Source organism: Xyrauchen texanus, chromosome 43, assembly GCF_025860055.1.
Source record: "Xyrauchen texanus isolate HMW12.3.18 chromosome 43, RBS_HiC_50CHRs, whole genome shotgun sequence".
In the NCBI taxonomy this organism is placed as follows: Eukaryota; Metazoa; Chordata; class Actinopteri; order Cypriniformes; family Catostomidae; genus Xyrauchen; species Xyrauchen texanus.
Window position 1 is genome coordinate 29,911,072 of NC_068318.1, and position 288,358 is coordinate 30,199,429.

General features: G+C 37.9%; 3 protein-coding genes across 10 annotated transcripts; 2 read left to right on the top strand and 1 right to left on the bottom strand.

Annotated features, from left to right (window-relative positions):
* The first annotated feature begins 37,283 nt into the window (after positions 1–37,283).
* Positions 37,284–183,770, top strand: LOC127635439 (cAMP-specific 3',5'-cyclic phosphodiesterase 4D-like). Of its 8 annotated transcripts, XR_007969476.1 has the most exons (17): positions 37,284–37,610; positions 130,182–130,373; positions 132,785–132,847; positions 144,464–144,500; positions 146,207–146,283; positions 146,491–146,540; positions 158,781–158,893; positions 172,484–172,577; positions 172,690–172,865; positions 173,394–173,492; positions 173,849–174,013; positions 176,182–176,281; positions 178,475–178,629; positions 178,746–178,868; positions 179,551–179,733; positions 179,908–180,506; positions 180,605–183,770. XR_007969476.1 is itself a non-coding variant. In XM_052115490.1 (16 exons), exons 1-16 carry the CDS (start codon positions 37,327–37,329, stop codon positions 180,331–180,333), a joined length of 2,337 nt encoding a protein of 778 aa, XP_051971450.1. In that variant the 5' UTR covers positions 37,284–37,326; the 3' UTR covers positions 180,334–183,770. The 8 variants fall into 8 exon arrangements, 7 of the variants coding, with proteins under 7 accessions (XP_051971450.1, XP_051971451.1, XP_051971453.1 ...); XM_052115490.1 differs by having other exon boundaries at positions 179,908–183,770; XM_052115493.1 differs by lacking the exon at positions 37,284–37,610 and adding an exon at positions 75,086–76,251 and having other exon boundaries at positions 179,908–183,770.
* A 4,299-nt stretch (positions 183,771–188,069) lies between these two features.
* Positions 188,070–218,956, bottom strand: LOC127636208 (ras-related protein Rab-3C-like). The gene is made up of 5 exons (XM_052116640.1): positions 218,854–218,956; positions 217,521–217,730; positions 204,659–204,777; positions 200,388–200,512; positions 188,070–198,029 (listed from the first exon to the last, which is right to left on the bottom strand). The coding sequence occupies exons 1-5, from the start codon at positions 218,875–218,877 to the stop codon at positions 197,836–197,838; spliced, it is 672 nt and encodes a 223-aa protein (XP_051972600.1). The 5' UTR covers positions 218,878–218,956; the 3' UTR covers positions 188,070–197,835.
* A 4,356-nt stretch (positions 218,957–223,312) lies between these two features.
* Positions 223,313–229,203, top strand: LOC127635723 (serine/threonine-protein kinase PLK2-like). Its single transcript, XM_052115955.1, has 14 exons — positions 223,313–223,534; positions 224,281–224,388; positions 224,474–224,590; positions 224,676–224,805; positions 224,905–225,088; positions 225,179–225,377; positions 225,489–225,636; positions 225,744–225,838; positions 225,973–226,108; positions 226,595–226,675; positions 226,799–226,958; positions 227,065–227,194; positions 227,492–227,602; positions 227,707–229,203. Exons 1-14 carry the CDS (start codon positions 223,319–223,321, stop codon positions 227,896–227,898), a joined length of 2,007 nt encoding a protein of 668 aa, XP_051971915.1. The 5' UTR covers positions 223,313–223,318; the 3' UTR covers positions 227,899–229,203.
* The last annotated feature ends 59,155 nt before the right edge of the window (positions 229,204–288,358 follow it).

Below are 288,358 nucleotides of genomic sequence, written 5' to 3' on the forward strand. Positions count from 1 at the left end.
GCACTGAGGAGCTGAAAATGAATCACGGCCATTTACAGTGCTAGGTCTAGTGCTGAGGGCTACAATTCGGATTCCAAGGAAGACCCCTTGTGTCACTTCATTCGACACAACGTCTCGTTCCCTCCCTCAGGGAACGGAGGTTATGACAGTAACCATGACGTTTTGTATGATCGTATATGTTTCTGCTTTAGTAACTTCCTCAGTACTTGTGAATCACTGCTGCTGTCCTCCAGTGCTGCCTTCCAGCTCTTAATGTTGTCTTTTGTTCTTCACTGTGTGTGTTTTGTCTTTTCTTTCAGGCTGCGTAGAATGTTTTTCCATTTGTTAAGTCTACACATATGGTATTCCTCCAGGACTATGGTGTTTTGTCAGATTGAAGCACTATCAAAATCCACCAAAGTATTCTTTTATCTCATCATTTGATGCCCCTCCTTTTCTCTCTGCGTTCAGATCCCACTTTTTGTTTTTCCTTGTCACCTAAAATCACATTTATATGATACGTTTACTTTCAACTGTTTGTGCTCCTATTTTGTCAGACAACCTCACAGCAAATACCCACCAGTGTGTTTGTGCATGTTTTGTACTTGCTTTGGTACAGATTGTAAGAGAAATAAGGCAGCAATATGGGTCACATCCATGGTTTTTCCACCATTGCCTTGCTGTTGTTGTTTCAGAAATTGCAGTCATAATTTAATCTCTCATTATTATCTTTTTAATGGCTTTCTTGCTCTCCATAAGTGCTTTTGATCTTCTTCAGAATACAACACATGTTGACTTCTCCCAATTTAATCAAATTACAATGACACTCAGGATGACATTAGAATCACTCAAATTGGTTCAGATACAGGAAGCATTATAGTCCAAACACCAAGTGGCGACAGGTGCATGTTTTGCTATCATGGGAAGTTTTTGGAGAATCGTTTAGGGACAGCCACTGATGGTGCTAAATCTTCCTAGAAGTGACATAGAGCATCCCATAGGAAGGAGCATCATATTCCATAATCATATTTAGTCATATTCCAGGTTAGTGAGATTAATTCAGAAAACTTTCCTACTGATTTGCACGTGTTTTTGATTCATTGAATCGGACTACATTGGTCGTGCTGTATATTTGGCGCTGAAGATTCAATAGAACCGGCTCATAAGAGTCATTTGTTTGGGAATCAAACTACACTGATGGCTCTATATGTTTCGTGCTGTAGTTTCGAAAGAACTGGCTCAAAAGATTAATTAGTTTAGGAATTGTTCTACATTGGTTGCACTGTATGTTTCGCAATGTAGATTCAAACATACTGGCACATAAGAGTTATTAATTCGGGAATCAGACCACACTTGTCGCTCTGTGTGCTCTGTACTGTAGATTCAGCAGTTTTTTAGTGCAGAGTTCTGTCCATATTGGCAGATAAATACATGTCAAAGAACTGTTAATGGAACTTAAAATCATGGAATTGGTTCTTGTTTTCCAACCCTCTTTAAAAGACATCTCAAACTGTGTGCTGATTTGCTAAGATGCCAAAATCTGCAATCAAAACTCAAAAATTTCAGTATGAACTCAAACATTTCTCATCAAGACTAAATAATCTGAACTGTACAATCCATATTAATTTTATAGGTATATACTTTTTTTTTTTGTCTCATTTGACTTTTAATTTATCCAAAGGAATTTTAAGAGAAACATCTGAGAAAAGGTTGATACCTAAAGCATAACTGCAGACCTCCATGAAGTCTCCTGAGCAATGACAGGATAACCTCTAAGCAATACATTTTTCTTCTGCGAGTAGACAAATTACTTACCATGAAGTTGTAATGAAAAGAAATGCATTTAAAGCACATAGGTACTTTGATTATGGTCTTTGTAAAAGTCACTGCTGGACTCGTCCCAGCTCACAATCACCCACACAAACATACGCCTGCCTAGCAACACCTTTCTTCTAACTGGAATCGCCTGTCTAATTTCTAAAGGTGATGGCAGATGGTTGGCTACCCGGTGCTGCTAATTGATGATTACATTCAGTAGAATTGATTAGAGCATGGAAATCTGAACCGCTTCTGCCCTGAGTCCTGTTCTCTCCAAGGATTCAGCACAGCACTTTAGTGTCCAAGATGAGCTGGTTACAATGCAGAAAGAGAGGTTTTCGTAAAGCTTGCTAATAAAGCTCTGTTTGTGACTTAACTGGCTGCATGGCGGAGTGCAGAGTAAAATTGAAGGCCACTGGCAGACATTGTATTACGGAGTTAACGTTTTTCCAAGTCGACATTCTCATTTGTACCATATTAGCTTGTTTACGGAATAGACCGTCGCCAGCTGCAGCCTTCCTTTTAATATACACTATTCAAAAGGTCATAGCCTCTTTATTAGTAGATAGTTGTCATGGTTTCAGAAGACCTTTTTAAAGGAATTGTTTCCCCAGTGTTTATGGATGTGTTGCCATGTCTTAACGGTTTCAAATGGTTTCCTGCACTAATTCAAATCTATAGGGTTGGGACTGGTTCTTAATTAGCTTGAATTAGTTTAATTTTCACGATAGAACATAACAAGCATAGTGTACATAATTATAAAGTAATGTATTTTCTATCAATGCATCCTTAATGTTAAATATATCCCCAAAATATTCATATGGCCAAAAATCAATTATACATGTGGCACGATATAAGTTATACATGTGGCATTTGGCAGCTGAGACTGTCCTTTTTTACTTGATTGCATAAAGCTCAAAATGTGTTTCTGGGTCACAGTGACTCAAAAGGATGGGGAGGGTTAAAAAAGCTAGCAACATTATAATACTAGCTAAATATGTAGTATATGACAGTACATGTTGTTAAACAAACACATCTCTTGCACTTTACATTCAAACAAATGCAGCAAGGTGCTTGCTATTTAAAAAAACAAGGTTAATAGATAGTTCCCCTTCTGTCGCTCTCTCCACGTTGTGTCGGAGAAGCGACACTAGGGGTCTCTCTTGAGCGCCGATATTCACCTCTGACCTTTTGAAAAGGGCCAATGAGAGTTGGCAGTCAGTATTCGCATACCCCGCTCCCGCATACGGGTATTTAAGCGGGGCAAATACGGAAGTTTAGTCAGAAAAAAATTTCTTCGGAGACGATGGTCTGTCTGCAGTTTGCTGCGAGTTACACACAACATTAAAACGTTCCTGTTTCCTTTGACGATCTGCATGCTGTTGGATCTTGATGGCGCACAACAGCGGCTTTCTCCTTTACATTGCACGGCGTGCATTGTTGCCCCTGAGCGCTTCGACAGCGCAGACACACACACACACTGTGTATTAAAAGAGTAAATTCCTATTAAAAGAGTAATTTCTCTAAAAGAGCAAAACACAGCGGCGTTGAACGTTCTTTTCAGAACATGTCTTTTTCAAGATGCCCTTCCGCCCCTGTGTTGTTCCTGGATGCGGTAGAGTGCTCTCCGCTTCAGACGGCCACAGGCGCTGTCTCGTGTGTTTGGGCCGCGATCACACCGAGACGGCGTTTGTGGATGGTTCATGTTCTCACTGCGAGAACATGACCATGACCACGTTGCGGTCGCGGCTTGCTTTCAACAGAAAGCAAGCCACCCCAGCTGCACCCCGCATTGCTCCTTCTTCCCACGGGATTGAGGACGATGCGGTTGGCGCTGGGGGCGATTTGGGGGCGGCAGCGGGTGCGGTTTCGCCGGGTAGCCCCCCGCGAACCTCCCGTTCCCCGACACGCTCGCTGGTCCCCGTCCACGCTCGCGGCGATAGCGGCTCGCCTCACGGCCCGGCTGTCTATCCTCCCGAGCCCGAAGCAGATGAGCCACCCACTCCACTCTCACCACCCTTGACGGCGGAGAGCCCCACGGATATGGGGCGATTCCCCAGGTCGATAGGGCAGTTGCGTACCATCTATGCCCCGGTAGCCCTACCTCCTGGCGTGGCCGCCCCGTACTCCCATCCAAGCCCTGTAGGACAACATCCTCGCTCAACGCGAAGGCCTACAGTGCGGCTGGACGCGCTGCCTCCGCCCTGCATGCGATGGCCCTCCTGCAAGTCCACCAGGCCAAAGCACTCAGAAACATGCACGGGGGTGGACCTGATCCTGATGTGCTGCAGGAACTGCGCTCAGCGACCGACCTCGCCCTGAGAGCGACGAAGGCCACAGCGCAGGCACTCGGACAGGCGATGGCCACCCTAGTGGTCCAGGAACGCCATCTTTGGCTCAGTCTGGTCGAGATGCGTGAGGCCGACAAGAACCGCCTCCTGGACGCACCTGTCTCTCAGACTGGCCTTTTCGGCGACACCGTCGAGGACTTCGCCCAACAGTTCTCCGCGGTGAAGAAGCAGACGGAGGCCATCTCTCAAGCATCATGCCCCGCCGCAGACCTGCCGCTACGGGCCCTGCCCCGTCTGCCCGCCGAGGGCGTCCCCCTGCGAAGAAACCAGCTCCTGCTCCGCCTCAACCCGGGCCCAGCTCTCAGCCCCAGCGTCGAGCACCCCGCAGGCGGCGCACGCCCCCTGTCTCACGAACCCCCTCTAGGACCCGGAAGGCTCCCAAGCGTTCCTGAGACAGCCGACCCAGAGCCGAAGACGTTAGCTCCGGAGGTGGTAAGACCGCTCCGTCCCCCGGTGGAGGGCCGGGAGGAGAATCCTTTGTTTTTTCATTTGCCACACCCCCTGACGGGGCTGTGGTACCCACATTCTCAATAAGAGCTATTTCCTTTGCCTCTGGGTCACCTGGCCCGCAAATGCCGTTCTCACGGCAATCTGCTTTCAGATTACGACAGTCCCGGTACACCGGACGCGGCGATCCCGCCTTCCGCCTGCCCACGACTGTCCCCCGGCCGGCCGGTTCAGACGAGTCCAGAGGACGCCAGCATCAGACCTCCTCCTCAGTCACGAACCCGCCCCCTGCCGGGTGCGCGGAGCAAGGTAAGTGCTTTGAGTCTATTCTCAGCACCTCAGCCTCAGGCCGCAACGAAGCCGCCCGACGCTGCACTACCTGTTCCGCCCCGCTGCGAGGCCCCGCCGGGTACGTCCAAAATACTCGTCCCTTTGGTGCCCCTAGCGCAGAGCTGGGAAGCGTGGCTTTCGCTTCCCAACGCATCACGCTGGCTGCACCGGACCATTCGACTCGGTTACGCAATTCAGTTTGCCCGGCTCCCGCCCCCCTTCAGGGGCGTCCGCTTTTCCGCAGTACACGGCGAGCATGCCAGTTCCCTGCGCACGGAAATCGCGACCCTCTTAGCCAAGGGCGCGGTAGAGCCCGTCCCTCCAACCGAAATGAGGAAGGGTTTCTACAGCCCTTACTTCATTGTACCCAAGAAAGGCGGCGGCTTACGACCAATCCTGGACCTGCGAGTTTTCAATCGGGCCTTGTTAAAACTCCCGTTCAAAATGCTCACGCAGAGAAATATTCTGGCTGGCGTTCAGCATCTAGATTGGTTCGCAGCGGTAGACCTGAAGGACGCGTACTTCCACGTCTCAATTCTGCCACGACACCGACCCTTCTTACGGTTCGCGTTCGACGGCCAGGCGTTTCAGTACAAAGTCCTCCCCTTCGGCCTGTCTCTGTCCCCTCGCGTCTTCACGAAGGTCGCAGAGGCGGCCCTTGCCCCGCTACGAGTAGCCGGCATCCGCATTCTCAACTACCTCGACGACTGGCTCATCCTAGCACACTCTCGAGAGTTACTATGCACACACAGAGACCAGGTGCTCCGGCACCTCAGCCGCTTGGGGCTTCAGGTCAACTGGGAAAAGAGCAAGCTCACTCCGGTTCAGAGCATCTCTTTTCTCGGGTTGGAGTTAGACTCAGTCTCAATGACAGCACGTCTCACGAGCGAGCGTGCTCAGTCGGTGCTGGATTGCCTCGCTTCCTTCAAGCCAGGCACAGTGGTCCCTCTAAAACTTTTCCAGAGGCTCCTGGGGCATATGGCGTCCTCCGCGGCGGTCGCGCCGCTGGGGTTGATGCATATGAGACCACTCCAGCACTGGCTCCAGACTCGAGTCCCGAGACAAGCATGGCACCACGGCACGCATCGGGTAAGGATCACCCCCGCCTGCCTCAAAACACTCCGACCCTGGACAGACCTCTGCTTTTTACGGGCAGGAGTGCCCCTGCAGCAGGTGTCCCGACGCGTTCTGGTCACAACCGACGCCTCCCGGTCCGGGTGGGGTGCCGTGTGCAGCGGGCACGCAGCAGCGGGCCGTTGGAAAGGGGCCCCGCTGCGTTGGCACATCAACTGCCTGGAGTTGCTGACCGTCCTTCTTGCTCTCAGGAAGTTCCTCCCGTTAGTTCGGGACAAACACGTCCTCGTGAGATCGGACAGCACCACGGTGGTGGCGTACATAAATCGCCAAGGCGGCGTACGCTCCCGCCACATGTCACAACTCGCCCGCCGTCTCCTCCTATGGAGCCAGCAGCGACTCAAGTCGCTGCGTGCCACTCACATCCCCGGCAAGCTCAACGTCGTAGCGGACGCGCTATCACGACAACGCCTGCCCGGCGGGGAGTGGAGGCTTCACCCCCAGTTGGTCCAGCTGATTTGGGAACGGTTTGGCAAGGCCCAGGTAGACCTGCTCTCCTCCCAGGAGACCTCCCACTGACCGCTCTGGTATGCCCTAACAGAAGCTCCCCTCGGGACAGACGCGCTGGCACACAGCTGGCCCTCTGGGCTGCGCAAGTACGCATTTCCCCCTAGTGAGCCTTCTTGCACCGGTGCTGTGCAAGGTCAGGGAGGACGAGGAGCAAGTCACGCTAGTGGCCCCCTACTGGCCCACTCGGACTTGGTTCTTGGAACTCAGGCTTCTCGTGACAGCTCCTCCCTGGCGAATTCCCCTGAGAAAGGACCTCCTCTCTCAGGGACGGGGCACGCTCTGGCACCCGCGCCCAGACCTCTGGAACCTCCACGTCTGGTCCCTGGATGGGATGCGGAAGAGCTAGCCGGCTTACCGGCAACCGTTGTGAATACAATCAACCAAGCCAGAGCCCCCTCTACCAGGCACCTCCCTAGCAGACATCTGTAGAGCCGCGGGTTGGGCAACACCCAACACCTTCGCGAGGTTTTACAACCTCCGCGTTGAGTCGGTTGCGTCTCGTGTTTTGTCAGGTCCGAGCCCGTAGAACTCGGTAACGCGTAGACTCGGTAACTGCGGGTACCCTGATGGCTACCCTGTACTGGTATAGGTGCTCCACAGGTAAGGCCTCCTGCTCGGACTCCCCCTGTGTGTATTTCCACGGTTCTGTCCCCTTACGAGCGGACCCCCGTGTCTCCCTTAGGCAGTTACAGCTGCCCCGGTCGCCGTGCTGTAGCAACTCCTCCCTTTCGAGGCTGAATCTACCACCGCACCATACGTTCCACGCGAGCCCTAAGACGGCCGTGTGACGTGTCTACCACTTCTCCTCCCCAAGAAAAAGGGCAGGTGTGGTCTCCGCAGGGTCTGGGTAAGACCCCCTTCCCTATATGCGTGTAAGGGCCCCGGCGTGATTGCTCTATGCGAGAAACATAGAGAGAAAAGAGGCCCAGCCAGGCTGGCCTGTTCCCATGTTGGCAAACATCGCCTTGTTCCCCTCTCAGGGTAACTAGAAGGATCCCGATGTTCATATGGGGCATTGGGGAAGGGTACGTGCAGCCAGGTACAGACGATGCGCGGCACTGGATGAATCCCTGCCCGCCTCTGTATCGGCAGTTCACGTACACGGTTCAGCACATGGCAAGATTGGAATGGGTCCCCTAGTGTCGCTTCTCCGACACAACGTGGAGAGAGCGACAGAAGGGGAACGTTTGGTTACGTATGTAACCTCCGTTCCCCGAGGGAGGGAACGACACGTTGTGTCTTTCCTCCGCCATGTCGCTGAACCGAGCCACTGTTGTGGCCGGACCATTTCCGGCTCCTCAGAAAAATCCTGACTAAACTTCCGTATTTGCCCCGCTTAAATACCCGTATGCGGGGGCGGGGTATGCAAATACTGACTGCCAACTCTCATTAGCCCTTTTCAATAGGTCAGAGGTAAATATCGGCGCTCAAGAGAGACCCCTAGTGTCGCTTCTCCGACACAACGTGTCGTTCCCTCCCTCGGGGAACGGAGGTTACATACGTAACCAAACGATAAATGTTTCGTTACGATCAAGTTTTGGTGAAGGTGTTGAAGTTCTGAATTTGTTGTATTAGACAAGGCAAGCTCACGAGCAGGCTAGTATAATCAGATAATGTCAAAGCCTATAATTTTACTCTTAAGAGAAAAAAAAATTATAAAATAAGAAAATATCTGAGAACTGTTAAGCGTTTTTCATGAATTGCACTTAGGAAAATTCAAATGAACTTCTTATAATTTATCCTAAGAAATATCATATTTTTTTCTTCTTAAAATAGAGATGTTATGATAACAATTTCTTTTTACGAGTGCCAATGCTTTTTTTAGTGCTCGCAGATACCGTGTCAAATCAATATCAGCAGTTTATTTCAATTTTATCATTGTGTTTAAATAAATTAATTAATTAAAACTTTAATCAAATGAAAGTATAGCAATTAATTTTCAACATGAAATTGTATTATTTTTACCAAATGAATTGATTTTACACAGAACAGAACAGCACAAACCTAAATACAACATTGGAGTTATTTTTGTCAAATAAACTGCTGCATATTGGATATAGATATTACTTAAATATAATACAGTTACTATTTATTTATTATTATTATTATTAGTAGTAGTAGTAATATAACAGTACATAACTATACGGTAGTGACCTATTTCTGTCATACTTTTTTCATTTGAATTGAGCTTTTATTTTGGCTGAGCTTTTATTTTGAAGTGTTGTAATGATGGCAGATTCCCAATCCAGAAATGAGAGAATCCCAGTAATTATTAAAATGCAAAATGCTACTCATATAAATAAATAAATAAATATGTAGTCTGTATATGACTTGTGCTAAAAAGTGAATTAGCACTCTGGCTGCTGTCATCTGCTACAAACTGAGTATGCGATGCTCATAATAGGGTTTTCCGTGTATGAGCCAAGGATCTCTAAAGGTATGAGCAGTTTGTGTCTATGCTTGCACAACACCGGCTCCACACATTCACAAGCACTCACATTTAAAACGTTGCACATGCAAATGATCTATTTATCTCATTAAATCACAGCTTTTGCTGTTAAATAATTTCACTAGGACATGACGTGATTTTAATCTGTGCTCTGAATGTTTACGCAATGATGGTATTGGTTTTTTGGTATCGGAGCAGTTTTACGAGTATGAGTACAAGTTCATGAGCAAGGTATCGGACCCGATTCCGATACCAGTATCGGTATCGGTGCATCCCTACTTAAAAACATTTTTTGTGAATCCGGTCCCAGAATAGTTATTCTTTGCAAGTTCCATCCCTAGCCATCAAGGCCTGTTCACTTTGTTTTGGAACTCATGAATATTTATTTTCGTTATTTCAGCTCCTACACCAGGCCACTTTAATCTTGTATTCCTGCTAAAGTGTTTGGTTTTTGGAAAGAGGGACTGCTTGTCGAAATGAAACAAACCTGAGAGTTAGAGTGATTGGTCGCTGTAAACCCCTCGCATCTCAATGAAGAATTAACCTTGCTCACCTCATGTGACTTCTGCACAGCATCGGAGGTGCCATCAATTATGCCATTGGCTAAAAGGAGTCAGTTAAATTTGGCCTTCGTAAAGACTGATCTCTACGGTTGAAGCACTCTGCGTGGGAAACTGGATTAGTTATTAGGTTGCCGGTACTTCAGAACACTGCTCTTGTCAGCTGTAGGTGTTTTAAATGCTTATGGAGATTTATGGGTAATCAAACATCTTTTGGTTCGCTGGAAAGCAGCAGCAGTAAATGCAGTCAGTGTTTTTTTAAAATCTTAATCTGGTAATGTAAGTCAGAAAGTGAGAATGTTTCATTTTCATTAGCTGTCAATGATTTTCCATTTACTGTACTCTAAATAGTGGACATTGTATTTTTTATGCATTATTCACTCCCTGACTTGTGATTGCAAAGGCAAGCATTACTATTACTATTGCTCATATTTATCGTTAGGGATTTAAACAAACCCTTAACCCTAATTATAGGGTTACAAAATATTGTATATGCACCATGGCATGGAAAACCTCCTTCAGTGGCATCACTTCATAGTAGTGAAAAACACATGAAATTTGGCAAGATCCAAATTGTCCAAAGCATGGGTGCACTTTATATTGAACACTTCAGTGTAGCTTATAAGCATAGAGTTTCATGTGGGTCGACATGTGTGCTTTGACTGATTGCGTGTGCTGTTTAATGCGGTTGAGAGATGTTTTACCCCGCGCATAACTTACTTTTACTGATGTATTCATATCTCTAAATGCAAAGTCGAGCATTTCCATATCGGTGAGAAAAAATGTGCCTGTTCTAATGGCTAGTGAGTCACCATTAAACTACAAGGACTTCACTGAGCGAGTGTGCGCACAAGTGGAGTGCAGTAATTTTGACCAAATTATTCATTTTTATAAAATATTTCTTGTTGGACGTTAGGTTTTGGTTTAAAAATAAACAATATTTAATTTAAATGCTAACACAAATAACAATATTTTACAAGAACAGGGTATAACAAATAATTCCTTATATTTATAGGAAAAAGGTATTACAGTAATGCATTACTGCATTCAGAAGAGGTTCCAGCAGAACATACTAGTTAACACTATTGCGGTTTGGGGTTTCTTTAATTTAATTTATAATTTAGCTTTTTAAACTGTCGTGCTGCTTTCAAATATTGGTCAAGCAGTATTTCTTTCATTTTGAAAGCTATTTTCAATTCATATGGTAACATTAGCAGTGATGTAAGCACAATGTATTCATACATTTATGGTGTTTCTTCAACTTAGGGCACTTTCATTTCCCAGGAGATGATTTTTTATAATAATAATCATAATAAAGTAAAGATTTGGTTTTTCCTTTTTGCTATATGAATATCTCATTCAAGCTGACTTGAAAACTTTTACCAGGCCTTCATTATTTATTTTGGGACATTTCAAATGTATTTTATGAACAGATTTTATTGCTTTAACCTTGTCCCAGACCCAGACTTTAAATATTAAACTATGACAATCCATTATAAAAATTTGAAAAAGTTACGTTTAAAACTAGTATCGGTATATGTCGGAATAATATCGGTATATGTCGGCTGCCAATATTTAGAAGCCAATTATTGACTAAATATTTAGGTTTTAATTATTTAGGTTTTTAAATATTTAGGTTTTAAATATTTAGGTTTTAATTATTGACTAAATTAAAACCATCGCCATATCAGTTATAAGTATGAAAACAACTATATAATAAATCTGTGTTTTATTTATAACTAATTAGAAACACACTTTGTAAAAACGTGAAAAAATCCAGGAAAATGTAACATTCTTTGTATTTGAAATTCAATTCATGTTCAATGGAATTATTTATTGTTAGAATAGTAAACAAGCTTCTGTACCTCTTTATACTTTTTTAAAGCATAATTCCCAAGTAAAACACTGAACTGATGACAAAATAAGGTGAGTGGCAAAATATCGGCATATAGTTTTATTTGTAAAATTGGTATTGTATCAGCCAAACATTTTCATATTGGCGCAACCCTATTTAAAACTAAAATAATCTTAACAAAATACTGAAATAAACATAAACCATTTCAATATGTATTGTTTGAAAATGATTTATTTTATTATTTTCATTTTTTATTTTTTATTATGACTGTCTACAGTTTTGGCATCATTTCCACTACACTAAACAATTTTTCCCCTTAAATTTTTAAAAGTTAAACCTTAAAAGGTTAGTGTACTTTTAGAGCATGCTTGAGATGAAATACGAGACAAGTGATGTTTGAAGAAAAATCAAGGTTGTTCAGTTCAGTTGTTAACAAAAATGTTTTTTTATTGGGCGTCATTTCCAACCAAGATTTAATTTTGCAAAAAGTGTGAAAAAACTTTTAATTTTGTGCATTTATGATGTATAAAATTGTAGCTTTGAAATTAGCCTTATCAAGACAAAAAAGTCAGATATTTTATTTAAAAAAAACAAAAAACAAACAAAAATATTTAAATCAGCATCATTTCCACCACATAATTCTACTAAACACAATATAGAATTTGAAATTACACTATGGTGGGAATTTTCAAGACTTAAAAAAAAAAATGGCATACATCTCCTGTGATGCATGTGCATAATTATTGGATATTGTTAGTAGACAAATTAAATAAACTAGTGAGAATGTGAAGAACTTTCTTAAAGTTCAAATTGATAAAAGTGCAGCAAATTGACGAAACACACATATTTTTGTTTTTATATTCTATAAAAATCAATCGATAGTCGATTATTAAAATAGTTACTTATGTATGTAGCAACAGTAATAGTGGTGCTTGCCTTAATAAGCACCATTAATAAAGACATTTAATTTCACTTTCTCAAGGCTGAGTTGAAGTATATTTGAGTTGAACTATATAGCTGCTTTCTAGAGTTGTAAGGTACTTAAAGGGACAGTTCCCCCCACAATGAAAATTCTGTCATAATTTACTCACCCTCATTTCTGCCTTCTCATTTCCATTTGTGTTGCACTGGAGGAAAAATGTATTCAGGTTTGGAATGATATGAGGGAGTATATGATTTCAGAATGTTACTTTTTTGGGTGAACTATCCCTTTATGAAGTCAGCGCTTTTCTCTGACATTCATATCAAAATCTATTATGGAAAGAAACATGCAAAAACAGCATTGATATTCTGGGATACTCTCCCCTACAGGGGCAACATGTCACACAAACCCTGGAGCGTTTGACCTCAGAAGGTGTTCAAGAGACATACAGAAGATTAGGGAGAAGGGGGCACTTAGAAGGAGGCTGTTGTCATTTAGCCAGCGTTTTTGTGCTTCCCCGACTCCACTGCCAGTCTGATGAAGGCTTTGCATCACACAAACGGATCCCTGCCTCTCCTCCGCCAACAAATTAAATTTTACAACCTTCTGCACTTCTATCTTTCAAACCCCACTAACACAAAGACTGCAATATGAGTCTAAGATAAGATACAAAGCGCTCAGCTGTAATGCAAATAAAACTTCTCTGTGATTTCATTCTCCTCTGATGCACTTCTGCTTAGCGTAAACTTTGGCATCTCATTAACTAATGTGCAATAGAACGTGACCATGCATCTTGATCTTCAAGGTCTACGCAGAGTTTATTTTCTAGCTCAGTGCATTTAGATCATTCTGTCACATGGCAGCGATCATTTATCTAAGCCCTGAATCTTGGGAATTAAGATTGCTGTGTGTTACAATTACTGCGCAACAGCAGTATGACTCACATTGAGAATGCTTTAAAAATGTTATTTATGCCCATTTTAAAGTCGTTCTGCTGTGACGTGAATATCTATGAGAACCATAACCGTGTCTTAAAGAGGCCGTTGCATTTCACCTGCACAAATGTACTGTATCGCAGCTCTGAATGCTCTAAGTGCTTTTCCATTCAAATGTGGAAAAAATGCTCTGAAGAGCTTTGTCAAATTAAAGCCATGATTCATCAAATGTTATGACCTTAGAAGGCATTTAACAGATGCCCATGTGAATTTCAAAGGTCAGCCAGTCACCTCTGAGAAATGCTACGACTTCACAGCACTTAGTTTTCTCTCATAATTGACTTCAGCACTGTTACGTTTTAAAACAATGCCGACGGGGCATTACAGCTCTGCACAGAGACAAATGAAATGCAATAACATATGCATGTGCCACGGGGAGGCTGGCAATGTGCATATTTAAAAATGTCTCTCTCAAACTTAATACAAGCTGTGTTCGGTTGGTGTGATTCATTAATAGTCAGCGGACTGTGACATTTGCTGTCCAGGACAGCGGCAGTCCAAGAGAGCACAGAATATGTGAGTCCCAGCCCGGTGAAGGAGAACATTCAGTACATTTCCACTTGTCACTGGGTACAGAACATAAATGTGTCTGGATTATATTAAGCATACATCTTACATACTTACTGGTTAGTAACTAATTCTGTCCAGATTTAAATATAATTGTAAGGGAAGTAAATGCAGGCTAAATGATCATCAGAAAAGGATGCATATTTTTACTAGACGGCAACAAAGCACTCTCAAAACAAGAGCCTGTCACTGATATGTTTCACCATCAAGCGCTTGAGTTTCTACAAGCAGGTGTTTCATATTTATTTCAGAAGCTCGTCGATTTTTAAATTTCCTGAAAAAATGTGAGTGATACTTGCAAAACTCGCTGTAATGATGTTAAAGGAATAAAGGAAGTTTTGCTCAATTAGCAGCATTTGTGTTATTATGTTGACTACCTCAAAAATGTATTTCGACTTGTCCCTCCTTTTCTTAAAAAAATAAACAAAATAACAGTGAGGCACTTACAATGGAAGTGAATGGGTCCAATTTGTGGAGGGTTTAAAGATATTATGAGAAATTTAAATCTTATAATTTAATAAAAGCATTTACATTAATTATTTTGTTAAAATTAATGTATTATTTGAGCTGTAAAGTTGTTTAATTAGTGATTTCTACGGTCGCTTTAGGGTTTTAGAATTTACAGCGTTGCGTCACCATGGCAACAAAGTTGTAAAATTGGATACTTTACACAGATAATGTTAGGAAGCATTTTATTACACTTATTACACAAGTCATGTTAACACACTTAATGATTACATTGCAATTTACTGATTGGCCCCAATCACTTTGGTATTCTGGTCTCTATATATGGCTTGGGTCGCTCCTTCATTGCAAGTCTATGAGATTTCTTTGGGTTTTTTATTGTTTGTCAGATAGAAATGGTACGCCTAGTTGCATAGATTAGTAAAAACACACCGCTCCTCAACAAGTCACTTTATTTATAGAATTATTCTTGTCCGGATAGCACAAATTGTGCTGTATGAGTTATGCACAAAAATGTAATGAGTTAGGGCAGTGGTTTTGAAAGTGTGTTTTAAAAAAGCCTATGATGCGCATAGAGGTATTATACCACTTTCACATTTGCTGCAGGGTCAATACATGGAAGAATTGCCAAAGTTTGTGCACAATTTCTTCTCTCATTTCATATGGTGTCAGGTGTGCACACTGTGCTTCACTTTATGTAAACAAAGATGTTTTCTTGTGTGCACCATATTCAGGTGTGGGGAAACTTTTCAGTGAGTCATATGGATTAAGTTTATGCTCTCTTTATGTGGAATTTGGAGCTTAAAAACTTGCATTGTATGAACCTACAGAGCTGAAATATTCTTCTAAAAATCATAATTTGAGTTCTGCTGAAAAAAGAAAGTCATACACATCTGGGATGCCAGGCAGGTGAGTAAATCATGAGAGAATTTTCATTGTTCCAGACAGCACTGTGGGTTCAGAACACTTGTAATATAGGGCAAGGGTGATATGGATGACTTTATGATCTTTTTATGTGCTTTTGGAGCTTGGTCACAACTATTATCCTTGTGTTACACAGATGAACATGTCATAGTGATTTAGGTTTACTTGATGGCAAGAACATAACACAATTTAAATTTTTGGGTGAGATACTTCTTTTTTTTGGAGGGGGGGTTCTCCCCTTTTCTCCCCAATTAGGAATGGTCAATTCCCAGTGCGCTCTAAGTCCTCGTGGTGGCGTTGTGGCTTGCCTCAATCTGGGTGGCGGAGGATGAATCTCAGTTGTCTCTGCATCTGAGACCTTCAATCCACGCATCTTAGCATATGGCTTGTTGAGCACGTTACCGAGGAGACTTAGTGCGTGTGGAGGCTTCATGCTATTCTCCGCAGCATCCACGCACAACTTACCACGTGCCCCACTGAGAGCGGTTATAGTGACCACGAGGAGGTTAACCCAACGTAACTCTACCCACCCTAGCAACCGGGCCAATTGGTTGCTTAGGAAGCCTGACTGGAGTCACTCAGCACACCCTGGATTCAAACTTGCAACTCCAGGTGTGGTAGTCAGTGTCTTTACTTGCTGAGCTACCCAGGCCCCCGGGTGAGCTGCTACTTTAACATTGCTCCTGCAAAACAGTGTCACTTTTTTCATTGATATACTATTTTGGATATTTAAAAAGTTTATAGTATAAAATACCTTATTTGTTTTAGTTACAGAAAATAAAATAACAATATAGGCCCAGTGACAAAAAGTTCAGATTAACACACTTTTTCATTATTTAACAAATTCTTGCAGTTTTCTTGCAGTTTTCATTGTATTTTGTAAAACTCTTTTTGTAATTCTTCCGAAACAGTTATATAAACCTGAAAGAAACTGCAGTTAATGATCAGTTTTAAAATTTGTTTTAACTGCATTTAATCAACAAAATCTACTTTTTCAATTAGAGTAGGTGTGGGGTGCAAAATATTTTCTAGTTTCAAATGGGGTGTGACCAAAAAAAAAAACCACAGAGATCCACTGGGTTAGGGGTTTGAACAAACTTTATCACTTTGTTTGTAACATATTTGAGATCCTGCAGCTTTTTGAGGAGTGTTGTGCTATTATTTTTCTAAGCAGCGAATTATTAAATGGGCGATAAATCCTGTGGTTTGACTTTTTTGACTCTTCATTAAGTAATTAACCTCCTAGCAACCGCATAGCAACATGCTTAAAATCACTCAGAACACGCAAGCAAAATCTTAGCAATGCCTTGGCAACTATTTCTTTAAAACTTCTTACATTTGTTATAATCTTGCAATCTTGAGAGCGTTTGCCAGTAGCTTATTTGAAATCCAAGTGCTTATAGCATACATTTAATTATGAAATGTTGCCCATGATTCAATAACAGATGGTCTGTATGCATGCTTCTATTTCAAGAGTAAACGTCTAATAGCCTGCAGCCTCACTGATCTACATTTTCGTAATGCGATGGTGCATTATTTAGGAAGATCCTGTGGGCCAAATTTGTGGCAGATTGAATCCAGGCAAGAGTAGCTATGAAATCAGGGGTGCTTTAAGGAAGATGCAAGTTACGATTCAAGCAGCCTAGCCTGAGCCTAGAGTGTGCAAATACAACATTTCATCCATCATATGCAGTCTACTTTTTGTTGTTGTCAACGTCTTGCATTAGGGAGGGCTGGCAGGCTAATTTGTCTGTGCTTGGTGCCCCCAAGGGACCAATTTATTTTAGAACACACAATGTTCAGTATGTGATTGCATGAAAAAAACAGGCTTTGGAACAAGAGATTGTAAACCCTGGAATAACTACATGGTACAGTGCACTCTTTAAGCCCTCATTGGCTGAGCTACTGATGAGAAATAGATGGGGTCTTGAGTGTTTGGGGATGTTTTTGTCCCTCCTGATAATGTGGTCCTGTGTGAATGAGCGCTTGCACTACAGTAAGCAGTGAAAACAATTATCTTCAGTTTAGTATGCTTGTTAAATAAGGACGCGTGTATAGAGTGCACATTGCTGTGAATTCCTCAGCAGTTTGATTTCACATCTTTTACTGTACAGCATGGCAAAAATGTGCCTGCAGCACTTCATCCTCTGCACAGATTGTGTGGGTAGGACAAGCTATATAATTTCTTCATCTGAGTTAGTGCAGTTGCCAACACTCAGTGTTACCTCGTAACAAAATCACATCCAAATGCCTGAGCAGGCTTTTTGGCATGGATCCCTCATCTTCTTTGTATGTGCATACAGGAACCTGGTTTCATTCATTCCCCGGAGCTTCTGAAGCCAGTATAATTACGATAGAAACGAATCATGGTTTGGTGTAATGCCAATCGCTAGGTTCAGTGGTTTCCAGGTTCAGTGGTAACCTTCATTCCAGCTAACAAATGGATGATCTTTTCAAAACATTCCATTGTGGTTGTAGATATGTTAAAGGTTTAGTTCAGCCAAACATTTTAATTATGCCATCTTTTACTCACCCGTATGTCATTCCGAATTTCTTCCATGGAACATAAATGATGTTAGGCAGAATGGCAGTCTCAGTCACCATTTACATTTGCTGTATGTAAGAAAGATGCAATGTTTTCCTGTGTGTGTGTTCCACCAAAGTTAAGTATGTCATATGGGTTTGAAACAACATGAGGGTGAATAAATGTTAACAGAATTTTCATTTTTTGGATGACCCATTCTTTAAAAATGTCCAGTTCTATAATGTGAGTGTAACATTGTTTAAAGGTTATCATAATGTGCTCTCATTTTATTGGATTGACAGCGTAGTATTTTAGGAATGTTGATAAGTAATGCATTAATAGTGAGTGAATATGTATATAACAGGTACACTGCTGTATCTATATGGTATACGTTTCAACATGATCACATGTGAAGTCGGCATAATGTTTCCAATAGTTTTTGTACCCTAGGATCTGCGACTGTATGCAAACACGCTCACATACAAAATTCTTATCATACATGTTTGCAGTGGTTTCATTGTGTTTACCTTTCCACCTGGCGTGATCGGCAGCACGTTGTATCAGCTGCATGGGAGACTAGTAATCACATTTGAATAATCAATGATGAGCATGATTTGGAGGTTTCCCTTTTCCCTCTAACATTACTTTTTTACTCCACTAATGGTTATGTTAAGGTTTGGGTTGGGGAAAGAATCTATAAATACATGCTTTTCTCTTTATTGTATAACATCCTGAAAAAGCTGAAAACAACTTGCTTCACTACTAGCTTTTGGCAACCTCTCCTGGACATAAATGGAGCTCACACGTGCCCATATGCTCTACTACGCATACTGCTTTGGCCACTGGGGGCAGTGTTTCGAAATTTCTGTCAACTTATACTGATTTTGACGAAAGAAAAGTTGGTCTACTCTTTCCGATATCACTGTGAGATCAGGCTGATACATTTATTCATACTGCAAGAATGTTTTTTTGTGGGAACTATAAAAAAAATTTGTTTACCTAGGTTCTTTTAACATTGGAAAAAAATTGTGAGAATGTTGCTACCTGCGAGTTACATTTTCTCCCAAACTTATGAGGTTTTTAAGGTTAATGCTCTAGTTTTTGAGTTTTAAATCAACAAAGCCTCCCTTCCCTAAACCTTTAATCGAAACCTAACCGATGGTGTCATAAAAGCGAATGTTAGATGAAAAACAATTGCTGAAGTAACCACTTCATTTGTGGTGCTTCTATGACACCATTGGCTCATGTGTCGAATTGTGTGCTCTTTAGGAACACAGTCCTTTGCACAATGCTCTATCAGTTTAGCTACCATGTACAAACAAGATTGTAAATGTAGTTGGTTATGTAAGGCAAATGTTTAAATGTATGCGCTATAGTAAAAGTGTCATAAGATAGCACTGTATGTGAAAGAGTGTGAAAAGTGTTTATGAACTGATAACCTATAATGTGTTTTATATAAATGATATATGATTTAAGGAATCGCTCTTCATATAGCTCAGCAAAGGCACCGAAAGGTTTGAATTAAATGTCTGAGATCTCCCGCAGCCTTGTTTTAATCCAGATCCGTTACCACTTTCAACCCTGTTATTTCAGCGTGACCGCTTCCAGTGTTAACCATCAAATCAACGTCAGGAAGCTGTTTTATGCACTCTTTTATGGGGCAGGGCACAGGTCATTTACAGACAGTTAGGCTTCAAAAAGTGAATGAAAGAGAGCACCATGAAAGTGACTGCAGGACAAAGCTGAGGAATCACACCAGGGAGAATGTTATACTACTGGAGCTGTGAAAAATTGATAATTAGGCATTTTTGCCAAAGTCAGAAACACACTAGATTTGGACTGAAGTTGGCAGAAAATAGATTAGTTTGACCAATCACATACCTCATATTTGTTTTTCTCAAGTGAATGTGACTCAAAGTTAAATTGATCTGTCTCTTAGTCTTAGTTACTCTGTAAATTTACAGCTGAGGGACAATAGAAGCCAGAAAAGTGTTTATTATTGTACACTAACCATCTGGAAGAGATCTCCAAGGCAGAACTTATGACCAGATGTCTTACACTGAAAGACAAGAAAAGTGTCTGGTTTGCACCTTATTTGAAGTGTACATGACCTGCTTTCCTCGCATTTCTTGATGATTTTAAACATTTAGTACTTTCTGAAGTCTTTCTGAACGTTTTACTTTGAAAAGGCTCCACTAACGCTGAGATCTATAGGAAACCAGGGGAATCAGATGCGGATATGCAAATGTAGACATAAACACTCCTGCGGTGTGCGCTGACACTTTACACCTGCGTTTCATTCTCATGTTTCACAGGATGGTGTTAATTGTGACGTGCTTCTCTCAGGAAATTAGTCTTCCAATTTAATTTGACTGACGCGCGTTATAGGATATTATATTCTTCACAAGTTATTAAGCTTTGATTAGCAAAATGCAATTTATGATTTTGTGGTTTTATAAGGTTGAAGTTATAAAAAATATGTACTATAAACATATAATGTTCAAAATTGACTTGACTTGAAAATACACTGGACTTTTTGTTGAATCTAAGCTGCTGTATTGATGTCCCAGTCAAGTTTGAGAACAGAGAACCAGTTACATTTTTTATACTAAATGACAGCGAGTGATATTCATGACTTTCGGGTTATGTTATTAGTTGTTTAATGAGCATTTTTCATCCAATGCAGAAGGAACTCTAAAATACATTGACAGTGTTTCCTGCACTGACATTCAGCATCACTGCAACAACGCTATTGAATCAGCAGCACAAAACATACAGCGTTACCAGAATAGTCTGATTCCTGAACAAATTACTCGTATGAGCCAGTTCTTTTTAATCCATAGCGTGAAACATACATCACGATCAGTTTAGCCGGATTCCCAAACTAATGACTCTTATGATTCGGTTCTTTTAAATCTATGCAGCAATAAATAAAGCGCTACCTCCTGAACAAATAGCTCTAATCAGGTGTTTCTTTTAAGAGAAAGAAACTAACTAAACCAGAAGTCTTTGATCTCATCATGTCCGACTCAAAACAAACCTGGAATTGTTGCAATATTTAATTCTAAGATTTAGATAGAGGGTGTAAAATTGAAATCATAAAAAGCTAAATTGCAATTGTTCTTGGCACACGACACCTTGACTAAACAAATGGGGTTTAGGGAAAAAATGCTACGGAAGTGTAGAAAAAAACACCCCTTCAAAGTGAAAAAAAAGAGATTCGTGGTTAGACTTTTGTTTGTTGGTCACACCGATAACAATAAAATCATGTGCGATGTCTCAAGCTCAGGTTTCTACACTCTTCTCTTGTGTGCACCACTGGGAGAAAAAGCTGTTAATTGAGTCGGTGCTGCAGGAAAAGGTGGACAATATCTGGGGTCGGGGGGGGGGGGTGGATGGGTGCGCAATGTGGCAGCTCACATTATGTGCTGTCTTTACTTCCCAGGGGAGAAGTGTGTGAGTGTAGGGCATGCTGAGAGGAAGTCAATGTTTCCAGCTGTAATGCTCTTTACTGGCTAACAAAAGGCCCGAGGTGCTCTTGCCTCAGAGTTGAAGGTCACCCACCACAGCCTAGGGACCTGTGTAGCTGCCTTGACAGGCGACAAGAGAGAGAGAGAGAGAATGAAAGCAAAAAGTAAGGGAGAGTGAGAAATGAGAAGCACACTCATTTCGAAGTCTTGACTGCAGGTTTTAGAGTAAACAAGTTCTACACACACAGTACTGAAATGGCTTGGTCTATGTTTGGAATGGAATACTAGTGTAGGACTGCACAGTTAATTAAACATTTAAACGAGAATGAGAATACAATTACAGTGGGCACAATTAATCAATAATGAATAGTGTCAGTTACAGCATTTGATTTAGGTGTACACCCATGGTTTTCAAACTGGGAGGCGTGCCTCACCAGGGGGGCGCCAGTGTATGTCAGGGGAGGCATGGAGATTGATGATAAATTCACCAAGTGAAATCAAAACATACACAAATACTATAAAAATGTATGGTGAAAATGAAAATGATTGGCTTAATAGACCATAGTCCAGCATAATAGACTGTAGCTCTATGTCATTATAACACTGTTAATGTCATGAACGCATGCATATCATGCAAAAGCACATTCATGTACCGGTTGCTCTTGCTCAAAACTGGTCAGCTGCTCTCAAATATACACTGCTTTATGAAATCTCCCTGCTCTCGCTCAGAGAGTGCGTGTGCAACAGTGCACGCTCAAAATGTGTCATATGCACTTGCAAATCTACACCATTCAGCCACAACATTAAAACCACCTGCCTAATATTGTGTAGGTCCCCCTCGTGCCGCCAAAACAGCACCAACCTGGATCTCAGAACTGCATTCTGAGATTATATTCTTCTCAGCACAATTGTACAGAGCGGTTATCTGAGTTACCGTAGACTTTGTCAGTTTGAACCAGTCTGGCCGTTCTCTGTTGAGCTCTCTAATTAACAAGGCATTTCCATCCAATGCACTGCTGTTGTGTGTGAAAATCCCAGGAGATCAGCAGTTACAGAAATACACAAACCAGCCCATCTGGCACCAACAATCATGCCACGCAAATCACTGATATCACATTTTTTTGTGAACATTAACTGAAGCTCCTTACCCATATCTGCATTATTTTAAGCTGCTGCTACATGATTGGCTGATTAGATAATTGAATGGATGATTGTTGGTTTCAGATGGGATGGTTTGAATATTTCTGTAACTCCTGGGATTTTCACACACAACAGTCTCTAGAATTTATTCAGAATCGTGCCAAAAACAAAAAACGTCCAATGAGCGGCAGTTCTGTGAACGTAAATGCCTTGTTGATGAGAGAGGTCAACAGAAAATGGTCAGACTGGTTTGAATTGACAAAGTCTATAGTAACACAGATAACCGCTCTGTACAATTGTGGAGAGAAGAATATATTCTCAGAATGGTTATTTCAGCATAATTCATGGTTAAATTTGTATTGTAAGATTGATAGGCTATTCTGATGCTCGTTGACGATGTACAGTAAGCGGACAATGTAAGTGTCTAGGATCAATATCGGGTCGACGTGTCTTCATGTTTGTGACAAGTGCAGTTTCATGGATAATGAATTGCCAAATGAGCCTGTCAGACAAGATTAAAGGTTATTGATCATCACAGGGTCCATACAAGGTGCTTGAAGTGCTTGAAGTACTTGAATTTGGCTTTTTCAAATTTAAGTCCTGGAAAACCCTTGAAAATAGCAAATTTTACCATTTTTAGGTGCTTAAAAAGTTCTTGAATTATAGAAAATCTTAAAACACATTGCTTAAATCTTTTAATAAATGTAATGTATTTATATATTTTTGGCAAAACACGAAGACAGTCCACTAGACCACTGCTGAAAGCAGGCAGCGCATAGATGGCGACGTCACATGACACCTGTTACTTTTGGCAGTGCTGTTCAGAATGGGCCAATCACAATAAATTGTTACTGGAGGATTTAAAAAATATATTTTGCAACTACTGCCGGGGTGGATTTAACAAGTATGAATTCTTGCAACTATCAGTTTTAATTACAATTTACTCTCCAGAGTGAAAATTTTTTATGAGATGTAAAACGTTTTGAATGATCTGAATGCAGATCAATAGAGGATTCAGTTTTGTCAGCCGTCTAGTGCCCCCTTGTTTAAAGAAAGCTTTAAAATAAGTTTTAAATGAACAGAATGGTTAAAATATTTGTATTAAAGATTATCAAAAATTATTTGTTTTAATAACATCTTGAGCGTAGTCCTTGAAAACAAATAAAAATGTGCTTGAAAAGTCCTTGAATTTAACTTTGAAACATCTGTACTGTAATGAAGGCAGGAGAAGGCAGACGGGGGGTGTGGATCTAAATGCAGTTTTATTTTGCAAAGATAACTTAAACAAACACAGGAACAAATAAAACGTCCACAATGGGAAAATAAAACCAAAACACGAAAGACATCCAAAGGGGTACATGGGTTGAGGAAACATCCACGGAGGGCAAGGTAACACCGAACAAACATCTACATTCAACGTGAGCAAACATTAACGAACGACAGGGGAATGGAGAAACAGCAGGGTTTAAATACACAGGAGACATGATGATGACAAATGACAATCAGGTGAGAACAATGACACAGGGCTGGCAGTGATGAGGGCCGGGAATCATGGGAAATGTAGTTTGTGACATGTGACAGGTGAAACACAGGGCAGACAACAGGAGATCGTGTCATGTACGAACCCTGTCATCATCATTGGTGAATTGCTCCAACACCTGAAATATGATGCATTTTGATAATATTACACTAGAGGACAATACCAGAAATACATTCAAACAAGTTGCCATGAATGTACCTGCTGTTTTATATTTATATATATATTTTTACATTTAACATAAGCTATGTTATTTATTATGTACTTTGCTATTATAAAGGCCTAAAAGACATTATTGTATGTTTGTAAATATGAAGAAAAAAAAATCTACAAAAATTGTGGGGGGTTGTAAACCAAGCACATACATTTAAAATTTGATTAGTAGTTTAGTTTTTCATTTTTCAAAAATTATTTACTTGTATAAAATGGCAAGAATATAAATGTTTTGAATGCAGCCTACAAAAAGAATATGGCATGCAGATGCCCCACACACACAAAAAAAAAAACATTTAACGTTAATTCTAATAATGAATTGCAATTAAAATATCAAGGGAAATAATTGACAATCATGATTTTTGCCATAATTATGCGGTCCTAAAACTATGCAGTATTGTATACTGCCTACTATAAACTGCATGCAGTATGCTAATCAACTTTAGTCAATAATATGATACATGGTTATCACATGATCCCATTATGTTTCATTCCAGATAATGAGCGCAAAATATTATTTTAAGACTTACGCATTTCAATTTCATAACACAATCCCATCAAATCAAATTGAGTAATATTAAATTAAATAAAAAACGAAATATTTTAAGTTTTATTAGAGTTTTTTTTAAACATAACATAATCCAATTTGATAGAATTTTGTTATAAAATTAAAATGTGTAAATTAAAAAACTAGGCTAACATATTTTTTGGATTTGAGTGTAGTGTTGACTTATCTAATAAATACGGTTATTTTTAAATTCAAGTTTGTGAGAAATGTCCTAATATTTTGCAGATCTTTTAATAATCCCAGCTTACTTCTTACTATACTATACTATACTATACTATACTATACTATACTGAATACTATTTAAAATAGTATGTAAAACGAGTATAAGGATGCATTATGCAATGATCAACATTTCAAACTTTAGTATGCTATATTGTTGTCACATGACCTCACTTTAGTTTGCTAAATGTTTATTTCAGCAATCCATCCATCCATCCATCTTCAACCGCTTATCCGAAGTCGGGTCGCGGGGGCAGCTGCTCCAGCAGGGGGCCCCAAACTTCCCTATCCCGAGCCACATTAACCAGCTCTGACTGGGCGACCCCGAGGCGTTCCCGGGCCAGTGTGGAGATGTAATCTCTCCACCTAGTCCTGGGTCTTCCCCGAGGCCTCCTCCCAGCTGGACGTGCCTGAAACACCTCCCTAGGGAGGCGGCCAGGGGGGCATCCTTACCAGATGCCCAAACCACCTCAACTGACTCCTTTCAACGCAAAGGAGCAGCGGCTCTACTCCGAGCTCCTCACGGATGACTGAGCTCCTCACCCTATCTCTAAGGGAGAAGCCCGCCACCCTTCTGAGGAAGCCCATTTCGGCCGCTTGTACTCGCGACCTAGTTCTTTCGGTCATGACCCAACCTTCATGACCATAGGTGAGGGTAGGAACGAAAAGCAAGTGCAGTATAATTATCTTCTTGGAAATAAATATATATTTTTTATTTATCCCATTTTGGGTAACATTTTGTAACTTTTTTCATTCTGTTTAAATAATAAGTCGAGAAGGAGATGGTACAAACATCATTCTTTTGACTGGAAATGAAAGTATAACATTATTCAAATAGCCCAGTATTCCATGCAGTGTGTTTTGGTTGTGAATTACACATTTTTTGCCAGTGTTGTTACTTGCATATTGCATTTATAATTTTGCATAATTTATTTTCTTGCAGTAATGATTTTAATGATTTGGTAATTGTATTAATTTCATAAAAAAATTGCAAATAATATTGACTGCATAATGTGCAAAGGAGTATACATACTGCAAAAACTAGTAATATGATGACCTTTCCAAAGATACCCTTGATTTCATTGTTATCAATGTCTTGCCGAGGTCAGAATGCAGAGAACAGAACAAGATCCAGACCGTATGTGGCTGCAAATTCAAACTGACACTTTTAATGAGCAACTCTGGCTCAGTTTGAAATATTTTTTTATGTATTACTGAGTCTTCGGATTTAAATTCCAATCCCACTCTCGAACAAAGTAAATAGAGGTGCCCCTGATAGTAATTGAATGGTATTATGCTGATGTGAAGTAAATGTATAATAATGACTTTTCTTGCCTCCCAGGACTGAATGTTGCCATTTAACAGAGCTGGGCATTTATTTTCTACCCTATACCTTTGAGAAATGTTTTTCCATTTCAAAGACAAACTCCTTCAGTCAGAAATGTTAAACCCATCTCGACTCAATCCAGATTTTTGTCTTTTTTAATTGTTTTATTAAATGAATCGAGTCCTTAATGTGTCCTGCACTGCAGATGCTGTTGATGGGAGCCAGGCTCCTGTTCATAATGGATTACAAGTGTACTGTGTTCTGCATACTGCTATACTAGGCCTATATGCTATTTACTGTATGGCAGAATCAAACATCAACCAATCCTTTTACCATGATGATTCAGATAGATTGCTAATCATTACTTTGTTCTGTGATGTGTTTCTAGTATACTGCATCTATAGCCAACATTTGGAAAGGGAAAATTTTTACAAACTTTGCGAATAATAAATTATTTCATATTGCTGCGCTGCTCAGCATGTACTGCTATTGGGCGCTATGTGCCCTGGACTCTATCGGCAGCTGTTTATGATTATACATACAAATTGTTTGATATACAATAAGTACTTTCTAAATAAACTTGATCATTTCTAGATAACTTTCTAGATAGACTTGGTTTAGATAAAAATTAATACCTATTCGGTATTCATACTTCCTGTTTGGTGCAATTTTTTGTGGATTTTTTTTGCACACCTAGATTATGTTTCCTATAAAGAAAAGAACTTTGAGTTCTCTAACAGGTTGACTTGCATTTGAATAAAGAACATGTTAATTGAATCATGTTGGAGTAAATTTAAAAGTTGATCAATGGAATTGCCCATAAGTTACGAGTTATTTTATTTTTTTGCCACGTCGCCCAACCCTACTTAATTTACACGTTTGTTTTGACTCTAAAACAAACACCTCCATCACATTGTTTTGGATTTAGCCTTCCAGTGGACACTGGAAATGTTTTGGCGGTTATAAACAAGGTATAAATGCAAGGTGTTAAATTAAATAAATTAATCTTTTAATGCAAAAATAATGCAAAAGTAACTAATAACAGATGAAAATAATATAATGATAATAATTTAATTCATTTGTAGCACAACCTTGCATTTTGCATTTCCGCAAAATAAACGATACTCCAAAATTTCTACTGGTTCACATATTTCTACCAGTATATCTATTTAAGCGGTATGTCACCCGTCCATTGTATGTATTATGCCTTTCCGAACATATCTGCACTCATCATGGCAGTCCACATATAATGTGAGCCATTTAGCGAAACATTTCAAAATGTGCAAATAATCTTCCTAAATTGTCACTAGCCTGAAATGAACAACGTAGCCACAATCCAGAAGTTGTCAAAGGTCACAAAAATTATGGCAGTGACAGTAGATAATGTTCCAGCTATTAAATATGAACAGCTATTCGTCAGTTCAGTGACATTGCAATCACAGCTGACATTGCTGAAATAGTGTAAATGTGTCTGAAGAAGGAAGCAGAAAAAAGGCACATTTCCTGCACAGAACACATGCAGGCTCTTAATGAGGCTGCAGATAAGTCCTGCGGCTGTATCCGTGGTGACTTTTCCCGTCAGACAGACCCATACTCAGGACAGGTAGACATTCTCTCTTGGTGTCGTGCTGGAGAGAACATAGGTGTTAATAAGGCCTCTGCTGTGTCTCTGTGTTGGTTGCTATCAGAATGTTCAAACACCGGTAGCCATCTTTTTGAGCCTTTAGTATGGAGTATTATTAGGATCAGTGCTTTGACATGGATCATATTGTTAAAATCACCCCTTTTTGTGCATTTATAGCATCAATAATGAAATTAAATGGATTTTAAATGACGTACTGACTGTATTTAATGATGATATTCATACCAAAAATAGGGTTTGATTTATAGCAGTACAGTTTACATTTTCCAAAAATGGATCAGATGCAGTGTTAATCTTGTTAATGAAATTATAGCCAAAAAAGTTAGTTGACAAAATGTTTTTTTTATTTAGTCAACAATAATGAAGATGAGTTAAATGAACACGTTAAACTTTTAATTTTTCAAAATTTTGATTAACACATTTACTGATTTGACGTAAGAATCTGACACTTTATGCAGCACTGTGTGCTAAATGCAAATTATAAAATGTATCTATATAATCATGCTTAGTTAGAGCAGCTAAATAAATATGCTTTTCGACTTTTAAAAAGGAGAAAAAATGCTTTCCATATCTTTTTTTGTTGATGTTATGAAGCGCGGTCACATTTACCCCTCCATGGCAAAATTCTGCAGCAAAGAAGTTTGCGCTGGAAAATCCTTCACCACCGGAGGTTGGATTGTGACCAAAATTCCAGATCGTGCAATTCCCATTGAGATGACTGTATTTTGCCATTAATTTAGCTGTGCAAAGGTAAATGTAATGGTGCATAAAGGCTGTGTGTCCAATTAAACTCTACAATATTTTGGTGCAAATATATCTGTCACAGATTAGACAGTTGCCAAGATGGACGGGTTATGTAACATGCCCTCCTTCTCAAAAACCACGCCCAAAACAACACAAAGTAACCAGACTATGTTAAACATGGGGTTCTTTACTGTGTCGGGGTGCCACTTGATGTCCAATATATAATTTGGATCCTGAATCAAACCCAGGTGAGAACAACGGGTATAGATTATTATGACAATGATCATATTGTTATTAAATGTTAAAATCACTCCTTTAATTGCAATTATAGACTACTGTCAGTAACCAAAATAAATGCATATTATATTGTTGGGCAGTCTGCGTTTAATGCTTATATTCGTAGCACCAGTGAGTTTTAATTTATAGTGTCTCTTAAAAAGACATTTGAATTGCTGCCACATGCCCTCCTTTTCAGTCAGAATAATTTGTTTTAAATGCAAATTCTTTGACACATCCATACCAAGAAACACCTGCAGTGCATTTACTGTTGTGTTGATGGCAACGACAGAAGAATCTTCCAGACTTGTCCCCAGTAATTATGAATAATCTGGCATCGTTTTTATGTCTTGTGAGATTCAATCAGTCCGCTCTCAAATAAAAGAGCCAGTGCTTCCACGGGCACTGCAATTTCAGGAATCTGGGGCGTGAGTCATGCACATCAATAGCACTTTACAGACACTGTGCGCTGGTTGGCGGCTACAGTCATGTTCAATGCCAATAATGCTGGATTTATTGATTCATTTTTTTCATACATGCATTAAAATGTATTTTTTCTTAATGTCTGAAGAATACAATAGCTATTGATACATGTGCACAGAGCACTTATTACCTTTTATCTGTGAACAATATGCCATAATTTGTGCATCCCCTCAGAATTTCTGGGCAAGGCAATCGGTGTTGATTTGAAATGGACATATCCAATATTTGTGTTCTTTTTTTATAGTTTTGTAGGAAAGACCAAAATGATATTGCTTTTTGTGGCTGAACTCCTGTTTTACTTCATTTATATCAGAGCTGTGATTGGTAGTGTTTGCCAAGACAGGCATCAATATCACATATCATATTGCATATTACTTATCATAGAAGCATGCTGGTGAGCTGGTTTGACTTGGGCAAGTAAACAACCACCTAGAACATCCTAGCAACTGCATAGCAAAGCCCTAGCAACCACCCATAACACATTAGTTTTGTGGTAGTGAGTTTTGTATGAGCCAAGCACCACTAACATTTTCTTCAGAAAATGTAAAAATCCAGTTATATTTGCATTTGTACTCATAATAAATTAGATAAATATAAATAACAAATCATTTTAAATGCTGAAAAGGAAAATATTAAGTTTTCACTATATCAAATAAATATTTCGTTGTTGTTGTAAAAACCTTTATTTTTCCCCTTTGAAATGCAGCTTGACATTTGCATTGTTTTGTAAAAATACATTTCAGCCAAGATACTATTCATTCTGACACATGCACAGTTTGGCGTTCTTGGGTAGAACTGCATCAGCTATGTGTAACCTTTTCATGGAGCAGTCAAACTGAAGTGTGAATCTCAATTCATGATCCCTCTCTGTTCTCTGTTGGTCATCAAGAGGAACTGCAGTCTTATATTTTGGATGGCCCTGTCTGTCTGTTGTTACATTAAACATCATATACATTTTTTAGTGTACTGTATGTCTTTCCCTAGTTATTGAGAATATATTTAGGGAACAACATTAAAAAAACATGTTTATATATACGTATATTGAAGATTTTGCTGTAATTTGTGGTGGTAGTAGTGTCAATTCTTAACACAGGGTGGAGACAAAGACCTCATCATGAATGCTTGTATCTTGGCTCATGTCTTCAAGTGCTTGTTTAATCCATTCTGTGTATTGTTTTTCAAATGAAATGTTTTAGACTGTCTGCCCGAATTGTTATTTTCGAACGAGAAGCTCAAAATCTGTTCAGATATTCAGGCAGAATAGTTGTTGTCTGGCGTACATGGGTTGCTATAGTAATGATGTAGGTAAATGATTTGTCGTCTGCTTACGTACATGATGGCATCCAGCCATGGTTTAAACCTGATGAACTTGTGAGATAGCATCTGTGACTGAGGAGGGCTGTATGTGTTGCTTGATTCTGTGGTACCCTCATTAACAACATAATTAGGTGTGTGGTGTGTACACATACAAACATTATTGCCTCCTTATCTTCAAACCGAAAACCACTTGAATTGTTGGAAAAATCTAATTTGAAATTGAAATTTTGGCTTGTTTTCCAATATAAATATCTAAAACTCATTTAAAACAACATACATTTTCTTTAGCAGCTATTCTGCAGAATAATTTTTTTTATCCGAGAATGTTAAATATAAAATAAAAAATACAAATATTTTAATATATCTAAAAATCCTTTAAAAAAAGATGCATTCACCTGAGAAGCAGCATATACAATATTTAAACTTGCTTTTAGAGAATAGATCTTGAATATAAGTATATTTTGTCTTTACTGCACTTGCAGAATTATAACCAAGTGAAAAAATGCACATTTATACAAAATACACATATATTTGAGAGACACTCTTTTAAAGCAAGTTTAAATATCTTATATGTTGCTTCGTAAGTAAATGTATTTTGTTTTAAGGATTTTTTGACAATTTGAAATGGAAAAAGAGACAAACACATTTGATAAAAATAGGATTTTGTTGCAGTGAATTTCTTTGCTTAATTAAACTTAAGAATATGTTTTTTTTCTTCCTTTTAATTCAACGAATGTCATTTAGAGGTATTTTTAAAATATATTTTTTCCTTTTCGGTGTTAGTAAGCACATTTTATACAAGCATTTAAGTCAGCTGAATAATCGGTTAAGAGCTACTGATTGATCGTTGCAATAATCGGCGAATTGTTGAATAATCGTTTGATTAATCGATTATCAATATAATAGTTTGTTGCAGCCCTACTTCTCAACTATACGTACTGTATATTAAACCTCAGATTATTGGGTTATTATCAGCAGATTTCCTTTGGCTTTCTATCTTGTTTCTGAACAGCAATCTAAATCAAGCAATTCTGTGATTTGGTGACTGAAAATAGCCATTTAGCTCCTTGATGTTTCAGTTTAGGAGCCAATGGCTCCTTAGTAAATTTTCTAGTCTGGGGCCCTGAGTTGGAGGGTAAAATGTGCTAAAGTTTTCTGAAAATAATATCAATGCAAAAATCTTAATGGTCCTTAAGTTAGGCTTCATTTTCTTTAAACTTCTGAGACCCGAGCATGACTGCTGTGCACATTTTCCATTTCTCTTTTTGTTTGTAACAAGCAGCACCTAATCAACAAGCAAAAAACAAGCTCATTTTCTATAAAGCTGAATAAATCATTCTTATTCAGAGTAATGGCCAGCATCATCCAATCACTGCCAACCATGTTAAAATAAAATTGAGAAAGGACCCAACAGATGTGTACATTTTGAAATGATTGAAACTTTTTGAGGGAATAAGGTCCCAGTTTCCACGTATGTGAACGTCATGTTTATCAGCACGCTTACTCGTGAAAAATTAATGAAAAAAAGTTTTCAAGTGGTATATCAAGTGAAAATAGAGAAGCTACTCTTTACATCCAAACAGGTTTCAATAAAAAAACTTAAAGAGGTTTCTTTCCAGAGGCACTTTTGTTGGTGATGCTTCATAGAAATCGACGTTATGCTTGTCACTTGACTTGGTGCGGCAGTAGTTTAACCATTAAATGACAGAGTAGAGTCTTGTGAATGGTATTCAGTCAGTTTAAATTCATTTAAATGATGCATTGTATATAGCGAAGCCAACATATAACATCCACACATGTGGATGCACGAGGTTAAGCAAATATAATTTTATATTTTTTACTTTTGATTTGGAGTTGATTATGACCAGGATCTTTTCTTGACAGGCTTTGTGAGAATCGCCTAGCTATAAAATGTTCTTTGTGAGTGCAATATCTATAAAGTATAATTTGTAAATTCTTATCCATGTATCATAATGGAAATTTTTGGGTTAAAAATATAGTGGGCACACTGGATTTTTTCAGAATCGTATTAACAGAATTAATCATGCAAAAGAATTGGTTGGAGCTGTCAGCATGAACATGTCTTTGAAGTTATGTGTTTGGAGCTTTATGCCTTCTGCCTTCATTAGACCTTTCTTTCTTAATTACCACTCTCACAGATTGCCTGGGATCTTTCACAGGCTCATCATGATTCATCTCTATTCTGCATTTGAAATAAGCTCATTAACTGTATGGTTAACATAGAATTTCTTGCCATTGTTAAAGTTGGTTGAGGTTCAAAACAGATCTCTGGCTATGCAAATCAGTTTAAAATTATAAATTGCTTAGTGTGTTTTCCATGAGCAAATAAAACTTCTTTCTTTACTTTGATCTTTGTGCTGATTAGGGCAAAGTTAGCAGGACAGTGTTTATGAAAGACATTAGTCGAGTTTCAATAAAGGGTTCCAGAATGAGCACAGTTTTTATTTTTTTTTAAGTTTACTCTCCAACTTTCTGTTGCACCAGTGGGAGCTCATAAAACTCATTTGCTTTGCACTAAGCAGTTTTTAATTGCTGTTCAATGTTTTAATCATATTAACGAGCAGTCAAAAATTTTGAATGTATGCATTCTATTATTTTGCATCTTTCTGGATTGCCCACTTTAACAAATAATTTAGATTTGCGTCATCTTTTGGCACTTTTATGTTTCATTTCATTTAATCTGAAGCCTGCTCTTCACTGACACGTTTTTTCCACAAGTACACTAACGTTTGAAAAACTTTTTTGAGGAAAAATTGTTTGGTGTGGTGGAAATGTGGGGACAGTGGTATTTAAAAAAAATAATGGATAGAAATACTTTACACACAATAAATATTAAAACTGTTTGTTTATTTCACCATTTATTTAGATTGTAATAGTTTTAAACATTTAATAATTTGTATTTTTATACATTTAACAGATTTATTTTGTAAAATCTATACATAAAAGACACTTTAAAAACACAAAAATTAAATGATGAAGGCCTTGTAAGAAGACTCCAAATATGTTCTCATGAAACCATCATATAACAAAAAGAAAAAGGTTAAGTTTTTCATTAAAAAAAATTCAAAATATCAACCCCCTTGGACATGAAATTCCCAGAAGTTGAAGAAACCCATATATAACTCACAAAACCAGTTAATCTTAGCTTTAGTTGTATTCACACAACTGTGTCTATTGATATGAAAGATGGGCCCATTTGATCTACTTCATGTTGACCTCTTCATGTTACAGCAGAAAGGATGCCAAACCAACAATGACCTTGATATCAAACACGACACACATAATTAAATCTAATTCATACAGACTAAGAGCAAGTGCCGGGGCACATGTCACTTTATTAATCATATCTGACCTCTAGTGTGATCTTGACAGAGTGACACTCTAAACAGCACCATGCTGATTAATTCACAAACACCTGTTTGAAGACGTCAGACATCATAGCTTAGCTGTTGTGAAGGTTAAAGATCAGAAACTACTTTGATTTAAACCCCCCCTCTCCTGATTGCAGTGAATGTACATTATCAATAGCTAACTATACAGTATACATTGTACAGTTTCTCTTTATTAAATAGGTCATGACACGAGGAATAAAATTTATCTTGACATATAAGAGGTCATTGTACTATAAAAACATCCGGTACGTTTCCTCCTTAATAGAAAAGAGCATTTGTTTAAACCAGGCTGTTGAAACTGCCCATTTGGAATTTGTGGAGCTTGTGACGTCACAAGGACAAAATACATCTGCGTATGACTGCCTCTTAAGCAAGACATCAATGCATATTTTTTGTCAGTGCACCCTTGGCCCCGCCCACTGGTGCTCATTCACACAGGTGAAGAGGATGGAGATGAGCCTGTCATGGGAGATTCATCTATGGGGGACTTACACAGAGTCTTGCTGTTTTGAAAGCATTCTGGAACGTTTTTGCACCCATCTGTGCTATATTTAATTGTTGGTTTTTTGTAAACATGCACTAGATGGATGTCTTTGATCATTTCAATGCATTTCTGGTGATGTGCGGCATCTTTTAAGAGCGGTAAAGGCACAACTTTTAAAAATGTGACTCATTCTGTGACTGTGGCCAGAGACAGGGTGGAAAATTATCATATATTATTAAATGATGACTGTTTTGGTGCAAAAAAACTTTACTGACATTATAAGTGGACCTCAGGGAAGATAATAAAATGATAAAAAAAAAAAAAAAAAAAAGAGTACGTCGTGACCCTTTTAAATACATTTCAAATTCCAACACTAAACATTCATCTGTTCAGATTTTATAGTCTGACCTATCCTTTTTTTCTTTTCAATTGCTTTTATTATTTATTTGTATTTTTTTTTAATTGATGCCCATTTTGGATCATTGGAATTGTTGGCCATCCTCCCATGACATTTATATACATTCATGCATTATGAAAATGTTGATGCCATATTTAATTTGATGCCCTTCATTTTAAGGTGCACATGATTGTACAAAGCATGTTTAACTTAAAGGTATAGTTCAGGGGTATTCAATTTAATAAATGTAATAAAAATCTGAATGGACCATTTTTCTATTTTTCTTAAAGTGAGAATCTACAAACAAACAATTTAAATAACAGTAAAATACTGTACGCTTAATTTAGTATAAATAGGCTTTACTTGCCACCCATGCCATGATGACATCTCTGATTAATTTTCACAAAATTAGAACAAAAATCTGTTGGTTTATTATGAAAGTCTCCTAACATGCTGATTAATAAAGCTACATTTAGATGGTATAGTCTAAAGGTGGCACGTTAATTTGTCCTGACACAAACCTGGCTTAGCTGAACCATCTGAATCACACATCAGACAGATGTTCAGTTTTCTTCATTTTTGTTTTCTGCACTGTTTATACGAAAAATGCCAGTATCTGTAGTGGTGTCTTTGCTACTGTTTTTAAAATAACCACGCCTGCAACCACGTACAGTTAATCAAGCTTTAAGCGGTGTCTCTATAACGGGGAGAGAGGCAATGCTCATAGAGCAGGAATAAACACATTCAGCTCTAGGGAATATGGGTGAAGACGCTGGACACACATATACACATATACTGCTTACACAATCACTTAGGCAGGTGTCAGATAACTAGCACAAAGATTTAGATCTCGGTCCAGACTGAATTGAATACCCCTGATATAGTTCATCAAAGATTTTTAATATATCATAATTTAATCTCCTTATTTTATAAACCTGCATGATTTATGCTAATTCAATTGTCAGTCTTAGTACCCTTTACTTTCGTAGCATAACTTTCTTCAATATAATGAAAATGAATGGTGATTGAGTGTAAAATAATCCACCTAACATCTCATGTGAGTAACAGAGAATTTTTAAACCTGATATCATGGAATCAAGTTACTATACTTAAATTTATGTAAAATGATTTTTACGTAGCTCGATGTATGCATTGCAGCAGTTTCCTGTTGAAATGAACACTAGAGGTGCTACAACAACAGTAACTTATTCCCGTACACAAAAATCACGAGTAAAACAGCAGATTACCATTATATAAATACTTTTCGCCCTGTTTCTCACAAAATGTTATCTTATGACGGGTAAACACTTCTTCTATAGCTTGTAACTTGTAAGCTGATACATTTTAATGGTTGCATTACATAACCAACTACATTTACAAGCTTGTTCGAGAGTAATCAAATTGTGTGGTAGCTCAACAGATGCAGCACTTGCGATGCAAAGGGGAAGTTCTGAAGAGTACACGAGTCGACACTTGAGCTGAAGGTGTCATAGAAGCACCACAAAATGACGTATATATGGCGGCAATTGTGTTTTTCATCTCACATTTGCTTTTTCCTAATACTATCAGTTAGGTTTAGGATATATGGTAGGGAGGTCGATCCACAATACGTGTAATAAACCACTTAATATCATCTTGCAAAAATGTTGCCACCGTTGGATAATTTTCTTGAAATCAGGCTGGAATTTTCTTTTTTGGGTGAACTATACCAGTGCTGTCCATTTAATCGTAATCATTTTCATGGCTCAAAGACAGATCAAATGAACAGATCAAATGAAAAGTGCAGATAAAATTGCCCCCTCCACCCTGCCTGCGGTACACGTCCTCTGATGTATTTACAAACAATGTTTTTGCACTCTACTGGGAGAGGCCGGTTTATTCAATAACCAGCGTAATGTGTTCTCAGCGTTGTCTGTTGGTACAGCTGACGGGTGAATCACCCTTCCATGTACACACAGCCCACTCCCCTCCCTAGCGCTTTCTAAACCCCCTGCAAACACACACACTGAGCACGCACTCACTCTATCCAGTATCTCTAACTGTGCCGGAGCACTGGATGGATTTTGCCGGAGGAGGGAAAGCATGAGCGAGGCTGAGCTGGATTGAGCTCTTGCAGCACTGTGGACGGTCTTGGAGGCACTTGTATATTCCAATATTTACATCTTGTCACCTTCCCAGTTGCCTTCTCCAGAACATTCTTGGGATTTTTTTTAACGGACTCAAGCAACAAGATTCTGAAACTTCCCAGGTTTGTGGTTTTCCAGAAATGGCGCAGCCGGGAAGCAGCCAGGACATGCTGGCGGTCCTCCCGAAACAGCTTCACCATGGGGACCATGTTGGCTTGAACGAGGACTTAGTGCGGATTCTGAGAGAAAACCTGCTTCAGCAGGAGCGACCACTTTGCCCAAGGGGCCAGAGGTCCCCGTCCTCTTTGTCCCCCAGGTTGTCTCCGACCACTCTGTCTCCGCGCAACTCACCCAGACTGCTACGCCGCATGCTGCTTAATAACAACATCCACAAGCAGCGGCGTTTCACGGTGGCACATACCTGGTAAGGGTCGCGATACTCTGATGTCTGTTACACTGCTTTTGATTGCCGCATCTTGCATGTTTGGATTCAAATGCAATGTTGATGTTGGTAAAACCCAAGATATGTTACATTACATAAAAAAAAAAAAGACAATTTATTTAGCAAATAACACTTGGCGTGTGTTCATTTTGGAATCTGGTTTCATCAAACACTGCTTGGTGGCATTTCATTGCAATGAGTTATTGCACTTTGCAAGCACTTTTTTTTTTCTAAATTTATTTGATGACAATATTCTTTTCTTTGTTGTTTTCTCCTCATTTTTTCTCTTTCCCGTGTTTGATCGAACATTTAACCTCAAGGGTAGGTTTGGAACAGCATGAGCGTGAGTAAATTATGACAGAATTATTATTTTAAGGTGAACAATCCCTTTAAATATGCCTGCAAGAAAAGGGTGCCAGTGATGGGTATGGTAATGGAAATTTTTGTGTTCCCTCAGGATCCTGTCTGATAATCAGATAATACAGTTGTTCTCTATGTACTGCACCCTCAGCAATGCAGGAGAGATACAGAAGCCCTAGTTAAAACAAGCTTAGGACTTCCCGCTCATATGAAGAAGAAGATTGTAAAACAAGACTCTGTTCTCTCAGTACATCTGATTGTGCCTAAAGGGACTTAGCGCGTGATCACAGAATCAATCATTTCCCCTCTCACTCACAGCGGCCCTTTAAAACTGTGTGTGTCTTCTGATACTCTATAAGATAGTGTTTGATGTTTAACTCAGAAGATGGAGGGCGGCCTTTAAAGGAGTGCTTCTCCTGAGAGAGCGAGTGAGCCTAAGGCGCAGGTTTCCCCTTTGCTCTAATTCAGAGGTTGAACTTGTGCTACTGTAACTTATTACGAACATTGATTGTCCTACTGCAGCTTTCCCTAACATACACACATCTGACATCTAGGCTCTGTTGATGGTACTTCTGGAAGTTTTCCATCCTTTTTTTAAATGTACTAAAATATTATTGTGTCAAGAGCCATGGTTTCAGAGATTGTACTCTCTGTTTTGGAGAATGAATGGGAAAAGTAGATTTGTCTATGTTTTGAAGTAAATGTGATTTGTGCTTTTCCTTGCAAAACATCCTGGGGTGTTTGGGTTTCCATGTTTCCATGTTTTATGGGGACTTTCCATAGACATAATGGTTTTTATACTGTACAAACTTTATATTCTATCCCCTAACCCTACCCCTAAACATAACTTTCTGCATTTTGACATTTCAAAAAACATAATTTAGTATGATTTATAAGCTGTTTTCCTCATGGCGAAACAGATTGTCCCCACAATGTCAAACATTTCGGGTTTTACTATCCTTATGGGGACATTTGTCCCCCACAAAGTGACACACACACACACACACACACACACACACACACACACACACACACACACACGCAGCACACACACACAGTTCACAAACAGACTGGTCATATTGCCTCTACTTTACAACCACTACCTGATTTTATCTCTGTCCTGATTAGTTGTAAAACCCTTGACCACTGACCACAACACAGCATACCAGCTCTTCAGGTTGAATAAAGCCTCAGTTTCAATAGGCTTGACCTCGGAATGTTATTTTGTGTGTGCATGTACATATTGACTGATAGTTAATCACATTTGCTTGTGGAACCACATTAAAGCTTTGGTAAGAAGGCATTTGGTTGGCATAGTCATCATGACTCAAGCAGGGTTGAGAAGACCCCACACATTGTGTGTAGTCATTGTTGAGGACGTTTGGCTCATGCTACATTCTGCTGACTATCTCATTCATTTGCATTATAAAGTCACACTTTAAATAGCTTAACCTGTGAACTAGTAACAGCAACTTACACCCAATTATCTAGCAATGGTAAAGCAACCACCTATGTAGAGCCATGCCCTGGCATTCCTTAGAAAATATACAAATCTTGCTACCATTACCTCCGCTAACTTTTTTAATGAAACCCATTGGGTGTTTCTCAACGATATGAACACAGAGAATGGACTTGCTTACTTATGAAGACCAGTCTTGCCAAGCTACCTTGGAAGAACAAAACCAATAGGACAGGAGGATATAGTATTCCTACTCTGTATTTGCGTTCTTGAGCATTGGAATTAAACTTCGGCTGTTGATCATGACATTGAACGAGTCCATGAGAACGTAAGAACACATAAGAATGCAAGTTGACAAACAGCCATCGTCTCTGCCAGGGTATAACCATTAATTGATGTCTATTTCAGTATAAAATCACTTATGTGCTATTGGCCGTGTTTGATTCGCTCTCAGATTGGCAATAAATCATGTTGACAGGTTTCCTGCGTGATACCATGATTTGGATATTCACTGTATCTTTCATGGATATTTGATTGACAGAGTGATTTGGGATGTTCTCTGTGTGTTTCTTACTTACCACTGCTGTATCACAGCTTATGTTTATAAAAGAGAAGATATGAAATAGAACTGTCCACGCTGATTGACAGAGTTGGTAGAGAGAGTGAAAAGATCTTAATGGCTGTACTATGTTATATATTATTTGTGTTTTTGTGGGCCCAGCTGAAAGCTCTATAAATGTGGATGTACTCCTATTTTGTGATTTAACTGGCCATGACAATATTTAGGTGTGCTCTTTGCTATAAATGTATATAAATGTAAATATAATACATTATTAATATACATTAATTAACACATACATGTATTCAATCAATAAATAAGATATATTTCATATAATATTTTTGTTACATATTTATTGTTAAATTGCATAATTTGTTCTATTTACAAATATTTACATGAATTTGTTGAACACATGCTAAAACCGGTACTGCATTTCTGTAACAGTGTCTTTAAATGAGCGTATGTTAACTAGAGAGGACTCGAATGGCTTTCCCTCATTAGTGTGATGCATGACTAGAATTAAACGTTTTTCTATTTTTGTTTTTTTTATCAACAACTGAGTGTAAAGAACAGAAAGGGTATTAAGAGACATTATAAAATGACAAATGGGTTGCGTGGATCTCGTCCTTGGACAACTTTTACTCTCAACATGCTGTGAAGGGATCTCGCTGCTGAACACTTCATGACTAAACTACACAATTACTGCTGAGTGAAATGTAAACATTTACCAGCCAGTTGACATATATATTCACTTTAGTCACATAGTGCGAAATTTGGTTGCAAATGCGAGTGATTTCCTATCATTGCAGTAGAGGGTTGCACACTGAGTGAAAGATCGATCTTGGGATTTATAAAGAATCGATATTGAGATCGTTCAAATGAAGATTGCGATGCCTATATGTGGCAGGGCGGAGGGCGGGGCCGGGTCGTGATCCTACACACCCGGTCCCGTATTAGGCTAATTATGCCTCCGTGAGGTTTAAAGGCTGACTGCAGAGGGCCGTGCAGGAGAGAGAGATCGTTAGCGGAGATTGTAGGATCACGACCCGACCCCGGCCTCCGCCCTGCCACACTATATTTTTATCCTCCCCTACAGTGCCCACTTGCATGTCAGTGTTACATTTTTAGAAACTGAAGTCGAATGAGTCAAAATAATTTTCTGTGGCAACTTATAGAATGACACAATTATATTTCATTAAAATAAACTGTAATATTCCATTGAAGTCAACATGAAACTGCATTCAAAACTATTTTACTTGCATAATGCATTTCCAATTGAAACAGGTACTTCAACAAGAAAAATGTTGGGTGCATCAGGAATAGAGCGCAACAGTGCCCGCCCACTTTTTCAGCCATTTTTGTTCTAGAAGTATTTTTCCCATTCTTTCAATCCTTCAGTAAAGAGTTTGAAGCCATGAACCAAACCAACAAGCTCCGAGGTGAATCACAACATAAACTTGTTACAAGAATGTGTACAAAACATCTTTAATGAGGGAATGAACTACAATCCCAAGAAGCATTGCGATTGATGTTATCAAATAATAAATTATGACAAAATTATAAAAAAAATTTTTTTAATAACATGCACTAATGAATCATTCACATAAACACCAGTAATTTGTAGGAAGAACGTAAATTGGGTTTCATGAAATCAGTTTCATGTTAACTAAATTCCATCTATATTTAGTTTTAATTTTCCACTTCCAATCCGAAAACTGTTTTCTGTAGAAGCACTAGACTAGTCAATAAATCCGTGAAATCATAAAAGCTCATAAAAGTTCATGTTTCTCTCTGCGGCAAAGTAAATCAGATAACAGATGAGTAGTCTATGCGATCCGGGCATCTCATTCAAGCCAGACTTTATATTAAAAAGCATTTGGCCTCTAATGGGCAAGAGTTTAGTTCATTTAGCCTGAGCTAAGCTGCCACAGAGGTGCTCAGGGAATGAGATAAGGAAGCATGCAATCTTATCTCTCTTAAATAGCCATGAGAGAAAGAGAGCGTGATGGTCTCTTTTAAGCTATCACGCTCCAACCTGCTTCATTTCAATATGAAAGTGGACAGCTGCATCCAGCGCCGTATCCCAACAGTCTGAATGGAGCCAACCCCTTCAGAATGGATCACATCATTCACTGCTTCCTTCTGGTGCTTGCTTGATAGCCAGCCTCATTGATATGCATCACATCAGTACTATCCAGAGAACACACTCGCTTTATTTGCTGTTACTTGAGTGCCAATGTGCATTTCGAGATAGGCCTCCACCATTACCATTGTGCTATTATTATTATTATAAGTATTTTATTCATTTATTTATGGCCCCTTTTCCACACTTGCTGCTGATGATATTTTCAGCATTTATTTCCTAGGCAACCGCATTTTCCAGGAAACCCTTCTTTCGCCTGAGGTACTTATAGTCGAGCACACTCAGTGCACTTTAATGGCCTGACCGTGGCCAGCTAGAAGAAGGATTGTAAATGCGTTTATGAAATAATTTGCCCTCAGTGATGTCATCAACACAGTCCTGCAAAAACTGTGAACTGGAGCAATGAGGGAAAACACCCTTGCAGCTGTGTGCTATGGCCAATATTGACTGTATGTTAAACGTGTGCAGCACTGCAGTGTTCTCATAATAATCACTATAAAAAGGTAATTTTTAGGTTTGATTTTTATAACTATAAACTAACCTTCTCAGAATGTTGCAGCATGGGGGATACAAGCAAATTTTGTCTATAACATTACATATCACAATATACAAATTGTTATGGAAAGTGATTCAAAAACTTAATGAAAGTTTCTTTTTAATCTAAAACGATATCCAAAGCAATAATAGACCTGTCATGCCAATTTCAATTTTCTTTACAATGTAAATGTTATTTGCATTACATTCATGATATTTTGGGTCTGAAGTGTGCTTGATTGTCCTAAAAATAATGTCACAATGCAAAAAATCATAATGGTCTTAATACACTTTATTTTCTTTATGCTTTTTTCCTTTTTTCTTTGAATTGGGGTAAAATAGGACCCGGAAATTTCATCTTGAGATTCAACCATAAAGTAAACATTTAACTGACTTTTGAAACCAATTATTTAAAGTATGTGCTAATATGAACACTCCCTTGGTTTGCCTTTCTTTTGGGAGAGACAAGCAGTATGATTGTATGACTTTTCCTGAAGAGAGCACACATGCTGTAATTGCATATGTGTATGTGTGTGTGTTCTGTAAACACATGACAGGGAAGCTTGGTGTGATTCATTCATGCTAAGCCAAACATCATGACGGAAAACAATTTTCCACACACATGTTAAAAGGCTTTCGCTCAGAATTAATTAGTTTTAATAGTGGAAAAATATCCATGACAGGTGTTTATCTTTGTGTGATGGGCAGCCCTAATTAGTCTCAAAACATGGTTTCATTTAAAATGAGACTTTATGTTGTGCTTTTCATTTGTAGTGTTTACTAAGGCAAGCATCTTCTAGTGTTAGCAGCTAAAACAAAAACATTACATTTTGACACGTAACACGTGCTTGTGCATCAGACGTGAATCAAATCTTAAAGCTTATCGAGGAGTGGCGTGCTATTACTTTTTCTGTTTGTGAGGTACTATACATACAATGTTGGCCAAAATCTTTGGCTACATTGAAGGAGGGACACAAACCATATACTACATAGGGACAAGAATATCATAGATATTCTGCAACCACCAAGCTACCTTTCAGAACCCCATAGCAACCGGAAAGCATAACAACCACTCACAACTATACAATTTTGACACCGAGTTTTGCAGAGGCAAGCACCACTCACATTTTCTTTTGAAAATTTAAAAATCTACATAACTTCTTCTTTATTTCTCTTTAATAGAATAAATCTCACAATAATATGACATTATCAAAAATGTTTGAAATATCAAATGTTTGTGAGATTTAAAGAAAATCATATTTTTAACAATTTAATTAATAAAATACATTTATAATTTTTACTACAAAGAAGTGCATTTCTGAAATATGAATTTGGAATTTCAAGGAATTTATTACGGATTTCTTGGATGAAAGGAGTGAATCACAGATCATTGTGAATTTCTACTAGTGAAAATGCAATTACAGATAAATATATATATTTATATATTTTTTAGTAGTTAAAATAAAATTTTTGATGCCAGAAATGTGATTTTTCCATGACCAATGATGTCATTTATTATATCATGAATGATGCACGGCATGTAGCCTACTCGTTTCCAGTAAAATCTCAGGTCAGTGATGAGCTTCCGGTATCGTATCCAGCTAATGCGAAAGTGTCAAGAGTTGTTGCAAACTACTCTTCTTTCTAAAATGAAATGACTGATCTCAACAAATGGGATTTTATTTAGTAAAAGTATACAAATTATCTCAGTAACAAGCTTCAAATGTGTTAATACAAATGATTTAAAGCTTGCAGAATCAGGCGAGCACTGCTATACCATTGTGTAAGGCTAAAAGTATTAACATCCAGTCATTTTAAAGCGATTTACAAGTGAAAAACACAACCAATTCATGTAAAAGAGAACACAATCACCTGAAGACGATGTGGGACAGTTGCTCCGTTGCTCAGCTCCATCTGCAGTGTGACGAAACATCACAGAGAACACTACACACAGTACTGATTTTATGTCAATTATTATATTTCCTCCTAGTCAAAGCATGAGATTACACATGACCAAAGCACTACTGAGAACAAAAATACTATTGAGGATTGATTCATTCATTTTTATTAATATAATCTGTAATATCACACCACAATATCCATAAATAACAATAATGATAAAGTAACACAATTGTCAGCAATTTGGTTACAATAAGGTTAACATTAGTCAACATGAACTAACAATGAACAATACTTTTACAGTATTTAGTAAGCTTGGTTCATGTTAATTTCAACATAAACAAATAGGTTTTAAAAATCAAAGGTTTTACATAACATTAGTTAATTCACTATGAACTACATGGACTAACAATGGACAATTGTATTATTATGAACTAATATTGACAAAGATGAATAAATACTTTAAAAATATATTGTTAATTGTCCATGAACCTAATGCTTTGACGAATGGAGCCTTACTGTAAAGTGTTACCACATAATTTAATCTATATTTATTGTGTTATTGTTAACTGCTGCTTTTTATTGCAAATAAAATGGTTATGGTTAAAGTAAGAGTCACTATGTTAAGAAATATATGATCATTCACTCCTGCATTTGCTGTGAAGCTGTCATCATGACTTTAATTATATTATAATATCACAGGGCTATACTTTATCTAGCAAAATGAATCAAGCCTGTGCTGGTCTATATCTTGTTGTGAATGTTCACCCTCATTGTGGTCATTTAAAATACACGTTGATAAACCCTTCTTCTTTTTACTGGATGGAGCAACAGCTCAGACAGAAGCACACATCTGTCTGTTCCATGCCTTCACTGTTGTCTCGGATTATGCTTTGTTGTGGTAGTTGCATAGTTCTGAGCACTAGGGGGATGCAGTCTTCAGCAGCAGTGAACAGATTTTCTCTGTACCAGTCATGACTGTTTACTGAAATGTTATCTTAGTTGATTCATGGTCAAATCCTGTACTGCATTTGTGTTGTTTTTTGCATACTTTCAAACCGAAGACCCAAAAAGAAATGTCCATTTGGTCAGTAAAGTTGTTGTGTTCTCCTGGTAGTTCTGTAAACGAATGGTTCCCTTCTGAAATTTCTACATTTTCAGCAGCATTATTTTCCACTCACCATGATCAAATGATGACATGACATGCTCGGAATGTGCCCCCTAATTCAGTCATGTTCATTCTGTAGCTTTACAGCGTGGAATATTAGGACATGAAAGTGAATTTGTATGCATCAGCAGAGGTGAAGTCGTGCGTAGGCTGTCTCTCTGGCTAAAGTGCACTGTTAAAAGCACATCGGACACAGGCGGTAATTTAAAAATGAGCCCAAAATAAATGGGACATGAGGCTGTCAATTTTTCACCCACTAATGTAGAAAAAGTAACACCAACAACTTTAATATCAAAGCTCGGATAATAAGATAGTGTCACTAAGTTAGATGCTTTATCATCAATCACCTATTACCTGAAGTTGAATATCAATAACTTGTGTTTTCTTAAGGTTGATTCATGGTAAGGTCATTCTACTTGTCTCTTGTTTCTCCATTACAGATTTTACACACTGTTTGCACTCCTTTACAACTAATTGCACGTTAGTTTGTTTTGCATAAGCAAGCAGCCTCGCCTCCATTTACTGTGAACATTGGGTAAATAAATAAGCCCACGCAAAGTGAGTGAACTTTTGAACTGCACAAAATGCTGTTTGTCTGGATAAACGGGATGTATTCCAACCCGAGTGTTTAACATTTGCTTCTAATTAGGGCTGCAACTAACGATTATAATTGATTAATCTAGCGATTATTAGAATGATTATTTGACTATTCGGCGATTATTGCAGCGATTATTGCAACGATTAATCATTCGGTCTTAAACGATTATTCAGCTTGTATTAAACGTGCTTACTAACAATAAAGAGGAAAAAAAATCATCTTTTAAAAATACCTCTAAATGACATTCACCGAATTAAAGGGAAAATATACTTTTTTATTTGAAATTCACTGCAAAAAAATCGCCCTGGTTACTTCCGTAACCTCCGTTCCCTGATGGAGGGAACGATACGTTGTGTCAATGAAGTGACACTAGGGGTCACTCTTGGGAGCCCGAGACACCTTTTGATCTTTTATAAAAGGCCAATGGGAATTGGCGAGTGCTATTGGATGCCACTCCCCCGAACATACGGATATAAAGGAGGGGCATGCATACCGCTCATTCAGGTTTTGTGCTGAGGAGCCAAGAGAGAAGGTCCCGGCCGTTTCAGGGTGTAGTCCAACGTTGTGGCAGGAGGGACACAACTTCTCATTCCCTCCATCAGTTGTCATTCCCAAGAGGAAGATACCATGGAGACCACACCCCATCCAGAGAGAGCACATGCAGAGCACCTACCCCAGTACAGGGCTTAGTTAGCACGTGTACTGAGCCTGCATAGAGTTTCTCCGCAAACTCGTCTGCCACAGGGCTAGGAGGAAATCATTCAGGGAACACATCTTGTGAACACTACTGGGAGTCAACAGCACACGTCTTCAGTTCAGTGGAGGGGAATGGCGCTATGCACAAGTGATACACCCGGCCAACTGTCCCAGACCTACCTGTTCGTTCCTGCTAAGACACGGGATGGCATCGATACTCATTCTCAAAAAATGGTATCGGAACATTCCTAGACTTAATTGTTGCTGATTTATTTAATAGTCAATGACATGATGTTAATTTTTCTTTTTTGTCCAGATCTACTACATTATTCAGAAATACTTGAAAATTAGGGCTGCACGATATTGGAAAAAACTGACATTGCGATATTTTGTTTTTTTGCGATATATATATTGCGATATGAAAAAATACAGGATGATTTCGCCAGATGACATGAATAGCTCTATTTGAGAAGAATTAATTATTCTAGAATGATTGGGGTGATTTTGTAGGGAACTGCATCTTCATGGAAAAGAAACTGAAAATGACTTTTTACTTTTTGATTTATTTTGGGTAGATTATTTTATTATAATAATTAATACACTGTTTAATTGGTTCCATTGTATTAATGTAATACTCCTCTATCAATTCACCCTAAAGTCAATGATCTAATAATGCATGTTGCTTACCCTAAAATAAAGGGGCTCATAGAAGGGATTCGGGAGATTACAGGAGGCTTTATCTCTGAATTACACTAAGGAAGTTTCATTATCACAATAATTAATGTGAATGACAAAATAAGTAATTAACATTTTATTATATTACAAATTAGATTACAAACCTCTTTTTTTTTCAAGAAATGTAAACAATAAATATCTTTCAATTTAAACCCTTTGGGGAAAAAAGTGCAGCTATACACCAACCCTGAGTGGTTTACAAAAATACAACATAAAATAAAATGTTTATAAAAGAAATAACTTAAAAAATAGTTGAGTGATTGTATTACATACCGCTTGTCAAGCGACCGGATCATGTTTTTATAACCCTCTTTGGTAAACGTGTTAATTGGTACCATGTCATTCGCAAGGTGAAATGTTACTGAATCTGTGATTATTTTTCTGCCGTTTGGAAACTTTCTCTTATGGTGTAACACTGGCAAAGGCATCTGAAATAGTTTTTTGCTTTAGACGTCATTTAGATCTGGCTTTGCACTCGACATACAAAGATTTGTGGTGCTGACTTAAATGATCAAACAAACTGGTCGTGTTTCCTCGTGTTGTGGCAATCTCGACAAAGTACCTGTTTTTGGTCAACATCATCCTGTCGGTAGACAAAATATTTCCATATAACTGACAATGCATTTCATTTTGCAACGAAATCCTCCATTTCTTTTGGCACAAGCAGAGCGCAAGCAGAGTCTGCATGTCAACAACGTGCAGCAATTAACTTTTATTTTTTTTAATTATATTAAAATCTGTGTATTTATGAACCCATAAATCAGAGTAAATTACGTAATATCACACAGATATAATGCTACATTTCCTATTGGAAAAAAAATATTGTAGACTAAATGTTTATCTTACTACATCGCACGTTCTGCGATGTGACTATTGCGGATGCGCACATCGCGATATCGAAGCTGAAACGATATATTGTGCAGCCCTACTGAAAATGCAATTAACACAAAACAATTGCTTGATTACACCTCTTCTGTGATGAAAATGTTTTCAATTACAGAGTTTTCAATCAATGCCACAGCAGATGAAAGTTGACTAAATATGACACATTTACATAATTAAGATGTTTGAGTAATGTGTGTTGTCACTGACAAATAAATACATTAAATAAATGTCTTTTTTATTATTAAAAATCTTAATTAAAAAATTTCATGAAATTTAATGTCTATTTAAAAGCTGAAATTCTTGTAAAAAGTAATGTTGGCATGAGTAGCGCAGAATAATCTTTTATTTTTATTTCTTAAAAAAATAACTAGAGAAGCAATTTTGTTTTAAAATAACAAGCATGCAGGCAGCCATTAGGTGTGTTCAACTTCATGCAGCGCTGCGCAAACCGAACGGCACTGGACTTGAAGCAGTGCATGTCGGTTAGAAATTTTGCCCGACATGAAACAGCGTCACCACCATTACATATGCAATCAAAGTAGGCCTACCGCAAGAGCGATTCGAGAGCAGCCGGCTGGCACAGCCTCTGCAGTTGCTCCAGAGGAGCTGCACAAGCTTTGAATGATGACAGCTCATTCATGATTTTCCAGACTCACAACATGACAACAGTTACATGTGTTTTTTATGGGCTGCTTTCACAATGGCATACTTCACATACTACTCTTACTACTTCTGTTATGTCAGTCTATGGCAGAAATAAGAGTAGTGTGGTAGTATGCCATTACCATGGTGTTTATTCTGACACCTCCAGTATGGCAAAAACTCTCACAAATCAGTGTTTTTATAACAGTACATCAGTACATGTTTATGTATCATGTTATATTATGTTTGTCATAGTAATATTTAGGGCTGCAACAATTAATTCGATAATGGAAATCGTCAACACTGAATTTCATTAACGATTAGTTGGATATTTTCAGTGAGCACGGAGAAGCTCCACCAGTGACATCACTTTACCAGCGTATGATTGACATTTATTGCTAGTTTCTTTTTATAATGTATAAATGTTATGAATTCAAAATTAGGCACGTATTTCGCAAAAATTTTTTTACCACATGCGAGTCTCCGTTAAACTTAACTGTGCAAGTGAGCGTGCGATTATTATGTATATATATATATATATATATATATATATATATATATATATATATATATATATATACTGATAAACCTGACAACTATGGAGGGCAAAATCTCTTTAAACAGCTTTTTCAGTGTCAATATATATATATATATATATATATATATATATATATATATATATATATATATATATATATATATAACTGTGCACGCTCACATATATATATATATATATATATATATATAATTATTAGTATTTTTTAGAAATTGAAAAATTTTTTTTTTTTAAAACCAACATAGACACAACGATTAAATATCTACGAACTTGACACAGGTGTTAAATAATTTAATTTTAAGAGATTTGGCCCTCCATAGATGTCAGGTTTGGTATCTGTAATTAAATTGTGGCTTATTTGCTGTTGTAAATGCATCTGTTTATTTATTTACACATTACATTAAGCTTAAAAGTTTCAACCACACAAATGAGAGAAGTACAATCATTGATTGTACAATTTTAAAACCTGTATATTAAACTGGACACAACTTCACTGTTACTAGAAGATTGCAGATATGTCAGTTGAGTTGTGTTCAGTGTTTAGTTTTTTCACAATGGAGTTACTGTAAACACATCTATTGCACAGAGTAAACATTTGAATACAGTACATTGCCAAGATACCTTCTGACGTTAAAGTGACTCTCTTGCTATCGTACAGATTGTAAGATCAACCCTCTAAACAAGCAAATATTTGCGAACACATGGCACAGTGTGTCATCTAAAAATGTGTTAAAGCTTTGACAGTCTTTGAACTCTTTTGAAACTTTGAAGTTTTGTATGAAAACAAATTTGCTATTTATCAAATTATATTTGCTATTATCATAACTAATGTGACAGGACCAAAGTGTGTTATTTTAGACAAGTTCCAGCCCAAATCTGCTTTACGTATTAAAAGATTTACTGCCTCATTTATGATAACTTGGTGCAAGGTTTACTGTTACATTGTGGTTAGTATGCTAAAATTGATTTAATATTCCGCAGCTGAGCTTTGATCTAAATTGCTCGCAGCATCTGGCTAGATACATCTGACATTGCATGAGCTCTATAAAGTCGTTAAATACACTTAACTGCCTGTTTTCTGACGCAAGTAGAGACCAATATCCACCAGCCCTCATTACAAAGCTTGGAATAATACTCAAGTAGGGACAGAGTGAATAAAGTGCACAGTCTTGCACAGTTAAAAGATGTTTGCGATTAGTTGTGGGCTCATAACTTTTTATGAGACACCTTAGAAAAGGATAGTGAAATTAAATGAAGCCCAAACTGTTCTCGGTTTCTAGCTTTGGAATAAGTAATTTGTCCATCCACTGTAATCAGTGTGATTTTGGTCAGTTTCTAACCCTGCTCCTGGATGCTGAGAGGTTAATACCACGTTCCAGCCATGTTAAAATACACAATATAATACAAACTATGAAGCAAAATGCTTGTTCCCCTTGCTAATGTTTTTATTACTTTGCCAGGCCAATAAGTAAAATAAATATTGTGGGGAAAAAAGGATTTAAAATTTTGTTAAAATATAGTAAAAAATGTTGTCTGCTGGAAAGATTGCACTTCATAAATTTGTTTTGTACAGGGCTGTAAAATGCAACAGTGTTGTTTGCATTAAAAATGATGCAGTACAATGTCTGTTATTTCCACCTATGAGGAGCGACAGCGGATGAGTTGTCACAGTCACGGTAATGTTCCTATTATGCTGCACGGAGGTTGTGCGGTCGTAAAGTCTGTGAGCATCTATTTGCCTGATTAGTGGTCAATGAGTGTTTTTTTTACAAAATTATATTAAAAATAATTAAGAAATGTATTCATTTATTTACACATCAAAAAATATATTTACATCAAAAAACTCATTAAATATGACATGGTATCAAAATTGTTTTAGTAGTAGTAGATAAATTATAGTAGTAAATAAAAAAGTTATAAATTATAAAAAAAAATAACAATATAATTATTTCAACCTTTCTCTTCAGTGTGCTAATAAATTGTAATTTATGCTAATGAATATTTTAGCTAGCTAGCAAAAGTGCTAACGCCAAATAAAACAAATAAAAATAAGCGAATAATATTTTAGATAAAATATGTGTCCTTAATATTTATATTATATAGTTCATGTTTCATAAAAGCAGAAAGACACTTGTGGCCATGCTATTTTATATATCAAAGAACATTTTATGTACCATAAATTTGAAAAAAAGTCTCCTTTTGGTATTTTGGTTGAGTGATAATTAAATGTATTTTTCTACCCACAAAATATCATACTGAAGCTTTGTTTTGTGATATAGTCCAGTGATTACACAATACGTCAATAGTAAATTGTTTTCTTGCAAAGACTGATGCCAAATATGTGTTTTCACTGTCATATTAGTTTTGACATCTGCTCGGTCACTCTGGTAGGAAATATTCTGCTGTGCTTGGCACTTTCCTTGCTTCTGAATGTCCTGGCCCATTACAATCTTCCAGGCCCCCTTTGGTACATTATTGCCCACGTAGCGTAAAAATCTGATTTTTTTTTAATTGGCCATGGCACAGTATGGAAGGGCTATTAATGCTCAACAATTCATGTCTGTAGTCATTTCAATCCACTCACACAGCTCTTTGTTTCTCTAGTGCTGTCATGCAAGGACGGATTAACCCCGCCCCTGCAGCCAGTGTTAGGAGAGAGAGAGGAAATGTGTGAGGGCATTACTGAAAGCATCCAGAATGCCTAGACTCGGAATGACGCAAGCAGGGCCGACCAATGACGTGGGGATTGAGATAGTTGTCTGTGCTAGCCAAACATTCTGCATCTGCTTCCACTTTCACATCAGCATTTTTTAACCCAGCACCGCGTTAGTTAGCGTTTATTTTTCTACATGCTAAAAAAATCAAACGTCGTCACTCAACACTATCAGACGCAGTGTTTTGTCTTTAACTCACCCGCATATTCATGTTTAAAGTGTGAAATGAGTGGTTTATTTATTTGATATGCCACCACGAGCGTTCAGCCTAAAATAATAAAGAGTTGACAGCCTGCAGGTGAATGTAATCTTTACATTACATTCATTTTTTTTTTGTTGTTTTTTATAAAATTCATATATGGGTAAATTAATGGTGCCTGAAAAGGCAAGCATCACTGTTACTATTGCTCATTCTAAACCTAGCATTAAACTTTTCAGAATAATTTTCAAAGTGATCAGACTTACAGTTTTTGCCTGGCAAATGATAAAATGTCTCGGTTACTGATGTAACCTCCGTTTCATCGACGTTGTGTCGATGAGTTGACACTAGGGGTCACTCATGTGGAGCCTTGACTCAAATGATCAAAAAAAAGGAGCGTCACTCCTTTTATACCAGTATGTCTGGGGAGTGGCATGCAAATTCCACACACCAATTTCCATTGGCCTTTTCTCAAGATCAGAGATGTCTGGGCTCCGCAGGAGCGACCCCTAGTGTCAACTCATCGACACAACGTCGAGTGAGTGACAGATAGGGAACTGGCAAAATAATTTTGATAGATTTCTGGGTGTTTCTTCAAATTTGGGCAATTTCATTTACGGGCGGATGAGCTTTATAAAAATTATAAAGCTTAAAATCTTTTTACTAGGCCCTCATCATTTATTTTTGGTACTATGTAAAAACGTTTTACAGTCACTGACCCAGACTTTCAGTATTAAACTATGAAAATTCATTATAAAAATATAATTATTACATGTTTAAAACTAAGGTGATCTGAACAAATAGTGAAATATACAGAAATCATTTCAATATTTATTATGTGAAAATTATTACAATCAATTTTTTGACTGTCCCTCATTCATGGGCCATGACGTCAGTGAAGAGCATGTTTGAAATGAAATATGAGACGAATGTGTGAAGAAAACAAAGAAAAATCAAGGTTAATATCACTTACCTGTGCATGCACCATTCACATTTTTCTTTTTCAGAAATACTATATTTTGTCAATACTAAAGCATTAAACAGAGAATGTATTATAGTTGTTAAACAGTTTTATTAGTTTGCATGTTCTCCCCGTGTCTGCGTGGGTTCTCTCCGGGTACTCTGGCTTCCTCCCACCATCCAAAAGACATGCAGGCTAGGTTAATTGGTGTCTCCAAAAAAATTGCCGTGGATGTGGATGTGGATGTGAGTGTATGTCTGTCTATGTGTGGCCCTGCGATGGATTGGCGACCTGTCCAGGGTGTCCCCCGCCTTTCGCCCAATGTTAGCTGGGATAGGCTCCAGCCCCCCGCGACCCTGTAGACAGGATAAGCGGTTGACGATGGATGGATGGATGGATGGATGGATGGATGGAATTCCTAGGAGTGTGAATGTGTGTTTGTGTAAAGAGACAAGTGATGTGTACTCAAGGAAATTCTGTTGGGTTTACAAGTCGGGCGTGACAGACACACACATAAATGCAAGCATGCGCACACACACACATACTCATACCAGCACAACAGCTGTTACAGATGGATTTCCACCTTTCAGGAACGTAATTCACTGGAGTATTCCAGTCTCACTGGTGCCAATATGCTCATGAATTACAATAGCAAAAGATCTGTTGTGTAGATTCTACCAAGGTCCATAAACAGACGGTACCAGAGTATTTTTTTATGTTTTTAACTTAAGAATTTATTTTACCGCACTAACACAGATATCCATAATTTAAGATGTAAAAGTCTAAAGTATGTATATTTTGGAATGCAATTTACTGTAGTAGTTTACTTAAAGAAAAAGATAACGGATAACACTTTACAAAAAGTTGTATTCATTAACATTAGCTAACTACATTAGAAAGTAACATGAACTAACATTGAATAATACTTATTAATCTTAGCTAAAGTTAGTTTGACTAATTAATACATTTTCAAAATTAAAAGTTATATGTTTACATTAATAATAATATATATATTTTAACATTGATTAAATGCTATAAAATATTAATCATTGTAGTACATTATACCTAATGGATTCACCAATGTTAACAAATAGAACCTTATTGTTCTGTAAGAGTATAAATAGTAAAAAATATTTTTTCCCATGATGTCAAGCAAAGAGGTACTGAGTTTGAAGGTAGGCCTTAAAATACTTCCACAGGTACACAATTCAATACACCTCCTGTTAGAAGCTAATCGTCTAAAGGCTTGACATCATTTTCTGGAATCTTTCAAGCTGTTTAAAGGCACAGTGAATTTAGTGTATGTAAACTTCTGACCCACTGGAATTGTAATATAGACATTTAAAAGTGAAACAATCTGTCTGTAAACAATTGTTGGAAAAATGACTTGTGCCATTCACAAAGTAGATGTCCTAAATGATTGCAAAAACTATATTTAGCTAATATAACATCTGTGGAGTTTTAATGACTTCAGCCTAAGTGTATGTAAACTTCCGACTTCAACTGTTTGTGTGTGTGTATATATATATATATATATATATATATATATATATATATATATATATATATATATATATATACACAAACATATACAGTATTTAAGAAATATAAATATGTAACATAAAATGTGGATGAGTTGTGGCATGCAGCACTTTGTTATGTTAGTGTTTTATTCTTAGACTAACAAGCTCATTACACTGAAATCAGTTGTTGAGTTGGAAGCATTATATGTAGTGAACTGTGTGTGGAGTTGATTAATTTACTGTTAAGAATATTATCTGCACTTATGACGTGAAATGGGTTAGGAAATATAACCGCAGTCCAGACTATTGACGTCAGCGAACTGTGAGTCTGCTGTGCAACTCCAGGTCTCATGTCATCTCTTAGGGAAGCTGCCACACTCTTGATTCCTGAGCTGCGAGACAACAAAGCGGCTTGTTTTGACATGTCTTTTTTTTTTTTTTTAAACGTGGTGTATTTTGCCAGTTGAGCATATTTAATATTCAAAGATTAGTCCCTTTCCTTTGCCTGGGTGAAGTCGAGAACGATTCATATCTTGTGGAATGCTCTCAATGAGCCAAATGAACCAAGCATGAACCATAAACTTCACTCAGGTTACCAATCAAAGAAACAGACTTTAATTTTTAATTCAAGTTTTATTATTTAAACAACGATTCTGAGATTTATGAGTTTTCGAATGATTCTTGAAAAGCTCTGAAAAACCACTGCCAGGAGACCACCATGGACGTTCTAATTAGATTCTGATCCAAACGTTCACAGGTCGCTCTCACAAAGATGCATGAGATGACCTTCCATAATATAATATGAATTGCAAATAGCACTTACGTAAGAAATGGTAAGTGAGAAGAGGCTTCTCATATCATGCATTATTTTGGGGGGAATTATGCAACACCATACACCTAGTTTCACTTGGAAAAGTTCAAACGCCTCTTTGCAATAAAATTTGGGATTTTTAAAAAGCATAAACTCTCTCCAATGAATGCATTTGATTTGGGAAAGCTATAAAATAAATCTATAGGACTTCAATAGGCTCTATAGGAAGAGTGTCTGATGCAAAAGCTGCACTGGTGGGGGTTACTGGGGGTCAATTTAGTGGAGATGGGCACCATTCATCCCAAAATAAAATGTCTTTTTACAGCATTACCTGCTATACATTATTTAAGTGAGGCATCTATAGTGCTTTCCCTAAGATTTACTTCTTTTTTGTACCAAAGATATGTGTCATTAATATACTTCCATATGCTTGAGTATGAACATTTGAGTAAGTGTATATTAGTTCAGGCTACTAAAAGCATATCAAGTGTGTAAACATTTCAGCTGTGCACGTGTAACGGGAAAACTAATTTAGTAAACTAAATTACCTGTAAAAAAAAAAAATCCTGTTTAATTTACAGTAAAATACAATTGACAGTATCACTAACTATACATATAACACCCTCAGGTTACATAAATGACATAAATAATGCAGTAAACATTAATAAACAACACGAAATGTAACATTATACACCCCAATTTACAATATATATAAGAAAAAAAACATAAGGTTAAAAACATAATGTGAGTCATGAAGGGACTTCTGGGAACGGCCAAATAATTTCACCATAATTGTAACAGTAGTTTACTGTAAAATGAAATGCATTTTCTGGTTAAATAAAATATATTTCCCTTTCTGTCACTCACTCAACGTTGTGTTGATGAGTTGACACTAGGGGTCACCCTTGGGGGCCCAGACATCTCTGATCTTTGAGGAAAGTTCAATGAGAATTGGCGTGTGGGATTTGCATGCCACTCCCCCAGACATACGGGTATAAAAGGAGTGCCGTTGCAAACACACACTCAGATTTTCTTCTTCGGAGCCGAGCGGACGTATTCACAGAGCTGAATTCCTCCTGCTGTTCCATTCATCTCTCTCTCTGAAAGGCTGTTGGATCTACAGCGCGTTACAGCGGTTCTCCCCCTCACACACAATGGTTGTGCTGAGAAAACACCCCTGGGCCCTTCGACAGCTGAGTAGATCTTCTTTTATATATATATATATATATATACACACGCACCGCAATCTCGTCACGCAGGCTTGTTGCCATCTGTTCAGCCCCTGGCCAGACCTATCATCCCTACTGGCAGGAGTTCCCCTAGGCCATGTCTCCAGGCACGTTGTGGTTACGACAGATGCCTCCCAGTGTGGTTAGGGTGCTGTGTGCAATGGGCACGCAGTCGCTAGCCCTTGGACTGGCCCGCGATTACGTTGGCACATCAACTGCCTCGAGTTGTCGGTGGTACTACTTTCCCCGAGGAGGCTATTGCTGTTGATCTGGGGCAAGCAAGTGTTGGTCCGGATGGACAGCACTCGTTGAATGTCACAACTCGCCGGTCATCTCCTCCTCTGGAGTCAGCTGAAGCTCAAGTCGCTGCGAGCCACTCACATCCCGGGCCACCTCAACAGCACAGCGGATGCGATGTCGTGGCAGGTCATGCTCATAGGAGAGTGGAGACTACACCCTCAGGCGGTCCAGCTGATTTGGAGTCGATTCGGCCAATCACAGGAAGTCCTGTTAACTTCCCCAGAATCCCACTGTCCGCTCTGTTACTCTCTGGCCGAGACTCCCCTGGTGCCTAGTGCACAGCTGGCCCCTGGGGCTACGCAAGAGTGTGTTTTCCCCCAGTGAGCCTACTTGCACAGAAGTTGTGCAATGTCAGAGAGGACAAGGGGCAGATCCTTCTAGTGGCCCCTCGGGTCTTTGGCTCGGCTCCTCAGTGCAAAACCTGAGTGTGTGTTTGCAACTGCACTCCTTTTATACCCATATGTCCGGTGGAGTGCCTTCCACTCCCACACAGCAATACTCATTGGCCTTGGAGATGTTTGGGCTCCCAAGCGTGACCCATAGTGTCAACTCATCGACACAACATCTCGTTCCAGTTTTTCACTATACATGCTAATTAAATATGCATAGTACAACTAGCCTATTAACAGATTTTTTATTTTATTTCTTTTTATTAACATTTTATTTGACAGTGTTCAGTTGAAAATAAAATAAGAAAATTTAATTTAATATCACAAATTTCATAATAAAAGCAGAAATAGATAGAGGAGAGTGATATTTATGTTTTTTCCCTTTTAAGTCACTCTGTCTCATTATTGTCATTGCATTGATACAGTATTCTGCTGTGTTTGCTTTACTGTATGATAGTATTTGCACAAATCCGGATTATTAACACTCTTTTCCCTTTCTCTTTTTTCTTTTAGGTAAGTAACACTGCCGTCTGCTGTGGTGCTGGTAATGTAGAATATTCCCAGTGACTCATGGGATCTGTTTCAGAACAGCACTAATGAGCCTGTTGTAGACCAGAAACAGCTGAGCTCACAGAACAGTGAGTTCAGGCTGATTGATTCTGTATAGCAGTGGCTTGGATTCGCTGCACTCCTTATGAATGAAAGGAACATTTCGTCAACTCTCAGACAGGGTTATGTCTTTTAATTTTTATATATATATATATATATATATATATATATATATATATATATATATATATATATATATAAAAGAAGAAGAGTTAATCATTGATAAGACGATACAAAAAGCGGCTTTAGAATACAATGCATTGTTTACTACCATATTATTGATCATATGTCAATCATTGGCATACAGTTCACAGCAATCCATTTCACAAGTGAATTTGTCAATCAGTTCGAGATTTATTATGAGGGCTTGTTTAAGGACCCGTCAATGTACAATTGTGTCAGAAATGCTTGTGTAGCATCTTGAGATCCCTTCGTTCGAATTTGCACTCCATCAAATGTTTTGAACACAAGAATGTCTGCGTTGTGCTGCTACTGGATGGTTATTTTCTTCACTGTATAAATTGTGCATTGCCACACATCTGAAATTTCAATTACTGCCCTCTGGAGTAAACAGGTGCTACTACAAGCTTGCATTTCTCATATTCATTGAAATGGGTTTCATTTTGGTTTTATTTAGTTTCAGCATTAGTTTTAGCTTTCCCTTGTATCCTTGCACAAATAGTTCCAGCAACTAATTGAGTTCAGTTTTCATTTGTATATTTCATTGAAAAATATAAAAAAAATAAAACAAAATGAAAAATTGGCCATTAGTAATTTGTGCATTATTAAATGATGCTCTTTTTATTCATTTTATTTCAGCCTTTATTTTACTAAATAATAATACATTGTTTTAAAATGTAATCTCTATGTTTTTAATGAACTTTAAATTTAATCAGTTGTTTCATACAGTATTTAATTATAGTGGCCCAAAAAAGTTAAGGGGTATTTTTGGACCGTAAATAGTTGTTGGTAATTAGTTGGGATTGTGGTTGTATTTACAGTGCTATTTTTTAAGTCACTATCGTGTAGATTAACCAAAGTAAACCTTGTTCTAAAGTATTTTACTGACCATGTGTTCAGTTTAAAATACTTGTATCTATTAGTATCTGAAAGAAGGTAATTTGAGACAATCAAATATTTCAGCTCTGTAGGTCCATACAATGCAAGTGAATGAGTGCCAACATTGTGAAACTCCAAAATCCACATAGAGGCAGCACAAAAGTAATCCAGTAATCCTCTGAAGTATTATTATGTTGCCCTTTGTTTTGTGATCAGCAGTAGAATGAAAGTTATACACATCAGTGATGGCATGATGGCGAGTAAATGATAAGAGCATTTTCATTTTTGGGTGAACTATCACTTTAACCTAAAAATATCAAAAACCATCTGTAGCCTCATTTGCACATCTTGGTAAAATTGTTAGATCTGGTTGGGATAAGACACATTACATAACATAATTGAGCTATTGTTGCTAAAAAATAACAAGCAGTTTCCATTCAAATGTAGGAAAAAAAAAAGTGCCTTACAATGTTTTCAGTGCAGTACAAATGTTTAAACTTTTGCGAATGTACATTTTTGTTTAAATAATAAAAAATAAATAAAAATAATAATAATAATTTCACACGTAAATTTTTTTTCAAAATGTGATATTGTTATTGCTACTAATGAAAGCTTTTTTTTAAGCATACAGTTATACCATCTTCTTACACTGTATCTGCAATTAGTTGTAATTCTCTCATAACGACACACACTCATGCACATGCACACACACACTGCTCCATAACCTGTGCACAATCTCTGCTGGAATAAATACTGAAAGGTAAAAAACTGCAGATTAAGATTTCATTAGTTCATCTCCCAGATCAATGCTACACAAACAGAAAAAAATACCACAGTAACCTAAAGGTTACTGGTAAAATGAGACATGTATTGGAAATTTTCAACCGCTCAGCATAAGCTCAAGTACATGGGAAATATATCATTGATTTTTAACATGAGGCCTGAGGCTAACCTTTCAGAATGTGAGAAATAGACCATAGTTAGAATATATGCCATGTTTAATTTGACTAGAAACTAGAAAAACAGCTGTGTGGGATAAAAATACAGTAAATTCAATATTGTCATACTTTCTTAATATTTTAATTTCATAACCCATACTTTATGGAATTTCTGATCCATTGAAAATTTGTGGAAAGACTTTTTTTTAATGTTTTGTCAGCTGAAGGATCGACAGCCAGGTACAAATCAGTATGACAAACTGTACTTCCGTTCCTCACAGCCTCATTTTTGTTTGCATCAAAGTAAATAGAAACAGTATTGTAAAGGAAACATTAATTTCCAGTATGTTATTTCATAGTTCATGTAATGTTTAAGACAGACCAAACATTGTGAATTAATATCTCCAAAAAAATGGAAAGTGAGTATATATATATATATACATACAGGGGTTTTCCTGGCTCAAAATGAGGCGGAGGTGGTACCATACTGATCATAAAAGTGATGTTAAAATAACGTAAACATTGGCTTTGCTCCTAATGACCTGGCAACTGAATACTTCTGTTCATTTTTTCAGCTGGTTTTTAATTTTAAGTCTTAGTCCTGTGTCCTAATTTCCTTTTTAGTTTTTATCATATTTAGTCAACCATATCCTATTTTTTTTTTGTCAAGTTTTAGTTGACAAAGTCTGGGCATTTTAATGTAGTTTTAGTCAATGAAAACTGTTGACATTTTAGTCACTGAACACTGTAAACACATTTTTAGCCATAAGAGTATTATTGATAAGCATTTGTCAATCTAGTCTATCCAAAACCTATATATATATATATAAACTATTGGTCACAAGGGCCGTCATGAAAGCACATTCGTCTGCTGTTAAGTTACGGAAACATTTCTTCATTGTTCATCCCTGAGCATCCTTAAATTGTTTCACTGTTAAATGTGTGAACTGTTAAAAGTGTAACTGGAGACAGAACAGGAAATGAACATCTGGTTTTATTTAATCTTTGCACTACAAAGGCCTTTTTGTGTAAGGTCCATGCATTAGAAGTCAGAAGGCACTTAAGTTAATTTATGATTTGCTGTCTCTCTGAACCAAAGAAATAACAGCAAACTATCTGTAGCCTACATATTGAATTGCATAGCACCATATTTTTTCCCATTGCTTCATATTGCATTGAATCGCATGGTGTTGAATCGAAATCGGATCGCACTGCATCATAATAGGGGTGAATCGTATCGTATCGCATCAGTAGCTGCTTCATATGTATCTTTAATGTATCGCATCATTGGCTATGCGTCGAGATGCGTATCGCATCGGCCTCAGTTACGGAGATGCACATCCCTAATATATATATATATATATATATATTTGTAACCAACCCAGTGCTTCAGTATTTGGGGACAACCATTGGTTTCTGTATGCAGCCTTCAACGTTTACTGTGTTTTCAGGTCTATAAAGGCTTTTAAACGTGTGTTTTGAAATGGCACTTGAATTATATTGGCTAAAGACAACAAAATGCATCAGGTTTGCTCATATAAATGGGAGAGAGGCTGTTATTTCAAAGGAATTCATTATATGCACTATTTTGAGTTTCATTAGTAGTCTGTTAATGTAACGAAATGAGAATGAGTGATTTTGTGAAACAGTGGCCTGATTTAACAGAATCGGTTTATAATGAAGGTATCCATCCAATGAACTCCTCTTGAATCACTCAACACTCCTTTATATATATTTAGCTTTATAGTTTCTCTCTTTTTTTTGTCAAACCAGCTCCTGGGACTTTTTTGGAAATTGGTCTCATCGTCACTTGATTTTCCTGTTTTTATGGATTTATGTGTGTGGGAAAGAGACATTATGAACAAAATGGCTGAAACTCGTACGCAGGCTGTGTTTTCCCATGGAACTGACCAAACCACAGCAAAAATGTTGTAGCCCCACCCGCGTACAAGTGGTGAAGATGTTCATAAATAAACACAAGTGGGATACCCACGAAAAGGATTGCTTTTTCTCGAGTTGAACATCTTACACTTCACAGAACCACTTTGTCTAGAGCTAGTCCTTGTATTTTTCTTACATCACATCAACCCATTTTGATTTATTAGCTTAGCCTACATATCCATCTATCACTCTATAGATGTGTGTTGTGTTTTATGCAAGTCATTTGCAGTTTAAGGTGATCTCTCTTTAAAGGAAGGCAGTCCAGAGCAACACAGATAGTTCTCTGAAGTAAAGTGCACTGTGGGCTGTAAACGAGCAGGTGGAGGTTGCATTTTATGTGCTGTAGGTAATGCTGTGAGGGTCCAAAGGGACAGTGCTTGGATCAGTATTGAATGATTCATGATGACAAAGTGCTACTCTTTTCTGATGCTGGAGGTGGTGATGTGAAGCTCTGCAGGACCATGTCAAGCTTCTAGGGTTTTCCAGTTCACCTGACTTTATGGCCCTTTAATGGCAGTGCATTGCAGATTGCGGGCCAGTGCAGAATTCTGCATGTCGCTTGAGTCTCAATGTACACTCATTGCACATGTAATGCCTCATTAAAATCACCCATGCAATGTGCCTTTGCATGTTGTAGGCCTACATCTGTGAAGACACTCTCAGCAGAGCTCACATGACATCTCAAACCAGCATTATAGATTATTTTCTTAAAGGTTTTTAGATTGTATGGGGACACGTGAAGGACATTTTCCTTATGCTGTACGTACTTATACAGTGTCTCTATATATTAAGATGGGACAGGAAAAAGTATTTTAACATAGACAAAATTACAACCATTAGCTTTAATAAAACTTTGAACCATCTCCTTGCAAGTGTTCATATCTTGATTTCTGGCTGTTCACTTGTGTTGGAGTCTTGTATAATCTCCACTTGAGCTGGTTGCAGTATTTTTTCCATGGAGTTGCACAGATGTTAGCCTGTAGGTCATATTATAAATGGTGAGTCAGAGATTAGAGTTTTCTTTTCCTTTCCTACTCTTCCACACTGTTAAACCAGATGTGTTATTAAACAGCCTTTAGAGCATTTCGGCCTTTTTATACTTAAGATAAGAGACTCAAGACTCTTGAAATGTGTCACCAAAGACAAATTAGACATCTGCCATTAAATGGCGCTTGTTTGTCCTTTTGCAGTAATTTGCGAGAGGGAAAGGATGTGATTTTGTCATTCTCTCAGAGTCTGAACTGCAACATGTGCGTTCTTGTATGGAAACTTTATTATATGGCTTTAGGCTGTTTTCCCATGCCTGTTTCATCATGTGTTTGGTTTGCCCATGGCTGTTTTTGGTTTGCCAAAGAGAGCTCCAATCATGTTTAGACACACAAAATATGCACACCTTTTTGTTCCACATTGTGGAAATCTGTTGAATGATTAAAAAATGGTAAAAATGCTGGGCACAATTCTTTCTTTTCAGTTGGCTAATTCAGGTACCTCTATTTGTAGTAATATTATAATTTTCAAGGATCTGAGGACAGATGATTTTTTTCTTTTCCGTTCTGTTCACATCAAATTCTTCCTTGCATGAAAAAAAAGACTAGACACAGAACTATGAATAAAACAGAATGAAGGTGTCCTGAGACATTTTTAGATTTTTAACAGTTGATATCAGGGCTGGCTATAGATACAGTGTTCTGATTCGATTTGATTCCAATTCACAAGCTCTCGATTTGATTCCGATTTCAATTATATTCCGATTCATATGGGTGTATTTCAGTTCAAATGTCCAGTATTTCCAGTTTCAAATGTGTAAAATTTACATTTGACACATTTCATTTTTTGGTGTCTGGGCGGGGTCAAGTCGTGATCCTTGACTCGAGAGTATGAGAATAACATGAGCTTAGTGAAAACATTGTTCCCTATGGCGCAATCACCATCCTACAGATAATTATAAGGATTCTTGCTCAAACCATAAGATCCTACCTGAATGCAGGGAAGAGGAGCTTACCCCCACGACAGGACAACCAAAACTGGTGGTGATGGTGTGGCGTTGGATGAAAACAATGACGGCACAACGAAGTGATGGACAGCTGTGCTGAGCATATAAGGCAGAGGCATGATCATGAAAAAGGTTGATGTAATGCTTAGTAAAAGCCCTCTGCTCAGAACTATTGCATAGGCTTTCATTTCCATTTAATTTTTTCCTTTTCAAGTCAAGTCAAGTGGTTTTTATTGTCGTTTCAACCATATACAGTTAGTACAGTACACAGCAAAACGAGACAACGTTCCTCCAGGACCATGGTGCTACATAAAAACAACAAAGGACCAACACAGGACCACATGAGACAACACAACGAAATAAAATACCTATATATATATACCTATATAAAGTGCACGTGCAAACATGTGCAAAAAGTACGGGACAGTACGACAAATTTCTGACAATGAACAGGACAATAGACACAGTGCAGCGCCGACCAGTACTCAGTAGTGCAAAAAGATGACAGTTTCTAAAAATGTAAACATAACATACTATGAGATAATGTTCTATGCACATAGCCGTTATTGAGGTAGCAGACAGTTATAAAGTGACAGTAATTAAAGTGCAACTCAGGACACGTGTGTGTGTGTCAAACCAGTCTCTGATTATTGAGGAGTCTGATGGCTTGGGGGAAGAAGCTGTTACACAGTCTGGCCGTGAGGGCCCGAATGCTTCGGTACCTCTTGCCAGACGGCAGGAGGGTAAAGAGTTTGTGTGAGGGGTGTGTGGGGTCATCCACAATGCTGGTTGCTTTGCGGATACAGTGTTTTTTGTAAATGTCTTTGATGGAGGGAAGAGAGACCCCAATGATCTTCTCAGCTGTCCTCACTATCCTCTGCAGGGCTTTGCGGTCCGAAACGGTGCAAGTCCCAAACCAGGCAGTGATGCAGCTGCTCAGGATGCTCTCAATAGTCCCTGTATAGAATGTAGTGAGGATGGGGGTTGGGAGATGTGCTTTCCTCAGCCTTCAAAGAAAGTAGAGACGCTGCTGGGCTTTCTTGGTGATAGAGCTGGTGTTGAGGGACCAGGTGAGGTTCTCTGCCAGGTGAACACCAAGGAATTTGGTGCTCTTGACGATCTCCACAGAGGAGCCGTCGATGTTCAGCGGAGTGTGTTCACCTTGTGCTCTCCTAAAGTCAACAACCATCTCTTTTGTTTTGTTGACATTCAGGGACAGGTTGTTGGCTCTACACCAGTTCGTCAGCCGCTGCACCTCCTCTCTGTATGCTGACTCGTCGTTCTTGCTGATGAGACCCACCACCATGAACACCATGAACACCATGCAAGGTTTTAATGTAGCAAAGTGCTGCATGTTCTAATTATTTATGATTTTAGGGCTAATAAAACTTGGGACCATCTTGACATATATATATTCTGTATCGTATGATCTCGGATGAACAATTGACATAGCCTGGTATTGTAAAACTGAGATACGAAACTATACAGGCATACTTTAAGCTATCCTCCTATCGACCCACATTTGTAGGAAAGAAAATGTCACTGAACAAATTTGGTTATGCATACACATGACTGATTTATGTTAATTACCTGTAATACAATTCCCTCATCTCGTAGAAATCCCTAATGTTTTCTTTCTTTTGTGGTATACTACAGTAATCATCCTATTAAATCCTGGTTAGTTTTAGGTTTGGGTTAATAGTTGAACTTAGTGAACTTGTAAAAGTCATGTTCTTGTATGAGCCAACTTGCACAACAACAGCACTCTTGTTTATGTGATATGCATTATCATCTGTGTAGAGAAAATTCCACAGACACAAATTCCATACTGGCCCAATCATTAGTCACTATTGTTTCATTGTAATCCTCAAATCCAGTGTGTTTGCGTCACATTACTTCAGAGAAATGCATTGTTTTTTGACAGATGGCATTGGACTTTGCCTGCAGTTGTTCACCTTGTATCAGTAATTGCTACATCTGTAGTTGAAATGTCCATGCTCTTCTTAACCCATTCTGTCACACGGGGTCTCGTATTGTGTTTGTGAAGGTTTTGTGTATCATCTTGTATTACATCTTAAAGGTGTTTTGCATGGTAATCACGAGTTCACAGTTTTTTCAAATACATGTCAAGTACATGAAGCAGTTGCATGCATTAGGACGCTTGTGCTGGAGCATTTTACACACATCTTGTGTGTTTTGAAAACACCTGTTAGCGAGAGAGGCGGCAAGATCACAAACAAAGCTTGCCACCTATTGCATACTGTGTTAAACCACACGTACAGAACATAAAACTGTGTGAGAGGTGTAAGCAAGAAGAAAATGAAACTGACTTCAACCGAGTGCCGTGAAAAGCACACCAGCAGGGAGTTGTTGATGGCAGACATATAGCTTTCCTACTGTTTTTCTAAGAGAACCTTCCCACTCTTGCACCGTCCGTGCAAAACATTGAATAATCAGCTACGTCTACAGAGATGCTGTGAAGTTTGAAGTAATCCAAGACTGTACCTGCTGGGTAAATTTCAGAGGCATGTAAAAACCAGCAGTTTATTGGTCATGCATTTTAAAAGCTGGCAGGTTCCCTCAGCTGGGGTCGGGATGTGACCTTGCACACCGCTTGTGTATACCTGCTCTGGCTGTGTTTGACATTTCCTGTTTTAGCCAGCCAAGCAGCCCGGAAAAGCCAGTGACATGTCCTCACTTCACTTCACTTCACACACACACACACACACACACACACACACACACACACACACACACACACACACACACACACACACACACACACACACATGTTGTGTTTCCATGTTTTATGGGGACTTTCCATAGACATAATGGTTTTTATACTGTACAAACTTTATATTCTATCCCCTAAACCCAACCCTACCCCTAAACCTAAACCTCACAGAAAACGTTCTGCATTTTTACATTTTCAAAAAACATAATTTAGTATGATTTATAAGCTGTTTTCCTCATGGGGACCGACAAAATGTCCCCACAAGGTCAAACATTTCGGTTTTACTATCCTTATGGGGACATTTGGTCCCCACAAAGTGATAAATACACGCACACACACACACACACACATACACACACACACACACACACACACACACACACACACACACACACACACACACACTGTCTGACTTGCATAACTCATGCCCACTGCTATTTTAAAAAAAAATTACAAGATTTAGGCATCTGATATTTTGGCAACAGGGAGATAAAAGCTAAATATACATATGCAAAGAACAGTGTTTCCTAGAATTTACAGAGTTCTGGTTTTGCAGCAGGGGACAATTAACCAAACAATACATACAAATATTTACATAACCCTTTTTATTTCCAAGGTGATAATTTGATGCCACTCCAATTAAACATGTAAAACAGTGAGGTCATGTGACAACATTTTAGCATACTACTATTTGGAAAGTTTATCATTTCGTACAGATACTGTTTCAAATGTTATTTTTAAACATACATTAAGCAGTATTTTTTTTTGTTGACCCCCCAATAATTGGTCCTACAATTATATGCTAAACAAAACAATATTTTCAGTGACATAGATGAATACTTTTATTATAATTATTTTTTTTTTGCTTAAATACCATTTATTACAAGAAAACACTTGTGTGAAAGTGTATCTTTAATGACTAGGACTTCAAATTTATACAGTTTTTCCATTTTGATTGCGATTCACAAGCTTTCATTTATTATTTTGATTAGATTCTAATTAATTCAAGTATATTTCAGTCTTTTTAGCAAGTCTGTTCATTTGGCGGCCATCTTTGTAATGCTCCCGGGGACCTATTTTTCTATGTAAACAAGCAGTATGCCAGTGCAGCTCCTATAAACTTAAATGGATAAAGTCAGAAATCTACAAAACGGTTGGTCAAGATTATGATCAAAGATTTTATTTCAAATCATTAGTAAAATCTGACAATACTGGTATCATAAATTGTGCTTCTTTACCTCAGATTACGCTAAAAAACGAAATTGTCCCAGCTTGTATAGCTAATAAACATTCTTGAGTTTATTGACAGGCGATGTCTGTATCTAAAAGATGATTGGCTGTTTTACCTTTCTACATCCATTCACCATTGGGCGTTCCAATTTCTCCCATTCATTTTAATAGAAGTGACCCATCTCTGCTAAATAGTCTGTTTATAATGTCCATTTTGTTTACATTTGAAAGATGTTGTGGAGATATTTGCAGAATTGGACAAAAAGTGTATTGGATTAGAATTACTGAGTACACCTTTAAGTGGGTCAGATGTTAATTAAGTAATCACTGTGATTGATATAGTGGATATTTCAGTTATTCAAATCGATAACTCATGTGTCATTCGCTGTTATCTGCCCTGTGTTTTACCTCTGTCATCTTTTCCCCATGGACTACACTTCCCATAATCCCCTGCTCTGATCACTTCCAGCTGTTCCCTATTGTTCTGACCTGCGTTCCATTCCCTCATTAGTCAGTTTGTATTTAATGCCCTGTTGTTTGCTTAGTCCTTGTCAGTTGTTGTATGTGTTTTGACCTGTACGACCGGTCCCCTTCGTGAATGTTTCCTTTGTTTCTGTGTTTATTTTATTTATGCTTTATTTATACTTATACTCCTTGTAACATCATGAGTTTGTGAATCTTTTTTTCACTATTTCATTAGAAGAACTGACTTATAAGAGTGATTTGTTTATGAATCCGGTGTTTTTATTATGTGTTATTTATGTGTATTATTTCACAGTACTCCAGTATTTTTATCTCATAACATTTAATTCACATTCCAAACCCACAACTAGGTCAAATATAATTTATTTTGTCATGGTATTGTAGATTCAGTTGGGGTGTGGTGCAGGAAACATTGGCTCAAAATGGAGGTGGTTAAATGCTTGAAAAATTGATAAAGATAGTTAAAAAGTTTTAGATATTACACTTCAGAGTCTCCATTTAGAGACGCCACAATACATGCATGTAGAAACTAGTCAACAGTTGCTCAGTGGCAATTGTATGTAAATGAAAGTCCCTCCCTCAGAGAGTTTAAGAGGAAATAAGGAGTAGTGTAGCTCATGGGTGTGTGGGCTATTGTGTAGTTGTGTTATCAGTTAACGTTCCTGCAGACAGAAGACGGGTGATAGGCAGAGGCCCTACTGAGGGTTGTAGATTGTAGACTTTCTACAGCAGGAGGACCTTCAAGAGGAAATATCTCTTTATCTTGAGTCCTTCCACCCAGGGGGTATGCATCTCGTGGCCCTGAGGAAGGACAGAAGAGCTGGAGACTGTCTATTCTAGCTAGTGTTTTGACTGGGGGACTTACACAGTTCCCTGCACTGTGGTAATCCATCACATTGGAGCAATTCTTCAAGTATTTCCTGTGCACTGTTTCCTGTGCCAAATATGCAACAAAATTAGCTGTGCACAGAAATAGAACATTTGTCTTATGTCAAAATCAAACTGTTAGCTTAAAAAATAAAACAGTGTTTACATTGTAGCTCGAATGAAATGCATCAATAAAAAATAAAAAACAATTTTAACATTATAATATATAGTAGATGCAATAAACTAGTGCGCCATTAGATCAACAGTTGTTTTGAAAATATTGTAGATTTTCAAGTAACAAGTAACACCCCCAAAAAAAAGTGCATTATAGCATGACAAAACGCTACATCGCTATTGCTTATGTTGCTTTGTGCACTCAACCTACGGACTAAGACATTTATCACACTCTTAAGCATTCAGCATGGAGCACTCAGAAGTCTGATTCTTTCTAAGGAATCGTTTTATTATATACAAATTTAATTAAACTGGTTTAGATAAACCTGGTTCACTGATTAATTTGATTATATAATCTGATTTGCTGTAGAATCTGATAATGTAATCAATATTGGGTAAATTACTCATAAAAGTAATCCAGAACAAATACATTTTCTTCACAAAAAATTGCAATCAGATGAGTGATGTAATATTTAATGGTTTGAGTAATAAAATGTATAATTACATTACTTTTACAAATTTTTTAGTAGCTGAGAACTTTTTCTAAAGACACTTAAAAAAAAATTCCTCGCAGCGGATTAAATATTATGTCTATATTTTCTCCATGTTTCAGCTGTCACAGAAATGCAAACAGTACATATTAATATAATTCATGTTTTAAGTGTATTTTTACGTAATATTTTAGAAATATGTGAAACACAAGTAATGCATTTAAAAGTAATTCAACTGAAGGTCTTAAGTAACTTTAGGTCAGTAAATGTAATCTGATTATGAGAATGATTTAGTGTTACACTACTTTTTGACTAAAAGGAATTAGATTACAGTTACTAATTACTTTGTTACACCCAACACTGAATGTAGAATACCACTGAACATTGCTCCTTAGAATACCATTTATGTATCTACTCTTTGTTAGTTACTTGCGGTGTAACTTTTTTTTTTTCTAAAGGGTTTTTTCTAATGTGACTGTAGTGTAATTGCTTTTAAATTATGAGTACCTTGAAAAGCTACAGTTTTAAAAATCTCTTAACATTGTTTTCCAGAACAGAGAAACACACATATTAGCATTGAAGTTTACATGTTTGCTCATTGAAATCTAATATGAGTGTACATATAAGATCCACACACTGCAGCTTCACAAAATCTCTTCTTTGTGTGTTAGTAAGAATCTGGCTGGTTCCGTGCTGCGGAGCAGTTAGTGTCACTGCAGCTCTTCGAGCGATTCTGTGTGCTTCGTGTGTTCATGTTGATCTGAAGTGACTGTGTGCACCAGGCTCTCACATAGCTGCAGCAAAAACAAAGTGACATTTATGGCCAGCGCTGAACTACACAAGGGTTTTAATAAGTAAATAGTGGGCTTCTGCTGCATGTAATGTAAGGCCATTTAAAAAACCAAAAACAGAAGTGAATGGAGCTTATGCAACAAATCTCAGCTGAAGTCAGTGTCAGTAAAAAGAGCATGACTGGATTGGTGCAATTAATGAAGAATGCAATTTTTTGTACACAAAACCATTACTTGAATGCACCTGATCTCTACTATGATGAACATGTTCAAAACAATTTTGATATTTTTCTGTCAAAGTAAAAAAAGTGGCATGAAAATGTAAAATAGTAAAAAAAATAAAAATATATACTGTACATTTTATATAACATGAATGCTGCGTCACTGCGCGCATTAATAAAAAATGTTTGTGTGCGCTCTCGGTCACTTTAACCATGCACCCGCTGAGTCTCTATTTTACACTTGCTCGTCACTGCCACAGCGTGAGTCAACATGTGTCGGGTGACAAGCGAGCGCAACAGAGATATATGCTCGTCGCAAACATTTGGTTCTCCCAAATGCATAATTTTTGGTGATTTGTGTTACTTAGCCTACCTAAAAATAAATCTGTTAGAGGGTAATAGATAATGATAATGATTGCATATGTCTTGTTTTGAGGGTACTGTATCTTGTGTGTGTGTGTGTGTGTGTGTGTGTGTGAGCGTGTATTTATCACTTTGTGGGGACCAAATGTCCCCATAAGGATAGTATAACCCGAAATTTTTGACCTTGTGGGGACATTTTGTCGGTCCCCATGAGGAAAACAGCTTATAAATCATACTAAATTATGTTTTTTGAAAATGTAAAAATGCAGAAAGTTTTCTGTGAGGGTTAGGTTTAGGGGTAGGGTTAGGTTTAGGGGACAGAATATAAAGTTTGTACAGTATAAAAACCATTATGTCTATGGAAAGTCCCCATAAAACATGGAAACACAACATGTGTGTGTGTGTGTGTGTGTGTGTGTTTGACCTGTTTATGATCATTATAACATCACAGTTTTTATTTTTAAAAGAACCACTCATTTACAAGAATTTGGCTATCTATCTATACAGTATATTATGTTTTATTTTATTATTGTTAATTACATGTGTCCATGATGTATTATGTGCGGCCCTCGAGGCTAAACGGATCCTGCTTTCCAGCCCCCCGGCTTTCCAAAGTTGAGTACCCATGGCTTAAGCCATTCTATTCTCTTTTTGTATATTTCTGATATTAAAATATATATTTTTTAAAAGGCACGTTTTGTTCAGTTCAAATTAAGTAACCAAGATTTCTCAATAATCGTGATTCAAAAATGTATTGTATTTATTTCGGTTGTCAGAGTTCTGTTGGTGTTTACTTTGTGAAATTGACCGTCTGACTCAGTCTTCAGCCTATTACAAGACTGTTTTCCAACTAATTAAATAAATACACGTGTATGAAAACAACATGAACACAAACATTACATTTCTACTAAATTTTATCTCTAACAACCATATTTGTCAATGACCTATGTACAATAGGATAATGACCAGCATAGGTGTCATACTGAAGTCTTTATTTTTTATTCAGTGCATGTAACCGTCAAAGGGCCAATGTACTCAACCCGCACATAAATTAGCCAAATAAGACATTCAAAGCATGCTAGTCACACATGCTGTTGAAAGCATTCATTCAGTAATGTCTACGTCGCCAAATTTGTAATTCTTGACATCTACATCCTGTTATGTCAGAATTATATTTTTGATTAATGATCAGGCGTTACTCTATGTTTGGCCCTGCATAATACAACATCAGTCAGACTTAGAAGTGAAATTGAATTATGTCACATGGAACGATCTGTCAATGGGCTCTTTATTTCTGTCACTCAGAGGGGAAAATTAAATGAGAATCGAATGTACTTAGCTGGACAACATGGGTTATTCTTCAAGATAGACATTAGGAAGTTCGCAATTTTCTCTTTTTTCTACAATGGCATTACCAAAGCATGATAGGGCAACTGAAGGGTTATGTCCATGTGCTTATGCAAAAGACACAGTCATTGAGTTTGTGCTTAATGTACGTATTGTCCCACAGGACAATTTCATTGCTCAGAGGTTGCTCTTTATAGCTCAGGAGACCTGATAGAATTCTTATTTGTTTTTTAATGACTTTGTCTTTTCAACTTTGCTTCTCATAAAATTTAATTGGAAAAAATAAAAATACACATAAAAGAAACAAATTAGACAATTGTTGACATGCAAAAAGTGTATAGATGCACAGATAAAAAAAAATATATTATTTATCTACATTTATCTAACTGTCGACCGATGCAGATATTTTGGATCTTACTCACCTTTTAGCATTTTGCTTAGGAATTATGCTTAAAAATGTACATTGATGTACAAAAGCTATTTTTATTGGTAGAACAATACATATCCATTTAAAAAGAATTGGATCTGTTGAACGCATGACAGGCCAAATACTGTAGCGAGTCACGGTGAAATAAATACAAGATAAAAAGTAAAAAAAAAAAACTTTTGTGGAACTGATATTTCATATTATGATAGAACATTACAACATTATGCATATTCAACATGCTTTTTCAGATTTCTTTTGGTAGGTATTTTTTTACATTACACATATAATTTTTCTTTTCTTGTACTTTATATAATGCATTCATTTACACAATTAATTATAAATAAACCATCAGCATTTTCCTGTTTATGGCCGATATGCAGATTTATTGGTCAAATAATTGGCCCTGATAGGGCTGTACAATATGGAGGAAAAATGCTGTTGGATAATGCATTATGTGATAAGTCATTGATGACGACATTGGGGCGCACGGAACATGGGAACCCCCACTGCCCAAACATATTTATCCTAGAGATCACAAACATAGTTGTCTCAAAGTCTTTCTATCAAGTCAGTCCACTGTTGACCATCTTTGGAATTTCCAGTCATGACAATGCAGCTCCTATCTTCTTGAATGGAGAAAGATCAAAATCTCAAATAAGGTTGGTCAAGATTAAATATTCAATTGAATATTATCAAAGAAAATATTTCCAAATCAAAAATAAAATCAGACAATATTTGTATCATAAATTGTGATTCTTTACCTCATATTACACTAACAAGCTGAATTTTCCCAGCTTGTATAGTTAATGTGATGCGTGTTTTAGAGTTGATTGACAGGGGATGTCTGTATGTAAAAGTTGATTGACTCTTTACACTGTAAGGCTTCTCCAATTCATTTGAATAGAATGGCCCATCTCTGCTAAATAATCCAAATTGCAGATAGAATGAGTATAATATATTTGATCTTCTATCTACATAGCTACATTTCCACAAATTTAACATGCACACGCTCATTTGAGTTGAAAGTACCTGGACATTTTCAGATTTAACCAGAATTCTCCATTTGCTCTTTGATCTCATTGCTCTCTAGGAAAAACAGTTGAGATAATATGTAAATAGATCTCCTTGATGACACAAGGATGAATAAATGATTACAGAATTTAACATTTTGGTTGAACTATCCCTTTAAGTCTTTAATTTTTATATATTAAATATCATACTTGTCATTGCTCCTGACCTTTGGAATATTGTCATCAGCTTTAAATCCCTGCTGCAGAAACAGGCTTTTCCAGCTGTCACGCTGTGGGCTTTATTTAACGCTGTGCAACGTTGGCTGGTCAGAGTTTCCCTTGTGGGGCCCCTTGACGCTTGCACACAGACATCTAGTCCCACAGTTTCTCACAAACACACACACACACACACACACACACACACCCTGTACAGCCCTGGGCCGGTGCTGCAGCAGAGTAAGAGAGCACACAATTGCAAGAGAAGAACCAGGAACACTGCTGTTCTGGCTGGAGAAAGAGAAAGCGACAGAAAGAGCACCCTCGAGATTATGTCGAGTGACAGAGCCCAAGCACAGACGACGCATGACATGCGACAGTGACTCTGAGAGGTTTAGCACGTGCTACAAGAGTGCTTCGAATGCATTAATTGGATTCTCGCTGCACAGTGATTGTGGGATCATTCAGCCGAAACAGGACAGGAGAAAGCAGGCAACCCTAATATGACACTCGGCTTGTTCTCTCCTCTACATCTCATGCCTTACGGCTACTCCACCCATTCCTTCAGCAAACAGTGTTGAATTAATAAGAGCTGTCTGCACTAAGAGAATCAGTAGCTTAGACAGTGCTTGTGAGGAGTGGAGTGCTTACTTTTTTAGGGGGAATGTGTGCAACCTCGACCATCAATAATTCCAGGACTTGACTGGAATACTGAGGACAACCACAGCCCACCGGATCGGATCGGATCGGATCTGTCATCCTTCTCTCCATGGAGCCAGGAATATTACGGTTTCCTGGAGTCAAATGCTTGCATAACTATCATTCAAATGAAGCGTTTTCCTTGGATGCCTTGGAGAAAACGCACATGAGGAACAGTTGTCAATAAAAAGACTTCAAAATGAGGATTGACCATGATGAATTTCAAATTCCACATAAAAGGCAGTGGAAAGACCCTCGTGCTACGATTTGTTTGTTGTTTTTGCTCTACTACTATGGAATAACCCTTTGACATTTTCTGTTGACATGCTCATCGTTAAGTTGCCTTAACTTTTTATTTATGCACACTGCCTAAATAGAAGTTTAAATGCTTAAAGCATCTTCTCAGGACTCTTCCATGGAGTAGTAGACAAGAGAAGATGTTCTTTGTGTCACTTTGGACAGACTTCTTGTTGTTGAGATGATTGGAGATATGTAAGTAGAGGGTATAATGGCTGTCCCATGGGCCACATAAGAGCTTTTTATTTCCAAGAGAGAGAAGCCAACTAAACCAAACCTTCGCTTAAATGAAGACTGGCCGCAGTTGCACAGGAAGGGAGAAAAAAATTATGCACGTCAACAACTTCCCGTTCCGAAGGCATTCTTGGATATGGTGAGTCGTCAGTAAAAACAACACACAAGACATAATATGATAGCTGGGTCTGTGTTTGTGAATGCATAGTTTTGACTAATGACTAAGGGAAGCTCAAAAGGTTGTTCAAACCTGTTTACACACCAAACCCATAAGGATCTACATGTTGGCTTGTAGATTTGTAAAAATGTTGAAGCAAGTATCAGCATAAAGCAAAAGTGCAGGTGGTGAGCTGTACTTCAAGAGGTGTCAGTTCTTTTGCTGAACAGACTGCCTTGTTTGCAATCTTATCTGGGATGCTTTTTTTGGTCTCCACAAGGGTCACTATTTGGCCTTTGCTTCAAATTACACCTGCTACAACAGGACTCTGGCCTGTTGGTACTGCCTGCTGCACTTTTATTACAGCAAAAGCAATTTGAGCAATCCCAGCATTGCTGACGTGCCATCTGTGGGTGAAAACGTGAAATTTCACTTCTCATAGAAAGTGCTCATCACCAGTGTATTGAACCATTTGTACTGTACTGTACATTATCATTAACCCCTGCAGACAGAGTTCAGACTTCAGAAAAATACAACGCAGCCTCATAACAACTTGTAATAATTTGTACAAGATAGAGACACCATAAGTTATCTTACAAGATACGAAAATATATGACTTTTATTTCCACACCAGTCAAGAACAGAATTTCAAATTGATACAAAAAAAAACATATTTTTAAGAATGTTTTATTATTTTTACTGAACAAACAAATACTGAACATACTGATTAAGAACATTATTGCAGTATTGGCAAAATCCTGATAACATCGTTCTTTGGTTCATTTATTTCAAGAAAAAAAGCGATATATGTTTTTGAATATATCAAATTATTGAGACGGGTTTGGAAAACTGTCAGTCTAGACAAGTTTCTCTCCAGTTTTGATCATGAAATGAACTTGCGTTAAAAACAGAACAAGACAGAAATGGATATGGCTTTTAAGAGAATGAACTATGCACAAAGCCAGAGAATATTAAGAGTTGGTTCTCCAAAGAACATATGTGACCTTCTCCATTATTTTTAGTCACTTTGTCCAAGAGACATTTTACGTTTTTAAAGGAAAGCATTTAAATCATAATGTCATATCATTTAAATGTTTATATCTCAACTAGAGATGCTCTGATCGGGATTTTTACAGCCGATACCGATCATTTCACCATTTTATCAGGATCTCTGTCATAACTGGCTATATGTAAGCTTCTTCTGTCACTGTTAAATGAAATTTCCTTTTCCCAGTAATATCATTTTGCCTAGTTTTTGCTGATAAAAAAAGTTTAAAAGGCTTATTAAAAAATTATTATTTATTTTTTTATAAATAAGACTTTAAAACAATTATAGGCTAATAAAATATTATCTATATTAGATAGACAGCCCTACAAAAAATGAAGCTTAGTGTCAAACTGAAGACAAATTCATAACCCATAGGTGCAAATAAACTTAATCTGACATTTTTGATTATTGATTCATTGTCATTATTTCATATTCATATTATTATTCCTTATTTTATTTTTGCATTATATTTAATACATTATGTTATGATATCTTAATACAGTATAAAGAATTATTATATTTATAAATTCCTTCATTTAGTTGGATGATTGTATTATTAGTTTATTTTTCTTTTGTTGCTGCTTGAACATTAATGAGGGGAACACGCTCTCTCTCATGAGGGCAAGAGATGAAAGGAAAGCAGAGAAAGAGGGAATGTTTCTGAACTCTACAGGTACAACTAGTGTTAAAGCCGTTTAATCGGGAGATATTTAATAAAGATTTTGAATTGCACCACATCGTGTAACTCGCGTTGATATGGAGATGCCTATGCCTGTCTGAGACTGAGAAGCTGCTGCCATGAATGTTAATGAGGACCATTTCACCGCTCTCGCTTTTTCCCTTTGTCTTATCGTGTGTGAAATGCCACATTAACAGTACAGTACAAGCTTTTTATATTCCCAATACCTCTCCCACTGCATCATGCTTATCTGCTGAATCAAATTTGTCGTCTTACAACACTATGCCAATATTCCCCATGCTTCGTGTTGCCACAACAGTGCTGCTGAAGTCTTAAAGGAGCCACGTGTCTTTTGCGACATGAGCAATCAGTTTATGCAATCAGCCAAATTACGATCACCGATCGAGTCATAGGATATGACCATCATCCAGTACCGTTCGGTGGCCGATCGATCGGAGCACCCCTAATCTCAACAATTGTTCAGTGCAAAAAAACAAAACAAAAAAACTATTTGGTGTCAAAGTGACTCAAAATGAAGTTTTATGTTCGTTTTCACGTTAATGATCACAAACCTGGATAGGTTTCTCATACATCATTATGTCTTTATGGAAGATACTTATTGTTGACATAAAGTGAAAATACATGTTCTATTATCCCTCTTTTGAAACAATGAAATATGGCTGGCTAAAAAGTAATTTTTGTCTTGCCATACACATCATGTCATGAACAGTGCAATTTCTTTACAATCCGTTTAATACAATAAAATATAGACAATTTAGGACTATTTCAAATGGATTTTGTTCCTTGTTTGGGTGTTCCATGCTACGTGTGCAGCCACAACCTTTTCTAGGATGGTAAAGCCACATTGACAGGCTCTGTCTTCATGGCTTTGGGGTTTCACATGACCTCTTAGACAAAACTCCTGTCGACACATGAGTATGAACAGCAGGCTCTGGTGTCATCACCTCGATGTGGAAAGCCAGTGAAACAAAACAGAGCTACTAAAGCAGAGGCTGGTCCACAATGATTCAGGCATGACAGCAGCGTGCTTTGGGTTTCGTGCATTGCTTCTCTCATGAGGTTCTGCGGTGTCTATAACAGTGTTAGTCTGACGTGCTGCTTTACAACAGTGATAAATGAGGTTACAGGAAAGTTAACATGGCACATAAATAGCTGAAAAGTGGAACAAGTTTTAGAAGACTGCTGAATGCAACACAACCTGACATGCAGTGGTGCCAGTGTTGGGGCTGCTCGATTATGACAAAAATCACATTTGTCAATTCATTCCTTTGATGTTGCCTTTACTGATAGGCTTATGTACTCAAAATACACATGTCTGTGATTAGATACAATGCTCAACTGGCTGAAAAAAATTGTAAATCGAAAATTTGATGCAAATGGGATTAGATCTAAATGGTATGATGCAATTGACTTTTCACGGTTAGTTAATTGTGGAAGCCTTAATTGACAGTAATTGCTGTCAAAATTAACAAAATGTTTAGTTTAGCTTACCTTTTGAAAATCGTCTTGGACAAATCTAACATTTAGTAACATTTAGTCTCTACTTAAACAGAGATGTCAAAAGCATTTCAGGGGCAAGCACATGACTTATGACATTAAACAAACCTCTGATGTTGGTTTAATTGATTCTCATACCAACTGCACTTTAAATATTTGCAAGGAAAACAGACTTGTAATTTGAATTTTTTTTCACCATGATCAAATTATAGTGAGACAAAAGCATTATACATTGACCACATTTACATGCACTTAAGAAAACTGTTTATTCCAGGGTTTTTGCTGAAAGCAGCTTTCTGAAACGTTGTGTAAACGAGAACACTGATTTCCTTACGCCATTTAAGTGATTCAAAGAAAGTGGTTTAACACACCTGACTTTCTCCCAGAGAATGCGGTTTATGTGTTCATGTAAATGTATTAGCGACATTAGCAACTGAAAGAATTCGACATTTCTGGGAGTATAGAGAAAAAAATCACACACACTATAAACTATACACTTTTATAAAGTACACACCAACATAAAATGTCAAATGTCCCTCACGTTCACATGTATGCGCTTGTACATTGGGGGAATCCCAAGTTTTACGTAGGAGGGAAACCCCACTATTGCAGTGCAATTCCGCTGCAGGTTGGGATGAAAACAAACAGAGCAACAACTCTGGAATATCTGGAAATAAAGAGAGAATAAAATAGTGAAGTCATCCTCGGATGCCATGTTTGTTATTTACACAAGCATGGCACATTACATAGCGGTACATTACATGAAAGCTGCTTACTGACTGAGCCACATGTATTCTGGAGTCGCAAACACAGCTGATGTAAACCCATACACCAATTTCAAACGTAAGAAGTATTCTCGTATTCATGTAAACGTGGTAACTTTCCCTATGGCAAGAGAGGATTGTTCTCTAAGGCCTGGAAGCAAACACATACAAATCATGCTTTTTTAGAAATGTCACCTGTTTTTTTCAACCAATAAGCTGAAAACTTTCCAGATGTCGGTTGTTTTAAGGAAGACCAATGGTTTTATAAAATGTCAAATTTAAACTAGAGTTTAAATAATCAACTTTTTCCATAGACACTTCTCGATTAATACTACAAACAGGGTGGAGTTTGAATCTCATGGAGTGGTGGTGGTGCACATAACTGTTAATCAGAAGGTCGCTGGTTCGATCCCCACAGCCACCACCATTGTGTCCTTGAGCAAGGCAAATCCAGGTTGCTCTGGGGGGATTGTCCCTGTAATAAGTACTCTGTTAGTCGCTTTGGATAGAAGCGTCTGCCAAATGCTTAAATGTAAATGTCATATTTTTTGGTGAAAATTCATCTCCCTTTTAGCGCCGCTCAGTGAAAATTTCACCTCAGAACTGCTGTGATGCGTGTAATAATATTTTTGGAAAAGTGTTGGCACAGCTTCTCTATTGTATGTGTGGTTTCGGGAAGGTTCTTCCTGAGCACTTTATAGGGAATGTTCAGAAGTTGCATGCCAATGTGCTACAGTGTGAAGTCAATGCAATTGATCTATTGAAATGAGCTCTGAATAACTTAAAAAAGGCAGAGCTTGTCAGCTTGCTTTACCATATTCGGTTTGGTATTGCATGAATGTGTTTCTTGGATGTGCCAGGTAAGCTTGTTTGAATGACCTTTGGACCTTGCCAAACGCCTTTATGTAGTCACTGACTAGTTCAATCAATTACTGCAACAAAGCAATGCTGCAAATTAATGAGGGATTAAATAGTGGCGAGCTTAGAGTGGATGTCTCTGCTTGAGTGCCCTTGCAGTAATGGACAAGCCGATGGTACAGGACTTTCTGCCGTCACATCGGACAGCAGTTTGTGACACCTACTGTAGACTTAAGCTTAAAGGGATCATTCACCCAAAAATGAAAGTTCTGTCATCATTTACTCATCTTCATCTCCTGCCAAAACCTTTATGACATTCCTTCTTCAAGGTTCCTGAGGTCTTTGTGTGAAAATTCTGAATTTTGGATTCAGGTGTTTGTATTCAGTAAATTGTGTCTTTTTATTAGTATGCAGTGGTCTTTTACCTTGAGTTCCTTTTGACTTGTTTTGTTTGTGGTTTTTCCAGTAGCGATCATGGCTGTGTCATTATCTAAACTGTCTTTTCTGTTTCTGAATCAATCATAGAGTAACATGCCACCCAGTTGTACTTTTGTAAACACAGTGTTTCTTGTACCAATGTAGTAGTTTTGTAATGGTTCATTTCACGTTGTAATATTTACTTTTATCTGCTTAAGCTTTACAGTGCACTGTGCCTCCAAAGTGTTTGTCACTGTAGATTACAAATAACCCACACCCAGAAACTGTTCACCGTAGACTGGTTTAAACTGCTAACATGACTAACTTCTACTGCTTTCTCTCTGACCCTCATCTTCCATCAATAGTTCAAAAGGGGGTGATAATATATACAATAATATTATATTTTACCATCTCTGCTTCAATAGTTAAAGGGATAGCCAAAAATTGTATCTTTTGTTTTATTTTTAATTTTTTCAAATTATTCACTCGTTGTTTCTTCCTTTGAACATAGAAGGAGATGTTAGGCGAAATATTAGCTTCAGTCACCGTTTATTTTATTTATTTATTTATTTTTGTTCTTTTTGGTTAATTTCTAAAATAAAGAAATCAAATTTATGACATTAAGTTCTTAACTTGAATTGAATTGTCCCAGAGTTCAGGTTTAGTGAACTTTGACCTGCTAATTCATGTAAAAGGAAGATGTGTGACCAGTAATAGATCGACCGACCTCTTGGTTTTTTTTTTTTTTTGCTGGAAAGTAAGTAGATGGCATTTGTTACCATATTAAATATAATTATATATTTTTATTTGTGATTTATTGTTCATTTCAACCAGAAACCCTCGAGTGTGTCATCATATCCTGTTCTTTGTGGTGTCTGAAATTATTTAGCATTCTTAAAACCTCGTGTGACCATGATCAGAGACAGTTTAGCAGAGACGGACTACTGTTATTAAAATGAATGGGAGAAATTGGAACGCTCAATGGATTTAGAAAAGGAAGTCCCGCCTTACAGGTAAAACACCTAATCTCCTTGTAGATACAGTCAACTTGAGAACACACATGCGCATTAGCTGAAAAATAGAGTTTTAGCGTCATCTGAGTTAAAGATGCACAAAACGATACAATTGTTGACAGATCTTACTGTTGATTTTAATTATGATTTTTTTATGGTACTTGACAAGCTACAGTTTCAAAGTTGCTTCCTGGATGATTGTTTGTGAGACTACACCTTGAATATTTACATTTATAGTATTGATTCAAACATATGACATAATAAACTTTTTTCATGTGCTAGCAGACCTTAGGGTAAGATGCATTAATCTTATGGCAGACATGACGCACTCCTCAATGCTAACTAAAGCTCATGCAGCTTGTGACGTCTGGAGATCTTCACAGGCTTACCCCCGAGACAGGGCATCCCTGGGACATCCCGTATGGACGGACACTCACAGCGTATAGGAGTGGTCACTGACATCACAGCGGCTGTGTTTGATGGGATTAGGCACTTCAAATGGCCAAATGAATAAACCCATTACCTCAGCCATGTACTAATACCACAAACATATACACCAGCATGTGGTAATCAGGCCACGCTTAACATGCACTGTGAGTGCTTGTGGGGATTAGACTTTGCAGCATTGACGGAAAGGCCCACTGAATATTTAGCCTCAGAACTGTTTTGAAACTGACAATGCAAATGAGGGTGGCCTAAAGATTAAGGAGTCCTCTGGAGAAATGAACGGGGAGCTCGCTCAGTTCACATGGTTGTACGTGTCCTCCTGTCCATCTTGATAAATAATTTAGTAAAAAACAAAATATAATTGGAAAATCGCTCCCTTGCTTGAAATGTACATGCACAAGTCATTTTTGAATCTGATTTAGTTTGTAATAGACCTTTTTCACAAACTGTGTTGTTATTTTATATATTATACATTTTTTAAATATTGACTGTAAATGTATAACATTATGCTTTTGTGTTATGTTACCCTGAAATTAGTTTTAAAAAACAAATTACCACAGCTGCGAAGGGGTTTCGATTACAGCTGCTGACAGAGTGACTGTAAATTTGGCATCTTCACCATTTTACTGTCTTAATCCACCACTTTGTCCTCTTCTGGAAAGTCATTCAAACGTAATAGTGGATTTTTTCTTTTGGTCTTGGAGCAAATGAGTAAGTGAAAATAATATTTGCTGTAGTCTCCCATTCACTCCCATTCACCTCTGTCAAAGTTTACCCTGCAAATGTTTACTTCCACTTTCCAAAACACGGAGTGTGAAAAAGGTCTATGATAAAAATTGCCAATGGCACAAAATTTAAAAGAGTTTAGGGCATCAAATTTGCAGTGCTCCATTGACATGTAGAAAACTATGCTTGCTCTGTTTGGACTTGTAGTTTATGACCAAATAATAAGAGCACAATATTGGATAAACACTGCAAACAATATATAAAAAAAGGCTACTTACACAAACACATACATATATGGACTTGGATAATTGTTTTTTATTATTATTATAATAAAATGACAACATTATGTACTCTGTATTGTCATATGACTATATTTCTACAGTATTTTGCTCTATGTAGCTATATTTGTTATTAGAGGTGGTGAGGCATACTGAAAACATCAGAATTCTCTCCTGTATACCATAGGAAATGCATATGGGTCATATACGACCCACAAATGCATTCTAGGGGTAGTGATGCCGTTTATCTTATAATAATAAAAAGAAAATTAAACAAAACACAAAACAAAAGTCAGTTCACATGATAGAAGGCACCTTCATTGAGGAATACAACTTCATGTAAAAATTACTGTATGCCTTAAAAACTAGATGCTGGGTCATTTTCGATCCACATGTGCGTTCAAGGGTTAAAACAAGAAGAAAAGCATTCCTTATAAATCACGCTTTCCCTATTAATCAAGTTTATTTTTCCTATCCCATAGGCCATTTTTTTTCTTGTTAGAAGCATAAACATGACTACATTTTGCTAGATTTTTCTGAAAACATAATTTGATACTGTATATCTTATCTTATTTTGCTTCTCAAGTAAATTTGTCATGTTTTAAGAATGTTTATATTGTTTGACTGGGAAAAAAAAAAAATACTCAGTAAGAAAATTTGTTTTTTTGGTTGTTGCAGTGAAGAATACTGCCCATTACAGAAGAGACACCACAAGTTAGTCATGTTATTGCTTCAAAAAATTTATATAAAAATTAAGTAGCACTAAGATGACTCCAAACAGCCAGGTTTCAAATACATACACAATTCATCGTTGTAATGGACAACTGTTTCTTAACACTAGAAGAGCCGTGCATGCGGTCATCTGACCGTTGTGCTTTAAGAATTTTTTTTATTTGCATTCGATCAAATTCCAGGGGCCTACTTTCTTGACTTTTCCTAGATATTTGAGTTTTATCATCCAGTGCACTTACATTTTCAAAATCAAACCAGGAAAAGCTAGTTTAAAGGTGTTTTGCTTCTAATTCTGTGACTCGACTGCTGCGCCATATTTGTTTGTGATGTTCAAGGCTGCAATTCTCTTTTCTCCCAGCAGATGGCACAGGGGCTCACTGTAGTATTGTAGTTCCTACAGTAAATGTGTATGTATGTGTGTAGTATATATATATATATTAGGGCTGTCAATCGATAAAACATTTTAATCAAATTAAATACATGGTGTCCCGAATAATTAATCGCAATTAATCGCATATACAAATATTTGCTGAGAAAGCCCCTTATATAACAATAATTCAATATATAATGATTATACATATTTATATCAATATATAATAATACATAGTTATCTTTAAATATTTAAAAGGATGTATATATATATATATATATATATATATATATATATATATATATATATATATATATATATATATATATATCCATATCCTTTATATCCCTCATATATATAAATAAAAAATATTCAGATCATTAAAATGTATTAAATTCTTGTGGCAGAAGAGTTAATCATTGATAAGACAATACAAAAAGCGGCTTTAGAATACAAGGTATTGTTTACTACCATATTATTGAACATAAGTTAATCTTTGACACACAGTTCACAGCAATCCATTTCACAAGTGAATTTGTCAATCAGTTGGAGATTTATTATGAGGGCTTGTTTAAGGACCCGTCAATTTACACCTGCGTCAGACACCTGGTGGGATCACCTGGTACTCCCCTCCAAGGCCTGTAGGATGTCTTCTAAACTGACCGCCAAAGCCTACAGCGCCACCGGACAGGCCGCCTCCGCCCTGCATGCCATGGCCCTCTTGCAAGTCCACCAGACCAAGGCACAGAAATATGTTTTTCGCCCTCCGGGCCACGAAGTTCACAGCGCTGAACTTCGAACAGGCGATGGCCACCCTCGTGGTTCAGGAACGTCACCTGTGGCTGAACCTGGTCGAGATGCGGGAGGTCAACAAAGCCCGCTTTCTCAACGCCCCCGTCTCCCAGCTCGGCCTATTCGGTGACACCGTCGACGACTTCGCCCAGCAGTTTTCGGTGGTGAAGAAATAGACGGAGGCCATCTCTCACATCATGCCTCGCTGCCATTCCAGCACAAGTTGTGCTCCGTCTGCTCGCCGAGGGCGTCCCCCGGTGGCTTCTAAACGTTGAGTCTTTTCTCAGCATCAAAAACTCGGGACGCGCTTTTGCCTCCTGACACAACACTACCAGCTCTGCCCTGCCAAGTACATCGAAAATTATCGTTACCATTGTAACCTCCGTTCCCTGATGGAGAGAACGAGACGTTGTGTTCCCCCAGCTACGACGCTGTACTGAGCCACTGTAATGGCCGAACCTTATTCTCGGCTCCTTAGTGCAAAACCTGAATGGACAGATGCACGATTCCCTGCTTTTATACCCGTGTGTCCAGGAGAGGAACATGCAAATTTTGTCTGCCAATTTTTCATTGGCCTTTTCTCAAGTTCAGAAGTAACCGAGGCCTTCAAGAAAGACCCCTAGTGTTGCTTCATCAAGGAACGGAGGTTACAATAGTAACCTAGACGTTTTCTACACTGTTATCTGTGCTGCACCACTGACGCAGTTGAAGATATTTAAGGGTGTGAGGTGGCTTGACCTTCTCTTGTTCTCAGTTAGTCTTCAATCAGAGCACAGGTGGTCTTTTCACAAGACATAATGCCAAAGAATATACCCTCTTGATGAGACCTAAACTTATTTAGACTTCAAATCATGTTTTTCTTTTAAATACCCTTTGTCTCTCTTTGTTTCATGTTTCCTGCTTTTAATTTTGTCCAAAAATAGATTGTGCCTTTCAGTTTAGCTCTGTTTCTCATTGTCTGTAAATGGAAATGCTTGAAAAATAAACTTGTGGCTGATGGTCATGCCAAAAAGGGAGTCATATTAAACCTGTGTATAAAGTGTATTTCTGCACCATGCAGTAATGTCACCAAACTGAACTGCAAAAATAACTAGATAGATAACTTGAAAATATCACTTGTATTTGCCGTGGCAAAACGCTACCAAGTCAAAAGAGCCCACGCCCATCTCTATGATTTTCTGGTGCCATGATTTAACTGGGACTCTCAAGGGCTTCATAGGACCTTCCAGTGGCCACAGTAGACTCAAAGTTTGTGTTGAAATACTATACATTCATAAAGTATTTTTTTAAATTTTATGATGTTGCATCCTTATGCTTAAATGCTTTAAATATTATTTTTTTCACATCAATCTACATTCCATACCCGATAATGACAAAGCAAAAACCAGAGTTTTGATATCTTTGCAAATGTATTAAAAGTCACCAATATCTGTAGTATCACACTGCCAATTTCCCAGTGTAGATATAAAAGGAAAGAAGCTAGTGCAGAAGAAAGCACTATTTTTTTCTAATTAAATAGTAAATGCAATTAGCGTGGCTTGGTTAAGTGCTCGCGGATGTGTTTTTAGCTGGTTCTTGAATGTTGAGATGGTTTCAACAGATCATGTGGAGATTGGAAGCTCATTTCACCACAGAGGAATAGAGAAATGTTCCTTTTTACGATAGGACCACCAGATGGCGCTTGTTCATTGACTGCACAAGAGACATACTGTAGACCAGGAGGAGTGAGTTGAATTAAGATGGTGCTGTTCCACTGGCTGTCCTGAAGGCCAGTGTCAAAGCCTTGAATTTTATGTAGCCAATGGGGTGAAATCAAGAGGGGGCGACCTCTCCCTCTTTGGTTGCGAAGCTGCATTCTGGACCATCTGCAGTGGCTTAATCACGCTAGCTGAGAGGTCGACCAACAGATTGTTGCTGTAGTTTAGTCTTGAAATTATTAGAGCTTGGACCAGGGTTGCATCCAAAACAAGGAAAATGCTGCCTTCGGAGGCTGTATATGGATTCAGACATGGCTTGTTCGCTTCCTACCTCCAATGTTTGCATCACATCTTGATGTTTCCTTTGCAGCCCATGAAATCCCACAATCCTGTGCTCGTTGTTCCACAATGAAGATTGAACAACTGAAGAAAAAAAAAAGGCGGCCGAAGAGGCGGTTGATTTGTGTATTATTGTTCTTTTTTCCCACTTTTGATTCCATTTATTTTGAGAAATTAGTATTGTAGTCATGAAATATACTCTTGGTTATCACAAGATCTCTCTTGATTTTGTTCTAGATTATAAGACCATTGAGGTTCGTTTGGACTGAATGAAGTAGAAGCACTTATTAATTAATCTGTTAACATCAGTTTCCTGATGTTGTAAAGCGCAGACCTGCAAGAGCGGGCGGTTGATGAGATGTGAGCGGTGAAGTTAAGCTGGTCATCAACCACCTCTCCCAGGTTCCAGGCTGTCCGTGTTGGCATTGGTGTGTTTGAACCAAAATGAATGGTGAGGTTGGGGTCCACAGATGGGTTGGCTGGGATCACAAGGAATTCTGTCTTTGCAAGATTAAGCTGAAGTTGGTGTTCCTTCATCTACCACATGTCTTTAGTGCTGAGATATGTTATGGTGCTCTGGGTGAATGAATGTATGTTTTTGGACTCTACTCACAAAGCACTTTACACAGTGAACAGGGGACTCTCCTCAACCTCCATCAGTGTGCAGCATCCACCCAGATGATACAACAGCAGCCATAGTGTACCAGAATGCTCACCACACACTAGCTATTGGTGGTGAGGAGAGAGTAGAGTTATAGAGCTAATTTATGGATGGGGATTATTAGGAGGCCATGATTGAGAAGGGCCAATGGGGGGAATTTGGCCATAACACCTGAGTTACAACACTACTCTTTTTTACGAGAAGTGCCCTGGGATTTTTAATGACCACAGATTGTCAGGACCTTGGTTTAACATCTCATCTGAAGGACGGTGTCTTTTTAGAGTGTCCCTGTCACTATACTGGGGCATTAGGCTACCCACACAGACTGCAAGGTGAGCACCCCCTGCTGGCCTCCCTAACACCTCCTCCAGTGGCAACCTTAGTTTCCCCAGGAGGTCTCCCATCCAGGTACTGGCCAGGCTCAACCCTGCTTGGCTTCAGTGGGCACCAATCTTGAGCTACATAGTGATATGGCTACTGGGTGGTTGTTAGGGTGTTGTGGGAGGATGCTAGGGTGTCACTAAGCTTGCCTTACTTTTCCAAGTGAAACAGACCACCCTCATGTGGCCATAATTATGTTTTTGTGCTCGGACATGAGACACTTTTCTAACATTGGGCTGAACAGTTCCGAGCACAGTGAGGAACGGTTCCAGTAGCAGTTTCACTTGAGAATGAATCGGTATGGCACGATTACAAACCATTCTTGGTCTGGGTTTCTCTGCACATTTAGCTAAACCATGCTTAACCGCGGTCAACAGTGCTGGTGGAATGGCTTTAGTATTTGCCACCGCCAAAGGAAATCATTTCTTTATTTGTAACTGGCAAAATTTGCTGTGGTGAGGTTAATACAGTTTCTTAAAAATAAAGTGTATGTGTATGCTTAGTGTATCTTCATAATTTTATGATTGATGGTCTAACTAGTAGTACATAATTTTTATAATTTAAGTCTTTTTCGTCTGGATTGTGCAAGCTAGCTCATTAAAAGTCATATAATATATATTATAGTCTTTCTTCTGTGCTAGCTTCTACACTACAACTACTCTGAGAAATTTGCAGTGCAATATTGCAGAAATAGTTTCTGTATGACAAATTGCTTGTTGTTCCTCATTTTTAAGTCGCTTTGTATAAATCCATATGTTGGACAAACAGATACTCCCTCCTCAAACACACATCACTGGTTGAGCCAGTGTTCATATGTCGGGCTGGTTTGGATGCTCAAGCCAATGTAGCGCCACAGTGTTTATACTTTTGTGAAAATCAATCTACAAATGGCTAACCTTTTTTGCGCATTAAGCTGGGATTGGAGTATTTTAATGTTGCAAAAATGTCACACTTTAGATTTAAACAAAATAAGGCTACTAATAATCTGTTAAACAAGAAAATTTTTAATATCTATGACAAAAATGTGCCACATGGCAACTTCAATGAGAAGACTCCAAACTGTCTACGATGTGCTTGCCAAGCGGGTTTGGGAGATGAGAGTAAGACTGATGTCTCCCATGGAGAGAATCATTAAAGCAGCGAAACAGAGTATGACAGAATCCCAGATGCTGAAGCTGGCAGAATGCGCCACCAGTAACCAGTCACATCCCAGGTGATTGGCCTCATGGCAGTCACTAATTAAACCTGCCATTAGAAAGACATGTATCCCTTTTATTACATCTACAGCATAAATGGCATCCGTCTTTACAGTCCTAATAAGTAGAGCATCTTGGGTAAATGGAAAGTCAAACTGACATCCTTTGATGGCAAATTAGGCATAGCAGATGTCAGGAAAAAAAAAAGTTTATCTGAGGAACATTTTAGACTAAGTGTAATTTTACAACTTCGTTGCCATGACAACATAATGTCATGAACCCTAAAACGAATGCAAAAACGACAATTTAAACAACTTTACAGCTCAAACAAATCATGAGTTTTAACAGATTAATTAATAAGTGCTTTTTGTTTTAGTATAAGCTCCAAAAATTGGCCACATTCACCACAATTGTGAAAATTGTTAAAGGAGGGACGAGTCTAAATAATTTTTAAATAACAAATGCTGTCGATTGAACTTAACTTGTATTGATCAACAGCATTTGTTGTATAATGTTGGTTACCAGAAAAGAATAATTTAGACTTGTCCCTGGTTTATATAACAAAATGCAGAAATCATTGTCACAGTAACACAGTTACAATAGAAGTGAATGTGCTAGTTCTTAAACATTAAAATACACCTTGCATCTAAAGCATCGCTGCAAGATGTAAACATTATATGTTACATCCGCTTCACCATATTTGTGTAAAGTTAAATACAATATTACAACCCATAGTGCTGAATCCCTGATTTTATCACATTAAAACATGTCAACATGTATAATCTTTACAACTCGTGGCATTTGAAACAGTGAGTATTTTAACGTTTACGGATTGGCATTTTAAGGGCCTCACTGTAACCCCGTTTTTTACTTTTTGTTATATAATGTAAAAAAAAATGTTGTGGTAACCAAAATTATGCTACAAACGCTGTCAACTGAGCGAAAGTCTTTCTAGCATGTCAGTCCACTGTCGGCCATCTTTGGAATGCTCTCGGGAGGCTATTTCCAGTCATGACAGTGTAGCTCCTATCTACTTGAATGGGCAAACACCAAATTCTCAAAAACAGTTGGACGATAAATAATACGATAAAAGAACATATTTTAAATCAGAAATAAAATCTATCAAAACTGGAATCATAAATTGTGCTTCTTTACCTCATATTTCACTGAAAAACTCAATTTCCCAGCTTGCTTTGCTAATGTGCATGTGCATTCCGAGCTGATTGACAGACAATGTCTGTAGGGGATTGGCTCTTTTATCTGTAAGGCGGGACTTCCTTTGACCATTGGGCGCTTAGAGCTCCTTGGTAAATCCTTCCAATTTCTTCCATTCAATTTAAAAGAAGTGGCCCGTCTCTGCCAAAAATTCTCTGACTGAGCATAAATTGTTTTGAACACAGAACGTTTCTTTAACTGAATCTGCATCAGCCTGGTATCTGAATATCTCTGAGCAGTCAGAAAGTCAAGATGTTTAGGAGATCATCAGAGCTATATATCTCTTCCTGTACCCTTTCAGGGGCCCTTATAAACAAACCCGACACCATATTAGATGTGTTTGCATTAACTGTCTCCACAGGTGTCTTAAATGTTATGAGATCTCCAGGGAAAGGAAAGCCACAACAAAGAGGAGAGGATGAGGGCCAATTTAACTAGTAGAAAGGATAATTTACACTTCTCATGTACTCTGTTTTAATGCATCGTCTCCTCTGGTTACCGTCCATGTTAAAGTGTCTCTCTACAACTTGTTTTTACAAAGTGTAACTGTAGTATGTTTAATGGCATGCGTGTAATTGTCTCACATCGGGGGAGATCTTGTCTACAACACAACAATGAGCTAAAGAAAATTGAATGGCCATCATGGCTGTGTAAAATGAAAGCTTGATTAGTTTATTAAGTTAAAAGCATGTATCAAGTAACTTGTGACGTCACTAGAGATGGTCTACTTCAGGGTTCTCCAATTAGTTTTCAGCAAGGGCCGAATTCTGTCAACAATACAAAGTCAAGGACCACGGCCGCCAATGCATTGACACATTTTTTGTGTAGCTGCTATTAGTATTATTAGTATTATTATTATTGTTGTTTTTATTATTAAAAGAGTCATACATAAATGTTCATATTTTTTCTAGTTTTTTTCTCAGTATTAGTAGCCTGTTTTATTTATTCAAACAATTATGACCATTTGGTTTGTATACAGATACACAAAACTACACAAATTTGCCTGCTGAAAAAAATAAAAAAACTTTAACGAACAATCAAGATCTCCATGTCATCCATGAGAGTCAAATGTTCCTGCTCATCTCCAAACGGGATCTACTCCCTGCACTTTCACTAATCACAGATTCAATTATAGACCTATTAGCATTGCTATTGTTCTTTAGGATAATATAACAAATGATTGCAATTATTTCAATAAAGATAAGACTGTGAGCCAATGTTTTCTTATACGTTTTACTAGCTATAATACTAGCTATGCATCATATATTTTTCTGTACAATGTTATTCTTAATGTGCACTATTCAACATTAATTTGTATCAAAGTACCTTGTGTTATATTATCCAGGCATTAATCCAGACATTATAAAAGAGTAGTTGGCTTCTGGTGTCCGTTTGGAATGTACTCGTAGGAAAATACATGTGCAAATATAAATAGAACGTATATTTATGCAACAGCGCTCTTTACTCGTCTTACTCCCATAAAAACAGATGAAATACTCCTCAGAATGCATCAACACCATGGAAAGAACATAATGAAACAGTTATGCCAAATTACGTAAATGAATGCTTTAACAGCGTTCTATATATTAATCTCTAACAGCTGAAGGTGTGGGCAGGAGGCTGTACAGGTTGAAATTATTTACATTTGTATTTTTTACGCACTTTTTGTATAGACCTTTCGTCAGAACTTTGTCTCACATAATCGTCACAGATTTGGTGTGAAAACTGTGTTTGGGTGTTTCTTCAACTTTGGTCACTTTTAACACCATGGACTTCTGGAAAGTAAAGTGTATATTTTCAAAGAATATAATATTTAATTAGCATTATTTATTATTATATTTATTTGTACATTTGGCTCCTAACTATGTCCCACAGTGTTTGTACCTCCAGCATGGGTGAGATGAGATCTGTGCTGAAACAGACCAGTTAATTTAATCTAAGCAAAAATGTCCAGTGTTGCTTCTAAAAGTATCCTGGATCAACAGACCGATGCCTTGTGTGTTCGCAAGAGCACATGCTGATCTTTCAGGATGTCCAGAACTGGAATTTTTCAATTTAGACTCCCTTAATACATCTGGATGCACTTGAATTAGTTGTCAGTGCTAACTTTTCATTACTTTAGAGCTGAACAACAGCTTGGTTTTGTAACGTACCTCCACCACCCTGTATAAGTAGGCGAGACTAACTTCATCTGTCAGCTAGCTCTTATATTGTTCAGCCGGTCATAACTGTTACGGTTATTGCCCTCAAAAAGACAAAGTTATTTGAGAAGGCTATTGTTCACATGCCTCAGTTCAACAGGCACTACTAAGCATTTACTTTAGCATAGCTCTTTCTAAGAACTCCTTTATCAGTCAGGAAGCTGTTGTCAGGGGTATTGACATTACCTTAAGACTGTCACACACCCGCTGACAGTTGATTAAATTCACCTCCATTAACTTATTAGTGAAAAGTGCGAGATGGATTAGCCAGCTGGCTGTCAAACAGACAAGATCTGCTCTTTGCACTCTGTCTTAATATCTGTTAGATCTAGCAACATAATGTAAATTAGTGTTTTATCTGACACACTTTGTGTTAACATCTGTTTTGGGTGATCCGATTTCAAGTGGACAGAGAGAAATACAGGTGTATATGGGATCCACCCACACCTGAGTGCGGAAAATGATTGACAGCCAAAAAACAGGTGGGATGCTCTCCTCACTCAGGTGAGTCACAGAGTAACTGACCCAGTAACTGACCCAAAAGTTTGGGTCACGTTAAAGACCTCTATTGCATGTGTAGAATAACCAAACAGGGATTATTGTATTCGAATAGTGGCGCAGCGAATGGTAAACCTAATGTTGACTATCTGTGCACATCCCTAAAGAGCATTACTCCACTATTGAGATCCAGACACATGAATCATCTCTTTAACATGCAGAAAGTGAGCTTGACTAAACCGTGCATCTGTATATATGCCAGGTTATAATGCTCTTCTCCTTTATTTGTCGCGCTTCTTCATCATTTGACACTATTTGATGAATTATTGCTGATCATGATCGATAGAAAATGTACACAAGCATCTCTTTTAAATAAAATGTACTTATTTATTTAAATTGCACCAGGCAGTATTTTTAATGAAGCACAATCTATAATGAGCCTCATTTACATAAAAAGGAGGCGTGTTTACACTGAATGGAATGACAAGGACTTCATTTAAACACTCAGAACGCTGTGCTGATTGCACCTGGTTATAATAGATTGCGGATGGTAAGTGAATAAGATGCAGGTTTATGCCACAAAAATTAATGAATTCAAATTTGTATCAGATTTTTTGGGTTTGATTTGTATTTAATACATTTCTAGTTAGGACCAATTAATGATGGAAATTATGCCTCTTAAAAGTCTTATCCAATAATATTGCACAAAGGTGTTTCTTATGGGTATTTATGTAAGCTAGTAAAATAGTGGTCCTTCTATGTTTATAACCCACTTCCCCATTAGTTTTCATGAAAATTCATTTCCAATTGTAAGGCAGAGGTCGAGTCATCAAACGGGACAGGTGGAGGAGAGTAGGTGCCATGGCAATGCACTGGGGCACAGGTGGTGGAGTGGATCCTTGAAAAGCGAGGTCTAAATGAGGGATGGCAGGAGATGTGATTGTGTGTCTCTGGGTCTCCCCTGTAGACATTGAATTTGACCAATCATTAGAGTCGCTTGGCAGGAGAAGGTTTCACATGAGGCTTGTTGCTTCTCCTGTCCTCATTTGTTTTCCATCCCTTTATTTTCTCCAGAAATGCTCTGTACATCCTCAGGCCAGCATCTGTGAGGACAGTTTGAGTTACTGATCTGAATTGTCATTGTCAACAATGTAATTATCATTACATTGTTTTTAACTGAAGCACGTGGACCGCACATGAAAACATATTTTGTTCCTATGCACAAATGTGTGAATATTAATATTTATTTACAATCTTCATTAGATTTGTTAAATAGTATTGTTTTAGGGAAACATTAGTGTTGCACATCATATAATGATAAAAAATGATATAATGTCAGATAGATCATTAGATTATAGATGACAGATGCTAGGGAGGTGCAAAATCACATTTTTAAATGGGAATGAGTTTAGATTTAGATTGTGTTTTTCAAACCTAATTATGTCCAAGATATTTAAAAAGAGTTGCTTTGTGGAACAGATATGAGAGTACTGTCCTCTGGTGGTTTCTATAGGTAAACAGGAAACTTAACTAACATCCTAGACTCTTTTCATTTAGTTTGGGTTGTCTTAGCAACAGTTTATTAGGATGATCTGAAATTAATCAGAGGGCAATTCTGTCTTTGTGTACTGATTCACTTCTGTGATGTGATTGGTTCAGGCAGCTAGCAGGGTGACCCTATCACGCACGATATAGTAACAATTTTGCCTGCTTGTTTCCATGATATGAACAACAACACGAATACACCTTGTCCACCCCTTAGGGACCATGGTTACAGTATTGATGAAAAATGCAAAGATTAGCAACCAGAGTTTAGAATAGCTGTTTACAAAGTGATGTATCACTGTGTCACTTGATCTACATAATGCTGACCTGCTTTCTGTGCTGATGCATGCAAACACTGCTGGATGGGCCGAGATCACATGTTTAGGTTTTAGCAAATGAGCTTACTGGGGTCTCCAGATTTAATTTAAATGTATTTATTTATTATTTTTTTTGCTTGAGTGAGTACATGAAATTTTATGATTCATTAATCCATTAATTCATTTAAATGAGATATTGTTTTATTTAATAATAATAATCATCACATGTATAAATAATAAACAATATAAAAATAATAATAATACATTGCTTAAATTTAATTGTATTACTTTTGAGTTCACAAATGTACTATTATTCTTTGATACATTGCTTCATTTAATTAGGATATTGTTTTTATTTAATACATAATTTGATAATAAATAAATACAAATATCTGCATTACAATACACTTTTTATTTTGAGGCCAAATATTATATTTTATTATATTACATTTATTTAAATTATTGTTTAAAATGTAATAAAAAATCTAATAATAATGACACCATTAGTAATGATATTAATGTTAATAATAATAATAATAATAGGTTGTTTTTTTTTGTTATGCAGTTAATAATAAATGATTGTATTTTTTATTTGCAATATAATTTACTTATTTGTACAAATAAATGTACTTATTTGTACCTATATAATATTTTTACTTAAACATTTTCAGCAATGCATGTGGATCAGGTGTCCCTGCACAGAATTTTGCAATCTTCATTATTGTAATATTTTATTTTTATTTTTTATTTTTATGAATTCATGTAATACTCTATTGTGTATGCAGTGATCCAGTATTCTGCCCGGTTACCTGACCAGTGATGGCCAAATAGCAGCCCCCCACTAACTGAATCATAATTGTCATCCTCAAAATCCTTTTAGAGCAGATGGGATCAATGAAGCACTAATATTTCCCCCTGCTGGTTAAATGAATTAGTCATCGTTTTCTGCTTTGTAGAGAAATGAATAGTTAGAGGAAGAGGCTTTATGATTCCCACAAACATCTGCTGCTCTCTTTTTATCACCAGCACTGAACACACGCTTTTAAATCTACACAATGAATTCACCTGTCCAATTACACTCTGTTTCCTTCAACATGCACTCAATACATTTAGCGACCGGTAGTTTAGAATACTGGATTGAAATGCAGATAAAGACCAGGGTAACTAATGACAAATATTATGCCAATTTATGATAAAACACAATTTTATTGTTAGAAAATGACTATAAGTGATAAAACTGGCATATTAAAGGGATGGTTTACAATACCAAATTGTGTTAAATCTGTTCCCAGTGCAGATGTGGGTACAATGTGCTGGCCAGCATCACCTCCAAAGGTTCATCGAGGTGCAGGAATATGACTATGAATGCTCAGTGTCACATTGCCCTTTGATGTATTCATAAAGAGAGGACAGGGAAAGAGATGTGTTGATGTCCAGGATGAGTTTACCTGCTCTCACTGAGGTCCTGTCTTTGGAGCTGTTGGCAAAACCTTACTGCATGTCTACCTGTGGCTCACCGTTTGCCACCAACAAACCCATCGATATTAAAGTCAGGAGAAGATGGTAACATTTGTTATTTGTTATTTTAGCTGTACGTTTTGCGTTAGTTTACATATCTTTACATATTACATAAACTTTAACGTTTTTTTCTTGGTTAAAAACGGTGTATTTCCTTTTCTGCATTTGTCTTCTGTGTGTAGATTGGCATCAATATGGGAAAGCAAAGCTCAGGCTAGAAATAGGCTTATCTCGTCACTTAATCACCTTCACTTAAATGGACTCAGTAGATCTGAGAGATAAGAGATTCTAACAATCACTCTAATTCACCTGTAAGGAAAAGAAATCTGCTTTTATGGAATCACATTATATTCGTGGTCTAAGCATCACTATTATTTCATCCTTACGGTTAATGATCTGATCACATCAACTACTTACACAATAATTGTATCGTTCTATACTCTTACCATATGTCAACACTTGTCTTATCGGTAGTGTTAGCTTAGCATCATCATTACTATTGTTCATATTTTGGGGTAGGGATTTAAACAAACCACTAAACCTTAGTATTAAACATTAGGTTTACAAGTTACACTATGGTTAATGGTTCTTACTCCTATAATCACTATTTATTTTACATGGTTGCTGCAGGTGAACCTGCAAAGTTTTAGTTTACCTGTATTAGTACTATGATTTCACTACAAATATCATGGTTAAGATATGGTAACTGTAGTAAAACAATGGTACATTTTTTGTTTTTACTACAAATAGCACGATTCAACAATGGTTACTGTTCTAAAACATTAGTTCATTTTTGTAAGGGATGGACAAAAGTAATGCAAGGGAGTGCAAAAGGGAATAAAAAATCAAATTCCTGTCCTCTAAGAGGTGTACTTTTCTTAGTCATCTTAAGATGTTTAGCGATCTTAAGATTGTTTTTGTCCTGGTGGATGATAAACCAACCAAAAAAATAAAGTCCCTTACACCGAAAAGGTTTTTGATTCGATTGTTTTTGTATGTGAAGATTCGCTAAATGGACGTCTTTGACCGTTGGGCCACATCCAGCAAATTTTTCAGTTTCTTGTGCAAAGGTGCCATGCTTTTTAGATGCCATGTCAGGTAAAAAATTATGTATTTTTTAATGTATTTTTTTAAAGCATGTCTGGAAACACCTGCATTCAGAGAGTGTTCAATCTGAACGGCCCAGCAGACATACATTAATGGAGGGACATAAAAGGGACCGTACAGAAGATCACAGAGATGCAATGCACCAAAACCTACTCTGAACACCACCCACAACACCCTAACCATATCAACAGAGAATTTTGTACAAGCAAGCAAATTATAACAATTTACTTTTTTCACATCCTCACAAATTATTATGTTTAATATTAAATCTCTTGTGAAATGTATGTAATTGTTTCCTTAAAGTATTTCTTTATACTTTAAGCAGAGTTGTTCACAGGGAGCCTTAAGGGAACAGACTTTATGCCAAGTGTTTGTGAGAAACGTTGTAAATGTCAGACATAATCTTATTGCTCTCTTATGTTAGGTGCAAAGCAGCTTAAGAGTGCGAGAATTTGCCACATCAGCACGTTATATCAGAAGCCGAAACACTGCAAACGGCACTGCAAAGCTCACTGTCTTGTCAACACTTTATGACTGCGAGTTTCATCTAAATAGCACTTTCTGTAAATTTGATGCAGTTTTCTGCACACCTGAGGAGGGTTACGTGTTATTGTAGTGCTCTCGTTTAATGCATTACTTATCTATGATTAAACTTCACGCAGGCACTGAACCTGCTGATGACTTGATAAGCTTACAGAGAATAAACACAAAGAGCTTTCGCCACTTCCGATGGGTCCTCTTTTCTGGCATCAACACAATTAACTTTCATTATTCAGCAAGTGGAGTTGGAATTATCGTAATTATGTCTTCTGAGCACATTGGTGAGTTTAAGTCATGTCATAATGATTGTATTTGTAAGTCAAGCGTACATGAACAAGACCACAAAGTTGTAATTACCAGTAGGAAACTGGATTTTCTCCGTGCCACAACTTTTCCCAAATATTTAGCGGAAAATATGAGAAAAGTACTCAATGAGAAAATTATTGTTTGCAGTGTTGGTGTTAAAAAAGCTTCCTATCGTTTTCAGTAAGTGAAAAAGAGAACATAAAATAATTGCGAAATTGCATGAAGTGTCCATCCTTTCAGACTAAAACCACTTAACCGCACATCACATATTATGTGTGACTTCTGACGTCGTGAATACCAACTACTCAAGAGGACTTTAACGAAGCACATGAATGATCAAGCAAAGACTTATCTATTACAGGGGAAAAAATGTATTTGCATAAAAAAATCTGTTATAGTCAACTAATGTAAAGACAATTACTCATTCATGGCTACAACAGAAAAAAGATATATTGCAGTCATAGTTTGGCTTCAATTCCCTTCCTCCCACAAGTTGCAACATAAGGTCTGACATGGACGTGAGGCTTTCAACCCAAGCCACTAAATGTAGTCACAGAGACAGCGAGAGACTTGTGAGATGTGCAAATAGGTGAATCGGTTGCCTTTTACCACACTGGGCCCTTTGGTTCGAGTTTGAATGGTTTATCTTATATACCTGGCACTTTTATAAGCCTTTCTGTTGAAGTAATGTATAGCGATGTTTAGATTCAACATTTTTGAGGTTTGTGGTGTGTAAGCATGTAAATGTGGTGGATGTCATCACCTGTGGAGTCTCAGCTGTTTACGTCATCATGCAAAAGGAATTAAAACACAATACACAATACTATGAAATCAAGGGAAAGCAAGAGGTACGAGTAGGGGAGGGTACAAATATTGTTTTCTGACGCGTCGCAATCTTCATTAACTCTATAAGGATTCTTAAATCCCAAGATCAATCTTTCACTCAATGCGCAACCCTCTACTACAATGAGAGGAAGTCACTCGCATTTGCAACCAAATTTCGCACTATGTGACTAAAGTGAATATATATGTCAACTGGCTGGTAAATGTTTACATTTCACTCAGCAGTAATTGTGTAGTTTAGTCATGAAGTGTTCAGCAGCGAGATCCCTTCACAGCATGTTGAGAGTAAAAGTTGTTCTATGTAATGTGTGTCCAGAGGCAAGATCCACGCAATCCAACTGTCTTTGAATAATGTCTCTTAATACTTTTTCTGTTCTTTACACTCAGTTGTTGCAAAAAAACAACAACAGAAAAACGTTTAATTCTAGTCATGCATCACACTAATGAGGTAAAGCCATTCGAGTCCTCTCTAGTTAACATACGCTCATTTAAATGCAATGTTTACAGAAATGCATGTGTTCAACAAATCCATGTAAATACTTGTAGAAAAAAATATGCAATTTAACAATAAATATGTAACAAAAAATAATATAGGAAATGTCATATCTTATTTAGTGATTGTTCATTTTAAAAAGCCAAAATGTGACCAAAATTATGAAAAAGTCATAAAATATCATTAGTAAAATTAATATTCTCCTAATGTATCTAGTTAAAAGGTCCCCTGTATAATGAACAGCACTAGCTGGGAGATCATTTCTTCTATATGTAAGCAAAAGGAACATTATAACTGAAATATACCCATATGAATCGATATTGAATCGAATCATAATCGAATAAAGAGCATTTGAATCGGAATCGAATTGAATCAGGAAATCTGTATCAATACCTAGCCCTAGCTACGAGTAGCCTGGACTGGACTCTATGTCCCTAAGTGCTAATCAGATTACCTAGAGGGGCGGAGCCAGGGTTAACAGAGGCCAAACGCAGACGTCTTGTCTGTAACTTCATGCAGAAGGGGTGGGGATTGTGAAACCCTGATTGAGTCCAGGAAGCTCTTGACATCACAAGAACAGGCTTCAACTTGGATGACATAGATTCCCGAAGCCCATGGATTTACACAGGGACTTTATGGGCAACTTCATTGCCTCGAGTGAAGGGTTTAGCAGGGGAATGAAACGAAAACGCCTCCTCAAATCCTACAGGTACTGCAAACGCTCAGTGCAACTCTTGTCTTTAATATTGGAGATGAAATAAGATGCTTTTAGCTGACACAGTGAGATTTCACGCTGAGTTTATTATGCTAAACTCGAACTTGTTTTTCGGTGGTAAGTTGACGGAAGTTGTGGGTGGTTTGTAGTTTGCTGTCATGTGTACTTTTTAGTGACAGGTGGAGATTGCTGCCTTTCTAAGCCTACTGTGGCTTATATATGTGAGACCAGTGGTAAATAAGGTTTTATTTCCCATATATATATATATAAACAAAGCAGCTATTATAAGTTTATAATAATAATAATATGTTTAATATAGCAGCTTTCCAAGGCTCAAGGCTATTTTACAAGGTTAGGTTCAATTGCATACATGGAAAAATAAGTTTACATTTACTTAAAAAAATAAAATTATACCATTTTGTCATTTGAAGTTTTGTATGCGTATGCCAATTTTGTGCAAAGACTTGGTGCACATTTTAGTGTTTGCTGTTACAGCAAGTTTGTTTCACTTAACAATACTGACTCTGACATATTTGACAGGCTGCAGATGAAATAAGGATGTGGGTAATTGTGTTATATTGGTTTTGTAAGAGGAAACTTGTTTCGACCCAGTTTGCTGATAAGTTGGCCTAATGCAGGGTTTTTTTCTGTTTCCATCACAAGAAAACCTCAACTGTTGCACCATCGTAGTTGTTGACACAATAATGGACGGCCCTTTGCATTTAAAACACTGTACTTTCATATACAATAGAGCCATAGTTCCCAAGTCTTAAACAATAAGGTGCACAAGGCCATGCTGTAATGTGAATGTACTGTAGTCATGGCTAAAGATTGTTAAGTTTGACATGTTCGCCCTGCGACGAAAGGGACTAAAAATGGCATCTCCAGCATGGGAGGCGGGTGCTCTGACAAGGAGGCTAAAGGTTGCAGCCTCTAGCGTCAGTCGCCGGTACACCTCTTGAGGTCAGGAGAGTGAGGTTTACACACTGCACAGCTATCTACCTGCTGGCTCCCATTACACTCACCCCCCTAAACCTCACTCCCATCCGGGTCATGGCACCATTGTAACCGGCCCTGATTGCCCCGCTCTGAACGGGACTCGAACCGGTGTCTCCGGCGTGGGAGGGGGTGTCAGTCGCCCCTAGTGTCAGTCGCTAGTGCACCTCTTGATCCACACTACACAGCTATCTACCAGCTGGCTCCCGTTACACATGCAAACGGTTACTACATAATGAAAACAATAAGGACCTTTTTTTCTTCAATTAAACTATTGTTTAGCACCATCCTTCCACTTGAAGATATAGTACCTGACGTGTAAATGAATGTTTATTGTTGGCCTGTGGGTGCTCTGCAGTGATGTACACTGTAACTAATAAGCACATCATAGCTGCTATTTTATAGTTTTTTTGCGAGATTAGATCGCAGTAACCAATTAGCATCCAGGAACAGAACTATTCGTTTTACAAAAGAAATATAGTCTATATATAAACTGATGCATAGCTTAAGGTCAAGTTGCAATTCAGTGACTGCTTACCATTTAATTTATTTATTCGCTTAATATTTTTTTTATGTATTTATTTTGTAAAAAAAATGGTGTATATATATATATATATTTTTTTTTTTTTATATTTATAGTTCCCTATCTGTCACTCACTCGATGTTGTGTCGATGTAGAGGTCAAACTTGGGAGCCCCAAACACATATTTGAGAAATGGCTTATGACAATTGGCGAGTGGAATTTGCATGCCACTCCCCCGGACATACAGGTTTAAAAGGAGATGGCTTGCAACCACTCATTCAGATTTGTTCTTCAGAGCCGAGCAGTGTAGAGAAATCCACTAGCGTTCCATTCACCTCTGAAAGCGAAAGTGTAAAAACGGCTGTTGGATATACAGCGCATTACAGCGGGTTCTCCCTTTCTCGCACAGATAAGTGGAGAGAACGCACATGGGCACAAAAGCAGCCACAGTTGAGTATAAAAGACTATATTTTCTCTAAAAGAGTAATCATTGCTGGAGAGCGTCTTTTTAAAGATGCCTTACCATCTACGTACAGTTCCTGGTTGCAGTCGGTGTCTTTCATCCTCTGACGGCCACGATCGCTGTCTCACGTGTATCGGCCGTAGACACGCTGAGACAGCGTTCGTAGGTGGCTCGTGTACTCTCTGCGAGAACGTGACCATGGCAACGTTGCAATTGCTGCTTTATATCTTTCACAGAAAGAAAGCCACTCCAGTCGCTCCTCAAACTGGTCCTTCTGCTTATATGCACAAGGCTGCGGCGGTTAGCGCTGGGGCGATTTGGGATCGTTAATAGGAGCATTTCCGCCAGGTGAATCCCCACTGACCTCCCATTCCCCAGCATGCTCGTCTGGGGGAGTGGCATACAAATTCCACTTGCTAATTCTCATTGGCCTTTTCTCAAATATCAGAGGTGTTCGGAGCTCCCAAGTTTGCGTTCCCTCCATCACGGAATGGAGGTCACAATGGTAACCAAAACTTTTTTTACTATTTACTTCATTTTATATGTATACTGTGTATGTGTGTGTGTTTTTGTTTATTTTTTTATTCAGTCTAACAGATTTAAACTTTTTTATTTTTGTAATATGAAGGTCTCATTTAAACCATTTAAATATTTATAGTGTGAAAAATATTTATGAATTTTCAAAAATTGCGACTGTCTCACAGTTGTGGCTTCATTTCTAGTAACGCTTTTATCTTTTTTTTTTTTTATATGACACAAGTGATGTTTAAAGAAAACAAAAGAAAATTTAAGGAAAATATCACTTGTGAGAAGAATATATTTATTGGATGTCATTTCCAAACAAGCTGAAAATGTAGCAAATTATGCAAAAAGTCTGAAAATAATATTAAATTATGTATTTTAGGATACAGAAATGTTAGCTATGAAATTAGTCTTAGCAAGACAAAGGAGTCGTAATTTTTTTTTAAAGGGGACCTATTATGCAAAATTCACTTTTACATGGTGTTTGTACATTAATGTGAGTCTTCATGTACTCCCGGCATCAGAGCCATTGAAGACACAGTTGTCACGATTCCCTTGTTGTCTGCCCTGTATTTCACTAGTCTTTGTCAAAAACTCCAATTCCTATGATTCCCGGCCCTCATCACTGCCAGCCCTGTGTCATTGTTCTCACCTGATTGTCTTTTGTCATCATCATGTCTCCTGTGTATTTAAACCCTGCTGTTTCTCCATTCCCCTGTCGATTGTTGATGTTAGTGAATGCTTGTTTGTAGATGTTTGAACGTGTATGTTTATATTATCCGTGCTCTCCGTAAATGTTAATCCTGCCTGTGTACCCATTGGATGTCTTTCGTGTTTTTGTTTTATTTTCCCATCGTGGATATTTCCTTTGTTTAATAAAATCACCACATTTAGATCCTCACCCCTCGTCTGCCTTCACCTACACTCGTAACAACAATGGACAAGTTTTGTTATTGAAGGAAATGTGCCCCAAAACATACAAACTATGTGTATGTATGTGCAAATAATTTTACACCCAAAAACCCTTACTTTCAGTTACCATTGTCTCTGATTGTATTCACAGAGACTATATATATATATATATATATATATATATATATATATATATATATATATATATATATATATTCATACATGTATGGCTGAGCTCAGGGCTGGACTGGTAATCTGGCATAACGGGCATTTTCCCGGTGGGCCGACACACTTTAGGGCCTATCAGGGGGACTGGCCATCGGTAGAAAAGAGCGGGCCGCGAAACAGGCAGATTAGGCCGTAATACACTAAAATAAGCTGCCGTATATGCAAGGACAGTGAACACCAACAAATGTATATAAAATATAATGTAATTCATTAGTATCATTTCCAGCACAGAATTCTATTAAACACAATACAGAATTTGAGATCTGCTGGAATGTGCTTTTAATGACAAAATGTCAAAATGACAAATCTCCTTTGATGCTATTGGACACTGTTCAGTAGACAAATTTAAATAAGTTAATGATAGTGTGAGAAATGTTTTAAAGAGACATTACTTTCTTGAAATCTAAAATTGCCCAAAGTTGAAGCAAAACATAATCATGACATTTTTTCAACCAACATCTCCAAAATTAAAAAATTCCCACCTATAAAGAAAGAGTCCAGTTTAATCATTTCTTTGTCCACCACCAGAGGGCTTTGTCCTACCACTTTTTTCTTGAAGGTCCTCATTTGTACATTCTACCAGAGCTTTACAGCACATGAAATTATGTTTCTCAGACAGTTGGAGTACATGGTATGCAGTCTATGTCTAGTTTGGAATGAGTTTAATATTTTGTGTTATGTTTTATTGACATGGTCAAAAGAAATGCTTTAGGCCTTTAGAGGGACGCACTCAGTTTTTTGAATATGTCATTTGCACATGTAATTCATTACTTTTATCAAGCAACAGCATATCACAATGATTCATTGCTCAACCTGCATATCTGAAGAAGTGTGCTTACGCAAGATACCCATGCCACAAAACAAACCACATGCTACTTAGTGCTCAAGCAACATTTGTCATCAGAATGTCATGAGACGTTACTTTGTGCTAATACTTTGCACACTATTTTCCAACTGCTATCAGAGCACAATGAGTTTGATTAATCTACTGAATAGCTAAATGTATATATATATATATATACGGGGAACAAGCAAGACTTTTTAACGATCACATGATTGTAGTTGTGCTTGTTATATGAAAAATTCATCAATCCACAAACTGTGTCCTCTTTATTTGCCAACAACTGGCAGTTTAACAACAAAATACAAAAATGTTACAGTTCAAATAATACATGAGTTTTAACAAAAGTATTTATGTTTATTAATATTAATAAGCACTTTCATAAATTTATAAGCTTCACATTTCTGCCTTTAAACCTTCCAAAAATCGGCCCCATTCACTTCCATTGTAAATGCCTCAATGTTACCTCAATTTGTGCTTTTTCTTTTTTTTAAATAAAAAAGAGGGATGACATGAAATGTATTTTTGTGGTATCATCATTATGCCAGAAATGCTGTTGATTGAGCTTAACTTATATTAAACCAGAATATTTCTTTAAGTAATATTAACATATATGTAATTTGTTATTGTAAAGTTTTTTTTTATTATTATTATTTTTTAAATGGTTTAAATTGTACATTTATTTATGCAGTTGGCCATCATGTAGGTGATGATTATAGACTATTTGCAGACAATGCAGTTGGCTAATATTCAAAGCATGCACAACACTTACCGTAATGTGCACCCACAGAACATAAAGCTCTGCTGATTTCTACAGAATTTATATGTCTACCATTAAACAACTTTAACACATCCCCTGCCCCTTTGAGTCTTTATTTATTATATATTTTGCCTAGTTTAATTACACTTTCTACAACCAAAAATTGTGTGCAGTAGTTTTCTCAGCCCGTTCATACTTTTCTTTCCATGTTTAAATCCATTCCACATATTTCCCTCCAAAGTCACCCAAATGCAAGTCTCTATGAGAGATCATCACATCTCTGCTCTACTTATTGCTTTAATTAATTCATTTTCTGCTAACCCCATCTGCTGGGGATCTGACTGGACATTAATGATATATTGCAAAGGACTGTATATGTTTGAGCATGTTTATAGTAAAGAGAGTTGTCTGTGTGTTAATGTGGATGTGTGTTAAGGGTCGAAGCATTTAGACGTCGAAGATGATGTCACAGTGTAAATCCTCCAATGGTACACACGGCTTCTTGCATCAGTAAGTCTTTTTATTAGATCAGGTACGGTCTGCTGGACAATATCACACACACACTTGTGCAGTTGTAAGCATGTAGGAAAATTCAATTGCTTTCCCATCTATAAGAATGCCAGTAAGAGGATCTCGAGTTCAGTGTTTAGGAAGTTGTAGTGTGCAATAAACCACATCATTCAGAATACTGAGACTGCACTCTTACAAAATAAATTCAAAAAGGGTTTTGCAGCATAATGGCATAGGAGAACTTTAAACTTCTGCAAATTACTTTTTATTCTCTAGTTCTTCAAAAGTCATGTTCTGGTGCTTTAAAAAACCCAGAAACCAATTAATTGATCTGAACAGTTTTTTTGTTGTTGAAGAAATTAACTAAAATTAGCGACACTTCTATTTAAACATGGTTTAGTAGCTATTTTCACAATAGTGTAACTTTTGCAATAACAATTTTTTTTTCAACGAGTAGCACTGTAGCATCATAAAATGCTAAATTTGTTTACAACCGAGGCTGTAATCAAACACACTCACCTAAACCTTCCTCTCATATGTAGCTCTGGGAACTCAATCATTTAAGTGAATTAATTGTATAAGTTTAAGATGACATTTATTTGATGAATATAAAACTTAAAAGTAATGTGCCTACACCAAAGAGAGAGCCTACCCCCGTGCAGGACGCAACTCAACTGGTGGTGGAGGTTGATGTGTTAGCACACTGAAACAGCAATGTGATAGACTCTGAGTGAATTGTAAAGCAATGGCTTACATGTGATTGGCTGGGAATTACCCAGCTGATGGTGCGATGATGTACAGCTGCTAGTCTTCCCGCTAGAACTACGCTGCGCTTGCATTTCTTTCAGACAGTACATGTAAAAGAAAAATGCTAAAATATACAATTCACTTGTTGACCTGTTTCTTGTGATGTCACTGTATGACCACCATGCCACCATTTTTGTGACCAAAATTCCACATACCCTCAGTGTGCTGCGCTATGGATGCGACAAAAGCCTGCATTTTTTTTTGGTTTATATTTAGACATTTTGAAAAATAATTGGTTTAGTGTCTGCTGTTGACTTACCAGAGCCAAAATGTTCAAAACGCGCTTTGCTATTTTGAACACTTTTAATGGTATAAACCAGTGAGATTCGATACACTCTGTTCCATAACTGTATTAGGAGGACAATGTGTCAAAGAATTCAAAAACCATCTGGCTCTGGAGACTTTAAAAGACACTTATGTGCTCAAGCTGATACCTCTGAGCAGCAGGCCACAAGCCTGGAACTCGATTTGGTCTGGGAAGTGTGGGAATTTGAACTTGGAACTTGTCAGCAATGCTGACGAAGGTCATTGCTGACTTAGATCTTGGTGTAATACGTAGATCGATCACTGCCATGGAGACAACATTCTCTGAGGTGGCCACAAGAGTGGGGGATGTTGAGAAATGGACGATTATCTGGAGTCATTGGAGAGGGAACTAGCTGCTAATCCACTAGTGACCAAGGTGGATTTGGAGCGCATCTGGGTGAAATTGGGAGACTTGGAGAACTGTAAACAGCAGAATAATGTCCAAGTCGTGAACTCGAAAAGGGTCAGGATATGGTGAAATTCCTGGAAGGGCTTTTTCCGAATCTGCTTGACATAATAGGCCATAAGCTGGAAATTGAGCGAGCTCACAGGGTTCTGGCTCGGCGATACGCTGAGGGAGATAGACCCAGATCAATTCTGCCCAAATATCTGAGTTCATCCGATAAAGATCTCAGGATAAGGCAGGAAAACTTCTGGCTAGATATATAAAACAGAGATAGTCTTTTTCTATCATTCTCTCAGTGAAATCTGCTTGTGGTGAAATATTTACCTCAGCCATTGATATTTTGATATATTGATATTAGAAACTTTTTCTACAGATCTTATGCTACAGAATTGGCTCCACTTTTGCTAGAAGTTTATACGAAATCATTAATGAATGGAAAGCTTCCGCCAACTATGACGCAAGCCCGCATCAGTCTGATTCTTAAAAAGGACAAAGATCCAAGCGAGTGCAAGAGTTACCATCCAATTTCCCTGATCCAGCTAGAAGTTAAAATATTCTCAAAAATGTTGCTAACCGATTAAGTAAGGTTATGACATCTCTTATACATATAGATCAGGTGGTGATTATTCGGGGCCGTAGCTCTTCTGATAACATTAAGGGTTTCATCAATATTATGTGGCCAGTCAAATGATCAGACTCCGGTCTCTGCCATCTCACTTTATGCCGAAAAGGTGATTGATATGGTTTGATGGGATTATCTTTTTAAGATTTTGGAAATGTACGGGTGTGGTAATACTTTTATTGGTTGGATTAAGCAACTTTATAAACACCCGGTAGCAGCGGTACAAATTAATGGATTAATTTCTGATTATTGTACTTGGCATAGGGGCACCTGGTAGGGTTGCCCTCTTTCCCCATTATTGTTTTTTCTTGCCCTGGAACTATTAGCAGCTGCGATAAGAAAGGAGGATGATTTTCCAGTGGTGGTGGCGGGAGGTGTGGCACATAAGCTTATGCTTTACGCAGATGATATTTCATTATTCGTCTCCAACCCTACTTGATCTATGACTTGCCTCCACAGAATTGTTAATTCCTTTTCCTTCATTTGGAATGGGAAACATCCCAGATTACATTTCGGTAAGTTGCATAGGCCGATTGACAAAGGTGGGCTAGGCCTACCCAAGATTTTGTTTTATTATTATGCATTCTGTCTCAGTCATTTGGCTCATTGGTCACTTCCACCTGAGAGAGCACCTCACTGTTTTTGTATTGAACAGGGAGTTCTTGCCCCTGTTCTCGCCATTGCAAAGCCTTCCTATTAAACTAACTGGAGAAGTTACACCCCATTCTCTGCTGGTCAGAGTGGATGTAGAGGGAGGTTAATACACTTGGTGACATAAATGAGAGTAGAGTGTTGAGATCTTTTGAAAATGAATGCATAACATTTCAAAATTACGACAAACACCAGTAATCTAAAATACAAACACTCCAAAACTGTGTCCTACATTTCATTTGTAAGACTCAAAGGCTAGTGAAAAGAGATGAGATTTCAGACGTGATTTAAAAGTCTTTAATGATCACTAGGACTGGGAATAGATTCCAAATAGGACAAGGACAAATGCAGGGCAGAGGAAAATTATAATACAGCTCATTTTAAACGTCATAAAACACTGTACATGTCTCATCTAAAAATTATGGTCTTCCGCTGTAGAATTTATCCATTTAGCTTCACAGCATGAAAACATTGAGAGACAATGCAGACAGTTCAGGTAAAACACTCTTCCTTTTTATACTCAGTAATAATGCCATTTCAAAACATGTGAAGCTTTCACAAAAAAAAGATGCTAAATAGAAATGAACAAACTCAAAATGTACACATGTACACACCTGTTAGCACAAGAATGCTATCACTTATATGTAATTCAATTCGCTCTGTTTCTGGATGTCTATCGTAGCCGGACCATAATGGCAGATAATATAAGTAATCCCTGCTGTTGACTTCTTGCCAATAAAGTGAAAAGAGCACACAAACATATTATTCCAAATCTTTTTCAACAGATGTTCCTAAATCAATCCTTCTGTAGGCAGCCGATGGAAGAAGCAGCATCTGGGACCAGAGCGCTGTGCTTTGCTATTGGTTTCTGGTCATAACACTGCTGTTCTAGACAAAACTTTAGTTCCGCTTGATTATTAGGATAACCATTAACTGCACACATTTGTGTGTAATGGTAGTGGACAATTACTGTACATTCTAATATATAAACCTCTTTCTAAAGAAGAACTCATGAGTGATAACAGACCATTTCAATGTAGGTTGAATGGTGCTTTTAAGATTATATGCAGTGTTTCATCGAAATACAGGTGCAACTACTCAAACTTCCCTCAGATTGATCTAATGAGATTGAAGCATCACACTTTGGTATGTGTATATAGGCCCTGATTTAATTTTAGAATGGAGCTATTAATAGTTGTCCTAAATGTCATTCATGCTTTGTAGCGTTCTTTGCACATTCTTCCATTGTAAGTGCCTCACTGTAACCTTTTGTTTTTTAAAGAAAAGGAGGAACGAGTCAAAATTAATCAATGTTTGTGGTTATCAACATTATGCCACAAATGCTTTAGATTGAGCTTAATTTATTGAACTCTGAATATTCATTTAAGTTGTATTGCTTGTGGTTTGGGAAGCTACAGTTTTAACAGTGGAACCTATAATGTAACATCAAGAATTTTATAAAAAAATATAAACAAACTCCTAAACGCTAAGTATTAAACATTGGTGTGTAACTCGTCCTAGACATAGTTTGGGCTATTGCCCTGTGGCGAGGCCAGAGATTTCCAAGATGATGGACATTGGAGAAATAGGGTGGACCTCTATTCTGTGCCTAATTGATAATCGAACGTAGCATACCACTTTCCTCAGACATTATGAATCAATATTCACTCATTTACACAGCTTAATACTTATAATTGCAGAATTACTGACAATAAAAATACTTATTTATTTTTGAACAATTATTAAGTTTAAAAATAGTAATTTACCTTAATGGGTCGTATTGATGCGATGAAAAATGAAATGGCCATAGAAAAAAATACAATAAATCAATATAAGAGATTAGATGCAATAAACATTATATTAGCAATTAATATATGAATATTTATTAATTATTAATAATATTATTATTTAATATTATTTGCTAATCATATGGCAAAACGAATGTGCTAATTTCATTCCCTGTCCGCATGCCAAACCACAAAAATGCCATGTCATCTACAGAAACATCTAATAAGGTAGAGAGAGGCAAAGTAAAGATGTTATGTATAGCAAGCAGAACAGAAGCGCTAGGTTTAAATGGCTTTTAATGGCAAATATGCAGACAGAGAATGTATAACTACTCAAAAGAACATGTGAATATAAAAACTAAGCCAAATAAATCCCAGACTTTGTAATGCAATTTAGAAATCTCGGCCAGATGCTCAAAGGAAGAGTCCAAAAAAGAAGGACCAGTTCGGGAAAGATTACACTTTTGTGGCTGTTTTGTGAGTTGTGTTACCCCACATGCAGGGTATGAAATTAACTTTTTTGCCCACCAACCACAGCAGTGGGTGAATGCCCAATTTTACCAGCCACTTTCATTTTTCAATATGTATTTTAACAATGTTATTTTAGAATATTAAATATAACATTTAATAACTGGCTATTATTATTATCATTATGGTTCCATCATTCAAATGGAGACTAAAGTGTGGACAAGCACAGAAGAGAAGCTTGTTCAAGAACCATTTCTGAGGGTGTACTGAATTATGACACACATGACAATTCACCTGTGTTCCCAATGTTGTTGCATCCAGAGACGGTCTGAAATCATGTGCAGCATTTTACATTTTTCCCAGATGAATGATATAGCAGAAATAGTGAGAATTATATGCACATGTTCCATGAAACACGTAAACAATATTTTTAAATAATAAAAGAAATTAAGTGAGACAAAACGTGGATAAATTATCTTGGTGCTGAGTGACGTTGCACAGACCAGAAAACATGATCCACTCGATGAGAAACGCGCCGTGACCCATTTCAATTCAACATAACCGTATGAAAGTTTTCATTATATTTATAACAGAAATATTATCATTTTGTAGCATGTGAGTTGTTTTGAGTGTGGAAAAATGCAGTTTCTTTTTGCAAACTACTTGTATATTTCGGCAGTTTTGACTGGGTGGACCAGCCGTCAGTCTGAGTGGACCAGTGCCATTCTGGCCCTTATTTGGCCTTGTCCCTGCTACAGCCATGAATGATACCTCAAATCTTGTGGCTTGTTTGAGGAGAGCTGTTTCTTTTCTAAACTTACGAGTCTCTCGAAATATAAAGACGAGTAAAAACAAATGCCATAGACATAGAAAGAGGGACCCAAGCCATATCTAGAGACAAGAATATAATGGAGACTTTGGGATGAGGAAAAGTAAAACTCTAGTGTAGTCCGGACATAATAGCTCTGTGGTGTTTGCGGTAGAGCTTTCACAAACACCTCTATATCTACTGAGTCCTGTCAAGGCCTTCCTCCACACTCAATTCTTCATCACTCACTCATGGACACCTCCATTCGCTCACACTTTTTACTTCTTTATCTGTTGTTCTGTCACATCTCCTCTCACACTTTACAGTATGTAGGCCTATTGGATTATTCATTTGCTCTTTCATAGCTTAAAAATAAATTTCGGGATAGGAATTTAAAAAACATTTACCCTAAGTATTAAACTTTAGAACATAATTTATTTTGGTTGAACGGCTAATGCCACATACACACTAGTTCATTTTCACTTAAAAACACATATTTTTACGCCTCTCATCCACACTAGAATGGCATTTTCCTCCACCAAACACGGAGCGTTTCGAAAAAGCAATGAAAATGAAAACGTTAGGAAACTGAAAATGATTTCCATCCGTGCTGATTTACCATTGCTTTTCTAGGTAAACATGCGCTAGAGAGAGGTCTTTGATCGCCTTGTAATGCTGTTTTTCAGCGTCTCACGCAGTATCACTGTTTTTAGATGACGTTTCAAGTTAGAAAGAACTCGAGACAGGTTTTCTGTTGTGTTTGTTGTGCTACCTCTATGTTTTTTAAGCACAAAAACACATTCTGTCTGAATGACCCCTAATAGTAGCTGTAGAGCTATCAAATGTGGATAGTTTAGCTCAGACAATTTGGTCTTTTGATGAGAAATGTTTGAGTTCATTTTGAGATCTCTGACATTTGATTGCAGATTTTGGTATCCTGGCAAATCTCAGCACAGTTTGAGACGTTGTTGTTATCTCTTCTGAAACTCTAGATGAGACATATGTGAGATTACTGGGGTCTTATTTCTATGGAGAAGAAGGAGACTTTCCATCCTCTCTCCATTTAATCTCACTGCTGTCTTGGAGACATAATTGAGTTGATAAGTTGAGTTGTTATCTTATAAATAATTTTTTTAAATATTCTTTTTTTACTTTTTGTGTGTGTGTAAGTGGACTTTGACGCTTACACCAGCTGCTTGCCCCCCTCCACTCTGGTTCCCTAACTGAGAGACAATACAAACACACGCAGGACCCTGAGGGTTTATCCCCCTGCACACACTCACACACACGCACACATACACACACACACACACTCCCACTGCTAGGCCATTGCAGCCCAGGGAAAAGAAATGAGAAGAGAGGAGAGACTAGAAACGTGATCTTCGCTCCAGCAAGCTTACTTAGCCTGCAGACACACACAGAGAGAGAGAGAGAGAGAGAGAGACATTGTTAGTGAAAGAAACAGACATAGAGAGACAGTCACTCCATCCACATAGTTTGAGCATAGAGATGGATTATCTCAAGGAAAGCGTGTCTATCACGGAGGAGGACAGTCTCTGAGGACATCTAGAGAAAACGAAGAAACTCAAGGGAGAAGACAGAGCACATTTGGCCATGAGTATTGTTATGAAACCGCGCTCGCGTTCCACGAGTTCTCTCAGGAACACAGAGGGAATCTGGTAAAGTTTTTATTCTTTACTCTGGTAAAGTTTTTTGCATTCATGGTTCCTGATGTGTGACCTGCAAGTCTACACTAATAGATTCATTCCCTGTGTGCAACATAATGGCAAAAATGTGAACATTTTTAGTTTGATGTCCATTGTAAATTTTCGTTGTTCAAGTTTATTTTACTAATTACTCTGTGCACATTTATAGAAATTTGTGGCCTATAACGATACTGATTATCACTTTTTACAAATTTAAAAGAAATTGTCAAATACTGATACTTATTTTATAGAAAAAGTTTGGGAATTCTGAGTGACGTTCATTGTCAATTTGATATTTTTAAGAATTTCTCTTTGCACTGTTATAGACATTTTTGGCCAGTATTGATACAGATTTTATGGCCAAAGTGTTAAAATTCGTAGTTTGACATTCATTGTCAGTTTTTGCTTTGTGCAAATTTCCCTCTGCACAGTTATAAACATTTGTGGCCTATGCCGATACTGATTTAATGCCAGAATTGTGTAAATTCGTAGTTTGATGTCCATTGTCGATTTTTGCTTTTTATGAATTTTTCTGTGCACAGTTATTTAAAATAATGTTGGCTGAAACTGATTTTATAGAAAAAGATTTTTAAGAATTTCTCTCTGTACAGTTCTAAAACATTTTGACCAGTAACGATACAGATTTTATAGCTTAATATGTGTTAAATATGTAGTTTGTTCGTGAATTGTCAGTTTTTGCTTTGTACGAATGACTTTTGCACAGTTTTAGAAATTTGTGGCCAGTATTGATACTGTAAACTTGTAGTTTGACGTCCATTGTCAGTTTTCGAATTTCTTATTGAAATTGGTGGCCAATACTGATACAGTATTAAATATAAAGCCTAAACTGTGTAAATTCATAGGTTGACGTGCATGGAGTATAATTATTTTTACTATATTTAATATCCCATATATTGGCAAATATTATACATCTGTATTAGCAGATTTTATCTGTTAAAAAGTGTTCAAAATGTGCTTATCTAGAATAAAAAAGACATATAACAGTTTAGTACTTTTAAAACCATGTGAAACTAAGTAGGGTCAACTTTGATTTTATTGTGACTTGAATATCTGACGTATGTGTGTGTGTCTGTGTGTGTGTGTGTGTGCTACATTGTGGGTACCGAATGTCCCCACAAGGATAGTAAAACCTGAGATCACCTACCTTGTGGGGCCCAGCCAGTGGTCCCCACGAGGGAAATAGTTTAGTAAATATACTAAATATATATATTTATATATATATAAATATATATATATATATATATAAAAAAATATATATATATATATATATATATATATATATATATATATATATATATATATATATATATATAAATGCAAAAAGGTTTTTGTGAGGGTTAGGTTTAGGGGTAGGGGATATAAATTATTGTTAGATCTGTATAAAATGAAATAAAAAATGCATGGAAGTCTATAGATAGTCTCCCACAATTACATAAAAACAAGTGTGTGTGTGTGTGTGTGTGTGGGTGGAAGGGTGGGTGGATGGGTGTGTGTGTAAGAGAGTTGTTTGATGTTGGACAACATAACTGCAGCATTAGTGCAGTACAAAAATATCTTTGCCCATAGAAAGAAGTGAATTTTTGGTCCTTCATAATCCCATCAGCAGGCAGCTTGAGTCAGATTTCAAATGTGCCACAAGAGACCTTTAACAACACAAGAGCCGTCACAGCTGTTTCCCATAGAGAGCAAGTGTCTGGTTCTGGAAGTAAAAATTGTGTTAATTTTTTCATTCATTCCATAGGGGTAATGTTTTTAACTAAAACTTATACACTTTTAGAGACTGACCTTTCTTGAGCTCTGAGGTTTTAATCGATGGTATATGATTCTGTTGAAGCCATCAGTAGGGCTCCAGACTAAAAAAGTGACGTTTTTAGTCACCAAATCACATAATTGCTCAATTTAGATTGCTGTTCAGAAACAAGAAAGAAAGCTGAAGAAAAGGAAGACAGTTGATAACCCATTAATCAGAGGTTTAATAAACAGTATATATAGTTGAGAAGATAATTTTGCATTTTATATATTTATATACTGACAGTTGAAAGTTTGGAATATATACAGATTTTGCTCTTATGGAAAGAAATTGGTACTTTTATTCACCAAAATGTCATTCAACTGATCACAATGTATAGTCAGGACATTAATAACATGAAAAGTACTGTTACAATATGGAAAAAATAATAATAAAAAATGTTCAGTACTACTTCAAAGATTCCTCCATGTGCAGCAATGACAGCTTTGCAGATCCTTTGCATTCTAGCTGTCAGTTTGTCCAGATACTCAGATGAACTTTCACCCCACACTTCCTGTAGCACTTGACCTTTCACCCCACACTTCCTGTAGCACTTGACCTTTCACCCCACACTTCCTGTAGCACTTGCCATAGATGTGACTGTCTTGTCGGGCACTTCTCACACATCTTACAGTCTAGCTGATCCCACAAAATCTCAAAGGGGTTAAGATCCGTAACACTCTTTTCCAATTATCTGTTGTCCAATGTCTGTGTTTCTTTGCCCACTCGAAACTTTTCTTTTTGTTTTTCTGTTTCAAAAGTGGCTTTTTCTTTGCAATTCTTCCCATAAGTCCTCCTGAGTCTTCTCTTTAATGTTGTACATGAAACTGGTGTTGAGTGGGTAGAATTCAATGAAGCTGTCAGCGGAGGACATGTGAGGCGTCTATTTCTCAAACTAGAGACTCTGATGTACTTCTCCTCTTGTTTAGTTGCACATCTGGTCTTCCACATCTCTTTCTGTCCTTTTTAGAGACAGTTGTGCTTTGTCTTTGAAGACTTTAGTTACACCTCTGTATGAAATCTTTATATTTTTTTTGGCAATTTCAAGCATTGTATCGCCTTCATTCCTCAAATCAATGATTGACTGACGAGTTTCTAGAGAAAACCGTTTCTTTTATATATATATATATATATATATATATATATATATATATATATATATATATACACGTTTTTATATATATATATATATATATATATATATATATATATACACAGATGGCTGAGAAAGTGAATCTGATTCAAATTGCTAGCCTGAGCTCCAGAGTTCAAACCCTCAGTTCTTTTCGGGGGATTTATGAAAAAGACCCGGTTCAAAAGAGTCATTTGTTCATGACCCTCTCGCGCTTGGTTTGTTGTTGTGTGCGAAGTAGCGAGCTCGTCATCACAACAGAATGGGTGAAAAGAGACAAGAGACACCTGGTGCACGCTCTAAATATGTAATCAGTAACTCACAAGATGACATCTTATGAAACCGCTTATGAACGCACACAACCCGACTATCGCCAATGGCAACTAGATTTTAAATGATTGTCACAATCAATTATTTATGGTAGCATTTGCAACCATTTTAGTCGCAGTATGGAGCCCTGCATCAGTCCTAGTAATTTCAACTTAATAAAATAAAAAATAAAATGTATTTAATAGAGGAATTCCTGGTGAAGAACTACACTACTCATGAGAGAAAGATCCACTAATCAGAGTTCTGCTGCAATTTTCTAATTCTTGTTCACTTCAAATCAAATCATGTTGTGATTCACCTCAGAGCTGGTAAAATGACGCCCCATCATGCACATGGACATTTGTATTGAAAACAAGGCCAAAATTTTGACCTGAAAATATGAACGTCTTGTAACATTAAAGAGTGTGTGGGTGACTTTTCTATTATGAGCTGTGTTGTTGCTGAGTGAGGACCATATTTAAGAACAGATGCCTTAGCACGCTCTAGTGCTCGTCTCTTTCTCCTTTAGGCTCATGCCGTCAGTGCACGAGAGCTCTGCTCTGACCTGGAAAAGTGCACCAGGCCGCATTGTGCCCACACTGAGAATGCAAGTGCATCGTGTCTCCTCATAATACGTCACCAACCTGACTTCTCTCCCCCTTGTGTGTGCCTTTGTTTGTTTCTCTGGCCGCTGACTCGTGCCTGTGATCTATCCAGGGTACGACCTCTGCCAAAATAGGCCAAGGGTATCTCTCTTGCTCTTCCGCGTCTTCGACACATTTATAAATAAACTCATTGTCGTCTGCACTCGACGGTCAGGCAACCTACAGTCCAATTAGAGAGGCCCCTCTAGGAGCCCTGGGCCCCTGTTGTGCGTCAGCCTTTCTTGATGGGGCCCCAGTGGACAGATTCCTGCCGGTGCACCCCAAACTTTCCTTGCCTTAAATGGAAAAGGTGCGTATGCTTCTCACGTAATGGTGCATGCAGTGTTTGATGTGGGCCTCATGTGACGTTAAGCCCTCGGCGTGACCAGGGTTGGGGAGTAACGGATTACATGTAACAGGATTACGTATTTAAAATACTAAATATTAGTAACTGTATTCCACTACAGTTACAATTTAAATCATTGGTAATTAGAATACAGTTACAATCAAAACGTATTTAGATTACTGAATGGAATTGGGGACTCAAAATGTTTCTGAACTTAAAACGCATGTGTTGGCCCATTTGTATTGTTTTACTACTTAGTTATTTTAAGTATATATCATTATATTTTTTACAATACACTGCGTGGTTTTTAGTGCCCCAGCAAGTTTTTGTTGTTGCTCACTCTTTTTTTCTGTTTTCTGCAGCAAATCTGAGCACATTAATATTCTTTATCCTCGCTGAAGAAACTTTGTTTCAATCTATAAAGATAATCATCCTATGTTGTTGTAGTTTCAAATTAAAAATATTAATATTGACAAAGCTGAGGGTTTTATGTTTATTTGACATTTCTTGTTTGTATGAAGACTAAGTACAAATAAAAGGTGAGCATTAATTTATTTGTACAGTTTTTATGTCTTAAATATTATATAGTTTTATAGGAGGAGGTTTCATTGACTTGGCAAATTAATTTTTCAGAAGTTTGTAGATACAGACATCCATTGTGGGCGTTCTTGGCAGTTTTTATTTTTTTTTTATTTTTATTTATTTAACCTTTATTTATCCAGGTAAACTGTTTGAGAACCACTTCTCATTTACAAACATGACCTGCTAGCTATTGGCAGAGAGGAGATGGTAGAGTGATGTAGCCAATTCAGGGATGGAGATTATTAGGAGGCCATGATATATAGGGGCCAATGGGGGGGGGAATTTGGCCAGGACACCGGGGTTACACCCCTACTCTTTACGAGAAGTGTCCTGGGATTTTTAATGACCACAGAGAGTCAGGACCTCAGTTTAACATCTCATCCGAAGGACGGTGCCTTTTTACAGTATAGTGTCCCTGTCACTATACTGGGGCATTAGGACCCACACAGACCATAGGGTGAGCACCCCCTGCTGGCCTCCCTAATACCACTTCCAACAGCAACCTTGGTTTCTGAGACTTGTATATTGTTCATATCGATATCGGAATTAAATCGTATCGACCAAAATTAAGAAATATATTGTGATATTCATTTTGGCCATATTGTCCAGCCCTATCCAAAACTAACTAAAATAAAAATAAAAATGGTCTCAAATTCATTTTCGTTTTAGCTTTTAAAATATACTATGGTGAATATTGGCAAAGTGGGACACTTTTTGACATTTTCCATTTCTTGACACTTTTAAGTATGATCCAAACACACACACGCTCACATTATACCTTTGCGGGAAAGCTTAGGATGTCTTCTACTTTAGTCAAATGAAAAATGAAGACATGCTTAATATTGGGAAGAGGAACCTTTGAAGACCCTCTTTTAACCAAATCCCAGATTTTTTAACCAGTAAATTGGAAAAGAGGAAACATTATTCAAAGTATTTGGAATACATTTTATAGTTTTTCTAATACACGTTTACATCATAAATAATAATGTAATATTTACAAGCAATACAACAAAATTATTTTTTGTCATATTCTTGACTATTGCTTTTCGCACCCGTGGTCATGAGCTCTGCCACTCATCCCAAAGTAAAATTATCAATTTAAATCCTCAAATAGTTAAAGAGATAGTTTACCCTCATGCCATTCCAAATGTATATGACTTCCTTTCTTCTGCTGAACACAAAGATATTAGAAGAATATCTTAGCTTTGTAGGTCCATACAACACAAGTCAACAGAGTCCAAAGCTTTAAAGCTCCAAAAAGCACATTAATGCAGCATAAAGTAGTCCATAAGTAGTTTAATCCATGTATTCTTAAGTAATCTATTTGCTTTTGGGTGTGAACAGACCAAAGTGTAACACCTTTTTCACTGTACATTTTGGAATTGAAGTCTACAGGACTGATCATGATTTCAAGATCTATTACACTTCCTAGTAGAGCTTGCAGAGTGCTAGATGGTGCTAGAAAGTGTAATCGAGCTTGAAATCATAATCAACATGGAGACTGGTGATGTCAAGATTTACAGTAAAAAATGACTTAAATATTAATCTTTTTCTCACCCACACATACCATATCGCTTCTAAATACATGGATTAAACCACTGGAGTCTTATGCATTTTATGCTGCCTTAATGTGCTTTTTGGAGCATCAACAATTTGGCACCCACTCACTTGCATTGTTAGGACCTACCGAGCTGAAATGTTCTTCTAAAAATCTTCATTTGTGTTCTGCTGAAGAATGAAAGTCATACACATCTGGGAAGGCATGAGGGTGAGTAAATGATGAAGTAATTTGAATTTTTTTGGATGAACTACCCCTTTAATTGTTTACTTCCCAAAGATTAGATTAGTAATGATTTATAATGATTAAGGAAATCCATATGGATACAATGGGGGTCAAGCTTAAATGTACTTTGTCACTTCAATATTCACCCTGTATTATAACATTTGCTACATTTACAATCCACATTAAACATGGTAATACAACTAGATAGAGGTAACACAATGTAACACTGCCCTGAGAAATGTAATGCTGTTAGACTTTTTAAATGATAGCAGTAAACGTTCAGCTTTGGCAGCCGTAAAACATACTAAAACTAAAATAAAAACGAACTAAACTGAAACTGAGGAAACTAAATCTAAACTAAAACTAACAGAAAACTAAACTAGTTTGGAATGACAAATTGAATATGAAATAGACATAAAAGCTAATCATGAAAGCTAATGTTGGTGTGTGTGATGGTGTATGGGTGAGAGAGATCGTAAGAGCTTCTGGCTGGTATTTATGTCTCCTTTCCACATTTAATGAAGCTTTTTATGATTGTAGAACTTCAGATGGATTGTTCAGGATGATTTGGACTTAAGTTCATACAACATTGTCCCACTAGTCCCTTAGTTCACTAAATGTACACGTTGACCTGGGATACATGTAATCAAAATATACCCAAATTGCTTTCTTTAAGGGATAGTTCATTCAAAAATGAAAATTGCATCATCATTTACTCAACCTCATGTTGCACATGTCTTCTCTGGAACACAAAAGGAAATGTTAGGGAGTATGTTCAGTCTCCATTCACTTTCACTGAATGAAAAAAAAACATAAATAAATGGTGACGGAAACTTACATACTGCCTAACATCTCCTTTTGGAAATGTTTGTTTGGAAAATCAATCATCAAAATGTAACAACTTTCTCTGTCTCTGACATAATTTTTCTGCTAACTTAACAAGGCTAAATGTAAGGTAACATATATTTAAATAACGGAACTTAGGGTAATTTAACATAATGCAACTTTTAACGTGACTTAACGTAATGTACTTAACTCAAAATAACGCAACTTTTAACTTAACCTAACAAGTTATTTTTTAACATGACTTCGCATAATTTAACGCAACTCAACATAACTTAACTTTTAACTTATCTGTACATAAAACTGAATTTTTTTAATTATTATTGCCAAGATTTGCAGTTACAAATGACAATCCACCGAGTCCAACGCTTGTTAGTTTTTTCCATGAAGACACCCACCAGAGTTTTGTAGACAGCCGGAGGCGGCACGAAATTTGACGAAGGTGGCCCCTAGTTATTCTCTATGTAGGAAAAACCCTGTAACTTAAATCTTAACTTTTAACTTAATGTAAATTCAATTAAATTCTCAAATTAACAAGAAAATGACCAGTATTATCATAGCGGAACATGTTTAGCTTGATTCTATCAGTCGTAAGTCAATACAATCCTAATAGATAAAATCTAAGTCCTGCCAAGGACGAGGAAATCGCTGCTTGGAGGACTTTCATCATTGATCAAATAACCGATCTACTGTATCTGAAATAGAAAACAAACCTGACTTCAAATTAAGTTTGTAGTCTTTAGCCAGTTACTTTACATCATACTATGCGATATACAGTATGTTTCCACAATATGATATTTAATATGCTGTTTCATTTGCAGAAATTTCATTTTATACAATTGTAGTCCGTTGCAAATGCTATTTCATGTATTCAAAAATGTCTTAAACTCACCAGTCCATGCATGTTTGTGGCTTATATGTCTTACTACATTCTTGTTATAAAGGTTCATTTGAGTCCTTCATGACTCTCACAAAAACAAACCAATTTGACCAATCCAAACAAAAGTCTGACAACATTGAGCATGATGTGAATCTCTAGTGCACATTTATGTAGTGACCGTTTGAGCTAGACAGCCCTCAGTCTGATTTCACTGTATTCTCACAGCATTTGCGGGATGGTTATAAGAGTGTGCAGTGAAGTAATATGGTATATCCGTTCTGTTCCTCAAGCTCTCCTCTGGAGGATGTATCACAATACACTACCCTGACAGTGTTGGCTAAGGCTCAGGTATCCTTGCACGCCCGTGGGGCCTCACACTTGAAGTGCATTAAGGCAATAACATTTTGCACAAGACAGCGCCTCAATTTTAAATAGTGTTGATGCACTTAGGGCCATAGTATGTCTACATTTTCAAATTAAACTGATGGAGAAATTTTTGTTTAATTGCAATCTGTTGTTTATACTGTTCATGTACTAGTAACAAGCATACCAGGCCAAATTCGGCAAAAGTACAGAACATGTCCTGCTTTGGGAATCAAAGGTTTTCCAGTCTCCCCAATCCCCAATGTCTCATTTGCTGTGCGTCACTAGACAAGGGGTATACTTAGTGTTAGCAAATATTTGCGATCTTATCATAATAATACCAGACTTGTAAAATTGTATCAAAACACAAGACTTTACAAAGCAGCGTCTCGGTTAGAGATCCCGCTTAGCACATTTCACTAAAAGATCTGGCAGCAGAACAAGAGTTCATCGTTTTCTGCATCTCTCTGTCACTGTTCTCTTCAAGGTCAATTGCCTTCACTGAGTTGTTGCTCTCAACTACAGCAATGAAAATGTGGCCAAAGTGTAAAACAGGAAGGAAAAGAAGTTTCTAGCTTGCTGATCTCAAAACAAGTCACATTTTCTCTATAGCTACAAGGACGAGGAAATCGCTTCTTGGAGGACTTTCATCATTGATCAAATAACCGATCTACTGCATCTGAAATAGAAAACAAACCTGACTTCAAATTAAGTGTGTGCTTTTTAGCAAGTTACTTTACATCATACTATGTGATATACAGTATGTTTCCACAATATGATATTGAACAAAATCAAATGAGCAAGAGTGCTGTTTTAAGGAATTTTTAAACTGATATTCAATTTAAAAATAAGATTGCGAGTGCGAGTAAATGACATTTCAGGCCATGTCCATTAATCTATTTGAACTAAGAAACCTCTTTTTTTTTATGTTTTCTGATAACATAATTTTCCAAAGGTTTTCGAGAGGGTCTCCATTTTTGGTGGAGGAAATCACTGTTCCAGTATGGATAAAAGGAAATGTATTATTAAAGCTCTGACTTGACATTCATGACATCATGTACAGAACTAATATGACAGCTGCCGGGTTAAAAAGTAGTGAATATATTTCTGTTTCATATGCCATTTTATTAAAGCTAGTGTATAGTGTATAGAGGTGAATTCATGTAGAGATGATATATTTTGATATCAACAAAAAAGCCACACAAGGATCCGTTTTGGCATTATGAGCGTTGCCATAGAAACAGATAATTTCTCAGTACGAGGATGTGAACAGCTCAGAGTAGAATCTATGAACTGTCATCTCGTAATTACAGTCATTTCGACACAAGCGTCAGACAGGCGTTGAGTAATACATGAAATGGTTTTGTACTAAATATCAGCACTCTTCGAACGCTGTTCATCCAATAATCAGAGTGGAACTAACTTATGTAAACAGTCTTAGTATTTGAAACCATAAGTTTTTGTTGAAGAAGCAGAAAAGATAAAGAGATGATCTGCAGTTTATTTTTCGTTAACCCTTATGTTGTGTTCTGGTCATTTTTGACCCGAACTATTTATTTTATTTTTACAATTTTATTTGTTTACTTAATCCAATAGGAATACAATTCCTTGCCTTTGTTAACATATAGTATCTGAAAACACACACATTTTGTTTTATCATTTTCTTTACATTTTCTTGGTTTTATTTCACTGTGTTACACTTGTTGTGTTTCTGGTCAAAAATGGAAGGGCCATCGGAAATGAATGGATTAGACTAAAAATACAGAAATAGTAGGTGTTCCAGAGCATCACAATCCTTTAGATGAGCACTTATGTGTGTTTGCACACACACACACACACACACACGTTGTGTTTCCATGTTTTATGGGGACTTTCCATAGACATAATGGTTTTTATACTGTACAAACTTTATATTCTATCCCCTAAACCTAACCCTACCCCTAAACCTAACCCTCACAGAAAACTTTCTGCATTTTTACATTTTCAAAAATCATAATATGATTTATAAGCTGTTTTCCTCATGGGGACCGACAAAATGTCCCCACAAGGTCAAAAATTTCGGGTTTTACTATCCTTATGGGGACATTTGGTACCCACAAAGTGATAAATACAGGCTCACACACACACACACACATTCATGTACACACACACATTGTTTTTTGAGCACCCTCTTCAGAATCAGAATCAGCTTTATTGCCAAGTATGCTTACACATACAAGGAATTTGTCTTGGTGACAGGAGCTTCTAATGTACAACAACACAAACAATACAAAAACAGCAGCAAGACATAGGTAATTAAAAACAAAAAACAAAAAAACTAAAATAATAATAAAATAAATAATTATACATATACGTACATACACTCACCTTCATACATACCCCCATACACACGTAGTGCAAATCTATTGCAAATCTGTTATATAAAGAACAAAAATACAGTATATTATGTACAGCATGTAATGGCAGAAGTGGATATGTTGGATGGTATAAATGGACGTAACTGTGTATTGCACATAATTATTGCTCAATTTTTCCATGTAAACTCTTTAAGGAATATTTCATGATCTACTCATCATATCATGTTCTGTTTGGGCTTGTTTGAATGGGGATAGTCTGATGTAACTTACAATATGTCATTGTCTATGTTATATGTAAAACTTTGACAAAAAGACACTTCTGTTTATGTATTTATGTGTGTCTGTGGGAATTTCATACACTAATACTCACTGCAGTTTGGCCTTTGAGTGAAACAAATTTGCTCATTGCGTTCTACTAATTGAGACCTTCCCAACGATATACAACACATGGTTATCCCATCTTTTTTGTTTTACCAACTCTGAATATAATTGTTGTGATAACAATTTAGCAAATGATGAGAATGAAACATTTTGTCAGCAAATTAAAAAGCATTATTTAAAGGAATATTCCTGGTTCAATACAAGTTAAGTTCAGTCGACAGCATTTGTCAAAACTTGAGGTCACAGTGAGGCACTTACAATGGAAGTCAATGGGGGCCATTTTTTGACTGTTAAAATACTCACTTTTTCAAAAGTATAGCCACAAGACATAAATAATAAGCATGTTAACATGATTTATGTGTGAAAAAATCACTTGCCTTTTCTGTGTAAAGTTATAGCCAATTGACGATGTAATGTCAACAAACCTTAAAACGACTGTAAACATGACAATTAACTTGAGTTTTAAAAGAAGAATTAATGTGAGTGCTTTTATAAAATTATAAGCTTCACATTTCTGCTTTCAAACCCTCCAAAGAAATTGGTCCCCCTTCACATCCATTGTAAGTGCCTCACTGTAACCTCGATTTTTGCTTTTTTTAAAGAAAAGGCAAAAGACAAAATTAAGTTTTGTGCTAATCAACAATATGCAACAAATGCTGTCAACTGAGCTTAACTTGTATTGAACCCGGAATATTCCTTGAAGAATAGGTACGATCAGCTGTATGCATTGTGAAGTCTAGATTATTAGCTTTCAAACTACACCTATTTTGTTCAGATCAAGCAATTGGTTACTAATTTATTATGTAATTATTATTATTATTATTATTTCTGCAGGGAGTGCCCCCCACTTGTCCGGTATGAGCTTAGTTCAATGAATCCTTCTATCAATAAAAATATATACGTTTTTAAATATGTTCAAAAAAGGAGTCATAATTACTAAAAAAGAAAAAAGATCTAATGTAATATCTTGTGACAATATATACAATATGAGAGATTTATAAACAATCTTAATGGGCTGGTAATATTTGACAGCAAACACAAAATGTGTTAGCACAAAACAAACACAACACAAGGGTTAAACAGAAGTAATGCAAACAAAATGATCTGGATTGTATCAGCAAGCCTAGGTGCATTTATATTGCGACTAAGTTTACAGCTGTTCTACTTTTTAGCAGAAGAATTTAGGAGTGTTCTCTGCGATTAGTGATAGTTGTTTCTCATTGTCAGAACACTGTATCCCGAACACTTTGCACATCTCATTTTGCTCAGGAAAGGTCTCAGATGTTTTTGAGACCTCTGCTGTATGTACACGAGTATATGTCTGGCTTTGAATTACTAGCACACCTGCTCTTTGTAAATTGAGAGCATCTCATACAAACACACCAGCATATCAGTTCCATGTGCTATTGCTTTGCTCACTCTGAGTTGCGCTTATCTATGAGCAGAGACATATTCAGTGAGGCATTAGAGATTTGTTTTGGTTACAGATGTGGCGTTATCTTTTGTATCCTGACAGGTCCCGCCTCCTGCATTCGGATTGGCTACTAAAAACTACTTACAAGCTGTCTGCGATTGGGCAGTTGAGAAGTCATTCATATAGCCTTAGTAACCATAGTAAACAGAGGGACATCATATTGTATAAGTTGCAGAAAAACAAACAGCCACTAAATTTGAAGTTCTGTGCAATTTTTAAATGATTAATATTAGATAGGACAAAGCTATCACATGCATTTAAATAAGTTATATCATTATATATAATAAATATATATCATATTCATACATTATTGTTCAGGACAAAGTAACATATAACCATCTATTTTCTTTCCAGTACATTTATTCATTCATTTACTTTTAATAAAACGAAAAACACAAATAGTTTTTCTACTGTCAGAAAGACAAAGTGTCAGAAGTTATAGAATGGATAACCATCCAATCATAAGGTGTCATCAAGCTGGTGACGTATAGACAACTTTCGTCCAATCGTTTGTCATCTATATATATCAATCATGGAAGTTGCCAGAATACGGGTGGGGAAAAAATACTGTATTATGTGGGGGATGCTCATAGGGAAACTTGGATGAATCACAAAAGCGTCATAGCCAATGACGTAAAGGGACCTCGCCATGGTGATTAGCTTCTGCATAGCTTCTTAATACAATGGACCTTGTGAATATGTGCACCTTCTGTTCACTATACGTCACCATGAGGGACACCCCTGTGTTTCTGTGAGGTGGATTTGATAGCGGAGGATCATGAGGATAAGCAGCTTTAAGGTTTAGATAAGGTTATCCCCATGTGTGCAGAAATACCATCCCTTTGGTGCGCATTTGTTTATGCAGAGATCTATGAGACAGTGAATGCCTTCTGCAGGCCATGCAGGAGCTTTACTCACAATTTTGCTCTGCTGTACTCTTTACTTCTTTTTTTTTATAAAGTTATTCTTAGGAAGGTCAAAGATAACGATACTTTAGTACCCAGTCGATGCTCAAATGAAAAGTAATGATACCTATCTTTCAGCAGTACTGGAAGGAAACAAATACCCGGTACCAATTCAATTTGGTATTCTGAGTGGTGGTGACTTTTGAATGCTCAAATGCGTATTTGGTTGGGGTAATACAAGTGCACAAATGAATGATCAAATAAATGTCCTGCTCAAAATGGCCATTATTGCCAAGCTTTTAATGTAAACACAATCATACTATCTTAAATATATACTGCATGTGTGGCCAAACCGTAAATGTTAAATGTGTGTAAACATGATTTTAGTTTGATAAAATCACTTACTAACCTTTTTACAACCTCGTTGACATGATGACGTTAAGTCAACAAACCCTTAAACAACTTTACAGCTCATATAATGTGCATTACTTTAACCTAAATATTTGCTTTTTTTTTTTAAAGAAAAGGAGGGACGAGACAAAATGCATTTTTATTTTAATCAACATTGTGCCACAAATGCTGTCAACTGAGCTTGTATTGAACCTTAATATTCCGTTAAGGCCTTGCAGTGTATATGAATCTGATACAACTCCCAATATCTAATATGCAAAATAGCTTTTAAATTGTTTCTTTATTATTGGCAGTTTGCATTAATAATTGCTTGAAAAACTTGAAGCAATGTCTACTTTATTTAGAGAAAGCTGAATTGTACACACCATTGTTTTAATTTAATATTTCAACCATTTTTTTTTGTTAAGAATAGTTCAGCCAAAAACAAAAATTCTGTCATCATTTAGGCAACATCCACACGGGTACGGTTTTGTTTATTTGTAAAATGCATCCACAATCATCCACACTAGAATGTTGTTTTTCATTTTTAAAAAAGCTCTCCATTACCACTTACTTTGTAAAACGATGATGTAAGGAAACCAAAATGACCAGGAACATTTTCCATCACACAATCGTTAAATTAAAGTGACACCAGAGTGCTTTGCGTTCACTATCAAAGTTGATATTTTTGAGGGAGTTTGGCGTGAGCCTCTGCAGAGTTCAACTGAATTACACAAATGCGCCGTTCATGGTATTTATACTGTATATTCACTTAAAATTCCCTTATTTGGGCATTAAAATGTGATTAGAATTTAAGGTGCACTATAATCAAACGGTTATTTAATAATCGCGACAGGCCTAATATTAATCAGTTCAAACAGTACAAGTAAACATTTGTATGTTTCTATAGGTGTTAACATGTAAAATGATGATGTTTAGATGCTGTCAATATTGTTTCGGTGTCTTTGCAAATGTAAGAGAACGTACGTTTGCTAGAACCAAACTTTACATAAGAATACATACGACTTCTCATGAGATCACGTTAGTAAATGATGACAGAATTATAATTTTTAGATGTTAGTCTGTGTTCAGTAGCATATCATTATAATATCAGGGGTATTGGTATTGTCTACAGAAAGACTTATGTAACACACTGACTCTCTCTTTCTCTCACCTCATGTAGCTTTGACGTGGACAATGGCACGTCGTCAGGACGTAGTCCTCTGGATCCCATGACGAGTCCAGGATCAGGCCTGATTCTTCAGGCAAACTTTGTGCACAGCCAGCGGAGGGAATCCTTCCTGTACCGCTCTGACAGTGACTATGACCTGTCACCTAAGTCCATGTCCCGAAACTCCTCCATCACCAGTGACATGTAAGTACTCAAACTGATAGATCGGGCCATGTCCCAATTTCCCATAATCCTCTGCTTGAACATTTGGTTCAGTCGAGTTGTCTTACTTTTGTTTTAAACCACACTTAAATTGAAATATTGTGCCTCATTAATTTTATTTATCCATGCAGTTGTAATAATAACCATATTTTGTCACACATACACACTCTGAAGTATCAAGATGGAAATTAGAGATGATCTTGAAAGAGGCTTGTATGTTTCAGCTGGCAAATATTCAACCAGTTTTCATTTCCAATAACCAAATTAAAGTAAGTCGCAACTGAGAAAGGTCTTAACCTTAAAAAAAAAAGTAAATAAATGTCAATATGTTTCCGATCAATAGTTTTTCTTTTCTTAATTACATAAACATAAAATCAACAAACAGAACTACACAATTGAAAAGGAGTGTAACTTATTAAGATCAATTAGCAGAACTTAATTAGAATCAGGTGCAGTTACATTCACATGTCATTTTTGAGTCACCACATAGACTTACAGCTGTTCCTTGTTGATGACATTGATGGTCCCTTGTTGTTTGAGTGTTTGTGTGTGTTTGTATATATGTTCATGTACATGTGTGCGTGGTCTTTAGTGCACTGTTGTTTGCCCTAGGTCTCAACGTTACGCAAGACATGTCACATGACACTGTCTCACGCTGACATCAATGTTTCTTCTTCTTCATCTTCCCTCTCTCTCTCTCTCTCTCACACACACACACACACACACAATGCGAAAAACAAGATTCTTTAAATACACATACCCATTTTCATAGTTATGCCTCAGGAAAGACTGCCCCCTCTCTTTTTCTGTCAGAAGGATCCATTCACTGGTTTTATGCACAGAGTAAATGATTTAAAGCTGCAATGTTTATTCAGAAATAAGATGACAATAGTAACACCTAACAAAGCACATATATGTCTGATTAATTGTTCTTAAAAACAAAGATGGCCACACAATGAAACCAATGAGATCCTTGCTTCGCTTTCATCAACTTAGTGCAGTTTTTGTTATTTATCTATTTAGACCGTGCCAATTTTTTCTATATTAAAGATATACTAAAGAATAATATATATATATATATATATATATATATATATATATATATATATATTTATTTATTTTTTATGAAAGTTTTTGTTAAAATGTGTAAATAATTGTTTCAGTTAAATTATGTCATCGCTACTCACACTTATGCCGTTAAAAATTCGGATGACTCTTTAGTTATCAAAAAATGTACCCCCTCAAAATGTTTACTAATTTTGAAACTTTTTTTCAGAATTTGTCAACTTTCCTTAGTTATCACCAAATTTACAAAATGTTTTTTGTGTATTGTAAAATTTCTTTACATATTTGTCTATAAATGTAGTCGACAAATTTGATTTTTTTACAAATATTAATTAATTTATTTTAATTGACAGATTCCTAATTTGCTATCTTTCATTTAAGGTCATAATTTAGGTGGAGCCAAAAAAAAAAACATTATTCAATAATGTTTATTTTATTATTAACAAGAGTAACTATCACTTTGACCATGCCACATTTTTCTACATTGTAGGAATAGTTCAAATTCTGTCAATGTTACTCACACTCATGTTGTTCCGACCTCGTATGACTGTCTGTCTTCAGAGAAACACAAACAAAGATATTTTGACCTTATTTTTTTCTTTTTCGTTATGGTAATTGAGGTTGTCAAGCTATGAAAATGACAAAAAAGCACCATAAAAGTAGTCTGTACAAATTGAGCACTGTATTCCAAGCCTTCTGAAGCCTTAGGATACAATAGCTTTGTCTTGTGTCTTGAAATTGTCATTATTTGTGATTCGAGACTTTGCATTGCAGCTGGTTTGACATCAATAATGACACAATGAGTGGCGTTTGACATCATAACACCAAAACTGGCGCAACTCGTTTTGACACACCATACTTTAATTGAATGTGTCTTTGAGAATATATATTTTCCTCACACAACACTATCATATGACTTCCCAAGACTTGTAACATAGCACAATTTTATTGTCATTTTAGAGCTTGAGAGCCCCAGTAACCAATATGAGATAAGAAGAAGTCATACAGGTTTTGAACAACATGAGGATCAGTATATGACATACTTATCTTTATATATATATATATATGGCATTAAATAAACCAAAAGAAGCAGCTTGTGTATTAGACATCTCCCAGTTCACTCTGTTATTGTAATCCAGCGCCTATCGTTGGTGCCGCAAAGACTCAAATGACTCTTTAGCGGTTTGCTGACCTCTTAAGAAACATTGCCGTTCCCAGACCACAAAGGCAGAGGAACAAATGGCTGCAATCTGTGTGTGATATCCTTTCCATTTGTGTATGTGTATGCAAGTGTGCGTCTGTCTGACAAACTGTGTCCTTATCGATAGGAATAACCACCTGCAGAGGCCCGGCCTGGTCTCTCGGAGATCTGAGCCGGTCATTAGTGGAAAGTAAGTTCTGGTCTAAAGACAGCACCTGGCCTTGCTTTTTACTCAAGGAATGCTCTTGCTTGTCTAATCTGCATCACCTTGCTTCATATGTAGATGCGAACATCAAGGTTACACATGCATTAAGAACCCTGCACACCCTCACTTTTTAATGCGCAGAATGACGACCAAATCAACCTGGTACGCAAAACTCAAGTAGGACTGGGCAGTATGGTGTGATGTGACAGTAGAAATGTGTCAACTGGTAAATATTCTACTATATTGTGGTGGTAAAATCTTACACGAGGCTGCTTCCTGTTTAAGACATTGAATATAACAGGAAAGAGTTTGTTTTGACGTGAAAGACCACTTGCGATTGTTGGGAACTGCTTGTTTTTACAGTTGCAGAGCAACACCGTAACTTGCCGAATTAATGAATTAAACATATTTGTGATCAATTGTCACAGGTGTGAAATTGTGCATATATCAGCTATTGTTAATTATTTATATCTTCAAACCTGGCTCATCTAGTAATATTTATAATGTTTAACTTTTCAAGTGTGAAGATCTTTTGTTCTGTCTTTTTTTTATTTATTTTTTTTTACTTTTGTCAAGTATTTAAAGGGATAGTTCACCCAAAAATGAAAATACTCTCATCATTTTAAATATGATATATATATATATATATATATCTAATTGTTTTAATATTTAAAGATTACAATGTATAAATATTTAATCATATGTTGAATTATATTTATATGAGGGGCTTTTCTCAGATTAAATCCGATTAATCGCGGCTAATTAATCGGGACATCATGTAATTAATTTGATTAAAAATGTTAATCGATTGACAGCCCTAATATATATATATATATATATATAAATTATATATGAAACATGTTGGGGTTGAGTTTTCAGCAAAAATAAGTAAACAATGATATGTTAAAGTCATATAATACTCATACAATACAATGATTTTGGTTATACCGGTCAGCCCTAACCTCCAGGAAAGAAAAACAAGAAATGCTTCTTTCATTTTTAGACGGAATTGGGTTGATTTGATTGGTTGATATGATTCTGGGCATTAAAACCTTGCGTGTCGTAAGAGCGTAGGGGTACGTCGTGAGGGATATCGCATGGAGAAGTCAGAGTTTGGATGATGAAATGCCTGAGTTTGCCGCTCGTGGCTTGGATCTGTGAGTGTTTATATGCGTTTGTCAGTCTCCATCTTTGCCATGATCCTGCAATGCATGTGATACTAATAAATAGTAGTTTAGAGGTGCGCACGTGACTATTATTATCATTTTCTCCATCCACTGTGAATGCATATGTTCTGTCCTGTTGCATAATGTAATGTCCCTTAATAGATTGATGTAATAAGCAACAATGCACAAAATGTCATGCTTGACATTTGAGTGAGATATTTTACAAACCTTTTCGTCAAATGCAGAAATTTACCTCAAATAAAAACAAAAAGACTATTAGGAATGGAATACTAGCTTATTATTATTAATCGCTGAGCTGAGTCATTTTGCGTTAAAATCTCACAGTATGCATGCTATACTGTACATATTGCAGCAATGTTAGGAATAATATGTTAGTATCTGTGGCAGACCTCTCTGCCTTTCTACGGATGAAAAAAGTGGGGACCGGGTGAACACGCCAACATACATTTTTTAATCACAACACTTTTCAGTGTACACATTCAAAATCATGCTTTTCAGCATTACATCACCAACACAGACACACACACAGCTCCATGCGTATCTCTCTCCATCTGCCGCTGTCTCCTCTCCTTAAATACTCCCGCCGCTCCTCCCTGGAACGCGAGACCGATGTGGCTCACAGATGGAAGCCGTTCACCACTCATCTCCACAGCCTCACTCATCCCAGATGCTGCTCAGCAATGCCCTGCTCACCACAGTATCCTATTCTTATCAAAGGTTTAGATTGCAGTCTTATTCTGAACTAAAGTAGCAATCACTTTAATAAGATGATCAAACAAGCACAAATAACATAATAAATGACCAAAAGCGTCAAACAGATCAAACGGTCGAGCATCAGTGGCCGCCTGGATCTTATAACTGAAGCAAATGGAACGGTGATGGATGGAAGTAAATTCTCAGATCATTGCACTTCCTCTCTCTGGTCTGATCTTTGCAAGCTCCGAGCATTTCTCTATGTAACCTTGCACCTGCTCATACATTATGTAGAGTCTCGAGGGAGAGCAGCGGACGCACGTTTTAATTTCATTCTTTTTAGATAATCCATTCGCAACCGGAAATGGCAGGAAATCTCTTGTCAGTTCCTGATATAATCTCCACCACAACTGCTCTTGGAGCTTTGCCACCCCAAACCGGACCCCTCTCACATCTTGGAGACAGTGCACAATGGCTTAACCCGTCCAACGTTCCGCCACCAACCATTTTTTCACTTGGTTATACTTCTGTGAGTGCAGTAAAGAGTAAATACACTTCAAGATCTATTCTCTAAAAGCAAGTCTAAATATTGTATTTGCTGCTTCTCAGGTGAATGCATCTTTTTAAATAATGTTTAGATGTTTTAAAATGTTTGTACTTTTAATATTATATTCAACATTCTCAGATAAAAAAAAATTCCTCTATAGTATAGCTGCTAAAGAAAATGTATGTTGTTTTAAATTAGTTTTAGACATACACTCACCTAAAGGATTATTAGGAACACCTGTTCAATTTCTCATTAATGCAATTATCTAATCAACCAATCACATGGCAGTTGCTTCAATGCATTTAGGGGTGTGGTCCTGGTCAAGACAATCTCCTGAAATCCAAACTGAATGTCAGAATGGGAAAGAAAGGTGATTTAAGCAATTTTGAGTGTGGCATGGTTGTTGGTGCCAGACGGGCCGGTCTGAGTATTTCACAATCTGCTCAGTTACTGGGATTTTCACGCACAACCATTTCTAGGGTTTACAAAGAATGGTGTGAAAAGGGAAAAACATCTAGTATGCGGCAGTCCTGTGGGCGAAAATGCCTTGTTGATGCTAGAGGTCAGAGGAGAATGGGCCGACTGATTCAAGCTGATAGAAGAGCAACTTTGCCTGAAATAACCACTCGTTACAACCGAGGTATGCAGCAAAGCATTTGTGAAGCCACAACACGCACAACCTTGAGGCGGATGGGCTACAACAGCAGAAGACCCCACCGGGTACCACTCATCTCCACTTCAAATAGGAAAAAGAAGCTACAATTTGCAAGAGCTCACCAAAATTGGACAGTTGAAGGCTGGAAAAATGTTGCCTGGTCTGATGAGTCTCGATTTCTGTTGAGACATTCAGATGGTAGAGTCAGAATTTGGCGTAAACAGAATGAGAACATGGATCCATCATGCCTTGTTACCACTGTGCAGGCTGGTGGTGGTGGTGTAATGGTGTGGGGGATGTTTTCTTGGCACACTTTAGGCCCCTTAGTGCCAATTGGGCATCGTTTAAATGCCACGGCCTACCTGAGCATTGTTTCTGACCATGTCCATCCCTTTATGGCCACCATGTACCCATCCTCTGATGGCTACTTCCAGCAGGATAATGCACCATGTCACAAAGCTCAAATCATTTCAAATTGGTTTCTTGAACATGACAGTGAGTTCACTGTACTGAAATGGCCCCCACAGTCACCAGATCTCAACCCAATAGAGCATCTTTGGGATGTGGTGGAACGGGAGCTTCGTGCTCTGGATGTGCATCCCACAAATCTCCATCAACTGCAAGATGCTATCCTATCAATATGGGCCAACATTTCTAAAGAATGCTTTCAGCACCTTGTTGAATCAATGCCAGGTAGAATTAAGGCAGTTCTGAAGGCGAAAGGGGGTCAAACACAGTATTAGTATGGTGTTCCTAATAATCCTTTAGGTGAGTGTATATATATCAGAAAACAAGCCAAAACAAAAACAAATCAAAAACGTATTTTGTTGCAGTGTATAATGGGGCGAAGACTACACCTCTCTCACATTTCTATTCACTTCAATCCATCTTTAACTCACAAAAACAAACTCTCTCGTATTAATAAAGCCTTGTAATGCCAATTTGCTTCATGATAAGAGATGGACAGTGACACATTATATTATGATTCAATAAGTCACGAGCCATCATGTTATAATCTAGCTGCATTAAGCGTGTGTGCTCGAGGGATGAGTGTCCCCACAAAAGAGTGTGCATCAGCCGGTGCAGTTTCAGTCTCTCCCCCTTAGATCGGGACCCTTCACACCACAGAGAGAAATTAATTTTTAGTTATTTACATGATCTGCTACCATATTATTAAAACTTTAATAAAGCTATTAACTCATTAAATATAACTGCATTTAAGATGTAAAGTCTGGGTGTTTCCTTTAATGCGCTTCGACTCCACTTATTCCACAACGAGAGTGCTTCTCTATTTACTTATTTGGTGTTTTTGTAAAATTCCCTCATACTTTGCGATCTACATCACCTGAAGCTGTGAAAGTTTAGAGTGCATCTGGACTGTGAGCTGTGTAATTCTTCTCTCCTCATGCTGCAGTCGAGCTGCTCACTCGCGTCATCATTAAAGTTTAATGTGATCTCATGTTACGTTAAATGAGATCAAACGACTATTCGGCAACAACATATTTTGTAAACAAATTTTTTTCGTCGATATTGTTGATAACGACGGCTAATCGTTTCAGCCCTAGTTGTGTACATGCCTGTTTACATTTTGAATTCAAAAGCCGAAAATAGCCTGTATGGTTTAAAATCAGTTAAAAATTTTAACAAGAATTTTTGGTAGTTATCAGCTAATTGTTGTACATGTAAGCACAATCGCTGATTCAGGTATGTGACAAACGAAAAAATGGTTCCCAGAAATACCCGCACAGCATTTTTTTTGCTTTTGTAGTGAAAGACATTTTGTTTTGATTTAATTGTGTATGATTCAATCATGTAGGATTAATTCGCAAACGTAACATCGCAAAGGTGCAAAACTCACTCTACTCAAGTAAGTGAATGCATATGCTTCTACACAAGCATTCGTCACACATCATTGCATTCTCAGCATTTTTGTCTTCTACGGTCAGATGTTTGTATCGGGTCAAATACGTCACACACAGTATATACAGCAAGCTACCTGAATAATAAAACCTCCAATTAATGGCACAGACATTTGAAAGAAAACTTCATCATCCCTCTGAGTACTGAGGTATGTACAACAGTACAGTGTGTTAAAAGAGCCTTTTGAGTTGGAAGTACACACTTAACTGAGAGACAGCTGAATGTATGGCTTTGATAAGCTGCCCACTGCCTCTCCTTTTAGCTTATGTGAAAGGTCTGGCAGTCTCAGCATGCTGGACAGAGTGCTGATAAATGGCCCAATTTACAAAGAGTTAGTTCTCTTTTCTCTAGAAACAGAGTCAGCATCTGACTTCACACACACACACACACACTCACACACACACACACACACACACACACACACACACACGCTCGCACAGATGCCAAGTGAGGTTCAACTGAGTTTACACACCTGACCTGGCCTCTTTCATTATTTATTATTAAAGAATAGCATGAAAATTGATGCCACCTTATCTACATTTATGTTCCCACCCTAATAAAGAGTACGAAACTGCCCAAAATGATGCATTAATCCGATTTTTGTGTCTGACTCAAGTCTGCACTGCAACAACAAAACAAAACAAAAAATGTCATGCTTAATATTTTAGTATACTTAATATTTGTACATTCTTAAACAAGATACAATAACTTGAGAAGCAAAATAACATAAAATATTTTGTCTTGTTTTCAGGGGAATCTAACCAAATTTAGTAACAATTATGCTTATAACAAGAAAAAACTATTTGCCAATGGGGTAAGAAAAATACATTTAATTCAACATGAAAACAAGTTTATTTTACCCCATTGGCAAATAGTTTTTCTTAAAGTATAAACTCCACTAAATTGTAATAGATTTCTCTGAAAACAAGGCTTACCATTTTGTCATCCTGCTTCTCAAGTAAGTTTTTGTTTTAAAAATATTTAGTGAGAATTGTTTTTTTTTTTGTTGTTTTTTTCAGTGTACCATAATAATATTAACATCTAAACATGTGGTAACAATTTACAATAATGTTGTGTTAGTTAACTTTAATTAACATGAACTAGCAAAGAACAATACTGTTACAGCACTTAATAATAATTGCAGCATATTGAAAACAATTTTCAAATTAAAAGTTGTATACATTAACCTGTTAACCTGCACCCCCACTCAGGGGCTCACAGCTGAAAATGACATACCTGAATTAAAATAAATATAGCTCCTGAGAACAGTGTACCACAGGCACAATTAAGGTCTCTTTGGAAAGAAGACACTTGGCACTCTACTAACAACAAATCAGAGTTGATAATGCTCAAACAAATAAAAAGTTATAAAAGTTGAAGTGCCTCATAAATAATGTGAACTTCAAAAAATGTTTTATTATTTCATGTACAAATATATAAAAATAGACCTGGAGGAATCCAATTACGTAAAGGATTGAAAGCCACAAGTCTCATCAGTTTATATTTCAAATTTGAGGAAGATATAATGAAAAATGGGGTTCCTGCAAGCTTTTTTCCAAGACTATGTCGGTTCCCTTTCTACCTCCCCTGCCTGAGGCACATCCCCAGAAATGACATCCCCAAACTAAAATAATTGTAGTTACTGAACAATTTGCTCTACATGCACAATTTAGACATATTTAAAAAGAAGACACTTTGGAGTTTTGTTACCCAAATGTAAAAGTTGAAAAAACTTACACAGACAAAAATGTATAGAATTTAAAGTGTCTTGAAGATAATTTGTACTGCAAGTAACATTTCATTATTTTATGGAAAAATCAATGAAAACAAACCTGGATGAATCCAGTTAGGCAATTGATTGAAAGCCACAAGTCTCATCAGTTTATATTTCACATTTGAGGAAGATATTATGAAAAATGAGATTTCTGCAATATTTTTCCAAGACTATGTCCAGGTACCAAGAAGCCTCCTTGGATACCTCAAAAAGCAACCTAATGATCAAATGTTATGAAGGGTACTGCAAGCTATTTTAGTCATATACACTATTCATACCGATAGTTGCCCATTCAACATTCAATGGCTGGTGATGGCCAGTGATACAGACAGCATTCATATGGATGGTCAGACATAGAACCAACAATCACACTGATGGCCAGCCATCAGACAAGCCATTTGTTTTATATTTGGTCTTTTCAGACCACAATGCATTTACCATATAAATCAAATGGGAAAACAAACACACACACACACTCTCTCTCTCACACACACACACGTATAATGTGTGCATGTTACATAGCAACTCACCGATGTAAAATTGGACCATCTTTTCCGTCCTCAAGTATATCACCGTCGTCGCTGTATTCACTCCTCAATTTCGTCATCAGCTGCTTGAGTGATCTCAAATAAAACATCTTCAGCAGAAAAAACTTCTTTTGATGATCCATTTGATGAGATAATCCGTCCAGTAAGTAAGACGCGAAAACAGATGTTGACTGGGGAACCGTCTTTTTACTATGGCTCGTTTGTTGTCAAATGGCGGGGTGTGGTCACAGCCTAATTCAGTAGGTTAGAGTGGCTGATTCAAATAAATAAAAAAACATCTTGTTCGCGAGGAATTTAAACTTCCGGATATCGTTGGAATCGTGCACTGCTTGGCTACATTTTCTATCAGTCATATCATTTCAATTCTTTCATTGGCTTTCGTTGTAAAGACAAAACAATAGGATCAGCATATCATGACGTCAAAAAACTGACCGCAGTGTTTGGATATTTCGACCTATATATTGCCTATCTTTGTATTTGTGTGTGTGTGTGCGGTCTTAATTTGTACATTACACTCTAAGCAACACACCCATATAACGTTCGGCTACCGGAGTCTGTTATTATGCATAATTTTATTGCATAACCGACAAGTATGATACTTCACCCTGAAGAAACTTCGATGTAAACAAAGGAATAACCATCAATGTTACAACGTTATTGTTTCTTTGGACTAAAAATGCTCTATGGGATGTTATTCAGTGGACCCTCACCTTTCCATCCAATCTGGAACTTTTAGCAGTGGATGCGTGTGTGGCTCGTTATTACGACACTACTGGTAAGTGCTCCGTTTTTGATTACGTTTGTTTGATCTGTATTGCTTACATAAATGCAAGAAATACATTAGTTATAAGCTTTTCATCGAAAAACAGAGCTCTATCATCGATGCTTGAGGCTTACACCTTTAAAATGATATATAGTTTGCCAAGATTAATGATGTTCTTTCACGTTAAATCTATTCATAAACATTAAACTGGGGGGGACTCTTCGGTGCGACTGCGCACTGGTGCAGGTTAACAGGTTAAATAGTATTTTTCTACACTTTTGGCAAATAAGGTTTTCTTGTTTTAATCAAACCTGATTCAATTTTGAAAGATTTCCCCCCAAAAAAGACCAAAAATTATGTCATTTTGCTTTTGAAGTGAATGTGTCTTGTTTTTAAATAGGATTAATAGATTTCTTTACTGGAAAACAAGACTAAAATAATGAGCAAGGAAATATTTGAGGTCTGAAAAAAACCCTGCTTATGATCTGTTGATTTAAAAATAACAAAAACAAAAAAAAAAACTCAATCAATCTGTGGTAATGTTGAGATTGTCAGTTGTGAAACAGCAGCAGGTTGCTGCACTTGTTGAAGTCGTGGCCTTGTGCTATGTTTAGCACGCTCTTTTTGCGTCACATTCCGTGCTGCTGCAGTTGGACGGGATCATGTGATAGACTATACTCGCCTGTTGATGACCTTTATCCTTGCCGACGAAGTGTGGAAATGTAGTGCTGAGCGATCCCTCCGTGCATACAGTACGTGCGCACACACATGTGCACACACATGGATGTACAGACACACGGCATCATGTTAAACCGCAGGAGTGTAAGCGACACCCACGTGCTGAAACGGACACGGGCCGTGCGTGAAATCGGACGCTTTTTCAGCCTGCCAGATGACAAAAGGAGAGGGTATGTTGTGTTTCGTGGTGTTCTGGAGATCTTTTCCTGTTTGTGTATAACAAAAGCACCCCCCAAACATATTTGCCTGCTTCTTGCACCCCCCGCCTACTGTAACCTCACCTTTGCCCCTTTCCCATCATCTAACAGCACGTTATGCATGCCTGCCCTGCCCACCACATGCTCATCACTGATTGCATTTTAAACATACAAATGAGCCTTAAATATACAGTATAAAGGCAGAGCAGTAATAGGCCATTTGTTTACCTCTGTTTTGAGGGGCGTTCACTCTGATGCTATGCCCACTAACTGTCTGATGCATGTTGCACATAATATTGGGAAACACTTTGTCAAGTTAGAAAATCCTAATCTGATTGGGTGGTTTGATGGAACTTTCATGAGTAAAAGCACACTGGACTTTTTATCAGTCCGCCTGGAAGCAGTCGTGTTCACAAGGTTTCGGGATATTAGAACAAGCGGTTTTCAGGATGAAATTAACACTGGATTTCCCAAAGTTTGCCAGATTAGTGATATCAAAGGTTCCTGTAGCTCAACTGGTAGAGCATGGCACTAGCAGCATCAAGATCATGGGTTCGATTCCCAGGAACTGATGAAATGAATACTTTGAATGCAGTGGAAGTAGCTTTGGATAAAAGTGTTCGTCAAATGCATGAATGGAAATGTAAAATGAAATTGTCTGTACTGAGGTTTTGTGTGCTGTACTTAGACGCTCTACACATTTTACACTATTTTCCCACATTTTCTGTGCAATTGCTTTCAGAGACTGCCACCCCATTATTTAAATTAATTATTTTTGACTTTCTTTTATTATGGTATAATATATCTCAGATTACCCCACCCCTAAACAACATGTTAGGGCAAAACCAACTGTGATTAATCACTTTATATTACAGTTAGATGGCTCTTCCTGTCTAAGTGGACAAAACATTGCCATTTTATTCAAATGAGAGATTAGTGCAGACAAAATCAAACAACCCGCAACTATCAGGGAGTTTTAAAATTGTGATTTCCAGGGCCTGGGAAATTAAATCATATTATAAAGTCAATAAGTCATAAATGTATATATTAATATATTTTTATTTAGTTAAGCTTAATTCTTAAATGTACAAATTTAGAGATTGCTCCTACTTTAAAAAAATGTTTTAGAATGCTTCCAATTATTTCTAGTAATCATGAATGACTCGTTTAAAAGTCATGGAAATTCATTAATCAAGAGGTGTGGGAAACATGAGGTGATAAGCCTGAATTATAACTCAGCGGTTCAGCGACTTGTCGACCTCCAGTGATTTAATGGCTGTTAACGTGAACGCACCTTCATGCATAAAGTGGCATGCTTGTTGTTCAAAAAATGTCCCACATGGAACAGTTTTAGGGCATTTTGTGCCTTGGATGGAAAGGAGAGTGAAAAGAAACAGAAAGGACTGTGAGAGAGTTTGGAAACGGATGAGAAAGTGAGGTCGGACTTGAACCTGCATTCCCACGAGCACCACTTTTAATGTGTCGTGAGCATGTGTGCGGCCCACTGCGCCTATTACACTTACTGAGGATTTCATTAGGACCTTTACCAGGAAGTGGAATACAATTGTAAAGGTTTTGTGGTTATTTCACCCCAGATTTCCCCATCAGATCAGGACAGTGCATATTCTGTGAACTGTGAATACCTAGAAAGCATTTTTGGGCATCATAATTATGTTGGGAATGCTTGAATGAGCAACCAATCACAGAGAGATTTGCAAATTGCTACCTGTGACAAGCAAGACAAACACTCAAACAATAGGTGATTTAAGTACCAATCAGCAGCATTTGTGGCCATCTTAGTATTATTCACAATCAGAACATGCTTATGATTCCCAAAAATGCTGTCTAGGTACTGTAGAAATCTCACTATGTGCCAAAGATAACCACAACACCTCAATGTCCTCGTACCAGCTCTTCTAGAAAAGTTTATGTTTGTATGTGACACATTTGTTTTGTTTTGTTTTTAAACTCAAGAAGCTATCCTATCAGATTTAGTCATATTATATTTGTATATTCTTTATATTTTCTACATCATTTTTATCATAATTGTTATTGTTGTGTCATCCAGGTTTCATTGAATTCAATATCCTAAACGATAATCAGTAGAACAACAGACTTTTCATGTTTTTTTGGGATTGAACTCTTCTTCTTCACCATATAATACAATGCAATATGTCTGGTGGTAATTAACTGTGTTGGCAATGGTGATATCTGAAAGACAGTGTTGTCTTATTCAGTAATTCTGTCATCTTTCTCTCCAGACACCGGTACTCTAGATAACATTCACTAGCATTGAAAGCATTAATGCAAGCGTGTCCCTGCCTTGTCTCTTGTCACACAAACAAACCATATCTTATTCGTCTAAACGGATTAAACTTTGGTGTTCCATATCTATTTATGATTAAAAAAAAATCTCCACTTTCTTGATGATATGGTTCATTTGTTTTGACAAATGCATGCAACATAATACACATTCGTATTGTGCATTAAGAATCTCATTGTTTTCTTTGGCATATTAACATGTTGTGTTGTTTGTATGTCACACTTCTGACTTCCTGTCTTTGTTCTTTCTCTTCCAGTCATGGCGATGACTTCATCGTTACACCGTTTGCACAGGTCAGTGACCCGAGAAACAGTTCAGGGTGATCGATTGGACTGATTAAACTATTAGGCCTTTCTACAGTGATATGATGAGGGCTAAAGTCAACATGAAACACTGTTCGCAATGCATTTTAAAGGGATAGTTCACCCAAATATTTTAATTATCTCATTTACTCACCCTCATACTGTCCCAGTTGTGTATTACTTTCTTTCTTCGGTTGAACACAAACAAAGATTTTTAGAAAAATATCTCAACTCTGTTGGTTCTCACAATGCAAGTGAATGGTGACCAGAACTCAGAAGGTCTAAAAAGCACATAACGGCAGCATAAAAGTAATCGATAAGGCTCCAGTGATTAGATCCATATTTTCAGAAGCAATATGGATAGGTGTGGGTGAGAAACAGCCCAATATTTCTGTCCTTTTATATTATAAATCTCCTTTGATCAGTAGGTGGCTGAAAGTGAAAGTGAATGTGGAGATTTACAGTGAAAATGGACATAAATATTGATCTTTTTCTCACCCACTTTTATCAAATAGCTTCAGAAGATATGGATTTAACCACTGGAGGTTTATGGATTACTTTTGTGCTGCCTTTACATCCTTCTGAGTTCTGGTCACCATTCACTTGCATTGTGATTTTCTTCAAAAATCTTTATGTTCTGCAGTAGAAAAGAAAGTCATACACATCTGGGATGGCATGAGGGTGAGTAAATGATGAGAGAATTTTCATTTTTGGGTGAACTATCCCTTTAATTCCATAATGTGACATATTGTTAAGTGAAACAGATATGTAGAATTTTTTAGGATGGGATTCGATTCAAGTTGTTCCAGTAAGATTCAAGTAATTTGTTATATTTATTGAAAGACTGTGTACTAATTAATTGTTCACAATAAGGCCAGGAATGTAGAGTATAAAAAGAAAGTAAATGGGGTCAATTTAAATTTCATGTTGACATTAAAACCTGTTTAGTCAGAGAGAACTGAATTGTTACTGAATTATCATTACTTTTTAGCACAGTATTTTAGCTGTTCATTTGTGTTTAATGCCGCAGAATTTAAAGGAATTTACACAAAAAATCACTTTGCCAAATTTTCTTAAAGAGATAGTTCACCCAAAAATGAAAATTCTCTCATCATTTACTCCCTCATGCCATCCCAGATGTGTATGATCTGGGATAGAAGAATATCTCAGCTCTGCAGGTCCATACAATGCAAGTGAATGGTGATCAGACCTTTGTAGCTTAAAAAATTGCATTACACAAACATCTAAGTAATCCATAACACTCAGTGGTAAATCCATATCTTCATAAGCGATATAATAGGTGTGAGTGAGACACAACAGATCAAAATTAAGTAAACTATTTACTCTAAATCTCCACTTTCACTTTTCATCTGAAAGTCACATGTGGTGCCTGTTTATTTTCACGTTCACTTCTGAAAGTAAACGTTAAAGTGGAGATTTAGAGTAAAAAAGGACTTAAATATTATTCTGTTTCTCACCTACACCTATTACATCGCTTTTGAAGATATGGATTAAACCACTGGAGTCGTATATATTACTTTTATGTTTCCTTTATGTGATTTTTGGAATGATGAGAGCATTTTCATTTTTGGATGAACAATTCCTTTACACAAGGTAAAATGTTATGTGCAGAATACCAAAACATACATATAATACAATTGTTTTGACATCTGACTTTTTTTACTCTTCTTTTGAAGGTGCTGGCTAGTTTGCGGACAGTACGGAATAACTTTGCCACGTTAACAAACATTCAGCAAGATCGAACGTCCAACAAGTGAGTCCAGTTATGTCAAAACTTCAGTTTTACAAGTGTGATGAACCACAGTTGAGATATGAAAAGAGTAGAAGAGGAAAATCCTAGCTCAGATCATACTTAAAAAAACAAACAAACAAAAAACGTATGTGTAAGACTGAAATGCGTTACAAATATTATGACTAAAATGTACAACACTTTCTGCTTTTTATTATGAATTGTTGGCAGGCGATCGCCCATGTGTAATCAACCGCCTCTCACGAAGGCCTCCTTCACAGGTGAGATGATTTTTTTTGCTAAACATATGAACATTTCCAGGATTTACCCTATTGCTTTTTTTATATTGTTTTAATCCTTTTATGTTAAATAGCTCGAACTTTGACCTTTAACTTTGATATATTGGCAAATCTCAGCACAGTTTGAGATAATGTTGAGATCTCCTCTGATCTCTGGTCTTTTTCTCAGGGGTAAAATGTGAGAAGCAGGAGACTTAAGCAAAAGTCTCTGTTTAATCTCATTGCTGTCTTGGAGAACTAATGGAGATATTAAGATGTTTTCTTTCCAATGGTTTGCATTTGATGTGGTGGTCTTGAACTAACCTGCTATAGCGGCAGTTCACCTCTAGGGAGTGACAGACCGCCTTTCATTTTTGCACTTCTCGGTTCCCCCGCCTGTGATCAGAGTCATGCTATTGCGTCTTGTAACGTCATAAGCATTTAACTGACTTCATTTATTTAAACACTTGTATGTAGTGGTTACAATTTGAAATGAGGTTTATTATTACGCATTAGTCATCATGAACAATATTTTTTAGAACATGTGTTAGTCTTTGCTATGGTTAATTACAAATGTGCTAGTTAGTTCATGCGAGTGCACTGATTAATATATACTGTAGAACTTTTAATGTTCAAATATATTAGTATATGTAATATTGAACATTAACCAAGATTAATAAATACTGTAAATGTATTGTTTATTATTAATGCATATTAACTATTGCGTTAACTATTGTTTTATGTTTACGTTTTTTTAATGCAGTAAACACAACACAAAAGCCGTAATGGCTTTGAGAGTTATGAAACTTTCACCCTTAAGAATTGTGCAAAGATATTATTAATAGAAGTGTCACAGCTGGTGTCCCACCAATATGACATATTATTCGCATACACATGCCATCTCGCTTTCATGCTCGGTCAGAGACATGCTTCTGGCACACAAGAGCACGTGCCAACGTCTTACTGTGGCTTGCAAAATGAGCTTGTCAATCACCCCTCTCTCAAATGTCTATTGATGCACAAAGCCTAATATGCAAACTATCTAAACATACAGTACCAGTTACAAGTTTGGACACCTACTTGTTCTTTATTATTGCTATTTCCCAAATTTTATATGTATATTAAAGGCTTCAAAACTGTGTAAAATATAAAAAGGAAAGTTTGGGAACTTTGTAGTCTCAGAAATGAAATCTATCTTCTATTTTAGCTTCTTCAAAGTCGCCACCCATAGATTACAACTCTGCACACTCTGGGAAACTCGTAATAAATTGTACGTGATGGGGAAATTGAATCGTACCACTTGGCTTGCATGAAAAGGGATTACTTTTATTCACATAGAGACCAACCAATCAACAAACATTATTTTAAATTGATACAATACAGGCATAAACTTGAGCTAGCCTCCTGTCTACCACTTTATTAAAGAAAGGAAATATCTGTGAACAAATTTGGTTACTCATTCCATATTTACTTATTATTAATGGATGTATTTCAATAACCTGTAATACACTTCCCTCGTCTCACTCCAAACCCGCTGATTTATTTTTTCTGTGTTGCACAAAAGTTATTTTCCTGTTAAAATCATGGTTTAGGTTTAGGGTTTGGGTTAGGATTTAAACTTAAGAAAAATAATAGTATAATAACATGTGTTTTGTATGAGCCAACACAACTTGAAATATAATATTTATATTTTTAAAGGTTTTTAGGAGGGCTTACGATTTAACACGTTAATTCAATGTGATTTATTTTATAAAAAAATAACGTGTTAAAAATATTTACGCTATTAATCGTCCCTGGACCAAAATAAGGAATATTTCTACTCAAGCTTGAAGTACCTGTTTTCAGAAGAGGGTAGTAAGCAAAACTCCAGCTGTATTGGCAACATGCTATAGAACATAACTTGGCACAGCGGCCTAAAAACACTATGTTTATGACACAAAGCAACAAAAAGTGTCCATCAGACAATAATATGGAAATAAACAATATATTGCCTTTTAAAGACACTTTTTTTTTGTATTATCAATGCTTAACTCGTCTGCCACAATAATAATGTATTTCAATTATGTACATTATTCTATTATAATAGGTATTCTATGTATAATTATTTAAATATAATTATATTTTATTTAATCATAATATATTGAGTTATTGTTATTTGAGGGCCTTTCTCAGCAAATGTTTATGTTTATATATATATATATATATATATATATATATATATGCAATTAATTTGAACAATTGGCACATCATGCAATTATTTAAATAAAAAAAAATTCAATTGATTAACATCCACAGTTTTTAGACCATGAAAGCATAAATCCAGTCAATTGTGTTCTGATTTTTTGACTGATAGTGTACATACAGTATGTGTATATGCTCTGACAACAAATATTCGCTGCTTAAAACCGAGAGGTCTTGCCCCTTGGTTTCAGATGATTTGACTGTGGTTGCCTGGCAACCTGATGGTGGATGGCATAAGCATGTGGGGTTCGTGCGATCTCAGAAAGATGGAGATAGAGTCTCACGAGAATTACCTCGTGAAACTCGAGCACTTCTGCCCATATGTGGCATCTAGTTGATGCCTCCATTTCTGCAGGTGTTTGTGTCAGCCCGAGGGTTCTGTTTCCCACGGCTGCTTTCTCAGTATTACTGGCGAGGTCTTGTGTATTTCAGGGGTGGCTGACCTACTGAGGGGTGACATTGCGTTTTCTTTTTCAAAAGCCGCTTGGCATATAACGCTGCCAGGTGCTGGCTTTGAGTGATTTATCTCAAGTGCATTGCACAAGTTTGACTTGGTTGTGTTGTTGATGATCTGTTTGGGTCAAACCTTTACTAGAGAAACGCCACTCGCGAGCACAGATATGTGCTTTTCATTGGTCTACATGTGAATTTAGCACAAATTAGGATATATGGAAGCAATATATGCTTTGGACATTTTGAAACCAGTGGTTGATGTGGTAGCAAGTAAATGATAGCATACTGTACGTGGTGTTACATGGTTTTCTGCATTTTTGCCCATCGTTAATTGAAAATTTTACTTCTAAGAGGCAAAAACGTAAAAACAAAAATGTCCATGTTATATTTTACTTGAAAAATCTAAAGTATAAAATAAGAAATTGTATTTTGTGTTAAAACAATTAAGCCTGTTTAATTACGATTAAGATTTTGATACATTAAGATATGTGACGTTATTTGCATTTAAGCACATTTTCCCCTCAAATTCTCATCACTCATAAGACATTCACATATCACCATGTTCCGCATATAATGATTTATTATTATTATTATTAATAATTTCAGTTAATCAATTAAGTTCATGATGTATATTTACTAGAATTGTACTTTACAAATGTACATTAGAATTTTTATAATTGATCCTTTTTTGCATTATTGTAATGTGAACAACATTTGATTACACTAAAATGTCATAAAATTAATGTCTACATATAAATATTTACAAATATAATTTTTGTTCCCTTCTTTTTTGATTTTGGGTTGATATATCATATTATATGTATTATATTATATTATATTATATTATATTATATTATATTATATTATATTATATTATATTATATTATATTATTTTGTGTTTACATGGTTTGTTTCTAAATCAAAAGGTTGAAGTTTTTAACTAAATATATCCAGGTCATATTTCAACTCAAAATCAAAAGTATAAAATATATATATATATATATATATATATATTTTGCACAAAGAAAATCAAGGGTATTTTAGGAACACAGATGTTTTTGCATTATGACATTATTTTCATGATAATAAAGCACATTTTCCCATGAAACTTTGATTACGTAAAATAAAAATGTGTTAATATTTCCATGTTGTGTTCTTACATTTGTACAAATGTCTGTTTTTGTTTTATGCTACTGATAATATGGTTAGGGACTTATTTGCCATGAAAATAATGTCACAATGCAAAGAAAATAAAAGGAAAACAATATCATTTCTTAAAGAGAAAACTGGGGCTAGTTGTCACAAGGAATTGTCACTAGGGCTATATCTCATTAACAATAATATTTAGAGTAAAAAGTAAATTATAGTATATTATTTTGGTTTAAAATACTGTAAACCTACCCTGAGAAATATTCACTGGAATAAAAAGTGTGACAACTAGTCCCGACTTAGGGTGAAATATAATTAGATTTTCTTAAATTCTTAAATTTCTCTTTGGGATTTACCCAGGGTATTTGTACTCTGTTTTCCTGTATCTAATAAATGTATCTCGTAAGTTCTCTCTGCGTGGATGTAACATGCAGTCAGATAGTGTGTTTGCTCTGCTCGGGTGTTCCTCTCTTGTGGAGTCCACTCCAGTGTTTGGCTTTGGCCCTGCCCTGCTCTCAGTCACAGCAGCTTTTGAGGGGCTGGCCTCTGGTGTCGCACTGAACACGAGAAGAATGCCATTGACGTCAGAAGAGATGTTGTCAGCAAGGACAGTGGACCCCTGCTCTTGAAATCTCCTCCGAGTGATTGGACAGTCTTTGACACAAGGGCAAAGGAAAGGGGGGGCTTGGGAAGGAGAGAATGCCACACATGATGTGATTCTTTTCCTCAATTATACACCCTTTTCCCTTCTTAAGCCTTTCATCTGTCTCTATACTGGGAATTTGAAGGTTTAAATGACTTGATTCCGGTTCCAATTTCAGTTCATTAATGATTCCATTTTAAATTTAAATAACATTTTTCTAAAGAAGACACAATTTTTATTTGCATTCAAAACAAATTTTAAGCCTTTAAGCCTTTTGATCAAAAGATTTAAAGTCATTATTTACTCATTCGTATGTCGTTCTAAATCTGTATGACTTTCTTTCTTCCATAAAACACAAAAGGAGAATTTAAGAGCTAATTTAAGTGTAAAAGGTTTTAAGTCATTATTTACTTGAATTTCTAAATCCATATGAACTCCTTTCTTCTGTGGAACACATAAAAGTAAAGTTTCAGAAGTTTATTCTGGCTACTCTTTTCATATAATTAAATTAAATTAAATTAGGACTTAAATTCAAAGATCTTTTTGTCTTTTTTTCTCTGTCTACCTTTCTTTATGTCTATTTTCTCTCTATCATCCTTGTTTTCACATACTGAGACTCTCGTTTGTGTATATGTATTATGGGACTCTGTCACCACGCTATGTTTTCGTCCCTAACATGATGGACTAAGCCTCTGATTGCCTTGTGTGTGTAGCATGTTCTGAGTCAGAGATTGAGCAAACACTATGACCAGCGCAGAGCTGGATGTCAAATTCACATGGCGTGTTACTCAAAAGGTTAACCTGTAACAATAGCACAAAGATCCCATGACTGCTGATGTGCATTTTGTGATTGTGTCACCTGCAAGCATGTCTTGATGAATGATTTTCTTGTTGTGTAACTTTAGCCCATCTAATGCAATACACACTATTGACATCACAGCAATTCATTTTGTCAGCACACTTAAAGTTATTGTTTGTCATAAGCAAGTCACCTGTGCTGTGTGAACATATGCACATCCAATGACGCATGTTAGGGGTTTAAAACTGGCCTGTTATAATCCAGGATTACAATCAAAAATTGAAATCTGGCCCTGAACCGGGAATGCATCAGTCCCATAATGAAGATTAATTTTCAATAGTAATCTACGTAGATTAACTGTCAGGTAATCCTCAAGCGCATAACAGTGAATGAAAGTGTGTATTTCTTTTTTCTGCACTGGGATGGTGTGCTACTAAAGTAAACAACATAACATCAGGATCCTCATGAACATTCTGGGACGTGACCGAGCAGTTGCTATCTCAAGCAATCTGCCTGTCATGAGTAAAGCAATCTCTCATCTTCCCCAAATCTGATGCTAATCAGACTTTTGTTGATTTGCTTATTTGCTGTTTTTGTAATGTCTAGCTCTCTTAGTGTTAATGAACATGTTTAATTAGAGCTGTTTTTATTTTAAAGACACAATAATACAAGTACAGTATGCTACATATATCATACTGCATAAATGTTTTGTTTTGTACATGTTGTTAATACAAAAATACAGTTTAAAGTAAGTGAAATCACATCCTTTAAGTGAAATCAGACATCCAAATATTATGATAATTGATAACTCTTTTTATGTGATAAACAATAACTGAAATGAGGCTGATATTTAAACAGATGAATCACTATTTAGCAGAAATAATAAATAACGATATTGTACTTTATAAACCTGGTATAGTTAAATAGTTTACTGACTGTTTTAATTAGTTTAATTTAATTAGCTGTGTTTGTAGCTTGCTAGTCTGCTTAGCATTGATTATTCTTGTTATACGGTCATCGTTTTATCTTTTACCATTTTACTGCATGCTTAGTTTTTTCATCCCACTTTTCAACTGTGTGTATTTTACACCGCACACCCGTTTTCTCTCTTTTTTATTTTCTTTTTTCCCGCTTGTCTACATCTTGCGTCTCGACCGCATGCGTTCGTTTTCTCCTGTGTTTTACATGGATTATTGCATCAAGCTCAAACCTCTGCTGATCAGGAACAAAATCAAACCACATCGATCTCAAACCCTCGCCACTCAAGAACAACCATAACAACAACAAAAAATTGCGGTAAGTCATTGCATCCACTCATGTTATTCCTTCCTGCATTGCATGCCATGTGTTTACTATAGCTTCTTCCATCAGCAGTGAGGCATTTACAGGCTGACGGAGAAGTTTAATGAGTTAGAGACACACATCCGAACCTTAGTAGAAGTCAGTGAGAAAGAGAAGACGGTAGATACTGTTTCAGATGCAGGTAGTACAGCAAGCAACACACACACACATTGGTTCTGGCTCTAGAGCCCCCACTGCTGACGTCTCATCGGCATACTCCCTCAGCAAATCGACACTAATCTCCCATTCCTGTTAGGTTTTCCAATCAATTCTCCCCATTCATTGATGCACCCACTGAGAATCATTTTGAAAGAGCATTGGTCATATGTTTTTCAATTGTAAGGAACGTGGAAATAGATACTCCTTGAGCATCTGACATCAGATTAAATTTACAAGTGCTGGCTAATGCTAAATGTAGATTTTCTAAAATTGTTATTCATGTTGGCACTAACGATGTCCGGCTTTGCCAGTAGGATATCACTAGAGATAATGTTAAAGAGGAGTATGAACTTGCAAAAACTATGTCAGACACTGTAATGTGCTCTGGCCCCCTCCCTGCTCATTGTAGTAACGAGGTTTATAGTAGATTAGTCACTGAATGGCTGGATGTCTGAGTGGTGTTTGGAGAATTGAATAGGATTTATAGACAGTTGGAAGAGTTTTGGGGTAGACCTGATCTGCTAAAGAGAGGCTCCAGTAATTTAGTATTTCATAGTCTTAATCATGGTAGTATCTGACTAGCTGGGGCCCAGGTCAGAAAGCAGACAAACTGGTTAATCTGAACGTCTGCTAGCTGCCTTGAGACGTCACACAGGTAACATAAATTACAACACATAGAGACTGTGTCACCTAGATATCTTATAGAGTCTGTGTCTGTTTCCTGAACTGTAGAAAAAAAATAAAACTTTCAAATAATGAAGAGAAATATCATATAAAACTAGGGCTACTAAACATTAGATCTCTTTAAACACTAATAAACACTGATTGTAAATTAAATTATTACAGATGATAGTTTGGTTGCACTCTGCTTGACTGAAACATGGCTTAAACTGGATTCATATATAAGTTTAAATGAATCTACTCCCCCAGGTTATTGTTATAAACATGAGCCTTGTGGGAAGGGTTGAGGAGGAGGAGTTGCTATAATTTACTGTAAAGTTTTTGGTGTTACTCTTAGGACAGGATGTCATTTTAAGTCTTTTGAACTAATAATGCTTAAATTGACACCGTCAGATACAAATAAAAAATCTCTGTCGTCTTTTGCCCTTGTAACATTATATAGATCACCCAGCCATATTCTGATTTCCGAATCTAGTATTTACCGTAGATAGAGCTTTAATTGTTGGTGACTTCATCATTCACATAGATAATGAAAATGGGTTTAGCATTTATTGATATTCTCAATTTTATTGGAGTCAGACAAAATGTGACAGGACCAACTCATCACCATAATCATATGCTAGATTTTATTCTGTCATATGGAGTTGATGTTGATACTATAGAAATTCTACAGCAGAGCGATGAAATCTCAGATAATTACCTCATCACTTGTTTGCTGCGATCTGCTAATGTCACTCAATCTACACCACGCTATCATTCAGGTAGAACTATTTTTTCAACCACTTAAGATAGCGTCACTAAAAAACTTCCTGTAAGCCAAAAAGTCTAGAAGAACTTGATGTAATAACAGAAAATATAAATACAGTGTTCTCTAGCACTCTTGATAGTGTTGCCCCTTTTTGATTAAAGAAGATTCAAGAAAAACGCCCCGCACCATGGTACATCGATCACATTCATGCTCTCAAGAGAACAGCTCGGAAAATGGAGTGAAAGTGTAAGAATATAAAATTAGAGGTATTTTGAGGTGCATGGAAAGATAGTGTCTGTAGCTACTTAAAGCTGCCAGGTCAGCATTTTTTAGCAAACTCATAGAAAATAACCACAACAGTCCTAGGTGTTTATTCAGTACTGTGGCTAAATTGATTAGGAATAAAGCCTCGACTGAACCAGATATTCCGCCACAGCACAATAGTAATGACTTAATGACTTTTTTACTGATAAAATAGAAATCATCAGAAATAAAGTTGGAATTATGCAAGTAACAGTCACAGCACCTCAGAAAACAGTGTCTCATAATTTTCCTCACGAGCAACTTCAATCCTTCTCTGTCATAGGTCATGAAAAGCTAACAAAACTTATCAAAAAAATCAAAAGTTACAACATGTATGTTAGATCCAATATCAACTAAGCTCTTAAAAGAAGTATTCCCTGTAATCTCAGAACCTCTTCTTAATGACAGTTATCAAACTGCTTATTTAGAAGCCACATCTTGATCCTAGAGAATTAGCTAATTATTGGGGGATAAATCTCCCATTTATGCCGAAAATTCTAGAAAAGGTAGTGTCCTCCCAACTATGTTCATTTCTATAGAGAAATTGTTTATATGAACAATTTCAGTCAGGATTTAGGCCCCATCCCAGTACAGAGACTGGACTTATCAGAGTTGCAAATGACTTGCTCTTATCATCTGATCACGGCTGCATTTCTCTTCTAGTGCTTTTAGATCTTAGCGCTGCCTTCGACACAATAGATCACGACATTCTCTTGAATATGCTGGAGAATTATGTTGGCATTTGTGGACTTACATTAGCATGGTTTAGGTCCTATTTAACAGAACACTGCCACTTTGTATGTGTAAACAAGGAATTGTCAAAGCAAACAAAAGTTAAGTATGGAGTGCCACAGGGATCAGTTTTAGGACCTCTGCTTTTCTCCTTATTTACGTTTCCCCTGGGAGATATTATCCGAAATCGTAGAATAAGTTTCCACTGTTATGCCAACGATACCCAACTTTATATTTCTTCTTAACCCGAATATGAAATGGCTCCTAATCTATGGAATAGTCTCCCTAACACTATTCGGGATGCAGACAAACTCACTCAGTTTATGTCTCATCTATTTAGACAGGCATACACCTAATGTATCCATCAACTCACAATTAGGCTGCTTTAGTTAGGTCTGCCAGAACCAGAAAAATTTCTCATAATCTATAACTTTACAATAAATGGAATTCCATCAATGCTAATAGTATTCTATTTGTTTCCCTGTCTCAAACTAGGGATTTATATCCCGAGGATATCAGAGCCGGCCTCCCCAGCCGGGATCCTGCTCCATTCCTGCTTGGTGTCAGACTGCACTGCTATGTGTCGCTGAGTGATGATGACATACTTCAGCTGGTGCTAGCCAGACATCACTTCAGTCTTTAATGATGAACTTTATAGGCTTGCTTGAAAATTCCAGAAAATTATGTCTAGCCTTTAGGCAATTAGCCAATTAGCTTCTGATTGGCTAATTGGAGTCAATTGGAGGTGTACCTGTGGATGTATTTTAAGGCATCTTAAGTATCTTCTATCTCAGTGCCTCTTTGTTTGACATCATGGCAAAATCAAAAGAAATCAACCAAGACCTCAGAAAAAAAAATTGTGGACCTCCACAAGTCTGGTTCATCCTTGGGAGCAATTTCCAAACGCCTGAAGGTACCACATTAATCTGTACAAACAATAGAACATAAGTATAAACATCAATGGACCACGCAGCCATCATACTGCTCAGGAAGGAGACACATTATGTCTCCTAGAGATTAATGTAGTTTGGTGCGATAAGTGCAAATCAATCTAAGAACAACAGCAAAGGACATTGTGAAGATGCTATGAGGAAATATGGAAACAGGTAGTCAAGCATCTATATCAGTAAAATTATTCCTATATCGACATAACCTGAAAGGCTACTCGGCAAGGAAGATGCCATTGCTCCAAAATCACAATAAAAAAGCCAGACTACAGTTTGCAAGTGCACGTAGGAACAAAGATCTTACTATTTGGGGAAATGTCCTCTGGTCTGATGAAACAAAACTTGAACTGTTTGGCCATAATGACCATTGTTAGGTTTGGAGGAAAAAGGTGAGGCTTGCAAGCCGAAGAACACCATCGCAACCGTGAAGCATGGGGGTGGAGGCATCATGTTGTGGGGGTGCTTTGCTGCAGGAGGGCTTTGTGCACTTCACAAATAGATGGTATAATGAGGAAGGAAAAGTATGTGGATATATTGAAACAACATCTCAAGACATCAGCCAGGAAGTTAAAGCTTGGTCACAAATGGGTCTTCCAAATGGACAATAACCCCAAGCATACCTCCAAAGTTGTGGCAAAATGGCTTAAGGACAACAATGTCAAGATACAGGATTAGCCATCACAAAGCCCTGACCTCAATCCGATAGAAAAATTGTGGGCAGAACTAATAGTAAATCATTCTCTCTACTATTATTCTGAAATTTCACATTCTTAAAATAAAGTAATGATCCAAACTGACCTAAGACAGGGAATATTTTCAACGATTAAATGTCAAGAATTGTGAGTAACTGAGTTTAAATGGATTTGGCTAAGGTGTATGTAAACTTCTGACTTCAACTCTGTGTGTGTGTACGTGTGTGTATGTATGTGTGTGTGTATATATATATAATTTTTTACTTTTATATATATATATATATATATATATATATATATATATATATATATATATATATATATATAAAAATCTTTATTTTTATAAAAAAAAATTATTGTACCATTTATTTATCCAACAATATGTGCAGTATACCAACATATGTTGTGGTTAATTTGATATACTGTTCAGATGTTGTTGAAATTCTAGACAGAACTACAGTATGCATTTTTAATTTACACATTTGTAAAAGAGATCAGGCCTGTTTTTGCTGACAGCAGAGTGTACATGAGTCCAGTTCCATAGCTCCACTCCGGATCTTTCAGCTCTTACTGCGTCGTGCTCTTCAGCTCTGTAGGTTTGTGGTTTTACAGGAAGCCGATCATGTTTGTGTAAAGCAATGCCTCCCTATGTCATGTCTGTGTAGCTGAGGTTCTGCACCGCTCTCGCACTGTGTTGCTTGTGCCAGCTCTTTTTTATGACTGTGGATATTGCTGGCTTGCAGGCTCTCCAGGAAAACTCAGCAAAGCCAGACGCTTCATATACAAGGGTCGGGATCTCTGGGGGTTTGAAAGCAGTGACAGTTGCTGGGGGTCTTTTGCATTTTTTCTCTATTTTTTTAGAGAACGTCAGCTTGAAGACTTCTGGAGTTCATGTTTTTTTTCTAACCACATGTGGGGGACACAATGTAGGGAAATGGAATATTTACGGAAGCTGACTCCAGCTCAATAAAAGCAGATTGAGAAAGGACTCTCTGTGTTTGTGTGTATATGCTTTGTTTTATAGGAGCATGGGGCTCTGGTGCGTTCTACACCAGGAGCCCTGCATGGCTGGGCTGCCAGCGGTGTAACTCCGTTTTATTGTCTCTTCTGGACTCCAGCGCTATTGTTCAGTGGCTAAGGAGATACAAGAAGCTTTTTGAGGGCAAGGAGCTACTAATATTTGATCCTTCAGCCCTGTTTTTCCTCATAGGGGAGTTCTTTTCAGCACATTATGAAGAGTCACCCATGTGGAAATCCCAACATGGCTGTCTATGACATGGACGATGTCCGGGAAGCCTCGGCTAGCCCGGTCAAACGCCTCAAAACTGACCATCCCCTCCCCTGTCTCCCTCCAGAGGAGGCCTACCAGAAGCTGGCCACCGAGACCTTGGAGGAGCTGGACTGGTGCCTGGACCAGCTGGAGACCGTGCAGACCCGACACTCGGTCAGCGAGATGGCCTCCAACAAGGTGAGTCACCCTTAAACTTACTGCCTCAAGCTTGGTATTTTCCACTTGCATCCCTCTCCAGGGAGCTAAGGTTTACATCACCCTAGACCGAAGGGCTTCCCCTCGACTTAATGTCATTACCGCCAACAGAGTTCATGTTATTTGTGCAGTTTGGCTGGGCTGTTGGCTTGCAGATGACATACGTTATCAGGTAGCGTCAAGCCAAGATGGCTGACCCAGGGGGTTGCAGTTTCTGGGAGATGTGTACACACTACCCATGTATGTGCAGGGATGTGAGTCAGGCATTTGATAAGACATGCTCATCCAATGGCTTGGCACGTTTCCACAACATACAATATAAAACTTGAAATGCTTGATGCCATAGTATGTGAGTACAACTGGCAGTGTCCTTTACACTGGTGTGTGTTTATGCATGCATGTGTCTGTGTGCACATATACTTGAATTGATGATTTAACATTGGGGGGCAATCTGTTAAGGTCAGATTGCTTAGCATCGCTGATGACCACATAGACACTTTTTAATATGGCATGGCGATGTGCTCAGGACTGCAGTCTCCACCAAACCGTCCCTGTTTTCTGTTTTAGGGGGTGTAGATAAATTTGGGGCAGAGGTCTTGTTTTGCTTTATGTGGTTAGTGCAAGTATCAGAAAAACCTGGAGTGGGGTGCCATTGTTATTGAAGGTCATGTATCATATTTCTCATACAGACTGTCTGATATAATGCTTGTTGTTTGTAAATGTGAGCCATCTATCTTACTTGAATTTTTATACATTGATAAGTCATTTCACAAGCAGTGAGTGATGCTTGCCTGTTCAAAACTGGCTGTTATGATGCTGGGTGGTTACAACGGGGTTGCTAGGGTGTTTGGGGGTGGGGGGTGGGGGGGTTGCTAGGTAGTTTCTTGGTTGCTCTGGATCGTTGCTTACAAGCCCAAATCAAGAGTACTCCCTCAAGTCTATATGAGATTCTGGTCTCTAGATATGGTTTGTATTGTAGCATTTCTACATTGTAATGTTGCAGCAAAAAAACATTTTAAACCTTAAATAATGACAGCTTAACAACAACGTAAGAAACGTGCCATAACATTCAAACAACATACAGTAGCATAGAAGCATTACCATAACTCTTTGAAGGATGTATGTTTGAAACACATTCTTATCCCAGTATTAGGCAATGTTTACATTTAACTATTCATATTACTATTGATTTATTTTGCTAACATGCAATCACTCACCAGCTTGGCATCTGTGAGCATGTTGACAAAAAGAATGTTTACAGTGGCACACGATTATATAACCTCACCAAAACACCATCAGCTTTTATTGTTGAATAGACTGAAAAAGCCCTTTCTAGGACACGATAAGCTGGTTTCAGGCCCAACACTGGCGGACTTAAAATTTCAGCATGTCACGAAAGTGTCACGATTTGGTGAAGCACATGACCTACCTTATGGTTTCCATAAACACACCAAAACCTGATTATTACAATTGACAGTAGCTTAAAGGCCTCTCTAAATATTGTAGTTTTAGGTACAAAATTGTAAAAGAAAATGTAAGTGGTGTTTGCCCATGTAAAACTCACTGCCATGATCCTAGGATGTTCTTGGTGCTTGCTAGAGTATTTACATTTACATTTATGCATTTGGCAGACACTTTTATCCAAAGCGAATTACAGTGCACTTATTACAGGGACAATCCCCCCGGAACAACCTGGAGTTAAGTGCCTTGCTCAAGAGCACAATGATGGTGGCTGTGGGGTTAGAACCTGTGACCTTCTGATTAACAGCCCTGTGCTTTAGCCACTACACCACCACCACTTGCTAGAGTATTGCTAGGGTGTTCTAAGTGCTTGCTAGAGTATTGCTAGGGGGTTCTAAGTGCGTGCTAGAGTGTTGCTAGGGGGTTCTAAGTGTGTTGCTAGGGGGTTCTAAGTGCTTGCTAGTGTGTTGTTAGGAGGTTCTGAGTGCTCACTAGAGTATCGCTAGGGGGTTCTAAGTGCTTGCAAGGGTGTTCTAAGTGCTTGCTAGAGTATTGCTAGGGGGTTCTAAGTGTGTGCTAGAGTATTGCTAGGGGGTTCTAAGTGCTTGTTAGAGTATTGCTAGGGGGTTCTAATTGCTTGAAAGGGTGTTCTAAGTGCTTGCTAGAGTATTGCTTGGGGGTTCTAAGTGCTTGCAAGGGTGTTCTAAGTGCTTGCTAGAGTGTTGCTAGGGGGTTCTAAGTGTGTGCTAGTGTGTTGCTAGGGGGTTCTAAGTGCTTGCTAGAGTGTTGCTAGGGGGTTCTAAGTGCTTGCTAGTGTATTGCTAGGTGGTTCTAAGTGTTGAAATTTTTTTTATTATGAAGTCACATCAGGTGTATATTTAGGGGACGATTCCTTCTGTGCGTGAGGCATTTGACATTTTGTCTCATTGGACCAATCAAAACACACCACTCCTTCCCAGCCCCTCTGCCTCTCCTGCCTCTTTCAGAGTTTGTTTTTGAATGTACTGAGCATGCTCCCAAATCACCGGCATCGGCCTGCCATGCTGCATACTGATGAACGGAATACCTACACACACACACACCAACAACACGCTTTCCTGTCACAGCGCAGACAAACAGGCTTTTGCAAGATGACACATGCTTGCCGTCGTCATGGAAACACAGACAAATTGAGCCCTGCAGTGGTCTGGGAGGCAACGCAGACAAAACACACACACAAATACACAAACACACGCAACATTTAGCACAAAGACATCCTACAGAAAGGTTAATGAGGTCCACTTGCAAACATTACAGCTTCTTTGTATTTCTCTGTCCAAGCATGCATCTTTTGGATCGTAAACCTGAAACGTTCAAACATGTTTTGATAAATTTGTCAAAATTAGTCCACACAAAAAAGAACTGGCAATTTGAGAAAGCTACTGTAAAAATAAAAGAAACAAATCTGGATCATCTAGTCAACCTCATCAATTGTGTGGTCAGTTTGTTTTTGACATTTTGATGAGTCTGGTAGCATGCACAGTATAATAGTAGGTCATAGTCTGTCTGCTGTGTAGAAACATTTAAACCCTCATACGACACTGTGCCTAGGCCAGTTTAGACATGCAGCTGCATCTCTTTCTGTCTCAACTGCAATCAAGCATGTATAAGTTACATACATTCCATTATTTAGCGCTTTGATTCACTGATGTACAATCGTTTCATATATGAAGGTTGCATTATATTTTTTTGTGGAAATTCAATACAATTTGAATCCTTGATAGATGGAGACCATTTTTATAGCAAAATAATATTGTTAAAGGAATGTTCTGTTTTCAGTACAAGTTAAGCTCAATTGACAGCATTTGGGGAATAATGTTGATTATTGTTGATTGGTTGCTAGAGCGTTGCAAGGGGGTTCTAGGTGGTTTCTAGGTGCATACTTTCTGGCTCAAGCCAAAAGAACACACCCTCAAGTCTCTGATATTCTGGTCTCTAGATATGACTCAAGCCCCTTTTATGAGACTTGTTTACCTGTTTTCTTATCTGGCAGGTGAAATCATAAGAATAATTGCTTAGAAAAGTAATAGCACACACTGTGCCAAAGTTGAATACTTTTAAAGACATGATGGTTTAATTGAACAGTGGTGTAATGTTGATAACCACAAAAAAAATATTTTGACCCCATGTTTATTTAAATAGAAACTAACTCTCAGTTACAGTAAGGCACTTCGAATGTAAGCGAACGGAGCTAGACATTTAAAATACAGTTTCAAACGTATAAGTGCAAGATTTAAACATATACATTCCCTTCCTAACCTAATCTGTGTATTTAAATGAATTATCTGCAATTTAGTTGTCATGATGACATAACGCAGATAACGATGGACAAGTCAAATTTCTGTAGATTGATGTTAACTTGTATTGAACCTAGAACATTCCTTTGAAGTTAAATGCTGCTGTTTATCACAATTGTTTATACAGATATGTACATTAAGTTTAATAGTTTGTTTATTATTTTATTATAGAGTATTTCAAGCTTTATGATGTCACCTAAATTGAGATCCTCATTGTTTTTGTGGTAGAAAATACTGCTGTGATCTGTTAAATGTTTTTATTTAATGTGATATAGTTTCAGAGATTTTGCTCGCTTATGTATCTTCAAGATGTGTAGCTTCTCCTTTTAGGATTATGTAGTGTAGCTATATAATTATTATTATTATTTTAATTGGTTGCTTGTAGTTAAGCTTCTTTATATTATTAGCTTGTAGCTTAGCAAGCTACAGTTTCAAAGTAACTTTTTTGTTCTGTTGTTCTAAATGTCATTATCTTTTTAAAAGTTAAAGACTTCCTATTCTGGCAAATCTGGAGTTAACCAAGTTCCCAATTTTCCTTCAATGAAACACCACACCCAGTGGATTCTGGGGCCTGAGGTCTGTTGGTGCCAGTGCACAGAAACCCAAATGGAGTCCATACTGAAAGACAAGGCGACATATGGGCCATGGAGGGAGTGAGGGGGTGAGGGGGTGGTTTGGAGTATGGGGTGGAAGTATCTGTAGCCAGTGGGTTTTTGAGCGACTTGGATCCTGCACGCGTGCTGTGGTAAAGCCTCTGGCTCATCATTGGTCCTTTCTAAAGTGAAGACCACAATGCACGAAGCGTTTTATGATACTCAAAGAGTCTGCCGACGGCTTTAATCAAAGCCACACCAGGCCTGAGCTTGCTCGACTAAAGACCTCGGACTCTGACAGAATTCACCAGACTTCTTCACAGAAGCTCTAATCGCTAAAGAGCTGCCTTACAACTTACAGCCTTCCTTTATTTTATTATGTCCTTTTTATGCACAATACAGACATTTAATATGCAGTTTTATCCTAAGTATGCAGCCTTATTGTCTGTCCAGTGTGCGCAGGAATGTCTTATGTGATGTGGAGTGGTGGTGGCGTAGTGGGCCAAAGCACTGAACTGGTAATCAGAAGGTTGTCGGTTCGATCCCCACAGCCACCACCATTGTGTCCTTGAGCGAGGCACTTAACTCCAGGTTGCTCCGGGGGGATTGTCCCTGTAATAAGTGCTCTGTAAGTCGCTTTGGATAAAAGCGTCTGCCAAATGCATAAATGTAAATGTGGGACTTAGTGCTGGCGCAATGCGAGAAATAAATTAACGATATTTTTATTAAAAAAAATATTGCGATATCCGAGAACATTGTCAAACCTCCATCCGAGTATACACAGGTCCTATTGGCTATAAAGTGAACCTGTAGACTAGAGTTGCATTCACATTACCCACTGCATGTTATTCACGAACCGCTCTGTGGAAATAAAGCAAAATTAACTTTAAGCACCAACTGAGAATGTCTGTGGTAATTTGCAGCATTCCCATAGACAGCACTATTCTTGCAAACAGTTTTCAGACGACTGAAACAGAAAAGAAAGAGTGAGAACTCTTTACACGCGTGTTCCATGAGACACGCTCCTGCTGCAGGCCTCCGAACAAACAGACATGCGCATTGACTGCTTTTCTGTCATCTGTTCTTCAAAATATTACATTGTTTTTCCCCAAGCGCTTGTCTTTGTGTCTTACAGCGTTCCTTGTCGTGTGTCATTCCGTCATTCCGAGATGTCTTACAGTTAGCCTGCTAGTGCCGGGTAGATGAGCAAAATTGTACATGTAATAAGCACGATCCACTCCCCTTTAGAGTCATGATCATGGTTTATTTTGTGATAAAATCAGCTCCTCACCCTATCTCTAAGGGAGAAGCCCGCCACCCTTCTGAGGAAGCCCATTTCGGCCGCTTGTACTCACGACCTAGTTCTTTCGGTCATGACCCAGCCTTCATGACCATAGGTGAGGGTAGGAACAAAAATTGACCGGTAGATCGAGAGCTTTGCCTTCCGGCTCAGCTCTCTTTTCGTGACTCAGATAGAGCGAGTGCAATACCGCCCCCGCTGCCCCGATTCTCCGGCCAACCTCCCGCTCCATTGTCCCCTCACTCGTGAACAAGACCCCGAGGTACTTGAACCCCTTCACTTGGGGCAAAACCTCATTCCCTACCTGGAGTACGCACTCCATCGGTTTATTCATAAATACATAAAAAATGCAATTCATAAAAATAAAAATAAAAACAGCTTTCAATTTCAATTTATAAAATAAATAAATAAATATATATATATATATATATATATATATATATATATATATATATATATATATATATATATATTTATTTATTTTATATTAATGATTAGGTTGTGTACACTCATGTATTCAAGCTGCAAGGAAAGTATTTTAATACCTTTTTTGATGGTTACACCACATGACATTTCATTAAATGTCACTAAATAAATGTTTTGGTCTTTGTGTGAAACCAAACATTTCTACAAATTTGACATGTTTTAAACTACATTTTGTAATGATTTCTCCTTTTTATTACCTCAGAAAACCTTATTTGTCAGCATCCCTAAAATAAGCATCACTATTACTAATACTTAACGTTGGTGATTCGAACATGTCCTTAATGTTAAATATTAAAGTGTTTACTTAATGTTATATCACCTTATTGCAGTGCCCTAAAAATCATCCACATCAAACAGTATTAGCATCGAGATGGCCTTTGAGTTCACAGGCAAGCACCATGCACATGTGTTTCTCAAAAAGAAAAAATAATTGAATGTGTTATTATGAGTGTACATGCTCCCAATAAACATGGAGCTAAACTTGATGAGGCGATAATTAGATCTCCAGAAATAGCATGGCCTCTCTGATGACGTGGATGAAAGACCTCCTGGCACATTTTGGGGTGTGGTCAGAGGGTTTTCTCTTGTTCCATACGATCAAATGTAGCATTGCTATAGTGCTATCCTTTCCATCAACATAACACTGGCCAGACTCTTCCTATAGCATAACCACACTCCCGCTAGTTAACTCTAGTCTGTAATTATTTATAATCCACTGTACCGTATGGCAGTGCTTTCTGCAGGATTCTGTTCTTGAACAAAATTCTCTATCCCCTACCCTGATCTTTTTTCAACTTGAAGTGAACGTACACTACCATTTTAAAAGTCTCAATCTTTATTATTACAATTTTCACATTTTAGAATAATAGTAAAGTCATTAAAACTATGTAATAACACACATTCAAGAATGGGAGTTATCTAGTGACCAAATAAATGCTAAACAAATCAGAATTGGTGCTTCTGAAACAGTATTAAATGAGTTCCCTTGTGTGTGTGTCGGGCAAAAAAAATGCAAATAATTTAAAATAATTAGAATTTTGTAAAGAAATGTACATTTGTTTACATAAATAATTGCAAGCATTTCAGCATTAGCCGTTAGATAAAAAACAATTTAAGATCATGAAAAACAAATTCAGTAAAGATTGTCTAAACTTTTGACTTTACAACATTATATTGATTATGGTTCAAACGTGTAATTACTTTACAGTCAGACCGGTTCAAATCATGTCATTAAATTTGTGAGTCCGATTCTGTGAATCTGATTGACGGATTAAGTGCAAAGGACCGACTCATAAGAGCCATTCATTGGTTAATCATACATCAGTTCAGTATTTTTCTTACGTCACACTCTAAATCATCATTTACTGTCATTTAAGTAATATAATGGATCCAATACAAGTTAAGCTCAATCAACAGTATTTGTGGCATAATATTGATGACCACAAAAATTATTTAAACTCATCCCTCCTTTTCTTTTTTTAAAAAAGACGAAAAAATCAATTACAGTGAGACACTTTCAATGGAAGTGAATGGGGACAATTTGTAAATGTTTAAATACTCAGTTTTTCAAAAGTATAGCCACAAGATGTAAACAGTATGCATGTTAACATGATTTTAGTGTGATAAAAACGCTTAATAAAATGTTCTGATTAAATGTATGTCCAATTTTACAACTTCATTGCCATGACGATGTAACGCCGTAAAACCTAAAAGAATTATAAAAATTATGATTTAAACACTTTACAGCTTAAATAATACACCATTTTGAATAGATTAATTAATGTAAGTGCTTTTTTAAAATTACAAGTTTCACATTTGTGCTTTTAAACCCTCTGGAAACTGGCCCCATTCACATCCATTGTAAGTGCCTCACTGGAACCTATTTTTTTGCTTTTTATAATGAAAAGGAGGGATGTGTCAAAATTATTTTGGTGACATCAACATTATGCAACACATGCTGTTGATTGAGCTTAACTTGTATGTAACCGGAATCTTCCTATAGATTTTGCAACTTTGCACAAGTTTGTACTTATACGTATTGTGCAGTAAGTCTCAATCCTTGATCAACTCTTAGATAGAAGCAATTCAGTCTTAAAATATTTTTCTTTTGTCCTATTTAGTCATTGTACTCTTCTAGTAATCCACTCTTTTAGGAATTCACTTTTACATTCATATGAAACCATATGAGTCTCATAATGCTTTGCTTTGCATAAAGTAATGTCGTGACGCAATACACCACCGCTGAGGTTTCATGTTTCTCCTGATAAAACTATGTCAAGGCTGTGTGGTCAAATATTCAAATCAGCCCCAATGAAATCCCGCCAAATGATATTGCTCTAATAAGAGAGCTACTGATCTGTCCATTTGTTTTTTATGGCTACATGAAAGGTTTGTGTTGTGGTTGGATGAGGCCCGAGTGGGGGTCCATATCTCCATATGAATGCTGTTGTATTGTTTATGACATGCTCTGTTCTTTTCAGATCAGTTTGCAAGTATCATCAAAGTCGCCCACTTTTGATTAGCCTTTGATTTGAGAAAGTTTGTATTTGGTTGGGTCAATGTCAATATTTGTGCTAAAATACAAGCTAATACAGTATGAACAGCTTAAATATGTCTCCTTTTTGACACGTATGATTGAGCTAAATAATAGTTAGACTTTACCAGTAGTGGTTGACCAATAATGGCTGATATTTATGCTGCTATCTAGAGAAGGGTGGCCATGCCAATGGTTGATATAAAACTGATTAAAACTGATAAATCTGTTTCCATTTAAAAACAATGTTTATGCCCCTCATCCACACTGGACTGGTGTTTTCCTCCCTCGAAAATTAAGACTTTCAGAAATGCTAGTTTGGGAAAAAAATTGCATTAGGAAACTGAAAACTGTGGTGCTAAACGAAATTGGATTTAGACATGGACTTATTACAATATTTACTCAAAATGCATGAAAAATTTTGAAGACAGAAATTTTATGACGATTGATATCAGGGGCGTTTCTAGAGACTCTGGGGGCCCCAGACAGAAAGGGCCTTTTCCTCTTCCTCTTGCTTTTGTTTCCTTTTGATATGCCCGGACGGGTAAATCTTCATGGTCCGTCATTTAATTGCCGCTCTGAAACTACAAAACTTTTGAAAGCAAGCTCTTAGCATGGGGGCCCCTTTAGGGGGGTTCTGGACATATCATTGCAGAGTCTTGTACCATTAAATAATTTAAGGGGGTTCCATGTTGTCGTTGCTGTGGTCCAGTGTAATCAGCCTCCTTGAGGGGGCCCCCTTCCAGCTTGGGGCCCCAGGCAATTGCCTGGTTTGCCTATGTCGCAACGTCTCTGATGTCAGTAGATAATGGACCAGACACAAGAGAAAGCTACCAGTTTTGTTTATCAGCATTTTTATCGGCCAATACCAATAATCACCCACATTTTTGACGATTTATTGGCCTTGTTGATCAGTCTGTTATATATAGACCGCTATGTCTGGTTTATTTGCATTCAAATTTGATTATTATGTGAGAAGCAAGAGACTGTCAGTCAGAAATATCAGACTGCTGGATGGCGTGATTGACCAATCACAATCCAGTATACTAGAAAACTGTGAAATAAAATACAATTTAATGAAAGAAATTTGCACAATATTTACTGAAATCATTTTTGAAAGAAATATAGCTGAAAACAAATTGTTTGCAAATACACTGTAAAATTACTAGTAAGACTTACTTTTTGCACAACGTTTTTCTAAGTAAATCTTATTGATATAACCATCCATCCATCCATCTTCAACCGCTTATCCGAAGTCGGGTCGCGGGGGCAGCTGCTCCAGCAGGGGGCCCCAAACTTCCCTATCCCGAGCCACATTAACCAGCTCTGACTGGGGGACCCCGAGGCGTTCCCAGGCCAGTTTGGAGATGTAATCTCTCCACCTAGTCCTGGGTCTTCCCCGAGGCCTCCTCCCAGCTGGACGTGCCTGAAACACCTCCCTAGGGAGGCACCCAGGGGGCATCCTTACCAGATGCCCAAACCACCTCAACTGACTCCTTTCGACACAAAGGAGCAGCGGCTCTACTCCGAGCTCCTCACGGATGACTGAGCTCCTCACCCTATCTCTAAGGGAGAAGCCCGCCACCCTTCTGAGGAAGCCCATTTCGGCTGCTTGTACTCGTGACCTAGTTCTTTCGGTCATGACCCAGCCTTCATGACCATAGGTGAGGGTAGGAACAAAAATTGACCGGTAGATCGAGAGCTTTGCCTTTCGGCTCAGCTCTCTTTTCATGACAACAGTGCGATAGAGTGAGTGCAATACCGCCCCCGCTGCCCCGATTCTCCGGCCAACCTCCCGCTCCATTGTCCCCTCACTCGTGAACAAGACCCCGAGGTACTTGAACTCCTTCACTTGGGGCAATACCTCCTTCCCTACCTGGAGTACGCACTCCATCGGTTTCCTGCTAAATACCATTTAAAAAGCGACGTGAAACCCTCCTCTACATCCCTTGGGCCCACCACCCATTGGAGAAACCGCAAGAGTCGGGTGTGCTGCCATATGGGTGGCAGTGAAGGCCTTGGGCCTCGACGGACCAGACCCGGGCAGCAAAGGCTAGCTCTGGGGACGTGGAATGTCACCTCACATATTGATATAACATTAAGTAAAATATATTTAACTTCATGACATAATATTGATTAAAGTGAGTTAGTAAATTAAATTTTACTTACAAATATGATATACTGTACATGGAACTTTAATACACTTAATAAACACATGTTTAATCACGTACCACATAACATATGGAAGCCTTGCACAGGAAACCTTAATGCATGCCATGGAGTCTATGAGGCAACACTATTTTGCATCACTGGTGGTTGAAACAAGGTCCAGAGCTGTGCACACAGACCTCAACACTTGCTGCACAAAACATGATGATGGTGACAATCAGCAGATTTTTTTTTTCCCTTGATCATGAATGGGTAATTTTGAGTAGTAAATTAACTTCAAACTGTGCAAAACCAGGAGTATCAAACATAACAACAAAATTAACAATAAGAACAGTGTAAATAAACTTGCAAACAGTGAAAACATTTAAGCTCATTCATTATTCAAGCCCAGGGCATGCTGGGCAAACCAGTTACGATAAGAGTAACATGTACTTATTTTAGGGTTTATTTACCAGTGAAATGTACCAAAATTAGCTAATAAATATGTGTAAAGGGATTTCAATGGAAAGGAGGAGGCGAGAACTGGCTTGACAATATAAATAATATTTTAATATAAAACTGAAACCAAAGACCCAAACACACGTGACGGTCAGCTGACCGTAAACGATCTCTCTCTCGTTGCACCACCTTCCGCAGTCGGCCTTTATCCCTCTCAGAGGCTTAATTAGCCTGATAAGGGACCGGGTGTGTAAAATCATGACCCGGCGCCGCCGTCCACCATGACACATTGTAAAGATAACAAACAATCATACATCATATTTACTTATGAACTATAGCATACATTTTTACATGTTTGAATGTAGAATTTACTTAAATTCTTTAACTTATTCAATGTAGAAAGTCCTTTTCTGCTAAATGTACATAATGTTCTAAATAATTTACTTAATTTACAAAATATATACAAAACACACAATTATTTGCTGATTAATTGTCCCGGTCAGTATATCTTGGCTATAATATAATATATAGGCTTGATATATTGGTCTATGACTATTTTTGTGAGAGAGTGTTAGTGCGTTCACCTCACCAGGAGAATGTTCTCTTTCCCTAATGAGTCAACAGAGCACACCACGGCTCTTACGATTATACCAGGTACAAGGTGAGCTGTGAAAACAGCTTTATTCTCCAAGGTCTGCTCTATCCTTCATCAGCGGATGACGGAGCACTCAGACCCCATCTCCCACTCCCAGTAATGAGCTCTGATTGGCTGTCTGGCAAGGGCAAGCCACATTGATTATTCGAGCAGTCCCATTTTCGGATGGTGTTGAGAAGAACAGCATCTTTCTCGCGGCACAGAGGAGCCAAGCCATGTCTGCCACTCTCTATCGCACCTCCATCTGATCTGGTGTCAGCTTTGGAGATGCTGTGTTTGGATTAAGGACTAAGCATTGAATCGCAACATCTAAGGGATTTAGGAGTGATTTGTTTCTTGCTTTTGTTTTGGCCTGCGGCTTTGTCGAAAATGCCTGAAGCAAATTATTTGCGGTCTGTCTCATGGGGATATATAAAGGTACAGTGTTCTGATATTTTTGAAGTTGGCTGCATGGATCCTCAGCTGTGTGACGTTGTATGGGGGACCTTGTATTGTAGCTTGGACAAACATTTAGGTTGTGAAGTAACAACATGAACAAAACAATCAATTTGGCCTCTCTTTGTCTTGTTGTATTCATCTTCCTTTTATTGAGGGTTCTGTGTCGTCATGCATTGATATATTCAAATATGTGGTACACCACAAATGTAAATAGTATGGAAAGTAGCACAGATGAATATTTTATACCATGATCCATATAGGACAGCAGCTGCATAATGTTTAAAAATGCTTTTTTTGTGCTATCTATCTTAAAGACCAAAGGTTAATCATTTTTAACTGGTATAGAGAGAGATGTTTATCTCTAACGGTGTTTTGTTGTATTATTGAGATTTAACTCATTTGTTTTATCCGACATTAAAAGATACACAGAAGTAGTTTTAGATATGTCATTTGGGACTATAGAATTCATCCAGTTTTAACTAGGGCTGGGTATGAATAGAGATTTCCCAATTTGGTTCGATTCCAATTCATAAGCCTTTGATTTGATTGGTACATTACAAAAATATTAATAAAAAAATGAACAACTAGGGCTAATCTATGCAGTTCGATATAGATATAATAATGAACAAAACCAAAACTGAAGTAAACTTTGAACTAAAAGTAAACAATCGATCTTAAGATTTTAAGTATTGATATGAAGATTGCAATTAATCGTAAAAATCGAATATTTTTTCCCAGCCTTAGTTTTAAGTCTATATCTCAACATATTCTCGAAACTTAAGCAAATATTTGTCAGTTATTGTGAAATAGTGATAATATGCATTATTTATTATTCAAACTGTAATTACACAAAAAAATTGAAATCATGGCACATTGAATCAGATGTTAAGATGGTTGTATTATTATTAATATTATTATTATTTTCAGTCTGTTTTGCTAAAGTATTCACATTACTTTATTTGAGGATTTGACCTTTAATATCTCAGCTATCCTTTAAATTTGAAAGCATTTATTTAGTTGATTTGGACACAGTTGATTTAAAAATGTATTTCATTATTATGTTTTTAAATTCAGTTGATTGACTTCATTTATTGTCTTTATTGGATAATTAAATACATTTCTTTCCTTTCTTTCCTCATCTGTCTGTCTGTCTGTCTATACAGTTCAAGCGGATGTTGAACAGGGAGTTAACGCACCTCTCTGAGATGAGCAGATCTGGTAACCAGGTCTCAGAGTACATCTCCAACACATTTTTAGGTAAACAAATCACAAAAATCTCCCAGATAAATACATTTGACTCAAGTGTTGTCATTAGGTTTGGGGTGTCACGTATGTTTCTCCTCTCCCCTCCCTGTTCATTCTCCTCCAGACAAACAGCATGACGTGGAGATGCCCTCCTCACAGACACAGAAGGAGAAGGACAAGAAGAAAAAGCCCATGTGTCAGATCAGTGGCGTGAAAAAACTAATGCACAGCACCAGCCTCACCAACTCCAACATTCCTCGCTTTGGAGTCAAAACGGATACGGAGGACTCTTTAGCCAAGGTGAGCCAAAGGGACATGTTTGGAGAGCTCCTTCAAGCCCTTCTGCTCTCAAAATCTCAATAATCTCAATTGAATCCTGATTGCAGCTGATCAAAGACTTTTGTAGACCTTGAAGACTGTTGACGTGGAATTGGCATTGGATAGGATGATATACCCTGCTGAAAAGACCAGCTTGGACTAGCATGAATTTCCATGCTAGTTTACAGTATGCTGCTTACAATGACAGTATTTCCATTTTTGAATGAACTTTTCCTTTAAGGTTATTAAGCAGCCTGAACAGGACATTGGCAGCTAGGCTTTTCAGTGGGGGAATTAAGATCAATTGCGGATTAATTTAAAATACAATCTTTGTTTTACCTCAAACTCATGTGGCTATTTGTTAAAGGAGTCCTGGATCATTCTACAACATTATATAACTCTTACGCAAACCAAACCTACATTTAGTTTGATTGTGTTTTGCATATTGGTGTATTTACGTCACTAATAAAAGGACTGAATTTCTAATGATGCTATGCTGGTCTGTTTCAGGAACTGGAGGACGTAAACAAATGGGGCCTTAATGTTTTTAAAGTCACAGAGTTTTCTGGCAACAGGCCTTTAACGGTGATGATGTACACTATATTTCAGGTGAGGCCAATCACTGACATTGACCAATGTGATGCAGTCATCCTTACAGACAACATGACTCTATTTACTTGACCATATGTTCCTGGTCTTATTGTGTGCACATTATTCTAAGACCAAAAATGTAATACTATCAATATGTAATACATTTCTCAGCTTCTGAAACAACTTTTCTTTTCTGCTGATGTACTCAAGGCCATGTAGGCGAGGACAGATAATAGCCAATATATTTATTATAATCACAGTCAACTTTTTACAATCCAGTTAAATGCCAAGTAAAACATTGTTGTAAAAACTTTTTTTGTCACTCAATGTTTAACTTGCATTTATGTTTATGTCTCTGTTTTTCTTTTACACAGGAGAGAGAATTACTTAAAACATTTAAAATTCCCTTGGACACCTTCATAACATACCTGATGACCTTAGAAGATCATTACCATGCAGATGTTGCGTATCACAATAACATTCATGCTGCTGACGTCACCCAGTCCACACACGTTCTGCTCTCCACACCTGCTTTGGAGGTGAGAGCTGGTGCTACATTTTTAAAAAGGGACACATCATAGAACATTTTCAAATAAGAGTTTGAAATACAATGTTCCTCCCCAGTCCATCCAGAACATTTATTGAAAAGTATTGGCAGTGACATAAATTTTGTGTTTCGCAAAGTTTGCTGCTTCAGTATTTGTAGATTATTTTTTCATGTTTCTATGGTATACTGGAAAACAATGATAAGCATTTAATGAGTTTTAAATGCTTTTATTGACAAAAACACTCAATATATGCAAAGAGTGGTGGTGGTGTAGTGGTCACATAATTGGTAATCTGGTAAACCAGAAGAACGCTGGTTCAAGCCCCACAGCCACCACCATTGTGTCCTTGAGCAAGGCACTTAACTCCAGGTTGCTCCAGGGGGATTGTCCCTGTAAGTTGCTTTGGATAAAAGTGTCTGCCAAATGCATTAATGTAAATGAGTCAATATTTACACTGTTGACCCTTGTTCTTCATAACCTCTGCAATTTGCTTCTGGGCCAAATCCTGACTGATGGAGATCCATTCTTGCCTTATTAGTGCTCAAATTTGTGGGCTTCTGCTTGTCCACTCACCTTTTGAGGATTGACCACAGGTTATCTATGGGATTAAGATCCAGGGAGTTGCCTGGCCACGGATCCAAAATTTCAATGTAATGATATCCGAGCCACTTCATTATCACTCTTGCCTTGTGACATGGTGCTCCATCGTGCTGGAAAATGCACAGATCATCACCAAATTGTTCGTGGATCGTTGGGAGAAGTTGCTCTTGCGGGACGTTTTGATCCCATTCTTTATTCATGGCAGTGTTTTTGGGCAGAATTGTGAGAGAGCCCACTCCCTGTGATGAAATGCAACCCCACACATGAATGTCTCAGTATGCTTCACTTTTGGCACAACACAGGACTCATGGTAGCGTTCACCTTTTCTTCTCTGGACTATCGACTTTCCAGATGTCCCAAACAGTCCGAAAGGGGCTTCATCAGAGAAAATATCTTTGCACCAGTCTTCTTCTGTCTAATCCTTGTACTTCCTGCAGAATTTCAGTCTGTCCTTGAAGTTTTTCTTGGAGAGAAGTGGCATCTCTGCTGCCCTTCTTGACACCAGGCCATTGTCCAAAAGTCTTTGCCTCACTGTGCGTGCAGATGCCCTCACACCAACCTGCTGCTGATATTGAACAAGCTCTGCACTGGTGGTGACACGATTCCGTAGCTGACTCCTCAGGAGGAGACGGTCCTGGTGCCTGCTGGACACACTGGGACATCCTGAAGCCTTCTTCACTGCAGTTGAACCTCTTTCGTTGAAGTTCTTGTTGATCCGGTAAATGGTTCTTTCAGCTGCAATATTCTTTGTAGCAATTTCCTTGCATGTGAGGCCATTTTGATGCAAAGCGATGATGGCTGCTCTTCTTTATATAGAGGTAATCATTGATAACAAGACCACAATGATTGGAAGCACTTCTTCCCTCCTTTTATAGCATCAGTCTGCTCTTATAATCCAATCAGAATGATAGAGTGATTTCTGACTAGTACTCATTCACACTTTCCCAGGTGCTGCTGATATGATCAGTGAAATGATGTTAGCTGGCCATTTTGTTCCAGGACCATAATTCAGTGAAATTTGGGTTTTTGTGATAAAATAATTTTCTTTGGCCAATGAAGCTTTTTGCAATGATTTAAAATGCATCTGATCACTCTGCACAATAATCTAGAAACAATGTGAATCAACACCACAACAACTGAAGCAGAAAACTCACAACATTTATGTCACTGCCAATAATTTGGCCATGGCCATAAGCTACAAAAATGATTTTCTCCGATATCTTCATGGCTATTGAAAAAGGATCATTTACAAATAGAAATATTAAAGGAACAATAGCAAAAACAGCCTGTTTTATTCTTAAGTGTCAGAGAGAGAGAGTTGAAAATGGTCATGAAAAACTGAATTACAACTCTTCTTTTTTTTGTTGACTAACAATATACAGTAAGTGGGATTTTGTGGGGAAGAAATTCTTCAAACCCTCTAAAGTGTGCTAAGAATTAATGCACACTTGACTCAGGACTTTTTGTGCTACTTGCTGGACTTATAAATGAGTTATGTGGTCTGAGATAATATCTGCTCTCCAGTACTGACCACACATCCATATGTCGCTCTCTTTCAGGCGGTTTTCACAGACCTTGAAATTCTTGCTGCCATTTTCGCCAGTGCAATTCACGACGTAGACCACCCAGGTGTCTCGAACCAGTTCCTTATTAACACCAGTAAGTGTTCTTTATGGATATATGGGCAATTCTAAAAATAAGTGTTGCAAATCATATCCAAGCAATTCTACTTTTGATAAAATATTGAATTATCAGTACATTGATGGAAATGTATTTGGCTACTTTAAGATCAGGCCACAAAATATTTTAATATAATACAATTTTGTCTATCGATAATAAAACAACTAGTGCTTCCAGCTGATTAAAATATTTAATTACATGATTTTTCATAGTTAATTGCAATTAATTGCAGATTTTAAAAGTGTTGAAATTTGACTATATCTACTTCTTTTCCTGTTGAAATGCATTTAGTTCCTAGAATAGAAATCAATATGCAATAATGTTTTATAAACATTTTCCAAACAAAGTATCCCACAGTATAGAGATAAAAATGCACTGAAATAGCACCAATTCAAATAACATTAAACGTTTCCCAAAGTCTTATTAGGAGGTTGACTAATTGAAAGAACTAGTCCCCATAGGTTGCGTGTTCATTGTAATAGGCATTAAATCTCTTAAACTCTGATCCTCCACTATATTAATAGTGGATATCCACTTTGCTACAGCAATCGTCCAGCCTCATTTCCATGATTCACACCGTGTTGAACTCCACATGAAAAGCGCTTACAGAAAACGGCTAAATGATACTACATCTGAATTCTACGGTAAAAAAGAAGCAATTTTAGCACTGTATTTGACCAATCAGCATTGAGGACTAGAATGAGGTTTTATAAATAAAAACATATGAATTTGACTTTGGTGCCCAAAGCTCAAAATGTTTTAAAACCCTTCAGATCACACCACAATGAACTGCTCTGTGAAGTTAGTAAAACCGTTTGTGATCTGTTTATTTTCCTCCATGGAACACATTAGGAGATGTTTGACATGTTTAAATGCCATTGACTTTCATTGCATCTTTTTAACTGCATTTTCCATAACAAAATAAAAAAGTGAATTGTGTTTCTAAGGCTGACAGTCTGCCTAACAACTCCATTTGTGTTCCACTGAAGAAAGACATACAGATTTAGAAGAACATGAGGTTAAGTAAAAACTGAACTTTCGAATTTTGAGTGGACTGTCCCTTTAAGAGGAGATAAGTCTGACAGTGTATTAATGGCCCAAATCCATCAGCTCTGGAAAGACAGAAACAGTGGCACACATCTTTCTTAAATCCACACAACCGCCCATCTGCTTACGTAACTTTATTTTGGCATAAGCAGAACTGGTGCACTGATATGACAGATAAATGCTATTCAGCCCTCATGGGTGTGTGTAGCTGTCTGCAAGAGGCTTTAGTGCTTTAGAGTGAGTGTGTGTGTGTGTGAGTGTGTGTGTGTGTGTGTGTGTGTGTGTGAGCGTGTATTTATCACTTTGTGGGGACCAAATGTCCCCATAAGGATAGTAAAACCCGAAATTTCTGACCTTGTGGGGACATTTTGTCGGTCCCCATGAGGAAAACAGCTTATAAATCATACTAAATTATGTTTTTTTGAAAAGGTAAAATTGCAGAAAGTTTTCTGTGAGGGTTAGGTTTAGGGGTAGGGTTAGGTTTAGGGGATAGAATATAAAGTTTGTACAGTATAAAAACCATTATGTCTATGGAAAGTCCCCATAAAACATGGAAACACAACATGTGTGTGTGTGTGTGTGTGTGTGTGTGTGTGTGTGTGTGTGTGTGTGTGTGTGTGTGTGAGTGACAAGCAGACCGTCGCTGGCGTCACACACTGTAATCTCTCATAGACAGTGATGGAGTTATGTCGCTGTTTGTTGCACAGTCTATGTGTGTGTGTCCATCACAGTAGATACACACACACTAATGTGCAGATTACTACAGGGTAAATTCAATGTAACTATCATCAACCAAAACTAAATAAACTAAAAACTAAATGAAAACAACATATTTGTAAAAACTGACATTAAAATATATTTTCAGTACTCCAAAAAAAAATTTTTTTTGTTCATATACTCAGATATTATGTCTTGTTTTCAGAGAAATGTTTGTGATATTCATGTTTAAAAACATGTATAAAGTGAAAACAAATCAATTGAAAGGTCAAATTTAATAATAAAATATGAGAACTAAAGAAGAAATGTAAAATTATATTAACCCTGGTCCATGTAGCATTTAGGCAGTATGCTACAGAATTGTCATTGTTTTTGTTAATGTTTGTGTGTGATTGTGTGTATTCGCAGACTCTGAGTTGGCGCTCATGTACAATGACGCATCAGTGCTGGAAAACCATCATCTTGCCGTCGGCTTCAAACTCCTGCAGGAGGAGAACTGTGACATCTTTCAGAACCTTAACAAAAAACAGAGACAATCGCTGCGCAAGATGGTCATAGACATCGTACGTTCTGCCGACCTAATTGTTGTATTCTGAATTAAACTTTTGGTTTATTATTTTAAGTTTGAAATGAATGTTACTTTAACATAGCTCACAGTTTATGTTTATCATTATTTAAGGTCTTGGCTACTGATATGTCCAAACACATGAACCTGCTGGCCGATCTGAAGACGATGGTGGAGACGAAGAAGGTCACCAGTTCTGGCGTGTTGCTCTTGGATAATTATTCAGATAGGATACAAGTAAGATGTTTGTCTTTTTTACTTTGTAAATGCTATATTCAAAGAACTTCAACAGCTATTTAAAGTGACACAAAAACAAAAGTCAAATGAATTAGGGATGGGCATTTGCGAGTAATTTTGTACTCGAGTACTCTAACCCATCCATCAGAGTACCCGATTAATCGTAAATTAAAATGCACGTTTAACACATACTTGAATCTTTAGATTTTGTTTTATTCACAAACATTACCACGAACAGTTTCGAAATAAGATAATGTTTACAAACTATGCTTTTCTTTTGGGAAAAAGTTTAAAGAATAATAATGATTAATAGCAATAGAAAACAAAATATATTTAAAAATAACAGTAAAAATCATTACATTAACTTACATACACTCTAGAAACCAATACTGACGGCATGAGTATAAACTCTTGAGTACCTCCACAACATCCTCCAGTGGACTCAACTGTATCTGTGGGATTTGGTGAGAGATTCTTAGGGAAAACAGTGTATCAGCGCTGTTCACAGCAGGCATATGCGGAAATGAAAATGGATTTGTGATACTCGAGTAGCTTGTGCAGAATGAGGACTCTATTGCTTGATTATTCATGAACATCTCTAGAATTAATGTACCAGAATTAGGCTTGTAAGACTCAAGAAAGTATTATTTTGGTGGCATTAACTGTTGAATGTGTTGTTCAGGTGCTACAGAACATGGTCCACTGTGCGGACCTCAGTAACCCCACCAAACCGCTGCAGCTGTATAAACAGTGGACCGATCGCATCATGGAGGAGTTCTTCAGTCAGGGAGACAGAGAGAGAGAGCGAGGGATGGAGATCAGTCCCATGTGTGACAAACACAATGCATCAGTAGAGAAGTCTCAGGTAATGCTTTTACTTTTACTCTGCCGTAACAGGGCTCCAGACTACGACTAAAATGAGATGACTCCAAAAATAAATGACGGCGACAATAATTTTAATGCACGGGTTCTTTCACACAACGGTCGTGTTGTGTGCGTTCATATGCGGAAATGCTCACAAACATCTCTCCATCTCTAGGTGGGCTTCATCGACTACATTGTCCATCCACTGTGGGAGACTTGGGCCGACCTCGTCCACCCGGACGCCCAGGACATTCTGGACACATTAGAGGATAACAGAGAGTGGTACCAGAGCACCATTCCTCAGAGCCCGTCTCCCACTCCAGACCAGTCTGAAGAGGGCAGCCGATCCGGCGGCGCTGAGAAGTTCCAATTTGAACTGACCCTTGAAGAGGACGGGGAGTCAGACACGGAGAAGGACAGCGGCAGCCAGGCCGAGGAGGAAGAGGATGAGGACAACAGCTGTAGTGACTCCAAAACGCTCATCACGCAGAACTCGGAATCCACAGAGATTCCTGAGAGCGAGGAGGGGATTTCCGAGGAAGTTTCCATGGAACCCAGCATGGACGAGGAGGAGGAAGACGAGCAGTCTGCAGACACATAGCAGCGTGTCTGGACCGTGTAAACTGAACGCCATGATGGCAAAAAACGTTAAATATTTAATAATTGACAGTAAAATTGACTTCCAAAGCGCACGTTGCACTCCAAGACCTTGGCCTCTCTGTGTCTCATTCTGTCTCTCTACGAGCTGCTTGGAGACGAAAGGTCATTAAGACGGTAGGTTGTCGTTTTATTTACTCAGGAATAACATTTAGTCCTCTTGTTTTTTCGAGCTTTCTTTTGTTTACCTTCGCCTGGCCCGCATCTTCTAGCAGATGGCTGATGATGTCTGTTGACACTGTCCGTGCGGACGCCCATCCTCCCGTTCTTCTCTGTGGTTCAGAGCAGGAAAATCTTCCGCCCCAGGTCAAATAAACATACGGAGGGCCGTTACTGTAGACGCCCGCTGCACAAAGCAATCGGAGGAGATTACGCTCACAGAAACGACACCAGCCGTGGCCAGTGAGGAAAAACATAGAAAGGAACGCATTTCCTTGGATTTCAAAGAGACCTGTTTTTCTACGTTTTAAGTCTTCCTAAACTTTGACTGAAAACAGACATAAAACTCAACTTGTTGCTGTCATGGCCTCTTGGATGATTTTGTACGGTATACATAAAGATTTTTACGTTACTTTTAATAACAAAACAGCAGCTGTTGTGTTTTCAAGGAAACTTAACGTGAAGGGTAACTTGCAAGTACGCAACGTGACAGTCGCCCTGCGTCAGTTTGTGCTTTTTCCATCATACATCACTGCTGTGTTGCACAAATCCTCTCCTTTTAGATTTAAGAAGCTGTACGTCATTTTTCTGTTTTTTTTTTTTTTTACTTAGTAAAACATTTACCTCCAGTGAGCCTCTTAATACTTAATACTTTTTTGCCATTTTACTCCTGTAGTTTTATCGTGTTTCAAAGCAATGATTTTGGCAACAAGTTACTTGAAAGTGAATGTTCTCTTAATGCATCATAATAATATGTGTTCTTATGAATAATTGTAACCGGGTGATTCTCATGAAACCCATCAAGAAAATGTCATGGTCAGTTAACTCAAGATACGCTTTAAAGGTGTAACCATGAATACAATGTTAGAATTATAACTTTGGTAACAATTATTTATGAAACAATATTATCCATTATTTTATGACATTATAAATGTCTTTATAATTGATTATACAGACTTAATAATAATTGATCTATTGTCACACATTATACATACAACAAATAATTTTTTTCACATATCCCTGCTAAGCTGGGGTCAGAGTGCAGGGTCAGCCATGATATGGCACACCTGAAGCAGATAGGCTCAAGGGCCCAACAGTGGTGTCTTGGTGGTGTTGGGGCTTGAACCCCCAACCTTCTGGTCAGTAACCCACAGCCTTGCCTACCAAGCCACCACTGCCCAAGTATAGTGTCACTTCAAGTATAGTGTCATTATGCTTTCTCTAAAAATCCGCCTTATAATCCTTATAGACATTTTAATCACCAAGCAAAGGTCTTTTTTTTTTTTTTTTTGCTAAGAAAACATCTTGTTCTAGCTTATAACTCCAGGTCAACCAAATCTTTTAATGGCAACATCCTGTTATGGGTGTATCACACATTAAAAGCTACTAAATAAAGTACTTCGGTAATAACGACATCTGTTTGCACAAGCTGCTGTTGGAGATTTTATAGCGTGCGAGACTTTGAACTCGACACAATTAAATCGTGCTCTTCATTATTTATTTATTTTTATTTTGCCTGTTTATTTATTTACTGAGGATCTGAAACGAGCTTTAAACTACAACCTACAGAGGTCATTCTGAAACCTTATAGGTCAAAAGTTCTGCGCACAGATAATCTACGATCGTAGGGTACGCGTTGTGCAATGCTCTCCGAAATACGATTACACAAGCTGTTGGTATGACATGATTTCATTGCTTGTTTGTTTGACGTTTTGAGTCATAAAACACAAATCGTTCATCCCATTAGATCAGAGATTTTTCTCTTAGGGCTAGATGCAGTTTAGCGTCAATTCCGCATTTGCGCATTTCATGCCAAAAGTTCTCCATGCACTATGCGACACGCGGCGCTCTTTGGCTTTTAATAACGAATTATTATTTATACGTGTATATGCTTTTATTTATTATGTTGCCGCATCGCTTCTGTTTGAAAGCAGTACCCTACTGTAGACCATCAACTGTAGCGTAAAGCGTGTGGACTTGCAAGTTACTAAAAACTATTGTCTTTTTTGTCGTGTACATAGAACAAACCTTTTTAAAGGCTGTAGGAAATATAACATGCTCACAGAAACTTGAATTCTGGCTTTTGAGTAGTACTGTTTTTTGTTATTATATATATATATATATATATATTATTATTATTATTATTATTTAAGTTTGTGCCATGATATTTCTTTCCTCACCAGATGACCTTACCTAATTATGGATTTTATTTTTTCGTTATTTTTTTTTGCTGTTTACAATGTATTTATTTTGCTGTACATATTGTAATTTTTGTTGTAAATGATGACGGATTCTAAACTTCATTCGAAGGGCGATGGAGTTGATGTATTTGGTAAACTCTTGTTGAGAGAATGTTTATTATTTTAAATATTATCCGATGTAAAAAAAACAAAGATTAATATTCTCTATAAAAATTAAAACCGAAAAAATAAAAAAAAGTCACCTTCAAGCTTGTTTATGGAAAACTAGGCGAAAAGCCAAACAATATGAGACAAGTCGCCACTGGCGTTTGGCCCCAGGGCTGTGCCTTAACTTAAAAACGTATTTTATTTGTCTGTATGTCTGTTTGTACATGTCCCGTCTCTTTACGTGTTAAAGAACTGTCTGAGAGGATGTGTAATCCATTCGCTGCCAGGGTATCAGGGCATATTATGCGCTGCATTTAAATCTAAAGCTTAGGACATTAGTTTGATTCCTTTATTTGGTCCAATAGTGGCACATAGTGAACACTGCTGTCATTGCTTTGGTTTCAGATGCCGAATGCAATGCAGTGGATGCAATAGACTCTCAGATATGCGTAGAAACAGTTCAGTTTGCTCTAGAGGTGCCTGGCTGCGTAATGTTCTATTTTCAAGCTGTTCTTTAACTTTGTTCAGGCACTGTCTGCTACCTTTGTGTCATCCAGCCTTGTAGATGTGCTTGTGCACTGAACACTTTCAGATGTTAAATAAGCATATTTTCTGACACACATACTGTAGATTTTAGCAGCCCTGGACCAAAGCCAATCGTGGCTATTATTATTATTATTACTAATTATTATTACTGGTATTTTTCAATGTCATTAAAGGGATACATGAACTGATACTTTAACATTGATTTCTAAGTTCTGATGATACTTTTGTCTCTTACAGTTTTTTGATGGTACTGTAGATCCAACTCGAATCGATTCAGAGTCCATAAACTAAACATTTTTATATGCAACAAATGAAATAAAAGCATGGGTTGATTACACACATGTTGCATGTTTGTATTTGTTTAAGAGAAGCTGATAAAAATGCATTTATGCTTGAGGCTTCTTGCGTCTGGTTGCTCAATATCCTGATGACTCAAACTCTTTTGATGTGATTGAGAGCGTCATCATCTCTTCATGCGCTCTGGCGACCTCAAGTGGACATTTAGTGAACGGCAGAGCGTTGTGGGTCACGTGTATTTACTGGAAAATTTGCTTAGTTTCACTTAAAAGAAAAGAAAAAATTAATCTTTGATTTTTAGTCAAAAATAAGCTACATATTTAAGGCTAATGAGAGTTTTACAACAACAAAAAATAATAATAATTTTTGTTATTTTTTTCAACATTGAACTTCAAGGGAAGTTCAATGCAAAACTACAGGAACTCAAACAAGATAGAGTGACTTAACATAACCTGAATTGATTAATTTAATTAATCTAAAATACAACAAATTTTATGTTTAGCAATTTCTCAAAAACAAAACAATTTCTCAGTCGAGTAAATACTGAAACTGTAATTCTGCTGCCATCTGGTGGCCACGTCGAGTAACAGCTGCAGTTGCATTCAGATATTCATTTATATTTGGCTATGATAAATAGCAATGGCAATATATTATTCAGATTTATCTTATGTTCTTCTTAAACCCAATTAGACCCAAAATCTTATTCACAGTCATGCCATGTTTGATTGTTTACAACAGTCTGCTCGTTATAAAGCTGTCCTAATTTGTGTTTTATTATCTACTGAATATCTGGGATTTTTTTTAAAAAAAAATTTATGCTTTATCAGTGGAGTGATTCAAAACACTTTAAACCAGGGACTAAAAATTGTTAGAGGAACGAAAACCGAAAACTAACAAATGTCTTTTTACGTAACGAGAAAACAGGAACGAAGAACCTTTTAATTGTTCCGGAGTGAAAATTTTATTTTTAATTGCTATTAGTTGGTTAATAACTGGTTAATTTCATTCTAATAATTGTTTAAACAAAGTTAAAGGGTTAATCACAGTACATTTCCAGAATTGCATCACTTCCTCTTGCACAAAAAAATGTGTCTTTACTAATTTAAATAGGAAAACTTTACTTAATTGCACATTGTGGATGTAGCTCTCTGTATTACTACATATACATGTACTTTAATCCAGACACAAAGTAAAAAGTACATTTCACAGTTGTTTCCAAATTTTTGGTGGTTAGATATGATGCATTAATACAGATTTGATGCTGCTACATTTTGACTGAGAAGTGCATCTGTAATGAGATCTTAATGCTCCGTTTCAAAAGAGCCAAGATCAATGAGTGTGTGCTCCTTTCTGTTTTACCCCAATGTTGGTTATTAAATCTGTATAAAGTTTATTCAGGACTTCATTAGCTCCAGAAGAACATGGTTTCTGCATGTGCTCTTTGTGTGTACTACAAGGTTTACTTTGGCCTGCATAAGGTGATATTTGTGCATGCAGGAGAGAGACATTAGGTCTAATCATTTATTTAAGATGGAAAGATGTATTTGAAATATTTCTGGGAATGGCGGCCAAAATTTTGGAATAAATGTACAGATTTTACTGTTTTGGAAGGAAATTGGTGCTTTAATTCACCAAAGTGGCATTTAACTGATCACAGAGTATATTCAAGACATTACTGATGTAAAACAGCACCATCACTATTTGACAAAAGTCATTTTTGATCAAATCTAGACAGCAGCAACACTCCAACACCTTATCCTTGAGTAATCATGATAAATTGATCATTTGGTGCTAGCTGAACGTTGTGTTTGTGTTTGTTTTTGAGTTGCCACAGTATCAATAGACTGGCATGTCTGAAGGTCAATATTGGGTCAAAAATTGCAAAAAAGAAACAGTTTTCTCTAGAAACTCATCAGTCAATCATTGTTTTGAGGAATGAAGGCTATACAATGCTTGGAATTGCCAAAAAACTGCAGATTTCATCCAAAGGTGTAACTACAGTCTTCAAAGACATAGACAACTGTCTCTAACAAGGACAGAAAGAGATGTGTAAGACCAGATGTGCAACTAAACAAGAGGATAAGTACATCAGAGTCTCTAGTTTGAGAAATAGACGCCTCACATGTCCTCCGCTGACAGCTTCATTGAATTCTACCCGCTCAACACCAGTTTCATGTACAACAGTAAAGAGAAGACTCAGGAGGACTTATGGGAAGAATTGCAAAGAAAAAGACACTTTTGAAACAGAAAAACAAAAAGAAAAGTTTCGGGTGGGCAAAGAAACACAGACATTGGACAACAGATAATTGGAAAAGAGTGTTACGGATCTTCACCCCATTGAGCTTTTGTGGGATCAGCTAGACTGTACGGTGCGTGAGAAGTGCCCGACAAGACAGTCACATCTATGGCAAGTGCTACAGGAAGTGTGGGGTGAAAGGTCAAGTGCTACAGGAAGTGTGGGGTCAAAGGTCACCTGAGTATACATTGTGATCAGTTGATGCCTCTTTGGAGAATAAAAGTACCAATTTCTTTCCATAAGTGCAAAATCTGAAATCCAAACCTTTGGCCGCCAGTGTATATAGAATGCATTAAGAATACATTTATTGAAAATATGTTTTTGTATATAAGCTACTTTAAGCTTCCTTTGATTTCAATGTCGATAATTCTTCCACGTGAAAAAATGTAAACACAAATTTTTGTGTCCCTTGTTTTGAGCTGACATGACCAGGTTACATGTTTATCTTGTAAGATCTCCTTTTATTTCGTTCTAACCAGTTACTATTTGGACTAGAGACTGCAACAGAACAACCCATTGAAGAGATGGTAAGTGTATTCCAATCCTCACAGCCTCGTTGTCACTCCCATTAAAAATCAAAGATGGTGCTGCTGTGAATAAGGTCCACCAAGGCTAGCAAGTCAGTCCACTGTCGGCCATCTTTGGAACGCTATTGGGACGCTATTTCCAGTCATGCCTGTGCAGCTCCTGTCTACTTGAATGGGGAAACACCAAAATCTCAAAAAGGTTGGTCAAGATTATGACAAAGGACATATTTGAAAACAGCTAAATAATGAAATCATAAATTGTACTTCTAATGCATGTGCATGCACGAGTTGATTGACAGGCGATGTCTGTATCTAAAAGTTGATTGACTCTTTTACTTAATCTTGTGGAACTTGTCCCACTTACTGTGTTATTTATTTATTTTTTTTCATTTTATACATTATATTACAAAACATTTTTTGACAAAAAAAAAAATGCAACATGTTTGCTCTCTTTGAAAGAGATTAACACAATGCCCAAATGCAATCATTTGAAGTAGTTTACCAAAATCTGGGGGAAATGACCCTCAGCTCTCGTGTGTTACAGAAGCAGCTGTGTCTCATTTCACCTGTAAAGAGGGTGTTGAATATACGGCGCCTGGCAAGGGATGGATCCGGTTCACTTTTGTTGTGGTCACATCTTATAAACACTTGGGAATGTTATAATATGTTGTGCCCACGAGATCATTTTATCGAGGTAACATTAGTCACGTGATGTGAAGTCGTGGCCTCAACATGTTGTTTAATGAGTATATCAGACCTGCAAATGACCACAGCAGTCTGGCAAATGTATAAATGAGTTGATCAAATAACAATAACATTTAACATGTAAAATACATTCAGAGAATTGTTGGAATAGCCATCGAATTCGTTTCTTGAATAAATGTATCTGAACTGATCTAAATTCTGCAATTATGCTACATCATGAGCATTTTTGTGTGTCATTGAGTCACCGAATTGTGTTATTGAGAATTGTTATTGTGTTTATTACACAATTGAAACAATGGAAGTAAATGATAACGATTCGTGCACTTAAAAGATTTGTTCAACAACACAGATTCGGTTGAATCATTTTATAGAGATAGCGGTAGAATTACAGATTTGTTTGTCAAGCAAAATCTTTTACAGAAATAACAGATTTTAATATGCATTAGCCTACAGGTAAATGTAACGGCTCAGGTATACTTTATTTTTGTGCGTTCTGAACTGGACTGGCCATCGATATGTTGCCTTTCAAACGAATATGAATGCATTCGACGCATGCACATTACGACACTCTTTTAGTACAGTCAAGGGCAGGCGCATGCACCGACGAAGCTCACAGACGAGGACTGTCCGAGTGTCGAGACTGCTGATGATGATATTTGCGTCATGCATACTTTGCACAGCGCGATCCCCAGCGCAAACAACTTAAGTATATTTTGGCCTTAACCAGACCAACATCATGTGAGATTTGAACGGGGCTCAATGAAGAATTAGGCTTTCTGAGACATCAAGCGCCCCCTTGTGGAAGAACAACTTTATGTCTCCTATTAACGTTCTTATAAAACAAATATAAAAACATCTAAAACTAAAAATTGTGTTCAAAGTTTAAAACTCACTAGTTTTAGTAATTCGTGTAGCAGAGAACTTGAGTATCAACACAATAGTAATATTTATTGGTATTAACAATAAATGATACACTTATTCATAGAAACTTCACACATACAGAAAAAAAAGATTCCTTCAACCAAAATGTCATAAATGATCACAAGTTAGGTCCAACAGATTTTATACAGAACCCCACGGTAGGGCACATGAACTCTTATCATGAACTGAGATTCAGAATGGATTTTGAGGACTGCCTCAAATGATTTTAGAACAACGAATAAAATAAATATGTTCCTGTGCAAGCGGAGATGGAAATCCATTTGCCGTATGAAGTGAATGCAAATCTGTTGTCAATGAACAATTCAGACAATAAATGAAGTCTAACTCACTGACCAAAAAAAGTGCCATAGAACCACCATGTTTGTTTGTTTATTTGTTTGTTCAGAGCAGCTCCATGTCATTCTCTCTCTCTCGAACCATCGTCACCGGCCGCCTTTATCCCTCGCGCGCCCCCATCAGGCTGATTGGGCACCGGGCGTGCGTTGTTCCAGCCTGGCCCCGCCCTCCTCCACTCTACAGACCCCTATTGTTTTTGTTAGTTTTCCTATTATTATTATTCCGTTTCTTCTTCTGCTCTTGAGTCTATGGTAGCCCATAGAACCGCTTGAGGGAAAGTTATGAAATTGCACACAGATAGAGGACAGTCTGATATGTTCCCACAGCAAATTTGGCGTTTCTACCTCAAATCCTCTAGCGCCACCAACTGCCCAAACTTGCACACATGTTTATGTTAATAACTTTTGAACTGTGAGTCCTAGAAACTAAATTGTTTTTCTCTGATTTCAAGGCTCAAGACAATTTGATTGCACCCTATGACGTCATTATCGTCATGAAAATTAAAATCGTCCTAGGCCGTTTGTCTGATTTGCATGAAAATTGTCCTGCATCATCTAGAGGCACTCACGACAAAAACGTATTCAAAAAATGTTGATAAACCATACCGTTGTCGAATGGCGCTTCAACGAATTCGACAAAGAATGCGCAACATTGAACTTGAGGTTGTATCTCTGCAATGCTTTGAGGGATTGGGACGAAACTTGGTACTGTTATCACCATTAGGCCCTGAGTGTACCTGCAGCGTTTTGTCACACTGCCCCCTACTGGTCACAAGATATGAAAAAAGCATATTTTTGCTTATAACTTCTGAACTGTTTGTCATAAAATCATCAAATTGGGCTCATTAGATTCAGTAGGGTATAGCGAGTCCAACGATATGAAAAATCCTTATGTCGGCCATTTTGGACGTCGGCCATTTTTTATTTAGTCATAAAATGCTGTATTTTACGAGCGACTTGACGTATCGTTATGAAACTCGGTATGTGTCTTTGGCACCATGCTCTGAAGGGACTACTGTTTCCCTACTGTAATGAGACTGGTCTTGATAGATTTCGTGGTTCATGCCGAGAACAATGATACCAATTATGGCATGATTGAGCAAACTTCCTGTCCACCACATTTTTTGAAAAGATACTTTTTCGAACTCCTCATAGACTGTTTCTCCGATTTGCACGAAAATTGTTCTGCATCATCTAGAGGCACTCACGACAAATAATTAATCACATAATTTTGATAAACGATAGTTTTCGAATGACGCTTCAATTAATTCTACGAAGAATGCGCAAAATTAAACTTGAGGCTGTATCTCCGCAACACTTTGAGGGATTGGGATGACACTTTGTACATGTCATCGCCATTAAGTCCCAAGGTTACCTGCAGCGTTTTGGCACACTGTCCCATATTGGTCAGGATATAGAAAAATAGCTATTTTAGCTTATAACTCTTGAACGCTTTCTTGCATGAGAACCATCATGCCCAGATAGTGTCTCAGCAGTTTCAGAACAGTGCCACATACTGGACAAAAGTGAAATAGCAATTTTATTTATTTTTGAAACAAATGTTTTTTTACAATTGCAAGTTTACTTTCTCTGACTCCTCATACACTGTTCATCAGACTCTAACCAAAAACATGTCACAAAGCTTCTTTTGCTGCTCATGGTGCCGATAATTGGCCTGACCCCGGTATCGCTGCTTGCAGCTATATTTATTATTATTATTATTGTTTTTAAGTACAGTGGTACTCAGTATGATTACCATCTGATGCCATCACTGAACCATGGTACATAGTATTTTTTATTAAATTTTTTGTAACATTAACATTTTCACCCTTTTTGAGCTCATAACAAATTCAAATTCCATAAAGCTGTTTTATGCAATGAAATGACAGCTATTATAAAACTACCGAACACTCAAACCACAGACATCCCCGCCAGAAATATGACTGCAGTAGAGTGATTTAAAATATTTAGCCCTATACAGTACATGCTATAATTTAATGGTAATTTACACAAACACACACACAAATAAAAACGACAGAAATTGTTTGCCGACAAGATATACATTTACTTTTCTCCATACTTATTAAATACACTACCATACACACTCACACACACCTATATAACTCTTTTTTCATTTGCCTTACTGTCAGCATATATTCAACATATTCCAGTTTAAACATTGAGGCAGTACACTCATTCACACATTGGTTAAGATAGTGTGCAAATTCAGCATGGCACATCTAGACGCTCATTGACACTTCCTCAACACACACACACACACACACACACACACACACACACAAGGGTACTAGATTCAATCCAATCAGTCATTCAATGGCTTCACAACACACACACACACACACAAGAGATAGGGTTTCAAAATATTGCACTTGCTGGCCCACTGCGACCCCCAAGCTGAGGGACGCATAAAATAACAAATAAATAAGATTATACAGATACGGTTATCTAAATAGAGATGTCTTACAGTCTCATGCAAAGGGGGATGCTCAATGTAACTTGCGATGGGGAAACGAGGTGGATTTTGTTTTCTTTATTTTAAGAACACATCGATGAACTACTAGCATTACTCAGATCAACATTATCAGTCTACTGTAAATCTGTGATCGTGATATGTTTTTTATGGAGCCGGATATGGTCGGCCTAACATTATAGAAACTTTAATGCACTACGCTCACAATACCACACATATAAACGGATCACATCATGTAGTTTTATCATTGAAGGGCTATTCATTTTTATTTTGATTTTAACTCTATGTGGATTATAATACATCACAATGGTGATTGGACAATCTCTGCCACAAGCTGAATGGAGAATTTCAGAAAACCTCTCAAGAACTTGTCCTGATCATATTTCACACCTTCTAGGGAAAATGTGTGTTTTTAAAGATTTTTATTGTTACATTGTTTTCATGAAAATTAAGTACATTTTCACCAAATTCTCTGGTGCTATAAATCTTTAAAAAAAAATTCTAAATTCCGTTTTATTTTTCCCCGAATTCTGTGTTTTTTATTTCTGTATTTTTTCACTCTTGCTTGTGAGATATTGTTCAAAACAATGCAATTATTATTGATATTATCATTATTTATTACTACATTAAATACATTTTAATAATATTGAAAAGTAGCAAATGTATTGTATTGAAATACTCTCTCAATTTCTTCAATTTTATATGTTTAATTAAATGAAGCTTTTATTTTGTTAGGAAACCGAATGAACTGCTTTAATATCACAATTTTATGCTTATATCAAATATGTCATATTCCATGACATTCCCCATTTTATAGTAAATATCGTTTTTATGACTGGATTCTACAATTCTGTCCGTGTTTCCCTCATCACGGAACGCAAAGAGCCCTACAATACTCATTACCGTAATGTCACTACGTTTGTTTGTTTAGTTTTTTTTTAAAGATTTTTTGGCATTTCCATTATTCTCAATGTTGATTCTCATTCCTGTAATAAAGTTTTTACTGTATTACAGGGTAAAAATACTGAAATACAGTGATTATTTAAAAAAAAAAAAAAAATATGGAAAATAATCTTAATGGTCTTAAAAATAGTGTTAATTTTCTTTATGCTAAATATTTCTTTTTAGGGCCAACATGATGCTTTGCACTGTACTTTTTTCATGACAATTAAGCTAATTTTCTTAGGGGGGGGTCATTTTTATTATTCTCCATAGTGATTTTCATTACTGTGATAAAGTTTTTACACTGTTATTAGAAAAAAAAAAAAAAAAACTTAATGGCATATAATCTTTCAAAATTGGTAAAAAAAAAAAATGTTTATGTAACATCAATTTCACAAAAACATGTGCTTAATTGCATTAAAAATAATGTAGGAATGACAACAAAAAATGTGTAATGGTCCTAAAAAAAGACTTATTGTTCTTCATGCTAAATATTTATTTGTAGAGCAAACATTATTTTTGCATTTTTACATTATTTAATGACAATTAAGCACATTTTACCGCAAATTCTCATTACCGTAATGTTTCGCGGTTTCCTTTTGTTTAGTTTTCTTGTAATTTTATTCTCAATGGTGATTCTCATTACTGCAATTAAGCTTTTACTGTATTAGTGAAAAATATTGAAATACAATGATGTTTTTCTTTACATTACAGTAATGACAATTTGGGTGGGAAATATGCTTAATTTTCATAGAAACGATGTAGCAATGAAAAACAAATCTTAGTGGTCCTAAAAATAGGGCCATTTCATTTTCTTTATGCATAAAGTTTTTTTTCTTTGATTCTGAGGTGAAATGACACATTTTGTGATATTCACCCTAGTAATGCTTTTGCTTAGCAACTGTAGTGACTTAAATGACGAGATAAATTAATTCAAGGCCAATGTCATATTAGGTTTGCTGCATGAAATATTGATGACTGACTCACTTCTTCTTAAAATAGCTGCCAGAGACATTTCCTTTGCTATTACTGCACTGTCTTACAAGACGAGTGCCGACCCGACCCGAGCAGTTTCCTTAAAACATCTAAAAATCACAGAATCCTCTCCAGCCATGAGTATAAAACAAGATAAGGGCAGGGACAGGAAATGCTGAGAGCAACACTTCCACAAAGTAGCTTTTTAGCCAGCAGAGATACAGAACCAACAGTGATAAACAGAAAACTCACTTCAACTAGAAATAAAAAAACAACAACTGTTATTCAGACATACAGTTCATAAAGCACATTTAGACAGTGTGTATTCATTTACGTTGAGTAAACAAATGTGCAGCGTCTCTAACACTTTGCAAATGCATTGTATACATTAAGATTAGCTAATGCCTTCAGTATAACAAACTTATGATGAACATGACTTTTGCAGCATTTATTAATCCTAATGTTAATTTATAACTTCATTGTAAGTTCATAATGCATAAACTAATGTTAAGGTAAGAATTTCAATATTAAAATGTAATAGTATATGTAGAAATTAACAATAACCAAGGATAAATGTTGAAAAAGTATTGTTTATTATTAGTTCCTGATTACTATTGCATTAACTAATGTTAGCATATACAACCATATTGTAGTGTTAGCATGTGTAGAAACATTTACTCTAATACACCTTTTACCTGTATTTAACAGCTACTTAAATTCACAACCGTGTTATATTTATACTAAAAAGATAAATACAAATATGTACACTCAATATATCATTGTATGTATATAGGTAAAATAATCGTAATATAATCTACAGAATACACACACACACACACACACTAGTCCACACTACAGCTTTGCAGCCAATATCACTGGCGCTGCAAGATGGGGATAAAATCGTCAAAAATACTCGAAACAGACGTCAATATGGCATGAATTCCTGAACTACAAAAATGGCTGAACTTAGAGGCAGTGAGGAGTCAGCAAAACACATCTTTGTGATGAGTGTGTGTGAATGCAGTTTTGTAGGCATGCTATTGAGTTGAACTCCTGTTGTGATTATAATGCCGCTTAAATGAAGATCGTGCTCTAACAAGCTGATTAGTTTATCAACAGCTGACACATGCATGTGGAGATGCCTTCAGAAATGTAAGCGCAGTGTAGTTCTAGCGGGAAGACTAGCAGCTGTACATCATCGCACTATTAGCGGGGTAACTCCTAGCCAATCACATGTAAGCCGTTGCTTTATAAGTCTGCTCACAATCTATCACATTGCTGATTCAGTGTGCTAACACGGCAACCTCCACCACCCCACCACCACCAGTTGAGCCCCGTACTGCATGGGGGTAGGCTCCTCGCCCCTGCCTCCTATCTCCGGCAGGATATGACGGTCCCGAGTACAACATCTTCGGACCGCCAGATGGGGCCAATGCCCAAGAGAGACATTACATTTCTGTTTTATATTCATCAAATAAATGTCATCTTAAATCTCACTCAAGTCTACAAGTCTTCCTGATAGAAATATCCTGCTTCCCATTTCTGAAATGGTAATTACGAGTCCATCGCGTTCAAGTGCTTTGTTGTTGGTAAGAACAGGAAACACGGAGGATGCCAAGTTCATTATTGTATATTACTTGGGGACACCGTAATACATTTCCTCAGGTTGCTGACGGTGATGGAATATTGCTCCAATATACATTTTCTAGGTGTAAACATACAATATGCATCAAATAGTTGCTGATATACGTAATGTATATGACCAAAATGGCAAGCGCCCAGGACCCGTACTCTCCTCCGCCATGTTGAAAGTTGACATCTCCTCCCAACTTGAAAGCCCGGGTATCATAATTACGACTTAGTGTCGTTCATGTGCAACTTCCAAGTAGAAAACTCATATTGACGATAATTCCAATAGCAAGCGAAGGCAGCATTAAAGGTGCTGTAGGCAATTTTACCATTTTTGCTAACTTCCGCTAGACTAAGGGCCCATTCACACAGGATGCGTTCTTGCATCTGGACAGTTTTGGAATTGTTTTCAATGTAAGCATGCGCTAGACGGACGTCAGTAGCTGCTACACCACGTCTCACTGTTTTTTCAACGTTTGCGGCGAAGTGCCGCATTTTGAAGCTGCCGCTTAAACTTGTTCAACTTTTAAGTAGCGCTGTGGGATATAAAACTTTATTAAGCAACAAGACTATCAATACAATTGTTTTGAAAACGGCTTCATGACTCAAAGCTTCTGGACACTGTTCAATTTACAGCCGTCTGGTGGGCAAATAATTCAGCGCACCTAGTAAGCTGGGACAGCTGATAGATTTGGTTTTGAAGCAATACAATTTATTGCGAACACAATTATACCATTTTCGTGTCTTGTTCACTAAAGCACAAGTTTATAAATAACCAAGTAATTCAAGGTTATGCGTTACAAAGTTATGTTTGAAAAAAATATAAACATATACTTTGATGAAAGTAAATTATAATGGATTATAAACGTGTAAATCAGCTTGTGGGCTGGGCAGTAACATTTAATGTACAGGGGAGTGAAAGGTGCTTATGTGACTATATTGAGTTTAAACATGTGTCGGTGTTTGCGCTTCTTTTGTTTTAGCTGAGTGAAACAGACGTAACAGATCACCTGGTTTTCCCAAAATAAATCAAGCATCCAGCTTCTTTTTTTTCCACGCAAGAACGCATTCTGAGGCTGTTTTTACACATTGTTTGACGCCGAGTTCTTCCCCTGCCCCTACAGGCCTCTTCGCATTGTAATATTTGGATCCGCGAGTACTAGCGGCAGCTGTTAACGGCGTATTACTAGGTAGCAACTCAGTAGGAAAAAAATACCGCAGTTTCACTTAGGGCTGGGTATCGTTCACAAAAGTGCTATACCTTGACTTCGATACCGGTTCCTAAACGATATTTTTCCCGATACCAATTTTATGAAATCCATTTGAACAAGATTACAAACATTACCTCAAAAAACTTTGGTTTTATTTTTTCAGTTTGTTGACTTTTTTACAGACTCATCTCCTGGGCCTTCTGGTCTCCTCATGCCAGTGTCGGCAGGGGCAGAGGCGATAACATTAATGTGAAGAGGAAAAACAAAACAAGAAAGCGAAACCGTTAATTCAGCTGACCCTAAGGATAAGTACGGTTTAACAATATAAGAGTTAAACTTGTCAGTTACGGTCAACCTTAAAGCATATTTAGCATTGATTTAGCTAGCTATCTATAGCCATACATCCAAACAATGTCTAACGTTACGTAGGTCCCAGTTTATAGGACTATGTCACCGAGGAGCACAGAAACGTTAATTTAACATGTACTCAAGCATGCACCACTACAAGTTAGCCAATTTTGTTTGTTGGTTTCTTTGCTAAATGTTAATCTCACCTGTCTGAGTCCTAGTCATAACGCCGCTGCATTCATCAGTAGTTTTGGAGGAGGACTCAGTGGTGGGCATCTGAATGAGGCTCTGTGGCAGGAGGACGCTAAGAGGATGACTGCACCAGCTCGATCTACTTGCAGTCGAAGCAACTTTCTGCTCTTAACTGTCAAGTGCTTCATCAGAATTGTCATGTTGCCGGTCTTGGAAGCAATTTTCTTGTCGCAAATATTGCATCGAGCTCTGTTGGCATCGAGCCTGGCGAAATATCGCCACACTTTTGATCTTTTCCACATCTTTCACATGTATGGGGTTTGAGACGCATACACACTACAGCCTCTGGGCATAACCGGCATAAACTAGTGTTTTCCCTTGATGCCTAAACACAACGGGCACTTTTAGATTTGGGCACATCTAGCATGCTACATGCTTATCGCTGATGTTGATGAGATTAACCCCTTAGGTATCGATATTTGGTCCCGAACGACAAGACATTTTTCGATACTCAATTGTATAGAGGCAATTCGGTCGGTGCCTAAAATGTATCAAACTCGATACCCAGCCCTAGTTTCACTGTTACTGAAGTATTTGTCTCATTGGGTTCAGTACAAAAACTGTAAAACAAGTAAAACAGAACTTGCGTTTGTCTGCCGCTGATACTTTGCACAAGGGCATTTCTGATTAGCTAAAAAAGCGCTGATTTTCTTTTTGGGGGGCTGTTTATAGAGTCAAGAGTTGTCTGTCACAGAGAGAGGACACCTATTTCAGTTATATATGTCACATATTAAGTAATTTAAATAATATATAAAAACGCACTTAGGCACATTTAACTATACGCCAATGTTCAAGGCTGTCAAATCATATAGACGAACACAAATTTAGTGCAAAGGTGCTGGAACAAAACAGGCCAACAGTGCAAACAAACCTGTCGCCACAGGTCACATATTCCTAAAAATGATTGCCTCACAAGTGCAAAACAAATACTGTACATACTGTAGCATACCAGCAATTTTAAAGATATTTTTCCCTCCTCAATTCTAAAACACTGAACAAAAAGCGGTTGGTGTGGATTGCAAAAGATGGCATAAAAAAAACGTCATGATAACTTCAAGTCCTGGAAAGAATTATGTTTTTGGATTTTTATTTTTAAACACTTTACGTTTATTTTTGCCTTTTAGTTCACTTTTCATTTTCTCAGTGTTTTCTAGTTTTAGTTTCGTTTTTGTTAACAATAATAACACAGCTGGGAAGATCGTACATCTGAGTTAAGAAGTCGTATTTACAATGCAGTTTGATCTGTTATTATTGTCCTAGACAGCTCTATTCCCATTGGTTGGGGTGGGGATACTAAAGGGTCACATGACTCATGACATGCATCAGATTCAAGAGGTTCCAGCACCTGCATTCTATGACATTAAAGGATAAATGCTTCTATCTAAAGGAGTTACACACGGGCGCGCACACACACACTGATGCTACCATGTTGTAAACTGAGCACTAACAGGCACAGTTCGGCTGCTGTAGTGGAGGAGGGTTATCCGTTAACCGTGCCGTTCCCTGGGTACCCGTGGTAACAGCTGGGTCAGTCTCTAAGCTCTCCGACATCTTGTTGCAGATTATGTCCACCAGACGCTCAAAGGTCTGCTTAACGTTGATGTTGTCCTTGGCGCTCGTCTCGAAAAACTCAAAACCTGTCAGACAGAAACAGAACAAATAACAAGAGTTTCTACCTGTTGCAAAAGCTAGCGAGCTGCCTAGATGGAGTATTTTAAGGCATCACTGGGTTTCCATCCAGATATTTTTATGCACATTTTGGGATATGCTGGATGGAAACACCAAGATGCAAATAAAATCTCCAAAATGTGGAACGAAAACCTGTAAACTCGCTGGAGGTGGATAAAATGTGTATTTGTTAAGAAAAAATTAGCATAAAGTACGATGGAAACTAATTTACAGAAACTCCTATTGAATTTAATATGAATACAAGATGTGCATAAAAAAAGTCATGTGACTAAATTACTCGTTCATACCTGGACTAACAAGCGAACCAAACATCACATCTGTTGCAGAGTTTACAGAGCAAATAAATCTGTATACATTTATACAAATTAACGAAATGGACGTCAAGATTTTCATAAAAAATGACTTAAATTTCAATCATATGCCTTTTGAAAACTTGGAATATGACGCACGTGTGAAAAGGACTATTTTTATGACACTTTTGCTCCTTATTTAAGCTTTATAGTGAGTCACCATCAACTGCCATTGTATTGAAAAGACGGACCATATTATTCATAAACATTTGGAATAGTGCAAGTATTTTGGAATAACATGAGGGTGAGTAAGCACATGTCCGCACATGATACCAGTTTTGTCAGATTTTATTGCTGATTTAAAATATGCTCTTTTTTTCGCTTACATCTGTTGTAAGCTAGAACAGTGTTTTCCTCCGCCGAAAACCATTCGAAAATGCACTCCATCACTGCTTACTGTGGAAAATGATGACGTTAGTCGCCAGAGATTATTTAGCAGAGACGGGCCACTTCGATTTAAATGAATGAGCGTAATGGGAAGGCCCAACCAAGAAGCTCTACCACCCAACGGTCAACGGATGTAGAAACAAAGTCCCGCCTTACAGTTAAAAGAACCAATCACCTTTTAGATACAGACATCGCCTGTCAATAAACTTTATAACGCGCATGCATATTATCTAAACGAGCCAGGAAAATTTAGTTTTTTAGCGTGATATGTGGTAGAGTCACAGTTTATGATACCAGTTTTTTCAGATTTTATTGCTGATTTAAAATATGCTCTTTGATCGTAATCTTGACCAACTGTTTTGGAGATTTCAAGTAGATGGGAGCTGCACTGGCATGACAGAAAATAGCCTCCAGAGAGCATTCCAAAGATGGCCGACAGTGGACTGACTAGCTAAAAAGACTTTGATTTGGCCTGAATTAGGACAGAATTTTAATTTCTGGGTGAACTGAGTCGGAATTACTATAATTACGAGATGGCAATTTGGAGGTTCTATTTGGAGCTGTTCGTGTCCTGGAACCTCGAAAGTTATTTGTTTCTATGACAACACTCATAGGGCCAAAATGGCTTGGTGACACTTTACAATAAGTTTCAATTCGTTAACATTAGTTATCATGAACAAACAATTAACAGTATATTTTTAACAGTATATTTTTACAGAATTTATTCATATTTGTTTTTAGATTAGTTAGTTAATTAAAGTAAAATTGTTCATTGTTAGTTGATTTTAGTTTATAGTGCATTAGCTAATTGTAAAGTGGAGGAGGGCGGGGCCAGGCTGAAACAATGCACGCCCGGACTCAATCAGCCTGATGGGGCACGCGAGGGATTAAGGCAACCGGTGATGACAGTTCGAGAGAGAGAGAATGACAGGCAGCTGCTCTTTAATTCTCTCTCTCTCTCTCTCTCCCAAACTGTCATCATCGGCCGCCATTATCCCTTGCGCGCCCCATCAGGCTGATTGAGGTCCGGGCCAAAACAAGGTACATTATCTAAGAAGGCATCATAATTATAAAGGCATTATTTATTATACATTATTAAGCTAAGGTTTGTAAGTAATCATAAATGAATTACATATACCGATTATTTTTACCATTCTGTGTTAGCTTGAGGTATTAGATGAGCTGTTTGCACATTTTGGTGTGATCCAATTTTATGCGCCGAGTTCAAAGCTGCAAGACTTTCCATATGCTTTCATTTATTCATAGTGAGGGTATGCTATGTGAACTATGCCTAAACATCTCATGTATATTTCATAATAGTGGCTATATTTTAGCAGAAATGCGACATTTCAAAAACCATAAGCAAAATAATTCAAAAGAAAAGACTACTCAGACTACATTAAATAAGCGTTGAGTCGCCACTTGTTGAACACAGTTAAAACTGGGTTCTGAAGCAAAAGCAGAGTTAGACTGACCCTGACTGGCTTCCTAGGTGCAAAAGTTTCTCTAGAGACCAATTAAACTCACTTTTGGGTTGGTAGTGGATGGGGTTAAGAAGAGCGAACTTACCCATCTGTTCAGCCAGCAGTCTGCCGCTATCCGTGGGCACAACTCTCTCCTCCTCCATGTCACATTTATTTCCTGCCAGGATGACTTGCGCATTGTCCCAGGAGTATGTCTTTATCTGGGTTGACCTAGTAACAAACAACCAAGGATGTTACAGTACACTGTCATTATACAATTAAGCCCCATATATGAATATAAACAAGCATGGCAGCTAATGACAAATCTAGAACAGGATTCATTATTTTCACACTGAAATTTCATGAGATGCAACTGGATGTCAAACACATATTAAGCAACACATAACACACAAGCTACACATAGGTTACACATCATACGTCCCCCCCAATGCTGTGAAGGGGGTGATTTGTCCCTCCCAATCACGCATCTGCCCTTGTTTATATATTTTCATATTGAGTCTGTCATATTGCGGCAAAAAACTGAAGTCCCCCCCTCCGTTGTATGAGTTGGTATAGCCCAAATAGACGGTGGTGTCATGTGGTACGTGTTACTTTTCTCCGCGCTGAACAGGATGCATGAACTCACATTTGTTTGTTATTACTGGATGATGCTGAGGAGGATTTTCATTCACAGGTAGGAACAATTATACTCAAATACAATTATCAGTTATTATTAAAATAACCATCCAGTATAAAATGACTCCAAATGGATATGAAGTGTTCTTAGATTTAAATTCTGATGAATAGAGGATTCGGTTTTCAGAGCGTCAAGCGCCCCCTGCAGGAAAAAAACACCCATGACGGTCAGTGACTGACAAAGTGCAGTTTCAGTCTGTAAGTCTGTTACCCACATAAAACTTTCATATGAATTTAGATAACATGAAATACATCACATGAGTCATATGTGGAGTCAGTGAAGATGTTAAAGGTGTCCATAGAAATGATCAGTTGTGAGGTTTCATGGTGAGGAACGCAGATGGACATTTCAGATGAGCAGGTAATTACAATTACAAGAATTTTAATTTTCGGAAAGGGTAAATGTTTTTGTAAAAATTAACCCTAATGCTTTTTCTGAATGTTTGATATGATACAGTGAATAAATATTTAAGAGTATGCACTGAATTAGGGATGACAGGATTATACAGTTTTACTATTAGCTGCGATTAAAAACATCACATTTAATTTAACCATAAAAATGTAGAATCCACGTTTAAAAACTGTGAAATGCTTTATTTACATGTGGCAAAAATACTATTTAATTTAAAATAGTTTTTTGTAAGATTTTGTAAGCCTAATGTGAAAACCCTTGTGCCTGTGTGGGTACTGGAGCTGTTGCTATGGTTATGGACGGTGGCCGGTGTCACAAACTGAACGTGAACTTTCAATTCACGTGAAACTGAAGCTTAAACACAAGCTTAAACAAAATAATCTTACATTTACGCACTTTTGAAGCACTCCGTAAACACTTAAGCACATCACTGAGCTCGGGATGCACATAAGTGGTGTCGTGCCCAAGATTGGAGCATCATCTCTTTTTTGTGTATGTGTATTTATCAGTTTTCTTATTATAGGACTTCCCTTAGCGTCCACATATCCCCCAGAACTACGTCCATGTAGAAGTTCAGTTGTTATCTGATATGTATTTTTTGCATCAGTTCTGCTGAATAATAAGAAAATGTCCAAATAATTGTATAACCGGTCAACCGTGATTTTATTTTTCTCAGATGTAATCTAACCGTCAAAAACTCTGCATCCCTATATTGAATATACCACCCCCCAAACCACCATAGCAGCATTTGTTACCATGGCAACAGCAGAGCCAGCAGACAGCTGGTGGTTCACGAGGTCCATCTACTCTAGTCCATCACTGAAGCCCACGACATGTTACAGTACTTGCTCATGTATGAGCCTCTAGGGTTTAACCACACTCTACTATATGTAACACTATACTGATGTTAATCCGAAACTGTGCTAAACTAGATAAACTAGCACCTACACTCTTAGTTAGCATTGAAGTAGCTACTTAAAGACTGTAGCTCGCCAAATGATGAGCTTCTGAAAATGTAAAGTAATTAAACTACAGTCAAGCTACTCTTTAAAAGGTACTACATATTACTAACAAACAACATTCACTGTGAAACCTTCCATTTGCACTTTCAAATAATAAAAGTGCAAATTCAAACAAGGTTGTTACAGTACACTCTCATTCAGGGCTGGACTGGTAATCTGGCATACCGGGCATTTTCCCGGTGGGCCAACGCACTTTGGGGCCGATCAGGGGCGGACTGGCCATCGGGAGAACCGAGCGGGCCTATAGGTCGGCCGCGAAACGTGCCGAATGGGCCGCGATAAGCTAAAATGAGCCTCCGCGTTATGTAGAACGGACCAAAAAACAGTGCCGGGATATGCAGACAAAAGGACAGCAAACACCCCCCCTCCCCTCCCCCCACTCAACAAGTTTTGGCCCAGTTGCCATGTAAAATCCCGGGCCGATTTCTCTTCCTAGGGAAAAAATAGGAAAAATATCTGATAGTCATTGCAGTCAGACCCAGAACAATGGATCTTGAGGCGCAATATTTTAATTATGGCTAGGAAACTAAACGCATTAATTATTGCAATTAATCATTTACTGTTTAATGTAAAAATTGACTGCACATACTCGCACACAAAAACTGATTGTGTGGAGAAGTGAACGCTTATTCATTACACGCAACGCATCACCAATGCAAAATAAACACAGAACTGGATTTACTGAACGGAGAATGGAGAATTCACCTGCAGTCTGGTGATCCAGGTGTATTGAGTGATACGGGCAAGCTGCCTGATCTTTTTGCATCGCCCGGAAATGCTCACTTACTGTCATCTGAACCAGTGTCACAACTGAAACCGTGCAAAAGAGACCCAAGCGTGTGCACGATAAGAGACAGAACGGCAGTGAAAATAATAGTTTTAAGATTTAAAACTTCAGCAAATGTACATTTAGCTTTCAATTTGTTTTATATCAGTATGTACGGTGTCTAATAATGCACTTGCAATGTACACTTAAGTTTATCTTGCCAATAAAGCTTGATTTTAATTGAATCTGCTCCATCCATCCATCCATCTTCAACCGCTTATCCGAAGTCGGGTCACGGGGGCAGCAGCTCCAGCAGGGGGCCTCAAACTTCCCTATTAACCAGCTCTGACTGGGGGACCCCGAGGCGTTCCCAGCCCAGTGTGCAGATGCAATCTCTCCACCTTGTCCTGGGTCTTCCCCGAGGCCTCCTCCCAGCTGGACGTGCCTGAAACACCTTCCTAGGGAGGCGCCCAGGTGGCATCCTTACCAGATGCTCAAACCACCTCAACTGACTTCTTTCGACGCAAAGGAGCAGCGGCTCTACTCCGAGCTCCTCACTGATGACTGAGCCCCTCACCCTATCTCTAAGGGAGAAGCCCGCCACCCTTCTGAGGAAGCCCATTTCGGCCGCTTTTACTCGCGACCTAGTTCTTTCGGTCATGACCCAGCAAAAATTGACCGGTAGATCGAAAGCTTTGCCTTCCGGCTCAGCTCTCTTTTCATGACATCGGTGCGATAGAGCGAGTGCAATACCGCCCCTGCTGCCCCGATTCTCCGGCCACCCTCCCGCTCCATTGTCCCCTCACTCGTGAACAAGACCCTGAGGTACTTTAACTCCTTCACTTGGGGCAATACCTCCTTCCCTACCTGGAGAACGCACTCCATCGGTTTCCTGCTGAGAACCATGGCCTCAGATTTAGAGATGCTAATCCTCATCCCAGCCGCTTCACACTCGACTGCCAAGCGATCCAGAGAGAGCTGAAGGTCACGGACCAATGATGACATGAAGACTACATCATATGCAAAAAGCAGCGATGAGATCCCCAGCCCACCGAACCGCACACCTTCCCCACCCCGACTACGCCTCGATATCCTGTCCATGATTATCACAAACAGGATTGGTGACAAAGCGCAGCCCTGGCAGAGACCACACCCCACATGGAACGAACTCGACTTCGTGCCGAGGACCCGGACACAGCTCTCGCTTTGGACGTACAGGGATTGGATCGCCCTAAGAAGGGACACCCCCACCCCGTAATCCCGCAGCACCTCCCACAGTCTCTCCCGGGGGACAAGGTCATACGCCTTCTCCAGATCCACAAAACACATGTAGACCGGATTGGCATACTCCCAGGCCCCCTCCAGGATCCTTGCGAGAGTAAAGATCTGGTCATTCGTTCCTCAGCCAGGACGGAACCTGCATTGTTCCTCTTCAAACCAAGCAAATCTGACAGGGAAGGTCAGCAGGGAAAGTCACTCACCAGTCCTGGACGGCTCCGAACGACTCCTCGTTAGTGATGTCATACATGAGGATGAAGCCCATGGCTCCTCGATAGTATGCCGTGGTGATGGTTCTGTATCGCTCCTGCCCAGCGGTATCCTTTAAAAACACACACACACACACACACACACATTAGATTCTTAATGTGAGTTTTGTTCCCTTACACAGCTCTGAACACTCAAATTAATGAATTACATTTCATTTCATTTAGAACTGAAAGTAGAAGATATTTTACATTTAATTATTCACATATTTCATCAGAATGATCATGTAATTAAAATATACAAATCTTAAAAAACAGGCCAATTTTTTGTTTGTTTGTTTTTGTTCGTTTGAGTACACTAAATGGGGTCAATTTGTAAAAATGGGCAGTCATATTTAAATTAGCTCATGGTTATTATGACATCATAACATGCCGATTTCTGAACAACAGACTTTGAAGTTTCAACCCCTATACAAATCAAATAAAGTGCAAGAAATCCATGTTTTGATACTTATTACACAAATCAATGTGGCAAAATTGGGAAATCCAAATACCCTAATTTTATTAACGCTTTAGAGATGTACGTGAACGGTCACAGAATAACCATAAATGTGTTAAAAAACTAAATATGTAAGATTTTTATAGGATGATTCCCTTGAAAGCAATGTAAACAATGTCTCTCTGTGACGTTATCAAATCATTGCTCAGTTTTGACCAACCTGAGACAAAATTGACTCAACAGCTTTAGTTTGAGGCGGGACTATTTGTCCAACCAATGGAAGACAAGGCAAGCATTCAGGAAACCTGTTTAAAAACTGTCATTATATTTGCAATTTTGTTTGGTGATGCTAGTAGTACAAACAGTACACTTCACCTTTAACCGTATTCACTTGAAATCACTGCCAGTACTACCCTGCTGTTTTACTCAATGAGTCGTTCATAACTGTAGAATATACAATGGTAGGTAAGCATTCACAAAGTGTTGATATGCAATCTCAAAGATGCTTTATAAGGGCTTCCTGTGCACCACCACACTACTAACGCTTCCCTCTAGTGTGCAACGGGCCATGACAAACCGGCAATTTTCCCTGCTGTGGCAAAGCTTGAATCCTGCAGAGTATGAGCTCTTATCTGCACACAAATAACAAACACATTCACACACACATACACACCAACAGGCACAAAATAAAGCATTAGGCACCATTAGGAGCTTTATTATGATGAAGTACCCCTAGCTATTATAAAATAGGCTCTGAGTATCTTTCTATAGCTGTGTGAAAGGGCTCTGTTTGAACACACACACTGAAGTGGACGGCTCTAATTACTACAAACAGAGCAGCTGATATGAGCAAACGACAGGCAGGTGCTGGTCAACCTTCGAAACGACCCCTACGGAGAGAACAGTACAGACAGATTCACTGGCGTAAGAAACATCAGATTAAAGCATTTTAAGGAATAGAGTACAAAAGTCTGGAGCCAGGAGTAAAAATCACATTCACATCAAATCTTCTCTAGGGATGGAACGATATGGTTATCTCACGATTCGGTTCAATATACGATATGAGGTTCACGATTCAATATAATCTCGATTCGATATTATAACACTTAAAATGACAAAATACGGCAAAAACGTTTGTGCAAAAGGCACATAATAATTTCTCATCCACCTAAAGTGCTTTAACACACAATATAAATGCTCAAAGTTTAAGTTTCGCATATACCTTTCACTTTAAGACAATATCACAAACAAATAAGCCTTCAAATATAGCGGGCTACAAACAGGCCGATCAGGTGCAGAACAAGCAATGGAACTGAACAGAACCTATCCTGAAATATATGTGAAATATGACATTTTTTTATAGTTTGTTTGTGCTTTTAATCATTATTATAATCACATTTAAACTTTTAAAAATGTAGCATTGTATCAATTAATATTATATCATGAAATTGAATGTATATAATAATAATCTAAGAAGGCAATGTGTGAAATAATGTGTACAATTTACAAGAATTAACGTTAAGTTTACATTCATTCGTATAACAAGAGATATAACAGTACTGTCACTTTAAGAGTTTAACTTGCATCTCACAGACTCACACAAGTGTTCCGGTTCATTTATTAATGAGAGGCAAGTCTCGTTTTTTAGCCCATCTGTGCTATTTGTTATTAAAATGTATATTTCTTTTGACTGTTTTGTCTGACTGTACAGAACAGAAATTATATTTAAAGACACATTATTCAGTGAAAGTGGAGTGTGTGATCTCATCTTTGATGGATTTCAGATTTTTGTTTTGCCTCGATATGGCTCGAAATTCAATGTATCATCCTATCCCTAATTTTCTGATACGTTCTGAAACTGATTTTTAATGATACGTAAAGACAGACTGTGACAGGGCGGAGGGCGGGGCCGGGTCGTGATTATACACACCCGGTCCACTATCAGGCTAATTAAGCCTCCGAGCGGGATAAAGGCCGATTGAGGACGGTGGTGCGAGGAGAGAGAGATCATTTACGGACTGTCATGTGTGTGTGTGTTTGTCTTTTGTTTATGTGAATCATTAAAATATTGTTTATATCGCCAGGCCGGTTCTCGACTCCTCCTTTCCATTGAACTGCTTTACACAGACCTTTCCTGAGCTCCGAGGTTGTTAATCGATGGTATACTATATACTTCTGGTGAAGCTATCAGTCAATGCTATTTCATCTTCATTGTAACAAAATTGTGTTTAATAGTGGAATTCCTGGTGTAGAACTACACTACCCATGACCCAGAAGAGAAAAATGTATCAATCACGGCCAACAAAGTGCACCAAAAGAGCTCTGCGGCGACCTCCATCTTCCATGACGTAGTTCCACTTTTATGGTGAAAAGAAAATGCGAAGCGGTACGAGAAACTCGGAAGCTTAACAGACCAGTATGTGTGTAAATTCTTAACATCGACAGCAATTATATTTATGAAGACTCAAAATGTATGGGGGTCTGGGTAGCTCAGCGAGTATTGACGCTGACTATCAACCCTGGAGTCACAAGTTCGAATCCAGGGTGTGCTGAGTGACTCCAGCCATGTCTCCTAAGCAACCAAATTGTCCCGGTTGCTATGGAGGGTAGTCACATGGGGTAACCCCCTTGTGGTTGCGATTCAATGGGGCGTGTGGTGAGTTGTGTGTTGATCGTGGAGAATAGCATGAGCCTCCACATGCTGTGAGTCTCCGCGCTGTCATACACAACGAGTCACGTGATAAGATGTGCAGATTGACGCTCTCAGAAGCGGAGGCAACTGAGACTTGTTTCCGCCCCCCGGGATTGAGGCGAGTAACCGCACCACCACGAGGACCTACTAAGTATTGGGAATTGGACATTCCAAATAGGGAGAAAAGGGGAATCCTTTTTTACTAATGCATATTGTTTATTTGAATTTGTTTCCAAAAGAAAGTCATAGATTTTGAAGTTAGCTTATTATTAGCATTTATGTTTTTTTGATAACATAATTTGCAATGCTGCATTGTCGTTCATTTCCTCATGAAAGAAAGTCTTGTAACTTCGTTTAATGTTTGATTTTCAAATACGTTTTTTGCTTCAAATCAAAGTTTGTTATGTTATGATTCACCTCTGAGATCTGTTGTTATTTATTAATCATCACTAACATAGTAACATGGCGTGCAAACGTTTTTAAGGAGCTTGACAGGCCGATATGAACTGTTTGTATGGAATGTGTGCTGCCTTGGGAGTCTAATGAAAGTGGACAAGCTTCAAATCCAACAAATGTACAGCTAATGTGCATATGACATTAATGTAAGTCAGCACTGCCTGTCCACCATCTCATCGGAAGAGACGACATTGTGTTGTCTGGGAATATCAACACAATAATAGAAGAATCAAATGGAATACATAAAAGCTACATATTTCTCTGTGGAAATAACAATTATGGTTTCTTCTTTACCTCAACCAATAGTTACACATTAGGCTGTTTACACGCGGTATTAAGATGCATTTGAGGTGATCCATTTGAAACTGGACGATGCTAAAAACAGGCGAAAAGGGGGTCCATAACATTCGAAGGTGGTCGAAAATGGTGAGAAAACGCATGTGACCACATTGGGCTCGTGTAAACGGTCATCCGATTGAATGGACAAATCTTAAAACATTGTGGACCCCAGTTCACCAGTCTTTAGCATTGTCCCATTTAGAACAAATTCCCTAAAACAAAAACGGTCCTAAAGTGAGGGGTTCTTGATCAGAATAAGCAGTTACATGTTAACTAATACTACTAGTTTACTTACGGGACAAAATATGTCTGGTAAAGTTTAAATCCAAGTGAAATCTCCAACGGCGAGTTCTGATTACTGACCTGAGCTGTACGTACAGCACCCACCAGCACTGGGTGGAAAAATAAAAAAAGATTTCCTATAAAATCAATACATGGCACTGTCATTTCCCCTGCCACTAAAACACCAACCAGCTGCTTTTAATAAATGAAGGTACTGACTTCTTTACGCAGATACTTTTCACCAAAGAATGAAAGACAGAAGGCGAGTCGTTCCTTTAAAGGACTTGAATGTGCGTTCGACGTATTCTGGTCAAGCTGACAAAAGCACCATGACTGTCATCCTTATGACAGAGGTGACAAAGGAATATCAAATACCCGGTAAGATAGGTCCATTGCACCCTATAAACAAAACACTACATGCAATGCATTTATAAGAGATATTTAAGATTGCTCTTCACACTTCCTGATGCGTAACAAACAAGCAAATATTTGAAACCCTCTTCACTTCAAGCTCAAATGAGGTCGGATTTACCTCCTTTTTGTATTAAGGTATTAGTAAAGGCAGAGTATGCTTTTCATTTCCTATATGGCAACGTGGCGGTGCCGTCATTACGGTAATGAAGAGGATGTACGTTAATGCATCGGCCTCATTCTGATGGGCCGGTCCGCTTGCACGCCATCGGAAAGATTCATGCCTCTGGAGCCACTCCATGCACTGTGCTGAGTTTATTGATCTGTGGCTCATGTGGACTAACCCTTTATCCTTTCATTGGGCCAATAAATTACCGTTAGACAATGTGAGCCAGTCATTTAGGAGATGGGCTGTTACCTCTATCCTCAGGGGCCGACTGGGAGCGGGGCCGCGAGGGGTAATTTGATTTAGAGGAGTGAATGCTGAGAGTGAACGGAAATACTACGATCAGCAGCTGTGCAAATGAGGAATGGAAAAAACTGCTGACGCATTCACGGTTTGAGAGAACGACACCCAGAGCATGATGAGCAGAGCCCATGCAAGGCATCTTTAAGAAAATCTAGGCATGCTCATGCAAAGTATTACACAGCACAAAGAGACGACGAACCATGACTGGTGACAAGGAGAGGTCACACCGAACATATCCACAAAACCTACAAAAAGGCAAAGGTATAATGAGACCAGGGCTGGACTGGTAATCTGGCATACCGGGCATTTTCCCAGTGCGTCGACACACTTTGGTGCCGATCAGGGGCGAACTGGTCATCGGGAGAACCGAGCGGGCCACTGGGTCAGCCGCGAAATGTGCAAAAATGAGCCGGGGAGTTATGCAGAACGGACCAGAAAATGGTGCCATGATATGCAGAAAAGGACAGCGAACACCCCCCCACTTGGCCTGCTATGTGTAGGAAGACCAACTCGATTGCATTATTCGCAGTGCGTCATGGGAGTGAGTTCTTTTGCAGCTGAAGTTGAAATAACATCTTATGCATCTACATTACTAACCGTGCACAATCCAGTTTAACCTGATGCTATCTGCACTGGTACAGCTAGCATCATGCATATTTAATTTAAGTCACTGTCATTCTTTTCAGTGCAAACACACTGAAAATTAGGCTTATTATATTGCACCTGATTCACAAACGTTAGCACTATTTGCCTTGCACCATTACCAAAAATGCTGCTAAAATAACTAACGTTTCAAATGTTTTTGAAACATTAGGCAGAAAGGCAGAAAGCGAGTGAGTGTCTTGCTTGTAGGTCTTTTGATTTTTACAGAATGGTGCACACTTTTGACAAGAGCACAAAGGACTAAAATCTCAGTGGATGAGAGAAGGTGCGCCAAGGGGAAAAGAAAACACGCACACACTTGAACTCACTCACCTCCTTGTTCTACCTCTAAGATTTCTCCCAACAGGCTTCGTGGTTGAACGAGTGAGTGTAAAAATAGCTTGAGATGAATAGTCATGCCATTGGTGGTGACGGGTCCTCTTGACCAAGCAAACGGCGGATGAAAGTGCATATTTTCAGGGTAGAAATGAAGCACTTTCAGCACAAGACTGGTGATGATTTAAATCCAATACTGAAATGCTAATAATAACTATCACCAATAAATGTGACACTGCAATCCAATTAATCATTTAAACACATAAAATAACAGAAGTAAAAATGACATCTATAATTTGGTTTTTATGACAGGCCTTTCCATATAGCCATAACCTATTATTCTGCCAATATTTGTCCATTTTAAGGTAACGTGTGTAATTTCTGAGCCGATAACCACACCAAAAATAATTGCAATTATAAATGATGTTTTCAACAATGTTTCTCGAAAACTCACTCTGTTTTCCACTGGTCAAAAAACAGATAGTATAACCTACACTCACCCCAATGGTTGAGCCAATGTTCCAGCGTCGGGTCGGTTGGGACGCTCAAACAAACAAAGGAATGTTTTGATAGAACCACAGAATCAACTGAAATCAACCTACAAATGCTTTACTTATAGTTGTCTATCCACATTAAGCAGGGATTTTGAGTAACTATATTGTTTGTTCTTAAATACTCCTTTTTTTCATTTGCTCATTTGCTATCATTAAATTATATTATAGTGTATGTATTGGAATTATATTGAGTTACTCAACAGATAACAGCATCAACCACTGTAAAACCCATAGCGGTCAAAGACATAGAGAAATAAACATACTGGTTATTTGTATAACAGAGGTTGTGCGATTAAAAGGAGTTCAGAGTTGTAAGGTGAGAGTGTGTAGTGGCCAATCCAATCTTAATAATACATGTGAGCTGCATGGGAATGCCTCCTATAATGTTTCCTCTAAGAAAATCTTAATTAGTTTTTTGGAATGACTCTAAAGCGAGCATGCGGTGATATCTGAGAGTCCGGTTTCTGAAGGATTGCACACTGGATAAGAAGTGCCATGATAGTTCTAGAATGCACGTAGAGAGTGTTGTTGGTTGTCCAAAATATTGCATTTAATAAGAAGAATAGAAGAATCCTTTATTGTGGTCACACATTATACAAACAGTTTTTTGCATATATACAGTGAAATTTATTAGTTTTCACATATCCCAGCTAAGCTGGGGTCAGAGTGCAGGGTCAGCCATGATACAGCGCCCCTGGAGCAGATAGGGTTAAGGGCCTTGCTCAAGGGCCCAACAGTGGCATCTTGGTGGTGCTGGGGCTTGAACCCCCATCCTTCTGGTCAGTAACCCAGAGCCTCAACCACTGAGCCACCACTGCCCCTACAGACAAAAGTTTTATGCACTTCTTTAAGAATGAAAATGACGTTCAGATAGGACATAAGATTAGATAGGACAATGTTAATTGTGCTATTTTTCTATATGTAGCCTAGACTAGAGATGCACCGATCCGATACCTGGATCAGTATCGGGTCTGATACTGAAGCTTTTAGATGGATCGGGTATCGGTCCGATGAGCCCGATACTGTGTGTTAGTCATGTTTGTTACTGTCAAGCTCCAAAAATGACAAAAAAGAACCATTAAAACACAATTAAAGTAGTTCATATGACTCGTGCATTTTATTCAAAGCCACTTGAAGACGTGCGATGGCTCTGTGAATCACAAAAGGCTGTTTAATAAGTAAATATATAAAATGCATGCGTAGCTCCAATGCATCAGTGAATGGCGCTGCTCTGTTTACACACACTCGCGGCCAGGGCTGGGAAGAGAAAACGGCCTGGTATTTTACATCGTAACTGGCCCAAAAGTTGTTGAGCGGAGGGTGGGGCGGGGGGGTGTTCGGTGTCCATTTCTTCATATAGCGGCGCCGTTTTGTGGTCTGTTCTGCATAACGCGGCTGCTAATTTTTGCTTATCGCGGCCCATTCGGCACGTTTTGCGGCCGACCCACCAGCCCGCTTGGTTATCCTGCTGGCAAGTCCGCAGGATCGGCCCCAAAGTGCGTTGGCCCACCGGGATAATGCCCGGTATGCCAGATTCCCAGTCCAGCCCTGCTTGCGGCTATTTTTAGCCTTCACGCAGTGTGCAACATTTGAGCTGAAGTTGAAAAAATTCCAAGTAAATAAATAAAATAAAATGCTTCTTTTCTACAGATGACTTATACTGGAATTACTGTTAGTTTTGCTGCTACATTATCGAGTATACTAGTTAATAATAAAGTGTTTCTTAATAAGCTATACATTTATATTGAAATAATGTGTAGTTAGAAGTTTTGTTTCTTTACATATTAAAGAGTACTCCCAATTATTTCCACACAATAATGTAAAGATATTCTAAGATTTTGCGCATTGTTACTGCCACAGTAATGCAAATTAAGCGTGATCAAATGGACCGTGCATACTGGCAATGTCATGCGTTTCTGGCCTTTCAAGATGTCTGACTGAAAACAAGTGATGATGTAGAGACAACATGGAGGCCTTTTAATTTGTGATTTTGTTTGGTTACTTTTTTTCTCTGCCTTTGTTATAAACAGTCTTGGACATTTTAATTGCTGACTGAGTAATTATTAGGCATTCTTGGGTTTGGGTTAAATGTGCATTGTCACTTTAAATGGCAGGTGCACTTGGAACGCTAAAAAGCTTTATACTGGAATAATTCTTCATATTCTATAAATGAAGCTGTACAGATCTATAAAGCTAAATGAGCTCTTCTAACAGTGCGGAATGAAAGGCATGATTCATAACTGATGCTTCCTGCGCTTCCTGTCCTCCACATCTGGATAATAGAATCTGAGAATGACGAAGACCATAAAGACCCATATGAGATCCTTTTAGCACATTTATTCTTCGATAAACTCACAGTGAAACAGCAGGGGCGACACTTGTGCTCCATAATGCCATAGGGTGTGTAGTATTAAACAATGTAAACAAATGCTGTGAAGGCAGTTCATGGCACTTTTGAATAGAACAAACAAAACGTTTTTTCCTACTAACAAAGTACCAAAAAATTTTACCATGCCATTAATTGTTTTGGACATTTTTTTTTATTCTAGGTGTAACATGGTACATGACTATGATAATCATTAATGCCTGACCAAAATATCAGCAAGGCCGATATCATCCGATATTTGGCCATTTAGATAATTAACAATTTTCTGTGAATTTTTGCAAAACAAGAGTTTTCATTTGCCATTAAAACATTATGTAATTAAATTAATAGTAATACATATCCCTTCACGGTATCATGGAACTGCCGAAGTACATTAAGTGCAAAAAAACACCCGTCCTTGATCAAACAACATATAATATTATAATATTAACATAAAACACCTGAGCCTTAAATTAGCCAATAATAGCTGTGCTCAGGTAAAGGTGAGTGACTGTTCCAAAAAGCAATGACTGTAAGCCACAATCTGGAATACCGGTTGATGACCAACAGTCTGAATGTGTAATCAAGTATAATTCTCTACACATGACGTACAGTAATGACGCTATTGGCCACCTCTCCAAATCAATGATTTCAGCCACACTCAATTCGGGGACAGCATTGTTCAGTACTGGCACTGGCTGTAGGCTAGTTTCCATAAGTTGCGTATTATCTAGAAAATAATGTCAATGCTGAGCTGAAAATCAGGATGCAACCCAAACGAGTACATTCAACGTGTTTTGTCTTTATAAAGAAACAAACCATTTTAACCATCTGCATCAAGCACATTTCATGTGTGTTAAAGGGATGGCTCACCCAAAAAAAAGGACATTTTGTAATGATTTGCTCACCCTCATGCCATTCAGACCCCATATTATTTTCCTTTTTTCGTGAAACATAAAACAAGATGTTTAGCAGAATGTCCGAGCTGCTCTTTTCCATACAATACAAACAGACGCTAATTTATACTGCAAGCTCCGTTATAGCTGTCAAATCTCATTCGTGTTTGTGCGATGGCACATATACACTCGTCATGCTAGGTTTTGTCATCACTCATGCCAAATGCCATTGGTTCTTGTGTGTCATGTGACCAATCATGAGGCTACAAATGTAAATATAAGCTACCACAAGTGAGAATCACTAGTTCTGGTCAGCAAAGAACATCAACTTGAATTTTGGTCTTTTCCTCACACAAAGCTATCGGACAGCTTCAGAAGACATGGAATATAGTTACAAGATTACTAGTTAATAGCATACATGTATGAAACTTTTATTTATACATTACAGCATAAATAATTAACTTTTGTTGTATGAAAAGGAGCAGCGTGGACACAAATCATACTTTTGTGTTTCACAGAAGAAAGAAAACAGTAGTGAGTTAAAATGACATGGGGTGAGTAAATGATGGCAAACCATTCATTTCTGGGTAAGCCATTATATGACAAAATACAGCCAACATACTAAACACAGCTAATTATTCATAAACTTTACGTTCAGCAGTGTGAGTGATATTTTGCAGGCATGAAAGGATTAGTTATTTTAAAGTAATATAACAGAAATAACAGATTCCCTAATTTCACATGAAAAACAGACAGACACACACACACATAAATGAGCTGTCAAAATTAAAGCATTTAAACTAACACATGCAATTAAATAAAATATTTAACAAGTTTAAATAACAACACATAGATGCTAAATGCATTTTGACAGGAATAGAAGCATATATATATATAAAGTCAATTTTAGCACTTTCAAAATCTGTGATTAAATCACAATTACATATTTGAATCAACTGACAGCACTAATATATATATATATATATATATATATATATATATATATATATATATATATATATATATATATACACACTGATGGCCAAAAGTTTGGAATAATGTACCGATTTTGCTGTTTCGGAAGGAAATTGGTGCTTTAATTCACCAAAGTGGCATTTAACTGATCACAAAGTATATTCAGGACATTACTGATGTAAAACAGCAACATCACTTATTTGAAAAAAGTCATTTTTGATCAAATTTAGACAGCAGCATCAGTACAACACCTTATCCTTGAGTAATCATGATAAATTGATCATTTAGTTCTTGAAAATCACTCGCTATTATATCAAACACAGCTGAAAGATATTTGGATCATTAAATGAAGCTGAGCGTTGTGTTTGTGTTTGTTCTTGAGTTGCCACAGTATCAATAGACTGGCATGTCTGAAGGTCAATATTAGGTCAAAAATGGCAAAAAAGAAACAGTTTTCTCTAGAAACTCATCAGTCAATCATTGTTTTGAGGAATGAAGGCGATACAATGCTTGGAATTGCCAAAAAACTGCAGATTTCATATAAAGGTGTAACTACAGTCTTCAAAGACAAAGCACAACTGGCTCTAAAAAGGACAGAAAGAGATGTGGAAGACCAGATGTGCAACTAAACAAGAGGAGAAGCACATCAGAGTCTCTAGTTTGAGAAATAGACGCCTCACATGTCCTCCGCTGACAGCTTCATTGAATTCTACCCGCTCAACACCAGTTTCATGTGCAACAGTAAAGAGAAGACTCAGGAGGACTTATGGGAAGAATTGCAAAGAAAAAGACACTTTTGAAACAGAAAAACAAAAAGAAAAGTTTCGAGTGGGCAAAGAAACACAGACATTGGACAACAGATAATTGGAAAAGAGTGTTACGGATCTTCACCCCATTGAGCTTTTGTGGGATCAGTTAGACTGTAAGATGTGTGAGAAGTGCCCAACAAGAGAGTCACATCTATGGCAAGTGCTACAGGAAGTGTGGGGTGAAAGGTCACATGACCATCTGGACAAACTGCTAGATTAACAAGGATCTGCAAAGCTGTCATTGCTGCACGTGGATGATTTTTTGATGAGAACACTTTGAAGTAGTTTAAGAAACTCTAAACAGTGTTTTCAAATTGTAATAGTCACTTTTGACATCATTAATGTCCTGACTATACATTGTGATCTGTTGAATGCCACTTTGGTGAATAAAAGTAACAATTTCTTTCCATAAGAGCAAAATTTGCACATTCTTCCAAACTTTTGGCCGCCAGTATATACACTGCATATATATATATATACACACACATATGAGTTCAGTTTAAAATACTATTCTGTATTAATCTGGATTTAGAAAGCATGCATGAGCTACCCTGTTCAAACAGAGGTTTGGTGCCATTGAAAGCATCATTCTGACATCATTCCACAAAGCCACTTTCATCCATCATCTTCATTCACCACCTGCTTTGAGCATGGAAGCCATCTTGAGGTCCACTGACGCATCTGTCTATGCAAGTCAGATCAAATTTTCTAAATACTTTGTCTAGAACTATGACGCGACAATAAAGCATTGCTTTTATTATGGTTAGTGTGTCTTGACTCGACCCTTATAGAAGCATTTAGAAATGCGTAAAAGACCACCGCTGATATCCTTTTGAATTTTTGCATCTTGTAAAATTGTCACTTTCATTATATTTTTTATAGACTGCTTTAAAGGTATAAGTGAATATGTGTGTACTTTCTGCACCACCAACCAGAACTGCAAAGATATCCTGAACACTCCCTCATAATTGTTTAAAACATTTCTAAAAGTTATCCACTGCTTTATTTAAACCTCTTAAATGTAACACCTAAGGCAAGCGAGACATCACTTTAAATGGCCAAATTTTAAGCTACACGTGAGTTGATGAAATCGAATGACTAATGCAATCTGCTGACTAATGTAGGCTGACTCACCCAGATCTGCAGCTTGATTCTCTTGTCATTCTTGTAGACGGTTTTGACTTTGAAATCGATGCCCACAGTACTCACAAACGCTGAGGTGAAGGCGTCGTCAGCGTACCGGAAGAGAAACGATGTCTTTCCAACACTGCTGTTCCCGATGATCAGCAGTTTAAACATGTAATCAAAGTTCTGGTCAGAACCTTCTTTTTGTGTCGCCGCCATCTGGAACGAAAAAGAGACGCTTTTAAACAAACAGGCTTCAGCATCACCAGATGTGCATTTCATTTAAGTGCTCATTTGCATCTATTATTGAGCTCTATTTTATAAATGGGATTAAATGAAGCTGTTTGCACAGAGGGCTGAAGATACAAGGGTAGATTTGGAAAGTAATCAAATCTGTTCCTGGCATTTTATTAACAATGTCATTTAGATTAATCAAAGATGGTGAATTTAGAAAGTGTTAAAAAAGTCCCATTTTTAATCAGCTTTATTTCTCATTTCTGATTCAGCCAGTTAAATGATCATTAGACAATAATTATAATAATAAATATTAATATATTATTTATGCCAGACGTTTAAGTCGTTAAGCGCTCTAAATGGACAGAAATAATGATCATCTTTGTTTTGGGATCTGTTTAACTGCTAACATTTATAACTATATGTATTTCTCACCTGAGTAGTTTATGCAAATAATAATAATAATAATAATAATAATAATAATAAATAAATAAGATGATATATTATCTTTACCATACAAACTATAAAATCTGTAAGAAATGACAGATTTATTATGGTATGTTATTTTATAAATTAGTGAATAGGACATTTATGAATGGGCCTTGAAAACTACAGGCCAAATGAATTAATTTGCTTACATTTCACCTGCATAATGAACTCATTCTACATGCTTCAACACTAAATATAATCAATAAATATCATATTTCATTTAGGGCTTATCATTGGCTGAAATAACCCTAAAAACTCACCCTTAACCACCCTATAACCATAATTCAAATGCATCCACAATCATGTAATTTAGATTATGTTAAATGTACAGAGAGGATGCGATTTAAATCTATTAAAATGCTTTACTACAGGAATATTCCCCCAACCCCCACATTACAGATGGTTATGGTGTGTTTCCATTTTATTCAACCTTAAATCCATTTAGGAATAACGAATGATTTAACCATGTTGAGTATAAGGTTAATGCATTACAAAAATCAACTCAACATATTTTGCTCTATATTCATTTCTACATAAATCGGAATAGGAATTGTAATGAAATAACCTTATATTCAAAGCCCCAAATGGCAATAAAAGCTTTTAAAGAACAAGGCCAAACCTGCATGGATCCGTCCTGACGCATGCTATCGAAGCCCGAATATTTGGCACGATTCTTCTTCAGTCGGTTCCCGGTGATGCTTGTGTCCCTCCGTGTCCTCTGAGCTTCAGCATCAGCGCGCCTGACGCGCTGCTGTGCGTGCGCGCTCTCGGCCGTGCTGACGTCACTAATTCGCGCGAGTTGCTGGGAATTGTAGTTAACTTTTTTTTTTTTTTTTACATTTTAGACGCAAATCTTTTCTATTTTTTATAATGTTATTTCAAACTAAGAAATTAAAAATCATTAAAATTCTTACACTATCTTTTTTGTATTTTTTTTAAAAGGTTAGACGCAGCGCAAAGAACATAACTGAACGCGCCAGTTTTGAGGCACGTTTTCGAGGAGCAAAGGTCTGTCAAACAGGTCTTTTGAAAGGTAATGCATATTTTCGCAATGCATTCCAAGAATTTCGCATCGTGCAACATGTTTTGGGGTGTAGCTGCCGAAAATATATACAGGTTACATTTCACTCTTTAATAAGATTATTCTTATTAAAATAATAAGAATGAGATTTCTTTACTGAGAGGGTGTAGGTGAATGGGCATACTTGTCTTGAAAATACAATGCCAAAAATAAGAAATATTGCTGGTTTGATTCAAGTTAAGGTTTTAATTGACAGCATATGTAGCATAAAGTTAAAAAAATAAAAATAGTAATTTGAAGAGAATGGGGCCAGTCCATAAACTCTAAAATACTCATAGTTAAAAAACAAAAATAAAGCCACAAGACATAAACCTTATACATAAGTTGTAATATTGGATATACATTTACACAGATAAGGTTAGTAAGGGATTGTATCACACTAAAAACATTTAAAATGTATGTTTACATCCACATACGGCCCCATTCACTTCCATTGTAAGTGCTTTGTAACCACAATTTTGGTTTTGGTTAGGAGGGACAAGTCGAAATTAATATGTGTTTAATTTTGGTTGAAATCAACACTATGCCACCAATGTTATTAATTGAGTTTAACTGCTATTGAACCCAAAATATTCATTTAAAGTTCCTAAAATAGGCTTAATCTTCTTGAAGCATTATGGGGTACATTCTGACATAAACAAAAGTCTCTTCGTGTTAGTTTCAGATGTCTTTGTCTTTCCTTAATGCAGCTTTTATATTTCAGACTGACTGTCCAAGTACAGAAATGTGACTGTTTCTGGCTCCAGTGGTGGTATGTTGCTGACTTTGCCATATGGGGGCGCTATGGATCATACAATCAATTTTCTACTTGATTTTTGACATGTTTCAAGTAGCCTAATCACATTTTATGCGTCCACAAATTGAAAACGCAATTGCAAATACAATTTGCAATTCCTTTTGAATAATGTCCTGAATATCATTCCATATTGCCTAAATATTTTACACACTGCTGGTAGATAATCCTACAATGCTTTTTTTTCTGTCAAGAGAAAAAACACGTTTATGATTAAAACACCTTCGAATTAAGAGAGTATAAGATGTCTAAGTGTTTAATGGTGATTTATATATGTTCACATGTGTCAGATGGACGTTCTGGAAGAGAAGCTGTTGAAGGAACTTCCTGAAGATGCCAGAGTCCTCACAGCTGCACTGCAGAGTCAAGATTAAACCAGGTCTGGGGATACGATGTTCACACTGCTAGAAATTCATCCAAAACTTCTCCTCGCCAATCACAGACCTGAACGAGCCTTCTGGTCACCGATGAGCAATCGACTACTGAATGTCACAAAAAGGCCACATGCAACTCACAAAGGATATGCATGCTCATATCTGTCTTATGATTGATTGTCTTGGGTTTTTGGACATCCAATTTCCAAAATTTTCGGAAGCGTATGGTAAGATAATTGTTCCAATGTTTCTCCCCAATTTGGAACGCCCAATTCCCAATGCGCTCTAAGTCCTTGTGGTGGCTTAATGACTCGCCTCAATCCGGGTGGTGGAGGACGAATCTCAGTTGCCTCCACGTCTGAGACCGTGAATTCGCGCATCTTTTCACGTGTCTTGTTGAGTGCGTTACCGCAGAGATGTAGCGTGTGTGGAGGCTTCATGCTATTCTCCACGTCATCCACGCACAATTTACCACATGCCCCACCGAGAGCAAACTGCATTATAGTGACCACGAGGAGGTTACCCCATGTGTGGCAATACCCTCCCTAGCAACCGGGCCAATTTGGTTGCTTAGGAGACCTTGCTGGAGTCACTCAGTACGCCCTGGATTCAAACTCGCAACTCCAGGTGCGGTAGTCAGCGTCTTTACTCCCTGAGCTACCCTGGCCCCGAAATTTTACTTTTTCATAAATTACCTGGTATATCCCTTTTGTTAGCATACAGTTCACTCGAGTTGGCATTATTTATGCTATTGTAAGTTTAATACCATTAGATGTGAGAATAAAGGTTTATAGTATATAATATGTTTTATAGCAATATTTTAGGCCTGTGCCCTGAATCTGTGATGCTGATATTCAATGAATATAGATAATTACCTGCTGAATTTAGCTGTAAATAAATTGTGATAAGCATGTAAACACTTCAAATTTGAAGACTTGAAAAATCAAACATTCTTAGAAATGCAGAACAGCTTCAATAGACCACAAAAACTCAATGCATGTCTTAAACTTACAGAAGAATGAGAACTGATTGCTGTTTCCTTGATTAAAGCTGCAGTCGTCATAAACATCTATTCATGTGATAGATGCTGAATGCTTCTTACAAGACAAATGCTGTTATGATGGAAAGAACACAAACAGACACATACATTAGCCTTGTTAGTATAATATCAATAATATGTTAATTTCATAGACATTACATTTCTTTTTACAAACATGTGCATGCTTCTTTATTTTATAGGAGGAATATAATTTATATCAGAACATAATGTAGATTGTAGATTAACTCATTTTCTTGGTCTAAATCAATACTTTTGTCATACATCTATTGGCTGTATGTCACTGTGTAACACAGGGTGTGGGTACATATTGTCATGGTATGAGTCATACATGCAGTTTATGTAGAAACGTGTTAAATCAGTGTAAAGCCACCACATGATGGCGGAAGAACTCTTTACTGTGATATTCACCTAAAACATGTCCATGCATGTCCTGCTCAAACACACTGATACAAAATAGGATGACACGTTTAATATTTCATAATACAAAATGTAGTAATTTCAAATTGAGAAGAAATTATTATCATTACCAAATATTTGGGTGTGTTCACTGAAAAATTTTAATTTTAGACCTCTCTGCCAAGAAAATGAAATATTACACATATTTGACTGATATTGAACTCGATTATAATTGATACAAAATAAAACACTGAAAAGAATGCATTATAAAGCATGTTCAAAGATACTGGATATATACTGTTATAATAACATGTAAGTACAAAAAACAAACTATAAACTATTTTTTTTTAAACATATTTGTAATTCACACTTTTATATTAAATGAATTGTCCTATTTACATTTAAACAGAATTAATAAAACTGTGTGTGTGTGTGTGTGTGTGTATGTGAGTGTGTGTGTTTGTGCGTGTGTATGTGCGTTTGTGAGTGTGTGTGTGTATGTGAGTGTGTGTGTTTGTGCGTGTGTATGTGCGTTTGTGAGTGTGTGTGTGTATGTGAGTGTGTGTGTATGTGAGTGTGTATGTGCGTTTGTGAATATGTGTTTGTGAGTGTGTGTGTGTGGGGGGCATGTTTATGTGGTTTAAGAGGACAATGTTTTAGGTTACAAACTGGTAATTACAAGGGCATTATGCTACAAATGTGGTTTATGAGGACATTTCTAATGTCCCCATAATTTTAATAGCTTAAAAATCATATTAAACAATGTTTTATTGAAAATTTAAAAAATGCAGAAAGTTTTTTGTGAGTGTTAGGTTTAGGGGATAGAATAAATAGTTTGTACAGTATAAAAATCATTATGTCTATGGAAAGTCCTCATAATGATAGGTAGACCAACATAGTGTGTGTGTGTGTGTGTGTGTGTGTGTGTGTGTGTGTGTGTGTGTGTGTGTGTGTGTGTGTGTGTGCGGGCGCGCGAGTGTGTGTGTGTTTTACCAGTGCATTTGTTTAGGTTATAAACTGGTAATTACAAGGGTATTATGGTAGGCTATAAATGTGGATTTCTAGTGTCCCTATTATTAAAAACTAAACTAAAAACACAAGTATTTTTAAAATTAAAATATATGAACGCTTAAATTACATTATATACTTTTTTATGTATACAATTTTATTTCAATTGAAGTAAATAAAACTTTGGGTGTATTGCACTGAAAATGTGAAATTATACATCTTTCTACTCAGAAATAAATGAAATCATAATCATTTTCACTGATTTGAGACGCCGTGTCGCGCGCAGGAAAATAAACTAAAAGGGGCGGAGCGACCGCGCGCGAGTATAAAAGTGAAGAACGGTGAAGAGACTCTCGCAGTCGCGAGTCGAGCATGGAGATACTAAGGACTATTACACACCATCATCATCATCATCATCATCACCACTCTGTGAATAACAGCAAGATGTGTGAACACACACACATACCCGCAGAAAACAGACGTAGGAAATCTGAGGAGAATCACTCTCATGCCATACAAGAAATGTCACGCATCATTACGGATTCTGCTACTGGCAAATGTTACTGCAGAGGAAAAGTTTTGGGAAAGGTAAACATTATATATTTGACACTAAAGCTTTAACTGTAAAAACACTAACAGAAAGTACATTGTTTTGGACGTTTGCCAGTGTAGTACCATGTTTTTTTGTTTTTGTTTTTTTACCTGTACCATGCTTTTTTGGATATACACCTGGTTACTTCTTTTTTACCATGCTATTTTTGAAATATACCTATGGAAAATATAAGATTGTTTGGACTATGTTGGACTATAATACTATGTTTTTACCATGGTTGTGCCATGTTTTATCTACCTGTACCATAGTAATACCATGGTTTTGTACATGTGCCATGGTACAACCATAATTTATTGACATGTACCATGGTAATACCATGTTTTTTGGACATTTACCATGGTAGTGCAATGTTTTTTCTACCCATACCATAGTAATACCATGGTTTTGTACATGTGCCATTTTAATACCATGTTCTTTGTAGATGTACTGTGGTAATACCATGCTTTGTTGGACATTTACCATGGTATGTATCAATATATCATGGTATTACCATCTGATACTATCACTGCACCATGATGCAGTACCAAAGTACTTTTTTGTAAGGGAAGCAAGAGTTTTGTTTTAGCTTTTAGTCTGTTCCTTCTTTCATATAAACAAATCAAATAAAAAGGTATGCACAAGTGTTGTGATTTGCAAAAAACTGATGATCAACATAACTTGAATAATTTATTGAATACTGAATTGTCATTGTCTAATAAAGCATACGTTCTCTCTATTGCAGGGTGGTTTCGCCAAATGCTACGAATTCACAGATCTAAGCACAGGCAAAGTGTATGCAGCCAAAATCATTCCACACACGCGTGTTTCCAAACCCCACCAAAGGGAAAAGGTAATCTACTTTCCTATCGTTCCATATTTGCTTCTGGCTGCATTGCTACAATCTTTTATTAAGTTTGGTACTGTCTGATTCACAGATCGACAGAGAGATCGAACTGCACACAGCCCTGCATCACAAACACATTGTTCGCTTCTACCACCATTTTGAGGACAAAGACAATATCTACATCCTACTTGAACACTGCAGTAGACGGGTGAGTGCTATTGACATTACCTTCTGTGATAGAGATAATGAAACGGGTCTTGCATGAAAAACTGATTTGATTTTACTTTCCACAGTCACTAGCACACATTCTGAAGGCCCGAAAAGTGCTGACAGAACCAGAGGTTCGGTACTACCTCAGGCAGATTGTGTCGGGGTTGAAGTATCTCCATGAGCAGGACATTCTGCACCGTGATCTTAAACTAGGTAAGCAACCAATCCTTCCGTATCTAATAGTACATTATCTCACGAGCAATGTAGCTGAATGGAGCTGTCATAGCCTAAATCTACTTTTACTCTTCCCAGGTAACTTTTTCATCAATGAGTCTATGGAACTCAAAGTTGGAGACTTCGGCCTGGCTGCAAAACTCGAACCTGTCGAGAACCGTAGAAGAACGATATGCGGGACACCTAATTATCTGTCGCCTGAAGTCTTAAACAAGCAAGGACATGGCTGTGAATCTGACGTTTGGGCGCTCGGTTGTGTGATGTGAGTTTGTGCATAAGATTAACATTTCAAGAGCGTTAGAGGCCATTTGTTGGAGATACTTACTTACAATGGATGATTTGTTCTCTGCAGGTACACCATGCTTTTGGGCAGGCCTCCATTTGAGACCACAAACCTCAAGGAGACCTATCGATGCATACGTGAAGCACAATACTCCATGCCGTCGACCTTGTCGCCCCAAGCCAAGCATCTCATCAGCAATATGCTGGCCAAGAACCCTGAAGACAGACCACGACTAGATGACTTTCTGCGCCACGACTTTTTCTGCCAGGTGTGTCTTTGTATAAACAGAGCGTATACTCACCATTTTCCACACTAAACACATTATTGCTCTCTTGTGGCTTTGAGCGAGTTCTTAAGTCTTGTGTTCCTGTAATATCAGGGCTTCACACCCGACAGACTGTCTTCTAACTGCTGCCATGCGGCCCCAGACCTACACCACACCAGCCCTGCCAAGAACTTCTTCAAGAAAGCTGCAGCTGCCCTGTTTGGTGGCAAGAAGGACAAAGCCAAGTACTTGGAGACTCAAAGTAAGCACTTTAAACTCTAGTTTACAGTAGACGACTTGTGGAGTCCCTAAATTACATAATTGGACATCTTGATCGTGGGCTGAGGGATGTCTTCTTGTTTCCTGCAGATAAACCAACAAAGGAGGAAGAGGATATTAATAGAGTATGCCTTGACCTCCGGAAAGCTTCAATCAGCCCCCAACCCTGTAGACAAACTCCAGAGGTATGCCAATATGCCCTTTATTCTCTTCCTTCTCAATGTAAACGCCTCAAACCCCTCTTTGTCAAGTAGAAACATCTGACAACCCGCAATAAGACTGTAACTTAACCCTGCATTCCTTTCTTCATTTCCCATAGGACAGTAAGCCCCACATCCCAACTGTAGGAAAACCAGCTGTGCCGCTGAAGGACAACAACAGCAAACAGCAGATTAGAGACAGCATTCGTATGATCGTGCGGGGAACTCTTGGGAGTTGTAGTAGCAGTATCGAATGTAAGAGTCTAACTTTGCAAGTCATGTTTGGTTGATTCAAGTTAAACAAGGCAAGCTCATTTGGCAGCATATGTGGCATAATGTTGATAACCACAAAATTATTTTGACTAGTCACTTACTAACCTGATCTGTGTAAAGTTATAGCCAATTTACAACTTTGTTGCCATGATGATGCAATGGCGGTATAATCCATTTTATCATGCTAAAATCATATAAACATTTATAATGTTTACATCATGTGACTACCTTTTGAAACAATGTGTATTTAGACATTTATGAACCTTCCCCATTTACTTCCATTGTAAATGCCTTACTGTAACTGCAAATTTAGCTTTTTTTTGTTTTTCAAAATAATTTTCTGTGGTAATCAGCATCATTCTACAAATGCTGTCGATTGAGCTTAACTTGTTTTGAACCAAGAACATTCCTTATAAATGCGTTTTAAATTAGATATCTAATGGGTTTTGTTGCTTTATGTGTTGGCAGGTCTTGCGGACAGCACAATGGGCAGCGTTGCAGACACCATAGTCCGAGTACTGCGAAGCTGTCTGGAGAATATGCCGGAAGGTTTGTATCCATGTACTCAATTGATCTGCAATTGTTATTCTCAAACAAAAGCTTTCTAAATACAGCAAGGTCACTTTGACCACTTCAAATCCCTCATTCATTTGTATAATCTCTCATTTACAGCTAATAACATTTCAAAGGAGAGCATGAATGGCAGTTTCCAGTGGGTGACAAAATGGGTGGACTACTCCAACAAGTACGGCTTCGGCTACCAGCTGTCAGACCATACCGTTGGGGTTCTCTTCAACAACAGCACTCACATGAGCCTGCTGTCTGACAAAAAGTACGTTCAAGGCTATCCCAAATGTCTATTTAGCTCTTTATTCATACTTTCACTGTGAAGATGTTGCTGATACTTGAAGACTAACATGTCTATTTTTTATTACCAGGACTGTACATTACTATGCAGAGCTGGGACAATGTTCTGTCTTCTCCACAACTGATGCCCCAGAGCAGTTTGTCGGCCAGGTCACCATCCTGAAGTACTTTGCTCATTACATGGAGGAAAATCTGATGGATGTAAGTGTCCTCTATCGGCTTCAAATGGGTTTCTTTGGCCTCATGTTCTAATTCTGTATCAATATTAGGGTTGGTAACCAAACCCCTTTTTTTTAAATACCAGAACCAGATTATTTAATGACTTCCGGTTCTGTGAATGGTTTTTAAACATGCATTTTTATGCCGATGCAGACAGAACACTGTACTAAAATACTCTCTGACAGTGTAATCCAATTACACATAATTTCAAATGATTCCCATCCCTAATCGATATTGCATTTTAGCCTGATTTTCTCATTAATAATTGCTGTCCAACAGGGTGGCGACTTACCCAACGTGACAGATGTGAACAAACCCAGACTGTACCTTCTTCAGTGGCTCAAGTCAGACCAAGCGCTCATGATGCTCTTCAACGATGGCACTTTCCAGGTAGAGCTTCATGACTGCACCACTATAACGCAGTATTCCGCAAGAACGCAAACATGTTGTTTTCCCATTGACTGTCGATTACTAATCGCATGCTATTTCCATAGGTTAACTTCTATCATGACCACACCAAGATCATCCTTTGCAATCAGAGCGAGGAATATCTCCTGACATACATCAACGAGGACCGCGTGTCCACCACGTTGCGCCTCAGCACGCTGCTCGCGTCTGGCTGCTCCGCTGACCTGCGCAGTCGCATGGACTATGCACTTAACATGCTGTTGCAGAGATGCGATTGAATGCAAAGAACTTTGTGGATCTATACACTTTGAAAAGGCAAGAATGTGGACTACTTATGGTTGGATTAGAGGGTTGTGGAGGAGTTAATATGGATTATGGGTTTTAAAAACGGATGAACGGAACAAGAGAATGGATTTATGAGAAGAAAAACCGAGCTGGGCTGGAACCAGAGTCTTATGGTGAAATGATAACTAAATCTCATTAAGGTGTTGATCATTTTTGTAAAGCAGCAATCTTGCTTTGTTGAAGCCAAAAAGAGATTTTAATGTCTAGGTAAAAGAGCAGGGTGGTTTGGTGTAGCTCTCTGGAGAGCAGGTTTCTTTGAGCTGTGAATACTTTCCGCTTAAGGACATGGACTTCATCGGATGCTGTAGTTCTGCGTGGTTGGTTCTGGAAGGCGACAAGAACAGGCTGTACTTCACTGTGGGCACATTTGGACGTGCCATGGACATAACTTATTATCAGAACTCAGTATTTATTTATTTAATAAATCATGATGTTAATAATTGATGTTTCAAGACCACGTTATTTAATTGTTGATTCATACTATGATGACTGGAGCTTTTGTCTTTTTCATCGATTTCCAGAGGCAACATGGGAATTGTGTCAAATTGTTATGCAAGACCTCTGGCAAAGCCACAATCTGCGTTTGTCTTGTCTTGATGTTTGTATGAAGATTAAAGATGAGTACTAATAGTGTGGAGGCGTTGGATCTTCTTTGAAGCACAATTTTCCTATTGTCCTTCCTCAATGTCCACATCTAAATGTTAAAGCGGTTTATTATGTAAACCATCAAGGGCTCAGGATGCGTCTTCAAAACACATGTTACATTCACAAAATTGCTGAAAAGAGATGAAAAACTTTCTGCCTGGCACAAATTGCCTATTGAATAAATGAAAGCCTTGAGTCTTCTAGCAGTATATTAAAATGAACTGGATTGGAAATTGTCTTGTTTTTGTACCGTGTTTATAATGCAATGCTTAAAGCCATTTTATCTTTTCAATGAGCACATTTACATGCACAATCTTACATTTATTGTATTTATTGCACTCACTGAGCGTGCACAATATTACACCGATTATGCTAAATTAGCAAACAACGTGTGTGTGGTCATGAAAACGCCTTCAGCGGTTTACCTTTACTGGGGTAAAGTCTAGAGGTTGACCGATAGTGGCTTTTTGCCGATACCGATAACTATGGTGGTGGGAAAGGCCAATTAATTGGTCAATAGTTTTTAAAATAGATTTATAAAATGCCCAAAAAAAAAAAGATCTCTAAGACGGGCACAGAAAAAGATTCCAAAATGTATAAAAGCCCAGATGTGGTTTATTATTTAACCAAAATCCCAATAATAACCAGAAGAAATTGGGTTTGGTGCATAGCACGGGACTTTGAAGTGTAAACAAGCCAAAACACACCAGGGACTCTTATTTTGAAATGAGTAAAACATTATCAGCAACGTTCGGCGTAGATATTTGGAGAAAACCGATAGTTCCAAAAAGCAACTATCGGCACTGATTAATCGGTAAAACCGATATATTGGTCTACCTCTAGTAAAGTCATAACAATTTAAGCATAAATGGATCGGTACACGTAATTTTTGCCCATTACATTGCATGAAAACACCTTTACCAGTGTTTTTACTGGCTTATCCAATGTGCGCAAGTGTTGTGTGCATAAATAAAGCAGAGAATAACCCTAGTAGTTATCAGAGTATTGGTGTGCATGTAAACGCAATCAATAAAAGTCCAATGACTAGTGGTTTTGACTGGTTTTGCTTAAAGACTCATCATTTTACAATACAAAGTGATCAGAAATGACCTTAAAATCAAACTTTGGAAAACTCCATTGGCCAATGCAATATTATTTTGATGGCATGATCTGAAAAGGCAAATTGACAAATTGGTGCAAATTGTAGTTGGCACAAATCATGTTCATCCTCACCGCAAGAAATCGTATTTAATGGAGTTGTAGTAAAACATAGTTTTGTTCATGGTTTTCGAGGATGAGGGCATGCTATGCAACCTGTCTATGATGTAGACCCTAATTTGACTAGATTTGACCAAGTGACAATTGATAAGTCTATATATTTTGCTTAAATTATTTTATTATTTGCATTCAACATTGTATGCCCTTACAATCTGTGACCAGGGCTGGACTGGTAATCTGGCATACCAGGCATTTTCCCGGTGGGCCAGCGCACTTTGGGCGCACTGATGGCGGAATGGCCATCGGTAGAAATGAGCGGGCCGGTGGGTCGGCCACGAAACATGTTGAATGGGCCACGATAAGCAAAAATGAGGTGCCGCGTCATGCACCACGATATGCAGAAAATGACAGCGAAAATCCGCTCAACAACTTTTGGATAGCTGTTTTAGATGAAGCATGGCATGCAACGCTGCCTGTCAACTACCCAGGGGCGTCGGACTGGGGGGGTAAAGGGTACCGAGTACCCAGGGCCCGAGGCAGGGGGGGGCCCCTTAGAAGTCAGTTTTCTATACATACATATTTGGTACGGGGGCCCAGCAAGATGGTTTGTACCCAGGGCACAAAATTTGGTGCTACGCCCCTGCAACTACCCATATATTAAAGTATGATAGTATATCAGAGGTACCGATTACTTTAATGATGGCCTCCTCATTATGGTTATTTCAAAGTTAAAGACATGTAATTTTGGACTTAAAGAAATCTTAAGGCCTCTTAAAGGTCTCACTCTTATAAAAATAATCAATGTTGGAGATAATTGATTTATAGCAAACCTACATACAAATGTTGCTTGTTAGAAAGATTTGACTTATGAAGGAATCTAAAGCCAAAGTGAAAAGATGAAAAGAAGTGAAAAAAAAAGAGAAAAATGAAATGGCAGAATATTGGGTCAGATTTATGTCACTTGGTTACCGTGTCAGAATTCAGTGATTCCAAGTTCTCTCTCATTTTGTCGAGTTTTCCGGTGTTTGTGGTATGCCAGCTGGTATATAGTCTCTTGGCACTGACGACGAAAGATTATATGAACAGACACGCATTTGTTAAGATCCAACAGTACAGCCGCGCAGTTGGCGGCCTGGAGTCGCTTTCTAGCATCATCTGTCACTGTGAAATGTAGGCCATTTTGTCTTCTCTCAAGGCTAGATTACTTAATAGGCCAAATTCACAAAATAACACTTTTATTGTTATATAACACGTACACTGCCCCTGATACGGACCAGTTATGCAGACATTCACTTACCCGAACGAATTGATTGCAGACCTCAAAAAGCTTCAGAAGAATTAATAATAAAAATAACAATAATATATTGATGATAATAATAATAATATAATTACTCTTATATAACAAATATAAATGTTTTATTATAATAATTATGAAAATCAGTTATTTATTATTATTATTAATTGTATTATATAATAACACAAATTATATATATATATATATATTTATGTACAGTATGCTGTATATAGTACTGTGCAAAAGTCTTTAAAAGCACAGATGTTTCGCAAACAAATTGTCTTAAAATGGTTGTTTTATATATTCTGCTTTTAGTGTATCAGTAGGTAATATACATTTTAGATTTCAACATTTCTTTGAATGAACAGAACAAGAAAAAGGAGCCCTATAGCAGATGTTATGGCCCCCACAGAGCCCGGATCTCAACATCATTGAGTCAGTCTGGGATTACATGAACATACAGAAGCATCAGAGACAGCCTAAATAGATAAAAGAACTGTGGCAAGTTCTCCAAGAAGCTCGTAACATCCTCCTGGTGTACCTGGAGAATTGGGGCTCTTTTGAAGGCAAAGGTTGTCACACCAAATACAGATGTTTTATGTTTACTAGACATTGTATGATGTTAAGTGATGAAGGAAAACTCTTTATGGCATTCATTTTGAAGATATCCTCACTATACATTTTTTTACAAGTGCCTACATTTAGCAGAGTACTGTTAATGCATTAGTTATATTAAATTAAATATTATGATATTTAGCTTATCGCTGCCCATTTGGACCGTGTTATGGCTGACCCACTAGCCCGCTCGGTTCTCCTGATGGCCAGTCCGCCTCTGATTGGCCCCAAAGTGTGTCGGCCCACCGGGAAAATGCCCGGTATGCCAGATTACCAGTCCAGCCCTGTGTGTATATATATATATATATATATATATACCGATCCGCCACAACATGAAAACCACCTGCCTAATATTGTGTAGGTCCCCCTTGTGCCGCCAAAACAGCACCAACCCACATCTCAGAATAACATTGAGATGATATACTTCTCACCACAATTGTACAGAGTGGTTATCTGAGTTACCGTAGACTTTGTCAGTTCAAACCAGTCTGGCCATTCTTTGCTGTCCTCTCTCATCAAGATCATTTCCATCCACAGAACTGCCCCTCACTGGATGTTTTTTTGTTTTTGGCCCCATTCGGAGTAAATTCTAGAGACTGGTGTGTGTGTGAAAATCCCAGAAATACTCGAACCAGCCCGTCATGACACCAACAATCATCCATGCGATTATCTAATCAGCCAATCATGTGGCAGCAGTGCAGTGCATAAAATCATCAGCTTCAGTTAATGTTCACATCAACCATCAGAATGGGGACATTTTTTTAGATCTAATGATTTGGACCATGGCATGATTATTGGTGCCAGAAACCGTGTCTAACGTCTGTGTCAGCTTTCAACTAATGACACTCCAAAACTGAACCCTGTTCACGGAGGCCCCCCAACACTACTCTTTGTGGATATCTCCCTAATCAAACACACCTGATTTAACTCATCAGCTCTTTAGTAGAGAGGACCTGAATTGGGTCTGTCAGATAAGGGAGATATTCAAAACGTGCAGCGTTGGGGGGCCTCCGGGAACCGGGCTGGGAACCGCTTCTCTAATGCATTGAATGCAATGTACTACTTTTAGAATTTAAACTACAACAATGTAAAAAAAAAAAAAAGAAATCCAATAAAACTGGGTTATGTCTGTTGTTGGCAAGAAAGTGTGAGAAAGCAACCAATTATAGTAAGTCGTTTTATAAGTTCTACAGACAATGCCTGGAATGAAAACACTGCTAATTATTTTAACATTGTAGCTTTTAAATGCTGGAGATATAATCTCATGAATGGTTTGTTCAATGACATCCTTGGGTGTGGACAAAGAAAACACAAATTCTTTATAAGTATGAGTGTGGTTATGTGTATTACGTTTTATGTATTTTTTCACAATGTGCCTATAGACCTCAAATACCAAAAGACATTCTTTTCATTTGGTTCATATCTTTCATATTAGCTTGCTAGACTATAAAGGATCTAACTTTGCATTGTAAACATAGTATACACGTCAAATACAAGTACATAAAAACAGTTGCCAGTTCATTACGCATGTCACAGGAAATACATCCTGATCTAAACATGCTAATTGTGCTGTGAATGAAGATCCAGCTCTTCTATGTTTTTCTCAAAACAACATGTGAAGACAATGAATCAAACTTTATTACATAACATCCATCTGCGAGCAACTCCACCAGTGTCCAACTGTCCTACATTACATGGACGCATCACACAAGTGCCCTAGTTACCCATGTCCATTGATCCAATTGGCCAAAATGGACCCAAATACCCCAGCTCACTGCACAGCAACTGACGCAATTAAACGTTTGATCGTCAACAACAGATCCATCTTGGATGGAAATTGTAACCACATGCAAGTAGAGTAAAAATAGTAGTAATAATAATAATAATAATACAAATAATAATTGTCTGACTGACACTGTTTTAAATCGGGAGATATTTTTAGATATCAATTCATCTGTCATGCTGCATGAATTTTTCATATTTTCCTTTTTTTTTCATATTTCATTTTCACTTTCTAATGTTTTCAATAATATTTGAATGCTAAAAAAAAACTAAAAGAAAAAAAGACAAAGTTGCGGGTACGGTGAGGCACTTACAATGGCAGTGAATGGGGCCAGTCCAAATACTTTAAAATACACACCATTGCAAAAGTATAACCGCAAGATGTAAACATTATATGTGATAACATGATTTTAGTGTTATATCTCTGTTCTACACAATTTTGTTGTGATAAATTCCCCTATTGTGTTTATAGGCATTGCGTTGTCATGGCAACGAAGTTGTAATATTGGCTGTAACTTTACACAGAAAATGTTTGTAAGCTAATTTAATCACACAGTTAAATCATGTCAACATGTATAATGTTTACATCTTGTGTCCAGGGCTGGACTGGTATTCTGGCATACCGGGCATATTCCCAGTGGGCCGACGCACATTGGGGCCGATCAGGGGCGATCTGGCCATCGGGAGAACACGAAACGTGCCAAATGGGCCGATATGCAGAAAATGACACGCCCAAACAGTGAGTATTTTAACGTTTGTAGCTTCTTTTTTTTAATAAACGAGGGCACAAATGCCACAAATGCTGTCGATTGAGTTCAACTTGTCTTGAACCTGGAACATTTCTTTAATCACAGTTCACGTTACAATTTTAATGAGTAGATTCAATAAATCAATATTCTCTATTAAACTCCACTTTGTGTCATGCCTAACAATGCCCTTCAGCTGTGACTATATTCACAATATAGCATGGCCTCTCGTACCTTAATGCTTAATTAAAAACTATCAATTAATACTATTTGAAAATGCAAATTTCAAAAACCTATAAAACACATTGTGCAGAGATTTGAATGCGACTTTTTTTGGCCTCCAAGTTCATTTGTTTCGATACATTTGGAAAGTGATGAATCAAAATGTAGTTTCTTTTCCCTTGCATGGAGATTTGAACCACAGAAACCTCAACATAAAAGCTGTTTACTGCATATTTGTGGCTGTGCAGCGAGTTCATTCATGCCGTTTGGCACAGTGGGAAATCCACACATAGCTTTGGGCCGCCCTGTTTCCTCGACACGACCACACCTAACTGCTTTTCTCAGAGTTTCCCTTCCTTTTCTCAGCACAACATCCAACACAAAACAGGATTTTCTGCACTGCTTTGATACGGGTCCAGATAGAAAAAAAACAAACAAAGTGCTTAATGTAATAATATATCTTGTGTATCGAACATCTCCTTCTGCCTCTCAGATGTTTCTCTCCAAGTAAACCCACATGTATCTCCTGTAGAGTTTTAGAAGAGATCTCAGCAAGAGCTGAGAATTATTGGCAGTGACATAAATGTTGTGAGTTTTCTGCTTCAGTTGTTGTGGTGTTGATTCACATCATTTCTAGATTATTGTGCAGAGTGATCAGATGCATTTTAAATCATTGCAAAAAGCTTCATTGGCCAAAGAAAATTATTTTATCACAAAAACTCAAATTTAACTGTTTTTTGACCCTGGAACAAAATGGCCAGCTAACATCATTTCACTAATCATATCAGCAGCACCTGGGAAAGTGTGAACGAGTACTAGTCAGAAATCACATTATCATTCTGATTGGATTATAAGCGCAGACTGATGCTGTAAAAGGAGGGAAGAAGTGCTTTCAATCATTGTGTTCTTGTTAGCAATGATTACCTCTAAAGAAAGACGCGCAGCCATCATCGCTTTGCATCAAAATGGCCTCACATGCAAGGAAATTGCTACAAAGAATATTGCAGCTGAAAGAACCATTTACCAGATCATCAAGAACTTCAACGAAAGAGGTTCGACTGCAGTGAAGAAGGCTTCAGGATGTCCCAGATTGTCCAACAAGCACCAGGACCATCTCCTTCTGAGGAGTCAGCTACGGAATCGTGTCACCACCAGTGCAGATCTTGTTCAGCAGGTTGGTGTGAGGGCATCTGCAGCACAGTGAGGCGAAGACTTTTGGACAATGGCCTGGTGTCAAGAAGGGCAGCAGAGATGCCACTTCTCTCCAAGAAAAACATCAAGGACAGACTGAAAATCTCCAGGAAGTACAAGGATTGGACAGCAGAAGACTGGTGCAAAGTTATTTTCTCTGATGAAGCCCCCTTCCGACTGTTTGGGACATCTGAAAAATCGATAGTCCAGAGAAGAAAAGGTGAACGCTACCATGAGTCCTGTGTCATGCCAACCGTGAAGCATCCTGAGACCATCCATGTGTGGGGTTGCTTTTCATCCAAGGGAGTGGGCCCTCTCACAATTCTGCCCAAAAACACTGCCATGAATAAAGAATGGTATCAAAATGTCCTGCAAGAGCAACTTCTCCCAACAATCCAGGAACAATTTGTTGATGATTCGTGCATTTTCCAGCATAATGGAGTGTAACGGGAGCCAGCTGGTAGATAGCTGTGTATTGTGTAAACCTCACACTCCTGACCTCAAGTGGTGCATTAGCGACTGACGCTAGAGGCTGTAGCCTTTAGCTTCCTTGTTAGCGCACCCGCCTCCCATGCCGGAGACGCCGGTTCGAGTTCCGTTCGGAGAGGGGCGAGCACGACCGGTTACAATGGTGCCGTGACCCGGATGAGAGTGAGGTTTAGGGGGGTGAGTGTAACGGGACCCAGCTGGTAGATACCTGTGTATTGTGTAAACCTCACTCTCCTGACCTCAAGTGGTGCACTAGCGACTGATGCTAGAGGCTGTAGTTTATGCCACTGCCAATACTTTTGTCCATGGCTGTAGACCTTACTAACAATAGCGCCATCTTGGTAACGGAAATTAAAACAAGGCTGTTTGGAATAGACATACCATCTCTTCAATGGCTCACATGGTATAAAGCTCCTAGAACCCATCTGATTTTCTACAACTCATGTTGTCTGGAGTTTTTTGTCTACTGAATGTACTTCAATTCTACTTTCAATGTTTTGTCCGCGGAATGATCTAAATACACTTTAAACCGCAGTATGGCCTATTGAAGAAACTTTAATGGAAAAATCAAAAGATGGCGCTGCTGTGAATAAGGGCAATGTTTCCAAGTTACGTAGCTGAAACTTCATCCAAGTTACCAATTTAATTTATGGCTCCAAATTTGCAAATAAAGTAGGGTTTCTAATCCATATGTTCATAACAAAATCGTCACTTCTTTGCAAATTTGCACAAAATATAAATTAAATGGAAGTTGTAATGGAATAATGATAATATTCACTGAGCGAATTATGTATTCGCATGGCTTGCTTAGACAAAGTCACATGACTGTTTTGATGCATATGTATATTACTATATAAATACTATAGGAATATATTCGTTAAATGTGTTTCGTCATAGTTTATGTGCATGTCTTCTTTTCCGGGAGCAATGGGGGGTGGGGTGGGGGGTTGTTAAATGTTCTAATGTCTGGCTAGTAAATTAAAACACAAAATGGGCAATTATCGATACATTAGATGAGATAAACTGCAATTTCTGAATGCCTTGAATTCAGAGGAAATCAATGCAGCAGACTGTCTATGGCCAGTGCTGCCCACAATGCTCTCTGTCTGCTTGTAACTAGAAGAAGCAAACACAAAGCCGTCAATTGTAGCAAAACAAATGCTCCTGCATACCATTTTCTTCACCACACAAAGGGGCTTCAGGAATTTTGGCGTACACTAAATAATGCACTTGTCATTGTGGAGGCGTAAAGATGCAACCAGACACAAAAGATTTGGCTTTTGAAATCGTTCGTATAGTTTGTGTATATTGTTATAAAAACATAAATCTTCACATTTGACCTAATGTTCCGGCTTAACAAGGATAAAGCAATCATGTGGCAGAGTTTGACGTGTCATTTCTCAAGTTAATCCTGTATAATTGGAATAAAGTAGACACAATAATGACTCTGCAAATGAAAATAAGACATAACTGACAATGAGAAATGCGTCCAGAGAGAACTGATAATGGGAAAATAGCAAAAACTAAATAAAAATGTTAATGATGCCCCCAACGAAAATGAACTGTGCAGATACAAATACATACACATACATATCATATATACATTTTTGCTCAATGTGTTTTACGTGGCTTGTTGGATGTATTGCGGGAGTTTCCTTGAACACTAGACGCGCTACAACTGACTTTCAATGACTTTTATTTGTCACTTTCACACAAATCACGAGTATAACGGCAGATTATCAGTTCATAAACATTTACTTTTCACCCTGTTCCTCACACAATGCTATCTTATGACATCTAAACACTTTAGCGCTTGACTTATAAGCCGAATACATTTTAACATTTGCATTGCAAGCTGATATGAATGCTATCAAATTGCGCAATAGTTCAACTGATAGAGCGTTACACTTGCGATGCAAAGGACTGGGTTACGAGTCTTGAAGTTCATGTCGACACATGAGCTGAAAGTGTCAAAGGTTGCTTCAGCAATTGCATTTTTTTTTGGTCAAATTTGCTCTTTATGACGCTATCGGTTAGGGTTAGAGTTAAGGTTTAGGGTTGGGAGGTTGGTTTTGTTGATTTAAAACTTGATAGAGCATTAACCTTAAAAAAACTCTTGTGTTTAGGATTGAATTTAACCCACTTTTAGCGCCACACAGTTGACATTGGAGCTGTCGTGATGTGTGTAATGAACTAGGTTGTTTAATTTTTCATAACAGTTGTAACATCCACGTAACTTTCATGATATACATGTTCCTGGTCTTATTGCATACAATTCATCAATGCATGTCATTCCATGTAAAAATAAATAAAAATTGTCTTTTTTTGTTTGGATTTTTTCCCCTTTTCTTCCCAATTTGGAATGCCCAATTCCCAATGCACTCTAAGTCCTCGTGGTGGCTTAGTGACTCGCCTCAATCCGAGTGGTGGAGGACGAATCTCAGTTGCCTCCATGTCTGAGACCGTCAATCCGTGCATCTTATCACATGGCTTGTTGAGTGTGTTACCGCGGAGACCTAGCGCATGTGAAGGCTTCACGCTATTCTCCATGGCATCCACGCACAAGGATGAAATCTGCAGTTTTTTGGCAATTTCAAGCATTGTATCGCATTCATTCCTCAAAACAATGATTGACTGGAGTTTCTAGAGAAAGCGGTTTCTTTTTTTTTTTGGCCATTTTTGACTAATATTGACCTTAAGACATGCCAGTCTATTGATATTGTGGCAACTCAAAAACAAACACAAAGACAACGTTCAGCTTCATTTAACAAACCAAATATCTGTCGACTGTGTTTGATATAATGGAAGTGATCTTCTAGCACCAAATGATCATTTTATCATGATTACTCAAGGATAAGGTGTTGGACTGATGCTGCTGTCTAGATTTGATCAAAAAGGAATTTTGTCAAATAGTGATGGTGCTGTTTTACATCAGTAATGTCCTGAATATACTTTGTGATCAGTTAAATGCCACTTTGGTGAATTAAAGCACCAATTTCCTTCCGAAACTGCTAAATCTGTCCATTATTTCAAACATTTGGCCGACAGTGTATGGGATTATTACAAGAAGACACACTTCAGGAAGTTGTACTATATCTTTCAACATACCCGCTGATGTTCATTCATGTTTTTTGTTTGTTTGCTTTTTCTTGTGAAATAAGTTGGAGAGAGAGAGCTTTGTGGCCCTCTCTGCTTGAATAGCCAGCTACTGCAATCTGTCGCATGCACCATTAAAGAGTATAAATACATCATGTATTGTTTGAATTTCGAGATGAAAGTTACATCATTTGAAAGCTGAGACTAAAATTGTGTTTCTCAAAAAAAAAACATCTGACTCAAATTATGGAGTGTCACAATTGGTAGCTGCGCTGTCCCGTGCTTTCAAAATAAAAGTCCCACATTAAATTATTTCATTTTAAAATTCATATGAACATGAATTACTATGTAAAAATCAAATATTTTACAACACAAATAATTTTAGGATATCCTACAAAACAGTGAAATTAGCTTTATATTAATATGTTTTACAAAACAATGCAAATAATTAATGATGAATTTTAATTTCTGATACATAGCTAATAGTAAAACTACACATATGCAATTTGGAACAAAAGACAACTATGTTTGTGATATTTGGATAATACATATCTGATATCTGTTGGAAGCGCTTTCCACCACTGAGGAACTGATAATGTGCATGATTGAGAAGGTTTTGAAATGGGTATTAATATGCTGATATCTGTAGATACCCTGGCTAGGTAAAATAATTCACCCAAAATTTTAAATTCCCTCGTCATTTACTCTCCCTTATATCAGATGAATATGAGGTTCTTTCTTTTGCTGAACTCTAATGAAGATATTTAGAAGCATTTCTCAGCTGTTTTGGTCCATACAATGCAAGTGAATGGGTGCCAACATTTTTAAGCTCCTAAAATCACATAAAAGTAATACATAATATTCCAGAGAATAAATCCATGTCTTCAGAAGCGATATGATAGGTGTGGGTGAGACACAGATCAATATTTACCAGGTTGCTCTGGGGGGATTGTCCCTGTAATAAGTGCACTTAAGTCGCTTTGGATAAAAGCGTCTGCCAAATGCATAAATGTAAATGTAAATGTATTTAAAGGTGCTTTTTCCCTAGTTAAAAAACATTTTTCCTAAAGAAATGAATTGTAATTTTGAAACATACTGAATGTTGTATGACAATCATGACATGATCACATAAGATGAGGTCATATCAGTAACCTTATAAAAGTTGTTTTATTCTACATGGGACAGGGGAGCCCTCATGGGGGCAGCCATTTTTAAATCACATGACCAGAGGAATACCGCTTAATATCAGTAATTATCTTTGTATTGGACACTTTCACTCTTGGATGAAATGAATCATGGCTGATTGTGAATAGTGAATTTCTAGAATGGTATATGTAACAAAAAACTATTGATTTTGAATTATGCTACATCCACACCAATAGATGTCACTGTCCAAGATGACACGAGCAAAAAGTCCTTTTTTTTAACCATAAATTCTCCTCCCTGCTCAGTCAATCTCTACTTTAACTTTCACTTTCACATTCTTCATTCATATCGCCACTTACTGGGTTGGGAGAATCATTTCTGTCAAAAAAAAATTGACTTAAATATCGATCTGTTTTTCACCCACACCTATCATATAATTTCTGATGATATGGATTAAAAAACTGGATTGGGATGGTATGAGGGTGATGAAATGATAAGAGAATTTTCATTTTTAGGTGAACTATTCCTTTAACAAATATAGTGCATGGATCAATCCACAACACCCCGAAGAGGTACCCCCCCCCCATAAGACTATAACCAATTCGAGCACTGTCCATAAGCACCTGAATGCCCTATGAAACTTCATTGATGTTCACAGCACTTGACAGGGACTCCAGAACTATTTTACAGGTTAACAGCATCTGATCTTGTGGTTCGCTGTAGGTTTGCCACTTCACATTGAACGGATGTGTTTTTAATGGGGAAAGAGGGCAGACAGTGACAGCTACAGTATTTGCGCTGCTGAAGCTGGTATTTTGATGGGCCAAAGGAGCATCCAATGTGGCAGACAGTGATGGGAAATTCCATTCAATACATAAACACACTTTGCTTTCCATGAACCTACCAGTTTGCCTTGAGGATTGTGTCTCTGCATTTGATGCTGAAGTTGCATTACACGACCCTCCTGAGAAAAGACGGGCTGGGAGGAACTGTAACAAGAGCGGCACATTAGCTTGAGAGGTCATGAATGCAAATACATTGAATCAATTCTCTTTGCATCCCATTAATCTGCAATTATTCTTTACAAATCACAGCCTCAGTCACCCAAATGTACCTTACATTTGCTGCAAAGTGACCCATATGTGAAAGAGAGCTTGTGAAGTAGCCTATTAAATATTGATTTTCTATATACATGTATTTAATTCTGAATAGTGTTTCCAAATACATCCAGGCCAGCTGTACTGAAGGTACCCCATAAATAAGTTCTGGGAGTGAGTGAGTGAAAAGCAAATATTAGAATATGTCAAAAATGTCTAAACACAAATCCTAAACCTAACCTATCAGTGGAGTAAAACTTTAATGATAGAGGGGAAAATGCATCCTCCTAATCGTGCTCATCACTGATTATGTGAACGCGATTACCTTCAACGCAGGGTCCAATCACTCTAATGGCAGGGGAAGGGGGAAGAAAACACGTTGCATGAAATAATGTCTTATAGGAGATGGTGCTTGTCAGTGAGTTGGCATGATGTGGCAGATCCTAGAGTACTGAAACTGTCATTTTTATCATCTTGGACAACCTTTTTTGTTAAAGATCCAGCCAAACACTTAACTTATTATTGAGGAGGCTGTGAGCCAATCAGTGTTGTTTAAATTTATGCTTTGTTGCAACAAGATTTAGACATAATCAAAAACAAACTATTGTATGAAGCAGTCCGGTGGAATTCCACTTATGCCATGATGGTTTTTGTATTCTGTAAATGGACTCTTTTCAAAAATGTTGTGCGTCAACTCTACAGTGCATACTTCAAAGGTTACATACTACGAGACACTGCGAGCTGCATAGCATAATCTTCTCAAGTAAGGTAAACACTGACAGTGCGCTTCAAGTACCATGAATATGGCCAATAAATAAAAGACTTTAGATGCAAATGTCATTAAGCCATAGTGTAGTTGCACACAAAAGCAATGTACAGCTGCCTAAGAGATCACAAGTAGAATAAACGTAAAGAAGGTGATTCACAGCGAGCATTAATGAGGCTTGATCTCCACAATATCCCTTTTCAAACAGAACAGCCTGTGAGTGGGTGCACTTGTGGAGGAAACACATTGTTTGTGGTGTGCAGGAGATGCAGAGCCGGGGGTATTGGGGTTATTAAGTCATGCATTAGGGCGAGGCTGCATGGGCGTATGGAATCCTCAAACTTGGGACACATATGTGGGCCAAAACAGTCTGCAAATGTGGCTGCATACCAATCTGCATGCGTTCACTATGTACTAATAGTATTTACTTTGCTGGTGATGGGAAAGCACATAGTTTTGAGTGTTTAGGACTGGTAGTATAGAGCGCAACATTCCGGCTCTGGAAGTAAAAATTCCTTTCATTTTCTCCATGGGGGAATTTTTTTATTTTTCTCCCCCTTTTCTACCCAATTTGGAATGCCCAATTCCTAATGCGCTCTAAGTCCTCATGGTGGCGTAGTGACTCGCCTCAATCCGGGTGGCAGAAGACGAATCTCAGTTGCCTCCGCGTCTGAGACCGTCAATCCGTGCATCTTATCACGTGGCTTGTTGAGTGCGTTACCTTGGAGACACAGCGCGTTTGGAGGCTTCACGCCATCCACCGTGGCATCCACGCTCAACTCGCCACGCGCCCCACCGAGAGTGAACCACATTATAGTGACCACGAGGGGGTTACCCCATGTGACTCTACCCTCCCTAGCAACCGGGCTAATTTGGTTGCTTAGGAGACCTGGCTGGAGTCATTGAGCGCGCCTGGGATTTCACCTCGTGACTCCAGGGGTGGCAGTCATCATCTTTACTCGCTGATCTACCCAGCCCCCCTGGGGAATTGATTTTTAACAATAACTCATAAACCTTTAAACGGACCTACCGTGAGCTCTGATGATGTTAATCAATAGTATAAGCTTTTGTTAATAAGTTCTCGTCATTTCATCTTCACTACACTACCCCTGATCCTGAAGGAAAACGATCCACCAATCAGAGAATCACAGTCCACACAATGTGCATTAAAAGAGCTCTGCAGTGACCGACAATCACTCGTATGACACTTAAAAGATGCAATCAAGTCATTCTCCCTACACTGTAAAACTGATTATTTACTTTATTGGTTCAGTATTTCTCTGAATACATTTTCTTGCAATAAAATAAAAATATGTTGTTTATATTCTTATCAACAACTTTAAATCAAAGTTTGTAATGTTGTGAGTCATCTCGATGGCTAAGAACTCTTTAATGAAGGATTTTATGAAATACCTAGAAAAAATGAATGAGAAAAATACTTTCGGAACCAAGATATATGGAAAAGCGGGCGGGCACTGTTCCACTTTATTGATAACATACTGTTTGCATTAGCACAGGATTGGTCACTGGCGTATACGGCCCAAGAGATTGGCTCCAAAAACATTCATCCAGAACTGAAGAGTGTCCACGAGCAAAGATGGCAGATTTCAAATGCATACCTTAATTAGGGGGAGGGGCTTTCTCAATCCAGAGAGCATTTGATTGGGCAAATATGTGTACACGCCCCTGAGTCATCAATATATTTTGTTGTCTTTTTTCACAGAAGTGAAAGTCTGTCATTTTAAAATATATTCTGTATGTAAGTACATTTTGTCAACTCTTAGGAGTGCACTAACATTAATGACTTTAACTTAATGACTAAAAAATTTAGAAATAGCTGCAACAGTTACAGCCGTGCTTTCTTCTACATTTGGAGGAACAATAAAGAAGGATGCACACTTCAAAAATCCAATGTGAATTGATGACATCCGGACACCTTTAACTTACTATTTTCCACTTACTACAACTTGGGATGCACATATAAAGTGTGTGTTGCTATTACACCTCGGGGCGAAACATTATTTGCTACAGGCCAGATTGCTTCCTCATAACGCATTGCTTCCTGTGTGTTTCTTTGTGCAAGGAAGCAAAAATAATTAATACTCATCTTCTACATAATTTATTTATTTATTCATCTTTTTTGTTGTTGTTGCTTTGATGGTCTTGTATGTCTGTCTCCGTGTATTGTTTATCTCCTCCAGGGGATCAATAAAGTTCAACATCATTTGTTCGCCCGACATGAATGATACCTCGAATCGTTTGGGTTGTTGAGGAGACATGTGCTATTACTTTTCTAAGCATCTGGAATTTTAATTTGATGGACGATAAAGCCGGTGAAAAACTATCATAGACGTACATTTTATTTTTTTATTTTGTTTCTTATTATCAGGAAGGAGTCTAAATGATTTGTTTTTGGTAATAAACATTATGCCACACATGCTGTCGATTGAGCTCTGAACATTCCTTTAACAATCCAGTTCTCTAAAATAGCAACATGCAAGCAAACAATTCTCCTCTCGAATGGATTTTGGACGTCCTCCTGCTACAATAACCCTCTTCAAAACTCCACCATCATCCAAAGTCTTGCTGTGACAGAGTTAAACTGATGGGCAGCGATCATCTGTGCTATCAAATGCATGATGCACAAAACAACATCGCATCCTGGCTCGGCTTGAGCTGATGGAAATTGGTTCGTCATTTGTGACATTCCCCTTGGACAGGCTGACTAGTACACAGACAGATATTATCTGTGGATGTGAAAGAGGAGATTGCTCTAAAAACTCTGAAATGAAAGAGAGAATTGGTCTGCAGCTTCTGTGACTTTTCCAAAGTCTCATCTCTGCAGATGGGCTCACCTCCACCCACATATAGTGGTATTGTGCCAATGTACAAATAATTTGACTTTTTCCATCCTAACCCTTTGCCAAGTCATGTCAGATTGTTGTCTTTATTCTGAAGAATACATTAAAATCAATGAGTTGTGAGGGAAGAGCAGAAATAATTGTAACGCTCAATAAATGCTGCACTGTTCATATTTTAACGACCACTTACATCAAAGGACTAAACTTCAATACTTGAATGAGTATTTATTGACTTAGCGATGAAGCGTCTGTTGGTGTTGGTGGTATGGTTCTGTTCTGGGCAACCCAGATTGACAAATGACAGTCAACATCTGGATTTATCCATCAATGTTTATAAAATTCAGAAATATTGTGATACGCAACCTCTTTTTCACAAACCCAGTGCAGTTTCCTGATGAACCACCAGGGGTACTTTTAAATGGTTCACAATTTTAATCATTTACATTTATGCATTTGGCAGACGCTTTTATCAAAAGTGACTTACAGTGCACTTATTACAGGGACAATCCACCCGGAGCAACCTGGAGTTAAGTGCCTTGCTCAAGGACACAATGGTGTTGGCTGTGGGGGTCGAACCAGCGACCTTCTGATTACCAGTTATGTGCTTTAGCCCACTACGCCACCACCACTTTTATGCTTTCACCTGTTCGTTTTAAATGGCCCTGTGATGTGACAAATGAAAGTACATATATATTCATGTACAGTAATATGAGGCTGTAAAAGCTGCATGCATAGTAATTAAATTGCAATTGGCAAAATATTGTTTAAAGTAGTTTTAGAAGGGAGTATAGAATAGTCATACCACAGATAGAGCAGTGGAAATGAGGGTGCATGAAGACGAACAAGACCTCCCTGTCTGGCTTTATTTTGTAATACTGACAAGATTACCAAATCTCATCCCTTACACCGAGAACCATCTGAAAAAGCACAATTTGCTAAATGTTTCACCTCATCTTTTTTATTGCTCCTTCAATGTGTAACGGGAGCCAGCTGGTAGATAGCTGTGCAGTGTGTAAACCTCACTCTCCTGACCTCAAGAGGTGCACTAGCGACTGACGCTAGAGGCTGTAGCCTTTAGCCTCCTTGTTAGAGCCTCCTCGTACGGAGCGGGTAGAACAAGAGCGTCACACATGGCATTAAAAATTGTACAGGCAAGGGCTGCCACTGAGCATAAAACAGGGAATTACAATTGTCTGGAACGACTGGCCTCCCAGACATCAGGAATTTGTAACAATGCTGTCTACTGTAATTACATTCAAGCACATTAAACTATTACCTTTGAAATTCTTTATGTGATGCAACTAAATAAAATGCAATTGCTTAACTCAAGACAAAGGGTGTCCTCTCAGGCAAATGTAAATGAGCAGGCAGGGAGTCGTTTAACCATCTAGTGATCAAGGAATTGGCTTGCAATTACAATTGCCCAAAAAGCATTGAAAATAATCGTAACTTACTTTTATATTGTGTACATTTTTAAGTCTGGCTTAAACACCCAAATACTTCTGGGCCAAAAGTAAGAGGCATTCCAAAGGAAGGCCGTCTCCAGTAAATTAAAGAAGAATGAATTAAATGGCTTTCCTTGCACTTTGTTGGTTGTTGCATTGTGCGAAAATGTTTGGCAGTGATGTAAGTTCAGTCTGAACAAAACATAATCCTTTTTCCATTGATTCTCTTGATTTCATGTACAATGCAAAGCCTCATTTGAGAGGACATGCCAAGTTTGTTGATGTTTTTGTTAGTTGCACAGTTACCCAGGATTGTGCAGAGTTGTTCAGTTACACCTCAGAAAGAATTCACGCAACAAAATTCCTGGAAGTGGCTGTAATTGGCAAGGAAAGGAGCTCAAGTGTTTCTGTTCAGCTCTGAGACATTATGAAAGTCACAGCCAATACTGAGAAAAACTGAGAGAGGTGGAAAAATTATAATATTTGTTACCCGGTCCAACCGTGTTTAACACCTAACCCAAATCCTAAATCTAACCATGAATTTAATAGGAAAATAACTTTTGTGTATAACGGAACAAAACATTGGGTTTGGCACCAGACGAGGGAAGCGCATTATGGGTTATTGACATGCATCAGCCATTTGTAATGCAGTAATATTGAACGAGTAACCAAATGTGTTTGCAGACGTTCCATTTCTTAAAATAAAGTATTGGACAGGAGGCTTGCTAAAAGTATGCTTGTATTTTATCGATTTGAAACAGTTTTTTTATTGGTCTGTCTCTTTGGGAATAAAAGCTGCACCTATTTGTATGAGCCAAACTGCACGATTATTACGAGCAGGCATGAGACTATGTTGGTATTTGTCATTGAAATGGCATAATTGGAAAAGTGACCTTCTTGTTTTAAGGGAGGCAAGTACATTTGGGAGAATTTCACAAAAACAAGTCTAGGTCATGTTTCACCACAAAAAAATAAAAAGAAAGAAAGAAACAATCTCATCCTGCATGACAAAAACATTATAGACTCTATATTGTTTACTGTTTACAGCAGGAAGTGCTTTGGTAATATCTCTGCTGCAGAAATTTGGCTCAGTTTTACAGTTAATACATTTCATGTATGCTATTGTCATCACACTTCACTATGCCCAGGCATAATTTCTGCATGTTTTACTGGTAATAAAACAGAAGCTTTACTGAGATGAACATCATCTGTATCACCCCTGTGGCATTACAGGATGTCAAAACAGTGGGCGGTTGATTCCAATGAATTCTTTATCACCACAGATGTATGCTTTCATTCAACAGTTTCTGCATGATGCAAAAGACATGAAAACTGAAGGAAATACTTTTATATTTCTCAATAGCCAAGTGAAATTCCTTCCTAAAATCAGTTTACTGAAGGTGCAGATTCTAATCGTTCTGTTTGAGCATGTTAGGAATTCACATCCTGTGCGACAAAAAAAAAAAGTTCTGTGTTTCCGGTCAGTGAGCATTTTGACGGGCAGGATTTCTAAAAATACATTGGTACAATTAATCAATCAAGTTAAAATGTCCATTACAGGATGTGAGATATTACAGGTTATGTAACTATAATTTACTAATGAACTCTAAAGCACCTGCCTTTTGGATAGATGTTAAATTGCTCAGTGATGGATGGATGGGTGGATGGATGAATTAATGGATGTTAAATTCCTCAGTGATGGATGGATGAATGGATGGATGAATTAATGGATGTTAAATTCCTCAGTGATGGATGGATGAATGGATGGATGAATTAATGGATGTTAAATGCCTCAGTGATGGATGGATGAATGGATGGATGAATTAATGGATGTTAAATTCCTCAGTGATGGATGGATGAATGGATGGATATTTGGACGGATTTTCTATTGCTCAGTAATGGATGTATGGATGATAATTGCTCAGTGATGGATGGATGTTAAATTGCTTAGTAAATAGATGATGGATGGCTGTTAAATTATTCAGTGATGGATGGATGGATGGACAGATGGATGGATGAATGAACAGATGGATGGATGGATGTTAAATTCCTCCGTGATGGATAGATTGATAATGTTAAATTGCTCAGTGAGTGATGGATGGATGGATGGATGGATGGATGGATGGATGGATGGATGGATGGATGGATCGATAGATGGATGGATCGATAGATGAATGTTACATTTCTCAGTGATGGATGGACGGACGGATGGACGGACAGATGTATGTTAAATTGCTCAGTGATGGATAGATGGATGGATGGATGGATGGATGGATGGATGGATGTTAAATTGCTCAGTGATGGACGAATGGATGTTAAATTGCTCAGTGATGGATGCATGGATGAATGGATGGCTGTTAAATTGCTCTGTTACGGATGGATAGATGAATGCTAATTTGCTCAGTGATGGATGAATGATGGATGGGTGGATGGCTGTTAAATTGTTCAGTGATGGATGGATGGATGATGTTAAATTGTTCAGTGATGGATGGATGAATGTTTAAATTGCTCAGTGATGGGTGGATGGATGTTAAATTGCTCAGTGATAGATGGATGGATGTTAAATTGCTCAGTGATGGGTGGATGGATGTTAAATTGCTCAGTGATAGATGGATGGATGTTAAATTGCTCAGTGATGGGTGGATGGATGGATGTTAAATTCCTCAGTGATGGATGGATGAATGGATGGATGAATTAATGGATGTTAAATGCCTCAGTGATGGATGGATGAATGGATGGATGAATTAATGGATGTTAAATTCCTCAGTGATGGATGGATGAATGGATGGATATTTGGACGGATTTTCTATTGCTCAGTAATGGATGTATGGATGATAATTGCTCAGTGATGGATGGATGTTAAATTGCTTAGTAAATAGATGATGGATGGCTGTTAAATTATTCAGTGATGGATGGATGGATGGACAGATGGATGGATGAATGAACAGATGGATGGATGGATGTTAAATTCCTCCGTGATGGATAGATTGATAATGTTAAATTGCTCAGTGAGTGATGGATAGATGGATGGATGGATGGATGGATGGATGGATGGATGGATCGATAGATGGATGGATCGATAGATGGATGTTACATTTCTCAGTGATGGATGGACGGACGGATGGACGGAGAGATGTATGTTAAATTGCTCAGTGATGGATAGATGGATGGATGGATGGATGGATGGATGTTAAATTGCTCAGTGATGGACGAATGGATGTTAAATTGCTCAGTGATGGATGCATGGATGAATGGATGGCTGTTAAATTGCTCTGTTACGGATGGATAGATGAATGCTAATTTGCTCAGTGATGGATGAATGATGGATGGGTGGATGGCTGTTAAATTGTTCAGTGATGGATGGATGGATGATGTTAAATTGTTCAGTGATGGATGGATGAATGTTTAAATTGCTCAGTGATGGGTGGATGGATGTTAAATTGCTCAGTGATAGATGGATGGATGTTAAATTGCTCAGTGATGGATGGATGTTAAATTGCTCAGTGATGGGTGGATGGATGTTAAATTGCTCAGTGATAGATGGATGGATGTTAAATTGCTCAGTGATAGATGGATGGATGTTAAATTGCTCAGTGATAGATGGATGGATGTTAAATTGCTCAGTGATAGATGGATGGATGTTAAATTGCTCAGTGATGGATGGATGTTAAATTGCTCAGTGATGGGTGGATGGATGTTAAATTGCTCAGTGATGGGTGGATGGATGTTAAATTGCTCAGTGATGGGTGGATGGATGGATGTTAAATTGCTCAGTGATGGGTGGATGGATGTTAAATTGCTCAGTGATAGATGGATGGATGTTAAATTGCTCAGTGATGGGTGGATGGATGGATGGATGTTAAATTGCTCAGTGATGGGTGGATGGATGTTAAATTGCTCAGTGATAGATGGATGGATGTTAAATTGCTCAGTGATGGGTGGATGGATGGATGTTAAATTTCTCAGTGATGGGTGGATGGATGGATGTTAAATTGCTCAGTGATGGGTGGATGGATGTTAAATTGCTCAGTGATGGGTGGATGGATGTTAAATTTCTCAGTGATGGGTGGATGGATGTTTAAATTGCTCAGTGATGGGTGGATGGATGTTAAATTGCTCAGTGATGGGTGGATGGATGGATGTTAAATTGCTCAGTGATGGGTGGATGGATGTTAAATTGCTCAGTGATAGATAGATGGATGTTAAATTGCTCAGTGATGGGTGGATGGATGGATGTTAAATTGCTCAGTGATGGGTGGATGGATGTTAAATTTCTCAGTGATGGGTGGATGGATGGATGTTAAATTGCTCAGTGATAGATGGATGGATGTTAAATTTCTCAGTGATGGGTGGATGGATGGATGTTAAATTGCTCAGTGATGGGTGGGTGGATGGATGTTAAATTGCTCAGTGATAGATGGATGGATGTTAAATTGCTCAGTGATGGGTGGATGGATGGATGTTAAATTGCTCAGTGATGGGTGGATGGATGTTAAATTGCTCAGTGATAGATGGACTGATGTTAAATTGCTCAGTGATGGGTGGATGGATGTTAAATTTCTCAGTGATGTGTGAATGGATGGATGTTAAATTGCTCAGTGATAGATGGATGGATGTTAAATTTCTCAGTGATGGGTGGATGGATGGATGTTAAATTGCTCAGTGATGGGTGGATGGATGTTAAATTGCTCAGTGATGGGTGGATGGATGTTAAATTGCTCAGTGATAGATGGATGGATGTTAAATTTCTCTGTGATGGGTGGATGGATGGATGTTAAATTGCTCAGTGATGAGTGGATGGATGATGTTAAATTGTTCAGTAAATAGATGGATGGATGGCTGGAAGGATATTAAATTGCTCAGTGATGGATGGATGGTCAGATGAATGTTAAAATGCTCAGTGATGGATGCATGGATGATGTTAAATTTCTCAGTGATAGATGGATGGATGGACCGATGGATGGATGGATTGATGGATGGATGGAACGATGGATGGATGGATGGATGGATGGATGGATGGATGGATGGAACGATGGATGGATGGCTGGAAGGATGTTAAATTGCTCAGTGATGGATGCATGGATGACTTTATATTGCTCAGTGATGGATGGACAGATGGATGAATGGATGTTAAATTGGTCAGTGATGGATGGATGGATGTTAAATTGCTCACAGACAGACAGACAGACAGACAGACAGACAGATAGACAGACAGATAGACAGACACCATGTAAATGTTTTTCTGGACTACGGTAATTCAATGGCATTACTTTCTTTTACGACAGTACAGGAGTAGCAAGTAAATACTATGGTATCTGAATATGGTAATAATTTATTTTGTACCAAAGTATATATCAAAGTATTAGAGTATTACATCACTGTACTCTGGAACCAACAAAGCGCTTTTTATAAGGGGTAACTGAGCAATTTAACAGCCATTCAGTTGAACATTTATTGCTGCAGTGGACTAAACTGTAAGCGTTCATATAAACATCTAATCAAATTCTGTCCCAGTTGTTGCCCTCGTGCCCACTGTGTAAAGGTCACGTCTCGACACGCCCTCTAGAAACACATTCCAAACACATGAGCGCCTCCACCGAAACTAAAGCATGCCCTGGGAATCCTCCAGGAATGAAACGCAGCACAGGTTGCAACAATAACCGCATGTGATAAATCAAAGGACAGCAGGCCAAGGGTTGACTCACAACACAAAAGGAAAACACCTTCACTAACATGCCAGGACATGAGCTGACACACACACACACACACACACACACACACACACACACACACACACACACACACACACAGCCAGAACAGACACATAATATTACAGAACAAAGACAAAGAGACATTGAAAGCTGCCAAAGCTGCCAAAAGATGATTTAAATGAAAGGTGTAGATCAAAATGTGATGGATTTCACATGATTATCTGAATTAATACACTTCTGGATTATCTTGGTCTTTGGGTTAAAGGTGCATTTACCGCAAAAAAAAAAAAAAAACATTTTCTTCATCAGTATTTTGTCTTGTCTTGATTACATTACACTTTTAAAATATGAACATGATCTAAAAAAACTAGATATCATACACTTACCAATAATGTAAATGGACAAAGACAAAACACACGCCCCTGTTCTAGGAGACTAATGACACATGTAAACAAACATGGATGTACAGGAGTGACTGAAGTCACCATCTGACTTCATATTTGAGTCGTGGAGCATTATACACTATGAGATTGCCAGTTGGTAGAGTGGGTCGGCCACTAATTGCAGTGTTGGTGGTTCAATTCCAGGCCCACGCAAGTCCACATGCCGAAGTGTCCTTGGGCAAGACACTGAACCCCAAGTTGCTCCCAATGGCAGGCTAGCAACTTGCATGGAAGCTCTGCCGCCATTGGTGTGTGAATGTGTGAATGAGACGCAGTGTAAAGCGCTTTGAATACCGCTAAGGTTAAAAGGCGCTATATTACCATTTAAACTAGCGTAGTGGGCTAAAGCACATAACTGGTAATCAGAAGGTTGCTGGTTTGATCCCCAACTTGAACAAGGCACTTAATTCCAGGTTGCTCCGGGGGGATTGTCCCTGTAATAAGTGCACTGTAAGTCGCTTTGGATAAAAGCGTCTGCCAAATAAATAAATGTAAATGCAAACTGAAAATTGCAGGTACTTTTTGGGAAAACGCTGTATGTGTGAAAGCAACTATTGTAAGGGAGAAATGTGGTTAAAACAAGCTACATTTACTTGAGAAACAAAATTGTGGATAAGACTCTGAGAAAATATCTTGAATTTGCACTATACAGATAAAGTGGCTTTAGAATACAAGGTATTGTTTACTACCATATTATTGATCATAAGTCAATCATTGGCACACAGTTCACAGTAATCCATTTTACAAGTGAATTTGTCAATCAGTTGGAGATTTATTATGAGGGCTTGTTTAAGGACCCGTCAATGTACACCTGTGTCAGACATGCTTGTGTAGCGTCTCGGGTGCATTGCATCATAAACATAACCTTTTTAGGTCACTGTGTCAAGTTAAATATAGTTTAATACTTAGAACACACATTGAGATCTCTTAATTCGCATTTGTGCTCTTTCAAGTGTTTTGAACGCAATAATGTAACGCATGTCTGTGTTGTGCTGCTCAAGGGTGTTTTTCTTCACTGTATAAACTGCATGTTGCCACACAGCTGAAGTTTCACTTACTGCCCTCTGGAGTAAACAGGTGGTACTACAAGCTTGCATTTCTCAGGAATATTCCTTATTACGGTCCGTGGGCATTGCGATTAATTGCGTAAATTATTTTAACATGTTATTTTTAATAAAATTAATTGCACTGAATAAATGCGTTAAATCGACAGCCTAATATATATATATATACATATATATATATATATATATATATATATATATATATATATATATATATATATATATGATTTATATTTCAGTTTCATAACCATTTTAATTAAAAATTACAACTTAATTTAATGGAATTTTTTAAGAAATTGAAATGTGTAAATCTTAAAATTATGGTACAATTTTTTTTGAGTGTATTGAATAATTTTCCTTGTTTTAAATATAAATCTCAATAAATGTTGTTAAATTTATGTTTGAAACAAGAAAAAAAAAACATTTGCCCATGAACTGCACAATATCCTATGCATCCTAAGAATCTTTCTCAGGTAAGTCTCGTTTGTTTAAAGTGTGTTTAGATATTGTTACTGGAAAACAAGACAGCAATACCGAGTAAGACAATTCATTTTTGCAGTGCAGCTTAATATACCAACATTATTATTATATTATTTTAATTATTTGTTTTGCAATTCCGCTAGCAGAGAGAAATTTCACACTTTCACGCACCACTAATATTTGATTTATGTTCCTATCCTGTCTCATCTTATTGTGCAAAAAGTGATATATGTGAAGTAATGTTAACAGTTCCACTGAATCTTTTGGGAGAAAGAAGGTATTATTTACTGGAACAGAAGATTTCAACAGTTTATTCACATCCTGAGGGAGGTTATAAAATATATATTACTAGTATAAGTTTACTATACAATTAAGATGTCAACTAGAAATACTGAGTAAAGTCAGCAGGTCTCTAAAGGTTTATAGCTTGCATTTTAATAATAATTGAACAAACAAAAATATAATAACATGCAAGAAAGTGCTTGCTCGTGCAAAAGTCGCCTCCAGTATGCCAGCGTGTTGTTGTGCATGGTTGGCAGAGAGTTGCTATGTGGTTGCTAAGGTCTTCTAAATGGTTTTAAGAGCATTGCTATAGCAAACACCTCTAATATATTGATATATGGTTGAATTTTAACCTTAAATTGTGTTAGCATATAGGCCTTTACCTATATACATACATACATACATACACCACTGCCTTCTGTACTTTGCTTTGTATAAAATGTTTGCACTTTTTCTCTAGCACTTGTATGATATATTTCTTCAACATTTTACATTATTTTTACAATGCATTAAGGCTGACCTCACACTGAGACCTGCAAGATATTTGACACTTCATTTTCAGCCTGGAGAGAATAGTGTCATTATAGTGAGGTTCTACAAATTGAGTTCAGCTCTGACACATGGGGACCATGATAAAATATCTTTGGGCTAGAATCAAAAATCACAGTTGACAGCCCACGAGAAGACAAATGACCCTATTATGAATGTTTCATTGAATCCAGTAATGACATTTTTAGAACAAAAGCTTATCTTAGATACTGTCGAGATATCAGCATGTTCCACTGTCTTAGACAGAACATGCGCCTCGTTAAGCTGCGTTCACACTGCCAGCTACTTTGTCCCTGCATGACGCCAGTGGCTGGCGGTTGGGTCGCTAGTGGTGTGTATGGAGAGTCTAAACAGCACTGTTTCTTTAAAATTAATATTATTATTAAAATATTAGGATCACATAAGCTCTAATCTTCTCTCATATTGGCTGTCACTCTCAAAAGTCGCTCTCTATTTGCATAAAGTTAAACGTTTCTCAACTTTGTCACGTCGCTGGACACGCCCACATCTGGTTGCCAACAGTCGCCGTCGCTTGTTTTGCCGGTAGTCGCCAGCTCTCATTGAAAATGAACGAGGTCGTTTTGTCGCTCAGTGTCGGTGGCAGTGTGAACGCAGCTTTAGCTGTGCTCGGCGTTAGGATCCAATAAAGAAATAATTCACCAAAATATGAAAACACCCTCACTATTCTGTTTATTTTCATAGGATATGAGCCATCCGTGTGTGGAACGGAACGATTTTTAAGTACTTATTCACTAATAATCTTACCCTTTGCCGAGGTTTATGTCTAGCTGACATTCACGTCCAGAATTAAAAAACGGTGCACAAGTTATTTTAACGTAACTTGATTCGTGACCACGCCCTCACTCAGGTGCGAATAGACTGGTTAGGGGCTGTTCACACTTAATGTGTTTTTGCATGCATCTGCACTGTTTTACAATTGTTTTTCTATGTATGGCAGACCAATATTCCTCACCCGACGCATCTACAGGGTGACCCAAAAACGGGGCCACTATGTTTGATTGTTCATATCTTAAATTGTATAAAGGCATAATTATTGGCAGATTTCTACAAATTGTTGTAAACAACAAAATTACGTCATTGTGATGTCATTGTGGGCAACAACTTGCTACATGTATATAATGGAGGCTGTGTCTACATTAATCCGGATACATTTGAAAACGACGTTTTCGTTTCAAAACGCTCTCCGTCCACATTAGCATTTTCAAATGTTTTCCAAAAGTTGCTCGTCCACACTGAAACGTATGAAAACGTTTAAATTGTGTCACTACGCATGTGGAAAATCCCCGTTGCGTGTACGGTCTGAAACGCAATTGTCCTCGTGTTCCGTCGCCGGACACCAGTTCCGAGTAAACTTCCCTTCGCCTTTGAAGGAACGCAATGTGATGGTTGTACAAAGTAACATTTATTTTATATATATAACAACGCTATCAAAGTGAGTATCAGGCACAACAGCGCCGCTATAACACGGGCCGCCATCTTGATTGTTTTGGTTGGATAGATCACATGATTAAAAATGCGTCATCGTTTTCCAAAGCGTCCGTTTTCAAATGTATCCACTTTGGAGTGCGTTTTCAAAAAGCGAATTTTCACGGACAAAAACGCCATCTCAGTGTGGACGGAAGGCCAATACGGAGAGAAAAAGATGCGAATTCAAACAAAAACGTATTAGTGTGGACTAGGCCTGAGTAAATCGTTTGACCCCCCCAAAAAATAAATAAAATGGGACCACATGGCTAAAGAGAAGCACCGAAGTTTGCTGCCATTGAAAACTTAGCTAAATGATTAACTTTTTTATTTATTTGTAGTTAGTTGTTTACAAAAATTCGTAGATGAATGCCAAAAACCGCCCCAGACTCTAGAACCGCCCCTGGATTGCTTCATAGGACATGTCTAGATGAATGCAGAATGCAATACAGGCATGCCCAAAAATTATACGATTTAAAGTGAAAAACATTGTTTGTTTAGAGATTAAAATATCAAAGCCATTCCACTGGTTCAACTAGAAGTGTCACAATGAGATTTGTTTATCCAGGAACCTACAGGAAATAAAATTAACTCTTTAATATCTCAGTTGTTGGCCCTAGACAGCGATGAGATGAAATGGAGATTAAATGGAGACTTTGGCTTAACCTTCAACGACCCAACATAGCAGAACTGCAATGTTTGTTTAAAGCAATTACTCTAAATAATATCTAATATTTATTAAATATGGGGGCATTTGCACATTAAATGCCAAAGATTACTGAAGTCACACAAAAGGGTCACTGCCAGTTGACACAATTGCTAAAACATTTTGGGTAATTTCGTTTTTTTTAGCATAGCAAAACTAGAGCGCTAGGCATTAGCGGTCTAACCTTTTCAATAGGCTAATGCAATAAATAACAAATGAGCTGTTCTCTGTACTGTTCTGTCATTAAAAATCTTTTTTATGGTACTTGTAGTATATTAAATACACTGCATTATATCGACATGGGAAATGTTTTAATATTTTGAATATAAATAAATAAACCTTGCAAACTTGAAAAATTATAAATAGGTGCACAAGACATCAGCTATACACAGTATGTACAGTAATATTATTACTTTTGTCTTGATTATAATTGGATTAAAATGGCAAATACATCATCAATAGCAAAAGTATTCATTATTTATAAACAATCAAATTTTTTAACTTTTCATGAATTTTCCTTTACTGCTTTTAATGATTTTTCATAGACCTTTGGTTGTTTGTATTTTCATGACCAGTGAATTCTTAAAGGAATATTCCGGGTTCAAGACAAGTTAAGCTCAATCGACAGCATTTGTGGCATAATGTTGATTACCACAAAGATTTAATTCAACTCGTTGAATTACAATGGAAGTCAATGGGGGCCAATATTTTGGAGGTTTTAAAGGTAGAACTTTTAAGCTTATAATTTTATAAAAACACTTACATTAATTCCTCTGTTAAAACTCATGTATTACTTGAGCTGTAAAGTTGTTTTTACATGACAACTGGCTGTAAAATGGCTGTACTTTTATGCGTATCGCAGCGCCGTTTTGTGGTCCATTCTGCTTAACGCGGCGGCTCCTTGTTGCTTATCGCGGCCCATTCGGCACGTTTTGCAGCCAAACCACCGGCCCGCTCGGTTCTCCCGATGGAAATTCTGCCCCATGATCGGCCCAAAAGTGCATTGGCCCACCGGGAAAATGCCCGGTATGCCAGATTACCAGTCCAGCCCTGTTGACATTACACCGTCATGGACACAAAGTTGTAAAATTGGCTATAACTTTAAACAGAACAGGTTAGTAAGTGATTTTATCATACTAAAATCATTTTTACAAGCATATTGTTTATGTCTTGTGGCTAAACTTTTGAAAAAGTGAGTATTTAAACATAAAAAAAAATTGGCTCCCATTGACTTCCATTGTAAGTACCTCACTGGAACCCAGACTTTTTATCTATTTATTTTTTAAGAAAAGGAGGGATGAGTCAAAATACATTTTTGTTGTAATCAACATTATGCTACAAATGCTGTCAATTGAGCTTAACTTGTATTGAACCCGGAATATTCCTTTAAAAACACAAAGACTTTTATCCATTAATACGTTTCAGAAGAGATCTCAACAATGTCTCAAACTGCTCTGATTTGCCAAGATACCAAAGTCTGCGATCAAATGTTAAAGATCTCAGTATGAATGCAAACATTTCTCATCAGTTTATTCCAAGTGCAAATGATCACAGTCATTTTATAGCTCTATACATTTACTGTATGTCAACAATTCACTCATTGTGTCTAATAACATTCGCATGTGAACTGAACGGCCACATGAGCAAAGATGGTTACCTCACCGTGTGAAAAATGTAATTAACACGCATTTAGTGGCTTGGAGTCCAGGTGATTTTGATTTGAAACTAAAGCCTTTTACATCACGAGATCATCCATTTCTCGCTGTATGACTGACCTGTCAGCTTCCTGACCATTTTATAATTCAGTTCCACTGATGGCAGCGAGATATTAAAAGTTCATGCCCTTAATCCAAATATGGAACTGCATAATGTGTATCTCATTCAAGACAATGGCTTTGCATTAATCAACGAGACAAAGTGTTTATAATTACAAAGTACTAAAAATGTTGACACAGACCCCCCAGTAAGAGAGTGACATCATGACATCATATTTCCTTGAGCACTGCTACTTTCTCTTTAATCATTTGGAGCTTCCTTCCTGTCATTACAGACACATTTGGGTTCTCTGTGCGGCTACAAATAGAAAATGACAAAATATATGACGGATCAAGCTCTTTAACCCCTTTGTTATCGGACTACTCTTTGTAGTTTAAAAGCCAGACCAAAATCAGTATTTGCCCATTGACTGGAAGCAGACCGTCCCTCAGGAACAGAAATTGATTCATGTCAAATTTGTTTCGTAATACATTCACTGATGCACAGCCGGCACTTATGATGCGGTTTGTAAGTTCCCATTAAAGTCAACATGAAAAGACGTTCACGACCCATTTCAATAATGTAAAGTGATGCATTTCTGAGTGAAACGAAGCATTCAGGTGTGCAAAACCTTTTTACTTGATTGTGTCCATCAGGAACTGATTGCATTGAGAAACTGAGGTCTCTATAGATGAAGTTACTGTTTCCAAACAAACGCTCTGCTCCAGTACGTCAACTGGTGAAAAGAACTGCTGTCTACGGATGCTTCGCTCACATTGAGATGAAAAATTCCCAAAGAGTGTTATTTTTGGGGTTGAAGCAGCGCGTTGCCAAACGATTACTGGAGATTTGAGCTTGCTTTAAGCAGGATCAACTCAGGATTTTACATAATTTATGATATTTCACGGATTACCATCATTGTTATTGTGTCTGCTCTAAGGAGACCCATTTACCCCCACAGCTGCTGTTGATAGATTAAAACTTTTCACAAAGGAATCGCAAAACTCTGATCACAAACTGCCATTTTTAATTTCCAAAGTGCAAATATGACCTAACGATGATCTTATGTGAACAAAACCCATGGAAGGTCTGTCGGGAAGAACGGGATGATCACAGCACCTGGGCTACTGTTTGTAAAGTATGTGCGAATAAAAATCCTGACAAATTAACAAAACATTTAAAAACAGAGGGAGAAGGCCAATATGGAGCAGCAGTGGGAGAGAGAGAAAAAAAAAACACTTACTCGCAGGTTCTCTGAAACGCCGTAGCTTGGTCCTTGGCCACTCCTCCACCCTCTAATGGATGACAGCCGCACCTCCCCGGGCGGATCGGAGGTAGTCCTCCGGCCCCTGGTGTACGAAATGCCCCGCCGCATTTTTGGTGGATGGTAGGGGTCTCCCCTCGTGGTCGGTGGCCGTTCCTCCACTTCCAGGCGGCTGTGCTCCTTTCTTCCTCCGGCGGATGGCAGCCGCTGCTCCTTTGAGGTGGATGGTAGCGGCGAGATCCCCACTACGTCGCATCCATCCTCTCTCCCGGGTTTCAGCACCAGTGTAAAGGGATTAATGGAAAGGCGGAGGTGAGAACCGGCTTGACAACATAAATAATAGTTGAATATAAAACTGAACCAAAAAGACAAACACACACAGGTGTCGGACAGCTGCCTGTAAATCTCTCTCTCTGTTGCACTGCCGTCTCCAGTTGGCCTTTATCCCTCTCGGGCTAATCAGCCCAATTAGGGGCCATTCATTTTCATATACCACATTTCTCAGGCTTTAGAAGTGTGTTAAGTGTGTGAGGGTGTGTATTCATCCACCTGTTCCACGTCTAACACAATCATACAGGCCTATTGAATTAAGTTAAACCTTGCTTTTCCAATAACTGAGAAAGAGCCTTCACAATTTCTTCACTGTACCCATAGATATCTAAGCGCAGCGTAGTTCTAGCGGGAAGACTAGCAGCTGTACATCATCGCACCATTAGCGGGGTAATTCCTAGCCAACCACATGTAAGCCATTGCTTTATAAGTCTGCTCACAATCTATCACATTGCTGATTCAGTGTGCTAACACGACAACCTCCACCACCCCACCACCACCAGTTAAGTCCTGTCCTGCATGGGGGTAGGCACCTCGCCCCTGCCTCCTACCTCCGGCAGGATATAACGGTTCCGAGTACAACTTCTTCGGACTGCCAGACGGGGCCTACGCCCCTAAGTCTTCCTGATAGATATTCCTTTATTAGAACTTTTCTTAACATCAACAAACATTATTACATTATATAATTATATAATTATTAAAACAGCAGCGCTGCCAAAATCTACCATTGAAATCTGCTGCTCAAAAGATCCCGGAAACATGGATAATTTCATCTTTATGACAGGTGGATGAAGGGGAGGGGTTAAAAAATAAGAGGGCTTTGTAACGTCAGGTGGATTAAGCTATTTTGATAAAAGATTATAAAGGCATTCTTTAGAATGACGTACAATAATGACTCAAGCAATAAAACCACGAACATGTATTAAGAAAATAAAAAGATCTATTTTGAATTCATGTTCTCTTTAAGCTTACTTGAGAGTAAAGACTAAAAGGGAAGTCAGTGTATATGTGTGTGTGTGTGTGTGTGTGTGTGTGTGCATGAATCCAAAGCAATCTCGACTTCCTCCCAAACAGGAAGCGTGCAAGAGGCAGAGAGCTGACACACACTCTATTGTTATCGCAGGTGCATCTCTAACGCTCACAGCACACTGATCTGCAGCCATGCGACACAACATGTCTTTTATATACGTCTTCCTGTGGGAAACAGCCTTGCAAAAAAAAAGAAAAAACATTTGGAGGGATGTAAATGCCTTCCTCTTAAATTATCCCTGTTTCATGTGCAAAGAAAACAGGTAGCAATCAAAACAAGAAAGCGAAAAGGAAGCTATGATGTTATTGACTAATAATATTTTGCCTCGCCTTCTTGGCCTTGATTACATTGACAGAAAAGATGCTTCCGAGAGGAGAGAGTTGTACAAATTTTTTTTAAGTTATGTGTTCCTCATGTAACCTCACTGCAATTACACAATGATATTTTGGTTAAATAATCCAACCAAGACAGCTGACATTTAAATGTAGGCCTTAATGCTTTATTCTGAATATCCATTATTACGGCATTTTCATTTACTAGTAAGACTTCACAAGAATGTTCTATTTGTTAAATGGTAAATGGTCTGCACTTACACTCACCTAAAGGATTATTAGGAACACCATACTAATACTGTGTTTGATCCCCTTTCGCCTTCAGAACTGCCTTAATTCTACGTGGCATTGATTCAACAAGGTGCTGAAAGCATTCTTTAGAAATGTTGGCCCATATTGATAGGATAGCATCTTGCAGTTGATGGAGATTTGTGGGATGCACATCCAGGGCACGAAGCTCCCGTTCCACCACATCCCAAAGATGCTCTATTGGGTTGAGATCTGGTGACTGTGGGGGCCATTTTAGTACAGTGAACTCATTGTCATGTTCAAGAAACCAATTTGAAATGATTTGAGCTTTGTGACATGGTGCATTATCCTGCTGGAAGTAGCCATCAGAGGATGGGTACATGGTGGCCATAAAGGGATGGACATGGTCAGAAACAATGCTCAGGTAGGCCGTGGCATTTAAACGATGCCCAATTGGCACTAAGGGGCCTAAAGTGTGCCAAGAAAACATCCCCCACACCATTACACCACCACCACCAACCTGCACAGTGGTAACAAGGCATGATGGATCCATGTTCTCATTCTGTTTACGCCAAATTCTGACTCTACCATCTGAATATCTCAACAGAAATCGAGATTCATCAGACCAGGCAACATTTTTCCAGTCTTCAACTGTCCAATTTTGGTGAGCTCTTGCAAATTGTAGCCTCTTTTTCCTATTTGTAGTGGAGATGAGTGGTACCCGGTGGGGTCTTCTGCTGTTGTAGCCCATCCGCCTCAAGGTTGTGCGTGTTGTGGCTTCACAAATGCTTTGCTGCATACCTCGGTTGTAACGAGTGGTTATTTCAGGCAAAGTTGCTCTTCTATCAGCTTGAATCAGTCGGCCCATTCTCCTCTGACCTCTAGCATCAACAAGGCATTTTCGCCCACAGGACTGCCGCATACTGGATGTTTTTCCCTTTTCACACCATTCTTTGTAAACCCTAGAAATGGTTGTGCGTGAAAATCCCAGTAACTGAGCAGATTGTGAAATACTCAGACCGGCCCGTCTGGCACCAACAACCATGCCACGCTCAAAATTGCTTAAATCACCTTTCTTTCCCATTCTGACATTCAGTTTGGAGTTCAGGAGATTGTCTTGACCAGGACCACACCCCTAAATGCATTGAAGCAACTGCCATGTGATTGGTTGATTAGATAATTGCATTAATGAGAAATTGAACAGGTGTTCCTAATAATCCTTTAGGTGAGTGTATATAGCGCCTTTTTAACCTTAGAGGTATTCAAAGCGCTTTACACTGTGACACATTCACCCATTCATACACACATTCACACACCAATGGCGGCAGAGCTGCTATGCAAGGCACTTGCCTGACATTGGGAGTAACTTGGGGTTCAGTGTCTTGCCCAAGGACACTTCGGCATGTAGAGTCATGAGGGCCGGGAATCGAACCACCAACCCTGCAATTAGTGGTCGACCCGCTCTACCAACTGAGCCACAGCCACCCCACATTAGCATTAACATTAACGTTAACATTAGTTAGCATTGGGTATGCTTGGTTAATGATACTTTATGAAAATACAATAATTTTTTATTGTTAGTACACGTTAACTCGTGAAATACTAACTAACGTTAACATACATTTCATTTTTAAAATGTTGTTTTTGATGTTATTTTTTTTAACATTAAACATTACATCGTTGCTAGTTCATGCTAACTAATGTATTTAACTAATGCTAACAATTAGAAGCGTCACCCATTTATTGTATATATGTGCGTGTACATTAGAAAGCTTCTCTGGGAGAAAGGTCCAAATGGGCAGTTGTGTCCATCTAAAGTCAATCTATAGAATGAACACATATTTGGAAAACAAGCATTAAAATAAATGAAGATAAATAAATAGAGATTGGCAAAAGCATTGTAACAGACTCATGACCTAAATTTTGTAATTCATTACGTTTATGGGATCTAATGTAAAGGACATGAATGTGAATTATTTTTGAGATTATTAAATTAATATAAACTGAATTAATTTACAGCATAATTAAAGGCAACCACGTGTATGTCAATATTTCCAGAAGAGAAAATATAATATATAATATATATATATATATATATATATATATATATATATATATATATATATATATATATATATATATATATATATATATATAATATTATATAACTTGCTATTTTGTAGTTTTGTTGATTTAATTTAGTTAAAAATTATACAATTCAAATGGATGAAATTTTGTTATGTACATTTTAATAATAGGGTATGAAAGTAGTGCCATTTATAGCCTATAATAACCTTTTTATTAGGAATCAAGGTGACTTTATTGGAAAATGTTGTGCTTGCAAAAGTGGTCAAAATGTTCAACCTCAATGGTGAACTCTTTATCAACTTCTACAAGATGAATAAATGTAGTAATAAACCTTTATTAGACAAACATGGCGATATACTGCATGCAGCAGCCATGAACACAACCAGGCCAAAATGACCTCAACTGCAATGTTGTATTGCATTTACATTTAAATGTATGCATTTGGCAGATGCTTTTAACCAAAGCGACTTACAGTGCACTTATTACAGGGACAATCCCCCCGGAGCAACCTGGAGTTAAGTGCCTTGCTCAAGGAACCAATGGTGGTGGCTGTGGGGATCGAACCAGCAACCTTCTGCTTACCAATTATGTGCTTTAGCCCACTACGCCACCACCACTCCATTATTGTCTTATCTTATCTTCAATTAAACTCAGTAAAGAGTTTGATTAAAGCATCAGAGAGCTCAGAGCTTATCAAGTTTGAATCTTTTACTGCGAGAGTCTCTCTTGTGATCTCCAATGCTGAGAACTGCAGAATCTAATCGCAAGGCCTTTCCATTTGGCAGGAAGCACATCAAGAATTGATGAAAATGTTCAGCAAATGACTTAACAGAAACAAACAGCAGAGGAAAGAAGACCAGCAGGTCTGAGAGCACTCGACAGAAAACAAAACCTCAGTCTGTACACTAGATAAATAAAGCTTCTTTGTGGTAACTTCAGAAAAACAACTTCACCTCTACTTATCAAGAAACATTTTCCCATGTCCGGGGAAGAAAGACATATCTCCAATGACATGTTATATTCTGTAAAATAACACCAGGCTTTTCTAGCTGTTATCAATGCTGCATTGGCAAAACAAAACAGCTAATTAATGTTTCTCTGGTTACATAACTCGAGAACTGTGAAACTTATCCACAAGTTGAGTGAGTCACAGAAAGGTTGATCGAACTTTAAATTGGAACACCTCCACCAGGTCAAGATAAAAACGAATAGCTCACGCAGACGTCAGATTGACTTTATTTTAAGATGCAGAAAAGCCTCCACACCGATCTCGTTACCTCATAATTACCATCGGCAGTATTAAAGAGGCGGGTTTTGTAATGCAACGCCGTGACTGATGGCAATGTTAGGCTAATTATCAGGACCACTCACATATCCAAGATTAAAAAGAATTAAACTTCACACCAACTTTAGGTGATAATAAAAAAGGAAAAATGTACTTTATGCACGAATAAACAGATTTGCAATACTGTATCGCCATAGAGATGTTTCACACGTTTGATGTGTTGTAGGTTATGCAGCGAGGTGCAGAAAAACACAAGTGCAGTGTTCTTACATACTGCATGCTACATAGGCAACTTGAGATTGTAGTATGTCAGTATGTGTACTGATCAACCCGGTCTCATGACAGGTAATAATAGTATGAATTGGGGAAATTCTATGAGTTGCCCATTATAAAAGCATCCAACTCTTACTCTCATAGTGAAAAATTGAAACCAACAAATACTGATATTATGATTTTATCTAAGTTTAACCCTAAACCTAATCATGATTTTAACAGGAAAATAACTTTTGTGTATCACAGAAGTAGGAATACATCTGGGTTTGAAATGAGACGAGGGATGCGTATTACAGGTTATTGACATGCATCGGTCATTTGCATCACTTAAATATGTAATGAGTAACCAAATTTGTTCAAAGATGTTTCCTTTCTTAAAATAAAGTGGTGGATAGGAGACAGGGCTGGGCTGATAATCTGGCATACCGGGCATTTTCCCAGTGGGCCGACGCACTTTGGGGCCAATCAGGGGCGGACTGGCCACCGGGAGAACTGAGCGGGCCGGTGGGTCGGCGATAAGATAAAATGAGCCGCCGCATTATGCAAAACAGTGCAGCGATATATAGAAAATGACAGTGAACAAGTCCACAAGGAGGTTACCCCAATGTGACTCTACCCTCCCTAGCAACCGGTCCAATTTGGTTGCTTAGGAGACCTGACTGGAGTCACTCAGCATGCCCTGGATTCGAACTCATGACTCAAGGGGTGGTAGTCAGTGTCAATACTCTCTGAGTTACCCAGGCCCCCACTATTTACATTTACATTTATGCATTTGGCAGACGCTTTTATCCAAAGTGACTTACAGTGCACTTATTACAGGGACAATCCCCCCGGAGCAACCTGGAGTTAAGTGCCTTGCTCAAGGACACAATGGTGGTGGCTGTGGGGATCGAACCAGCAAACCAGCAACCTTCTGATTAACAGTTATGTGCTTTAGCCCACTACGCCACCACCACTCTATTTATTTTATCTATTTATTATTTTGGCAATTTGGAATTTTGAAACACAATATTCCACGTAGTGCGCTTAGGTTATATACGGCACATTTCAGCCAATATAGTGGGTCATCATATTTATAATGCATACAAAAAATATGCATGTGGTTAAGCACAGAATAACATACTATATAATGCAAAAAATATAATGCAAAAATAATATGAGTAATATAGTTGTATGCTGTTACGCTGAGACTTCCAATCCAAACACTGAAAAAACTTTTATATCCACAAAATCAAATGTGAGGAAGGAAACTTTGGCTCAATTTATGCATAGTAAAAATTCAGAGGCCAAAAAGTGCAAAAAGCAACAAATATTTTTTTGACTTACTGGTGATGTAATTCAAAAAGTTTTTATTGCTTTTAGCGCTGAGCACTTTTTGGCCTCCTTGCATGTACTGTAAACTATTCCATACATTGTAACCGATAGTGAGAGAAAAAAGAGAGTCTTTAGTTAAACATTTGTATTTAAATCAAGCACTTTAAACAACACCGTGTGACCCTAAGAGCTTTTCTCACAGTCTCTGAGTGTTATCTGCAAACATCTACCTTTACAGAACCGCTCAGTGCACAACAGATACGAGTCATATCTGGCTCGCGGTCAGTACAGATAAGATGGCATGAGCACGCCTTTGACACACACACAGGTTGGATCAATATCTGAGCTTGAAACCCAGACAGAAACAGCCGAGCTTCTCCAGTTACTATATGTTTTTACAAGGGAAGCTTTCGGGAAATTTAAGATCAAATGCGCAGAGCTGGTTGACATCGTGGGAACAGCTTTGGGGTTTGGTTTCAGTGTGGTCAGGTTCTTTTTTGACAACTGAAACCATTATTTGTCTTCACTGTTGGCCAGGGATTTTCAACATGGTGTCTGTGAAAGTCCCGAAGGGGGTTACCCCAGTTACTGATTGATTTCTTACAAATGTTTGAACAAAATAGATAAAATATACAGAATATTAAGTAAACTTCAATAAACGCTTAAGTTTACCTAAATTTTTTTTGTCCCTCCCACATAATAATGATTTAGTAAAAATAACAATATATAAGTATACATACTAAATATCAGGTCCCTACCTCTCTCACTCCCTCTCTCATTCTCTCTCTGTGTCTCTGTGCAGCATTGCAGCACACATCGGCACATCAGACACACACACACAGACAGGCAGACAGGCAGGCAGCAGCCCCTCCCAGCTCCTATCTCAGTTGTGTTTTTCTTGGCTTGTGTGGAGGTGAGTGGTGATGAACAAAAGACTAAGCTACCAATGTCTCAACTTTACAGCAAAATAGCCAAAAGTCAAAAATAGTTAACTTGTCTCTTGCTAACATGCATTACTCATGAGCAGCTAGCTAATTTAATAAGTTAGCTAAAGTTTAGCTAAGGCAATATATCATGGTCATACAGGCTAATGTACTGTACTGTACTTAATGGAGACACTATTAGAGACTTCTAATAACGTCATCTCAATCGCCACATTGATATGCAAATTAGGTGTTAGCTAAATGCTCTAATTTGCATACAAGGCACCGCAGGTGAATAGGATAAATAAAATAACTAAAGCATATCACCACAGAACTTCCCCAGTTAATGACTTACATCATGAGTCTTTTCCCCTGAAATGTTATGTTTAAATATGCAGATTAGCTTGTTTTGGTTAATTTATAAGAAATCTACATATGCAAACAGACGGAGGGTAGTACAGTAGGCTTAAAACAAACACCATATAAATGTGTATTTTGGAAGTTTTCTTTCCATTAGAGTAAAAGAAGACATGGAAGCAAAATAGACCAAAATCTCAATATTTTGTAGAAATCTGTTGAGTATGAAACAATTGCGTGAGTGTGAGGGAATTCAAATAAATTGGTGAGGAAGTCAGATAATTATGAGAAGTGCCCTTTTTTCCACTTGAGCTCCTGCCCCCCCAAAATGTCTGTGAATATCCCTGGGTACATTACATGTTATAACACATATGTTATTGTAAGCCAGACCTAATGTAGTGGAGTGGTGGTGGCATAGTGGGTTAAAGCACATAACTGGTAATCAGAAGGTTGCTGGTTCGATCCCCACAGCCTGGCCAAAAAAAAAAGTTATATACACTAATATTTCGTTGAAAGTTCGTAGCCTTTAGCTTTGATTGCGGTGTGCATTCGAGAATATATCAATATTTCTCAGATTTATCACTTTTATGGACAAAAAGTGCTATTGCATGTTTTTAGTGAACACTTGTCATGGACGATTGACCCAAGTGTGTTGAACTGGATTCATCTGGCGATCGTGTTTTCATAATAAAAGTCCCGTTTTGATATTGCATGTTTTCATTTGTACTTCTGCACAAATAACTCAATTACTGTTTCTGGAGCATCGCTATCATGAAACAGAGATCGGATATCAATGTTGAACCCTTAGACCTTTGAAAAGATGTATCATTTGTTAACATTAATTACATTAATAGACAGTAAATTATATATTAAATGTAAGCAGAGTGATGTCACCACCGAGTGCGGGGGACCACATCTTTTGAACAATGACTCTTTCAGTTGTTTGTGATTAATGAAAAAAATCATATTGCACTCACAAAGAGCAATTTTATCCAATGAAGCATAACTAATAATATTCATAATATTTAGATTCAATAGAAACATTTCTTGACTTTCCCATAATTTTTTAAAGATTTTATTAACTTCCATGAATTTAAAAATAAAGTATGATATTTTCTGGTCTTCTATGACTAAGGGAACCTGATCGTTTTCACTTATATAAATCTAGTACAGAGCGCAACAGTCGGGTTCTGGAAGTAAATATCCCTTTAATTTCCACCATGGGCAAATTGTTTTTTAACAATAACTTCTAAACCTTTAAAGACAGACCTAATGCAAGCTCGGAGGTTGTTAATTTTACATTTATTTACATTTATGCATTTGGCAGATGCTTTTATCCAAAGTGACTTACAGTCAGGGCTTAAGGCATACCGGCATTTTCCCGGTGGGCCAACGCATTTTGGGCCGATCAGGGGCGTAATGATCATCGGGAGAACCGAGCGGGCCGGTGGTTCGGCCGCGAAACATGCCGAATGGGCCACAATAAGCAACCATGACCCGCCGTGTTATGCAGAACGGACCACAAAACGATGCCGCAATAAGCAGAAAATGACAGTGAACAAGTCCCCCCCCCGCTCAACATTTGGGCCAGTTGACGTAAAATCCCGGGCCAATTTCTCTTCCCAGACCAGCCCTTCTTACAGTGCACTTATTACAGGGACAATCCCCTCAGAGCAACCTGGAGTTAAGTGCCTTGCTCAAGGACATAATAGTGGTGGCTGTGGGCTCGAACCAGCAACCTTCTGATTACCAGTTATGTGCTTTAGCCCACTACGCCACCACCACTTCACTTAACTGATGGTATATGCATTTTTAAAGCCCTCAGCTCATGTAAATTTAAATTTTAACATAGTTTTTTTTAATTGTGCTTAATAGCAGAATTTCTGGACTACACTACCCTTGATTCTGAAGGGAAATGGTCCAAGCACAGCAAAAGAGCTCTGAAGTAACTAACCACTACATTTCTTTTATATATATATATATATATATATATATATATATATATATATATATATATATATATATATATATTAGGGCTGGCAATATCGAATTAATTACATGGTGTCCCAATAATTAATCGCATATACAAAGATTTGCTGAGAAAGCCCCTCATATAACAATAACTCAATATATAATGATTTTACATATTTATATCAATATATAATTATACATAGTTATCTTTAAATATTTAAAAATTATATATATATATATATATATATATATATATATATATATATATATATATGATATATATGGATAAAACTGATATAGGGAAATATATACCTTGATATATTCCATATATACTTGCATGTATGGAAAACTGAATGGGGCAAAGTGCCTTGAAACTAAATTACATGTTAATAGTTGGCAGCAGTGTTGAACTATTGCCACCAGTTCCAGTGTAAAGACAGACAGATGAATAATCACAGAGATCTTTAGTTTAGATGTGTTCTGATGAGCTGTGAACTTGTGAGCACAAAGAGTCACTTCACAGTCAGCTGTGTTCACAGATCTGTTCCCACCCTCCTCCTCGCTGACATCAAGATTTCTGTCACATCAGGGTACTTCAGTCAGGATGGCGTAGTCATGTCTCAGAGAAACTTTTTTCATTTTAGTTAGCTAAACTATTTTTCGTGGCTCGCTGAAGGTATCGTGGTAGTTTCCTGGTGAAATGAACACTAGAGGGGCAACAACAGCAAAGACTATTATTCACTTTCACTCAAATCACGAGTAAAACATCAGATTATCAGTTCATAAACATTTACCTTTTGCCCTGTTCCTCACACAATGCTATCTTATGACATCTAAACACTTTAACTATAGCGCATGACTACATTTTAACATTTGCATTACATAAACAAGTTAGAACATTTCATTTGCTTTAGCGCCACACAGTGGACATTTCACCTCAGAACTGCAGCGATGCGTCTAATGAACCCAACAAAATCATTAAAAAAATGATGCCACATTCATGTAATTTTCTTGAGATCAGGCTGAAATTTGTAGCACAAGATGAGTCATCAAAAATGTTGGGGTGCGTCAAGATCGGCTCCCTAGTTCAGTAGTCAGGGCACTGATCGGGGAGTCAGCTATTTTTAGGGCTTTAGTTAACATACCGCAGGTGATTGAGTCAAAACAAATGCTGCGTCCGAATATCCATACTTCCCTACTATATAGTATGCCAAAAACAGCCAATGCACGCTTTTGCTGGTAGATAAGCGCGGCCTTCATCAAATACATTATATACTGTGACAGTATGCATTTTTGGATGCAGCAAAAGTCTTTCTAGCAAGTCAGTCCACTGTCGGCCATCTTTGGAACGCTATTTCCAGTCATGCCATTGCAGCTCCTACAGTTGGGCCTTTGGTATAAAAGTTTATTTTGCCAACGTTTAGGAGTTCACCAGCCTGTAGATGACATCAAAACTAACACACATGGATTAAAAACCACAAAGTTCCCATTTTAATTTCAAGGGGTCTTACAGTTTCAGTTAAAGGTATCAAAGCCCTTTAATGTTTCTCAAGCCTTTACAAACCATAACTTGTGGCACTTGCGTGACCCCACGAGGTTTCTCTTACGACTCATTTGCCAGCTGAATTTTCAAATTTAGCCACAATAGCGTTATTTAGAGAAAATTATGATGGCAACAGTATCATAACTGTCTGCTGACTTGAGTGTCGTCACACTTATGATTTGTGTTTATTATTAAGCAGGGGAACGAATTGGCATGGACAAAAGTGCAATTCAAGAGGAACAAAGTACAATTGAGATATTTCAGAACAAATATTTCATAGCAGGGAATTTCAACATCCTTTAAGACTGTGAAATAATGATCAGGGTCATGGCAATTGGCAATCTGGGACACTAATGAGACTAAATAGACTTTTGCTTAAAGGGACAGTTCACCCAAAAGTGAAGATTCTGTAATCCTTTCCTAACCCTCATGTTTTCTCAAACCCGGATGACTTGCTTTCTTTCATAGGACACAAACTGAGAGGTTAAGCAGACTGTTATCCTCAGTCACCATTCACTTTCATTATATGGAAAAGAATGAAAATAAATGGTAACTGAGGCTGTCATTCTGTCTAACATCTCCTTTAGTGTTCAACAGAAGAAAGTCAAATGGGTTTGGAACATCATGAGCAATAAATAGTGGAATCTCAATGTTATCAATAATTAGAATATGCACATTCAGGTTACAGTCTGTTTGATATCATTTATATGGAAATGCGTACCAAACAGTATGTTGTCTTGGTAATCATTGTGGCGTCATGTGGGCCAGCTGCAGTACACTTTACACTCCAATGCACGTCTCTCTTTCAGTCTCTTCCTCCATTGCCATGGCAACAAATTCCACCACCTCACAAAGATGAAAGGCTTCCTAAGAAATGGAAGTTAGCTCGCCAAGTACCTCATTAAAAGAGCACTCACGTGAATTATACTAACCTGCATGAAATATACTAGGCACAAATCAGATGTTAGGCAGATTATCCTCAATCACCATTCACTTTCATTGTATGGACAAAAGATGCAATGTAAGTGAACGGTAACTGAGACTAACCTACAGCCTTCCAGCACTCAAAACAAACATAACTGAGTTTTGCATTGATAAACACAAACTGAACTTTATACACACTCACACACTCATACACAAACCTATGGCATATCTTATATTAGCACATACAGTGGATTACTTTTCTTGAGGTTCTCAATAGGTTATTTTCAGATTAGGGTGGATAAAAAATATTTTAGTTGTTCCATGTAATGTGTGTCCAAGGATGAGATCCACGCAACACAACTGTCTTTGAATAATGTCTGTTTTCTTGCCACCCAAAACATCCTATCAAATACACAACAACATAATTAAAATACTTAAATCACCTTAGCAACCTCATGCTGTAGTAACCACCCCAAAATACCACGCAACATTATAATTCCATGATAAACACACTAAGAACACTTTAGAAACTGCATTCTGTAACAATGCCCTACAACCACCCAGAACACCCTAGCAACAGCATAGCAACATGATAAAAAACACTCAGAACATCTCAGCAACTTCATACTGTAACAACGCACTAGCAACCACCCAGAACCTAGCAACAGAACAGCAACATGATAAAAACCACTTAAACACCTTAGCAACCACTTAGCAAGGCCCTGGCAACCATCCAGAACACCCTAACAACAGCATAGTATAATGAAAAAAAAAAAAACTCTTAAAACACCTTAGAAACTACATACTGTACCAACCACCAAAAACAGACTTGCAACAAAACAGCAACATGATAAAAACACTTTAAAACACCTTATCAATGCCCCAACAACCATCCAGAACATCAAAGCAACAGCATAGGAACATGTTAAACAGGCAAAACACCTTGGAAACTGCATTCTTTAGCAACGCCCTAGCAACAACCCAGAACACCCTAGCAACAGCACAGCAACATGATAAATATTCTCAGAACATCTTAGCAACTGCATCTTGTAGCAAAGCCCTAGCAACCACCCAGAACGTCCTAGCAACAGCATAGTAACACAATAAAAACACTCAGAACACCCTAGCAACAGCACAACAACATGACAAAAATACTCAGAACATCTTAGCAACTGCATCTTGTAGCAAAGCCCTAGCAACCACCCAGAACATCCTAGCAACAGCATAGCAACACAATAAAAACACTCAGAACACCCTAGCAACAGCACAGCAACATGATAAAAATACTCAGAACATCTTAGCAACTGCATCTTGTAGCAAAGCCCTAGCAACCACCCAGAACATCCTAGCAACAGCATAGCAACACAATAAAAACTCTCAGAACACCCTAGCAACAGCACAGCAACATGATACTAATACTCAGAACATCTTAGCAACTGCATCTTGTAGCAAAGCCCTAGCAACCACCCATCACATCCTAGCAACAGCATAGCAACACAATAAAAACTCTCAGAACACCCTAGCAACAGCACAGCAACATGATAAAAATACTCAGAACATCTTAGCAACTGCATCTTGTAGCAAAGCCCTAGCAACCACCAATCACATCCTAGCAACAGCATAGCAACACAATAAAAACACTCAGAACACCCTAGCAACAGCAACATGATAAAAATACTCAGAACATCTTAGCAACTGTATCTTGTAGCAAAGCCCTAGCAACCACCCAGAACAATCTAGCAACAGCATAGCAACACAATAAAAACACTCAGAACACTCTAGCAACAGCACAGAAAATGAACAAAAAATAATTCTTATAACATTTTAGCAACTGCATACTGTAACAATGCCCTAGCATCCTCTCAGAACACCCTAGCAATAGCAGAGCAATAAAATTCTATAAAATTGAAATTCTATTAATTCTGAGAAAACATGCTTTTTGATCAACTATAATTTCCCCCAAAACTGGCAGAGAAAGAACAACAGTACTTCCTGGAGAAGTAACAAGGTGTTTCCTTTGGTATTTTGTCAAATCTCTGACTGGGAGTTGTCCACAGATCACACTATTGTTTTCTTGTTCCCAGTCCTGATGAAGAGGGTCATAAAGGACACTGATCAGCCACAACATTAAAACCACCTGCCTAATATTGTGTAGGCCCCCCTCGTGCCGCCAAAACAGCGCCAACCCGCATCTCAGAATAGCAGTTCTGTGGATGGTAACACCTTGTTGATGAGAGAGGTCAACAGAGAATGGCCAGACTGGTTTGAACGGACAAAGTCTACGGTAACTCAGATAACCGCTCTGTACAATTGTAGAGAGAAGAATATCAACTCTATGGGTTGATGCTGTTTTGGTGGCACGAGGGGGACCTACACAATATTAGGCATGTGGTTTTAATGTTATCGCTGATCGTTATATGTTCCTGACCTAATATTTCATAAAACTGATGAACTTTCAATCTAAATGTCAAATCTATGCAGCAAAATTTACATAGCACAGAAACAAACTACCCTTGCAAGACAGCAAGCTAAAGATTTGAATATTAATTCGACCTTGAAGGTCTCAGGCGGAGTTCCAGGTGACAGGCCACAGGGAAATGCACAAAGAAAGTGGCAATCGTCCTTGTTTGCCATCTGGAAAGAGATACAATGCTAAAAAATAGGTAGCATAGCCAAGATGGTTAGTCTGGTCTCAAGATCTGCGATGATATGCTTCTTTATTTGGCCTATTAAACTGTTAGTTATGATATGAATGCACAAAATGCAAGTACTGGTACAAAATCGTAAGAAAGGTATCGTTTCAATAAATCGATATATGCTTTTTGGCCTATTTCGTTATAGGCCGTCTGATTTTTCGCTGCATTTTATTGCATAGGTGCAGCCAGAGATGGGTCACTTCTTTAGAAATGAATGGGAGAAACAGAAACGGTCAACCAAGGAGCTCTGAGCATCCAACAGTCAATGGATATAGAAAGGAAGTCCCGCCTTACAGTTAAAAGTGCCAATCGCCTTTTAGATACAGACATCGTCTGTCAATCAACTTTAGAATGCATGCACATTTAGCTATACAGGCCAGGAAAATTCAGTTTTTTAGCAAAATAGGAGCCAAAAATCACTATTTATGATTTCAGTATTGTCAATTTTATTGCTCATTTGAAATATGTTATTTGATCGTAATCTTGACCAACTGATCTTGAGATTTTGGTCTTTCTCCAATCAAGTATATAGGAGTTGCACTGTCATGACTGGAAATGGCCTCCCGAGAGCGTTCCCCACATGGCCGACAGTGGACTAACTTGATAGAAAGACCTAGGTCTACAATGCATTTATGATCAATAATAATATGTTTTATTTATAAAATATTTTATATATATATATATATATATATATATATAAAATATGTATATATATATATATATATATATATATATATATATATATATATATATATATATATATATATATACATATTTTAAAAACAGGTTGTATACAGTGCTTAATGCATATAGAAAATTGACAGTAAAAGCAGAAAATTAAGCCGCCTTTTTTCTTTTTCAGCAGTTTTTATAGCAGAGTGCTACCAAATCTCCTGTTAGACATACCGCCAGACTTCTAACTTTACTGCAGGTCAAACAGACACCGAATGCCTCTGCCGGTAAATGGCTCGGTTCATTGTTTTGATCAGCGCGAGGGCACCTGATGTGCAACTTTCGCCGGAAGCCATTAACCTCACTCCTGCTAATGGCACAGACAGCGATTAGCACCTGATCTCCCTCCATTAAGCTCTGCAATGTCATTAACAAAGGTTAGTTTGATCAAATTCACAGAAAAGTTTTACCCACACACAACAGAACATTACTGATTCAATAATCTTCAGCTAGCCCACTCTAACGCCTGCTCTCAAGCTACAATTGCCTTTCCTGGATGTTTTTTTGAAACAAAAAACGTGTGTTTACCAATGCACTGCTAGCTGAAGTGCGTTGCAGCTCACACACATTAGCTGTCTTAGCCAGAGAGAGTCGAATGACACAGATTCTGAGATATGTGTTGTAAACATGCTACTTGAAGAGAGTAAACATTGCTATTAAGAGACTAGTCACAGAAAACACATTATTGTATACAAATTGTGTGATCGTCATTATTGCCTCTGATACCTGCTTTGGGGAATTGTGGTAAATGGTGAAATTAGGTTTTCCAAATGAGCAAACAAGATGAACTGTTATAATATTCTTGGTGGTGGGAAATATGTTTCAGTGTGAACGAGAGGCGTACTGCAATCCCAGCAAATCAATGTATTTTCAAAAGAAAACCTATTAGCGTGGACATCTCTAGTAACTTCTGAGTTGAAAAGGTGTGTAAATATGCCTGTACTACTCGAATCAAATTGAACTCTGTCTGTTAAAATAAAGGAATGTTCTGGGTTCAATACAAGTGTCACTATCCCCTGTTGTCTGCCCTGTGTTTCACTTGTCACCTGCCATAAACTACACTTCCCATAATTCCCTGCCCTCATCATTGCCAGTCATTTGGGTGAAAAACAGGGCAGACAACAGGGGATCGTGACAACAAGTTAAACTCAGACGACAGCATTTGTGACAATGTTTGATTACCACAAAAATGAATTTAGACTCGTCCCTGCTTTTCTTTAAAAAAGCAAACATTTAGGTTAAAGTGAAACACTTACAATGGAAGTGAATGGGGACAATGAAAATGAATGGGGACAATTTTTGGAGGGTTTAAAAACAGAAATGTAAAGATTATAATTTTATAAAATCAATTGCATTAATTCTTCTGTTAAAACTCTATTTGAGCTGTAAATCGTTTTTAAATCATAATTTTTACAGTCATTTTAGGGTTTGTTGACATTATATCATCATGGTAACCAAGTTGTAAAATTGGCTGTAACTTTACACAGAAAAGGTTATTAAGTGATTGTATCAAACTAATATCACGTTTACTCACATATGCTTTCTGTCTTGTGGATCCTTTTGAAACAGTGAGTATTTAAATTATGCCACAAACGCTGCTTATTGAGCTTAACTTGTAACGAACCCGGAATATTCCTTCAAGTTCATTGTTCAGGGAGAAATTGTGTGCATTTTTAATTTCAAGGGGGTGAAATGACCAATCAGGCGCCATGCACAAATTCACCAACTCTATTCTACACATGGAGACAGACTTCCCTCACTGTGAGGGCATGAGTCTCATTTACATTTATGCATTTGGCAGACGCTTTTATCCAAAGCAACTTACAGTGCACTTATTACAGGGACAATCCCCGGACAACCTGGAGTTAAGTGCCTTGCTCAGCCTTGTCTCAATTGGAGGTTCTGATGCTGGAAGACGATGTCATGTCTCTCACTGCATCAGATGAGTGGTCAGTGGATGATGCTATCGCCCTATCCCCCAGTGAGGGCAAGGTACACGCTCATCGCCCTCTGCTGCTTATGCTTTGCAGAGCTAATATGTGCTTCTAAATCACTTTTATTAGTAACTGACACATAAGTGCCAGCTTATGTCATACATTCTTCTTCTCATGGATCTCGACCTGGACAAAAGCATGGGATTTTTTTTTGCAAATCTTCTGTAAATTTGCACTTTCGTTTTGGGCATTGTTTCCACTTATCTGTCATTTGCTGCTACTGTCAAGCAACTGTTTGATGCCGAATACAACAGCACTTTACGCATACACGCAGAGATTGACAGGCAGGAATTTGGCCAATAGTTGCTGCAAGCCTCTTATAATTAACCAATTGGTGTGTGAGAAGGCCGGATTTACAAAGAGAAGTTAAAGCAATGCAAATATGCGTGCACACACAATGAAGTACTAGACCAGATGCACATCGTAATGCAACTAAAGCTGAATCGCGGACATTTTCGCAAATATAGAAATCCCGGCTGGATGTTTTTTTAAGGTCTGAAAAAGAGGACCTGTCCGAGAAAAAGAGGACGTATGGTCACCCTTTAACTAGACAATCAGAGGCAATACTGAGTGAACATGGAGACTTGCTGCTTTGCCATATGTAAAATCTGGTCTAATGTCAACTGGGCGAAAAGCACACTTTTCCTCAGGCAGTAAATCTCCTTTTTTGGAGTTTATGCATGCGCAAGCACATACAGACCATCTTTCGGCGTGTGTTTCAGTTCAAACAGAAAAAACATTACAACTGAAGGAAATTAATTTTCATGTGCATCGCGGTAACTCGCCACTGTCTGACTGCTCTAGCACCATGGACAGCGCCAGCCTTCTACCAGCAGGGTGTTATGCTTGGTCAAGTTTCAGAAAGAAAGTGCTGACCACAAATGTATCCAACACAGTTTGGGGCACGGTGTGTAATAGATGCCCAACTTTTGACAGCTGGAAACTGCGCGAAACGGCTGTCACATGTCAACCGCCTAGAGCTACTGGCTGTCTTTCTAGCTTTGAGAGCTTTTCATTCCAATATTGTGAATCACCACATTCTGATTCGTTGGGACAACACAACAGTATTGGCACATATATGTTGCCATGTCGCACTGGCACACGTATGGCCAGCGAAATGCAAGTATGTGCTTCCCTCGGTGCGCCTCCTTCATTCTGTCATCAGCAAAGTCAGAGTGGACATGGAAACAGTTCTGTTAATTGTGCCAAAATGGCAAAATCAGTCCTAGTTTCTGGAGATGGTAGAAATACTGGACAATCCTCCATGGGAAATACCATTCAAGAAATATTTGCTCTTTCAAACACATCGCCTGGTTTGAATCCCCAGCCAGAGATGCGAAGCCTACACATGTGGCCTTTGAACGGAGCATGCTACGCTTGTCAGAAATGATGCATTCAGTCATGAACACCATTTCACAGGCCAGAGCGCCATCCAAGAGACGCCTCTACGTGCTATAATGGAATGTGTTCACTGATTGGTGTCTTTCACATGGCAAAGACACAGTAACCATACATGAACCTGCCCCATACTTATTTTTCAAGAGCGATTAGGTGCAGGAACCACTCCGTCAATGCTCAAATTTATGTGGTAAATATATCTGCGTATCACGCATCTGATGCCGGTGCCACTATAGGCAAACATGATTTAATCATAAAGTTCTTTAGAGAAGCAAGATGATTAAATCCACCTTAGCCGACTACAGTCCAGACTTGACACCTAACTTTGGTCCTAAAAGCTCTTGCGAGCCTTTGGACTCTGTTGATTTGCATATGCTCTCCATTAAAAAAATTAGCGACCACACTACTACTGACTCTGGCCTCAGTAAAATGGGTCGGTGACTTACATGCACTATCAATTGAGAATTCATGCCTTGGCCCTGGTCTTTCAAAGACACTGTCAAACCCAGAAAAGGCTATGTGTCTAAGGTTCTAGCCACAACCATTCAGAGTGCAGGTGGTTCACCTTCAAGCCTTCTTCCCTCCTCCATTTTATTCTGATGAGGAACAATCCTTGCATTTGTTATGCCCTATGTCACGCTACACGCATACGTTGAGTACACCTGCCAGTTCAGAATGTCTGATCAGCTCTTTGTGTGCTAAGGAGGATGCAAGAAAGGAATGTCCGTCTCCAAGTAAAGACTTTCTCACTGGATCATTGATGAGATTGCCCTGGCTTACTAGTCACAGGGTAAGATTTGCCCAATTTGGTGTTAAAGCTTGCTCAACTGGAGGCATGGCCTCCCCATGGGCATGGACGGATGGTGTGTCTTTTCAAGACATGTTTTGCATTTACAAGGTTTTACAACCTAGACGTACGTCTTTCTCTTCACAAGTCCACTCTGTTTAGAGCACTTGCATTTTGTTTGCCAAACAAGTACAAGTACTTATGCCCTTCCCTTTAAGTATGGTCTCCCCATCATTTTACACAACCACCTGCATTCAGGCCATTGTAATTTACCATAAAGTCACAAGCACTTTCATTTTAAATAAACTTGACTGGGTTTGTGAAGGGGGTTGATTCATACTATATAACTATAGTTCATATATTTATTCTGAAGTGTGGCGTGGTGAGATTCTGTTCTCCATATTCATTAGCAATTGCAAGTGTACTGAGTTGTAAGGGAATGTCACATTGCGAACGCTGGCCACACTACCAGACTCACAGTTCTTTGAGGTGTGAGCGATGCCCTCCTTGTCCCTCAGTCAGAAAACTCAAAGGAATGTCGTTTGTGGCTTGTTTTTATAGCGAACAGCTTTGTGCCTTAAAGGGTGGGACTCAAACACCATACCCAATATTAGAATATTGGCATTATTGCAGAGAGATTTTAACAAAGTCTTGTGTAAGGACACTCCCATATGTGTGAGCAAACGCAATGTCTTGTTCCCTTCGTATCGGGGACCCGAGGTTACATACATAAAACAGAGCTTTTCCTCTTTATCGTGTCCATTCAGTGCCAGTGCATGCACGCACGCACGCACGCACACACACACACACACACACTCTCACACACACATCTGGTGCTGAGCAGTGTTGTTAGGTATGATGTTTCAAAATGCAAATGGCTAAATGTAATAACTCTATTGTTTGATCAATATGATCAGGCTCCTTTCATTTGGTTGGCAAGCATGTGCATGCATAGTGAACAGACAGCAATCAAAAAACATGGGCAAAGTCAGAGACAATAAGCGCACTCTCCGATGCCCTCCCTCTTGTAACGTTGTGATGTCCATGGCTGACCGTTGCTGAATGATCCACAAACTGCCCATTGCTACTCACAGTAGAGGAAAGTACGCTCGAGAAAGTCTGTACAGTATGAGCTATATTTGCAAGCACAATAGCAGCTCTACACATTTCTAGGCTTATGCACGTTGCATGGCCTCAGACCATTTTAACATTTACATACGTCAATACAGAGCAGGAGCTTTCATTTCAACATGTCAATGTCAAACGTCCAACCAGAGGAACAAACAAATCAGGCCGTGGACTTGGCAACCCTGATTGTTTTGCTCTCCTGTGAGTCAGTGTCTTTGGCTGAACTCACTGCGCCCCCTACTGAAATGCACCTCAACAGCTCAGAGAGGCAAAGCCTGTGTCAAGTGCACTACAAAGACCCGAATTAGCAATGCGTGTTTCAGTTTCAAACTGCAAGAGTCTGTTTCCAAGAAACCCGGCTCCAAAGATCTCAAATGACTGAGCAAAATTACTTTCCTTTCACATTGGGGGATTTTTTTTTTATTCATAAATAGATTGTGTTTGTCTGAACAAGTCCTTTGAAATGTCCAGACCCTACAAATGAGGAGATATGGTGCTAATTTATTAGCTGTTGATTTTGGTGGGATCTCTGTACTAAAGGAACACGGCCATGAATTTGTCATAAATTCTGGAAGGCTTGTGATATCCCTCACATGGCGTTTCCTCTAGTACAGAAGTTCTTGACACTTATGTTGGGTGTTACCAGTAATGTACTGTAGTGTACTCTAGGCCACCTGAAATATGTGATGATATGTATGGCCGTTAGAACAACAAGTAGGCTTTTGACCCGGAATATTTTCAATCTACTTAACGATGCTGCAGCACCGTTGAGTGAATTATTAAAAGTTTTTTGAAGTGTACAGAGATTCTCTCTAAATGCACATGGAGCAGCTGTAGGCGGAAGCACAACTGATATAAATTTAACTTATGCAATTCAACTTACAGTATGTTATTGCACCCTTGCTAGTTTTTGATGCTCTTTGCAGATGCTTGACAATCATGTCCTGTATTTATACTTTATCAAATTTATTTTTTCTTTGTTTTTGTGCTTTTTACCATTGGTGGTGCCTGTTCAGACACTACACCACTGGGTGTAACTCATGCCCTTTCAGAGGTCAGCTCCATGTTCTTGCATTACGCTGTGAGTAATGGAACATGGCTTTATGCTACAGCTGTGGAGGATAAGAATATATGCAGCATCCTTTATTCAATAGTCTGAAGATTAACACAAGGAAATGGGATTTGGGAGTGACAGGGGAACTCGCGGCCATCTGCGTAAGTATGCTGCCTTCCAGGAACTTCTGTAGGGGAAATTATGTTAACGTGTGTATGAACATTTACCACATGACATCTAGTCACAATGTGTCACAATACAGAGACACTTTGTTGCCAAAATCAGTATCAGCCCAATGACAATAAAGGAATCATTTCACTCACTAATTTCATACATTTATAGTACATTTCTACAATGGCATAAGTAACAGAAAATGTGCTTTCATGTAAAGCTGGGATGGAAAAAATAATTTAAAATATTGATTCATTTTCAAAGCCACAGCTACTGTAAGTGAACATCCTTGACAAAATAAAATACTGCTACATTATAATAGTTACATTGCCAGAGCTTTTAGGTATTTCAACTGATCCACTGAATTCACCTTCAGTGAAAGCTCAAAAGCTCTAGTGGAAAACGTTGGTTTTAGTTTGAGCATGTGAACGCCATCACAGGAAGCCCAACGATACAGGGATGTGGCATTGATTACCGGGTGTTGTTTGACTAATGATAGGACTAAAACCAAGGCTACAATTAGCATCTTGCTCTTTGATGTACACTTTGGGTGCACCACACTGCTGACAGTTTGATCAAGCCCAGCATCTCAGCTGTCATTGGCTATCTTTAAGGTTTGGTTTGTTTTTGGAGCGGATGAGGACATTAAAAAGACTTAAAACAGTAAGTTCGCTCCATTTCAACTGATTTGGTCTTTGGGCAATGTTTTCATTCCCATTAGAGCAGATCTGTAGCACTTGATTCTAAGTCATGCTTGAACCCCAGTCAGAAAATTGCATCTCAGTTGAGGTTAAACAGAAATTGAAAGATAAGCAGAGATGGAGAAAAGGAAAGATTTTATACAAAATTGATTTTTTTAAGCCAAAAATAGATTTCTTGAGGGCTGTTAAAAAGCTGTGGATGGAGCAAAGGCTCAAGGTTTGGCTGGTTAGCATGAGCCAGCATGCTGGTTGATACCGTAACTACACCATTATATGGCAAAAATCATCTCTCTCTGTTGACAGCCATTCAGATTTGGACAGTAAACATATTACATATGATTCACAAATATTTCATGAAATTATAGAAGATGGTTTGCCAATGGCCAATTAAATGTATACCTCCTTGAGATAGGGAGGCTAAACAAAAACAGTGTTGGTGAGTGACTAGGATTAGTCAAATAATTTAACCCGTCCCGTCCACTGATATTCAAGACATTGTATGGCAGGTGATTCATGATTGGTCAGGGTTAGTTTTAGAAGTAGGTTTAAGGTTGGGCTATAGTTCATTCGACCAATCAAGTAGTGATTTCGTGATAAATACTACTGATTTGTCCAATCAGGTATGGCTTTCTTCATTACTATAAATGACTCTTCCACTGCCATACATTTTGGAAAGTTGCGTCCTCTGTTGTAATGTTGGGAAGTCCAAATCATTTAAGTGAATTACTTCATTCATTCTAACAGATCATGTAAATAAATGGGTTAGAAAACGAGTCACCAATTTGGTTCTATGTAGATTTGGAAAGCCAATTCAGTTTATTGAATCGATCATTAAATTGGTTCATTCAGATGGTTCATATACATAAATTAACTAGTTCAAACAAATGATTCTCCAATGTCCTGCACCGAAATCACTTTGCTTCTTTTTTTAAGCGAAATATTTAGTTAACTGCTAACTTCAAAATGCCAAGCAGTTTGTGTCTGTGCTGTTGGTGCTCATATATCCAATCCAATGACAACATGAACAGCTGTTGGTAACGTGGTAAACTTTAGTGGATCAGTATTGGTTGTGAAGGACACAACCAGTGAAGTAGTTATGTGAAGTTGGGAACAGACACCAAACAGACACATGTACACAGTTATTTCACCTTCCTCCAGTTCACTCTACTCCAAAAACGACTGAAATTGTGCCTTTATCAGTCAAGGTTTTAAAGGTGAATGTTAGATATGTTTTAATGAGTAAAACGTACCTCCCTAACCAAAAACGTTAACCTAAACCTAACTGAAAGTGTCCTTTTTGAATCAACCACACTCTTTTGTGTCTTCTATGACACTTATGTCTTACATGTCAGCTTGTGCTTATCTGGACTCGAACCACGTTCTTACGAGTTCCAAATCCAACACTATGATGATGTGAGCTACCGCACAAGCGAATCACATTGGAATAAGTGTGTAAATTGTCTAGGTAACTGCTGTAACCTCCGTTCCCTGATGGAGTAAAGCGACACTAGGGGACTTCTTTGAAGGCCTCAGTTACCTCTGAACTTGATAAAAGGCCAATGAGAAATTGGCAGACAGAATTTGCATGTCCCTCCCCCGGACAAACGGGTGGCTGTGAGTGGCGCCCAGACCTGAGGAACCAATCGTCTAGCCATGAAGGCTTTGGGGAGGATGGAGGGTTCCAGTCCAGCCCCACGCTGACAGCAGCCCGGGCAAGCATGTCAGCCATCTCGGCATCAGCCTCAGACTGGGCGTGCTGACCCAAAGGCGGCAGTCCAGTCAAGTCTTCCACGTCAGACGCCGTAACGCTCTCCAATGCAGCGGCGAACTCATCATCCAGCTCGTGGGGCTCGAGGGAGTAAACAGACTGGCCGTGAGTCGAGCCGTTCTCACCTCGAGCTTGGACAGAAGTCAATGAGTGTGCCGGGGGGCGGGTGGTTCGTGGGTATCTACCCTGCAAAACCGAGCCTGATGCCATCCCCAAATCGCCTCCATCACTAGCCGTGTCGCCCTAAATCCTGTGGGAAGAAGGAGCGATGTGGGGGGCAGCTGTAGTGTGATTCCTCACTATGCAAAGTGGACGAAAATAACCAGCACATTCGCATTCAAGCTGTTTGCTGTTTAAGACTAACATAATTGTATGCATGTGTTGTTGAAATATGAGTCAAGAATAGACTGTCTTGTAGATTGTTTTGATGATACAAACCTGTCATCATAAAGAGATAAAGGACATATGTATCATCAAACTATACAGTGTTGATACTCTGTTGAACTCTGTTGTAGACTTCGCTATCTTGGCCAATTTGTGCACAGTTTGAGACATTATTGAGATCTCCTCTAAAGCTCTAGAGGAGACTTAGGGTATACTCACTCTAGGCAATCTGAACCGTGCCTGAGCAGGTTTGACCCCCAAAGTCCAGTTCGTTTGACTAGTTTGATCGCTAATTGTAACTATACTTTTTTCCCCTGCAGTTTGAAATGCAAGTAGCGTTCAATAGGCTACTGCTTACAAAACTTTGAATACTGTAAATACATTTGTAAAGGTATTTTCAGCCTCTGTCTCTTTCCTTTTAAATAGAACCTTTTTGGCACAAAGGGTTCTTTGGAGCTGAGTAAAGAACCCTCGGGTTCTATTAAACAACCACAATTAATCTTTTTTGTCTAAGAGTGCTCAGTTATTATGAGTACTTAATCCAAAGTGCCTAAATAGCCAATTGAAGCTGTTTACATTATATGCATGAAACGTGTCCTTTGAGATGTAACCTGTGCAAGAGGAGTTCTTGCCCATTAACTATATCTGTCTTATTTGCTTTAAACATTGATGAGAACGCTGAAAGGAATGTGTTTTCATGCCAGTGTGTAATTTGGAGTGAGGGCTTTTAAAGCAGGCAGATGCTATAAACAGACTCCAATTAGACCATCAACAAGTGCGTAATAAACAAAATGCTTCTCCTCCATGTTTATCAAGGCTGAAATGTTGGCAACAATCGGCAGGTCAATCAAGTGCATGTCAAAAGGTCTCACACAAAACAAAAAATATCTTAATATCGAAACTGAGAGATGCTTTGAAGTAAAATTTACTTATTTGCCTTGTACATTGCAGCAAATGGAAAAATAACAAATTCAATCTTTTGAACATTTTTTTATTTTTCCTAGGCAGCAGCAATGAGATTAAATGGAGAGCAAATGAAGACTCATAAGTCTAAGAAACCTCATAAGGGCATACTCACACTAGGCCCGGTTGCCTTGTACCGTGCCCAAGCCCGATTGTCCCTACTCCCCTGCTGGCCTGCAGTCACATTGCACTTTATGTTCTGGGCCTAAGCACATTTACGTCATTGCGATGTGACTTTTTGTTTTGAAGAAAACAGGAAGTGCTCTCGTAGAGCACAATGGAGTCCATCATTGTAACATCGCTTACTCTGTGGCTTATTTTGAATCGTTTTAGGCACAGTGACACACGCCCCTCTCACATGCCTTATTGTCATCAGCATCGTAACACTGGACAGTATCCATAACTTCAGATACTGAACCCACAGTTTTTTTAGCTTGTCACTTCATTGCTAAATGGTTCTACGAAGATAGTCGCAAAATTGGCCAAATATCTCCTAGTTCTTGTGTGTTGTATCCAGTTGTTCCTGTATACTCTCGTCTGCCCAAATTTCCTGTAAACACGGCACCTATGCCATAGACCAAAGTGCTTCCTTAGCCCAGTCTCATTATTGACGTCATGTTTCAAGTTCTGTGCTCGGTCACGGTTAGTGGTCACACTAGATGCGTACCGTGCCTGAGCCAACTAAACTGTGCCCGAGCCCAGCTCTTCAAATGGACCAAGGCATGGTTCAGCGTACCGGGCATGGTAAGGAGCGATCACACTTGTCAAACGAACTGCACTTTGGGGGTCAAACATTCTCAGGCACGGTACAGATTGCCAAGTGTGGGTACACCCTTAGTCTCCTCAAGAGCTTTAGAGTAGATTTCAACAGTGTCTCAAACTGTGCACAAATTGCCCAAGATAGCTCTAATGAGATTTCTCAAATTCTCCACATTCATTTCAACATCAACATCTGATATAAAGCTGATACTTGAATGAAACAATAAAACTCCAAGTCAACTGAGAAATGAAAGAGCAACATCTAAGCAATTACACTTTCTTCTGTCATGTATTTTGGCATGACAAATCGTACATGCACGATTTCCATTTTGTAAAGCTGATAATTCACTCATTTTCGAAATTCACTTGCACACTACTATGCAGCAAACTATGCATCTATATTCACTTTCATCCTCCTCCTCCCAATCACAGTAAGCAGAAATGCAGCTGTGTCTTCGCAGGACAGAATTATCCATGGATCCTGTGAAACCCGCCCATTAGTTCTGCACTATGCTGGGTAACAGCAGGCACATGACCGAGTTCTACCCCGATACTGAGAGTTCAACAAAACGATGATAACTCTCAGATAAAAGGAGCATTCAAATGAGAAATGAAGACATGGAGATGAAAAGATGCCCTCACCACACATATTTGTAATAAGTGATTTGTTCACTTTGTTCATTTTATATTTCAGTATTATCTGTGCTGGGAACTGTTTTGACATGTTTTTGGCCCTGGCCAGCTAGAGTATTCAAATGCAAAAACCACTGCTGCAAACTAACAAAATGGAAAATGGTAAATGGTCTGCACTTATATAGCGGCTTTTTAAACTTAACGGTATTCGAAGCGCTTTACACTGTGACTCATTCACCCATTCACACACACAC

Bases quoted from the DNA above. Each gene is read 5' to 3' on its own strand.
- LOC127635439 (XM_052115490.1), top strand. From the start codon at position 37,327: ATGGCGCAGCCGGGAAGCAGCCAGGACATGCTGGCGGTCCTCCCGAAA. The intron at 146,541-158,780 runs GTGAGATGATTT...GTCTCCCTCCAG, and splicing joins CACGAAGGCCTCCTTCACAG to AGGAGGCCTACCAGAAGCTG. The intron at 173,493-173,848 runs GTGAGGCCAATC...TCTTTTACACAG, and splicing joins TGATGTACACTATATTTCAG to GAGAGAGAATTACTTAAAAC.
- LOC127635723 (XM_052115955.1), top strand. From the start codon at position 223,319: ATGGAGATACTAAGGACTATTACACACCATCATCATCATCATCATCAT. The intron at 223,535-224,280 runs GTAAACATTATA...TCTCTATTGCAG, and splicing joins GAGGAAAAGTTTTGGGAAAG to GGTGGTTTCGCCAAATGCTA. The intron at 224,806-224,904 runs GTAAGCAACCAA...TACTCTTCCCAG, and splicing joins GCACCGTGATCTTAAACTAG to GTAACTTTTTCATCAATGAG.
- LOC127636208 (XM_052116640.1), bottom strand. From the start codon at position 218,877: ATGCGTCAGGACGGATCCATGCAG. The intron at 204,778-217,520 runs GTGAGTCAGCCT...GTGTTTTTAAAG, and splicing joins GAATCAAGCTGCAGATCTGG to GATACCGCTGGGCAGGAGCG. The intron at 198,030-200,387 runs GTAAGTTCGCTC...TCTGTCTGACAG, and splicing joins ACTGCTGGCTGAACAGATGG to GTTTTGAGTTTTTCGAGACG.